The sequence below is a fragment of the Geotrypetes seraphini genome, chromosome 4, assembly GCF_902459505.1.
Source record: "Geotrypetes seraphini chromosome 4, aGeoSer1.1, whole genome shotgun sequence".
NCBI classification, from domain to species: domain Eukaryota; kingdom Metazoa; phylum Chordata; class Amphibia; order Gymnophiona; family Dermophiidae; genus Geotrypetes; species Geotrypetes seraphini.
Window position 1 is genome coordinate 234,968,885 of NC_047087.1, and position 251,268 is coordinate 235,220,152.

The 251,268-nt window shown below is 42.2% G+C and overlaps 2 protein-coding genes across 11 annotated transcripts; one reads left to right on the forward strand and one right to left on the reverse strand.

The window, feature by feature from the left end:
* Positions 1–37,205: 37,205 nt before the first annotated feature.
* Positions 37,206–123,733, reverse strand: C4H10orf71 (chromosome 4 C10orf71 homolog). Of its 8 annotated transcripts, XM_033942295.1 has the most exons (5): positions 98,974–99,015; positions 98,788–98,871; positions 52,626–52,733; positions 50,468–50,528; positions 37,206–44,268 (listed from the first exon to the last, which is right to left on the reverse strand). In XM_033942295.1, exon 5 carries the CDS (start codon positions 44,110–44,112, stop codon positions 38,662–38,664), a length of 5,451 nt encoding a protein of 1,816 aa, XP_033798186.1. In that variant the 5' UTR covers positions 44,113–44,268; positions 50,468–50,528; positions 52,626–52,733; positions 98,788–98,871; positions 98,974–99,015; the 3' UTR covers positions 37,206–38,661. The 8 variants fall into 8 exon arrangements, with proteins under 8 accessions (XP_033798186.1, XP_033798191.1, XP_033798189.1 ...); XM_033942300.1 differs by lacking the exons at positions 98,788–98,871; positions 98,974–99,015 and adding an exon at positions 123,648–123,733; XM_033942298.1 differs by having other exon boundaries at positions 50,468–50,525; positions 98,788–99,029.
* On the forward strand, positions 109,064–197,462 carry TMEM273 (transmembrane protein 273). Of its 3 annotated transcripts, none has more exons than XM_033942303.1 (8): positions 109,064–109,201; positions 110,337–110,501; positions 128,088–128,122; positions 170,154–170,380; positions 178,838–178,891; positions 181,897–182,007; positions 194,070–194,100; positions 196,633–197,462. In XM_033942303.1, the coding sequence occupies exons 4-8, from the start codon at positions 170,326–170,328 to the stop codon at positions 196,703–196,705; spliced, it is 324 nt and encodes a 107-aa protein (XP_033798194.1). In that variant the 5' UTR covers positions 109,064–109,201; positions 110,337–110,501; positions 128,088–128,122; positions 170,154–170,325; the 3' UTR covers positions 196,706–197,462. The 3 variants fall into 3 exon arrangements, with proteins under 3 accessions (XP_033798194.1, XP_033798196.1, XP_033798193.1); XM_033942305.1 differs by having other exon boundaries at positions 178,841–178,891; positions 196,633–196,743; XM_033942302.1 differs by lacking the exon at positions 128,088–128,122 and having other exon boundaries at positions 196,633–196,743.
* The last annotated feature ends 53,806 nt before the right edge of the window (positions 197,463–251,268 follow it).

The following is a 251,268-nucleotide window of genomic DNA, read 5'->3' on the forward strand; positions in this document are numbered from 1 at the left end:
TAAGATGTCCCCAAAAGGACAAAATACTGAATTGTTTTTAGTTCAAAAAATGTTTTATTGCAATTTTGTACAACAAAATACATAAACACATAGATGCATAGTGATAAGTACAAATTGTAACAAACAATTCTACCTGAGTCGGTTAGTCTTTTAAGATACCAAACCTATAAAAGATATTGAATTTTAATAAACTTGAAACTTGGTACCCGTGGTCCATCCGTACTTTTTTGTGGACTGACCACAAAAGAGTAAAACATGTATTTTTAATTAGATTTTGCCAAATCATCCCACTTGTACCACCATTTTATGTGTCTCACATTAAAAATTATCATTAGACTGCACCTCTGCTGCAAGACTGTAAACATTACAAATGAAGCAGAAGCAGATTTGAGATTTTACCTCTAGGTAGTACTTATGGTTCCTTGAGGTTTTCCTATGTAGAGCTTTCCGGAACTTTGTTGTATTAAAATTTGACTACTAGGGAATTATATCAGAAATTAGAGCACCCTTTCATTAAAACTGGGTAATTTTTTTTTTCAGCATTGGAAAACAATGAAATTCAAATCTTTGTTGTTGCAAAGAGGCATAATAATAATAATAATATGCTTGTGTAATTCCACTGTGTTTCATTCATATAAAGAGAGAGATGGGGATGTGCATGGGAAAAACTGCTGATTTTTTTTTCTGGTCATTTATGGACTTATCTCTAGATTTTCAGATTTTTTTTTTTAAATTTGTTTTACACATTTGTGCAAAAATGCTTTAAAAGCATGTTAGAACTTTTTAATGCATATTAATTGATTTAACATATTAATTCTTAAGTTAGTGTGTGTTAAATTGATTTAGGGAGGAAGTTATCAAGCTGCGTTAAGGATTTAAGTTGCATTATTTTACCCCTAACATGACTTAAAGGGCCCTAAAACAGTTTGACTCAGTTATATCTAAGTTGCTATAGATTACAATGATTTATTTTTGAAAACATGTGTAAAGTGTTTACATCTAAGTATTTTAAGCCTATGCAGATGATTTGACAATTTCTCTCACAAAGTACTGTTGTCAGTTTACCTTAGACTAAAACACATTTTATAAGGGTTGCGTGCAGATATCTACGTGTCGTCTAGCAATGCCTAAGCTGAGGTGTCCTGTGATGCCTAACAGCACCTACCTGAAAAGTAGGTGTGGTTAGGGGGTGGAGAATAGGCATGATTGACTTAGACATTGCTAGACGTCTGAGGTAGGTGCTGGGAAATTAGGCCAGGTTTTACTGGTGCCTAACTCTAGGACACCTAGTGGCATCTAAGTCTGCTTAGGTGCTGCTAGGCGTTATTTTATAAAGGACACCTGGCGATTTATTGACAACTGCATGGAACGGTGTCTACATGATAGGGGTTGCTAGGTGCCGTTTATTTATTTATTTTATTTATTTATTTATTTAGATTTTTATCCCGTCCTCCCAGTAGCTCAGAACGGTTTACAAATGAACATACACAGTGGGGAGTAACTAGACATATAAGTAGTACAACAGGTTTAGTGATTGGATTTATAGTTTTTGGAGAGAATTAAATACAGGTAGAGTAAGCAGAAAGAGAGAAGGGGGAAATACAGTAGTTTAGTTTAAGGAAAGTTATATGCGTTTAGGTACAGTTTGTTAGTGGATAGAGTAAGAAAGGGTCATACTGGAATTTCGGGAAGGTGATAGGAGAGTGGAGGGTGGGGCCTAAGGGGGGGGGAAGACAGAGGAGATCTTTAGTTGAAGAGGAGGGTCTTTACCGATTTACGGAATGTTAATAATGAGTTCTGTTGTCTAAGTTGGGGGGGGAGTTGGTTCCAGAGGTGTGGAATGAAGTGGCTGTAGGATCGTTTGTGGGCAGTTTCTGTGAACAGGGATCTTCCGGGGGGGGGTTATAGAATCAGACCCTAAGTAACCACCTGAAACAAATAGCAAATCCAAGAGTTTGGAAGAAAATCAGAGACAAGAAAAAGCTGACTGCTGAGAATTTCCTAGAGGCCTTGGACTATCCACATGTGGATGAAGTGACAACTACAGTGTCAGAATAGGTTATTTGCAATACACACTTAGCTAAGACCTTAGAGAAAATGGCACCACTTAAAAAGGTCTTCAGCCCTACTCACAAACTCTCACCTTGGTTTTCTCCAGAACTTTGGACCCTTTAGCACAAAGGACAGAAACTGGAAAGGAGATGGCATAAATCTCACCTGGATGAGGGCAGGCTAAGCTGTAAGAAACACATGACAAAGTACCACTAAGCTTTAACAGCAGCCAAGAAAGAATATTTCTCTCAATGCATTGAACAAGTTGCCAATTCAACCAAGAACCTATTCAGCATAGTCAACAGCCTATTGCAACCCCCAGAACAGAACAAACTTGCTCAGTCAAAAAAAACTGAATTGCAATGATTTTCGGCATACTTTGTCAACAAAATTAAAAGTCTCCACCAGGATTTACAGGTAGCACCACCCAGTCTCCAATCAGCCAATCGGGAGTACACAAACTTGCTCCCTCCTGGCGTAGACATATAGGACTCTTTTAGCCAAATAACAAAGGAGGGCCTTGACAAAATCTTACGAGACCTTTCGATCAACTACCTGCTCCCTTGATTCATGCCCATCAGAGATAGTGCAGCAGACAAGCAGGGGCCTTGTAGACGGTGCCATAAAAATTGTGAATGCCTCCCTTTCAAATGGACAACTACCAACAGCATTGAAAAGACTGGTAGTCCCTTGCTAAAGAAGAGCAACCTTGATCAGGACAAACTTGAAAGTTACTGGCAAGTATCTAACATCCCATTTCTAGAAAAAAAATTATTGAACAAACAGTCTAGAAGCACAAAATTAGAAAGCACATTGATAGATGGAAGTTAAGTGCTATTTCCAACAATAACTGATTGCAGAAAATACAGAGACCTGGAAAAAAGTGGAAGCTAAATGGGTGGCTATCATTCTCCAGGCTGCTATGCTAGACGTTGCCGTCAAAGCTGGGACAAGCTGTCTAGATACTTTCTATCCTGCAATAATACTACTATAAGTATATTTTGGCATTATATTTTCCTTTCTCACTATGCCTTGCAGTTTATAAACTAAGCAACTTGGCAACGGCTGTGCAAATTAATCCCTCTAATGTACTTTAGATTCTCTGTCTTACAGCTGCCAGAGAATAGCCTGATTTTCCTAGACGCATAATATCTTTTTTTCCCCCTGACTACTTTCCTAAACTTTTGAAAAGGAAACAGGTGGTGAGAACAGCACCAGTGAAAGTGACATTCAGAACGAGCAAAGTTCCTGAGGAGGGGAGAAGAGAGAGAGCGAGAGAGAACAGAGCCGAGGTAAGGAGGAGCTGCAGAATGAATACACTTGTAGGCAAGTAAAAGAAATTTGAACTGTATGCATGAAGGAAAGGGAGAGGAGTTAAGAATAACCCCCAAGATTAAAAGGAAGATAAGGAAGAAGGGTTTGAGGAATGGGGCAAAGTGAAGCTCTGTATTGGTCTCCCTAAGTTTCAGATGTTGGTGGGGCATCCAAATGGTAATATCTGAAAAGCGGGCTCAGATAGGGGTCTGGGTTTCTAGCGAAATATCTGAGGTAGAGATGTAGATATGGGAATTATTGGCTTAATGATAATACTGAAAGCCATGAGAAGAGATCAGATCACCAAAGAAAGAAATATAAAGAGAAAAAACACAAACTGATAGTGAGTAGAGGAAAACCCATCGAGGCATGCTGCAAGGCAATAGAGAACTAAGAAGCAAACCAAGAAAGAACAGACTCCTGGGATCCAAGTGGAAAGAGAGTATCAAGAATAGACGGTGATCAGGTCAAAAGCAGTGGATGGATATAGAAGGATGACGATTGAATAAAGGCCCTTGATTTGGCCAGGAATGGATCACAGGAGACTTTGGCAAGGCCTCTTTCTGTAGAATGTATGTAGAGTGGGAAAACAAAACAACAGGAATGACCAAGACCGTGGAATAGGGCTGGATTAAAACCAATTGATGCCCAAGTACAGCCCAAGAATGGTGCCCCTTAGGCCTTCTATTATTTAACTGACAACACATTAACGGGTCTTTTTTTCATATCTGCGCTGTCGAGTAGGGCACAGTAAATGCTGAGCTGCCTGTTCTATTTCTTTGGGCGACTTGGCATTTGGCGTGCGCTGCTCAGCAGCTTTGTAAAACCCTGCCTAAGACTGAAGAAGTACAGAGAAATATCTTTATTGTATGAAACAGAACATAATATATATTTATAATGATTAGAAAAACAGTGAAATTCATGTTGGATAATGGGTGTGGCAGACAGCAGTGAAAGAGTTATGGGCATGATAGCTAGGGGAAAAAATTCCATGATGTCCCCTTCCCTTAGTGCCCTAAGCATGTACTTATTTTGCTTAATGGTTAATCCAGGGCTGTAGTACTACTGCTACTTCCATACCATAACATACCATATCATACGTTTTTCTTCTATACTGCAAATTTTGACAAGGATTTAATGCGGTTTATAACAAGATTTCTAAACAGTGGTCATGAACAATGAATTACAGGTTTGAAGAAGTAGAAATGTCTTTGCATTTTTGTAGGTTTCAAGAGAAGATATATGCAGCACTGTGCATTAAAACATTCAAAAGACAGTCCCTGCTCAGTAGAGCTTACAATCTAAACAGACAAACAAGACAAGATGGGGGTTAGGGAGTTTCTCAGGCAGTAGTTGCTTGGATGTGAAAAGGAAGAGGGAGATGGGAGATGGTATTGTCCACTGAAAGTTTTTTTTTTTGAAGAATTTTGTAATCACAGCATATCTGAAGGCAGCAGGTACAGTTGCAGTGGAAGTTGATAGATTTAGGACAAGGGGGCTGAATGGAGGAGTACCATAAACTATGCCTTTTTCCTTATTTTTTAAGTGCTACTGATTTTTCTAACTATGTTCATCTTACAGTATTTGTGACCCCTGAGGCAGGCATACCTTTAGGTCAAAACATAGTACTGTGTCGGGTCTTGACCATTGTGATTGAACACAATAAATATTTGACTCTGCCTTTTGTGGCAAGTCCATTTGTTCCATCCCACTATTTCCTTGGTTATAGCAAAAAACTGGATAGGAATGGGACCAGAACAGGTAGTGAGAAGATGCACACTTTCCTCTCTAGTTAGAACAGGAAGAAAGAGTGGTAACACCTGGTCATTTTTGCAGCCCAAGCTGTATCAGGAGGTTTTCCTGCCACAGCACTGAATCTTAATTTCAGGGAAAGTATTTGATAGAGAGAATTAGAGCAGAAACAAAGAGGACACTGCCTCACAGACCCAGCGAGCATCCTTCTTTCCAGAAGTGTGGATTGCAGCATTCTGATTACTTTGGAGAATCTTCAAGGCCACACACCAACTAAGTGAGTTAATGCACCCAATCAATTAACTGGGGGAGCTGATAAGCAGCACAGATCAGTGCAGGCAAAGTGATCATCTCTAACATAACATAACATCGTACTTATAAACCACGTAACCATAAGTTCAACAAAAGATTAATAATAAAATAACATTGTGTGGGTGGGGGGATAAAATGGTTGCTCATGTATGTCTGTAAGATGAAAGTGCTTTTCTTGATTTATTATATGTTTATATACTTGTATATTGCACTGTTATTGTTTGAAAAATCAATAAAGAATTAAAAAATAATATAAAATAACATAAGAAACATATAGCTTAATTCACCAGATCCTTTGAAAAGAGGTAAGTTTTCAATTGAGTTCTAAAATGTTTATAAGAACAAGCACTGCTTAACAATGGTTGAAATTCCCTATCATAGAAAGCAGCCTGAAATGCTAATGTATATTCTAGAGCAGAGGTGTCAAAGTCCCTCCTCGAGGGCCGCAATCCAGTCGGGTTTTCAGGATTTCCCCAATGAATATGCGTGAGATCTATTTGCATGCACTGCTTTCATTGTATGCTAATAAATCTCATGCATATTCATTGGGGAAATCCTGACAACCCGACTGGATTGTGGCCCTCGAGGAGGGACTTTAACACCCCTGTTCTAGAGATTTCTTACTCTTACAACCTTGAGCAGATAGAAAACAAAGTGTCTGATCCGCTTCTATATGTATAAGATGCTATAAGGAACCTATCAGTCATCTTTTTCCAAAAGGATCTGACCGTAATCTATTGGATCAGATAAAATGAGAAGCTATGCATCACCCATATCATCAGATCTCTATAACGACTGATTGCTCTGCAGTTGTAGGCCTCCTCCAGGCTATTACAATACAATATAAAAAACATATTTTGTTACATTGCCAGAGGCATTAGTGCAGATTACAATAAAAGATAAGGAACAGGTTTCCGGAGTTTAGCTGCAACAAGGATGGAAGCGTGATCTGCTAGCTCTCCATTCCCCTGCAGATTTGAAAAGCCTGAACAGCTGTTTACTTACCCTTTCAAAGGGGAGGGGGGAATATCTTTTTGGTTTATTTTTTTATTGAATTGTTGGAAGGAAAGGGTGGGATATTTTTTTCTTCTATATTGTTATTGATGGAATTTAAGTGCTTATGTTGATTATTAACATTTGTAAAATTCATGGCACTTTGTATTAGTTTTGAAAATTAATAAAGATTTTTTTTGTAAAAAGAGAAGGAACAAACATCTCAAACTTACATAAATACCAAAAACAGTAGAAAAATACAAAATCCAAATAATATAATATTCCTCATTCTGAACAGTTACCTAAATCGACACCTAAAGATTTACACAACTTATGAAACTTAATACGAGTATAGAAATGTTTGCTCCTTAACAAAACAGGGAGGAAATTCCAAAGCTTTATAGCTTGATAAGAAAAGGGTACCCTCAAATAATGTGCACAGCTGATGGAAACAAAAGCAATAGATCCTTGGAAAGTCAATTGCAGTCCTAAAACAGGTAAGTAAGACGGGGCCATCCCATGAATTATCTGAAAAACTATCATATACATTTTAAATGTGCAGCCACCCTAGCATGAGCTCTGGGTCTATTCATGCCACATTGGAGGTACTCAAAAGGAGCAACCATTATGGGACTTCTCGCTCTTTGGAAAAAAAAGGAGGTAGCCATATTTTGACTGGCAAAAAGCAGTAACCTTCTGAAGCAATTTTCTCAGCTGAAGTTGAAGAGCACTGTGGGCTGTGAGGGCTATGACCCCCAAGGAAATGGGTTTAGAGAATAAACTTCTCTTAAGGTATCTTGGATGAAAACTAGAGAAATGTAAAAAGATGTTGCAATCAGTTTGTTTAGTGAAAATTGACTCTTAATAAGGACATCAAGAGACAAAATTTCTGTAGTGCTACATTTCATTTCCACTTCAATACTTTGATGTCTAGTGTTAAACCAATTTACAAAAGAATCAAGGGCATTCTTCGTGTCTGTCCCAAAAAATATTTCATCAATGTACCGTGTCCATTGTTGTATATGCATGTTGTATGATGAAGTAGGAACCCAGAGTTCCTCGAAGCGTATCATAAAGAGATTGGTTACTGAAGGGGCCATAGTGGCCCCCATTGCTACTCCCGAAGTATGTTGATAATATTATCCTCCAAAAAGAAAATAATTCTTTGTTAGAGCTATTTCTACTAACTCTGCCAGGAAAATAGTAGGCACGATGGACCACGATGGTCTGACCCAGCAGCAGCAATTCTTATATTCTTATTCAAGTAATGAATAATGATCTCTAAACCTCTAAACTCATTCCTACTGTGGCAGCTTGCAACTCTGGGCAAGTCATTTAGCCCTACGTTTCCGAAGCACAAATATTATGAACCCTCTAGGGCAGGGGTGTCAAAGTCCCTCCTCGAGGGCCGCAATCCAGTCAGGTTTTCAGGATTTCCCCAATGAATATACATGAGATCTATTAGCATACAATGAAAGCAGTGCATGCAAATAGATCTCATGCATATTCATTGGGGAAATCCTGAAAACCTGACTGGATTGAGGCCCTCGAGGAGGGACTTTGACACCCCTGCTTTAGGGACAAAGTACCTGCATATAATAAATGTAAACCACTTTGGTAGTACTACAGAAAGACAGTATATGAAATCTATGACCCCTTTCACCTCAGAAGAAATAGAAAATCATTAGTATGAACTCCAAACCTCCTCCTCCCCTCATATTGCAGATGAAGTCTGGCAGCAGAAGTAACTGACAGTTGCAGCGAGAGCCATATTGACTTTGTTTAAGGGCACAGACAACCCTTTATCATATGACTCCCTTTTCCTCTTCCCTCCTCCTAGTGATAGTGATTCAAGTTCATGTCATCTGCCTTAATATCAGAGAAGGGGTGGACTTGTTGCAAGAATTCTCCACCAATAAAATATATTACACTTAAAGAGAAGGAATAAATGTTAATTTGGAGAATGCACTACCTGTTTATACCAACTTAGCTCTGTACAATAATCAAGAACAGAAACTTAGAGCATTTGAGGGGAGCTAGAGTTTTATTTTTACAGAGCAAATTTATTTATAAGATTAGGCAGGTAATAATCTAAACTAATCTAAATCTTAGATTTACATACCGGATCATCCCTAAAGATATAGGGCTCGACTTGGTTTACAAAAGAATATGATTACAAACAATTTATTTGTTTAAAATTGATCTTTAGGAATTATGTTCTAAAAAATGTTAACACATTGTAGTTTTTAAAATTTTATGGTAAGTCTAAAAAGGATGTATAATCATATCTGAACAGGGAGATCATTCCATAATGCGGTCAATAGGAAGGAAAAAGATCAAGCAATTTTGCTGGTTGATCGAAGACCTTTAACAGAGGGAAAAGATAACTTATATAAATAAATTGTTCTACAACCCAAAATATTTGAAGAGTTTAAAGATACCAGAGAGTCAAGCAATCCATTAATAATTTTATAACTAATACAAGCACATTAAATTGAACTCTGTAAGGAAACTCTGGAATACAGTAAATGCAGTTGCAATTTAGGGATCTTCACACAAGAGAAATGTGCCACAAGATAAAATATTGTTATAGAAGCAGAATGATTAATTTAAGCTGGATTAAAAGTAACTCACTATGATGCAGGGTCTTGCTGTTTGAAAAGATCTTCAGTTGCAGATGACAGCGTGTGGCATTAGCTGAGAGCAAATGCCATCTTGAATGTAGAGGAGAGATACAGCACAGTGGGTCCAATGATGATCCCAGGAGAGAGAGCATAGGTGATGCTTCCTCTTTGATGGACTCAGAGGAATTGAAGTCCCATACAATTACCAAGGCAGGAATCCAGGAGCAAAGTTCAATCCTAAAACAGTATTGTCCAATCCCTTTTTTAAAAAAATTATTTATTGATTTTCCAAACGTCAATAGTACAAGACACAAATCTATAACATATGATAATTCAATACAAGCACATTTAACTTACAAATAAACATAAACAACCATATCCCCCCCCCCCAATTCTCAATGAATAAAACACAGAGACATAGATCTTCCCAATAACCCACCTTATTCAGATTAATAATATCCTTCCATCCCAGGTGGAAATACTCAAAAGTCAAAATAAAAACAGAAATAGCCCCCCCCTCTTCCCTGGATGTGTATGCAAATAAACAAAAATTGACTCATAATCAAAGACCTACTATAGTGAAGTAATATATGATGACAACGGTCCCCAAATCATTTTAAATAAATTACTGTGCCCCAAATTATCAGCATTCATTTTTCATTCCTATAGGCGGAACATAGATTTGCCCACCAGAAAGAAAAATTTAGGTGATTGCAGTTCTTCCAATTATAGGTAACCATCTGCATGGCAATACCTGTCATAATTAGGAAAATACGGCATTTATATCAATCCATATGGGGCTTAACATGTAATAATTTTCCACATATGCCCGCCTCATACGTCAGTGGAATTGATGATTCCAATATGGTGTTAATCTTACCCCATACTGACTTCCAAAAGTTGAGTATTGTCCAATCCTAAATCAGGATTTCAATTCAAACTTGTTTTCTGTTCCTGGCTGCATCTGATTTGCTTTTAGGCTGGGAAGCGCCTGATTGAGTTTTAATATTGTCTTTGCTAAGTATTGATAAGGTTAAAGACAGTCATTGTTTTGAAATTGCAGGTGAATGGTTATCCTTTCAGTCTTGAATGGTCTTTGCTATTGTGACCGGGCCCGTCCCTGAGTAAGTGGGAAACTGCGGCCCGGACCACAAGTAAGATTTTTAATACGCCTTTTATAGGGCAGTGGAAAGAAGACTCGGATACCGGATTCTTTAGAATATAGTATCAGGTTTATTACTAACCCCGAGTTCAACGAAAATAAAACAGCAGAAGAAAAAAACATAAAACATTCACTTCAGTTGGTTACAGTGCTTGGAGTGCCTCTCCCACATTATATTCTTACAGTCCAGGTTCTATTAAGGAGCAGGTTTGCACTTCCTTATCACAAGTAAAATCCTGGCAAACGTATAAATCAGTTAATGCTTTCCTTGGCTCGTAGCCCCTGCCGGGCTTGATTGCTCTTACTCTGGGCTTCACCTTTTATGTTGAATCAATTTTTATTATCAAAATATACAAAATCACAAACCAACAAGCACGAATCACAATTACAAAGAATAATCAGATACAAGAGATCGGATTCAACACCCCTCCCACCCCACCCCCACCCCAAACCCCCTGATCTGACAAATAGCAGAACCCTAGTGCAGTAGGCTTGGACTCAGATAACCCACTGCCAGCGAGAAAAGTTAAACTCCAACACTGAGAAGAGAGAAAAAAAAAAAAAAAAAAAAAAAAAAAAAAAGGGTGGGGAAGGGGGGGGAAAAGAAATAGAAGGTGCCCTGGTGCCCTCACAAAAATACAACAAGCTCGGGGCCCAGAGAGAATTACAATAAATTAAGGATGTCACTTCGAGCACGTGGTGCTAATGAAAAAAGATAAGAATCCCAGATCCGCAGAAATTGGCGTTTGGGCTTCACCTTTTATGAGCCTAGCTAGCTGAGCACGGCTTGCGTCCAGCCTTTCCTTCTCAGCTCTCTGCATTTGTTTAACACTTTATTAGCACCTAGTTAACTCTGCCCGCACTGCTCATGCTGTCGGGTATCCAAACAATAGGAGACCGTTCTTCAGGAGTTTAACTTAGGACATGCAAACATCATATTCTCCCAGGTCCATGCCCTCTTCACTTATCTCATTACTTAGCACGCTGTCCATTTCCCATTCACACTCCCGGGAACTCTGGCTTGAAGTTTCTTCACTTCTTTCTGTTTGTGCTTCCCCTCCCCCTCTCTGTACGTCTGCAAAACTATCTGCAGCTTTTCTCTGGGGAGGCTTTCCCAGCCCTGCTCTTTGGGACTTGAGTTGCCAGTCACAATACCTCTCCAGGGCATTAACACCTTTCCCTAGGTGTGGGCTTCTTGCCCTCCGTTCCTGCTGGGCTTGAGGCACCCTCTGTGACCTGGAACCCACGTGAGTAGTTTGGCTTCTCAACCACTCCTTCTGGTTCTCCTCTCTCTTCACTCGCGTTCCTTCTCTAGTTTCCTCCCTTCTCCCTCCTGTAGTAAATTGATCTTTCCTATAAGGCCAACCCCGGGGTCTGACTCCACCCCCTTCTAAATTAGCCTCAGGTTTCTCCCTGACTTCAGGAAAGGAGTGATAGGGGAAATCAGTGGTCTGCAGAGCCTTTCTTAATTGGCTCTTCAGCTGTGCTGGAACCTGCCTGGGCTTGCTTTCTTTTGCCTGAGCCAGCTGTCCTGACTCCATGCCTGGTTTTATCCAGCCTTGTGCTGCATTCTGGGGAGTTCTAGTAGTAGTTTTCAATGTGACAGGAGCTTCCCTGTCACACTATCCATTGATAATGTTAGTCCCAAACCTCTGATTATTAAGTATTGTTCTTGCAGACTGGGGGAGTATCTTGCAGAGAAAAGTTCTGAATAGATACTTTGGCAACACCCAGCCATACCTTTTCTTATCCACTGAATAGATGCTTAACACCTTTTGGTTTCAGGCTGAAGGCAGTGCTGGCACTCAGAAGTCAAGTCAGAAACACACTTTATTTCAAGCCATATTTTATAATGCTAAATCCAGCAAAAATTAATTATATCATGCTACACATTCACATTACCAACCTACCATGGATGTGCATACTCCTCTGATATTAAGGCAGATGTCCACTTGTACATACAAGTCTCACCTATTTATTGTATTGAAAACTTCTTATATCTCGCTATATGAGAAGTTTACTGCTAAAACAGATAAATAAAAAAAAGACAGACCATGAGGTACCCACAGCCATTAATATCTGTGATACAAAATAATAATGTTTTTCACATTGCAAAGTAAATATCTTGGTTAAATACTTTATATTACAAATAACTACACAAAACGAGGGAACACACTTCAAGCTAATAATTGTATAAAGCAACTAGTGTGTATTTAATTTTTTCCTTTCCTGCTGAGGGTGTGACACAAACTTATAACAATAAAGAAAAACCACCTCAAAGACTCAACTAGAATAGAGAGCAGATAAGATCCCAAATGAACTGCTTTCTGGAGCCCAGAAAACTATCATTGGCTGGTGTTGCCAGAAAAAAAGAGCATATCTAAAAAAACACTTTTTTTAATAGGAAAAAAAGGTGTACTCCAAAAACAAACAAAAAACCCAAACCACCTGGCAGCATTATTTAAATAGTTTATCATAAACAGTCAACCCCCCCCCCCCCAAGCCAGGAAAGCATAATATATGTAAGAAAAGGTTCTCCAAATTACAAAAAAATGCAAAAATAACCAAATGAAAACCCCCCCAAAAAGAGAAGACTTGTCTTTATAGAGAAAACAAAACTAAGCAAATGAGTAAAACTTATCTTAGATATATGTAGCGAGTCTTCTGTTCCTGCTTCACAGAGTCACATTGTCCCAAGCACTGAAACAAATTGTGCCAATATTATTGAAGACTGTATAGCAAACAGAAGGATTTTTTTTGGAAGCGGGTTGGAAGCAAGTTCAGCTGAGAGCCAAGAGCCGAGAGTGAAATGTTGCAGTCTGGAAGGATTTCAGTGTGGCACAAATTGTTTTCCTAAATGCTGGGCATGGAGAGTCATATTGAAGCAGGAACAAAAGACTCCCTACTCAAATTAAAGATAAGTCTCCTGTTTATTGTTTATTTATTTATTTTTGTTATTCAGTTTTTTTAAAAAACTCTATGGGAATCTGCATAATTGGAGACTGTAATTAGAAGTAAGTCCATACAGGAGTAAAATGTTGTAGCTTGGAAAGATTTCAGTGTGGCACAATTTGTTTCAGTGCTTGGGACGAAGTGGCTCTCTGAAGCAGGAACAGAAGTCTCCCTACATATATCTAAGGCACCTCCGTAGACCCAATTCACGTCAAAAACAGATGCTGGATATGTAGGCCTTCAAAACCATGGCCTACATTTCTGGGGTCTGTTTGAAGAAGGCCATAATTCTACATACTGTGCCATTTTTGGAGGTGCTGGATGATAATGGTGTCATTTGTAGAATCTGACCCACACTGACCAAGTGTGAGAAAAAAAATTGTAGGTTAGGAAAAAGCAGAGTATGAAGACACAGAAGATAGAGAAGCAAAAAAAAAAAAAAAAGACAAGCAACTAGGTTGCCCAAATCACCAGTCCAACCAGCAGGCCTACACAAGCTAGTCTTAACTGTATGCACACTGAAGATGTGTGTACTGGCATTATAAAAATCTAAAACATAGTATACCTTTGATATGGTCTTAACAAGCTCCTTTTAATGTGCACACAGTTCCACACCAGCTCTTTTGTATATGCACATGTTCATTTCTTTTTTTAAAAAAACTGACATTATCATAAACCTTCAAGAGTGTATCCCCATTTTTATGTGCCTATATCCCTCCTAGGCCCTTTAAAATTCAACACTTCTCTCACAATTGTCTATCATAAGTATCCAGAAGTTCTGTATCTTGAAAGATTTGTCATTCATAAACTGTTCCTGAATGATGAATAGATGCACCAAGCTTATAAATCTGAGTTTCTTATTTTGAACTGCACTGATAAATTGCATCCCTATCAGAATGTAATTAAGTTGTAATCAGAACAGACAATGATCCCTCGATCTAACTACTAACAGCAAATTTATATTCCACAGGGCTAACTTGTATCATCGATATCACAGACCATTTCATGCAATATTCACAAGCATATCTGCCTATGATCCAGAAAGGTAATGTTACCAAGGATTATGGGGAGCATTTTCTTATGAATTCTGGACTGCCAACCAGCAAAAATATTAATCAGGGAAAAAATAGACCCTATTATAAAATAAATGATACTGATGATAGGAATAAATACATCTTAAATTACTTCATATGGTCCTGAAGGAGACTTGGAATCAGAATGATTTACGAAGACTTTGTTAGACATGCTGAATACGTTGGAATCAAGTCAAAAGTAGAACTAGAGACAGCATGTTAGCTATTTAATATATCCATATAACTGCAGTTGAATGAGTCCACTGGGTTCTCTGTGCAATACTTAATTTTGGATGGGTTGCATGTCTCCCAGTTGATCTTGTTAGGAACATCAGCTGATGATAATGCTGCCAGAAGCCTATGTGCAGTACATTGGAATGCTAAGGGAATGACTGCAAGATGTGAAGTACAAAAGAAGACAGTCATCAAGCCAACACTCATCACAGCTGTACATTTTATAACCCTTCCTCTTAAGACTAAGGACTTTCGGGCACTTTTTTCTTACATGGATAAATGGTTTGCAGTTTGTATTCTCTCTCTTTTTTTTTTTTTTTTAGCTCTTATATAACTTGGATGTCCATATTCAGCAAGCTGGTAAGCAAAAGCATTAAGGGGCAGAATCTGCAAATGGCGCTGTAATCGGCCGCTGCTTACAAGAATGGTGCCATTCGCATGCCAATCACGCTATGGCACCATGTGCAGAATTGTGGCTCCTATTAAAGCTAGGTGCTGGTAATGTAGACACCAAAAAGGGAGCCCAAGGATGCCTCAACAACAAGACAATCAAGGCACAACAAAGGAGTCGTGAGGATGAGATGTCAATAATTCAGCCACGGGTGTAAAGTTCAAAGTTCACGTTATTGATAGTAGCACTGCGAGGACTTGAAGACTTGCTTGATCAATAGTAGCCTACATTACCGGCACCTACCTTTCATGGAGAATCATGTCTAATGGTGCATTAAGCTAGATGGCAGTCGGGTGCCTACCACTACCTAACTTACAGCACCGTTTGTAGAATTTGCCCCTAATTAGATAAAGCTGCCTGGATAATTTTATCCAGATATTTAACAGAATTTATTCAAATAAGATTTCCATTAAATATGCCAGGGAAGCATGGCCTAGAGTATTCAAGGGTCAGACATGACTGAATGTACTACTATCAGACGTGATTGTAGTAAATGTATATTGGTACTAGATCCCAGTATGTATCACTTTAGACGCCATTTTTAGAATAGTGGTTGGCACCGGGAATCATGCATAACTTTAGACATGTCCATTTACACCAACTGAAATGTGGTGCAAATCATCACGCCTAAATTAAGCTTAGATTCCCCCTCCCCTCTTATTTTATAATGGTGCATGTGAATTGCAGGAATGACCCTGAGCTGCTCATAACCCTCCCATGGCCATGCTCCCTTTTTGGAACTGCATTTACAATTTATTCATGGTTTCCCTGCCTAAAAATACATGCTCAGATTTTAATTAATTCCAATTAACACCAATAATTGCTTGTTAAGATCCCAATTATTGGTGCTAATTGTCTCATTGTTCAATTAAATTGCATGCGCAGATGGGGAGCATTCTCAAATTTACGTGCACATTTAGAGCTATTTATAGAATTAGGCTGAAAGTGGCACCCAGAGCGAACACACAAAGATGATTGTCCTAACAGTCAAGAAATACATTGACATTCTGACCCATTGAGGTTTAGGGGATTGAGAGAAGCAGTGTGCCAGGCATGAGGGGGCAGCCAGTAGCCATCTTCTGAGACCCAGCTGCTTGAGGCACCGTGGTGACATCATCAGACCACTGTAGAAGAGTGGGCTTTGCATGCATCCTTTGGGATTGATATGAGTAGTGTGTTTGCCAAGAACTGGGTGAGGAGTTGGAGAACAATCTGGAGTAATTTAATATGATGGCATCATCAGGAGTACCACTGCATAAAAACAGGCCCTGATTGCAGCACATAGTAGCAGGTATGTGGCCGCAGGGCCATGGCCTCAGGGGCGAGCCTAAAGGCGCTTGACCACAGGGGCATTTTACACCCCTTTGGTGCAACTTCAGAGGAATGAAAGAGGACTTGATTTTCTTGGAAAGCTGGTGAGAAAGGCAAAATCTAATATCTTATCATCATCTATACCTGTTTCTGTAGGGCCCGTAGATAAGCTTTTAAGAACAATTTGGGTGAATGGTTGATTAGCAGATTCTAAAGAGATCTCCTCTGCTGAAGGTGGCAGAATTTTGTCTCTACAACTATCTATGCATATATCTTCTTATCATATGTTTGTTTGTTTGTTTATTTTATTTATAATCTGAGTACAGCAAAACACACACAATAAAATTGTTATTTGCTAATGCGATTGGAATCACCTCTTGAAGGAATAGGAGGTTCAGCCATTTGTACTCCTGCTTTGTCTGCAAAGTATAAATTTCCAAATGCATTGAAATTGCCTGCTGATGTTGGGGTCTCTGAAGACAGAAGGAACGCCATGTTCTGAAGTCTCCCTGTTGGATATTAGGAAGGTTGTTAAGAGAACTGAAGGATTGCTGCATGAAACAGTTGCCAAGTTATTTGATTTTTCCTTAGAAACTGTTGGATCTTAGCAGAATATGGCCTAGAAGATTGATTTGCTTTGTAGAGAAAGTATGATGATTAAGCCTCAGGTTCATTCTACATTAAAGATAGTCTCAGTATGCATTTTAAAATAGAATCCTTTGAAAATTCTTGGCCAGCTTAATTTTCCTATACACACTTACTTTCACCACAGATTCCTTGTCAGAAATGTGTTACTATGGCATTGGGGATTGCTAATTCTGAGTCGATTGTTTTGGATCATTGTTATTATGTACCTAGGCCAGATTGTGTTGAAAGTTAGGCTGAGGAAGGTAGTGAGCAGTTGGACTTTCAGGAAGCTCTAATTTGACTCCTTTTCTGGTGGACTCCCAGGATATTATCAGAACTAGATTCACCCTCATCATCTCTTTCTCCAAACTGAACAGTACGCTTTTAGTTTTGAAACATATTTTAAGAAGTTTTTATTGTTTTGTGGTCAAAGGATACAAAGGTGTTCCCAGATGTCTCATGTGCCATCCAAATGGAAGTTGAAATCTAAAGTACTTGTGTTAAGGGTTAACTTTTTGAGGTTCATATGAAAATGTGTAGCTCAGGGTGGCACGTATATATTTGTGGATCCTTTCTAGTTGGAGAAGTTTCTCATTGATGGATTTCAGAGTTAGTGGGTGGTTTCTTCTTTTGTTTTTTTGGGGATGTTTAATTTAAAAGTTGCAGGAAGAATGTGAAAGATTTGATGCCTTCATAGTTTTCCTTTGTATGTGAATGGTTTAACGCTAACTCTTTCCCCATAATATAGACTTGAAAATTAAGATGACTTCTTGTTTAAATGTTTATTATTGTAATCTTATTGTAAGGTTGCTATTTGATTTTATTTTCTTTATTGGTTCCTCTTGGGCATAGCTGTGAGGGGAGGCATTGCCACCCCCAAATGCCTCCCTCTACCTCCCCTTCCTCACATATACCTCTCTTTTCCCTCTCCCTTCTATTTGGTTATATATCCCGTCCTTTGCAAAGAGCTCAGAACAGATTACAGTTTGTCAGTCATAGCATTACAATGCACCGTCACATAAGATTGTTCACAGGACAATGCAAGTAGAGATAGCTTAGATTGCATGGTGAAATGATTATACAAAGTAACAGAAATACAGAGTAACAAGTTGTATAATGAAATTGTGTAAGTGATGGATAGAGTACAAATTTCCTGTTGGGGAATGACTTTGGGATCATGTGGATCTGAATTCAACCACACATCCAAATCTCTCAACCCACCCACTGATAACTCTACTTAAGAGCCATTCAGTGTTAACTGAAATCTTGGACTCTGCCCACCCCATTTATTAATGACCCACTACCCAAGTTAACTCTGTAGGGGTTCCAGCTGAGTGTCTCATTGAATTTGGCAGCAAAAAGAGTTATTGCTGCCCACATTCTCTTGGCTGCCCTGGACTTTTTGTGCTCATGGTTCTAATCTAACAGCTGCAACTGAGCGAGCCTTCTTGGGTGTGAGAACATAAGAACATAAGCATCGCTTCTGCCGAGTCAGACCATAGGTCCATCATGCCCAGCAGTCTCCTCCCGCGGTGGCCCCCCAGGTCAATGATCTGTAAGTGATCCTTTACTAAGACATTTTATCCTGTATAGTACCCCTCTAATTAGACCCTTCAATCCCCTTTTCCTTCAGGAACTCATCCAATCCCTTTTTGAAACTCAAAATCGTACTCTGGAAGTGCATTCCAGGTATCCACCACCCTCTGAGTGAAGAAAAACTTCCTAGCATTTGTTCTGAATCTGTCTCCCTTCAATTTTTTTGAGTGCCCTCTTGTTCTTGTTGCCCCCGCCAGTCTGAATAATCTGTCCCTCTCTACCTTCTCTATACCCTTCATGATCTTGTAAGTTTCTATCATGTCCCCTCTAAGTCTCCACTTTTCCAGAGAAAAGAGCCCCAGCTTCTCCAGCCTTTCAGCATATGAAAGGTTTTCCATGCCCTTTATCATTCTTGTTGCTCTTCTCTGGACTCTCTCGAGTATCGCCATATCCTTCTTAAGGTACGGCGACCAATACTGAACGCAGTATTCCAGATGCGGGCACACCATCACCCGATATAGTAACAGGATGACCTCTTTGGTTCTGGTAGTGATTCCCTTTTTGATAATGCCCAACATTCTGTTCGCCTTCTTTGAGACCGCTGCGCATTGTGCCTCCGGCTTCATTGTTTTGCCCACCGAAACCCCCAAGTCCTTTTCTAGGTTGCTTACCCCCAATACCATCCCTCCCATCGTGTAGTTGTACATCGGGTTTCCTTTCCCTATGTGCAAGACTTTGCATTTCTCTACATTGAAGCTCATTTGCCATTTATTTGCCCATTCACTCAGTTTGTTCAGGTCCCTTTGTAGTTCTTTACATTCCTCAACAGTTCTAACCCTACTGGAGAGTTTTGTGTCATCCGCAAATTTTATAACTTCGCACTTCGTCCCTACTTCCAGGTCATTTATGAATATATTGAACAGCAGTGGTCCCAGCACTGACCCCTGCGGGACACCACTCGTGACTCCTTTCCAGTCAAAGTAGTGTCCATTTACTCCTACCCTCTGTTTCCTGTCTGCCAGCCAATTTCTGATACATCTGTGCACGTCCCCTTCCACCCCATGGTTCCACAGTTTCCTTAGTAGGCGCTCATGGTGTACCTTGTCGAAGGCTTTTTGGAAGTCCAGATATATGATGTCTATGGGGTCACCTTTGTCCAATTGTTTGTTTATCCCCTCAAAGAAGTGCAGTAGGTTCGTTTGGCAAGATCTTCCTTTACAGAAACCGTGCTGGCTGGTTCTCAACAGATTGTTTCTTTCTATATGCTCATTGATGCTGTCCTTGATTAATGATTCGGCCATCTTCCCCGGAACTGAGGTTAAGCTCACCACTCTGTAGTTCCCCGGGTCGCCTCTGGATCCCTTTTTGAAGATAGGTGTAACATTCGCTATCCTCCAGTCCTCCGGGATTACCCCTGTTTTCAAGGAGATACACTTCCCCCCTCCGTATTCGCTGTGGTTAGGGGCAGAGCAGGCCCGTGAATATTAAAAAACCATGAATAATATTTGGGCCGGTTCTGCCCCTAACCCCTGCTTCCCCCGGCTATTTTAAGCCCTGAAAGCCCCCCCCTTAAGCCTTACCTGGTGGTCTAGCGGGTTTTCAGGCAGGAGCAATCTTCCCACGCTCCTGCCCCGTGCAGATCGCTCACAGGAAATGGTTGACTTGAGCTCCCGTAGTCTCTCGAGCCATTTCCTGTGAGCGACCTGCATGGGGCAGGAGCGTGGGAAGATTGCTCCTGCCCCCCAAACCTGCTAGACCACCAGGGAAGGCTTAAAGGGGGGGGGGCTTACAGGGCTTAAAATAGCCCGAAAAAAGAAAAAGAAATTTTAGGTTTAAAATTGTGAATAAGTGAATCCATAGATATGGAAACCGCAAATATGGAGGGGGAAGTGTATAATATTACCTAACTGGGCTGAGTAAATTTTGGATAGCTGCTGGTATCGGATAAATAGGGTATTTTGGTTGTGGAAACCATGTATTGAAAACCTACACTTTAAAAGTTACTTTTTCTTAGCAGCTCTGATACTGAGGGGCTATGGTCAGACATTGATCTAAGGGGGAATGAAGAGTAGCACTGTTCCCATTCCTCACAAAATTTAAAAATATACTCCCATCTCACAGGAGGTAGAAAAGTGTGTGTGCGTGTGTGTAGGGGGGCGGAGACTCTGTGCTATGTGAGTCTAAGGGCTCCTTTTACGAAGGTGTGCTAAGTGTTTTGGCGTACACACCGGATTAACGTGCGCTATAGCACGCGCTAGCTAAAAATCTACCGCCCGCTCAAAAGGAGGCGCTAGCGGCTAGCGCATGTGGCAATTTAGCACGTGCTCTTCCGTGCGTTAAGGCCTTAACGTGCCTTCGTAAAAGGAGCCCTAAATAAGTAGCACAGTAGCAAGAGCAGAAAGAGGAGGCAGGAGACCATTGGCAACGTTGGGGGTGGAGAAGAAGGGACATGCTGTCTCACAAACTCTGTATGTTTCCTGGTTTGGCTCCCTGACTGCTTTCTTTCTTTTTTTTTTCCTGGATTCTTACTCCCCTCTTTGCTCTTGGTAAAACTCTACAGCCACCTGCCAGGTCTCAGCTCAGCTTCTTGAGCTAAATGCTTGTTCCTTGGCCACTGCAGCAATATCATGCAAGCAGCCCAAAACATGTTCCTATGCCCTGGGCTGCTAGAACATGTTCTCCCACTCGGCATGTAATCTTTGAGGTTTCAAACTCCTGGGCTTCCAGAGCTCAGAATAAGCATGTGGCAAAGAATCTGATGTAGACTCTGTAGGTAGAAAGGTGGCCATTGGCCTGGAATCTGTGTATAAATTATAATTACTGCCAATTAATGCCAATAATTGTTAATTGCCAATTATCAGTGCTGGATGGCTTGGTAAACAATTAAGTTATGTGTGCAAATTGGCAATGTGCACAGATTTGTTTATGCAACTTTGGTAATGCTATGCAGAATCTGACCCTAAGAGCACGGCATTGGGATGCCTAGACTGAGACACTAATTTATAGAATTGATCATAGAATTTGTACGTTTTTACCTATCATATTTTTTGCTCCATAAAATACACTTTTTTCATCCCCAAAAAGGGGGTGGTAAAGGGGGTATGTCTTATGGCGTGATACACCTCCGTCCCCCTGGCGTTCTGCTGCTGGTCACCCTCTTACCCGCTCGCCACCGCAGGAAAGGAAGAGAAGGGTTGGCGGTGTGCGATCGGGCCCACAAGTCTTGCCCCGTCACCAATTCTGACATTGGAGAGAAGGTCCGGGCCAGTCAGTAGCTGGCACAGCCCTTATCTCTGACATCAGAATTGATGTTGGGGGAAGGCTTGTGGGCCTGATTGCACGCCGCTGGCCCTTCCATTTGTGGAGTTGCGGCAGCAGTGGGTGAGCGGTGGGCCAAGGAGGAGGAATCGTCACGGCAGGAAGGAAGGCAGGCAGACTTCGGTGCGGGAGGGAGGCAGACTTTGATGCTGCAGGGAGGGAGGGAAGAAGGCAGGCAGGCTTCAGTGTGGGAGGGAGGAAGGACAAAGGCTGGAAGGCAGTGAGGAGGGGGCAAGAACTAGGGACATAGGAAGGAAGGAGGGAGGGAAAAGAAAGAGACAATTGTTGGGCCTGAGGAAGTAAGGAAGGAAAGTAAGAAAAAGAAAGAAAGAACTATCTAGTGCAACCAGAAATCACCAGACAACAAAGGTAGGATTTCATTTTAGTGATCAAAATCTGTTTGTTGTAGTAGATTTGTCTATTTTTTCTAGGAGACTGGGTTCAGAGGCACAATTTGGTTCAGAATGTTTTTTTCTTGGTTTTTCCTCCTCTAAATCTAGGATGCGTCTTATGGTCAGGTGTGTCTTATGGAGCGAAAAATGCGGTATATCAAACATCTCTAAAACATATTTTGACTTAGAAATGCATGCATGACATACAAGAAGAAATATGTTATAGTCAGGACTTAAATTTTTTTTGGGGAAGGCAATTCCATGAGTCCAGAACAGCAGCGGTGTTGTACTCAGCCCCTCCCTTCCAGGCAACCTCTGCAGGAGAGAAGGGAGAGAACTTTGAGTGCAACAGAGATCAATTATTCTGCTCCCTAATTCAGCTCCCCTTCTTCTGTTACTTCTGCCCCCGATCCCCCTGTCTCCTTGGGTTCCAAAGTTCCGCTTCCTTTTTGTCTACAAATTAACCCTGGTTATAGTGGAACTACTGCTAACAAATCATATGCTGATGGTGCTTTAGCCAATTACTTATTCGTTTTGTCAAGCAATGGATAAGACCAGTAGTTTGCTGAGCAGGGGCTGTATGTATTTGTAGTCAACAAATATCAGGTTTTTATCTATCATGCAACCATGCATCATCAGTTTCTAAAAAAACACACGTCTGCATTATTCTATGGTTTTTAGTGTTAATATTATCTTAAAAAGGTGGGGGAGGTTTGTAAAAATAGTTTTAAAATTAGTATTACTGTAATTTGACATTTCTTTTATTTCTTTGGTTTTATATCCCCATCCTCCCAGGCGTGCTCAGAAGTTTACATGCATAATAAATCCTGGGAAAATGTAACATGACAAACATGGCACAGTGTGACACAGCATGACAAGCATTGCACGATAACCATATAGGATGGCAGCTTAACATGGCAGACAGTCATATATACAAGCATAAAACAGACTTACCTGGTGTTTTGACAATTTTTTTTTGCACCCTTTCATAACATTTCTCCTAATTTCCAGTTAGTCAACTGTTATCACCCTCCCTCCACAGGTAATAATGATCTTATGTTGTCTTTGGCAAGGCCACAGCACAGAGGGAGTTTTTATTGCTTCAAAAAAGAGTAGTTAGAAGCAGCCATTCTCCTCAGTAGCAGCAGTATCTAGGAATCCCAGGAGGTTTGCATAACACTGTAGCAGTGCTCAACTTTGCATTTAATGTCTCAGCAAACAGCTACAGTATAATCATCCATTTCCAAGATTTCAATCTGCTCTGTTAATTACTGCTTGAATGCAATAATGGCTTTATATTTAAAAGTGAGCAAAATAATTGCATAAGTGATTGACTGGGTTGCCCACTTATCCATTTGTACACTTACTTTTTCATTAACATGACATTTCTAAATTCAGAAAGGAACGTATGATAATACACACTTAGCAAAAAGTAAGTGCTGAAATGCCCGAGATAAGTGCATCACATGATCAATTACTTACCCTTATTTTTCTCTCTTTTAAAATTACTGTGTGCAACAATTCTCCAACACTCAGGAACTGGATATTGAAATATTTCTTTTCTTAAATCTCAAAGTACCATGTCATAATTGCATGCAATGCATCATGGGAGTCTAATGCTATTGAAAACTGAATACACTTCTCCCTCCGTATTCACAGTTTCAGCACTCGTGATCTCGATTATTTGTGGTTTTTAGCATGCTGGCTCCTCCCCCCAAATTACATCATCCATGAGTGCCAATAACAATTTTGGTGCATTTTTCCCAGCACTTTCTTCAGCGAGCACAGAGAAAATTGCTGCTTCCCAGCTTTCACAGAGAAAATCACTGCTTACCAGCGTGCACAGAGAAAATCGCTGAATAACTTTTTATGTTATTCGCAGTTTCATCATATTCATGAGAGGTTTTAACAGAAAACCGCAAATAACATATGAAAAAGTTATTTGCGGTTTTATCTTATCCACGGTTCTATTCATCCCCAATCACCTTGAATACAGAGAGAGAAGTGTATCTTGCTCTTTTGTCACTCTGAGTCAAAGAAAGAACGAGACTTGGAAGTGATCAAACAGGTAGAAAAGGCGATAACCAAAGTCAGAATGATGCTTGGGCGCATAGGAAGAATGGCCCAGCTGGAAAATGGAGGTGATACTGTGTGCACCTTTAAAAAACCTTTAAAAAACTGAAATTACCAGGATAGAGTCAGTCCAGATGGCAGCTGTTAGTGGTCTCTATCATAAAGCACACAGAGACAGACTCAGACCTATATATGTATACTTTGGAAGAAAGAATAGAGAGAAATGATTGACACATTTAAATATCCCCATGGCATAAAAGCACAGGAGGCAGGTCCCTTTCAACTGAAAGGAAGGTCTAGAACGATAGGGCATAATGATAAAGTTGAAGGGGGATATTCTCAAAAGTAATCCAAAGAAATACTTCTTTACAGAAAGAGTGGTGGATGCATGGGAGGAGATGGTAGAGATGAGGATTGTATCTGAATGCAAGAAAGCATGGGACTGGCATTTAGGTTCTCTTAGTGGGAGCGGAAGAGATAGCAGATGTTATGGATGGGCAGATTCTTTATCTGCTGTTAGTTTCTGTTTCTATTTGTTGGGTTTTACATTTACAATTTTGTTTAAACATTAGAAATATATCAAAGTTCTTGGTATATCTAAAATAGAAATATATATAAATTGTATATAAGTAATATGTCATTAATGGGCGTGGTGTGGGCGGATAGTAGGTGTGGCTTAACCCAGAAGTGAACGCTGATTGGTTGATCCTTATCTTTAACAGCTGTCAATCATTTTGACATGAGGTGTACCCATTATACTACTGTCATTTATTTTAGCTTTCTATGCAATAAAATCCATAAGTTCTACACAACTAAATATATATAATAAAACATAAATGAAGCATAACAGACATGTAACTGCTCTGTATAGGGTCTGCATGGTTAAATTAAATAATACATCTACTAACTTACTGTATTTCAATAGAAGTACTATCAGCCATTGTCCAAACACTCAGAAAAATTACTCCCTCTTTCTATAATAGGTTGTTTAAATTTATATGATTACTCTGTGCATAAATTTATAAAATGCTGCTATCCATGAAGGTAAGTGTACACTTACTAGGAATCAATATATCTTTGTCGGTTCACCATCAAGAATGCACAATGGCCCTGATTCTATAAACAATGCCTACCGGTAGGTGCCTAGATCAGTGTGCCAACTGATGTAGGGGCCTAACTTTTTTTTTTTTTTCTTAAATTGGTAAATTGGTGCTGATAATTGAAAGTGCCATTAAAGATGATTAAAGAACAATTAAAGAATTAATTAGCTGGTAGGTGCCTACAACTTTGAAGTATGTCTCTACATCAAGGCACCTACCCGTAAAGTTGGCGTGGTTAGGGGTGGGCATGGATTGAGTTAGGCACTGGTATTTTAGGCCCCCCCCAATCCTGTCTTAATATATTGGCGCCCAAGTTGTAGATACCTATTGGTGTCTAACTTTGAATGGCATGAGATAGATGCCATTTTCAAGTTCAAGTTTCAAGTTTATTATTTATTTGTTTAATCGCCTTTTCAATATTCAAGGCGATTTACATATTAATAAAGTTACAAAATAAAATAATTTTAAAATAATTAAAAACTCACAAGACATGGACGATAACTGAACAAACTGGAAACAAAAGGAAGGTAGGGGAAGAAGTTACAATGTAATTGAGCAAAGTGGGGAGCCAAATAAGGAAAACACAAAAAGGATGGGATAAAAATAGTTGAATATGTGAAGAAAAGAGAAGTAGAAACAAAATTTAGTTGAATAATGTTAAAAGAAACCAATAAAATCAGATAACAAATGCATCGTTAAATAAAAAAGTTTTCAGTTTGTTTTTAAATTTGTCTAGATTAAGTTCTTCACGTAAATAGATGGGAAGAGAATTCCAAGTTTGGGGAGCCGTCACCGAGAAAATATACTGACGGCGCGTATTTATTATTTTTAATGAGGGAATCATTAATAAGTGCTGTTGGTCTGATCTTAGGGTTCTATTGGAGGAATAAGGAATTAATAGTTTATGAATGAAGGCCGGAGTTTTAAACAGAAGAGATTTAAATGTGAGCAGACAAAGTTTATAAGTTATTCTGTGGGCTACTGGAAGCCAGTGAGCTTCCTTAAGAAGAGGAGTTATATGGTCAAATTTTTTAGCTTTTGTGATAAGTCTGATGGCTGTATTCTGAATAATCTGAAGACGTCTGATTTCTTTTTGTGCTATACCATTAAATAAAGCGTTGCAGTAATCTAATTTTGAAATTACTAGAGAATGGATGAGAATTTTCAATGAGTCATTATTAAATAGCTGGGAGATAGAGCGTATCTGTCTCAGTCTAAAAAAAGAAGACTTAATAACACTGCTGATATGATCGTGAAAGGTAAGTTTATGGTCCAAAATTACACCAAGTATTTTGGTTTTTTGTACAACTTGCAAAGGGAGTCCATTAATAGAGATTGGCGAAGTAAGTGTAGGGTTGTCTTTCCAAGGAAAAAGCAGTATATTGGATTTATTAATATTCAAAGCTAAACGATTATTGATTTCTTAGCTGCCCTCCAAGTTAGGTGCCATTTATAGATTTAGGCCCAATATGCACATATACCCTGGTTTCTAAAATGGTTGCCCAGTTTTACACACCAAAATTTGGACATGAGCCAATTAACAGCAAATAATTGGGTGCTAACCATCAATTATTGACATTAGTTAGCATCAATTAGGATTTACATGCGAATCTGGCTGCACACTATTCTATAAGACAATGTGGGGCAGATTCTATAAATAGGCATCCCAATTGTAGGTGGCAGTAGGTGTCCTACCACTGGCAGCCAGACAGGACACCTACCCTATATATGTTTGTCTTGGGTTTAGGGAAACGCTTAGGGACACTTAAGCTCGCCCAAGGCTGGGCAAGGGCATGGTTTCACTCAGAAGTGGCCATGGGCAAGCTTAAGTGGCCTTAAGCATCTCCCTATGACTGCAACAGATGCCTGAATGTAGTCCAGGATAATGCTGGTCTACATTTCCAAAGTTAACTTTAGGGAGTTCTGATGGTTCAGATGAATGGAGGGAAATACCCCAGCAGCAATCATCTGAGCCAGTTGTGGCAGGGGAACCTCCGACACATACCACAAAGTCAGCAGGAGGAACACCCACTCTCTCCTGACCCTGACCCCCCTCATTGTGATTGACAGGAAAGATGCCAACTCCTTCTTGCTGACACCCCCCTGGAATTCCAAACCACCTCCTGTTGAAGACCATCAACACTCACTCCTGCTGATAGCCCCCCAGAACCCCCAGTGCCCTCTGGAACCCCTGTCCATCCCATTGAAGACTGGCAGGAGAGATGCCTGCTCCCTCTTGCCAACACCCCCCAGAACCTCTGATGCCCCCCAAATCCCCAAACATCAAGCCCCCCCTGACACTCCCACCCCCTGTAGCTTTTAGAAGAAAGTCCGGCCAGAGGGATGCTTATTCCTTCTGGCCGGCAGGCTGGCCTCCTTAAAATTGTGGACTTTCCCCTTCCCGGCATATCCTGGGATGCACAGAGAGTGGTCTAAGACTCTGATTGGCCAGATACCTATGGCCACTTCCATAGGAGGGGCCTTAGGGATCTGAGACAATCAGGGTCTTAGGCCCCTCCACGGTGCATCCCAGGATGCACTGGGATGGGGTAGGCCCATCATTTTGAAGAGGTGGGCCTGCTGGCTAGAAGGAGCAAGCATCCCACCAGCTAGACTTTCTTCACAAAAGGTACAGAGAGATGGGGTGTTGGGGGGGTTGATGTTTGAGGGGGTTGGGGGCATCCGGGGTTCTGGGATGTATCGGCAGGAGGGAGTGGTTATCCCTCTTGCCGACCTTCAATGAGGGGGGCCAGGGGTTCCAGCAGAGGGTCAGTGCTTCGGGGAAGGGGGGTTCATCAGGAGGGGGTGGGTATCCCTCCTGCCAATTGTGATGGGAGGTTGGAAGCAGGAGAGAGTGGGAATCCCTCCTGTCAATTTCTCAGTATGCCCCCTGCTGATTTTGTGGGGGTCCCCTGCCACATCTGCAGGGGTATTTTCCCCCTTATCAGCTGACCCCGCAGGGCTCCTTGAAGCCGCGGCTTCGGGAAGGCCTGCTGTCTCAGCTGATCAGCGATTCCCTTGCCACAATCAGTTGATGGCAAGGGATCCTTCGATCAGGCAGGCGTGATTCTGTAACTAGCACCATTGACATGGGCACCAGTTATGGAATTGGGGGGGGGGGGGGGGTAAGGTGTCTGTTTTTACAGACAGATGCGATTCTGTATAGGATGCCGGTGTGTGATTCTCAGCTGCTTCTTAGATGGCTACTGAGACCGGTGTCCTATTCAGAATCTGCCCCTGAGTCCCTAAATCCCATAACTCATTGTCTTGAAAAGGAGCATGGTCATGAGAGAACATTACACCTGTTAGATGTCTTAAAGGATCATAGAATGCTTCTGTTGCATTTCTCAAGGATGCTTTGGGCAGCTACAAGGAAAAGGGTATTCTTTTAACATGTACCCACCTTATGAATGATTTACCCAAAGAAATTCAAGCAGAGGTTAATTATAAGAGATTTAAAAGTTTTATTAAAAACCCACTTCATTAACAAGCCTTTGATATACAGCTATGAGGGAGATTGCGATGGCCTCCATGGATCCATTTTTTCTTTTAGATTTGTTAATATAATGCTATGGAAGGGTGAATGATGCTTGGGGGTGGCAGGGTGTTAGGTCTATTATTTTATTTTTATGGAGTTCTTTATCTATAATAATGGATTTTATATTGTAAACTGTTTTGTTCTGGATAATATAAGTATTACATTAAATTTTTAAATAAACATATATAAATTTATATAAACTTTTGTACATAGTGGCCTACATGAAAAAATTAAATACGATATGCCTAATATTTTCACAGAAAAGGTGTCTGTGCACAAATAATGCAAAACATTTTTTTAAAGACTTCCAAGTGTTTCTCACTTTTTTCACACACTTTTACAAAACCGGGATAGTGGTTTTTAATGTAGGTTGGCACGCTGAATGCTCCTTACATTCATAGGAGCTCTATGAGTGTCAGGAGCAGTACAGAACATTTAGCGTGCCAGCTTGCGCTAAAAATTGCTACTAAGGTTTTGTAAAAGGGGGGAGGGGGGAACATTGCTTCCATTTTTAAAAAATGTACAGTTTCGGTCATTGGTATTTGGACCCCGTTTGGAAAACCATCACACTCAACAGGACCTTACTCTTTCATTGCCTACAGAAAAATGCACAAACAGTGGACTATTTAGCTTTCCAATATGCCTTTAATAACAATAAAACTGTTGTAAAATTTAACACCGGCAATCTGATTGGATGTTCTCTATCAGAAGATAAGATGGGTTTAAAAAGATCTAGAGATGAGTGAATTAAAACATCCCAGGGTAAATATTCAGCCAGTGGAAGTCAGCATCATTTTTTATGGTTACTGCCGGCATTATGCCCAGATATCCAATGCTGGCCTATGTCTGGACACCGGCATCGAATAGTTGAGTTTATATGGCCGGCTATCTCTTATCTGGTTAAATGTGATATTCAGTACTTAAATGTCTACGCCAGTGGTCTCCAACATGTGGCTCCCCAAAGTCCTACATTGTAGCCCTCAAACGGTTGAAATACTCTTCAAATCCTGTCTACGGCCCAGAAATATCAAAGAAGAGACAAGTTAATCTAATCATTTATTTTTTAATGGGTATAACTTCTGGGCAGACTAGATGGACCGTTCAAGTCTTTATCTGCCGTCATTTACTATAGTTACCATACATTACTATGTAAATGTGTTAATATCAATCTTGACCATTTGATATTGCAACTGCAAACAATCTCTTTTAAGTGTGTTAGGTATTTTATTTATAGAATTTGCTATTGTTATCAATCCAAACTGAAGTGACTTTTTAAATGGTGTATGGAATCAGTATTGTGAAGTCATGTGCTTACTTACTTCCCCCCCTCCCCCCTCCCCCCGCCTTTTACAAAAAAGTGTAGCATGTTTATACAGAGACCGTTGGTCATCGATTACCCTCGATTTACACAGGCTCATGTTTATTTCTGTTTGCGGTTTAATTTGAAACCTTATCAACCTTGGACCCCTGATGAAGGCATGTTAATCGAAACACGGACCGTGTCGGGTCCCTTGGTTTGTGAAAAGGTGGTAACATTAACCACATTTAATAATAGATACAATAAACATAGCCTGCATCTGGTACGCTTGTCTGCATGTTTTCCTTGTTTTCCGTGTGCTGCTTTGTTTTTACTGCAGATTGTGTCGGATTTTCCTTTTGTTTTTTTGCATGTTTTTTTGCGCCAGGCACAGTGGTAACAGCTCCTATGCTCATAGGAAATCTATGCAATTGATCATCAAAATAGTAGTGAAACTTATCACTTGTCTACAACCCTTATATATAGAAATTCTTTATAGGATCCTCAGCTCCAAAAAGATCTAACGCAGCTGGAAAAGTGGGCTGAAAAATGGCAGATGAGCTTCAACGTGGGAAAATACAAGGTCATGCACGTGGGGAAAAAGAACCAGATGTTCACATACAAAATGGGGGGAACACCACTAGGGGTTAGTAACCTGGAGAGAGACCTGGGAGTGATGGTAGACGCAACACTGAAGGCATCGGCGCAATGCGCCACAGCCTCTAGGAAAGCAAACAGAATGCTGGGTATCATTAAGAGGGGTATTACGACCAGGACGAAGGAAGTTATCATGCCGCTGTATCGTGCAATGGTACGGCCGCATCTGGAGTACTGTGTCCAGTACTGGTCGCCATACCTCAAGAAGGACATGGCGGTACTTGAGGGATTTCAAAGAAGAGCAACCAAACTGATAAAGGGAATGGAAAATCTCCCATATACCGACAGATTGAAGCAGTTGGGACTTTTCTCCCTGGAGAAGCGAAGACTTAGAGGAGACATGATAGAAACCTTCAAGATCCTGAAGGGCATAGAAAAAGTAGACAGAGACAGATTTTTCAAATTAAGGGGCACCACAAGTACAAGGGGGCATTGGGGGAAATTGAAAGGGGACAGGTTTAGAACAAACGCTAGGAAGTACTTTTTCACTCAGAGGGTGGTAGATACATGGAACGCGCTTCCAGAGGCTGTTGTGGACAAGAAAACACTAAATGGATTCAAAGAAGGTTTGGATAGATTCCTAGAAGAAAAAGGGATTGGGGGGTACAGATAGGTATAGACCATTGCTCAGGCAATGGGCCTGATGGGCTGCCGCGGGAGCGGACCGCTGAGCAGGATGGACCTATGGTCTGCCTCAGCGGAGGCAACTTCTTATGTTCTTATGTTCTTATGTTCTTATGTCAGCTTGTCATCGGGTCCCTTTTTCTTTTCTAAATCTTATTTAACTGTTTAATTTTTACTTTTACTTTTGTTTATATTAGCTTTTTTTTAATCATATACTTAGCTTAAATCATGTGGTCTCTGGCTAGGGATTTGCATGATTTAAGCTAAGTATATGCTTAAAAAGCATTTTTTTAAAAAAAGCTAATATAAACAAAAGTAAAAGTAAAAATTAAATAGTTAAATAAGATTTAGAAAAGAAAAAGGGACCCGATGATGAGCTGACACGTAAATCTTAGAGCAATGAGATATTATTGAGCTCTAACTAGTGCCGCTGAGGATCCTATAAAGAATTTCTATATATAAGGGTTGTAGACAAATAGTGGATAAGTTTCACTACTATTTTGATGATCAATTGTGTGAGATTTACACTTTTAAAAATTCACATACACAGTGCATATTACGTGATTCAAAGGAAATCTATGAGCATTGAAGCTGTTACCGCCACAGCTGGCGCAAAAAACCGCGCTATGCTTATGTAACAGTCACAGTTACAATTATTTTATTTGATATGCCACCATTTTTAACAAAAAAAGTCAAATCAAAACAGCGTACAATAAATAAAAACAGTGGGCAATATTTAAAATAAAAACAAGGGGAATGTACACAAACAGATTAACCAAACTAGACACAAGAGGAGAAAAAGGGCAGGAAAGATTTACAATATCTTAAGGGAAAAACAAGCAGGATAGAAACAAGAGGGTAGGATGCAGAAAGAATAAGAAAAAAGTAAAGTAAAGTAGTTTTCTTTATTCTTTTATTGGGATGGTTGCTCTCTTGTTGTGGCTGTTTATGCCCTATCTTAATTTTGCATTCCTTTCTAATTTTAATTTTGGGCTTCTTTTACAAAGGCGCGCTAGCGTTTTTAACGCACGCACCAGATTAGTGCACGCTATAATGCGCGCTAGCCGAAAATCTACCACCTGCTCAAAAGGAGGCGTGTTAAGGCTCTAGCGCAGCTTTGTACAAGGAGCCCATTATATATTTAGCCGATAGATTACAAAGAAATATTAATGTATATCAATTATGTGTCACATTAGGATAAAAACTTATATTGATAAATCTTTCACCGTAACTATGTCAAATTTATCCTGTAAACTGCATATTATGTATATTGGTATTAGATCCCTAGTATGTGTCAAATTAGGATAAAAACTTGTATAAAAAAAACTTGCACTGTAACTATGAAAATTGTAACCTTTTAACTGTATATTATATATGTCAACCTGTAACCTTAGTGGAGTAGAATGGGTACAAGTGGATCGATTTTTCACTCCATCAAAAATTACAAAGACTAGGGGACACTCGATGAAGTTACAAGGAAATACTTTTAAAACCAATAGGGGTAATTTTTTTTTTCCACTCAGGGAATAGTTAAGCTCTGGAACATGTTGCCAGAGAATGTGGTAATAGCGAATAGCGTAGCTGGTTTTAAGAAAGGTTTGGACAAGTTCCTGGAGGAAAAGACCATAGTCTGTTATTGAGAAAGACATGGGGGAAGCCACTGCTTGCCCTGTATTGGTAGCATGGAATATTGCTACACCTTGGGTTTTGGCCAGGCACTAGTGACCTGGATTGGCCACCGTGAGAACGGGCTACTGGGCTTGCTGGACCATTCTTATGTTCTTAAATATTAGTTTAAATTTTTAATGTTTAATACCCAGTCTGAACAAGCAGGTCAAGGCGATTATCAAAATTAGTAGTATGTGTAAATTTGAAATCTTTTTTGGGCCTCAGAGCTTTCTTATATGCACACGATGGCCCTTTACATGAAAAATGTTGGAAACCACTGGCCTAAGGAAAACTGGATAGAGATAGGACTGTGTTTTATGGTGTCTGATTTGCCTGTTTAACTTAAGGCCCCTTTTATCAAGCTTCGCTGGAGGGTTTTTAGCACGAGCCAGCGCAGTAAATGCTCCAGTGCTCATAGAATTCTTATGAAAGCTGGAGCACTTACCTCGACGGCCTGCCCTAAAAACCTCTAGGGCAGCTTCATAAAAGGGGGAGTGGGGGAGGTTAGGCATGTCAGTGCTGAATAGTGGCAACAGCATAGGTTCTGACTCCACCCCCAGGACCGCCCACAAAATACCCAGTTTTCAGTGGCAATAACCAATTAAGTGTTGCTGGATTGCAATGGATACCTCGCACAAGCAATTTAAATGGCCAGGAGCCTCTCCTGTCTGGTTAAACTGCTTTGAATATTGACCCACACAGGTTGTACATTCATATTTATTTAGTTATATGAGTGTTGTATCTTATTAGAGAACTGTTTAATGAAAGATAACCCAGTAATGCTAGCAACACCATAGTTTGGATATAGAGAACCATTATTGATTGACTCAGCTCAATACCCACACTACAAATTGTGATAGAACACATCCAGTCAATACGAATAACAAAGGATATGAAACAAAGCACTTTGGGTACTGTTCAGAAACATTCCTTTTTCAAACCACAGCATGAAATATTTAAAGAAAAAATAATTTTGACTCCCTCTTTAGTACGACCGTTAAATCCATACTTAGAAGCATTTAGCACCGTAAATGGGGAAGAGCCTATGAAAATTTGTAATTTCATATTACTTTGTCAATTCAGGGAATTCCTTTGTTAATTCCTTGCCAGCGTATTTTTATGAACCTTAGGACCCTATTTTCAAAAGGGATGCTCTGATTAATGTGTCTGTAACAAAGTTATTTAAACATCTTAAAATGAGGACTCTTACAGGAGCAAGGATAAAGTAACATACACAGTTAGGATCAGAACATACTGGTCTCTGGTGTTACCCCTAGCTGAATTATAGTAGATGTTATATGCTAAGTAGAAAAGCTATTGTTTCATTTCGAATTTGGAGTACCACATCATTTTGAAGACAGCTATGCTATAAATGTATTATTATCTAAGTACCCTTCCACATTGGTGCACAATACAATCACTGCACCAATTCCACTTTGATTACTGAATTAGTTTCTGTGCTATAGTATACAGAACATATTGTATGTAGGGGGCATTTACTAATATTTAGTATGTGCGATCTGCCTAAGGAAAATAGAATGGCCCTGCAGCAGATAACACACAGTACCAGAATTAGTGTGTGCTAACCATTTATACATTGCCCTCTTGATTTTGATTTTTCAGGTTATAAACAGAAGTCTTATTGTTCTCTTTATATACAAGAAGCTTGCATGATCACCCTGGGATATCTAAGCATCTAAAAAAATGAACTTTTCTACTGAACACGAACAAATCGAACCATAAAACTTTGCCTTTATTAAGCAAATTACATATTCCCTTTGGAGGGAGTGTGAGGGGCTGTAAAAGAAAATCACAATCTTTTGTTCATCTAATATTAAACACTGGGCAATAACTTCCAAATTCTATAACGTGTGTCTAAAGTTAGATGCCTACATTAGCGTCTCTAGCTGACGTAGGCACCTAACTTAATTGATTACAGGGCTTAATCGGCACCGATAATTGGCACATAACACCTCATAATTCCTGTTAATTGGACTTAATTGAATGTTAGGTGCATAACTCGAAAAAATGCGATTCTATAAAAAGTAGGGGGGATAGTATATAAACAGCGCCAAAACTTAGGTACTGGAAGATGTCCTACCAACACCTAAGTTAATTGAGAAACATTGGTTAAAATGGCGAAAAATGGTACAATTAAAGCACCAGAATCATGCCTATGCGGGTGCTTTACGATGCGTAATGACGCTGTGGGCATGACTAACACTGGAAGTCAAACTGTTTATAGGCATCTCAAATATCGTGAACAATTGAATTAGCACTGATAAAAATCAAACTTTCATAAACATTCTTTTGAACACATCATGGATCCTCAGAATACCACTCGATCAAGTAGATCAATAAGTTCAATTAGTTCAGTGTGGCAGCACTCCTCACAAGTTCCCCCCTTTTTTTGGAGTACGTTCTTATTAATTTCATTAATGTTTATAAGTTAATAAATTAATTTAGGGCTCCTTTTACAAAGGCACGCTAGCGGTTTAACGCGCGTAATAGTGCACGCTAAACCGCCATACGTGCTAGCCGCTACTGCCTCCTTTTTAAACAGGCGGTAGTTTTTGGCCAGTGCGGGGGTTAGCGCATGATGAAAAGTCACGTGCGTTAACCCCGCTAGCGCGCCCTTAGCGCTTTGTACGTGAAAAAGTATTTAACTATATTTCATCTTTTTATCTTTCCAGTCACATAAATATAAACATTAATGAAATTAATAAGAACGTACACCAAAAAAAAAATAGGGGAACTTGTGAGAAGTGCTGCCACACTGATCTAATTGATCTTATTGATCTACTTGATGGGGTGGTATTCTGAGGATCCCCGATGTGTTCAAAAGAATGTTTATGAGAGTTTGATTTTTATCAGGGCTAATTTAATTGTTAACGCCGGAAGTGGCATTAGGCGCCCTAAAGCGCCAAGGCAGGCATGATTCACAACAAAGATAGGCGCCAGAAATGTAGACTCAGAAAACCCTGGCCTACATTTCGGCGGCTTTCGCTGGATTTGACACGTGATTGGCAGCCACTTTTTAGGCGGCTGCCAATATCGGCGCCCTATAGAGAATCCGGGCCTAGGTGCCTAATCCAATGAGTGCACTTAAAAGTGGACATGGTTAGGGGTGCGGATTGTGGACATGTTTTCGAGGTAGGTCCCTGTTTTTGACTTGGGTGCTGTTGTGTGTCTAATTTAGGTGAATGCATTTAAGCCAAGAAAATGGCGTAAATACAATGCGCTTAAAGTTAGGACACCTGTATTTTTAGCATTTATATACCACTTATAGCCTAAGTGGTTTACATTCAGGTACTCAAACATTTTTCCCTATCTGTCCCAATGGGCTCACAAACTATCTAATATAACTGTGGCAATGGGGGATTAGTGACTTGCCCAGGTCATAAGGAGTAGCATGAGATTTGAACCCAAAACCTCAGGGTGCTGAGGCTGTAGCTCAAACCACTGTGCCACACACTCCCTAGCAACACCTAATACTGCTTAGGAGGTGCTAAGCACAATTCCATACAGGCACCAAACTTTTAGCAGGGTAGCGGTTTAACACACAGAATACCGCGCATTAAACCGCCTGCCGCGCTAGTACTTAATGCCTCCATTGACAAGGCATTAGGATTTTAGGCTGCCGCGGGGGTTAGCGTGTGATGAAATGTCTGACGCGCTAACCCCCGTAGCGCACCTTGATAAAAGGAGCCCTAAATGTCTTGATTATGAAGCTTTAAAAACATTTGAAAAAAAGGATGGATGTTACTATCCCTCATTTTTTTCTACAAATTCTTCCCTCCTCTTTTCCAGCATCATAGATTTTCTTTCACCTTAACTGTAAGATCAGTACATCAAATATGTGCAATATTGAATTTCAACATCAAATATGTGCAATATTGAATTTCAACATCAAATATGTGCATTATTGAATTTCGAAAGGAAAAAAAAATAGCATGCAGTGGTTTGCATGAGCTAGTTTTCCTTTGAGAGCCCCTTTCAAAATATTTGCTATCATGCTAATGAGCTGAGAAATCATGCGGAGAGGTGTGGCTATGATTTTCTCTAAGAAAGTCCACAATTTCACGCAGACATATTTCGTATTTACATGTGATGACATAAGAAGAAAAATGTCTTGCAATGCCTGATCATTTCAACAAAAATTTTAATCATTTGCTACATTGGCTTCTATAATTGTTGTTCTGTGAAAGATAGATGGGAGCAGAAAAATTCTGCATAAGATTACATTTCTGTGGGATGAAGCCAAACTACTCCTGAGATACGCTATGGAGGTAATTTTAGAACTGCAGATGTTAAATAGTAAATACATACAGTATGTTCCCCTATGCATGTACTAAGGAATTTTTAAAATTAAAGTATGCATGTACTTCTACTCAAATAATTACTCCAATTAATTTCTATGCAGTATTTATACCTACTCTTTGACACAAATTTTCCAGGTTAAATTACATGCATATGTGTGTACTGTATATTCTATGGCATCTTAGGGTTCCTTTTACTAAGCCGCGTTAGAGCTTTAACACATGCTAAATTGCTGTGCACGCTAGACCTTAATGTCAGCATTGAGCTGGCGTTAGTTCTAGCCGTGTAGTGTGAGTTTAGCGTGCGCTAAAATCCTGCGTGTGCTAAAAACGCTATCGCAGCTTAGTAAAAGGAGCCCTTAGTAACCCTAATACTTTGGTAATTCTGTACTATCAATGCCTCTTTTTAATGCAAGTAAACTTATGCACATAGAGGCTGTATGGATCTAAGTTTACTCACATATTGGGACATTTAAAAAAAAAATACCTTATTTTGCACTGTTTACTCAGAAATACCTTTGAAATTTTTTTCTACCTAAGTCAATTTTTAAAGCATGATAAAAATCAGATTAGCTGGAGATGTTCAACAATTTACAATGCTCAGAAATTTTACAGAGATGATGCAAAAATGTCCCTTAATACCGAAACAAGCCTCCCTTGTCATGGAGCTCCTTAATGCCCTGTAGTTTCTTATACTCTCTTCCTCTTATTGGTAAACAGAATCACTGAAGTAGCCCTTTCCCCAGGTGACATCACACTGTGTCCAATCGAAGAGCAAGGACCATAGCTGCACACTCAATATGGCAGAAAGAATTTAAAAATTGTGGAATTGATTATTTATGTTGGTACAGTTTTCAAATGTCCCTTGTTTAAAAAAAAAAAAAAATCCCTTTCTTTATCCATAAGAAATAAGCATAATCTTTCATAATAAGAGCAGTCTCCATCTCCTTGTTTATTCTCAGACTATTATTAGGTATCAAATGAAAGTTAATAAATGGATTAGATGTCCAAAAATGATATTAGTTAAAAGTTTCGTAGGTCTTAATTTCACTATAGATAAATGGAATTTCACAGATAAGGGGCCAAACAGAAGATAAGGACCTAAAGTTGTTACCCAATGGGTAAAAAGTCCAAAATATGGTCAGTTTTATCTTTTCTGGGCTTTATTTTCAGTAGCAAAAAGTAGTGATTAATTGTCATTACAGTTATCCCAATTTCTGCACAAATGGGGTTTCCCTAGTATATAAAATTAATTAAAATAGTTTTATGTCCGTCTTCATTTTCAAGAGACCCCATCTGTTGCAAAGTCATCCAAATCATTGGTCGAGATGATGTCTAAACTTCTAGAGCCTGTGAAGTCTTTCTCAAGATTGTATGGAGTTCCTTTTATGTGCTGACTGTGTGACTCACACACTGGCTCAATATAGGGTTGGTTTTCTGCATATTCACTGTAAGTATGGTCATGGTTCCAGTTTCCTCTCGATTCTTCTTTATGGTGCTGTAGCATCAATGTAGCGGGTGCTGAGAGCTGGGATGATGGTCGCGCAGTTGTTAAAGAGGTCACAGGTAAAGGAATTAAACTGGGACACACCGCATATGGATTGTTTAAGACCTCTAAAAAAGATGCCTGAGACAAGTTGTCACCTGATGAAGGTATTGACATCTGAATGTACTTGCCAGTCTCTGGATCATAAAAGGTCTTGAGATGAACTTGAACTGGTATGTCTACCATAAAGTATTGTCCAGAATCAGGATCTTGAAGAAGTTTCCGTTGTGTCATGGGAAAAGAAGGTGACGGAGCTGTTGTCTGGGTATCGGCATATCTAAAAATATTTGGGTCCGTAGGAGTAAAAGAATGAAGATGTACTAGAGATGGTGAAGAACTCATTGAAAGTGAGGGAGGGGGTGATGGCATCATCAGAACTGAATTTGCATCTATTTTTTCTGTATATTTTCTCTGCAGTGCCTCTGTCTTTCTTCTTTTGTTGTTTAGTCTCTTTGCCCGTCGCAGTGCTTTTTCTGACTTAGGTGGCACAGTTGGGGGTTTGCCCAACATTTTCCCTGTGTTGCCAATACGTTGTGAGTGTTCATGTTCAACTTTGTCACATTCTCTGTCATTTGGCATTGTTTTCTGGACTGGAATTGATTGTCCTTTAGTTTTTGATGCCACGTTTTGCCCAGGGTATTTTACAATGTGCTCAGGTATTGCTGTTGCCGATGTTCTGTCAAGGGCATTGGTGTTCTCTGATGCTGATCTGGTTGTGAGAGAATATGACATTGTCTCTGCTGTTGGTTCAGAGCTTGGGATGGTGTTTGATATTGGGCTAGAGCACAATATGTTTTCTGACATTGGACTAATTATAGTAGAACTTAGGATTTTTTCCAACACAGGATTGGGTACAATCGAGTATGAGATACTTTCTGACATTGGACTGATTACTGTGGAACATGCAATATCATCAGAAAATGAATTTGCATCAGTAAAATGAATACCATCAGATGTTTTACTTGTCACTGGGGAATATATTGGATCCTCTAAAGCTGAACTTGGTGGAGAACTTGTGATTTCATCATTAATTTTGTTTTTTAGAATCAACCTTTGATTCATCAATGTAGGATGTCTACCGTGTAGTTCCTTATCTTCAGAATTAGAATTTATAGCAGTGCAATGCAAGCTGTCTTCTAAAAATGTAGTTTCGTCAACAGAATTGCATTTTGTTTTGATTAAATCAGGTTTATTTTTGTTTCTGATTTTACTCTGTCTTTCCTCATTGTGTGTTTTAGGTGATTCCAATAAACTGTGCTTTTCTCTTGATTCATCTAAATCTTCCTTTACATTTTGTAATGAAAAATTCAAAGTGTCCTCTAAAAAGGGAGTTCTGATTACGGGTTTGGAATTTTTTGATGCAGATTTCAATCTCTGAGTGTTTTTATGAGCTGTCATTTGCTTTGCTTTCTGTGATTTTACATTAAGCACTAGAGGGGGCTCTCCCTCATGATCATTAATATACTGGAGCTCTCTGAAAATAGACGCTTCATTCTCTGTGCTGTCTTCAAAATGACTTTCTATTTTCTTTCGACCACATATTATTGAATCTTCTGACATACTCCTAAGCAAAGGTAACTTTACTGCCTTTATTACAGGAGATGACTTAAATGTGATATCTTTAACAGTAAACATATTTGGTTTATAAGAAGCTGAACTTGTTCTTTGTGGCACTTCCAAACTGGAACTTTTCATTAGGCTTTTTTCTGATGAAGAATTCAGGCAGTCGTCCTCTTGTTTGTCAGCTAATTCTCTCATTAAGCTATCTTTTGAACATTCTTGGCTTTCGTTCTGTGATACCTTTATCTGATTCTTATCCTCTATTTTGGTACTAACGTTGCTTAAAGCGTAGTACTGCAGTTCATCTTTATCTAAATTCTTACAATTCTCCTTGATTTCTTGACCAGTATCCACATGCTTTTCACTTTCACCACCCATATGTCTCTCTATAAAATATTTCTGCTCTTCCTGCTCCAGGTATATTTTGTCAGCTAAATTAAGATAAGGTTGTTTTGAAGAGTATCCACATCCCCTATCAATGTTATCATTACTCACAAGTAATGCAATTTGCTTTTCATCAAAATGAATATCTTCTATTTGCGGAAGATGACTTAAAGATGGGGCATTTATATTGTGATTTTGGTTTTGCTGCTCACTATTTTCCATTATTGTATAATCCTGAATATCTGAAACTTGTAGCTGATTACTTTCTTGACTTCTTTTTATGTGCTGTTCTTCACTGGATTCTCTATTCTCTTTCTTATAAAGTTTCAAGGAGGGATAATCTACCCATTTTCTTAAATTCTGGTGCTTGGTCTGCTGGCCAAAGAGAACATTTTTATTGAATTCCACGTCTTCAAATGTTTCTTGCGTTGTTGGGTACTCTTGTAAATGATCTCCACTGTGATAAAACGAGTTGTCCTCTGTAGTTTGTGGTGAACTTAAAGTGAGATAATTATCTGTCACTTGTCTGTTCATTTCAATTTTGCCATTCCTATTTCCATCTTCCTGGGAATTTAAATTCTGCATAGCATGTAAGTGGGTTGGTATTGATTTTATTCCATCCTGTCTATTACTTTTTTCTTGCAAATTAAGTGTAGTAACATTTGATTTCATATTGTCTTGTACATTGTCAGTGAATTTATTTTTTTCTTCCATATTTTTTAACAATGGAGAAGTGCTGTAAGTACTTTTAACACGTTTTCGAACATCCTTGAGATTGAACAGTAAACTTGGTGCTTTGGACTTGTAATTGTCACGTGTTTTATAGTCAGGAATATCCTGACACTCTTGCTCCTTCATTGATGTCATTTCAGCTAATGGTGGTGTTATCAGGACAGTTTGATCTTCTAATGAGTCCTTTTCATGTTTTCTTTGTATAACTGGTGTCAAAAGTTGTGTAATATTAAAGGAAAGGCTGTCCGAGTCAGTCCAGTTAGTCTGCATATTTTCTTGATTTGTAACTGTATACTGTTTAGACATAGATATATCTTCCTCCTTAGGATTTTGATTTGAAATCTCTTGCAATGTTTCAAGTGTTTTGATGACCTTAGGTTTTCTCCAAGGTGCAGAGTTGTTTCCTAGTTCATCTCTGGATTCTGAACTGAAAGGCTTTCTCATGCAGTGAACTTCACCGATTTCGGAAGATGATGTAACTTCAGATACAATGGCTTTATTGTCTTGTTTACTTGCCAATAATTTTTTGGTAGATGGTGGTGCTGCTGCTGCTGATTCTGACCCCCCAGCCATATCTATATCAGTTTTCAGGTTTGAAATCATGTTGCTGTTTTTGGCTGCATTTTTTGTTAATGATGAAAACCCTAGACCCATATTGTCTTCATGTTCCCGGTGGCCAACCGCTGTCCTTTTAACAACAGGAGATGTCAATACTGAATAATCTGCATTTGTAAGACCTTTCTTTTCTTGATTTTTGGCAATAATCTTTTTGCCCTGTGATGAGAGCCATGAAAAACTTTTGCCCACATGGTCATCCTTTTCCTGGTTTTTGATTAAAGCTTTTTTATTAAAAGAAGATGAAAGAGAAGACATTTCATTCATTAAAACATCTTTTCCTTGACCCACATTTGTTGTCATATTAGAACTTAATTCTGAAGATATTGGAGAACTGACATCCATAAAGACTTCTTTTTCAAGGTGTGGAACAATATTCTTTTTGCTATGTGATATTGATGAAAATGAGCTCAGACCCATAGGGACATCCATTCCTTGGTTTTGAACTATCACTTTTTTGGTAGTTAATAATGAAGGTGAATAATTTTTATTTAATGAACTATCCTGTTCCTGATTTAAGACCGTAGTCTTTTTAGCATATAATGATGGAGATAGAAAAGGATCTACATCCATAAGGATTTCATTTTCAATATTTGTTACCATTGGTATGATTGTATGTTTGTTAGATGGTGCAGAATGTGGATAATTTATATCCTTAAGTGCATTGTCTTGACAGGAGACTGTTGGCTTTTTTTTAGATGATGGTGGTGGTGGTGGTGGTGGTGGTGGTGAAGAACTAACATCCATGACAACCTCTTTCATCTGTTTTACACTATTAACTGTTTTGCTGTGTAAGGCTAATGGAGGGCCAGTTTTCCTAGTTGCTTCCTTTTCTGGCTTTAAGAACACCAGTGACTTGGTAGTTGGTGACTTTGATGAACCTACTTTCATAAAGGCTTCCTTCTCTTGGCTTGCGCCCATGGCACTTTTATTAAATAATGTTTTGTGCACAGGCTGAGAAATTACATTTAATGGCGATGAATCTTCATACCAATGGATACATTCTTTTGTGGTCGCAGAGTCAGAATATTCTTCTTTTCCAATCATTTTTCTGCTGTGATCACTCCATGATTTGAAAGCACTGTTTTCACTATGAAGAAAATTGCTTTGATTTCTCAGTTCTTTATCTCCTTCAGTTCTCTGTTTTCTGGTCTTTTGAGGGAAGTTATATACATTTGATCCAGGTATATGGGAAGCTGTTAGTGCTGCATTAATAAAACTGTCCTGAGCATGACAGACTTCTTTTTTCAGTTTTCTTCTCTGCTTATTATATTTGTCATTCAACCAATAGTTTTCCTGACATGCATGTGAAAATTCAGAAAGCTCTTTAGGCATGCCCATTACTGTGGTGGTCTCCCAAGGATCATATTCTTTTTCTGAGATCAATTTTAATTTCTGAGAACTCTTTGGCATGCACAGTTTTCTTGTCACTGAGGGTGAACTCCAGGGATGCTCATTTTCAATATTATCAAATGTCTTTATTAGTGAGGATACTTTGGATCTTTGCTTTTTGTTCCTTGGGTCAGGTGCAGGCAATGCAAGTATATCTGATGTACTGAACCTAGAATCATCCTTTTCTTCATGAGCAAATCTGGGTAACTGCTTGAATGCTGACACACTTTTTATATGTTCTTTGGTTTGTAGAGACTGCTTGTTAAAGATATGACTATAGTGGAAGGCATACTTTAATGATCCCTCATTACGTTTTCTTGAGAATTGTAGATGCACGTCTGGTGATTGTGAAATTACTTGGTTGATGTTGTCTTCCTCTGCAATGCACAGACTTCTAAAGGCCCGGTCTGTAAGGCTGCTAACTTCCTGGTCTGTATCATCCATAATACTCCCAATACTAGAAGAATCACTCAGTCCATCTACTTGCTTTTTATGTTTCTGCATTCCCTCTTTGTAGATGGTAAATTTCCTTTTCAAATATTGCCTTCTGCGGATAGATCTTTTATTAATTATATTGCTTTGGAAATTTTGCTTTATGGCCTTCCTTTTGAATATTCAGTATTCATTCAACTTATGGAATCAAAAATTGGAATTTTCTCTCTGTAAGATCAATGAAGAAAAATAAAGTGTATAATTTAATAAATATCAGGATATGACATGATACAAAACATGGTATACTGTATGTTTTATTGTAATATGGCTAGGGTATTGTTAAATTACACCGTTTTAATACCTGCTAATCATAGAAATCCGATTTCCTGTGATGCAAATTCATGCAAATTAGTTCATGTTTGTATAAAAGAATACAAATGAACACAATAAAAGGGATTTATGGGACATTTTATGCTAGAAAAAATAATTATACCTCTGTGGCATATTTTTCCAGCGGTCACCTACCATACACAAAAATAGTCCTTTTATCTGGTGATGGCACAAAGTTTTAAAGGGACCACAAAACCTCTCCAGCAGTAACTTCAAGCTTAAAAGTTAAAACTGCCTTCTAGTAGAATTCCTACCACTGTAGGCTGCACCAGTTATTCCAAGGGCATCTCAGCTCCCTACCCCTGTGACCCCCCTACTTATTTCAGGACTTGAATTGATATTGGGGATAGAAGCATTCACCAAAATTCACCCCTTCTTCTCTGAGCACACACTACCCGGACCCTTGTCCAAGCTTGCATTGATTACTGCAATCTACTCCTAACTGGTATCCCTCAGTGTCGCCTCTCCCCCTTGCAATTTGTGCAAAACTCTGCCGCGTGACTCATCTTCTACCAACCTCGCTTCGCTCATGTCACCCCTCTCCTTAAGTCACTTCACTAGCTCCCTATCTGCCATTGCATACAGTTCAAGATCTTATTGCTGACCGTCAAGTGTGTTCATTCTGCTGCCCCTCAATATCTCTCCTCGCTTCTCTCTCCTTATACACCTCCCAGAGAACTCCGTTCCTCAGATAAGTGACTCTTAGCGTTACCCTTCTCCTCCACTTCGTTCCTTTCATCTAGTGCCCTATGCATAGAATAAATTACCCAAGTTTGTCTGTCCAGCCCCTTCCCTTCCTTTGTTTAAAAGCAAACTGAAAATCCACCTTTTTGATATAGCTTTCAATCCTTAACCCTACTCTTCTGCCCTCCAACCCAGCCCGCTGATTAACTGTTCCCCTTAACTGTATCCATGGCATTCTGTTTGTCTATTTTGCCTGTTTAGATTGTAAACTATTATGGTTTTATCATTTGGGGGTCAGGTTGTGCCATTTTTCAAGAAGGTACTGCCAAGGCAGGAGCAAATAGGGACTGCTCCTGTTCTCACTGTCCCCTAGACCCTTAAGATGAGTCAGGGTGCTTAGGGAGCCAAGAGGGTGACCCTGACCTTTAGTTGTGGAAATTAGGCAGTACTTAAAAAGGGGTGGGCTTCTTTGAGAGTTTTTTTTTTTACATTCAAGCTCCATGTTGGATCCACTAGATCAGGGGTAGGCGATTCCAGTCCTCGAGAGCCACAGGCAGGTCAGGTTTTCAGGATATCCACAATAAATATGCATGAGATAGATTTGCATCTCAAGGAGGCAGTGCATGCAAATCCATTTCATATATATTCATTACTAGTATTTTAGCCCTTATTTCTGTCTCTCTCTCCCTCCCACTGTCTTTCTTTCTTTCTGTCTCTCTCCCTGGCCCCCTTTGTCTGTCTGTCTTTCTTTGCCTCTCCCTGCCCCTGTGTCTTTCTTCTTTTCTTTCAGTCTCCCTTCCTCCCACTGTCTGTCTTTCTTTCTATCTGTCTGTCTGTCTCTCTCTCTGCCTCCTATGCAGCAGCATTTCTCTCCCCCCACTTCCCTGTGCAGCAGCCACAGCAGCATTCCCTCCCCCCACACTATTTCCCTGTGCAGCAGCAGCGTTTCCCCTACCCCCCTTTTCCCTTCCCACGGTCTGGCCGGCTCTACACATGCTGCTTCGGGGCCTTCTACTGCCCTGATTTGCTCTGCCGCATCTCTGATGATGTCATCAGGGATGTGCCAGAGTAAATCAGGGCAGTAGAAGGCCCCGAAGCAGCGTGTGTAGAGTGCTGCAGACGCTGCTGAAGTTGCAGGTTTGTAGTCGGGACCGCGAGAAGGGAAGGGGGGCGGGAAAGGACTAAGTGAGCTGGTCGGATCGCGGGAAAGGAGGGGGGCGGGAAGGGACTAAGTGAGCCGGTTGGATCATGGGAAGGGAAGGGGGGCAGCAAGGGAGTAAGTGAGCCTTTCCGATCGTGTGGAAAGCAGGGAGTCCAGCACTGGCGGCCAGTCCCGCGAGTGTAGGTAGGTGCTGGGGACTCGCGCATGCGCACTCCTGCGGCCACAGACCTACATCTCACAGATCAGGGAAAATGGAACTTGCAAGTAGGAGTGCGCATGCGCGGCTAGGGTTTTATTATATAAGATGGACATCCTGAAAACCTGACCTGCCTTTGACTCTCGAGGATCAGAATTGCCTACCCCTGCACCCCTAGATTATCAGGGATATGAAGCCCTCTTGGGGAGGAGCTTAGAAGTTTTAACACATGGAGCCATAAGATAATTTAAAACTTTCTGTATCTACTGTACAAAGGAGTTACATTTAGAAAAGATTTTGCACATGTTCCCACAAATTGAAATATCCACAGATTTTAGTCATAGCAAGACTTGAAAGATTTCTTGCAAAAATGTATCTATGAATGCAGATGAGCTGGAAATTCATTTGCATTTCAACAGTATTCTGTAAAATGCTGTTAATATGTGCAAATGGACTTTTATAAAATTAAACAATTCCTACAAGAATGTGTGGTGCAAGCTAGTATGTACTTTTGCAAAAGGAATACTCAGAGTAGGCTGTGGGTAGTCATAATTTATGCACATATTTTATAAAATGTTTGTGTATATGCATTAAGCAGTAGCAGGTTTTTGCATGAACTGAGGTTAGTTCTCAAAAGATTGCCAAAATTTCCTAGGTGATGCATGCAAAGAGCTGAATTAAGTAAAGGGCACTGAATGGCATTCTATATTGGGCATTCTGGAATTGCTGTGTAGTACCGAGATCGATGCTCAACTTTGGGCACAAGGAGTTATACCAACTGAAACCAAGTCTAAATAATGGCATGCAAGTTGGAGGCAGAACACTGCACACATTTTAAAGGAATGCCCCTGACCCATTCATGCCCCTCATATAACCACATCCCCTTTTAAAGATTGCATGGAAACACTTACAGTAGATGCTATTGTATAAATAGGCGCATACGTGTATTTTCACATAGATCTACCATTTCTGCCCCATTTTGGTGCCTTTTAATCTGTGACAATGATTTTCCATGCTGAAAACTCAGCACAGAAGTAGCACTTAACATTTGGTGTCCATATATAGAATTCCCCTGTAAGCTGTTATGTGCACTAATGCTATTATAGAATACTAGAATAAGTCTTCATTAGAACACCTAACTTTAGGCATGAGCACTTATGTCACCTCAAAGACTGACTATAGGCAGTTATTCAGGTTGCAGTTTTCCAGGACTCACCATGTTTGATCAGGTAGAACCGATGTTTAAGCCATCATGCTGTGGCTTTCTTCAGAGCGTGCTGTGAGGTCTGCAATTTATTTTCACATATTTCCCACCAAATTTCAAATTTATGGCCAACAAACCCCAACCAATTGGGTTTGAGGACCCACTATATATAAAGACAAACTGCAGACCTCACTGCATACCAGTGGTGTACCAAGGGGTGTGGTCCACCTCAGGTGCAAGCACTAATGAAGTGCAGCTGCTACCCTTCTCCTACACCGACACCTCCTACCCTTCTCTGCTACAGCTGCTCCTTTCCCAAACTAGCAGCAGTGGTAGTAAACTTATATGCAGCCATTGTGAGACCATCAGGCACCCTCCACAACTGATGGTTCACCCCTCTTCGACATCACCTTTTTCCAGAGCAGAGCTGTCAGCCATGGGAGGGTGCATGATGGTCCCGCAATGACTGCATTTAAGTTTACTATCATTGCTGCTTTTTGGTTCAAGAAAGTAGCAGCAGTGGTGGGGAGGTGAAGGGCAGGCTGCTGTTTGGAAGGGTGCTGGAGGGAGAGGGAAGTGGATTGGAGTGAGAGAGAGAATGGGGGCAGAATATCGGGTGGAATTGGGGTGATGGGAGAAAGAAAGGGCTGATGAAAGTATGGTGGAGGGGGAGAGAGAAGAGAGAGAGAGAGAGAGAGAGAAAAGAAGCAGGATATTGAATGGAATTGGGGTGGAGGGAGAGAGAGAGGGGAAACATGCTGTTGGAAGTGGGGGTGGATGGAGAGAGAGAATAGGGCAGACATTGGATGTTAGTGGGGAGGGAAGAGAGAGGGGAGCAGAAGGTGGACGGAAGTGTGGAGGAGAAAGAGCATGGAGCAAATGCTGAATGGAAGTGGAGAAAGAGAGGGGGCAGATACTGGATGGAAGAGAGTAGAGAAAGAGGGCATGTACTGGATGGAAGGAAGAAATAAATAATAAAGGGCACATGCTGGATAGGGGAGAAGAGGTTAGAGTAAGTGAGCACACAGCCAGTAAAAATATTAGAGCTAAGCACTTATTGACACCTATTTTATAACCAGTAGGGGTTTTCCTGACCTAAATAAGTGCACCTAAGATAGGTGCCTTAGTCAAACAATGCCTAAAATCCACCCCAAATCCATCTCTAACCACACCTACTTGCTGAGACAAGAACACTGTCCGTCTAAATTCAAATCAGGCCTAAAAACTTTTCTTTTCCAAGACACATTCATTATTTAAAGTATGTTTTTCAGCCCATGTTTATCTCTGTCAGCAGGCCTCTCGCTGCACCCTCTGCCCCTTCTAGTTCCTTTCCTACCCTTTTGGTTTGTCTTTCCCCCTCCCAAAATTTAAATGATGTATCCTCCTACCGTTCTTCCTTATGTATCCATCTTTTCTATTTAGTAGGTCCTTTTTATTTGTCTCACTTTTGATTTTTGATTATGTTAATATCTTAGAAGTTTGTACAAATGTTTTCATTTTATGTAAACCGCTTAAGTACTTAGGCGGTATATCAAATACAATAAACTTGAAACTTCAGTGTAGATGCCTACAGAGGTAGGCACCTACCAGCTAAATAGTTTTTTTAATGGTGCTTTTAATTATCAGCACCAATTAAGCCAATTAAGAAAATTATGGGGTCCTTTTACTAAGGCGCGCTAACCAATTTAGTGCGTGCTAATTGATTTAGCACATGCTAAAGATTAGCGCACACTAAACGCTAAGGCACCCGTTATATTCTATGGGAATGAAGGAAAGAAGTGTCACGCTGTAGGTAGACACAGTGAAAAGAGGTAAACTGAGGACTAAATAGTAAGAATTTAATCTAGACAGAGGCAGAAAATAAACTGAGAAAGATCAGGGAAGATAAGAAAAGGTAAAGAAGAAAGAGAAAGATGCCAGACTATTGGGGGGAGGTGAGGGGAGGGAAGGAGATGAGAGGAGAGAGATGCCAGATCATGGAAGGTGGGGGAAGAAGGCAGAGATACCATATCTGGGAGAAGGAGACAGAGATACCAGATTTGAGAAGAAGGGGGGCAGGGAGAGATGGAAGGGAAGCAGAAAGATATGCCAGACCATGTGGGAAGGGAGAAGATGGATGCCAGACCAATTGGGGGGGAGAAGAGAGATGGAAGGGGGAGGCAGACAGTTTCTAGATGGGGCATATAAAGAGGCAGATGCCATATGGAAAGGGCAGAGAGACGGCAGACAGTGGATGGAAGGAAGAGACTGATGAGAACATGAGGAAAACAGAAACTAGAGAAGGTAGAAAAAAAAATATTTATTTCTTTCTTTATTTGCTTTAAGATAAAGTAGTATTGCAGCTGTGTTGATTAAAGTTTATAAATAGAAAATGGAAATAAAGTGACAATTTTATTGGACTAATTTTAATATATTTTTGACTAACTTTCAAAGACCAAAACTCCCTTCCTCAAGTCAGGACAGGATACCATAAAGGCAGTATACTTTATTGACCTGTGGAAGGAGGTTTTAGCCTCTGAAAGCTAACTGAAAAATGTATTAGTCTAACAAAATGGTATTATCTTATTTTCCATTTTTGTTTCATTATTATTTGCTAATTTGTAAAGTAATGATTGTTATTTCTCAGTTTTTTTCACATTTACATCCTGAAGAGGCTCTGGAATTTGAGCATGCAACTTATAGAATAGCAACTAAGGACAATTATGCACCAATTAAGACCAATTATAGTCTATTATTGCTCATTAAAACCAATTATCAGCTCATTATTATGTAAATTATACATGCAATTTACCTTATTCTATAACTTCTGTGCACATATTTGTACACTTGTTGCAATTTGGGTGTGCAGCCTTCTAGAATTAGGAGAATAATGTCAGTGCCTCTAATTTGCAAGTATTTGTGTAGACTAGCATACTAATAGTTATAGAGGTATAATAAGCATGAAATAAAAAATAGTACATACTTTTATGCCATTTGGTATGAGAGTACAAAAATAACTAAATAGATTCTACTCAGATCATGATAAAGCTAGTTTAAGAATCTTAGCAGTACCATTCTGGTCTTTCAAAAAGTCATAATCGCCTAAGCATGTATGCGAACTTAGGAGGCTTTGATCGCTGCAGCCGTGCTGTGTGCTTCTGTGGCCATGTTTGATTTGCATCGTGTGCAGCATGCGTGCGGCGTGTGGTGGCTTGTGGCACGTGCGGTAGGTTGAGCAGTGCCGAAAGCAATGGCAGGAGGGTGTCCTTCGGCTTGGCGAAGCGGACAGGGTGCGGGTGCTGCGAGGCATACGGCTGATACTGCTGCACAGGGAAGTGGAGGGGAGAGAGAAAGGGACTGCTTTGCGGGGAGGGATATGCTGGGGGGCAGGCAGCAATCTTGGATTGCTCAGGGGGGGGGAGACAGAAGGGGGCCACGGAGAGACAGGCAGGCATGGCGCAACAGAGAGAGATAGGCAGGCAGGGGACCAGGGAGAGAGACAGAAAGAAAGAAAGACAGACAGACAAGGGGCCAGGTAGAGACACAGACAGAAAGAACACCAAACAGACAGGGGGGCCAGAGAGACAGACAGACAGACAGCGGCCAAAGAGAGAGAGACAAAGAAAAAAAGACAGACAGTGGCCAAGGAGAGAGAGAGAGAGAAATAAAGAAAGACAGACAGACAGGGGGGTCAGGGAGAGACACAGACAGAAAGAATGCCAGAGAGACAGAAAGAAAGAGACAGAAAGCAGCCAAGGAGAGAGAGAGACAAAAAGAAATATAGACTGAAAGAAAGTGGCCAAGGAGAGAGAGAGAGACAGAAAAAAGAAAGACAGACAACGGCCAAGGAGAGAGAGAGACAGAAAGACAGACAGACAGAAAGCAGCCAAGGAGAGACAGAGACAGAAAGAAAGACAGACAGACAGAAAGCGGCCAAGGAGAGACAGAGACAGAAAGAAAGACAGACACATCTATTCTAGCACTCGTTAATATAACGGGCTTAAAGACTAGTAAAAATAATAAAATTAGATATCTTTATGATTGGTGAACTGATAAGTATCTGATACATAAAGCATAGGTGGCAATGACTTTTTAAGCTGCTGGAGTGGTACCACTGAGGTTCTTAAATTAGCTTTGTAATGGTCTGAGTAGAGTTTATTTAGCTATTTTTATAAACATATATTTTCTACTTTTTTTTGGTACTCTTTGAGCCTTTTTGGTTGTTATAAGAGTCCATTTACCACATAAGTGCAAAAATGACTTTATACCTTCAATATGTATTTTACAAAAGGCTTCCTTGTTCAGTAAAACTTTTATAAAAATACACAGCAATTTAGTTGTCCCTTTTATGACCCAGATAACTATACTAAATTGGGCTGCAAATGTACAGTTGAAATGACAAATACTTTTCATGTTAATGCTGTATAGATTACTCAGTAAATTATAGTTTTACTTTGGTGTGTCCAGTGGGTGGTCTTATTTATTTATTTTATTTATATATTTATTTATTTATTCAATTTTTCTATACTGTTCTCCCAGGGGAGCTCAGAACGGTTTATAACAAATCCAAGCTACTTAAGGCCCTCATAGAATTCCTCTGAGTGTCGGAGCAGCATTGGAGCATTTAGCACCCTGGGCCGCGGTAGAAACCTCTACTGTGGCTTAGTAAAAGGGAGGATACGTTTTGATTATGTTAAATTTAGAATGGAAATGAAAGGGTGCTAATCTTAGCATTGCCAGCAGAAGGCAGCACTGTCCATGTACTCCCAAAAGTTCCTTAAATGATATCAACATAAATCACTGTGGTTTACTAGTTCCATGTGGCTAAGAAACAAAAGCCAAGTTACACCAGATCTGATGCCAGCTGGATCACATTCTCTAAAACACACCCACACACAAACAAGCAAGATACATTTTATTACTAAACAGAAGCAACCAAGAAGTTTTAAAATTCACCTTCAAAATCTTACCCGTAGGGTGAGTAGGAACAGAATATTTAACTCCTGTCTGCTCTTGTCTGCGTTTTTCTGTATTTAAAAGTTCCTCTCATACTTGTGTTTGATCTCACTGCGTCCCATCTATAGCGAGAAGTTAAAAATAGTTCAGTGGAGTAGGATTTGACAGAAGTGGTGACAATCTTAATATATGCTTGACCTTCAGCTATTTTTGATCTTAAATAAATACTGTAACACACATTCAGCGGGCTGCCAAAGATCTGGTACTATTGGGGTATTTATTAGTAATTTTGTAGTTAGTGTTTCTATGTATATAGATTATGCCTCTTAAAAGTTCAACAGAAAAACCTATAGAATTCTAAAGCTATATTAAAGTCCCTCCCCCACACAAAAAAATACTATTAAAAAAAACCCTTATACAAATTATGCTGCCCTGGAGTAACTGAGGAGAACGCAAGTGTGCTTTCTTTAAAATAAAAAAAAAATGTATATATTTTAAGAAATTCCTTTTATAAAAAATTCAATGGGATCCTTACAAAATTTGTTAGGATGGGTAAAACTGCTAGAATAGCTTTAGTATCTTTACAAAAATCACAATCGGTGGGGGAGGGGGTAAATTTTCCAATTTTGCGTCAGGGCATGTATTGGATTCTTCCTGAACTCATGGAGAATCTGCCGGATTGGTTGATCTTAGAGAGTCATCTTATGTCCCCATTACGTTTGAGCCACATTTTGAGTATCAAGCTGCCCAGAATATATAAGGACAATAGTGTTCTTTTTTCCACTTGGAACACATTAAAATTCAGTAATAAATTAACATCTATTCCAATAAAACAATCCACTTGTCAATCCTTATGCTTGTACTCCAAGAATCAAATTGGCGAATCTAAGATCCTCTGGAAACATTGGCTGCAGGCAGGTATACGTACTTTATATGATGTGATCTCAAATGGGAAAATGTTAAATTTATTACAACTGCAACAATCATTTGGCATCTCAAAGTCTCAAGCTTTTAAATGGTTGCAGATGAAACAGGCCATTCAGAAAGGGTTCCCTGATTGGCGAAATTTTAAAAAATCTGTATAGCTTGCCGGGCCTATGTTTCCAGACAGATTTCCAAGGGCATCAGGGCACCAAGTGGTACAAATTAATATCTGAATATTTAAATAAAAAACCAAAAACAAGCTTAAAAGACATTTGGAACAACTCAACTCCCCCGACGTTCGCGGCAGGAGGGTGCCCAATCCCTCCTGCTAACAAAACCCACGATCGCCAGCAGGAAGGTGCTCAACCCTTCCTGCCAGTAGGCCCCACCCCTGATGATTGTGGCAGGAGAGTTCCCAACCCCTCCTACAGACAGAACCCGCTCCCCCAAAGATCGCCAGCAGGAGGCTACCCAACCCTTCCTGCCGTACCCCCTCATGGCCCCCCTGAAGATCGCTGGCAGGAGGGTGCCCAACCCCTCCTGCCGGACCCCCCAATGGCCCCACTCAAAGATCTCCGGCAGGAGGGTGCCCAACCCCTCCTTCCGGACCCCCCCCCCCACAAAACCCCCACCCTGGAACCCCCCCCTCAGGCTTACCTCCAAGTTGGCCAGACAGGTCTTCACACCGTCCGGCAAGCAGGCCCATCTCTGTCCAAATAAGGCAGACTCGCCCCTCCCCTGCCCAACCCACAGGATCCTAGGGCCTGACTGGCCCAAGTGCCTAAGGTCCCTCCTACTACTTTGTATGTAATTTGTAATCTGCTTAGGTGGTTAAGCGAAATAGAAAATTTTAGATTAAATAAATAAATAAATAATGCTTGTATCATATCTCCTTTATCCCTTCTTTCCTCTAGGGTATATATATTCGGATATTCAAGCCTCTTCTCATAAGATGCACAGCACAATCCAGATATCATTTTTGTTGCCTTCCTCTGGATTACTTCAAGATGTCAGTTTTGACATCTTTAGCAAGATATGTCCTCCAGAACTGAAATGATAGTAGCTAATTCAAATCTAAATTGCATACACTCATAGAATAAATCATTCTCTTGAAAGGTATTGGCTTTGTCGTCGTTCTCCTTCAACACTGAACCTTTAGAGAAACAAAGAATAGTCTTATAAAAAGCATCTAAGGAAGGGAAAAAAGCTTACTACAACATAAATAACCCATCCGCACTCTACGCAATTGTGAAACCCCTCACTTCTAAAGGTAGCAATGACAAAACACTGATTGTTTTAGCTCCTCCAGCCTAAGACCTGAAAATCATTTTATTCGTAAAATAGCCTCCGTTCGAAACTCTTTGATCCCTACAAATCCACCACGTCTTGATAGCTCGCTAGTGAGGTCAAATTACATTCCTTTCAGCTCCTTCGCTAACTTTAGCGTTCCATCCTTGACAGAAATACAAACAACTCTTCAAACTCTAAATATGTCAGGTAACTCTTCTGATAATAATAATAATTTATTTTCTTATATACCACTCTACCAACAGTTCTGGGCAGTTCACAACAGAAAACCGGAACATTTCAGTTAAAAAATACAATTTCCAAAACACACAGAGCATTAAAAATAGCATCAGTTAAAAACAGCATCAAATAAGAATCAATAAAAATACATAGCCTGATAAAACCCCCATTTTGAAATGTGAATAAGAATCAGCATTATTATTTATCAAATAAATGAGTTTTCAATAGTTTGCTAAGGTAAGAAAAGGCTTGAGCGATCAACGGGCTCATCCATGAGTTCATCATCCCCGCCTTATATTCCAATGCCCTGTCAAAAAAAAGTCTTATAACGACAGGTCCTAGGGGTAGGGAAGATGAACATATCTGAATTTCTGGTACATTTTTTGGAAATGAAAAATTTCAGATAAGCTACCAGATAAGAGGGTAATAAACCAAAAAGAGCCTTAGAACAGATACACCCAAACTTGAAAAGCACCCTGGCCTCAAAAAGCAGCCAGTGCAATTTAACAAAAAAATCATGATCATATTTTCTGAGACCAAAGATCAGGGGAACTGCAGTATTCTGAACTACACAGAGTCTTAATAAAATCTTTTTTGGTAACCCCAAATAAACAATATTACAATAGTCCAAGGTAGACAGTATAGTAGATTGGACCAACAACCGGAAGGACTCCATATCAAAATACTTCTTAATTGTTCTCAACTTCCATAATAGTGCATAACTTTTTTTTATTAGTAAATCTGTATGCGGAGAAGCAAGATGGCCGCGGTGCAGTGAGGATGCCGACTTTCTGTCCTCCTGCTGAAATTATTCTTACCTTCGAATGAAGATTTCCCCATGCCGAAAAAGAGGGGGAGAGCGGCTGCCACAGCCCGGCAACTCGAACTCTCCCCGCGACAACGGGGGACGATAGACGGCTTCCTAACGTCTTCGCCCTGGGGCAAACTGGCTATGCCGAGTTGGTCTTGGCACTCGAGAGCGAGGTATCACTCAGCCCAGCAGGACCTGTCCCTCCCCAGCAGCCATGAGAAAGGGGAACTACGGCGGCTCAGAAGGGACAGGAAACTACTTCCCTTCTTGAGCTGGAGGGCTTACCGGTGTCCCTGGATGTACACCTGGCAGCTGAAGAGATTGAGGAGAGGGCAGACAAGCCAATCTCAGAGGGAGGACAGATTCCACCTATTCCCCCACTGGAAAGGCCAGCAGAATTCACGTTGGAGTCTATCTGGAAAGCTTTAGACTCCTTGTACCAGTTCTCTACAGGAACTCTACCCCTAGTCAAGGATTATGGAAAAAAGATTGAAGAACTACAGGAAGGAATGAAGACACAGGGGGTAAGAGTGGACTCCTTGGACCAACAGGTTCAAGGGATACAAAAATCTCAAGTTACCTTAATGCAGGATAGGCTATTGCTAGTAAGGAAAGTTGAAAATATGGAAAATTATACTAAAATGCTTAATTTAAGAATTCTTAACTTTCCTAAGGTACTGGCAATGTCTCCAAGAGATTTATTTAATACATTTTTAAAGGAAGTGTTTAAATACCCTGAGTCTGGACTTCCACCTTTACATAAGATATATTTCCTTCCAACATCTAAGAAGGCTTCACAACCAGAGGCATTACCTGATTCGACAAGTACAATGGACTTAACAAGAATATTGGAAACCTCAGTGGATGAAGCCATCTCATATTCTACACTTCTAGTGACTTTTGTTTTCCATCAAGATAAAACGGCACTTCTTAGGCTTTTTTTTAGGTTTAAAGAGGTGACCTTTATAGATTCAAAGATTTATATGTTTCCAGATGTTTCAAAGATAACCCAGACTAGAAGGAAAGAGTTCCTGCAATTGAGACAATCCATACTGTCTTTGGGTGTTAAATTTCAACTTAGATACCCTTGTAAATGTTTGATCCTTTTGGATCAACATTCTTATATATTTTTTTGATCCTTCCCAGTTACGTTTTTCCTTGAGGGAAAAGGAGTAACCCCTCCCAGTGCCTCCACACGGACTTAGTCCTTAATAATTTAGAAGATGAACACTGCACTATTGATATGGTTAATTTTTATATTACTTTGATGAACTATCAGATCCCATGATGGTATGTGCATTGCTTCTCCCAAATTGTTGACTTACTTTTAGAGAGATTGTTTAATTTCTAGGAATTATACTTTATTTTATTTTCCTGTTTAACTATATGTAATCTCTCTTCTTTTTTTTTTTATATAGATATTGTTACTGTATATCTATAAATTGAATAAATATTTTAAAAAATCCGTATGCTTCCTAAAAGTTAAACTATGATCCAAAATTATTCCCAATATTTTCAAATTTGGTACTAATTCAAAATTTTGACCCTTCAATTGAATAGTTGTTTCTTGGATATTCTGCCACCATTCCTAATAAAAAAGGTACTTTTCTATCTTTGGTCCTTTTATCCAAAGTTTGATCTGAAATAGCCTCTCCACAGGCTCTATGCCAAGACTCTGGACGATGGCTCACATTAGACCCATTTTGAAACAGTCCTCTGCTAGTCCCGAAGACTGCTCCAACTATCATCTGATTGCCAACATTCTTTTTCTGGCCAAGTTAACCAAAAAGATAGTATTCAACCAATTGACTTCCTTTTTTGAGCAAACGCTTTACATCCCAACCAAACTGGCTTTAGACCTCATCACTCCACCGAGTTCTCACTTTTAGATCTTGCAACTATTATCAGGAACTTCCTTGATCACAGGAAATCAGTCCTTCTAGTATCACTGGACTTAGCAGCGCTTGATACAATTGCCACTCAATTCTATTGCATAGATTCAAATCATTAGGCATTTCTGGGACTGCCCTTGAATGGTTCAAGTCCTATTTTTCTGAAAGGCAATAGCAGGTCAGTCTTCCAAATTCTTCATCAGAATCATACTCGTAGAACTTTGGTGTTCCTCAAGGCTCCATTCTGTCCCCAATGTTGAACCTTTTTCTTGCTTCACTCTTGACAATTTGCAATCTGTCGGCTTTATTCTCTTTGCTTATGCTGACGATATCCAACTGTTTCACCCTATCCAAAACATGTTGGAGATTCAGGATATTAATCAAAAATTGAATTTAGTCAGTAACTGGCTTTCTAAGAACTTAGAGGCAAATTCTATAAGAAGCACCCAAAATTTAGGCGCATAATAGGCACTGTTCAGCGCGATTCAAGTAAAATTGGGTGCTGTTTAGTGAATCACACTAAGCGGCAACTATTTTGGAGGCGCCCAATAAATAGATAAGCTCTAGGCACAACTAAAAGTTAGGCGGCCATCCAAGTGCTTAAGCATGCTTAAGAACAGCGATTCTGTAACAAGGCACTTAACACAAAGCCACGCCCACGCCTAACATGTATAGCGCCTATTTTTTTTTGAAGGCTGCCTAAATTTTTAGAGGTGCCTTGTTACAGAATCACTCTTTCTTGATAAGCACCTAATTTTCAATTATTTCTGATTAAAAAGCTTAATTGAGCTTGTTATTCAATTTAGATAGTTGCTTATCTAGGTGAGTGCCTCCAAAATAGGTGCCTAACATTAGGTGCCAGTTACAGAATTTGGCCCTTACTGTCCCTGAATATCAGTAAATCCAAAGCCCTATTATTCCTCACTATGGAGAATGAAACCCTAGTAGCTTCAATCTGCATCATGTCAACACCAATTCAATTTGAATCCACAATCAAACATTTAGGGGTAGTTCTTGATGATAAAGTATCCTTTAACACATAAATCAGCTCAGTAGTTTGGAAATGTTTCTTTAAACTTAAGATGATTCGCTCCCTTTCATCACTTCTGGACTCTTAATCCCTTAATATTCTCACTGTTCATTTCTCATTTGGATTATTGTAATTCTCTCTACCAGGGAATTACACAAAAAGAACTCAGAAGACTTCAGATAATCCAGAACACGGCAATAAAACTTATCTTTAATACAAAAAAAAATATGATCACGTCACCCCTCTCTTAAAAAAAGCACACTGGTTGCCTATATCCCACTGGATTATGTTCAAATTACTTCTCACTTTTAAGGTAAAAACTATGCACCTACCCACATTCATTGATAGACTGTTAATTCCATATGCAACTCCTAGAGCGCTTCGATCATCTCATCAATATCTTCTTGCAATTCCTTCTATTCAACAGTCAGTTCCTTCTCGGTGGTAGCCCCTACATTGTGGAACTCACCCCCATCTAACATGAGTCAAGGAACCAACACTGCTAAATTCAGATCTAACCTTAATGCCTTTCTTTTCAAAGACACATATGAGATTTAGACCTTGAGCTTGATTTTGGTTATGCCTAATGTCCATTTGTCTTTTCCTCCCCCATCTTTTTTTATTTTTAACATTGTAAACCTACTCGTCTCCCTCTTGTATCATGCAAAGTTTCCTTCATGGTTTGTTTTATATTTTAACTGTGTTAGTAAAACCCCTCTGTTCTTATTCTATTTTTGGCTTTGTATTATGTAAACCACTTAGGAATGCAAAGGAGATGAATAGTAATAGTAGGTAAGAGATCTCTTCTGTGTTTAGGTTTTCTGAAGCAGAAAGGATAGGGATGATATGTTTTAGCTATTATTATTTAGATATTTAGGTATGTTTTGTTTTTTGTCTTTTCAGTTCCCCAGCCTTGAAAAAGAATGAGTGAAACGCATTGGTAAAAGGGGACATGATTCATAAACTGAAAAGCTAAGTTATTAATTTAAATTATGAAATGAAATGAGATGCACTGATATGGATAAATTATTTAAATTATACGGACAATAAAAAAAGTATAAAACAAAAGAAAAAGTATAAAAAAGACATTTGAAGACACTTAAAAATAGGTATACCAGATTGGGACGCATGAGTAATTGATCCCCCGAGGAATTAGAATGTTCCAGGGGCAGTCTGATATCCCATGGCAATACCATTATAGAAGTGGATATTCTGTCATGGGTCTGTGAAGCTTTATACTAATCAGCTTATATTCAGGCATATATGGTATATGGCAAGGTATACACATATTATGAATAAGCTGCAAAGTGGAATGGAGGCAAAAATCTGAGGCCCAGGGAATATATAATCCAGTACGACAAATATCAGTGAAACAGTGAAAAAAGTAACAGCAACAACAGCAATGTCATTACCATTGTAAAACACTGACGTTTATGTGGAAAAGACCGATTTGCGCGCACCAACTGATTTAGCGCACGCGTTGCATGCTAACACGTCCATTATATTCTATGGGCGTGTGAGCATTTAGTGTGTGCTAAATCAATTAGAAGACGCTAAATCAGTTTGCGAACGCTAATCGGTTAGCGCACCTTAGGAAAAGAGGGGGTAAGTCAAGCTAAAAGTACACTCAGTGCAAATAAATGCACATTTGCACAGTAGTTCTAGGCTGGGCTAAAAAAAAAATCAACTAAATAAATAAATAGGTGTTCTCAGAGGCAGAGTTTGTACTGAACATTGTCATAAAATATACATGTAAATACATAAAGTGAGCACTGACATTTATACTTGCTGTTGAGCAGGCAAAATGTCAGTGCTTTCAAAGCCCATTGCAAATGCAAGCAGTGTCTCACTTCCGGCTCACCACACAATTGTTTCCCACGTACTCACCTTTATAGGACACCCCAGGGACCCCTGAAGAAGACTTTTTGTCGAAACGCGGACCGTGTTGGGTCCTGTATCCCTAGCGGACTAGGTCCTTTAAGGCTCTTATGTGGATGATTTATTTTTATGTGGATGGAATTATTTTATGTGGATGATTTCAGTGTACCTTTGGAACTTTGACACTTTCAAATAAAGTCCATTTAGGAACATCGTCACTCCACAGAGTTTTGTTTTGTTTTTTTTGGTTTTCTCTGGATTTTCTTCTTTGTGGATATTTTGGGGTCAGTTCGTTTTGTAGTATTTTATAAAGCAGGAAAAATTCATATTTCCATCACACCATTATACCTCTCTCAATACTTAATTTTTTATACCCCCCTCAAGATCATTAAGATCATCTCAATCAAATTTGCATACATCCCTTTTCTCCATCAATTAAATGGTCAAAAAATGGTCAAAAAAGGTAGACACACTGAGCACAAAAATGCCTAGAAATGGTCATGGTCAAAAATAAAAGTTAGACATTTTGCTGTTTTGAAAATGGTCATTGTCTCTACTGGATCTTTGAATGTTTTTTCTCCCCCAAAATGTCCAAAATCAGATGACCTATCAAAAATATCCCTCAAAATTTATACTGTCAACAAAGAAAAGAATACCTGAGAAAGAGGACCATCTCCTTCGTAAAGGTTAAGATGCTGTTAAAGGAGGTCACAAAACATTTTAAAAAAGCTTTATATGGGCCTTTTTTCCTAAGTTAAATGCCATTTTGCGCAATAACAGTGACATATAGGATCTGCACAAAAATAGAGAAACCTCAGCTAAAAATGTACAAGCTTAACAGGTGACCCTCATTTGCTAGGTTCCTCCTAACTAAATCTCTCTTTCACAAATTTCCAGGTGAGGTCAGTAGGAGGGCTACCTCCTATCCTGTAGTAAGCCTATAGTATATTTCATTGTATTACTCTTATACAATATTTAGCTAGTTGCTGCCATGCCTTACTGTTTACTGTTAAGACTGCCTTCTGTTTATGTTTGAGATTTATAGACCACCCTTCAACTAGGCATCCAGAATGCAATGTAAAATCCAGAAAGGGAATACATCATAAATAGAAAAGAAAAAAAAATTCTTATTCCAATCTAACACAGAACTACATAGGATAAAACTCAGCCCTCATAAAAAGATTAAAGGAAAGCAAGGAATTTAAGGTATGATATTTCTGAACAAAGGTCAGAAGGAAGTGAATTTCAAAGCAATGGTACTAAAGTGAAAAAAGCAGATTGACGTGTGCATGTGAGTCTAGTCATATGTACCTGTGGGATGACTAATTGATGTAAGGAAGCAGATCATAGTGAATGAATTGGTCAGTATGAGATCATGAAGGAGGTCAAGTAGGAAAGAAGACCTGTATGCATGATCTTAAATGCCAACGTAAATAATTTGTGTTGAATGTGATATTTCACTGGATGCCAGAGATGTTCCCTCAATAGGGAGGGTAACATGGTCAAACTGCTGTGCATGTGTCAATAGTCAGTTTGAACTGTGTTGCAAGTTCAAGTTTCAAGTTTATTAGGATTTTATATACCGCCTATCAAGGTTATCTAAGCGGTTTTTACAGTCAGGTACTCAAGCATTTTTCCTATCTGTCCCGGTGGGCTCACAATCTATCTAACGTATAGTTTGAAGTTTCTTGATAGAGACTGTAGGGAGACCTGCGTAGATGATGTTACAATAGTCTAACTTAGAAGTAACTAACGCATACAGTAAAGTTGCACATGAAGTATCGTCAATATAGGACTGAATGGAGCGGATAAGTCTTCGTGAATAAAAGCAAGATTTAAACACAGCTGAAATTTGTGAACTGAAAGAGCACTGTCAAAAAAGACTCCTAGGTAATGCTGTGCATCCTACATCTGACTACTAGGGTCTATTATATAATGAGCTGCTAATATACAATTGGCTGCTGTAGAGCATGGGCTGAACACATTTGGTACTTTGTGATCCCAGGCCAGATTAAGTGCTCTGTTTCCAAGAAACTCATTGTACTAGTACTAGCCATCTATTATAGTCAAGCCCTGGACTTCTGCTCAAGGAAATGTGTATGTGTGACATTCATTTATGTGTCTTTGTTACTATATATCCCTTTATTTTTCCTATCTGCAGGAGAAGAATAGATCGTTTCTTAGAGAGTGCCATGCAGCAGTGGCGTATCTAGCATATGTCCACAAATGACCCAGATATCATGAAAACACAATGTGTAAAATAATAAACACTTTCAGTAATGGTTGATGCAATGATGTCCTATGGTATGATACAAGGACAGCATAGGCTATAAAATAACTCAAAATGAAGGAAAAAGCCTCAGAAAACAACCCTCCCACCTCCACCGAAGTGGTTTGTTATAGGTGGTTAAGCGGTAACCTCATTGGCAAAAAACCTTCAATACCATTATAGCCTTATGCTGTACTCCACTTAATAAGGAACAAAAGACAGAAGAAAATTTTTTTTTCAACTTATCTTCAGCTGATCGGTACCTAGCATATGTGACACCCGGGGCCCATCATTTTTTGACACTCCCCCATCTGTATGAAAAACATGATTTTTAGTAACAATCCACACGTCACACAAGAGTGTACCTAGGAAAAGGCAGCATCTTACATACTGCAGTGAGCAGTACATCAATAAACCCATTGTAAAACTAAACAAGCCAGACTAGTACAGATCAATCCTACACAGTCAATCCTAACAGAAAACCATGTCTTTTTGAACACACAGAACACAGAAAACACATTCGCCTAGTATGTAATCACAAACTAGCCCCTCCCCCTTTTACAAAACTGTAGTGTGTTTTTTAGCCACAGTGGTAACAGCTCAGATGCCAACACTAAAAAATGCTCTACAGTTTTGTAAATGGGGAGATAGAATAAAAATACGTAGACAAAGGTTAAACTGTAGCACCAAGAAGCTGGACTCTGCATACAATGCAACATCACAGAAACAGCGATGCATCTCCCCTAAAGCAAAAATAAATAAATAAATAAAAAAAATTTTTTCTACCTTGTCTTCTCTGGTTTCTGCTTTCCTCATTTTCTTGTCACTCTCTTCCTTTCATCCATGTCTACCCTCTCTCTGCCCCTTCTATATGGCATCTTCTCTCCTTCTATTCCCCTTCCAGAAACTTTATGCCTCCCCCTTCCATCTCTCCCTTCACCCCCCCATTGGTCTGGCATCCATCTTCTTCCCATCTCTCTCCTCTCCTTCCCTCTCCCATACCCCCATGGTCTGGCATTTCACTCTCTCCTCTCCCTTCCCCCCACTTCCATCAGCATCTGCCCCCCTTTCTCTCCCTCCACCACGCTTCCATACCACCCTCATCCCCTTTCTCACCCTTCACCATGCTTCTATACCACCCTGACCCCTTTCTCACCCTTCACCACGCATCCATACCACCCTGACCCCCTTTCTCACCCTTCACCATGCTTCCATACCACCCTGACCCCTTTTCTCACCCTCCACCCTCTTCCATACCACCCTGACCCCCTTTCTCACCCTCCACACCCTTCCTTGCCACCCTGACCCCCTTTCTATCCCTTCACCACCCTTCCATACCACCTTGATACCATTTTTCTTCTTCTACTACCCTGCTATGCTTCTTTCTTTCTCCATCGAAATCAGCAAGGTCCCGGATGACTACTTCTGCTGTCTCTGTTCCAGAAGAGTTAAGTGACGTCGGAGAGGGGCTGGGCTGGAAGACGCAGGGAGTTGCGGCAAGGTCCCACGATAACTGCGGCTGCCGGTCCACCCCCCCCCCCCCCCGATGACACTTACCTCTTCCGGAGCAGAAGCAGCAGAAGTAGTCATGGTGGATCCGGCCGGCTGTGCACCCCCTTGAAGCATGCACCTGGGGCGGACTGCCCCCTCTTGGTACGCCACTGCCATGCAGTTATACGGAGTCCAGACAAAAGATGCAAGCTCGCTATGTCCTTAATCCAGCAACCAGCTACTATGAAGAGAATGTCAAAGGTAGAAGACTTGGTCTCAGTATAAACAATAGTGACGCAAGAGAAAGAGGCAACAGAGGAGGAGATTGAAGATAGCAATGCCATTATGAAAGAGGAAGTTCCAGTGTATCTGTGAATATCTTCTGATTTGCTCAGCTATGGAAGCATGACTTAATTTATAGACAAAAAAAAAGTGATGCTGGGAGAGGGAGAGGGTGGGTGACTCAAGTTCAGGAAGAACAGAAGAAGAAGAGTTGAATTAAGAAGTAGAATGACTGTTCTCTGCTCCAAGTTCAACCCCTCCCCTTCTCTTGCCTGCAAGCTGCCTAGAAGAGAGGAACTGGAACAGAACATCCCTTCTCTTCTAGAGTATAAAAAAGTGGCAGCAAAACATTCCAGGCTGTTTCTTCAGATACTTCCAATAATACCTGATGAGCTTAAAGCAAGGCCAGTGTTTCTCAGGCCTTGCTTTAAGCTCCAGATGATGACCTGCTGAAAATTTGGGTAGCACTAATTAATAAACTCAAACATTATTTCACTTTATATAGAGCTATATGTTACATAGAAACATAGAAAGATGACGGCAGATAAGGGCCATAGCCCATCAAGTCTGCCCACACTATTTACCCACCCTCTTAAATCTACTGACCCCCTAAAGAATAATTGTAATTATACTGTCACTCTACTGACCCGCTCATTCAGTCCTAGTGACCCTAACCCTTGGCATGACCTCGTAGGGATCCCACATAGGTATCCCATTTGTTCTTGAAGTCTGAGATGCTGCGTGCCTCGACCACCTGCACTGGAAGCTCGTTCCAATGCTCAATCACTCTTTCCGTGAAGAAGTATTTCCTGGTGTCTCCACGAAACTTCCCTCCCCTGAGCTTGAGCGGATGTCCTCTTGTGGTCGAGGGTCCCCTGAGAAGAAAGATATCATCTTCCACCTCTACCCGTCCCGTGATGTACTTAAATGTCTCAATCATGTCTCCCCTCTCCCTACGCTCCTCGAGAGTGTAGAGCTGCAATTTGCTCAGTCTTTCTTCGTACGGGAGACCCTTTAGCCCCGAGACCATCCTGGTGGCCATCCGCTGAACCGATTCAACTCTGAGCACATCCTTACGGTAATGTGGCCTCCAGAATTGAACACAGTATTCCAGATGCGGTCTCACCATGGCTCTGTACAGTGGCATCATGACTTCAGGTTTCCTGTTGACGAAGCTTCTCTTGATACAGCCTATCATTTGCCGTGCTTTAGATGAAGCCTTCTCCACTTGAGTGGCTGCTTTCATGTCAGCACTGATGATTACTCCTAAGTCTCGTTCTGCCGTGGTCCTAGTTAAAGTTTCTCCATTCAGGGTGTAAGTTCTGCAAGGATTTCCGTTGCCGAGATGCATGACCTTACATTTCTTGGCGTTGAAACCCAGCTGCCAGATCAAGGACCAACTTTCTAAAGTACGCAGGTCTTGCTCCATAGCATCCTGAAGATTATAGCCGTTTACTACATTGCATAGTTTGGCGTCATCAGCGAATAAGGTTACCTTGCCTTGGAGCCCTTGAGTCAGATCCCTAATGAATATGTTGAAGAGGAGTGGGCCCAGGACCGAACCCTGTGGTACTCCGCTGGTCACCTCTGACATTTTAGAAAGGGTACCGTTGACCACCACCCTCTGAAGTCTGCCACTAAGCCAATCTTTAACCCACGCAGTTAGAGTCTCTCCTAATCCCATAGAATTCATCTTGTTCACCGCTTAACATCTAGCAGCCACATATGTAAGAGATTTTTGTATGGACCTTTATTGAAACTTTTTCTTTAATAATTTGTTAGCTTCAATTTTTTCTTTTTCTTTTCTATTATATTTTTATTGTATCCATAAACATAGTGTAAAGCACGTGAGCTTATAGTGGATTCTCAAATTTCATCTGCACCACCTCTTCCGACATGCATGTTTCAAAGAAATTTTCTTCAGGGTCGAGGGGAACTGAAAAAAACACAAAACACACTTCATTCACACAATATCTCTATCAAAGCTTCAAAACGAAGTGATGAAAAATATAGACCCCCAGATTTGGTTTAAAATTGCTTGTATAACATTTAGCTCACTGAGTAAGAACAGACTTTCAAAAAGAAAATCAGATACAAAACAACTGCAAAATTACCAAGCAGATAAAAAAGCTTTGATAGTGATGGCCTCTTTTACAAAGACGCTTTAGCGGCTGTGCTGTGCTAAAGGCCCCGAAGCACATAGAGATTTAAAGGAGTTCGGGGCTCTTGCCGTGCAACAGTCACTAGCGCAGCTTTGTAAAAGAGGCCAGAAGAGATATTGAGTGAATGAAGTGTATTTTGTGTTTTTTTTTCAGTTCCCCTCGACCCTGAAGAAAGTTTCTTTGGAACATGCATTTCAGGAGAGGTGGTGCAGATGAAATTTTAGAATCCACTATAAGCTAATTTTATGGATACAGTAAAAATATAATAGAAAAGAAAAAATTGAAACTAACAAATTATTAAAGAAAAAGTTTCAATAAAGGCTTGGACTGACGAAGACTTTTGCAGTCAGTAAGATGAAAATGCCTGGCTGCACTCTGAAGGTCCATACAAAAATCTCTTACATATGTGGCCGCTAGATGTTAAGCGGTGAACTTATAGTTCTATATAAAGTGTGATAAGGTTTCAGTTTATTAATTAAAGTGCTACCCAAATTTTCAGCAGGTCATCATCTGGAGCTTAAAGCAAGGCATTAACTCGTATTGAAAGCTGTAATTTGAAGATTGTTCACCTAGACGAAACAGTTTATCCAAGGGAAATACAGCTCCATCTGTTTAATAAATATTCTGCATTATTTCTGTGACTCAAAGAATAGCATGGTGGTTGTATCCCTCAGTGTCGAAAATGCCTTTGATAAGGCTGAATGGCTTTTCCTGTTTGCATATTGGAAAAATTTAGATTTGGTCCCAACTTTCCCCCTTGTATGAGGTACTTGTGAGGGATGCCCTATTTCTCCCCTACTCTTTGTACCAACACCGGCATGCTTAGTGAGTCTGTCTGTAGTACTGTGGATATAAAGGGTATTACTATAAATGGTGTATTCTATATAATTTCTATGTATGTAACATTAGCATATTATTTCTTTTTTTCAATTCATAGCCTTCACTGCAAGGATTAATACTTTTTTTGTCAGAAATCTTTCCAGCCATTTAGGCCCATAGAGGGGCATAATCAAAACTTACGTCAAAAACGTATAGCACTAGATGCCCAAAGTCGGCAGTGGGAAAATGACCATTTTTGAAAAATACATCTAATTTTTTTTTTTTTTGGGGGGGGGAATTGTCTATCAGGATGTCCAGGCCATCGGATAACCCAGACTACCAGGACGTCTATTTTTACACCACATTTTCAACCCAAATTACTCCCAAGTTCCAAAACGCCCAGAACATAACCATATGGCCCAAAAATGGGGATCACAGTTTATATTCAGGCTAGCGCCCAGCACTCACCCAATCCCCTTGCTCCTTGTGACCCTGGGCAACTCAATCTCCCCATTGCCCCAGGTACATTAGATAGATTGTGACCCCGCCAGGACAGAAAGGGAAAAACGCTTGAGTATCTGAATAAATTTATGTAAAACGTTCTGAGCTCCCCTGGGAGAACGGTATAGAAAATGGAATAAATAAATAAATAAAAAATCTTTCCAAATATAGATGTTTATTACTGGTGTTCTGGACTAAATCACTCTCTGCCCAACATTCAGTCTGCATCATTAAGCAGCATCTGAGTCACTCACAGCCATGTGCTGAAGAGACCCCAGGTATTCAATGTTGGAGCATGTACAGCTCTGACATTGGTTGTCCGGGTCTCAGTGGTCACTCAGAAGCCAACCGGGTGCTGGCCGATATTCAGACTGGTGCCCAGTTAACTTCACTGCATAAGTTGGGACAGCCTTTTTTCTGGTTACTTAGTCATAGTGAACTTAAAATCGCTGCTCGCTGGCTGGGTAGGCGCTCCACCCCTGACCCATCCCAAACCCAAATGGTAAGAAGATAACCAATTAGCGGCAATATTCAACGTCTCCTGTCCATGTTAAATCCTTTTGAATATCGAGCAGTCTATTTTTATCTGTTCTGGTTTCACTACATTGAATTCAGTTAGACCCTCAAAGTCTACAGGTCGTCTACAGGTCCTGTAGGTAGTCAGCCAGCACTGGTGCCTCTCCACCTCGCTGGCATCCCACGGCACACCCGGAATCTCGTCACTGCTGCACACAATTTCCGATACACTACACTAATCAAACTGACAGATTCCAATGAACAAGTTAGTCCTACCTTAGGCACATCATGATGTATAATGTACACAAATGTTTGATAAAAGAAATCCAAAATAGGACACCTATGGTGCTCAATCTTTTTATTCACTCAAGACCCAACACGTACATGTTTCGGTCGTAAGGCCTGCTTCAGAGGTCTACAAAAAAATTATGCAAAACATAAAAACTATATAAATATATATATATATATATATATATATACACAAAATTAAAAGACTACATAATAAAACATTAAAATAATGAGACATCATTTATATAAAAAAAGAACGTAATACCGTATTAAACAAATACATATCCAAACTTAAAAAACTCCATGTGTTAAAGAATTAAAATAATCATAAACATACTTCAGATACATAGTAATGTAATATATGATGGCAGATAAAGAGCTGCATGGTCTGTCTAGTCTGCCCACTAGGACAGCAGGAGCCACACCTGCCACTCCAACCAAGTTACACTCTTTCATGATCAAATACTTATGGGTTACCATATTTGAAGATAGAGAAACCTGGACACATGGCCCTTCCTGTTCCACCTCCAGCCCCATCCCGTTATGCCTCCAACCCGCCCCATTCCACCTCCTGCCCTGCCCTGTTCTGCCTCTAGCCCCGCCCCCAAAAGACGCATCTCTTTTTTTTCCCCAACCTCCAGCAGCATCTGAAGGGTCTCCAGCATGCGTGGATGCATGTGATGACATTTGCGCATGCTTGTTGAAGGCTCACCAGATGCAGTTGGAGCTCAGGGCTTTCTCAAACCCGGACAAACTGGTGGGTTTTGGAAAGTCTGTCCAGGAACCCAGACAAGTCCTCTAAAATGAGGACATGTCCGGGTTTCCCCAGACATCTGGTAACCCTATCAAATACTAGCATAACAATTAGGGAAATCACACAATTACGGACACACCCTTAACAAGCCCCACTCCCCCTTTTTTCTACACAAACAGTTTGTGCCCCTTCAAGAGAATTTGTGCATTTCAGTTTCTTTTTAATATTGTTTCAAGGGCTTAACCCTTCTTGTATATACAGTACTTATGTAATTCCTACGTTTGATGCACCTGAATCCTGCTAACCATGAAAATTGCCTTGCAAATAACTAATTAGTGAATTTATTGAAAATCCCAGTTTCTAAAACCGGATATGTTAAATAAGGACACACTGAATTTGGAATTAACATGTGGGTGTGTTTTCAACAGTTTGACTTTAGTAGCCTAATCAATTCTCTACCTTAAAAACAATTGAATACTGCAAGTGTAATTAAGGAGACCTTCTTTGTGTTATTAAGCATCTAGGGCTAGATACACTAAGGGCACAGATTGGATCTGATCCAATCTGTGTCCGGAGGGCTGATTCACGAATCGCCCTCATGCCAATGAAGCCGATCGGAATCACGCACCAATATAATATACAAAAAAGGTAAATTTGATCATGTTACTCCTCTCCTTAAAGAAGCTCATTGGCTCCCCATCACACATCGCGTCACCTACAAAATCATCTTACTCTCCTTCAAAATTAAACTTTTCCATCAACCACTATTCCTTGATAAACTACTAATTCCACAATGTTCCCTTCGTACTTTAAGATCCTCTGACCAAAAACTCCTCTTCATTCCTTCTTTAAAAGAATTCTATTACACCCGAAAAACCAATTTCGCAGTAACTGCACCCACACTATGGAACTCTCTTCCACAATATTTACGGGACGAACAAAATCTAAACAAATTCAAGACCGGCTTAAAGACTTTCTTATTTCAAGATGCTTTCGGTTGAATCTAAATCACTCTTCTTCTTCTCTTAAAGTCTCTCTCTTATTCGTTTCCCATTCTCCCTCTTTCTGACTATTACTGCGAATAAGTATATGCTGCAACAATGCTACCCTATTCCTCACGTTCTATCCCCTCCCCACTTTCTCCTTCTCTACTAAATTATGTAACTTCTCCCCTCCTCCCCTTATCTCCCTCACCCTCCAGTTTGTCTAGTCTACGTCATATACGTTCACATTATTTTATAACATTTTTAGCCTTTACAAAACACTGTTAACCGGCCAGACATTTGCTTGATGGTCGGGATATTAAAAAACTAATAAACTTGGAAACTTGGAAACCAAGCCGACTGAATAGGATCGCTGAACAGTGATCCTTGAGCATGCACAGACCATCTGCATGTGCAGGAAATTTCTTTTTTTTTTTTTTCCTAAGCCTGTGGTTAAAACCACGGGCTTGCACTGTGGGGAAGGGCAGGAGAGTCAGGGCAGCAGGAGAGATTCGGGGTGAGAGCAGGGCGGCGAGTCAGGGCAGCAGGAGAGATTCAGGGCGAGAGCAGGAGTTGGGGCAGGCAGTAGATTTGGGCTAATAGCAGGAAATCGGGGCTAAGAGCAGTAGATCAGGGCAAGCAGGAGATCGGGGCCGAGAACAGAAGTTCAGGGCAGAGAGCAGAAAAACAGGGCAAGGAGCAGGGCGGCAGAAGGCAGGGCAGTCGGAAAGAACCTGAGCGACTGGTCCTCAGCAGTCGCTTATTTTGGGATCGGTCAGCCCAGTCGGTGTCTCTCTTTTTATTTGTGTGAATCGATACCTGCCTACATATGAATGCCGTTCCCCCCTCATTTGCATGCTTGGATCGGAGGATGATCGGGACAGAGATTAGTGAATCGGGTCTGAGGGAAATCGGGTTGCAAACGGGTCGCTAAGTAATCGGAAGTTGATCGGTGAGCTTAGTGAATCTAGCCCCTAGAGTTCTTTTATGACAAGTCCCTCCTCTCTGTACCCTTCTCCTCTACCGCCAGCTCCTGTCTCCATCCCTTCTACCTTGCTGCCCATGCAGGCTTAGGACAACCTGCCCGGCTTGCTACATCAAGCTCCATCTCTGGCAATATTCAAAGCCAGACTAAAATCCCACTAATTTGAAGCTGCATTTAAATACTGATAAAACCAAACATCTATGTCTGTCATTCCCTTAATAGTCCCCTATCACCTTTTAGCCCCCTCTGTGTGTCTGTCATAATTAGATTGTAAGGTCTTCTGAGAAGGCACCGTCTCTTGCATGCAAAAGTACAGCGCTGCACGCGCCTAGTAGCGCTATAGAAATAATAAATTGTTGTTGTATGATTATTCAAAATTGGTTGTCAATACAAAAAATATCATCGTCTTCTGTCGTTTCAAGCTGCAATATGGGATAAAGATCTCGATTCTCTAATAGCAACCTCTTGCTCATATCAGCATTTTAGGAGACAATTGAAAACGCCTTTGTTTACAAGATTTTTAGGAAATGAATATGTGCAGTTTTTTTTATTCTGTTTTGTAAACCGCATAGAACTTAATGGCATTGGGGTAGAGAAATACATTTTTATGTTATGTTATGGTTTTAAATCACATTGTGACAATAATAGAATAGCCCTGTTCATGACAGATTTGGCTGAGCTGATTTCTTAACTGACTAAATGATGTTGTAAGCTTTATGACACATCAGCTTGAATATTTATTACTCATGCTTTATTAGCAGTGTTGTGATGAACAGACTGGAAAAAATGTGTCAGGCTGAAATGGTATAAATAGCAGGATGTGCAGGAGCACAAGGGGCTTACGATGGAGTTGGAAGGTGATAATGGTGAAACCTCAAGGGTGCCACTGCGTGTCAGAACCAAAGGGCTCATTAAGATGAACCCGAGACTGATGCAGAAATAGAAGCAGGAGGAACAATTGGATCTTGCAAGCTCTGGGCAAGCTCAACGCTCATGTGGCTTTGCTCTTGTGCACACTGTGGGCCCTACAGTGCCTGCTGAGCATTTATTTATTTGTCCACATTTCTGTTCTGCACAATCCTACGCTCTCAGCAGATTACAAAATTAACATGCATAATCTTCGAAACACTTCACCAAATACGACAGAGCAATACTTTACACTAAAATAAATAGAGATAGAGCCAAATTAGCCATATTTCAGCCCCTCATCCTATATTCCTATAAAACAGGGCTGCCCAAGTCCGGTCCTCGAGATCTACTGGCAGGCCAGGTTTTCAGGATATCCACAATGAACATGCATAAGAGAGATTTACATACCAAGAAGGCAGTGCAGGCATATCTCTCTCATGCATATTCATTGGGGATATTCTGAAAACCTGGCCTGCCAGTAGATCTCGAGGACCGGACTTGGGCAGCCCTGCTATAAAACCTCCTGCTTCACCTAAAGCTTTTGAGAATAACAATGTCTGTCTGAGTGCTTTCTAAAAGAGAGTAGTACCTCTATTTTATGCAATTCCAAAACTGGAATGACCCCTCCCCCCCTTCCTATGGAAACAAAGGGGAAGACACTCAGGGTTAAAAGCAATAGTATCAGGAAGAGAAGATATTCCTGAGGCTGAAAGCAATGGTGTCATGACACTAAGTTCCAAGATTGCATCTTATAAATGAATATATGAGGTTGGCAAGGTAGCAAGTTGCTGACTGCCCTATTTCTGATGGCAGTGTTGAATCATGAAGAGGTAAAACCTATGCCGAGTGCCAGATACTACTCTGGCCATCTTGTTGGGATGGGCCGCAGGTCTTTATCTGCCGAGATTTCCTATGCTACTGTGTTATAATGGAACACCAGCCCCGTAAAATGAAAAATAAAAATTAGGACAGTAAAATAACAAATTTGAAAATGACATACTCATATAACACTAAGGGCAGAGTTACCAGACGGATTGCCCCGGATGGCTTTTCAAAACCTGGCACTTTGACAGAGAGCAGCCCATCGAATATCAGCACTAGAAATATAAATGTTTGATTTGGTGATGGATTGCATCATGTCAGAATCTTTAGGAATCCTGAATATAAAACATTCTCAGAGTTTTGGCCCTATGAAGAACCCAAACCCTTCAGAGAATATTAGTCTGGCCTAGAATCTGATTTTTTTTTTTTTTTTTTTAATCTTCTGGAATGAATTGTGGTTTTCCTAAACACCTTCCCAAGGTTTAGCAGCACCTGGTGTGCAGACTCAAATTCTAAAGAACCAGCAGGGGAGCAGCCAAAAGGACTGTATGTCAAAAGCATCAGGTTTCTAGGATTTCTAAACTGTAGAAGTAAAGGTTTATAGAAAGAGCTAGATTCACAAAGCAAACCCATCATGTACCGATCGGTTTGCGACCCCTTTACTATCAAATTTCCTTCCAGCCTGATTCACTTACCTCTCCTGCGATCCGCTTCGAATCCGTGCATGCAAATAAGGTGAAACGCATGCAAAGTAGGCTGGGACGCGATTCACAATACTAAATTTTAGATCTGACTGAAGAAGCAACTGCTGGGGACTAGTTGAGAATGTCTTTACGACTGGAAGCCCTGCAATCTCTCCTGCCTGCTCGCCTCAAATGCCGCCCTGCTCTGCTTCAATCTTCACTGAGTCTCTTCCGCTGCATCACCATTCTCCTGCCCTTCCCCGAAGCTCTCCTGCCGCATTGCTGTTCTCCTGTCCTTCCCCGAAGCTCTCCTGCTGGTTAAAACCACAGGCTTGCAGTGTTAAAAACTAACAAAAAAAGTTTTAAGTTAAAAAAAAAAAAAGGTCATGTCTTGAACGGGCATGCACGCGGATCACACAACAGCAATCCATATAGACAGATGGGGCGTTTGTCCGATCGCCCCCATCTGCATATTTTTCATTCCTGAATTTATAGGATCAGGATAGCAATCGGGCAGGTTAGTGAATCTGGGCCAAAGTTTTTTTATTAAGGCCCCTGTTTATGAAGCGGCATTAGCAGTTTTTTATCGCTGGCTGCGGCGGTAAAAGTTCCAATGATCTTATGCGGTTTTGTGAAAGGGGGGGAGAAGGGTGTAAGTGTTTCTGATAACTCACTGGGACATTGCTTTTGGTCCCGTTTTAACTTTTTAAACCAAAATATCATTGAACTTCCAGTCTTGAGCTCTTAATAATAAAATAAAAATCATAAACTCCTAAACTGAGCACCATTTGTCAAAAATGTCATGGGGATAATTAATTTACCTATTCACCACTGTGCTGTTGTTTTCAAATTCATTTAATTTATTTAGGAGAACTATTATTAAAGGGCGTTTGATTCTCTTAGGGCTCCTTTTACTAAACTATGGAAGAACTTCTTACCGCGGGCCAGCAAGGTAAATGCTCCTTCAATTCCTATGAGCGTTGGAGTATTTACGTTGCTGGCCCGTGGTAAGAAGCACTTCTACAGTTTAATAAAACCCAGCGCTATTGCGGGACTAACCCACACACTAAGCACAGATTTCAACAGGGCATGTTGTTAAACCATTTTCCGATTTCCCCCCTTCCCCCCCAGGCTGTTCACTAATGTTGCCATTACCAGAGCTTAATTTGAAAATAAAAAAGGAAGCGGAATTGTGGAGCCCAGAAAGACTTGGGTGGACCAGGAGCAACAGGAAAAGAGCTGATAGATTTACAATAACTGTTTTCTGCTTTGGTTCCGGCTCATAACCTACCCTCCTCTTCCCTACAGGCTGCTTCGAAGGGAAGTACTAGAGCAGAATGTCCTTGTTTCTCTGAAAATAAGTGGTGGAACTGCATTCCAGGCTGTTCCCCCCATCAATTACTTGCAAGCCCTGGCCATTAGTGCACAATAGCTGCAAAAGTTGATGTAAGAACCCCATTTCTTACCCATTCCCTACCCGTGATATGCCCCCTCCCAAAATAAATAAATAAATATATATATTATATAATAATATATTAAATAAATATATTATATACTAGCTGATGACCCGGCGTTGCACGGGTATTTAATTATAGCAATAACACAGTAAATGGATTCAAATAAAGATACTTTATAGTGGTGAATGAAATTATATTTTTACAGCTTTATAAAAAGTACAATAATCAAATTATAATGCAAAATATTTGACAAAATGAATACAATACAACAAACACAAAACTTGATAATAAACAACATTTTTAGTTTCACCTCCAGGAGCAAGAACATATAAATTCTTGGGTGAAGAGACCCCCAGAACATATCACCCCAGGTAGTGAGGGATCTGCATACCAAGTTTCGATCAAATCGGTCAAGCCGTTTATTATTTACTGTGAGAATGGCAGCTGTGTACAATTTTTCCATTGACATGAATGGGTGAAATCTGATTTTCTGTTTGTAGCTCCGCCCACATGTGCAGGTGGGCTGCGAGACCCCCAGAACATATCACCCCAGGTAGTGAGGGATCTGCATACCAAGTTTCGTTCAAATCGGTCAAGCCGTTTATTATTTACTGTGAGAATGGCAGCTTTTTACTTTTTTTCCATTGACATGAATGGGTGAAATCTGATGTTCTGTTTGTAGCTCCGCCCACGTGGGCAGGTGGGCCGAGAGACTCCCAGAACATATCACCCCAGGTAGCTGGAATTACTGTGAGAATGGCAGCTTTTTACATTTTTTCCATTGACATGAATGGGTGAAATCTGATTTGCTGTTTGTAGCTCCGCCCACGTGTGCAGGTGGGCCGCGAGACCCCCAGAACATATCACCCCAGGTAGTGAGGGATCTGCATACCAAGGTTCGTTAAAATCGGGCAAGCCGGTTTTGAATTACAGTGAGAATGGCAGCATTTTTCCATTGACATGAATGGGTGAAATGTGATTTTCTGTTTGTAGCTCCGCCCACGTGTGCAGGTGGGCCGCGAGACCCCCAGAACATATCACCCCAGGTAGTGAGGGATCAGCATACCAAGTTTCGTTCAAATCGGTCAAGCCGTTTATTATTTACTGTGAGAATGGCAGCTGTGTACAATTTTTCCATTGACATGAATGGGTGAAATGTGATTTTCTGTTTGTAGCTCCGCCCACGTGTGCAGGTGAGCCACGAGACCCCCAGAACATATCACCCCAGGTAGTGAGGGATCTGCATACCAAGTTTCGTTCAAATCGGTCAAGCCGTTTTTGAAGTACTGTGAGAATGGCAGCTTTTTACTTTTTTTCCATTGACATGAATAGGTGAAATCTGATGTTCTGTTTGTAGCTCCGCCCACGTGTGCAGGTGGGCCGAGAGACTCCCAGAACATATCACCCCAGGTAGTTGGAATTACTGTGAGAATGGCAGCTTTTTACATTTTTTCCATTGACATGAATGGGTGAAATCTGATGTTCTGTTTGTAGCTCCGCCCACGTGTGCAGGTGGGCCGAGAGACTCCCAGAACATATCACCCCAGGTAGTTGGAATTACTGTGAGAATGGCAGCTTTTTACATTTTTTCCATTGACATGAATGGGTGAAATCTGATTTTATGTTTGTAGCTCCGCCGAAGTGGGTAGGTGGGCCGCGAGACTCCCAGAACATATCACCCCAGGTAGTGAGGGATCTGCATACCAAGTTTCGTTCAAATCGGTCAAGCCGTTTTTGGTTTACTGTGAGAATGGCAGCTGTTTACATTTTTTCCATTGACATGAATGTGTGAAATCTGATTTTCTGTTTGTAGCTCCGCCCACGTGTGCAGGTGGGCCGCGAGACCCCCAGAACATATCACCCCAGGTAGTGAGGGATCTGCATACCAAGGTTCGTTAAAATCGGGCAAGCCGGTTTTGAATTACTGTGAGAATGGCAGCTTTTTACATTTTTTCCATTGACATGAATGGGTGAAATCTGATTTTCTGTTTGTAGCTCCGCCCACGTGTGCAGGTGGGCCGCGAGACCCCCAGAACATATCACCCCAGGTAGTGAGGGATCTGCATACCAAGTGTCGTTCAAATCGGTCAAGCCGTTTTTGAATTACTGTGAGAATGGCAGCTTTTTACATTTTTTCCATTGACATGAATGGGTGAAATCTGATTTTATGTTTGTAGCTCCGCCCACGTGCGCAGGTGGGCCACGATCCCCCAGAACATATCATCCCAGGTAGTGAGGGATCTGCATACCAAGTTTCGTTCAAATCGGTCAAGCCGTTTTTGCGTGATCGCGACACATACACACACACATACACACACACATACATACCTCCGATTTTATATATATAGATATACTAGCTGATGACCCGGTGTTGCACGGGTATTTAATTATAGCAATAACACAGTAAATGGATTGAAATAAAGATACTTTATAGTGGTGAATGAAATTATTTTTTTACAGCTTTATAAAAAGTACAATAATCAAATTATAATGTGAAATATTTGACAAAATGAATACAATACAACTAACACAAAACTTGATTATAAACAACAATTTTAGTTTCACCTCCAGGAGCAAGAACATATAAATTATTGGGTGAACCCACCCTTGAGCAAGCAACATAGAGTTGTCCATGGGAAAAACAGGGGGATCTTAAATCCACTCCACAGTATGTAATAGTCTGTCCCTGTGATTTGTTGATTGTGATAGAGAATGCAAGTCTCACTGGAATTTGCAATCTCTTAAACTGAAAAGGAAGATCTGTTGGAATAAGTGGCATCCAAAAGTTTCAGTATTGATTTAAACAACTCAATATGTGGAAACTCAGGTTGAAAAGAAACTCCATGTAGTTTGTTCCCGGTTCAGAATGGAACCTGTGTTCCTAGTTCAGGATATGTGAGTACTCATGTAATGTAATAACATTATGAACTGGGGTGCATGAAGGAAACAGTTACAAACACAGTAAGAACATACAAACTCTATATGTATGGTGTCCGTGGTAGAATAGAAACGATGTCCCTAGTGGTTATAGTGACATAGAAAGTGTTTTATAGTTGGAATTACAGTGTGAATGGCAGCTTTTTACATTTTTTCCATTGACATGAATGGGTGAAATCTGATTTTCTGTTTGTAGCTCCGCCCACGTGTGCAGGTGGGCCGCGAAACCCCCAGAACATATCACCCCAGGTAGTGAGGGATCTGCATACCAAGTTTTGTTCAAATCGGTCAAGCCGTTTTTGAATTACTGTGAGAATGGCAGCTTTTTACATTTTTTCCATTGACATGAATGGGTGAAATCTGATTTTCTGTTTGTAGCTCCGCCCACGTGTGCAGGTGGGCCGCGAGACCCCCAGAACATATCACCCCAGGTAGTGAGGGATCTGCATACCAAGTTTTGTTCAAATCGGTCAAGCCGTTTTTGAATTACTGTGAGAATGGCAGCTTTTTACATTTTTTTCATTGACATGAATGGGTGAAATCTGATTTTCTGTTTGTAGCTCCGCCCACGTGTGCAGGTGGGCCGCGAGACCCCCAGAACATATCATCCCAGGTAGTGAGGGATCAGCATACCAAGTTTCGTTCAAATCGGTCAAGCCGTTTTTGCGTGATCGCGGCACACATACATACACACATACATACCTCCGATTTTATATATATAGATATATATATATATAGTGCAGTTAGCACATGGAAAATGGAAAAATACCACAAAATACTTTAACACATTTTGAGTAAGTGATAAAGCATTTTGTAGTAATTTCCTTACTGGGTCAGACCTATGGTCCATCAAGCCCAGTAGCCCCTTCTCACAGTGGCCAATCCAAGTCACTAGTACCTGGCCAAAACCCAACCAGTAGCAACATTCCATGCTACCGATCCAGGGCAACAATCGCTTCCCCCTATGTCTTTCTCAACAACAGACTATGGACTTTTCCTCCAGAACTTTTCCAAACCTTTCTTAAAAACCAGCTACGCTATCTGTTCTTACCAAATCCTCTGGCAAAGCATTACAAAGGTTAACTATTCTCTGAGTGAAAAAAACTGTGAGAATGGCAGCTTTTTACATTTTTTCCATTGACATGAATGGGTGAAATCTGATTTTCTGTTTGTAGCTCCGCCCACGTGTGCAGGTGGGCTGCGAGACCCCCAGAACATATCACCCCAGGTAGTGAGGGATCTGCATACCAAGTTTTGTTCAAATCGGTCAAGCCGTTTTTGAATTACTGTGAGAATGGCAGCTTTTTACATTTTTTTCATTGACATGAATGGGTGAAATCTGATTTTCTGTTTGTAGCTCCGCCCACGTGTGCAGGTGGGCCGCGAGACCCCCAGAACATATCATCCCAGGTAGTGAGGGATCAGCATACCAAGTTTCGTTCAAATCGGTCAAGCCGTTTTTGCGTGATCGCGGCACACATACATACACACATACATACCTCCGATTTTATATATATAGATATATATATATATAGTGCAGTTAGCACATGGAAAATGGAAAAATACCACAAAATACTTTAACACATTTTGAGTAAGTGATAAAGCATTTTGTAGTAATTTCCTTACTGGGTCAGACCTATGGTCCATCAAGCCCAGTAGCCCCTTCTCACAGTGGCCAATCCAAGTCACTAGTACCTGGCCAAAACCCAACCAGTAGCAACATTCCATGCTACCGATCCAGGGCAACAATCGCTTCCCCCTATGTCTTTCTCAACAACAGACTATGGACTTTTCCTCCAGAACTTTTCCAAACCTTTCTTAAAAACCAGCTACGCTATCTGTTCTTACCAAATCCTCTGGCAAAGCATTACAAAGGTTAACTATTCTCTGAGTGAAAAAAACTGCAATATTTAAAAATATATATATTTTGGCAGGGAATTGATGTGGCAGTGCTCCTGCATTAGCTTAATGCCCTTTAGTAAAAGGGCCTCTTAATTTCTTAAATATCGCCTGCAAACTTGAAGGCTACTAAAGCAGTACGCATTCAAGTAGAGTAGGTATTCTTTTCTGAACCTGGAGGGCTCACAATCTGAGCTCCATCTCTGGCGGTATTCAAATCTAGGGTAAAAGACCACTTTTTCAAGGCTGCTTTTATCTCCTTTCTTTCACTCATTTGTGAAGTACCCATGTCTGTTTTATTTTTCCCTCTGTGAGAAATTCCTTAACCCCTTTTTGTTCTGTTTTTCTGTTTTGATTACATTGTAAGCTCTATTGAGCATGGATTTTTTACATGTGTAATGTACAGTGCTGCATACGTCTGGCAGTGCTACAGAAATGATAAGTAGTAGTACACTTCCCCCTCCCCATTCGCGATTTCGGTAATCGTGGTTTCACATATTCGCGATTTTGGGGGGAGGGGGAAAAAAAGAAAAAAATACCCATCGTTAAGTCTTCCCCCCGGCATCCCAGCCTTACCTGGTGGTCTAGCGGGCTTTCGGGGCAGGAGCGATCTTCCTACGCTCCTGCTCCGTTCAGATCGCCATTAGGAAATAGCTGTAGGGAGTTCCCGTCATAGTCTCGAGAGACTACGGGAACTCACAGCAGCCATTTCCTAATGGTGATCTGCACGGGGCAGGAGCGTAGGAAGATCGCTCCTGCCCCGAAAGCCCACCAGGTAAGGCCGGGAAGGCGGGAGGGAGGTGGGGGTGTATCACAGCTGGATATTCGCGGTTTTTCACCATTCGCGGTCTGGTTCTGCCCCTATTCCCCGCAAATCCGGAGGGAGAAGTGTAATAGTAATTAACCCCCTTTTAGAAAGCCGCGCTAGGCTTTTTTATTGCTGGCCATGGCAGTAAAAGCTCTGATGCTCGTAGAATTCCTATGAGAACTGGAGCTAATATTGCTGTGGCTGATGATTAAAAAAGCCTAACACAACTTCATAAAAGGGGGCCTAAGTAGGGTTACCATATTTTGGGCCGCAAAACCCTGGACACATGGCCCTGCCCCATTCCGCTTATGGATCCGCCCCGTTCGGCCCTCCCAGCCCCACCCCCACAAAGCCTCCTCTCTTTTTTCCCAATGAGCAACAGTCGCTTGTGCAGATGGGTGTGGCATCATCCACGTATGCTCAGAGGCCCACCAGATGCAGCTGGAGCTCATCAGACTTTCCAAAACCCGGACAAACTGCCAGGTTTTAGAAAGTCTGTCCAAGCACCTGGACAGTCCTCTAATAAGTGGACATATCTGGGTTTTCCTGGATGCCTGGTAACCCTAGGCCTAAGGCAATAGAGACTTGCCCAAGATGGTAAGGAGCTGCTTGCCTATATCTGTGCATGACTCACTGTATAACTCTGCTAGTGAAATTTATGGACTGATTCCATAATTAGCACTATTATTAGAATCCATGCTAATTCATGTCAGTACGTGAAATAATATATGTACTAATCACTAATGATTTAGTGGGAGGGGCCTTAGGCACCTGGGCCAATCAAGGCCATAGGCCCCTCCCCAATGCATCCCAGTGCGCCGGGAAAGGGAAGGCCCACCATTTTGAAGAGGTGGGCCTACCAGCCCGAGGGAGTGAGCTACCCTCCTGCCGGACTTCTAAAAAGGTATGAGGGGGGTTCGGAGGGGGACGGCCCACTAGACCACCAGGCTTGTGTAGTGGGAGGCTGAAGGAGACTGTTGAGCAGGGAAGAAACTTGCTGCTGGGGGGAGGTCGGAGGGGGGATGGCCTACTAGACCACCAGGCTTGTGTGGTGGTGGTGGTGGGGGAGCTGTGTACACACAACAGCTGCACCCATTAAAAAAAAAAAAAAAAAAAAAGCCTGCAGCAGGAGGGAGTGGGCATTCCTCCTGCCGATCTTCCACATTGGTTAGGGATGGGGGGGGTCATCAGCAAGGGGCAGCAATAGCAGGGGGGGTGACTAAACTGCCAGGATTTTTGGGGCTAGAAGGAATTGGGGCTGGTGGCAGGTCTGAGCTGATTTATTTTCCTGTCAGTGCCTGAGCCAATCAGTGCTCAGGTACTGACAGGAAAGTAAGGCTATGACAGCTCAGCTGGTAAATATTGGCCCCAATTCCTCGAAAATTCAGGTGTGTTCCATTTTAAGAATCGCCCGGAGAGGTCGTTTTTAATATTAATGACTTTGTTAGACTACAGTTTTAATATTAATGACCTCATTGTACTACATTTGAATAGTACAATCATAGGCTGCTAGAAAGCATGGAAAAAAAACCATGGTGAGCCGTTTAAATAATCGGGAGGTAAAATCCATGCAGTTAACGATGGTTTAGCGCAATCGTTAAATGCACGATGACTTTAGAGAATCGGCTTCTGAATGTCATTAAAGGAAAATCTAGTACTAACCATTAAACAATTTATAATCTGCCAGCGCTTCTTGACTGCTGATATTGTATGGGCTACTGATCTGGTATTGCGTTAGACATCCAGGTCCACCAAATTCAAAAATGTTTTGCAGTGACATTCTTCATCATGTTGCTAGCAGCTGAAGACTACAAGAAGAGGACTGAATCACTGATAGAGCCAGTGGCATAGTAAGGAAGGGTGCAGTCCGCCTCTGGGTGCGGTCTTCCGCAAGGCACAACACTCCTCCGCTCACCCCCCCCACTTCTCTCCTTGCCGCGTGCCCCGTGCCTTCCCCCATACCTTTATTACTTCCCCGGCGCAAGGATGCTGCCTGCATCGACATTGGCGCTCTCTCTGACATAACTTCCGGGACCCACGCCTAAGAAGTGACATCAAAGTTCAAGCTGACACCAACATGGTCATGCTGCTCATGCCGGAGATGATAAAAAAGTACGGGGAAAATGAAGGGGGCCACGTGCCTGGCAGGGTAGGGGGGAAGAGGGCGGGGAGGGGCACCACCGCCCTGGGCGCCGCTCACCCTTTCTATGCCACTGGGTAGAGCACATCGTAGCGGTGGCCAAAGTATGTCGGAGGAAGCCCTAGGTTTCTAGTGAGGCCTATTCTGCCTGCTTCTGAAGACTAGACATGGAGCTGCAGGAATGGAGAGGATAGGGCTGTGGATAGTGAGGGAAAAGAAGAGGAATTTGGATGCTGAGCAGGGAGAAAGCAAGGGGAAACCGGACACTTGGATAAGGGGCAAAGAGAAAGGAAAGCTAGGCAAAGGCTGATGGAAGAGAACAAGGGAGCTGCTATGTCAAAGACACTGTTGCCCCAGGAAGGAGCTGCCACCACTGGTAGGAGGGAACTCTTTTAGAGCTGCAGTCAGTAGGTAAACTGTTGAAGAGGCCAATGGTTCATCTAGGGAACTTTAGACTCTTATCTCTTGCCAGCATTGTTAGAAGGAAGTGTCGATTAAATCTTCACAGTTTGAATTCATATTGCACAGCATTGCCAGTTTAGCAATAAACAGCAGTTTGGCAGGAAGTAAAAGCCTTTCTCCTTGCTAGTATAGAAGAAAAGGGATTGCGCAGGTTGGATCCAAGGAACCATATCCGTTAGCATGGCTAAGTAAAGCAGTCTTTAGAGCTACATAGGTATTTCAGAAAAGCATTAAGTGATGCAAAATTTCTTTGCTGAATTATCTTTTAGGCTCAGACACAGGGAGCTCAGGAAGAAATAATTGTCAGGATAATTAGCTATCATCTTATTCATTTTTACCACAACTAGTTATACTGAGGTGCATACCAATAACTGGGGAATTTCACGCTTAATAAATATTCCTAATTCTTGTCTAAACAATGGAGACACACAAATCAACTAATGAGTTGGCTTTCTTCTTCGGTCTGATATTTGTCCTTTATTAAAAATAGACCAGCATTTCTCAAGAAAGGTCTTCTCATGGAGAGAGGGGGGAGTTACTGACATGGGGGAGATGCTCTGGGAATGGGAGCATATATATTAGATGGGCTGGGGGATTGTATATAAAGGTTGTCCATGGGGCGGGTGAACATCAGGAAATGCTAAGCATTGGTATTTGCATCTGCCTCTTACAACAAGCACTTACACATGCCCCTGGGAAGGTGTAAATAGTAGTGCTGCTCGAAGATTCATGATTCGAATCGGTTCACCAATTCACTTCGGGTGAATCGATTCGAATCGATTTAACACAACAAAAAAATCGGCTTCCCAATTCGGCTGATCCTCCTCTCTCGCCCCCTAAAGCAGGAGCGGCAGCGCTGATCTTGCTGTCCGGCCGCTGCCACACCTGCTTTAGAGGGCAAGGGAGGAGAGTCAGTCGGGAAGTGCTGCTATCTGGCTTCCCCCCCCCCTGGCATCTGTTTCCCTCCCCTGGCATTCGGCTTCCCCACCCAGGCCTCCCCGCACCATTTACTGTTGAGGAACAGCCTGCAAATAAGATCGCGATGTTAGCGATCTTTCCACTGCTTCGGAGCTGTTTCCTCCACGATCCTGCCTCTGACATCAGAGGAGGGGCGGGACTGCGGCAGAGGAAACAGCTCCGAAGCAGTGTAAAGATTGCTAGCATCGCGATCTTATCTGCAGATTGTTCCTCAATGGTAAACAGTGCGGGGAGGCCAGGGGGGAAACCGGCCACCAGTGGGAGGCCAGGGGGAACACGCAGGCCTTACGAGGGGGGGGGGTTGAGAAGTCCTTCAGGGTGGGGGGGGTCGGACAGGCCTTCAGGGGGAACAGGCAGGCAGGCCTTCTGAGGTGCGATGCAGGCCTTCAAGGGGGGGAGACAGGCCTTCCAAGGGGGGGGGACAGGCCTTCAAGGGAGACAGGCAGGCCTTCAGGGGTGGGATGCAGGCCTTTAAGGGGGGGACAAGCTTTCAAGAGGGGGAGATAGGCATTCAAGGGAGAGGGAAAGGCCTTCAAGGGGGAAACAGGCCTTCAGGGATGGTGGCACAGGCCTTCAGGGGGGACAGACCTTCAGGGGAGGGGGGCCCTGGTGTAGAAGTACACAGAGGGAGGGAGGGAGGGAGACAGGCATGCATATGCTGGACTTTGGAGGGGGTGGAAGAAATAATGGGTCTAAAAATAGAGGAAAGGGAGAGAGATGACACAAGGGATGGTGTGGAGAGAGATAGAGATACTGGATAGGAGGGTAATTGGGAAGAGAAAGGGAGAGATGGTGGACCTTGGGGTGGTGGGGAAGGAGGGAGAGATGCTGGATGAAAAGGTGGTTGAGAAAAGGTGAATCTGTGGATGGAGATGAAAAAAAGGAAAAATGCCAGACCTCTGGGGGAGGGAAGGGAAATGGAAGGGGAGGACAGAGATAGCAGATGGATGGTTAGCATGGAGAAAGAAGAAAGTAGGAGATCCTGGCAAGCAAGTTATTAGAGGACAACCAGAGCCTGGAACCAACAAGATTTGAATATTGACCAGACAACAAAAGGTAGAAAAAATAATTTTATTTTCTGTGATTACAATATGTCAGATTTGAAAAGTGTATCCTGCCAGAGCTGGTGTTAGACCACAAACGTGAGCTAGGATTTAACAGAGAGAGGAAAAGTCTTTTTTGTTTTTTTATTTTGTTTAGACCACAGCGCCAGTGTGGTTAGGAGAAGCCAAAGGAGATAAAGAAGCTATAAAATAAAGCCACCAGGATGTTTGAAAAAAAAACACCCAATTGGGCAGGAAAATCGAATCAAAAAACCAATTCAATAGGCTGAATCAAATCAAATCAAAATTTTTTTCCTGAATCGGGCAGCACTAGTAAATATCATTTTTCAGTACAGATGTGTATTCCCTTTGTAAAATGGAGAATGCACATCTGAAAGGTTACCAGATTTTTCTCCCATAAAAGCCAGACCATAGTCCCGCCCAAAGGCCGGCCCAGTTCAGCCCTGCCCTGTTATGCCCAAGTCACGCCACGTTCTGCTCCAGCCTCACCCCCAGCCCCGCCCCTCAACCTGTTCTCATCCTCGAGACTGCATCGGGAGGGCATCTGGGCATGTCCCGAGATGAAAGCTTTTCAAACCCCAGACAAAGTGCCAGGTTTTGAAAAGCCATCCAGGTACATCCGGACGTCTGGTAACCCTACACATCTGTATGGTAGGCCTGCCCAGGACACTCACTATCCCCGTCTTACCCACACCTCCTTCACATCTAGACCTAGGAAGCATCTCCACAGGTGAAAAGCCCCTGTTGCTAAATGGCATTTAAACATCGGGGCCTCTCTAACTGGCAATGCATCTAAAATAAAGGCCAGTATGTAATAAATACATACAGTAGTAACATACATGGAGGTTGAAGCTCACACCTGAATTTTGTTTTTCCGCCGGTTAGAGGATGTAAACTTAAAAAACATCATCAATATTTTTTTTTTCATATCAGACAGCATTATGGGGCAAAGATCAAGAGCAATTGCTTCTGCTTACTGATACTTATGGGAAATTTAGGAGACATCTAAAAACATCTGTTTTTGAAGTACTTAGGTAGCTGATTTGTAGAATTTTATCATGCAATAATTAGGTCTTTTTAGGTGTCTTTTAGTTATTGGCTTTTAACTTTTTAGTTTTATTCAATTTTGTTGTATTTTTAACCATTGTAAACCGCATAGAACTTTACGGCCTTGTGGTATACAATCTGATATTATTATTATTATTAAAAAAGTTCTAAAACGTGGATTTGCCACAGAACAGCGCTCAGTATTTGTGTACAGAGAAGAGTGACCAAAAAGATGAAGTAGATGGAATGAGTCTCATATGAGGAGAGGCTAAAGAGGTTAGAACTTTCCAGCTCGGAAAAGAGAAAGCTGAGGGGGGTCTACAAAATCCTGAATGGAGTGGCGCAGGAAACACAAAGGGCCGGGTTCTTTAAAAAGTTGCAGAATGTTAGGCATCAGCAGGTGCCTAGATCGTGCCTGCTTGTTTAATTGGTTGTAAGTGACATGGTAATTGATTGTGCCATTGAAACCTAATTAAAAATGGATTTTAAAAAATGAGGTGCCCTCCAGGACTGGCGCCTAGCGGTGTCTAGTGATGCCAAAGCCTGGAAGTGGGCATGTTTAGTGGTGGCACTGGACTTCGGCTTCACTAGGCACCACTGGCTGCAATATTCTAGACCAGGGGTAGGCAATTCCGGTCCTCGAGAGCCACAGGCAGGTCAGGCTTTCAGGATATCCACAATAAATATGCATGAGATAGATTTGCAGTGCATGCAAATCTACTCATACATATTCATTGTGGATATCCTAAAACCTGACCTGCCTGTGGCTCTCGAGGACCGGAATTGCCTACCCCCTGTACTAGAACACTAGGTGCTGGAAATGCAGACCTATAAAACCTTGGTCTATATTTCCGGTGTCTCGGTTCCTGCCCATGATTGATACGTGACCCATGATTGATACTTTTCTAGGCGCCTTCTGTGTCAGACGCCTCTTACAGAATCAGCCCCAAACTTTAGTCTATCAAAAAGTACAAAGACTAGGGGACACTCCATGGAGATACAAAGTAATACACTTAGGCCCCCCCTTTTACGAAGATGATTTGTGCAGGTCAGCGCAGTAACCGCACCAAAAGCCCTTTAAATCCCTATGGACTTCAGTGCAGTTACCGCGCAGAACTTGCTAACGCTGCTTAGTAAACGAGGGAATTTTCATTCGGCATATAGAGGCCCTGTTATAAAGTTATAAGTACTAATGCATGCTTACCACAGAAAAAAAATGGTGTACCACGAGGTGCAATGAGCCATTCCATGGTAAATACAGGAAATGCATTTCCTACTTATATGCTAAAATATAAAATTTATTTTTTGACATGGCGGCAAGTCGGGGAGATGGGGGTGGAGAGTGGGCATGTTCTGTGCTATATCAGTTACTACAGCTATATTGCCATGCAATAATTGATTAGCAAATGTGTGTAGTGTGTAAGCCGTTACCGCCTACATAATGGTTGGCAGTAAGGGCTTGTGCGCTAATCCTTTTTAATGGTTTTGAGCTAATAGCAAAATTAGGGCCCCTTTAATCACGCTGCACTTGAGGTTTTTAGCATGGGCTGACATGGTAAATGCTCCGACACTCATAGAATTCCTATGAGCATTGCAGCACTTACCTTGTTGGACCATGCTACAAATCTCTAACGTGGCCATTAATTCAAAAAATTGGAAATTGGCCCATTTTATCCCGGGTGTAAAAATAGTCTTGACACACAGTAATGAATGACTTACATAAGGGTGCACTAGGCCAATTTTGCCACTATTTGGTAAAAGGACCCCATAGTAAAGTTATGGAACTTATTGCTAGATGATGTAATTAGAGAGGTTAATGCAGCTGGGTTTAAAAATTAAATTAGATAAATTCTAGAAGTTAAATTCTTATTGAGGTAGACCCAGGGAAGGCCACTGCTTGTTCCTGGGGTCTGTTGCATGAAATTTTGCTACTTCTTCGGACTTTGCCAAGTACTTGTGACCTGGCTTGACTGCTATTAGAAACAGGATACTTGGCTAGTTAGACCTCGGGTCTGACCCAATAGGACAGTTCTTAAGTTCTTATGGTATGTTCTTATATGATTAGTATGCAAGGTCTGTTTTTGGAGTGGAAGTCTTTGCAAAATTTTCTGTGCCCACAAGTAGTACAATTTTGCTCTTAGTTTACCATGAGAAAAACTTTACCCAAATTTATTGATGTTTATAATTTGAGTTCACCTGCTTTGAAGGCAACTCATGGGCATTTACAGTAATGGACAAAGAAATCTAGGGCCTCTTCTATCAAACTGTGCTAGCAGTTTTTAGCGTGGTGAGCTGCACTGAATGGCCTGCGCTGCTCCCGACTCTCATAGGAACTCTGAGTGCTGGGAGCTGCGCGGGCCATTCAGCGCAGCTCACCGTGACCCACCCATCTTACAAGATGACCCACCCTATCTTGCCCGACTATTGACCCCCTAATCAAAGCAGAGAACTCTACGATCCTCATCTGAAAAATATTTTAACAGTGCCTCCTGTTTTGAGAAATTGTCCATGAACATACAAGATAGGCAATTTTTTTACAGTCCAGGGCTCTTTCCAGCAGAGCCAGCTACCTCAATCCCTTCGAGATCAGATCTCCCTAGACAATTTCAAATCAAGACTTAACTTTTTCTTATTTTTCAGATGCTTATACCTAAAATATACACCACAGAGGCACACTTGGAATGACAGCACTCCTCCCTTATGTGTCATTTATTAATTATTTATTTATTTAAAAAATTTTGTGTTTCCCTGAAAATAAGCCCTAGTAAAATTTTCTGGGTAGGTCTTAATGAGCCCTACCTCCAAAATAAGTCCTAGTCCCGGGATTCACTGGCAGTTTTCCTTCCCTCCCTCCCATCCCTTGAGCAGCAGAACCCTTGAGCGAGAGCCCCGTCTTTCCCCGAGTACCCGCACCCGCCACGCAGCCAAATCCCCATCCTTCCCTCCCTCCCATCGGAACCCCGCCGCGAGCCCTACATACCTCCCTAAGCAGCTTTGGGCTGGCAGCACTCTAAACAAGCTGCTTCAGCCTTGTCAGCCCATGAATTCACTTTGCCGTGTTAGTAACGCGGTAGAGTGAATTCACGGGCGGAAGGCCGAAGCAGCCTGTTTAGAGTGCTGCCGGCCCGACATTGCTTAGGGAGGTTTGTAGAGCTCGTGGCAGGGTTCCGATGGAAGGGAGGGAAAGATGGGGGGCTGCATAGTGGATGCTCATGCGAGGGGTGCTCACTCAAGGATTCTGCTGCACAAGGGATGGGAGAGAAGGAAGGGAAACTGGGCAATGGTTCTGCTGCACAAGGGATAGGAGGGAAGGGAAGCTGGGTAAGGGTCCTGCTGCACAAGGGATGGGAGGGAGGGAAAGATAGAAGCTGGGTAAGGGTCCTGCTGCACGAGGGATGGGGGGGGAGAAAAGATGCTGCACATGTGGGAGAGAAAGGAAAGAGGAAGAATTGGGGTGAAGGAGAGGAAGGGAGAGATGATCGTGCACATACTCCGAAAATAAGACCTAGTGCGTTTTTTGGGCCTAAAATTATTATAAGACACTGTCTTATTTTCGGGGAAACACGGTACTAACAAAATGTTAAAATAGCCTTCTTAATAAAGCTATTAAAATTCTTTTACAAATAACAAGGTTTTCAGTTGTTTTTTAAAAGACATTTTGTATCTACATAATCTCAAATACCCTGGCAGGTCATTCCACAAATGTGGACCTACCATATAGTGTGTCTCTCCAAGCACTTCGGTTGATAATCGCATTGCAGATTGAGATCTCAAAACTCTAGGTGGAGTATAATACCGCATAGGTTGAGTTAAATACCGCATAGTGCACAATCGTCAAAACCTTATACTCAATACTCATTTCAATTGGCAACTAATACACCTGACTGATATACTCATTCCAGGCCGCCCCTGAAATCATTCTTGCTAAACAATTTGCAATGCTCTAATCTTAACTTTTGCAATGCCTAACGTGACCATTTATTTTTTTTATCAAAACGGGACACAGTGGCGTACCTAGGGTATGTGGCACCCGGGGCCCATCATTTTTTGACACCTCCCCCCATGTAAAAAAAATATTTTTTGTAATGACCATGAAACGGAATAAATGGTCAGAATAGAAACAGGCAGTGAAAATTTTCTTATATTCCAAACATAACATAACATAAATTATGTCTGAATTGTCATGACATCAGAAGTACATATGGAGTAGTTGCAGGTGATGCTTGGGACAGTTCTGATTGTGTTAGTTCGGTTTTATGTGTTTTTTGAATAGAAGGGTTTTTATTTCTTTTTGAAGGTTTTGCAGTCTGTGGTTGATGTCAATTGGTTGTAGAGTTGGGGGTCGAGTGTTGCAGCTCGAATGGCTAGGAGGTTGTCGAACAGTTTTTTCTTTTGACGTTTTTGGTTGGAGGGTGTGTGAATGGTGCGTGAGTTCTCCTATGTCTGTTTGAAATGGATTGAATTATTTAGCTGAAGAAATTAGTTACCCCCTCATCCCACACACATTAATTCTCTTCCATTTTTGTTCCCATTATAAAAAACACTGATAAGTTCCCAGAAAAAAAATACATTAAAATAAGAAGTGAAAACAAAGGCCCCTACAGATGAGAACATAACATAAGAATAGCCTAACTGGGTCAGACCAATGGTCCATCATGCCCAGTAGCCCATTCTCATGGTAGCCAATCCAGGACACTAATACCTGGTCAAAACCCAAAGAGTAGCAACATTCCATGCTACCGATCCAGGGCAAGCAGACTCTTCCCCCATGTCTTAATAACAGATTATGGACTTTTCCTCCAGGAATTTGTCCAAATCTTTCTTAAAACCAGCTACACTATCTGCTTTTACCATAACTTCTGGCCACTTCATTTTTAAGTTTAGATCTTTCCTTTCAAACAGAGACCTTGCTAGATGTCAAATACAGCACAAGGTAACTTCACATGGACTTAGCTGTGCAGGAAATGTGAATCTCCTCATACACCCACCATATAGTGCAAAAATGTGCAAAGGTCTGTTTTTTTCTTTCAATCACTACATAGCCTAATGCCACACAAGCAGCGCTGTTACAAACATATTCTGTAGGTCAATGCTAAGGATAACAAAGTTTCCTTCCTTGGACCAGAAGGAAATAAACCACTGGAAGAGATCCCAAAACAACACCCAAAGACCCACTCAGTGTGTGAATCAGTTGAGTGGAGTGGACTAACTGGGGGGTGGAAATGGGCCCGGAGTTTGCTCAGCAGAATTTCCCAGACCACCTCTTCCTCTCAACACATTGACACGCTACCACCATCACCACTAGGAACACCTCACTGGGTAGGCCAGCTATGCTATAAACTTTATAAAACACATTATTATATTTTCTTATAAAGCACATATTTTAACTGAACTCTCTGACATCCTCAGCCTTTTATTCACAAAAATAGAAGGAAGAAAAGTTCCCATTTCCTGCTGTCTCATGTCCCCGGCCTATACAATATTTTTTTTCTGCAGACCCTTCAAAAATCTGACCAAATCCTTGTTTCACTTGCATTATAAAGTACTGAGGATGCCATCTCTCCCCAATCACAGGTCCTAAAGTCTAAGACTAATGCTGCCAGATTCAGGAAAAAAAATTTCGATTCGATTCAGCCTATTGAATTGTTTTTTCAATTCGTTTTTCCTGCCCAGTTGGGTGATTTTTTTCAAAACTCCTGGTGGGTTTTATAGTTTTTTCACTCCCTTTGGCTTCTCCTAACCACACTGGCGCTGTGGTGTAAATAAAATAAAGAAACAAAAAGGACTTTTCCTCTCTCTGTTAAATCCTAGCTCACATTTGCAGTCCAACACCAGCTCTGGCAGGATACACATTTCAAATCTGACATATTATAATCACAAAACAGAAAATAAAATTAATTTTTCTACCTTTTGTTGTCTGGTTATATTTCAAATCTTGTTGGTCCAAGGCTCTGGTTTTCTTCTGATAACTTGCTTGCCAGGGTCTCCTTCTTTCTGCATGCTAACCATCCATCTGCCAACTCTGTCCTCCCTTTCCATTTCCCTTCCCTTCCCAGGAAGTCTGGTATCTTTCCTTTTTTTCATCTCCCTCCACAGATCCACCTTTTCTTAACTACCCTTTCATCCGGCATCTCTCCCTCCTTCCCCACCATCCCAGAGTCCACTATCTCTCCCTTTCTTTTCCTAATTACCCTCCTATCCAGTATCTCTATCCCTCCTCCACACCATCCCTTGTGTCCAATTTCTCTCCCTTTCTGTTCCTTACCTCCCTAAATCCCATGGTCGATCATCTCTCTCCCTCTCCTCTATTTTCAGACCCATTATTTCTTCCCCCCCCCAAAGATTGGCATATGCACGTCTCTTTGAACACCCCCTTCCCTCCGTGTACTTCTAAACCAAGGTCTCCCCCAAAGGCCTGTCCCCCTTGAAGGCCTGCACCCCCCTTGAAGGCCTGTCCCCCCCTTGAAGGCCTGTCCCACCCCCTTGTAGCTTGTCCCCCCCTTGTAGGCCTGTCCCCCCTTGAAGGCCTGCCTGCCTGTCCCCCCCTTGAAGGCCTGCCTGCCTGTCCCCCCCTTGAAGGCCTGTCCCCCCCTTGAAGGCCTGTACTCCCTTGAAGGTCTGCACCCCCCCGAAGGCCTGCACCCCCCTGAAGGCCTGTCCCCCCCTTGAAGGCCTGTCCCACCCCCTTGTAGCTTGTCCCCCCCTTGTAGGCCTGTCCCCCCTTGAAGGCCTGCCTGCGTGTCTCCCCTTGAAGGCCTGTCCCCCCCTTGAAGGCCTGCACCCCCTTGAAGGTCTGCACCCCCCCGAAGGCCTGCACCCCCCCCCGAAGGCCTGCACCCCCTTGAAGGTCTGCACCCCCCCGAAGGCCTGCACCCCCCCGAAGGCCTGTCCCCCTCTTGAAGGCCTGTCCCACCCCTTGTAGGCCTGTCCCCCCTTGTAGGCCTGCCTGCCTTTCCTCCCCATGAAGGCCTGTCCCTCCCCCCTTGAAGGCCTGCACTCCCTTGAAGGTCTGCACCCCCCCCGAAGGCCTGCACCCCCCCGAAGGCCTGTACCCCCCTTGAAGGCCTGTCCCACCCCCTTGTAGGCCTGTCCCAACCCCTTGTAGGCCTGTCCCACCCTTGAAGGCCTGCCTGCCCCCCCCTTGAAGGCCTGTCCCTCTCCCTTGAAGGCCTGCACCCCTTGAAGGTCTGCACCCCCCAGAAGGCCTGTCCCCCCCTTGAAGGCCTGTCCCCCCTTGAAGGCCTGCCTGCCTGCCTGTCACCCCCCTCCCCCTTGAAAGCCTGCCTGCCCGCCCGCCCCACCCTGAAGGCCTGATGCCCCGACCCAACTCGAAGGACCGCTCACCCCCCTGGCCTCCCCGCACCACCTATGAAGCAGCCGCAGCAGGATCGCGACGTCAGCGATCCCTGCGCTGCTTAGGCGCTGCTTCCTGCGCTGCGGTCCCGCCCCTCCTCTGACGTCAGAGGAGGGGCGGGACCGCGGCGCAGGAAGCAGCGCCCAAGCAGCTCAGGGATCGCTGACGTCGCGATTCTGCTGCGGGCTGCTTCACAGTTGGTGCAGGAAAATCAGTGGGGCGAGCGGTCCTTCGGGGGTGGGGGGGACTGAACGGCAAGGCCGGGAGCACCCCCTCAGGGCTGGCACCCGGGGCGCACCGCCTCCCCGCCCCCCCCTTGGTACGCCACTGACGGGACATCTATTAATATTCAGTCACGCTCCCAATCCCGCCCTAGCCCCACCCCAATCCCACCCTAGCCCCGCCCCCAATTTCTTCCATTCATTTTTCATGTACATACAATATCTTATTTCATAAAGGTAACCATAAAATTTTTTAAAAACCACAAAGCACCCTATACGCAGAGAAAATGTTAATTATTTATATTGGGGGGGGGTTTCAACGATGTCACCTCAGTAACTATAGAAAAATAGACAAATATAGTGCAAAATATAGACAGCAGATATAAATTCTCAAAACTGACACATTTTTATCACTAAATTGAAAATAAAATCATTTTTCCTACCTTTGCTGTCTGGTGATTTCATGAATCTCTGGTTGCGTTTCCTTCTGACTGTGCATCCTATCTTTCATTTCTTTCTGCACTCAGGCCCAACAATTGTCCCTTTCTATTCCCTCCCTCCTTCCTTCCTATGTCCTTAGTGCCCCCAGTACCTTCCTATGTCCTTAGTGTCCCCAGCGCCTCCTTCCTATGTCCTTAGTGCCCCAAGATCCAGTGTCAGTTCTCCTTTGTACCTTTGTTCCAGGTCTCCCTCTCTCTCTCCCTCCTCTGTTATGATCTTGCCTCTCTCTGCTCTTCCTCAGGGGCTCTCCCAAAGTCCTGCTTCTGCCTCCTGTCTTTCCCCTTTGGTCTAGGCCTTTATCTCTCTAGTCTTTCTTCTACTTACAACCCCCCCTACTCTGCTGTTTTCTCTCCTTCCTTCATCCCTCCTTCCTATGTCTCCTCACTGCCTTCCAGCCTTTGTTCCACCCCCTCCAAAAAAGCCTGCCGGCCTACCTCCCCCAAAACCAGCGTTCCCCAAAGCCAGTCTGCCTGTCTACCTACCCCAGAGCCAGCCTGCCTGCCTACCTCCCCCAGAGCCAGCCTTCCTGCCTCCCCCAGAGCCAGCCTGCCTGTCTCCCCCAAAGTCAGCCAGTCTGCCTGCCTACCTCCCCCAGAGCTAGCCAGCCTGCCTGCCTACCTCCCCCAAAGCCTGCCTACCTACCTCCCTCCCCCAAAGCCTGCCTGCCTGCCTCTCCCAAAGCCTGCGTTTTTAGCGTCCCGAAGCTGTGTGTGGGGACAACGGGACAGGGGATCCAAAAATGGGACTGTCCCGTTCAAAACGGGCGTATGGTCACCTTAGCAAAGCCCATACTTTACATGATAGCTAGAGAAGGAAAATAACTACAATTGTACAAGAGTAGTGTTAAGGTTTCCCTCTCTCTTTTCTTTTTATATAATTAGACTGTACGTAACCCAGTTGCCCTTGTACTGAGGGTGGGATAGTAAGCTTTAAATAAACCTGGGAACTCCTTTAACTTTTTTAGCACAAATTTTTCAGAGGTAAATTTCTTGTAAGTTTTGCAGGCAGCCTCATTTGCATATGTTGGCAAATTACGCAAAAACAAAAAAACCCCAAAACATTTAACTAAACAGTATGCACTAAAGCAGTGGTTCCCAACCCTGTCCTGGAGGACCACCAGGCCAATCGGGTTTACAGGTTAGCCCTAATGAATTTGCATGAGAGAGATTTGCATATAATGGAAGTGATAGGCATGCAAATCTGCTCCATGCATATTCATTAGGGCTATCCTGAAAACCCGATTGGCCTGGTGGTACTCCAGTACAGGGTTGGGAACCACTGCACTAAAGTACACACTTTGGGGCCCTTTTATTAGGATGCACTAAAATAGAGCTTTTTTCTGCACTAGTTTTTCTACTTGCATGTGAGACCTGCAAAAATATTAATGTGAGAGGATTTACCACCGCCTATTTAGAAGGTGCTAAGTACTCCCACATTATTGTTGCATTATCTAGTTAGTGCGGGCTAATGTGAATGCGCCAGCTGGATAATGCTTCCACACATCCTCCCAAAAATAAACAAATGTTTTTAAAAATGCATTATTAGAATGCACTGACAGGCATATTACCACAAAATGCTTTAACAGAAATTGCAGTAACCCTTATTTCCTGTGTTAAATGCTAACAAGCGCTTCACATGGTTTAGTAAAAGAGCTTCCTTGTTATTTAGGCCTCATTAATACATGGAGGCAGATAATGATCCATCAGCTCATCCTTTCTACATAGTTGACTGCAGAAGAGAATCCGAAATTGATGGGATATGGCAGTCAGTCTGCTTTTTGACCTACTGAATCAATCTCTTAATATTATGGTTTAGTTATGGTATATTCACCGTGGGGGGGGGGGGGGTTTCCTAGCTAAAAGGGTGCCAGTAATCAAATACAATACCATCCTTCAGGCAGGGCAGGATTAACCAATAAGCCAAGTAGGCACATGCCTAGGGCCCGAAATGGTCAGGGGGGCCCAATGAAGGGGGGCATCAACATTGTTTTTTCCAAACAGTGATGGACCCCTCCAGCATCGATCAGCAACGCGGGTCCCCCCCCAATCGGCAATGCGGGCCCCACCCCGATCGGCAACACCCCCCCCCCCCATCGACGGAAAGTAAGACAAGCAAGCAACATGGGTAAGAAAGGCAACAGAAACTGTAATTGTACAAGAGGTGCTGCTTGCCCAAAGCTTCCCTCTGATGCAGCTTTCTGTTTCCGCCTGGGTGCATGGTGGAGTGGGGCAGGGTAGGGGGGCCCAGTGTACTTATGTGCCTAGGGGCCCTCGCCGAATTAATCCTGCCCTGCCTTCAGGGGTAAGGTGATCACTGAGAAATCCACCCCACAACAGTGAGGTCCTCTGTAATCAGCCACAGAGTCTATGAAAAGGCAGAAAAGGCCTGGGATCTTTTAATACTTGGAGACGAAGGGGTTCATTTTCGAACCACTTAGACACACAAAGTACCACAGAAACCTGTGGCACTTTATGGGCTCCTTTTACGAAGGTGCGCTAGCGTTTTTAGCGCACCCACAAAATTAGCACATGCTATAGCCAAAAAACTACCGCCTGCTCAAGAGAAGGCAGTAGCGGTTAGTGCACGTGGCATTTTAGCGTGCGCTATTGCGCGTGTAAAGGCCCTAGCACACCTTCGTCAAAGGAGCCCTATGTGTCTAAGTACTTTGAAAATGAGACTCTTACAGGTCAATTTTAGCAGTGTGAAAAGTGCTGGCACTCAGTAGGCCTGAGTACCCTCTAAAAAAAGCCCTAAGTATATTCATGGGATAGTTTTACGAAAGCAAGGACAAGAATTTGTGTTCTATCCATTCTGTGCATGAACTATTCCGTGTTGCATTGTCATTGATCTGGCACCTTTTTTTTTTTTTTTTACCAAGATTAAATCAATGTTATTAAAGCAAACCATAGCAGAAGTGGCTCTTTTATGGCTATATAACTTATATGGCAACAGGTACTTAAGAGTCTCTTGTCCCAGACTATTGCATCATGACAAGCTCTGGTTCCACCAGCTCAATGACCTGCCTGATATTTTCTTTCAAGCCTTGCAGTTTATTTATAGCCACTTTGGATACATGAAAGCTAGATCATCAGGCTGGATTCTCAAATCCTTTTGCAAAATGTATTTTTTTGTTTGTTTGTTTTTCTAAAATCCAGAAATGATGTCTGCAGCCGGGACTACGAAACTGAACTGCATATGTCAGCACAGTGTATCCTAAGAGTTCATTTCACAACAATGTTTTATATTCTAGAATTTCCCCACAGTATTACAATGAATATATGTAAAGTATATTCGGGGTTTTTTCCCCCAATATAATGACATTAAGCTAATATATCTTGTTTTCTTGTAGGTGGCATTCTGTATATTGATCCATAATCATATTAGTGCAATATCAAATCAGAACTAAATTTTCACAAAGTTTTCTTAAATTTGAGATAGTCCAGAGTGCTCTTAAAGACCATTACTTGTTTATAATCCTTAAAACTGTAGCGTGGGCCCGGTTTAAATTAGTTGAACTAAGGCCAAGACATGTAGCATAAGGCAAACATGAAATAGTTGGAAATAGTTTCAAAAATGTAAGCAAATGAATAACTGTTTGAATCAATATATTCCTAACATACTATAACCTATCAAGCACAGAGCATAAAATTTAAACCAGTATAACCTCAGAGGGCCTTAGAGGGCTTTCTTTTTTAGGAATGCATGACAAAAGCACAGGACTGTACCATGTGCCTTCCCAGACTGTGTACATTATGCATTCTAATTTCATCTATTCGTGTTACCTTCAGTATTTCCAGATTTATCGTCAGGAGAGCATCGGTGCCAGGCTGTCTTCACTTAAACCAGGAACATGTCCCCCACTTCCCCTGCCGTGTGATCAAGAGAGCAAAACAAAAGACCCTGTTATTCCCGTGCATCAATTCTGCTGAGAAGAAAAAGCAGCTTAAAACCTCTTCGCTCACACAGACCTGCCACGCCAGGTAAACTGAAGGGAGCAAAGGAATCCAAAGGTATTAAAAAAAAAAAAAAAAAAAGTACTAAAATAGATTCGGGGCACGGAGAGAAATCAGACAAGAGTCCACCATGGGGAACAAGCAAAACATGCAAGAAGGAGTAACCCAGTCGGTGTCAGATAACAGGCCGATGAAACAAACAGGCTCATCAGCTGTTTTTATATTTGGTTTGCCTGGGAGCTTGCCTTTCGGTCATTTCTCTCGGCTTTGGCTGCTGCGGTTCAATGTTTGGAAAACTGGGGAATCGTGCCGTTTTTCTCAGGCAGCAGTAGTAAAGAAAAAAAAGATTCGTTTCAGTCAGGATTTAAAAAAACGAGTGAAAATAGAAACTGCCGAACAGCACATGAATGGCATATGATTCTCCTGCTGAGGCTTGACTGCATAAATAGCATGTTTCGTCAGAAGCACTGCATCAATGTGTCAGAGAGTAAGGCGGAATCCTACCTCTCGAGCAGCACTATCAAAACAAGTGATTATAGAGACTACCAGACTCGGTAGCAAAGGGCTAGATAGCGCCAGGTAGGAATGAACAGTACAGGTTTAAATAATGCAGAGTTACCAGAAAAATGGCTCTTTTGCCAACACGACGTTTCTAAGGAGACATTCCCAGGGACTTTGGTTTGAGCAGGAGTGGAAAACAACAGATATAGGCTGCATTTTTCGATTCTGCACGGTCTCTTTGAAAATCTACCCATAACTTGAGATCATGTTCACTATAACAGAGGCAGGTTTCAAAGTCTCGTGCTTTCCCCGAATCTTGGTGTAACATCATCTGCTAAAATGTACCTGAGAATTTTGTCCCCAAGCAGAGAGTTTGAAAGCTAACCCCAAATGTTGATAAGGTGACATTGGACAGCATGAGGCAGGAATCTTTGCTATTTTTCAAGTGGGAACCAGTTTTGAAAAAAAAAAAAAAAAAGACCAGTGTGATAGCCATGACCAAACAAAGTGACAAACACATGTCAGCATGTCTCCCACCATTAGGCAGGGCGAGGTAGCTATTTCAGGTAGCAAATTTTTGGAGACTGCAACAAATGCCTCCAAAATATCCAAGTGGTGATCACTTTCCCTTTCTAATGGTTTGGCATCTTTTACTCCCCTAACCCTTGGTCCAGAATTCTCACTCCCCCCCCCCTCACTTGGTTGGACATCTTTCACTGCCTTCTTCTGTAATTCCACATCATTCACACACCTTTCCACCTAGCTCTTCAAACTCTTTTTTTTTGTTTGCGATGACACTGGAAGCACTGAAAACAGCATGTCTCTGGCCTTCCCTCTGCTGCCTCCAGCCTCCTCTGACACAACTTCCTTTTCCCCATAGGACAGGAGATGGCAGAGGGAAGGCCATGATCCAACTTGTTGAAGGCATTCTGTTTTCAGCACTTCAGCTGTCAGCCACTAAAAGTAAGTTTGGAGGGATGGGAGGTGGGTGAAGGAGGGTCCTTGAGCAATACTGGCAGAGCCGCCATCAGAAATTTCTGGGCCTCTTACTGAGCAATCCTATTGGGCCCCCCACGCACCCCTTCCCCCCCTGATCCCCCCTTCTTCCATGGGCCAAATACACACATACTTTTCTCTGTCGCCGCACTCTTTGACCAAAAGATTTGTAAGCCTGCAACCACGTCAAGGTAGACTCTTTCAGCAGCTCCCCTCCCTCCCCCTTACCTTTGTGGCCAAAATGATCTACCAACAATAAAATTTTAAAAACACAAAGCACGCTGTACGCAAAGAAAAAGTTAATTATCATTTATATTCCGCGGGTTTTCAAAGAGGTCAAGGCAGATTACTTTATGCAATGTCACCTCAGTAACAACTATACAAAAATAGACAAATATTCCCCCTCCCTTTTTACTAAACCGCGATAGCGGATTTTAGCGCAGGGACCTGCGCTGAATGCCCCATGCTGCTCTTGAAGCTCATAGGCTCCCTGCGCTAAAAAACGCTATTGCGGTTTAGTAAAAGGGGGCCATAGTGCAAAATATAGACAGTATATATAAATTCTCAAAACGGACACATTTTGATCACTAAATTGAAAATAAAATCATTTTCCTACCTTTGGTAATTTCATCAGTCTCTGGTTGCACTTTATTCTTCTGACTGTGCATCCAATATTTCTTCCCTTCTTTCAGCCTCCTGTATGCTTCCTCTCCTCCAGACCTCATTCCCTCCCCAAACTTTTTCTTTGTTTCCCACTGCCCCCTTGTTTCTTTTTCTCTCTCTCCATACCCCCTTTCATTCTGTATGTCTGTCTTTCTCTCTCTCTCCATGCCCCATTTTTCTTTGTTTCACCCAGCCCCCTTTCTTTTTTTTTTCTGGCTCCCTGTCCCCCCCCTTTCTTTCTTTCTCCTTGCCCTCCCCTATGCCACCACCATTGGGAAAATGCTGCCACCGCCACTGGGGAATAGGCTGCCACTGCCGCTATCGGAAACTGGCCGGCGCCGAGTTCGCCCTGCTTCTCTTCCCCGCGGGGCCGACCAACTTTCGCCACTCGACGTCAATTCTAACGTTGGAGAGGACTGTCTGGGCCAGCCAGGCAGCGATTGGCTGGCCCAGAACGTCCTCTCCGACGTCAGAATTGACACGGGTGGCGAGAGTTGGTCAGCCCCACAGGGAAAAGCAGGGAGAACTTGGCACCGGCCTGTTCCCAATGGCGGCGGTGGCACTCAAGTGGCTAAAGAGACGCAGTTTGCCAGCCTAGGGAGAACACTGGAGGGTGGCCAGCTGTGCACCCCTTTTGGGCGTAAACCCGGGGCAGACCGCCCCTACCCCCACCTTGGTATGCCACTGTCTTTGCCTCACTCCCTCCCTATGACCAAAAATTCTCCTTTCTTCTATTCCTCGTGTACACAACCATCTCTTTCCCTCCCTTCCTCTCTCCCAAGTCCTTGCCTTCTGTGTCCAAAAAACCCATTCCCTCCCCCACCTCAGCATCTATTTCCCTCCCTTCCTCTCTCCCAAGTCCATGCCTTCTGTGTCAAAAAAACCCATTCCCTCCCCCACCTCAGCATCTCTTTCCCTCCCTTCCTCTCTCCCAAGTCCTTGCCTTCTGTGTCCAAAAACCCATTCCCTCCCCCACCTTAGCATCTCTTTCCCTCCCTTCCTCTCTCCCAAGTCCATGCCTTCTGTGTCCAAAAACCCATTCCCTCCCCCACCTCAGCATCTCTTTCCCTCCCTTCCTCTCTCCCAAGTCCATGCCTTCTGTGTCCAAAAACCCATTCCCTCCCCCACCTCAGCATCTATTTCCCTCCCTTCCTCTCTCCCAAGTCCATGCCTTCTGTGTCAAAAAACCCATTCCCTCCCCCACCTCAGCATCTCTTTCCCTCCCTTCCTCTCCCCCAAGTCCTTGCCTTCTGTGTCCAAAAACCCATTCCCTCCCCCACCTCAGCATCTCTTTCCCTCCCTTCTTCTCTCCCAAGTCCTTGCCTTCTGTGTCCAAAAACCCATTCCCTCCCCCACCTCAGCATCTCTTTTCCTCCCTTCCTCTCTCCCAAGTCCATGCCTTCTGTGTCCAAAAACCCATTCCCTCCCCCACCTCAGCATCTATTTCCCTCCCTTCCTCTCTCCCAAGTCCATGCCTTCTGTGTCCAAAAACTCATTCCCTCCCCCACCTCAGCATCTCTTTCCCTCCCTTCCTCTCTCCCAAGTCCATGCCTTCTGTGTTCAAAAACCCATTCCCTCCCCCACCTCAGCATCTCTTTCCCTCCCTTCCTCTCTCCCAAGTCCATGCTTTCTGTGTCCAAAAACCCATTCCATCCCCCACCTCAGCATCTCTTTCCCTCCCTTCCTCTCTCCCAAGTCCATGCTTTCTGTGTCCAAAAACCCATTCCATCCCCCACCTCAGCATCTCTTTCCCTCCCTTCCTCTCTCCCAAGTCCATGCCTTCTGTGTCAAAAAACCCATTCCCTCCCCCATCTCAGCATCTATTTCCCTCCCTTCCTCTCCCCCAAGTCCTTGCCTTCTGTGTCCAAAAACCCATTCCCTCCCCCACCTCAGCATCTCTTTCCCTCCCTTCTTCTCTCCCAAGTCCTTGCCTTCTGTGTCCAAAAACCCATTCCCTCCCCCACCTCAGCATCTCTTTACCTCCCTTCCTCTCTCCCAAGTCCATGCCTTCTGTGTCCAAAAACCCATTCCCTCCCCCACCTCAGCATCTATTTCCCTCCCTTCCTCTCTCCCAAGTCCATGCCTTCTGTGTCCAAAAACTCATTCCCTCCCCCACCTCAGCATCTCTTTCCCTCCCTTCCTCTCTCCCAAGTCCATGCCTTCTGTGTCCAAAAACCCATTCCCTCCCCCACCTCAGCATCTCTTTCCCTCCCTTCCTCTCTCCCAAGTCCATGCTTTCTGTGTCCAAAAACCCATTCCATCCCCCACCTCAGCATCTCTTTCCCTCCCTTCCTCTCTCCCAAGTCCATGCTTTCTGTGTCCAAAAACCCATTCCATCCCCCACCTCAGCATCTCTTTCCCTCCCTTCCTCTCTCCCAAGTCCATGCCTTCTGTGTCCAAAAATGCATTCCCTCCCCCACCTCAGCATCTGTTTCCCTCCCTTCCTCTCTCCCAAGTCCATGCCTTCTGTGTCCAAAAACCCATTCCCTCCCACCTCAGCATCTGTTTCCCTCCCTTCCTCTCTCCCAAGTCCATGCCTTCTGTGTCCAAAAACCCATTCCCTCCCCCACCTCAGCATCTCGTTCCCTCCCTTCCTCTCTCCCAAGTCCATGCTTTCTGTGTCCAAAAACCCATTCCATCCCCCACCTCAGCATCTCTTTCCCTCCCTTCCTCTCTCCCAAGTCCATGCTTTCTGTGTCCAAAAACCCATTCCATTCCCCACCTCAGCATCTGTTTCCCTCCCTTCCTCTCTCCCAAGTCCATGCCTTTTGTGTCCAAAAACCCATTCCATCCCCCACCTCAGCATTTCTTTCCCTCCCTTCCTCTCTCCCAAGTTCATGCCTTGTGTCCAAAACGCATTCCCTCCCCCTTTTGTGTTCCCCGTTTGCCTCCCAACCCATCTTAACAACTTTCTCAGCAAAATGTAGCTCGAGCCGCGTAGGCTTGTCTTCTATTTCCTGCCTGTCCCGCCGCGCACATATAGCCGACCAGAAGTCTTCCCCGACTTCAGCGCTGACATCGGGGAAGACTTCCGATCGGCTGTGTGAGCGGCAGGGCAGTCGGAGTAGAAGACGAGCCTTGCGACTTGAGTTATATTTAACCCCGTGGGTCCCCCATCGTCCCCATTCAGCTCTCTCTCCTGCGCACCGCCCCCCCCTAGGTACGCTACTGGCCCGGGCCCCCTGTCAGCTCCGGGCCCCTGAATGCAGGACTGGTAGTATTGCCCTGATGGCGGCCCTGAATACTGGACTGCATAAGGAAGAAGTAAAAGATGTCTAACTGCAGAAGAGAGTTGGGAGGAGGGAGAATGAGAGTTTCCAGATCATGTGTGCCTAGGGGCCCTCGATGAATTAATCCTGCCCTGCCTTCAAGGGGTAAGGTGATCACTGAGAAATCCACCCCCACAACAGTGAGGTCCTCTGTAATCAACCACAGAGTCTATGAAAAGGCAGAAAAGGCCTGGGATCTTTTATTAATACTTGGAGACGAAGGGGTTCATTTTCAAACCACTTAGACACACAAAGTATCACAGAAACCTGTGGCACTTTATGGGCTCCTTTTACGAAGGTGCGCTAGCGTTTTTAGCGCACCCACAAAATTAGCACGTGCTATAGCCAAAAAACTACCGCCTGCTCAAGAGAAGGCAGTAGCGGCTAGCGCACGTGGCATTTTAGCAGGAGAGGAAGAGATGTCAGGACCTGTGAGAGAAAGATAAGGATGGGAAAATTCTGGAACTGGGGGGAAATGTACAGGATGGAAAGAAAGGAACACGCTAGATTCCTAAGGAAGGGGCAAGAGGAATGGGGAAAGAGGGAGAGAGGGGACAAGAGCGCAGGAAGAGAGGTGGAGAGATGCTGGCTCCAGGTGAAAAGGGTGGTCTGAGAGGAAGGGAAGAGTGAAGGGAGAAGTTGAACAAGGGGAAGGAGGGAATAGGATCACAAAGGGGAAATGCTAGTATTGGGGGAAGGGGAGGAACAGAAAGACATGGAGGTTTATGGGTTGCATAGAATGGAGGAGGGTTTGATGCTAAGGCTGGGAGGAGATTGACACAGTGATTGACCTGGGAGAAGGGGACAGAAGCTGGTCAGTGGCAGTAGGAAAAGGAGGAGGACAATAATTGTGGGGCGAAGGGAGAAAACAAAAACATATGTAGTAGAGATGGAGGAGCAGAAGGATGGGTACTGGAGGCAAGAACAAGAAAAGGAAAATGAATTCTGGATAAGTAAGTGGGCAGAGAGAGGGGATGTGAGGGGAAGGCAGGAGAATTGGATGGTAGAGAAAAGGGGTAAATATGCAGAAGACTTTTAAGAAGATAATAGACAAGGGCAGGGGGACAGGCCTTTGCAGGAAGTGAAAGAGAATGGAAATGGGGAAATAATAGGGTAAGGCTTAAGAAAAGGACTGGAGGTAGAATATGAATGATGGGGAAGTAGATGAGGCTGGGTTGATAAGAGAATTAAGGTGTATTTATGTGGCGATGAAACAAAAGGATCGGTGTCATTGTCAGAGACAGATGTAGGGAAGGAAGACAGGAAGGATGAAGAAAAAATGGAAATGAGATATTAAAAAAGGAACTAAGAGAAAGGTAGAGAGAGACTAGGACCAACCCAACTGGAAAATAAATAATGTAGTTGTATGAAAGCCTGTTTCTGTATGTATATCTTCAGGTAAGTTCAAGGATGAACAGTCTGTTCCCCATAGAACTGTGGTCTGAAAGCATCAATAAACTAGTAAGCTTTAAGTAGAGCACCCTGGGAAGATCATTCCATTAGGTTGCAATTAAAAAGAAGAATACACTTGATGAATTCCTAGAAAGCTTGTGACAACATAGGATCTTCCAGATCATAATGCTCTTCTAGGCATATAAAGTAACATCAATTCAGCAAGATACACTGACACCTTCTCATAGTAGATTCTTCTTATAGTATTATATTTTGATGATAGTATTACCTGTTCTGCATAGCTTTTATTAAAAATTGTTTATATAAAATATAACTTATTTTAAATCTAGCCCTACCCTATACCTTCTTAGTTCCAAATCTTTTCTTGCTATTACTTATTTATGTTTCATTTTCCATGCAAAAGCACAAGTAGTCTACCATATTACCATTCTACTAAATTGTTTTTATGTGGTTTTCTGGGAGTGGTGTGAAGCCTCAGACCTTCCTTGGTCTCCTGTTTCACTAAATGGAAAACATTTATTGGAAGGTAGCAGTCTCCTGCTTAACAGCGCAGATGTTTCCACTGGCAGACATCGCACATTCTTTTCCTCATGGCAGAGTGTAAGGCAGTACCTTACAATGTATAAAGCTTTGAGAAATTATTTCTGGTACAAGTGCCTCTTCTGACTATTTTGGAATTCAGTGCTACTGAAGGAGTTGGAATTACACAGAAAGTAAAACTTTCCCTCTGGTTTACACTGGTTTACTGAAGACTTGTTATTCACAGAAAATGGAAGCAGGCCATTATTTGAAACTACTTATGCCAGGGGTGTCCAATGTCGGTCCTCGAGGGCCGCAATCCAGTCGGGTTTTCAGGATTTCCCCAATAAATATGCATGAGATCTATATACATGCACTGCTTTCAATGCATATTCATTGGGGAAATCCTAAAAACCCGACTGGATTGCGACCCTCAAGGACCGACATTGGACACCCCTGACTTATGCTATCAGCAACGGGTGACATCTGCATAAACAGCTTCTGAAAAGTTTTCCTAGGCAAGGCTAGAAAAGTTACGGTATTGATCTGATGGAAATCGATTCAAAACCTCTGGGATCCATTCATTTTGGGAGCAAGTACAATAGGACTAGACCAAGGGCTACAACAAGATTTCTCTATGATGCCCAGTTTCATTTCTCTGACTTTTGACCTCCAGTAACCGGAATGGTCTTTGTTTCACAACTTTCCCTGGCATGTTAGTTATACTGTTAGTTTATTTTTGGGATTATTGTAAGTTCCACTAGTGTGTCAGTCCATTCCTGCAGGGTGACTCCAGGCCGGGTCATACACTGTTGTGCTTACTTGCTGTAGCCACTAGAGGTGCTATTGAGTTCCAGTCCGGAACAGCGGTGTGGCTACAACATCCATCCAATCACACATACATATGGGATCCCATACAGTCACTCACAGACACATGTCATATTTCAGTCCTATTCAATAATTCTTTAGAGCATATTTTAGAACTTTAGGCTTTCTTATTTACTCAGGCCATGAGGTTTCTCCTATTCCCCTGGGTATGGCAGTCCACACAAAAGACACCAGAAAACCTAGGCTTTTTTAAGCGGGAAACTAAAATATGTTTTAGACAAAGAAACAAAGAATACTGAAGAGAGAGAGCGAGCTAGAGATATCTAATGTCCCCCATGGCCTTGCTTAATCCAGAAAAGTACATAAAGAAAATATGATTATACTTTTCCTTCCTAATAACCCCTGGGGTTCCTTTTACTAAGCTGCGATAGCGTTTTTAGTGCATGCAGGATTTTAGCACGCACTAAACCTGTGCTACATGGCTAGAACTAATGACAGCTCAATGCTGGCGTTAAGGTCTAGTGTGCACGCTAAAACCACTATCACAGCTTAGTAAAAGGAGCTCCTAGTGTTTTCCTGTTTATCTCTAGTTTTTTTCTGGCCTTTGCTGCAATCCATATTCAAGTTTTATATCTCTGTTTTATCCAAAACTTTTCATAGGCTTCTAATTGGGCGTGGCCTTATTTATTACATGTGCATTACTAGCTAGATTTACCCAGAATCATATGAAAAGTAGGTATCTTATATGTAGAAAAAAATCTATAACATATTCAAAATGTTTCTTGCACACTATCCATTCCACTACAGCATGCCACAGCACCCCCCTGGCTGCCAATGCCACTCCTCAGTATTTCTGCAAAAGCCCATGCTATACCTCCAGGACCTATCTTGTGTTCCCCAATTACCTCTGTCTCCATGAGGATTACTTCCTCACCCTGGGACACTACCTATCTGGTGTTACCCATGGGGATTTATGGTCAAGACCTCCAGGGCTACTTCTAGGAATAGAACCTGGTCCTGCTTTTCTTTTGAATTATAACAACATACTGTATATAAAATATAAAAATCACACATATGAACACTCCCCCATATGCATATATCATCTATATATCACTCCTGTATGAATTAACTATAATATCAATCTGCCTCCTCAAAATACCCCCAGACATGCTTCAAGTTCCACGTTACAGAATACCCATTTACCAATGCATTATCTATACATAACACTCATAAAATATCCACATATAGAAACACACAAATGCATCCATCCTCTGCAAACACCACAATATACTCACAATCCTTTTACCCATCTCCAAATTCCTACATGCTCATTATCTTACACACAAATAATGCATACATATGTCTTCCATATCAGCTCTCCAAAATACACATAATCTACTAGTCACAAAATTATTCCAAACTTCCTCCCCAAACCATTGTCACATACTACTCAAAAATATTTCACACATACTCTCCCTCCCACATGAACACGCACTCAGCATGCACTGCTGGCACACAGTACTCTCAAGAAATTATTTGGAAGAGGGTCAGAGACATAAGAATAGCAAATGCGTTTTCTCTTGCACAGAAAAGTGCTGGAGATAAAGAATGCTTTTTGAATTTTTCTGTTTTCCATGGAGTACAACTTTGTCATCTAGATTTTACACTTCCTTATGACTTGCCTGGAAAGAGCCCAGTTCTAGATAAAAGACTAATTGGAGTGGTGCTTTTTCCTGAAAGTTCATGAAACTAGAACTAGCATAGAAGGGCTCTAATAAAAACAAAGCCTGCAGAGATACAAGCACAGAGTTTTAAAAAGAAACATGATGCAATCAGGAAACATAATGCTTATGGAACTAAATGATAGACTGGCATTCATGCCAGTGCATGAGGTTCAATGATTAGCTGGAAGGACAAAGAAGCAGTTGAGTGATGAAACATCAGATGTACTAGTCTCTAGCCTTGGAAAAGTGTATCTGTTCAAAAGGACTGATTGCACTTATTGGAAAGAAAGGGATATGGATTTAGCTCATGCATTTTCTCAGTAGTTCAAGGTAATTTTATATTCAGATACACTATGTATTTTTCTGTCCTCAGAGGGCTTACAATCATAAGTTTGGACCTGAAGCAATGGAAAGTTAAGTGCCTCGGCCAGAATCACAAGGAGCTGCGAAGGGATTTGAATTCTGGCTTCTCTGGTTCTTAACTTGCTGCTCTAACCATCAGGCAAAACTTGGTAACAAGTGTGTTTCTATTGACGTGCTCTTCTTTCAGCATGAATTATTATTTGTCAGCAATAAATTGATATTAAACAAGAACTGCTATATGTAGTAGCTTTAATTGTTCACATAGGGGTATACATTTTGCTGAATTCTCTTTTATTTCAGTTAATTATAAAGGGGGTGTAAACTCAAGGACACCAATAAGCAAAGCAAAATTACCAACACTATATAGCCTCCTGAAAATGGTCTTGGAGAGAGGCAGGAGACAGAGAGTAACCACTGCCCATGGAAACAGAAGTTCTCCCTAACCCAGAGCCAATGGATACTGTGGCCTTGCTGCTTCAATCTGTATCAGAAGCTATGGATATAAATTTATAAAGAACTGGCTCTCAGGAAGCTAAACTGAGTTGGTTTTGCTACTGTTTTTTTGGGGGGTATGTTGTTTGTTGCCAGCCCAGGAAAGTACCGTAATGGGAAGGTCATGAAAATTGAAGAATTACAGATTGTGATCTTCCTCCCCTTTGTCTCCTCTTGAGGAAACAAGGGGTGAGAGAGTAGCAGTAGCTACTGAGAGGATTTTTATTTGTGTTTTGCTGAAAGTTTGGATTAGAACTGAACTGTAAGGAGAATCCCTAGGACCAGTGAGGCCCTCACTGGCCAAGGATTGCAGCTAAGCTTCCAGAGACTGAATTGCTGATTTCAGCATAAGTATCCTGGTCAGTCTTCAGGGGCAGGGACAGTGTGATTATGTTTTGGAGATTTTTTTTTTTCTTTGAGCCAAGGATAGATAGCTTAAAGCTGTGCCCTGAATCTCGTGGTCTGTGACTGCACACGAGGGGAAGCTAGTCCACTTTGAGGATAATCTCAAACTTTATAGGAAGTTGCTATAAATTGGTATTGCATATCTTAGCGAATTTACAGTGGCTGCTTAGGAATAAAATTTTACTGACTTCCATATCAACCCTAGGCCTAGATTGGAAAGGAGAAATCAGATGTCCAGCACAGAGGGCAAGCTTCACCCGCATTACTGCATCCGTGGTGGTGAAAACATGGACAGAATCTGAGTGGACTGTGGGCAAGGCTATGGACAGAAGCTCAAAGGAAATGTCAGAGAATCATACTTTAATGAAAGGTTAGTCACAAATTGAAAGAATTTGGAAGAATTTAGTATTTATATATTGTGCATTTTTTTTGTTATACTAATTACTTGTCTTTTTATGATTATGTATGTTTTTGTACTCCACCTTGGTAAAGGCAGATTCTAATAAATCTAAATTTAAATAGTGGATATGGTATGAAGAACAATGCTTACAGAATTCAGGGAACATTTAGGAGAGGTACAGAGGACATAGATTGTGGTGACAACATGGGCAGGGACAACTGGCAAGACTTAGCTGAACAAGAAGTCCTTATATGCTGACAAATTCTGTTACTATGTTATGTCACCTTGAGAATCATGCCAAAAGGCATGTCTGCAACCTTGCTGATATAGTGAAGAGTGTTAAGTAGCCATATATGAACAGCTGCTGTGTATATTTTGATGTACTGCAAACCCACTGTATCAAAACCAAAATTGGCTCCATTGTAGAACAATGGCATGATTCCACCAAATTGTGCATATTAGTAATCACCTAATAATCTTCCATAGCCCCAGGTACGTTAGATATATTGTGAGCCCACCGGGACAGATAGGGAAAATACTCAAGTACCTGATTGTAAAACCACTTAGATAACCTTGATAGGTGGTATATAAAATCCTAATAAAACTTGAAAAAATAATAATCTTGAAAAAATTTTTGAAAAAAAATTCTGAAAGAACATAAGAATAGCCTTACTGGGTCAGACCAGTGGTCCATCAATCTCAGTAGCCTGTTCTCATGCTGATCAATCCAGGTCCCTAATACCTGGCCAAAACCCAAGGAGTAGCAATATTCCATGTTTATGTTGTTTTTCCAAATTGCTTGGATTTACATCCCATTCAATTATTTTTACTCTTGCAAAAATGAAAAAACACAAATATGTTAATGTAAATCAATCATTTCAGACCAAACCACCCTATCAAGGGTATATATAGCTCAAAGATATAATATTTGCCTTTGTCGATCTCCAGAATACATAATTTGTATTTTGGGGGGCTCATTTATTCAGGTGTGCCAAGGTATTAATCCTATGTATTAAATTTTGAAGGCTTTCCCAGTATTTACAGAGATGTCAAGCTACCCAATTGCAAGCTGGAAATTTTGGGACAGTCCTGGATTTCTGACCAGTCCATTACGGTGCATTGTGGGATTCGTTTTAATGGGCAGCTACACATCCCAAACTGCTTTGTGATGTAATTCAAAACCAGGACTGGCCAAACAATTTCCATTCTGGAATTAGGTAACTTGGTTTTCTCTTAGCATTGACTGTGCAGGATTGATCTGTATTAATCTGGCTTTTTTTTTTAGTTTTACAGTTAGTGCATTGATATTCTAGTGCTCATTGCAGTGTTTAAGATGCTGCCTTTTCCTAAGTGCATCCTCGTTCTGTGACTCATGGAGTATTACTAAAAATATATTTTATATATAGAGGAGGGGGTGTTAAAAATGATTGTCCTCAGGTATCAAATATACTAGAAATGTCACTAACGCCAATTAAAAAAATGTTGAACATGGATTCTTTGAAGTTAGGTGTTGCTAGGCATTCTCGATTAACGTACTTAGCCATGCCTAATGTAGGAACCCTATACTGAATCTGGCTCTTAGAATGTTTTGGGAATAGAAAAGGAAAGAAGCATTCTTGTCTTTACTAGCTGTGGGTGCTTGGCCATGCATTGGATTGCTTCAGAAATGATCTACGGTAATACTGCTCCAGAAATGGGTTCTAATCATTTTCTCCCTGCTTTATACTGCTGGCTGGTAGGACTATTATTGGAGCTGGGCCCTGGTAGATATAAGCCTAGGATCTTGTGCTAGGATGATTTCAGAGTTTGTCATAATGATGGACACTCACATGTGTGCCCTAGAAAAGGAAAGAGGTCAGTCATCATTCATGAATGCAGATAGAAGAGGCTTACAAACCAGCTCCAGGCTTTGCCAGAAGCACATTTTCTTTCTCCTTTTTTCTGTAGTGTTAAGTTTTAATGCCTGCTTTAGAACTTCAAACAATGGCTTGCCCTGAGTCTTGTTTTATGTGGTTCTGTCATGGGCATGCCATATTGCTGGTTGTATTTAGGGAAGCATTCAACCGCAAACTGTTGAATGGACTGTTTGAATATCAGTGTTGGAAGTCAGGCTCCATACTTTAAGGTGTAAAATAACATAGCACAGAATTCTGGATAATTCAGATTAGATTTCACATGCCCTCTCCAATAATTATTTGAAAGTGCTAATTTGTCAAGGTAAAATGCAAACTAAGACAAGTGTTATTGAAAACTCAAAAATATTAGTGTCTGAGTTTTTAAAGTCTATCAAATGAAAAACTTGTGCCAAATTTACTAATTAGTGGTGGAGACAGAGATGCCAGACCAGGGGTAAGGGAGGGCGAGAGATTGTGAGCCCACCGAGACAGAGAGGGAAAAATGCTTGAGTACCTGAATAAATTAATATAAACCGTTCTGAGCTCCCTTGGGAGAATGGTATAGAAAATTGAATAAATAAAATAAAATAAAATAAATAAATAAATAAAAAGGACACCGCCCTATAGAGCTTAACACAGGATATTCTCTCATCTACCTCTAGTTAGGGTTGCCAGATTTTACTATAGTAAAATCTGGACCCCTAGACCCCCTCCCAGGCCTGCCCAGTTCCACCCATCCACGCCCCCAATCCTGCCCTAGCCCTACCACCCCCTACCTGTTCTCATCAGGCAGGAAGAAATCCATGCGTGCACGGATTTCCTCCTGCCCAACTTAATTTAGAGCAGGCTTTTCAAAAAGGATTTTTGTGGACAATAAATCTATTTACTGAGGTGAATCAGAGAATCGATTTGAATCAGCGAATCAAGCAGCACTAGTCTGCAGAAACTCCCCCCCAAAAAAAAAAACTGTTACAGGTGAGCAACATTGCTTTTTCCTTAACTAGTTCTTCTTGGTTATCCTCTTTTATGAAATCTGTAAATATATTTACAGGTGGAAAACCCTATGTGGTGATGCTCTTTTTATACATTGTTGTTAATTCCATGTATGCCATCAAATTCACAAGTATTTCCTGCAGATTTATAGGTATTTTACTAAAGAGAATACATATAACTATCCTTTTGTAAAATGTTTTGCTAATTATAAATTATAAATGTGGGAGTGTGTGGTGCAGGGGTTAGAGCTACAGCCTCAGCCTCAACAACCTGAGGCTGTGGGTTCAGATCCCTCACTGTTCCTTGTGACCCTGGGCAAGTCACTTAATCCCCTCATTGCCCCAGGAACACTAGATAAAGTTTGAGCCCACCGGGACAAATAGGGAAATATGATAAAGTGCCTGAATGTAAACTACTTAGGATATAAGTGGTATATAAATAATAAATAAAAGTAAAATAAACTTGGACACCCCTTTTTCTAGCTTGATGTCCTTTGCAAGACTAGGCCACTCCCCCCCCCCCCCCCCACACACACAAAGGTCCTGATTCTGCAAAGTGTGTCTACATTTGGGCAGAATTTGGATGTCCTCATTAGGTGCACTTTGCAGAATCTCACCTAGGAACGCTGAGCGGTGCTCATCATCAGGTGTGGACGTTCAGGTTTTTAGACGTCCTTTACAGAATCGGTTTTTTTTTTAGGTGAGAGTTAGACATCCAACCAGTATACTTAATGTTATAATTCTGACATTATTAGAATGGCGAATTTATACTATTTTTTATTATTATTGTAAAATGTTGGCACCATACCATTAAAAAAAATCTGTTTAATGTTTTCATTTATTTTCTGTCAAAGGTACTGAATTGGATTTGAACTAGGGATATCAGTGTAGAAGGCTATAGCATTAACCAGTGTGCTACAGAGGAAGCTAACAAGCTGCATAGCAATAGGGCTCCTTTTACTATGCTACAGTAGCGTTTTTAGCACGTGCTGCAGATTAGCCCATGCTAACCCCCACGTTACGCAGAAAAACTAACACCAGCTCAATGGAGGTGTTCGCATCTAGCGCTCACTAAGCATATGCTAAAACCGCTAGCGCAGCTTAGAAAAAGGAGCCCTAGGTCTTATAGGCATTGTAAGGAAATATACCTTTGAGCATAGTTTGGGCTTTAGATAGATGAAAGTTTGATAGACGTGAGTTCTTTGGACAGGACTTAGGCGAACTTTGGATGCTTCTAGTGCAATCTTGTAAATAGAATTTAGGGATTTTATTTTTCCTTTATTTAGTTCAAAATACATTTAAGAAGCCACCACATAAACAGAGCACATCAATACAAACATATTGCATGCTAAAGCTACTAGTTTTCTGGCCAAACAGCAATGTTATTTGCTAATTACAGCTTCTTGCTAAAAAAAACCCAACCCTTTTTTCTCACTAAACAGTGCTCCAATCAGCTGATTCTTGAAACATGTACATTCAGCAAGCAAACCACCTGAAAAGAATTTGTATATTGCATAGATAACTTCATTTGCAAAAGTTTAAAAAGAGAAAAAAGAGATACAGACCTTAGCATGGCTTCTAGTTCATTGCAAATGGAAGTGTGCAGCTGCACAATGCTGACCTCATTGTGAGATCATCAAGGTGCACCTGCAAGGTAGAATGCCACAATTGAAATAGGAACATATGCTGGGGAGAGTTGTTTGGGATTTGAATCCATAACCTCTAGAAGATGAGCATAGGACTTGTACTCATTGAGCTCAGCAGCTTCTAATCAGGTGTCTCTGAATGCCCTGTGATATCATAGCTTAGTGATAGAAACATAGAAACATAGAAAAAAGCAGCAGAAAAGGGCTATAGCCCACAAAGTCTGCCCATTCCAAGTATCCCCTCCCCTGAATTTACTCCCTTAAAGATCCCACGTGAGTATCCCATTTTCTCTTAAAATCCGTCACGCTGCTGGCCTTTATCACCTGGAGTGGGAGTCTGTTCCAATGATCCACTACTCTTTCGGTGAAGAAGTACTTCCTGGAGTCGCCATGAAACTTCCCTCCCCTGATTTTCAGCGGATGCCCTCTGGTGGTCGAGGGTCCCATGAGCCAGAAGATATCATCTTCTGACTCGATGTGTCCCGTGATGTACTTATATATTTCAATCATATCTCCCCGTTCTCTTCTTTCCTCAAGTGAGTACAGCCGCAATTTTTTAAATCTTTCTTCATACGTGAGATCCTTGAGCCCCAAGACCATCCTGGTGGCCGTTCGCTGAACCGACTCGATCCTCAGCACGTCCTTTCGGTAGTGTGGTCTCCAAAACTGAACACAGTACTCCAAGTGAGGCCTCACCATGGCTCTGTACAACGGCATCATAACTTCAGGTCTCCTGCTGACAAAACCTCTGCGGATACACCCCATCATTTGTCTTGCCCTGGAGGAAGCCTTCTCCACTTGATTGGCAACCTTCATGTCCTCACTAATGATCACCCCTAGGTCGCGTTCCGCCGTGGTCCTAACCAAGGTCTCACCATTTAGTACATAAGTTCTACGTGGGTTTCTCTTACCCAGATGCATTATCTTGCATTTTTTAGCATTGAAGCCTAGCTGCCAAGTAGTTGACCATTGTTCCAGCAACAGTAGGTCGTGTGTCATATTATCAGGTAATAAGCTTTTGCCTACTATGTTGCAAAGTTTGGCGTCGTCAGCGAACAGTGATACCCTTCCTCTAAGTCCTTGCGTCATATCTCTTATGAATAAGTTTAAAAGAATCTGGCCCAGGACCGAGCCCTGCGGCACTCCACTGATCATGTTCGATGCTTCGGATGGGGTACCGTTCACCACCACCTTCTGAAGTCTACCGCTCAGCCAATCCCCAACCCATGTAGTTAGAGTGTCTCCTAATCCTATCGATTTCAGCTTGTTCAGTAATCTTCGATGAGGGACGCTATCAAATGCTTTACTGAAGTCCAAATATACCATGTCCAGTGACTCTCCGGCGTCCAGTTGTCTAGTAACCCAGTCAAAAAAGCTAATCAGATTAGATTGGCAGGATCTGCCCTGGGTGAACCCGTGTTGGTGTGGATCACGCAGTTTTTCTTCGTCTAGGATTGTGTCAAGATTCTGTTTGATCAGTGTTTCCATGAGTTTATACACTATAGACGTGAGACTCACTGGTCTGTAGTTTGCTGTCTCTGTCCTGCAGCCCTTTTTGTGGAGTGGGATTACGTTGGCGGTTTTCCAGTCCAAGGGGACCCTTCCTGTGCTTAGGGAAAGATTGAAAAGAACAGATAATGGTTCTGCCAGGACTTCCCTTAACTCCCTGAGCATTCTGGGGTGTAGGTTATCCGGTCCCATGGCTTTGTTTACCTTGAGTCTTGATAGTTCGTCATAGACGCTACTGGGCGTAAATTCAAAATCTTGAAATGGGTCTTTCTGGTTATCTCCCGTCTGCAGCTGTGGACCAGCTCCCGGCACTTCGCGGGTAAACACTGAACAGAAGTATTTGTTTAGTAGTTCTGCCTTCTCAGAATCTGATTCCGCAAAGTTACCGTCCGATTGCTTCAGGAGTACTATCCCATCTTTGTTTCTTTTCCTGTCACTAATATAGCTGAAGAAAGATTTATCCCCTTTCTTAATTTTCCGTGCTAGCTCTTCCTCCATTCGGAGTTTGGCTTCTCTGACTGCTGTTTTGACAGCTTTAGATCTGTCTAGATAGTCCTCTTTCGCCCCATCTCTGCCTAAATGTTTGTAGGTGATAAATGCGTCTTTTTTCTGTTTAACTAGGTCTGAAATTTCTTTACTGAACCATTGGGGTCTTTTGTTTCTCCTGCGTTTACTTACTGTCTTTATGTATCGGTCTGTTGCTTCGTGTAGGATGGACTTCAGAGACGACCACATATCCTCCACATTGTCAGATATTGCTTGTTTATGTAGCTCCTGATGAACAAAATCTCCCATGCAGCTGAAGTCTGTGCCTCTAAAGTTGAGAACCCTTGTTGCTGTGTTTGTCTTAGGGAAACCTTTCTTGAGGTTGAGCCATACCATATTATGGTCGCTGGAGGCCAGTGTGTCTCCTACTGAGACTTCCGTGATGCTATCTCTGTTGGTGAGAACTAGGTCTAGTAACGCCTGGTCCCTGGTGAGCTCCAGTGCTTGAGACGTGCACCCTTTATGGAGGTTAATATTCTTTTGCTGCTACCCGTAGTCGCGGAGAGTGTGTTCCAATCTGCATCTGGCATGTTGAAGTCTCCTAGCATTACTGTGTCCCCGCGCAGTGTGATGTTCACTATGTCCTCGATTAATTCCATTCTTTGTCCTCCTGTTGCCTGGGAGGTCTATATATCACCCCAAGGAATAGGCATTTTTCATTCCCTCTGGCCAGGTTCACCCAGAAGGATTCCCCGGTGTATCTAACATCTGTGACTCTGGTGGTTTTGATGCTCTCCTTAGTGTATAGCGCTACTCTTCCTCCCAATTTACCCTCTCGGTCGCAACGAAGTAGGTTGTACCCTGGTATAACCATATCCCACCCATGCGATTCCGTGAACCAGGTTTCGGATATCGCTATCACGTCAAGATCGGCGTTTGTTATCTCAGTCTCTAATGCTAGAATTTTATTGCCCAAGCTGTGTGCATTAACATACATAGCCCTCCATATCTGTGAAGAGATTCCTTTACGAGCTAGTGTGGCTCCTAAATTATCAGTGATATTTCTCCCTGAATTATTGTGGATATCATTGGTACTTACCTTAGACTTGGTAGTGTGAGTGTGACTTGCCTCCTCAGGGTGGTTTCTTACTGCTCTAGGATATAAGTATGTACCCTCCCCCAACTTACCTAGTTTAAAGCCCTATGGAGTAGGCGGGCCAATCGATGTCCAAATACATTTCTACCTCTTCTGGTTAGGTGGAGTCCGTCTGGTCCTTGTAGTCCCTGGAGCGTCTCGCCGTGGTTTAGGAATCCAAAGTTCATTTCTATGCACCATTCTCGGAGCTATTCGTTAGTCCGTTGAATACGCTCTTCTCTAGCTCTGCCTTTGTTTCTTACTGGAAGAATTGATGAAAAGACCACCTGTGCTCCTATCTGCTTAAACTTCTTTCCCAGCGCTCCAAAATCTCTGGGGATGTACTCTGTGGCATTCCTAGCAGTGTCGTTTGTGCCTACATGGATGAGAAACATGGGAAAATGATCATTAGGTTTTAGAATTTTGTCTAGGCTAGTGGTAATATCCTGGATCCTGGCTCCAGGGAGACAGCAGACCTCTCTTGACTGCAAATTAGGCCAGCAAATTGGTCCCTCGGTGCCCCTTAGCATGGAGTCACCAATGACTACCACTCTTCGTTCCTTCAGAGGGGGCCGGTCTGCGTGCTCTGGATTTGACGTTGTGAGCTGGGTATCCTCATGAGTCCCTTCTGCTATTTCCTCGGTGGTTCCATCCTGTAAGATCTGAAATCTATTTCTGAGAGTTAGCTGTGGTATTGATGAACGGCTATCCTGTTGAAGAGAAAGAGAAAAAGAAGAAGAAGAAGAGAGTGAGAATGTGGGTTTACTTCGCTTGCCCGTAGAGGATGTTACTAGTTGCCAGGGGCCAGCATTTCCAATCATCTCCTTTACTCCAATCGTTGTGTTTAGTGCTGTAGGTTTGGGCGTGTCGAGGGTGGACCTGTCGTGGGTTCTCTCTGTGATGTGTGACAGTTCAAGGATGGCGTCGTCGATGAAGGCCTCGTCATCCCTGATGCTCCTCAGGCGCTTTACCTCCTCCCTGAGGCTCAGTAGTTCCTGCAAGATATCCTCGCCTAAGTTTCCTAGCTCCTCTGTCTGCGTAGAGACTGTAGTGCACTTTGGGAGGGGGGGGAAGGTCTCGGTCTGCACTGAGACCTCTGCCCTCTGATCCATGTCGCCCTCTGCCTTTTGTGTACAGACCTTGACCATCTCCTGGGTCCCTCCGGATGCTGGAGTGTCGATCTTGATAGTAGCTTTGGTACTCCGTGTCCTCCCTGCCATTTCCAAGTTAGAGGGATTTATTTCTGTAAAGAGAAAGGTTTAGATGTCAGAGAGTATGCAAGTTAGAGAGATTTATTTCTGTATAGAGAAAGGTTGAGATGTCAGAGAGTATGCAAGGAGAAAGAGGAAGATAGAGATACTAGAGAGTTTGTGAGTGTGTTTGATTGTATATGAGAATGAAAAGTTTAGATTAGGCCTTGTGTTTGGTTGTATATGAGAATGAAAAGTTTAGATTAGGCCTTGTACAAGGCCCTTCTCAAGGCTCTTCGCAAAGGCGCTCATCCGTTGGCTCGTCCCCTTTTATGGGGGTAGTTTGGCTGGTGACGTCAGGGGTGGGCGGAGTTAGCTCTCGCCTCTTCCCCTGCTAGCACCGCCTTCTCTGCTCCTCTCTCTGCTTCTTCCTGCTAGCACACTCTCCGCTCACTGTTCTGCCATGTGCTCAGAACTCTTCCACCATGTGCTCAGGACTAGGCACAGCTCCTACAGTCTCCCTTCGGCTGGCCTTGCACTGTGGACTCTCTGCTGTTGGCTCGTCCCCTTTTATGGGGGGAGTTTGGCTGGTGACGTCAGGGGTGGGCGGAGTTAGCTCTCGCCTCTTCCCCTGCTAGCACCGCCTTCTCTGCTCCTCTCTCTGCTTCTTCCTGCTAGCACACTCTCCGCTCACTGTTCTGCCATGTGCTCAGGACTCTTCCACCATGTGCTCAGGTACCATCACATGACTAAGATATCCTAAGCTCTTATGGTAGGAAACCCCTGACTAAAAAGAAGCAGTTGTTGGATTTGGTCTAAAATCTGCGCTAGATAGTCCCAAAACAAAATTACTGAAGAATTTATTAATGATGATCAAAACAATATAATCCAATTGGAAGGATTTTTCTAGATTGGATTATAATGAATGGTGGAACACAGTATGCTTGTAGGGTAAATATGAGAAAATATATGCAATTAGGAGTGGTGGCTTGAGGAAATTCAACAAAATATGGCATTTTTTAGTTAATTTAAATGACTAACTATATTGAATTGTTGTGACACTTTAGGTCTAATTTTTATTTATGTTGTTCTTTTCTTTTTTTGTAATTCTTTATTAATTTTCAATCAAATACAAAATACAAAGAATATACAATCAATTAATGTATTAAACTGCATTTATATTCAAACAAATAATGATACACAGTATATTCCTCCCCTCCCTCTCCCCCCCTCTATGGATGTGTGTAAAGGTTAATTAGGAATTAAAGGCTTATTCGATTACTCAGTTTTAACAAATTCCGGTAATGGACCCCATGTTTTCTTAATTTTTTTATTATGTCCCATTTGTTCAGAATTTATTCTTACAAATCTATAATATTGACATAAAGTTTCCCACCAAAAGTTAAAGTTCAATCTGTCCCAGTTCTTCCAATTTCTTGTTATTAACTGTATAGCTACCCCGGTCATAATAAGAAGCAGTCTGTTTTTCTTTGAATCAATTGGACTCTTAGGTTGCAATAAAGTCCCCCCACAAAAAAATGTCTACGACAGTGGAATAGAGGCCTCCAATATCCTATTAATTTTACCCCAAATAGACTTCCAAAAGTTAAGTATCAATAAAACAACAAGGATCCAGTGTCCCTACTTCAAAATGACAGTGCCAGCATCTATTAGACTTTGAATTATCGAACTTTTGTAAACGAACTGGGGTCTAAAAAATTATATATAACAGAAAAAACCAAGTTTGTCTCATAGATGCTGACACTGTACATCTCATTCTCCAAGTCCAAATCCGTGGCCATTGAGTAGCAGAAATCTGCTGCTTTGTTTCAAAGCTCCAAATATCTTTTAAACTTGTTTTAGGTCTCTTATTCAAATATTCCGATATTAATTTATACCACTTGGCGGCCTGATGTCCTTGCAAATCTGTCTTGAAACATAGGCCCGGCAAGCTATACTGATTTTTTAAGTTATGCCAATGAGGGAACCCTTTCTGAATGGCCTGTTTCAACTGCAACCAATATTTATGTTGTTCTTAATATTGTCTTTATGTATTTTTAATATTTAATATTGGGTTTATTTTCTGTTATCTTGTTGAAATGTATACATTTTAATACAAAGTTTTATGAAAAAAAAATAAATAGAAAGAACATTACAGTAAAACCTTGGTTTGGAAGAATAATTCATTCCAGAAGCATGCTTGTAATCCAAAGCACTTGTATATCAAAGCAAATTTCCCCATAGGAAATAATGGAAACTCAGACGATTCGTTCCACAACCCAAAAACTTTAATACAAAATACTGTACTGTATAAAGTAAAAATATATACAGTAAAACAAATAACCTGCACTTTACTTTAGAATAGAATTGTGGCTGACGTGAGGGAGAAAAGAGAGAGGAGTTGTGCGTTCTTGATATGTGCAAGATGTGCATTCCTGATATGCGCTTGAACTGCGGGTGAATTGGGCATGATGCTTTTATTACATTCAGCCACACTCAGCGTGAGATGTGCGTATGTTGTGCGCTTGAACTGCGGGTGCTTGTATTACGTTCAGCGACGCTCAGCGATGCGATGCGAAGTGCATCTATTATGCGTACTTGACGTGGCGAGCATATACGTGCTCGTACTGCAAGACGATGCTTGCTTATCGAGTTAAAATTTAATAAAATGTTTTGCTTGTCTTTCAAAACATTCGCACACCAAGTTACTTGCTATCCATGGTTTGACAGTATATAGATCTGAACGGTGTCAGGTCAAAAGCGCGCCGAGACAAAGGCGCGCGCAAACAACTGAGCGCAAAGCGGAGCCGCGCACCAAAGAAAATGACTGTTTTAAAGGGCCCCAACGGGGTGTGTGTGTGTGGGGGGGAAACCCCCCACTTTACTTTATACAGATCGCGCCGCATTGTGGAGGGTTTGGGGGTTGTAACCCCTCACATTTTACTGAAAACTTCACTTTTTCCCTATAAAAACAGGGAAACAGTTAAGTTTCCAGTATAATGAGGGGGGTTACAACCCCCCAAGCCCCCCCCCAACGCCGCCGCGATCTGTATTAAGTAAAGTGGGGGGGTTCCCCAACAAAACCCCTCGTTGGAGCCCCTAAAAACACTTTTTCTTCGGCGCGCGCTTCCGTCTTGCGCTCAGTTGTCGGCGCGCGCCTTTGTCTTCAGCGGTTTTGTCTATGAACCGATCTGAACTATTGCTATTAGCAAACTGTAGGAGCGTCATCTTCATGGCAGTGGTTTCTGTTGTTTTAGAGCTGTAACATAACATATTGCTTTTCTTTATTTAATATTCAAGCAATGATCTCACCAACAAATGTATGCCATGATGTAATGCTACTGTTGAGCTGACACATTTATTAGGTTGCTTCTCCCATGTTTAAAGGAGAAGCTGAGTTCAGATTACAATGAACACTGACAGTCCAAATCAGGAAAGAGAACACTTGGAACTGCCCTGAGACAAAAGAGACACTATCTTTAGAACATAAGAGAATGAATCACTTTGTTTTAAAATTATGTAGTGATGCTTTCCCTGCATCATAGTGTAGTCCATGACTGTGAGGAATATTTCCCCTTTTTAAGCTTGTTCTTGGGATTTCCCATTCACCTTTCGCCATCAATGCCTCTTCTACAGAGAAGAATAATTACATACTTAGGGCCTCTTCTATTAAACTGCGCTAGCAGTTTCTAGTGTGGGGAGCCATGCTGAATGGCCCGCGCTGCTCCCGACGCTCATAGGAACTCTGTGAGCTTCGGGAGCAGTGCGGGCCATTCAGCGCGGCTCTCTGCGCTAAAAACCGCTAGCGCAGTTTAATAGAAGAGGGGGGTTAAATATAATTCTTTCAAGTATCTAGTAAGTATATTCCGGTAAAAAGTTTGCACTTCTGGGAAAAAGATTGTGAATCTCTTGTGATGGTCTGTATTTTGGCACAGTGTACACTCAAAACTTGAATGGATCCTAATTTAAACCCTGTTAAGAGAGAAAAATAACCACACTGAACAAATAACTCCGTCAAAAATGATATTTTTTGATTATTCAATAAAAAGATCCATCAATAGGAATCCTTCTCTGAATAAAACGAGTTGAACCCTTACGACATCTCCATGAGCAGGAATAACTTCAAATAAAGGGGGTAGTTATTGTGCTTTACAGCCATAATGCAACTTTTTTGTCTCTTAAATGTGTTATGTGGTAACAAAGTACATGAATTCACTATAAGGCAATGTTCCTTCTAAGCTTTGCGGCTGCGTGGCCACGTACCTTTTAGCAGGAAGACACGCAGCCATTCAACCTCACCATGCAGCTGGAGAAGTCGGGACCAGCACCCCTCCATATCACTCTTCCATCTAGTAACGCTGCTGTAATATTATAAAAGCTCAATAAATAAATAAATAAACAAACAAAAAGAAAGCAACAGATTTTGCGTTACCTCTTGAACACTTTCTACTCTCCATGTATTAGGAATTTCACACAGATCCATTTACTGATTCACTGTGAAGGCTTTTTCACAGCAGTTGCTCAGTTTATACTATGTGTTATCACATAAGCTTTCTACAGCTGTTCTTTCATGATCTCTGTCAAGTGATATTTACCACAATTTCTTTCTACATATCTACCATCTGCGTTTTCTGTGGGATGGGCATATTTAGGATTATTCCTCCCCCCTACTATTGTCACATGGATCACTGTCACCATGACAACAGGGAAAATATCAGACAGGCCAGGAAAGAGCCAAATCAAAACAAGAAATAGCAAAAGATGGCTCTCTTTAGCCAGAGAGTATGAAGAAAACTCATCTAGTATAAATCTCTATTCCAGTGCAGTCAGTTGCAGCCAACATCTACACTGAGAAAGCATGTTTAAAAAAAACTGGAAAGATTGGAAAAGACTAAATTATACATTTTGGTGGAATTCTTTATGCCACATATATAAAATGGAAAGGTTTACTGCGTTACAAAAGGGATATTTTAAAAAATTTCAGGATGTATGGAAACCATTAACACAATATTGTCAAGATTAAGTAGAAATATTTCCCTTATGTTTATTAATTTATGAAGAAAGGGGGGGATATTTTATTTTAACATATATCATACAAAAATGAAGTTTAGGGATGGGAGGGAGGGAAGAGGAATAGAGATATAAATAACACTTAATGTAATTTATGAATATGAATAAAGAATTTATATGATTATAGAACATATGATAGAGAGGGATGGGAAGGGGAGGGGGGGAAAAAAGGATGTACTGCACAAATAATAGAATGTTAAATGATATATTTACTGTTAATGTGATTAAATATATATATACATTTAATGTAATTATGAAAATGAATAAAGAATTATAAAAAAAAAAACAACGGGTCTTAAGGATTTCTTTAAAGTTGCAAAATAAGAGCTCAACTCTCAAATTGCAAGGCAGAGAGTTCCACAGGGATGAAGCCAGGTGTAAGAATACTGACTGATGGATGGAGTCCAAACAAGCTGAAGTGAGAGAAGTTCACCGGATGAGTGTAAATGATGAATAGACTTATAAATAAGAGTAGGACACCTAAGTAAAGTAGCCAGTGATCAATTCATGTCACATCATTGAACGCAAGAGAGCCAATTTATAATGGCATTTGTGTGTGTGTGTATGTGGAGTTATATCAGCTTTGGGTGCGCTAACCCAATTAGTGTGCACTAAACATGAACGCATCCATAGACTAACATTCACACGTTAGCATTTAGCGCGCACTAATTGATTAGCGCACTTTAGTAAAAGAGGGCCTTAAACTAATAGTGGTGAAGTTGGTGGGAGAACTTCCTGCCACCCCTCAGATTGTGTATGGAGATGTAATATTAAGAATAATAATATGAGAGATGGTCCACTTTAATTTTTCCTTATCCTTTGTTTCTTGAGCTAAGATATTATTCCGAGTTTGCTCAGCAGCCCATTCCACAAGGGTTCTGTCTCCTGCTGTAAATGGGTGAATATTCAAAAGCCCAGAAACTAGTAGCCAGAAACTCTCAAAGGGATCCCCCAATCAGATTTGTTTGGCATGATTTACTTTTGGTAAAACTATATTGCCTTGAATCTTGTAACCCATAGGATTCCAATAAATTCTCTATCCTTTCCTTCAGCAATGCTTCTACTATATTAATTTTCCAATAACCAAAGTAAGGCTTACTGACTTGTTCCAGTTTCTTCTCTGTCACTACTTTTGAGAAGAAAGACTACATGTGCTCTTCTCTAATCCTGCAGAACTTCTCCTGTCTCCAAGGATTTATTAAACGAATGTTTAAGACAGTGCTTCTCAACCCTGTCCTGGGGACCCCCCAGCCAATCCGGTTTTCAAGATATCCCTAATGAATATGCATGAGAGATATTTGCATACCTGTTACTTCCATTATATGCAAATCTCTCTCATGCATATTCATTAGGGATATCTTGAAAACAGGACTGGCTTGGGGGTCCCCAGGACAGGGTTGAGAACCACTGGTTTAAGAGGACCTGCCAGAACCTCTTTGAGCTATCTCAATATACTGGGATGAAGTTGTTCATAAATATCATCCTCATTCTCATATGTACCTTTGCCAGTCAATCATGGACCTTCTCCAGGATTTTCTTCCGTGAGCACAGGATAGAACTATTTGTTTAGCATGTTTGCTTTTTTTTCTCATCACTCTCCATAGCATCTTTCAGTCTCACAATTTCATTTTTAGTCTTCCTTCTTTCACAAATATACCTGAAAAAATTATTGTTTCCTCTCTTTACATTTCTAGCTATTCGTTCTTCTGCTTGTGCTTTTGCCAGACATAAATCTCTCTTACCCCCTCTTTTACTAAAGTTCGCTAGCCGATATAGCGCGCGCTAAATGCTAACGCATCCATTATAGTCTATGGATGAGTTAGCATTTAGAGCGCGCTAAATCGGCTAGCTTCTTTCAGTTTCAAAAGTTATTTCTTTCCGTTTTCCTCTTCTTGAGTTTTTCTGTATTTCAGGAACACCAACTCTTTTAGCTTTATTTTCTCAGTCACTGGTTTGGAAAACCGTATTGGTTTCCATCTTTGTCTTGCTTTAATTTTGTCTGATTTTTAAATTTAAAAAATCAGACCATATATGGGGTCCTTTTACTAAGGCACGCTAGCCGTTTGAGCGCACTCTAAAGGCTAACGTGCCCATTCTATTCTATGGATGCATTAGCGTTTAGGATGTGCTAATATTTAGCATGCACTAAAACGGATAGCACGCCTTAGTAAGGGGTCCTTTTACTAAGAGTACCTGAATAAATGCATGTAAACCGTTCTGAGCTCCCCTGGGAGAACGGTATAGAAAATTGAATAAATAAATAGTTATTTTAGCGCAAATGCTAATGCACCCATTATAGTCTATGAACACATTAACATTTAGCACGCACTAAAACGCATTGCACACCTTAGTAAAAGGACCCTTAAAAGAGGGGAAATAATTCCTTATTACAGGAAGCAGCATTGGCTCCCCATGGAAGCTAGGGTACAGTTTAAGTTCGGTTGGTTTAAGTAATATCTGGTATGGCTCCAGCCTATTTAGCTGATCAATTTATTTTTCCCATCATAGACATTCTGCTTGGATAGCTTCCCTTTTTTATTTTCCATCACCCAAAAGGTTGCCACTATAAAAGATATCATAATTGACTACTGTCATTTCAAGCAGCAACTTGGGATATTGATTTTTGTCAATTATTTCTTACTTCTACATCATATCAAAATTTTAGGAAACTATTAAAAACTTATTTTTGAAAGATTGAAAATGCATTTCATTCTGTGTTGTAGCAGTATTTTACTTTTGCTAAACCACATAAATCTGAAGGGTAATGTGGTATACAAATGTTACGTTAAATTATGCCTTTTACAAAGCTCAGTGGCCATAACAGCGGGATCTGGATAGCCCCTTCTGCCTTCCTCCAAACCCCCGACCCCTCAACAATGAATGAAGCCACACCAGCTTGGAATTTAGCCGCAGCTCAATTTAATAGAAAATATATAATATAACAAACTTATGTGCATAAATTAACATCTTTAACACAGTAACTTCATATAACAAATTTTGTCAGCTCCTCCCGAGCTACCCAGTGTGACCATCATAAATGGCCCCCAACCCCGCCATAAACAGCAAGAGTCTGAGGGGTGGCATGACCTCATGCCCCTTTAACCATGTCAATATCCCCCAGACACGGCTCCCAGCCGGTCCTCCGCTCATCGCCGGATGAGCCCCAGCACCCAGTAGCTCGGGAGATCCGCCTACCCGAGCTACAAGAGCCACTAATAGAGGGCGGGTGGGCGGGAAAAGCCGCCCTGGAGGACCAGAAAAACTTCAGTCCTCCAGAGTCCCGGCTTTAAAACCTCCCCTTTTCCCCACCCACTCCTCCCTTCTCCAATCGCGCACCGTGTTTCTTGTGCGCCCCTAGCAACCCAGCCTTCTCTTTCCCTGCCCCTCTAACCCCTCACCCTACTCAGCGGCGTCACGAGGCTCCCAGCCCCGTGTTATCTTACGCCCTTCTAGACGGGCTCTCGGGCTACTCTATTGTATAGCTCCTTACAGCCTGGTTCACTGTCTTTCCACTTCTCATATGTTCTTCCATCCAAATTCTATACTTTTTGGGATCTAGCCAGATACTTGTGACATTCATCTGCTTTGAAAATGAGTTTTTTAAAAAAAATAAATCTATTTTTCTTCTCCCAGGATCACTTGAAGATTGATATAAAAAAAGCTGTCAGGTAAGTGTGAATGCTATCTGTAATGTCTGACTCTTTAAATGTGTTAAAAGTCCAAAAATCTTTTTATTAGTTCTTCTCTCTTTACTTCTCTATTGAATCTTTCTTGGTTCTTTGTTTCATCTGTCTTCTGTAACTCTATCTGTGTATTTTCCCTATCTGTGTCTTTTCCCTTTAAAATAAAATAAGGGAGAAAACTCTGCCTCCCTTAATATGTTTAACTTTATTGAGTGCCTGCTTGCAACAGGGTTCCCACTACCTAGACTAATGTGTCTGATTAAATAAAGCCAACAAATGATTTATTTTCCTTAATTGAAGATCCTATCTATTCTTTTATTTACTTTCCCTGTTATAAATAACAGGAGAAGCTTTATGTTCTTCTCGGCTGTTCAAGTTCTCTTAGGCTGCAGTAGCACATCCATCTCAGAACTGCCAGTCAGAAATACTCACTCAGAGTTTTGCGAGGAAAATTTATAAAACTCCCAAATCTAATTTTACTTCCCTCTAAATTATTAGTGGGAAAACGCTGTTCCAGACTAATATCAAGCAAGAATGAGTTTAAACCAGCCTGGATGTTTTTTCTTAATCAAAATGTATTGATTGAATTCAAAATTAAATTTTTCTTTCTTCAGACAGAAGCTTTCATATAATTAAATGCCTACTCTGAACTGTTCAGAGGAAATATATGTGATATTTACATAGAAAAATCAAGCTAGATAAAGACCATGCCACACATTCACCACCCTTTCCATATTTTCATGGAAAGGGTGGTGAATGTGTGGAACGGTCTCCCAGTGGAGGTGATGGAAATGAAAAATGTATCTGAATTCAAGAAATCTTTGGACAAGTATATTGGATCTCTAAGGGAGAGGATGGGATAACAGATGGCATGGATAAGCAGACTAGATAGGCCATATAGAAACATAGAAACATAGAAGATGACGGCAGAAAAGGGCCATAGCCCATCAAGTCTGCCCACTCCAACAACCCTATCCCCTTGAATTTACCCCCCTATAGATACCACATGTGTATCCCATCTACATTTTTACCCCCCTAGAGATCCCACATGTGTATCCCATTTCCTTTTAAAATCCGGCACGCTGCTGGCCTGAATCACCTGAAGTGGAAGTTCATTCCAACGATCGACCACCCTTTCGGTGAAGAAGAACTTCCTGGTGTCGCCATGAAATTTCCCACCCCTGATTTTCAGCGGATGTCCTCTTGTGGCCGAGGGACCTTTAAAAAAGAAGTCATTTTCTGAGGTTACTTCTTAATCTATCCCCTTTCACCTTCATCCTATGTCCCTTCACTCCAAAGTTTCCTTTCAATTGAAAGAGACTCATCTCATGCTAGGTAGATATTTAAACATATCTCACAAGAAAAAAATCAGTAGTAACAATCCAATAGTAATAATTTTCAAAATGTTACTCACCAGCAGTGGGTTTTACCTAAGAAATCCACATTAATCAAAAGGGTGGAGAAAAAGCCTCAAGATGAATTGTTCACGCAGCAATCAAAAGTGATTTCAAGCTGGCATTTCTATTGCAAAAAATTTGGAGAGAAAAATTAAAAGAACCTGGCCTATGCTTCAATCAAAGAATTGTTTCCAAAATGTTGACTGCAAGATTGCTTTTTCAATTAACCCAAATTTAAATGACAAACTGTTTAAACAGGATGTTTGGACAACTCCAAGAGATGGGTGGGTCATTTTCGTTGTGGTAAATGTGCTGTTTGTGAGAACATGCAGGAAGAGACAAGTTGCTTACCTTCCTGGCCGATCTCCTATAGCACTTTGTACCTTTACCATTTGTGAAACTAAAGGGGTTGTGTATGGAATAGTATGCCTCTGTGGTCTTACCTATATTGTCAATTCTTCAAAAAATTTATTATTTTATAAACTTCATTAGTGTATTACATTTGTTATAGAACAATAATTACAATACAATTTTCATAAAATACACCACTTCATACAATTAATATGAAAAGCATTACTTTATCCACCCACCCTCCTCTCAAATAATGATAGTACCAATTAACTTATTACAGATAAAATGATATATATATTTTCTTTTTTCCAGTTACCTCCCACCCTCCCGGATGTGTAATGATAAAATCTTAGAACAACAAAAAACTCTTAATGTGAATCAACAAATATAGCAAATGGACCCCATATTTTGTTTAAAAAAACACTGTATCCCAAATATTCAGCATTCATTTTCTCATATTTGTATGTATTACATATATTTGTCCACCAAAATGTATAATTTAATCTATCATAATTTTTCCAATTTTTTGTGATCATTTGAACAGCTATTTCAGTAAAGATCAGGAAGAGACGACTTTTATATTTGTCAAGTGTAGGTTTCAAGTGCTACCTACTATAACTCCTAAAACTTGCAGGCTGTTGCTAAATCAAAGAAGTCTTTCTTTTTATAGAGACTGTGGATCTCAAGTGCTCGCGTTTATTTCCGTTAGAACCAGTCTTGGATAATAACCTATATTCGAGCTATCATTGGTCCAACCGTCTCTGTTTTACCTATATTGGACATACTCCAAAATGTTGTAAAACCAGAATTTTTAAGCAGCATTCTGATATTAATTTATCCAAACGGCAATCAAATTCTCACCAAGATATATACCAAGCTCAGTATGTATCTCAAACTCCTCACCTCCAATGTATAATCCCCAGCTCCTCAGAAATACTACCTGGGCTCAAAAGTTTTCACTGCCCTAGGCTTTATGTACTACCTCCTCACTGGAGCCGCTATCAATTTTTATAACAAACTTTACTTTTAAATTTTTATTTAACAACCGTTCTAGCAAATTTCAAAGGTACTTATTAGAGAATGACAAGGGGAAAAAATCTGTCCCCGTCACCGCCCCATCCCCGGCCCACCATCCTCTGCACCGCCCCGTCACCGCCATTCCATTCACCGCCCCGTCACCGTCACTGCCATCCCTTTCACCGCCCGGTCACCGCCACTGCCATCCCATTCACCGCCCCGTCACCGTCACCGCAGCATCCATATAAGCCTTAGTACTCTAATATTTAGCGTATTCCATTCTTATAAATCAAAGTTCCTGCTGCTGAACTAGAGAAAGAGATGTTCAGCGGGCAGGGCTTTGTTTATAAATTTTTATTAACACAACTAATATACCACCATAATGTTTCCGACAGAGGACAAGTATGCAATAAATGCATTTTGCTGTTTCAATGCCAGTGCTCAGCAGAACAACAGACAGCAATATGGACATTCACCTTATGTAGTACTTTTTTAATATATAAAAATAGGCAAAATTAGTTGCTGTTTTATCATTATATTTTCTTGCCATTATAGTATTCTTCATTGATCATTTTTCTTTTTAAATTCAAAACAAATTCAACCTATCTTGTGTCCCAGCATGAATTCATGTTTCACTCAATTGGCTGTTTCAAGGGAATTAACCCTCCAACTTCCATTTGCAAAAATACCCAATGTTGTTCCTTCTATGAGCAATATTTAAATTATGAGGAACAACATTGGGTATTTTTGCTGAATTGTGTGACACCATTTGGGCTGAACATGAAGATTGAAAATGCCTGGTTAGCCATGGACAGATGATTTGAACAGCCAGGAGCCTGTCCTGGCCATTTAAATCATTTTGAATATCTAGTCCAATGATAACAGAATTAGGGTGATTATAGAAACATAGAACTTTGTTGATCACTAAAAACAGTGGAGACTAAGGGTCTATCAAGCTCAGCATCCTGTCTTTGACACTGGCCAGTCTTGGTCTTTGGAACTGCCCATTGTGTCAGAAGCAATAGGGATTAAGTGACTTGCCCAGGGTCACAAGGAGTGTAGTGTAGCTCTAACCACTGGATTTAGAAGTTGGCTTCTTTTGGGATCTTTAACTCATCATCGCTAGGACTCGAATCTGAGTCCGTGGCACCTAACATAGAATGGAATTAGTATGGCAAAGTAATGAAGAATGGTCCAGCAGCCCCCACCCTCCCTCCACCTCACCTTATATTCGTTCCGAGTTTGCCGGCTTCCTTTTTCCCTAGCCGCACGCGTTCAAAAAGCCGTGCATTTAGCCAGCTCCCTCCCTCCACCTCACCTTAAATTTCGAGTTTTCCGGCTTCCTTTTTTCCGAGCCGCACGTGTTCAAAAATCCGTGCACGCGCGGCTGCGCGAGTCAATTAAACTTCTCCTCTCCTGCAACTTCCTGTTTCCGGTTGCGTCAGAGGAGAAGATTGATTGACTCGCGCAGCCGCGTGTGCACGGATTTTTGAACACGTGCGGCTCGGAAAAAAGGAAGCCGGAAAACTCGAAATTTAAGGTGAGGTGGAGGGAGGGAGCTGGCTAAATGCTACGGGCGGGCGGGCGGTGGCTGCGGGGACCGCGCGATCCTTGATACCTCACTGCGGAGACAAGACCATTCACCGCCCCGCGGGCGGTGAATGGCCTTGTCCCCGTCGCCGCAGCGACTGCTAGTTTTCTTCCCCATTTTCGGCGGGTGACCCGCGGCTAAAATGCGGTGGCCGCGGGTAAACCGCCACCGTGTCATTCTCTAGTACTTATCTTTTAATTGTGGTCTTCTTTTCAGGGAAATAGAAGCCAACATGTTTTACCTACAGAAGGTTTTTTCAAGGCTTATCATCCCTATTTAAAAAACAGAACTGTTTAGTTTAAATCTAAAACATATAGGGCCATAATGTTCTCTCCTCTCCTGATTATAAACATGACCAGCAGCCTCAGTTGTCATTTTCACACACCTTTCTATGGACTGGGTATGTGATAACCAATCCGGAACCACCATGGACTTGCTCAGAAATGCCTTGATCTCGCTGTTATCATAGTACAGGTAAGAGGAGACTTTGGAGCTCCAGTCAAGTAATTGGGTGAGTGTTGTTTTCTCATTGTTGATGAATGGTATTTTCATGGGTCTTACCCTGCTTATCCAAGCTGTGTCTTTTCATCTCCTTCACCTCTGATCTTCAGTATTTTCTCCACTACAACTCTTCTCTCCTGTTTCTCTTCACTGCACAACATAGCTTGAAGAACAGACTTGCTGAAACCATACCAAATTGACCTTCTCACTGTAGACATGACTATCTTCCTTACCTCTTCACACTGTTCTTTCAACAGTTGCTGCTGAAAGAGGAGATGCCTGGGACCTTGTATCCAATTGCTCTTTATTTTTATATTGAATCAATTTACCATGTAAACCCCAACAAAGAACTCTGCAATCATTCTTAAGTATTTCAGATTCTTTCCTTTCAGATTATGCTGGAAATCCATATTCTCGTGAACCTTAGAGCTGTTGTGAGTCATCTACTATGTGCAGGGTTATCAGATGTCTGGATTTACTTGGACACTCTCCGGGTGTCTGGATGGCTTCTCTGTTCCCTACCTACCTCCGGCTCCACGGAAATGTAATCTTCGTGCCAGCTGGCAGCAGAAGTGAGTTGAGCCTGCTGCCACTGGATGCCTTCTCTGTGGAGTGACTTCCTGTTTCCGTTTAGGTGGGACGCTCCAGAGAGGCAGTTTCCAGCACAGGCCAACAACAGCAGGCTCAGCTCATTGCTGCTGCTGGCCAGCCTGAAGATTACATTTCAGTGAGGAGGTAGGTGAGGGACAGGGCGAGAGAGAAGCATATTCCTATGTGGGGAGGGGGTGGATGGAGGGAGAGAGAGGGACAGAGAGAAGCACCCATAGGAGGGGGTTGAAAGGAGGGAGAGAGAAAAGAACCTGCGAGGGAGGGGGGGCTGTATGAAGAAAGGAAGAGAGAAAAAAAATACTTGCAGGGGAGGGGGAAGCATCCGTGGAGGGGAGTTTGGAGGGAAGGAAAGAGAAAAATACTAAAAAGTTATAGAAGTTGGGAAGGGGGACTAAGGAATGGATGAAAGGTGGGGCAGGGCAGGGACAAGACTAGTGAAAGGTGGGGGTTGGGGTGAGGCGGGCAGAGGTGAGACTGGTGGGAGGTGGGCCTGGAGTGGGGCTGGAGCAAGGTCAGGGTCATGTGTCCTCCTTTTTGACTTCACAAATATGGTAACCCTAACTATGTTACACAAGTCCTGTTTCCAACAGAGCCAGATCCGTAGGCAAGACACCTGTTCTAATACCATAGCTTTGGTCTGTGCTTAAGTACAATAAATTGATCATGAAGGCACAAAAGGCATTAATATGCAATGCAAACACATAAAAACTGTTATCAGCACTTAAACATATTTCAGTAATTTGTATATTTTTGCATAATTTCCTAGAAATTCCAGGTAGGTAAATAACATTACACAAAATTTAAAGCTAGTTGATTTTCTACATGAAATTTTACCATTTTTCCCACTGGTGCTTTTTCAGATTATGACATTGTAGCGCCCCCTAGGTTTCCACACTACCTTAACTCAGAGCAATAGCAGGATAGCTACTGGTCACAGCATCTGATGGTACACTTTCACCAAAATTCACTCCAGGAGTTTAAAACCAGCTTTGTAATCTGAGTGTGTGATGGGATCCTGTGAGACCAGGCAGGAAGAGACTCACACCAATTCTAATTAAAAACTAGCATACATTTATTTCACAGTGAATGTTAAAACAGTAAGGTAGTACTAGTTTTAAAATATTTTAAAAGCTATTCAATCAGTTAAAGTGTATTTCCATTAAAACCATTTAAAAAAAAATCACAGCTGTGAGGTAAAGTTCTACATGTGTATGGTTTTTTTCCCCTTTTTATAGGCCCAACCAACCCAGTACAACAACCTGGCCACAATTACCCAAACCTTGTAAATTCCAGAATTACTCTGGAACTAAGTTGCTTTGTGGTAAACTTTTTTTCCACTTTGATCTCCCAAGGTACAATCAAATGCAGGAACAAGAATGTAGGAGTGAATGGAATGAGCACTACACCAGACCCAGGTATCTGGTCCCTGATTGAACTTTAGTTTGAGTATACAGCTTCCCCCCCCAAAAAAAAAAATAGTCCCTAAAAGTTTGCACACTAACAGAAAAATGAATTGCAAAAAGCTCTTCCATCTTCAGGCTTTGCTACTGTCTTGTGTTGGCTAGGGTTATCCGATGTCCGGGAAAACCGTACATGTCCTCTTTTTAGAGGACTCTCTGGGTGTCCGGACGGACTTTCCACAACCCGGTAATTTGTCTGTGTTTTGGAAAGCCCAACCTCCCAGCCATGTCCGGAGGGCCTCTGAACATGTGTGGCTGATTATCATATGCATTTGCACATGCTCGGAGACCCTCCAAACGTGTCCTGGAGGTAGAAAAACAAAGATGAGGCTTTGCGGGGGTGGGGCTAGAGGCAGAACGAGGTGGGGCTGGGGGCCGAACAAGTATGGCTAGGGGCAGAATGGGGCAGGGCCATGTGTCTAGGTTTCTCCATACAAAAATCTGGTAGCCCTAGTGTTGGCCAGTCTCCTCACTATAGGAACCAGGACTGCCAGCACCGGATCCGGATCAGGAGCCAAGACTTCAGGAGCCAAGAACAGGTAAGTTCAACCTACTGCCTATCTTTTAAAAAACAAAGAGAGATTCTCACCCCCTGAGTGATGCAGTCTGTGTGCCCCTTCGTCTTCTGGAACTTTTGTGAAGCTAATTAGCTTTCGCAAATAAAAACAGAAGTAGGGTTTACCATATGGCTCCAGAAAGAGGAGAGCAACAAAAAGAGGTACTGAAGATGTCAAAACCAACTAATGGTCACGAGTCTTTTATTCAAAGTGAAACATCTGGAAAATGTAAAAACAAACAAAGTCCCGACTAGGATCCAAGTTTCGGTGACTATGTCACTTTCCTCAGGGGACAGTAGTGAGCTAAAGGAATGCATAAAAGAATATATATTTGAATGAATACATATTGTAAACAATAACATTTAAATATATATATATATATATATATATATATATATATATATATATATATATATATATATATATATATATATTGCAAGATTAATTATGAAATATAACAGGAACAAATTACCAATGTGATTCAATTAAAAAAAACAATTGTTTCAATCAATGTGGACTGCTCTTTATAATAAAAGCTTACCGATCAAGTGCAGGAAACAGGACAATAAACCAATAGATAAAAAGGAGAAGTGACCAATGAGTGAGAAGAATTTGCATAATGAGTTGAAAAAGTTTTTAAAGATTATAATAATGAATAAATACTGTAATTGAATGATTAAATGAACGCTTGGGAAGCTTGAATATAAACAATGTATCAGCCGAAACTTGGATCCTAGTCGGGACTTTGTTTGTTTTTACATTTTCCAGATGTTTTACTTTGAATAAAAAAACTCGTGACTATTAGTTGGTTTTAACATCTCCAGTGCCTCTTTTTGTTGCTCTCTTCATTGTAGTCCGAGGCTTAGTTTCTTCTTTTCTTTTTCTCCAGAAAGAGGAGGACTGATTTGAGTAATCCGGGTTTTACTTCCATTGCTTTCAATGGAAGTAAAACCCAGATGTCTCCATCTGTCCTCCCTATTTCCATTGCTTTCAATAGGTGAAAAATCTAGATGTCTCAATCCATCCTCCTTTTTCTGGAGCCATATGGTAATTTATTTATAAAATTTCTTACCCGCTTAATCTTAAACATAAGCAAAGATCCCCTAACTGAAACTCCCAGCCTCCTTCTCAGATCAGTGCCAGTATCCACAGCTTAGCCATTCACTCTCTCTTTCTCAGGCTCAGACACTTGTCAGTTCAGTCTTTACAGCATAGCCAAGTTTAAACAGCATTCACAAACAGTGCTGCAGCCCTCACCAGAGCAGAGCATTCCTTCTGGCAAACAAGAACTTTTACAGGGTTTGGTGTTTTTTTTTTACCCCAGTAAAGAGCATTAAATTTTGAGAAGCTGACTTTAAAACAGCTCTCATCAGCTAATTTAAACTAAAGTCTGGCTTCCAGTTCAGGAGCTTCCTCTTGGGAAGTGGCCTGCCATCTCGGGTGCTAAACTCACCAAAATTACTTTAATTTCCCCCAGATTTACCAGTGTAATCTGAATAAACAGAGCCCTTACAGCTTTTTACCAAACTCGTGAGCTATTTCTGAGGCTTCCTTACAACACAAATTGTTTTGGATTAACTCCCTTTCACACACACACACGCAAAATTGTTCTGAAAAACGTCACTCACAGACAGCTTTCTCTCACAAATCTCTCACATGCTCAATCAAAAACTAGCCATGTTAGTCAAGCTTTGACACAAAATAACTCTTTCAGAGCTCACACACTCAACAGCATCCCCCCTCTCTTCACATCCAGGTTCCAGCTGCCTCAAATGGAGATCCTGGGCTCAGAATCCAGCACTTACCACTGTTCCATGCATGGAACACCACTCACTGCACACAACACACTCTAACACAATTGAGCAGCCTTTACCTGCTCTCCCAGCCTGCTCCCAACTCCTAAACTGCCCCTGGGCTGTAATAAAGTCCAGGGAACCTAAAATTTCAACTAAAGCATGGCCCCATCTTCTCGTGCCCTGGACTGTGTTTGTGCCCCCCCCCCCCCCCCCAGCATGGCTAAAATCTGGGGCACTGCTTCTAGGACTCCTCCCTTTGCAGCTGGGCTGTTTCACAATCAGGAGCCACAATTATGAGTACTTTTCACATTACTAATATCTGGGGAATTGTCCCATGCATGCTTTACTCCGCCTCTCTCCCACTGCCCTGTGTGCAAAATTTGTAGGATGTTAAATCTTTATTCATTTTAAAACCAGCACAAAGTGCAGCATCAAAGTCCAACATCTTCCTATCTGATAACACATCATTCAATGTATGTATGCCCGCCTGCAGCTAGTGCTTCTAGAGGATCTTAGACTAATATCTGGGGAATTGCCCCATGCATGCCTTACTCCGCCTCTTCACTGCCTCTCTCCCACTGCCCTGTGTGCAAATTTTGTAATTGTGTCTTAATTTTTGATGCTATCTAGTGAGGCATATTCACTAATGGTTAGAGATAGTTCTCTACCAGGTGACACAACAGAGAGGAGCAGCAAGATACAGATGGAAATAAGTTGTCACCAGTTTCATTTTAATTAGAGAACGAGAGAGCGAGAATTGCATGTAAAGAAAAACAGCCAAAGTGAGATCCTTGCAGAGTGGGAGTTGCTAATGCATTCAGTGGTACTAGGATACTGGTAGAGATCCAAATCTTCAACAGCCAATCACATCACAGAATTTCTTAAAATCATTTTATAGTTTACAATGATGTCATGTAGAATGCTACTATATTAACATATCAAGTAATTAAAAAATTAGTTGGTGCATGCTATTATTTGTTAGTATTGCATACTTTGCAGGACTTATCTAATACATGTATCCATAACATAAATTCTTCCATTCTTTTTCTTAGATGTTTTTGTTTTGTTTTTTTTACCTAATACCATTTCCAAATGATATCAATTATTCTTATGAATTTACTTTGCTTTCCAGAGAAATGAGTTATCACAAAATTGATTTCAGGGTTGTTCAGTTATCTGGAATTCCTGGAGAAGAAGGGGGTTGGAGTGGAAACCTTGATATACCAGGAAGCATTTTCATAGACTTTCTTCTATATAGGATTTCAGTGTTAAACTTTTGTGTTAAAGTGATTTGTGTAAGTTGGCACAACCAAGCACTTTTCTCTCTTAGCTGAGACATGCACTGTGAAATTTCCCCATTACTGTTCTCTTGTAAAATTTTGTACAGATTTGAATGTTGAGAGAATAATGTCACTTTAATGGGACACGCATGTTCTAGGAGAATAGAAGCAGAAGCAAAACAAGACTCTTCTAATTACTGCTACCATGACAGTTCATATGTTGTAGTAATAAAAATAAGCATAAACCTACCTAATCATTAAAAGCAAGCAAGCAAACCCCTCACTGTCTCATAATGCAGTTACTAATAAACCAGGAATAGCATTGGGGTATTTAAGAAGCATCTCTACTAACTCCTCTGATTTTTAAGCAACTTTAGAGACATAATTTTATTAAGTATATGCAAGGCAGAAGATCTTAAACCTTGAGAAGTGTATGCATAATAATTGTGTGCTCTTCTAATGCTCTCTCTAGACCTATTCAGAGTCCATTCTCTAAGAAAATAATATATCAAGAAGTTCTACCAACTTCCTGCTAATGAACGCATGCCAATTGGAGACCAACAACCTAGCCCCGGTGGAAAAAGTAACCACCACTCTCGGTCTCTAGGTGTTTTGCTACTTTATTTCAGAGTGATTCAAAATCTAATTAAATTTCTAAACTCTAATGAAATTAGAGAAGAAAAATCATTTAGGATTATATTATACACAATTACTCATGGTTGAAAATTACAGTTAGCCGCCTTGCTAAGGATAGCCTCTCTGGAGGAAGCCTTGTTATTCACATAACGTATAAATCTGACACTACTCCCACCATTTAGGGGTCGAGTGTAAAAGTGAATTAATTAAACATATATATCCTGCACAGTGATAAGCGAGGAGCAGAGCTCACGTTGGAAAGTGAAATCAAGATTAACAATGGGGAAAGCTGTACTGATTCTAGGCAAAGGGTGGTCAGAAAATAGCAAATAGGATGTAAGGCAATACCCTGCGTTCTTGTTTTACAGCTACCAGCCTAAGTCATTCTAAGGATGTTGAAAATAGAGATGAAAGTTAAAATCCCTCTTGTCTCAAAGAATGCATTCTCCATGGGACTTCACTTTGTTGTGATAAAAGTAGCAGCTGGGAGATATATTGTAGGGAGTTTGGCTCCAAAAGGCACATTCAGGTTGATACTCAGGGCCTGTTAAGTGTTCGACGGCGGGTGGTCAATGCCTAATTCACCTATCTATGAATTTTTAAATATCATCCAGATAAAATCGGGCTGTTTAACTCATTACTTGGCTAAATTTTATTTGGAGACCAAAATTCTGGGTTAGGGAAGGAGCAGAAGAGGAGCTGAAATTATCCATTTACTGGTGATACTCAGCCATGGGTAGGGGGAATTTTATAAGGTCAGCCCCGAGTAAGAGGGCCAGAGAGTGCCTATTAGCTGCTGTTTTATAACACTGGGACTAGTACATCAGACACACTTCTCATATGCATCTCATATTCTCCCCCACCCCTTTTAAATAATTCAAATGCGCTCTTTAAATTGGCAAAAAGTTGGTCGCAGCTTGATCAACAACATCTTCAATAATAATAATACAACCAATTCTCAAATAATTTCTCCACTTTTTCTCGAATCAATTTCCAGGTGCTAATCGGTATCGAACTAGCCCCATTCTCCAACTATCATTCCTGTACATTCTCCGGTGACCCACGGTGTCGACAAGCCACCTAAACTCATGGAGGTGCTGCCCAGAGGACATAATTCAACTCCCATATCATATATATTAACTTTCAAACCATTTGTAATCAAATGCTCTCTTCTAGGCCACCAGCAGTGACAGATTCTTTCTTGTCACTGCCCCCCCAAAAACTGTTTTCACTTTTCTCTGTTTCTCTGTTTAGACTTGCACAGAATGAAGGCAGTGCGTGCAAATTTGTCTCAAGCATATTTATTATCTCCGTCTTGGAAACCAAACTTGGATGTCCCAAGGACTGGGTTGAGAACCTCTGCTCTAGAACAATTCCAGAAGGGAAACTATAAAAACACAGAAACATGACGGAAGATAAAGGCCAAATGGCTCATCCAGTCTGCTCATCCGCAGCATTCACTATCCACTCCTCTCCATAACAGTCCTGGATTTTGGACAACCTCATTCTGGTGCGTTATGACACTGTTTCTCAACTGAGTCCTGGAGTACCTCCTTGCCAGTCAGGTTTTCAGGATATCCACAATGAATAGGCATAAACACTGCCTACATTATATGCAAATTTCTTTCATGCATATTCATTGTGGATATCCTAAAAACCTGACTGGCAAGGGGTACTCCAGGACTCAGTTGAGAAACACTGCATTATGGGACCTGCAGCACTGATTTCATACTGCTTTTGGATATAATTTAAAACCAGGAATGGCTAAAAGGTCTCCCTCAAGGAACTGGGCAATTTGTCAACTCTGCTTAGACCGCTATGAACATTCAAATTTAGCTGAGTCCTTTTACCAGCTTGTTTTGTTTTTATTTAGGTAATTGAACCAGCCTATCATTACCTTTACTTTGGCTGGCTCATTCTGTCACAGATTCCCTAGTCAGAGTATGAACTTTGCCCTGCCATCAACGATCCCACTAAGACCGCAGGGTTAGAGGTAGGCCCATGAAGCCTATCTAGACTATGGTAGGATTAGGGGTGGAGATCTCATTCTGGGAGAAGGGGAAAGGAGGGGCTATGCTTCCTGAGGCCTGGGGAGAGAGGGTAGGAGGGGGACAGTTTTGGAAGCCTGGAGGGGGGATTTGCAGTGGCATACCAAATGGGGGGGGGGGGCGGTCCACCCCGGGTGCAGCCTTAGGGGGTGCACAGCTGGACAGATCTTGAAAATTCCTGGGCTGCGACGGCACTCAGTGGCATCAGTGCCCCCCCCTCCATGACGGCACTCAGCGGCATCGGCGCCCCCCCACCCGCCCCGCGACAGCACTCAAGTTTGGCCTCCTTCGCCGGGCATCAGCAGAACTTCAGATCGGCAACAGGTGCTCAGTCAAAAGCTTCCCCTGACTGAACTGCCTGGGCGGAAACAGGAAGCTAAGTCAGGGGAAGCTTTTGATTGAGCACCTCTTGCCGATCTGAAGTTCTGCTGATGCCGGGAGAAGGAGGCCGAACTTGAGTGCTGTCGCGAGGCGGGGGGGTGCCGATTCCGCACATTAAGGCTCTAACACACCGTTTGAGCTGAAAATCTATTTCTTTGGAAAACATGATATACCTGAATACCATATTGTTATTAAATTCAACCTTGCTGCATATTGAAAAAAAAAAAGTAATTATAGCTCAGGTCCTATTCATAAGCAAAAAGTCATTTCACAAGCCCTTTATCACTAGTAGTGATAGCACTGTGCAACTCTTTTAGCTTCCAAAATAGATAATTAAAGCTAGGCCTATGTTATGGCCAACAAATTGCCACATACCAGTGGTAACACAACTTCAGAGTAAACTGTACATCATATTAATGAAGTGTGCATGAAAGAGATTACACAACAAGAAGCAAGAAAAATAGCCCATGTAAAAAACATTAACATACAAATTTATAAAATGCATAACTAGAAGATACTACATCCAATCCCTAACTCTAGAAATCTTTCTCTAATTTTCAGTGCATGTATTTACATAAATTAGCACAGATACAGATTTCATTAATCAGTATCTATTATTGTCTTTTTACAGGTTATTTTTTTTAATTTCTCAAAGCAAAGCATATACCTCCTCCTTTACAAAAGCACGCTAGCTTTTTTAGCGCCGGAAGCGGCGGTAACAGCTCCACTACGGCTGACACTAAAAACGCTAGCGTGGCTTTGTAAAGGAGGGGGATATTTAGATGTATGATGAGATTTTATGATATCTAAAACTGAGAAACACATCTATATCTAGGCATGAAGGGGTAAATTATCAAACACTTATATAACTTTTGCATTGATCAAAACAGTTAACTTTTCTAAATAGGTCTTTTTTTTGGGGGGGGGGTGGGTGATGGGGATTTTTAGTTGATTGAATCTAAGTGCATAATTTTATAACATACATAGGGGACATTTTCGATATGATGTCTAGATCTGAGTTTAGAAGTTTTGTGCAACAAACACAAAAATCTAGTAGTAAACATGACCATTTTTAAAATAAATGTCCATCTTTTTGTTTTGAAAATGGCCATTTCTGAGATGTTTGTGCACAGTGAAAGTGATCTTTTTGAACAATTTCTTGAAAACAAATAACAAAGAGCAAAACCCTCATCCAAGAGAAAATTGCACAAAACAAACCATTGGAAAGTAGGAGGGACCAGCGAGCAATGAGGCACCCTAGGGCAGGGGGGGGGGGGGGGAAATTCCGGTCCTCGAGAGCCACAGGCAGGTCAGGTTTTCAGCATATCTACAATGAATATGTATAAGATGGATTTGCATGCACTGCCTCCTTGAGGCGTAAATCTATCTCATGCATATTGCCTACCCCTGCTCTAGGGGATATTGCCTACCCCTGCTCTAGGGGATATTGCAATGAACTTCACATAAAAAATCCCAAGTACTCATCTCACCATAATCCCCTTATATTGTATGTTGAGCCCTCCAAAACCCATCCAAAACCTACTGGATCCAACTATACATCATTCCAATAGCCCTTATGACTGCAGGTGTCACCTGTATGAAGATTCAGTAAGATTTGTGTGGGTTTTGGAAGGCTCACATATTCTACCATAAGTGTGAGATATGGATGGACCTGAGTCATAACATAGAAACATGATGGCAGATAAAGGCCAAATGGCTCATCTAGGCTGCCCATCCGCAGTAATCATTATTTCTTTCTCTCTCTGAAAGATCCCACGTGCCTATCCCAGGCCCTTTTTAATTCAAACACAGTCTCTGTCTCTACCATCTCTTCTGGGAGATTGTTCCATGCATCTACCATCCTTTCTGTAAAAAAGTATTAGATTATTCTGGAGCCTATCACCTCTTAACTTCATCCTATGTCCTCTCATTGCAGAGTTTCCTTTCAAATTAAAGAGACTCAACTCACGCACATTTACATTATGTAGGTATTTAAATGTCTCTATCATATCTCCCCTTTCCCACCTTTCCTCCAAAGTATACAGATTGAGATCACCATTTTAGTAGCCTTCCTCTGGACTGACTCCATCCTTTTTATATCTTTTGAAGGTGCGGCCTCCAGAATTGTACACAATATTCTAAATGAGATCTCACCAGAGTCTTATACAGAGGCATTAATACTTTCTTTTTCCTACTGGCCATACCTCTTCTTATGTAACCTAGCATCCTTCTAGCTTTTGCCATCACCTTTTCAACCTGTTTGGCCACCTTAAGATCACCACATACATTCACACCCAAGTCCCGCTCTTCTGTCGTGCACATAAGCTCTTCACTTCCCAATCTGTACCGTTCCCTCGGGTTTTTGCATCCCAAATGCATGACCTTGCATTTTTTAGCATTAAATTTTAGCTACCAAATTTCAGACGATTCTTCAAGCTTCCCCAGGTCTTTCTTCATGTTATTCACACCATCCGGCGTGTCTACTCTATTGCAGATTTTCGTATCATCCGCAGAGACAAATCTTACCTGGCAACCCTTCAGCAATATCTTTTATAAAAATGTTAAAAAGAACAGGCCCAAGAACAGAACCTTGAGGCACTCCACTGGTAATATCCCTTTCCTCAGAGTGATTCCCATTGATCACTACCCTCTGTCACCTTCCACTCAACCAGTTCTTGACCCAGCCCGTCACTTTGGGACCCATCCCGAGGGCACTCGGTTTATTTATTAGACGTCTGTGTGGAACACAGTAAATGGCTTTGCTAAAATCTAAATACACCACATCTAGCACACATCCTCTATCCAGTTCTCTGGTCAAAACCAGTGCTGGCCTAGTGCTTTAGTTCAGAGAAGAAAGGTCTCAGTAACCCCGCGTACAATCCTAAAAGGATAAAATTATTCTGCTTAGATTTGGATTCCAGTCTCTTTCATTGACCAAAAACCTCTCTGTTAAACCACATTGCTATTCAATTTTCATATGCTGGTGGTTTTAATTCTTAATTTTTATACTTTAATCCATTTATCAATTGTACTGAACAGTGCAAGAGAAAAGTCAAAGTGGGACTTATCTTAGCGCCTGTCGGTGTCTTCTGCCCAACAAACAGAATTTCTATTCAATGAATCCCCATATCCATCTCCATCTCTGCCACATGTACAAGGTCTTACAATTAAGTTCATGACCTTGCCACCATACACTTACGTTGGTAGCACCTTACAAACAGCTCGGTAAGGTTTCATAACCTTGGTATATTAGTGTCTCACAGCTGTGTTTGTGTCGTCAGGTGGCATTCATTATTGTTGTTGCATGTTTTTATGTGCTGTCGCAAGAATGTCAGAACTTAAATGAGAGCAATGAACAAACATTAGATTTCTTGTGAAACTTGGCAAGACTAGGGGTGAAATCAGGGACATGTTAGTCCAAGTTTATGGAGATAATGGCATAAAGAAAACGGCAATTAACAAATGGATTAAACATTTTTTTCTGAGGGGAGAGAAAGCGTCACTGATGAAGAGAGGTCAGGTCGGCCAGAAACGAGCAGAACTGTCAAAAATATTGCAAATATTTGTTGAATTGTGCATCAAAATCGTTGGCTTTGAGAAGTACAGTATAGCAGACCAAGTAAACATCGATAAAGAAACAGGAAAATCTTAACTTGAAAATCTTGGCATGAGAAAGGTGTGTGCAAAAATGGTCCTTCATGGCTCTTGCATCACGCCAATGCACCAGCTCACATGACACTGTCTATGAGGGAATTTTTAGCCAGTAAACAAATACACCCTACCTACTCACCTGATCTGGCCCAAATGGCTTTTCTTAAAACAAAGAGAATGGATATATTGAAAGAAAGACATGCTTCTGACATTCAGGACATTAAGGGTGATACGACAACAGCTCTGATGGCCATTCCAGAAAATGAGCTCCACAATTGCTTTGAAGGGTGGACTAGGTGCTGGCATTGGTGCATAGCTTCCCAAGGGATGTACTTCAAAGGTGACCAAAGTGGTATTCAGCAATAAGATATGTAGCACTTTTTCTAGAACTTAATTGTCAGTCCCTTACAACCGAACACACCTGTGGCAGATCCCTTGTTGAGACACCAGGGCCGTCGACGCTGGAACCAACAGTTGGAATCCAGGAGATGGCTGGAGACACTGACTCCTGGCAGTTAGTGACCTCCTCCACAGGTAAACGTAGGAGGCCCCCCCCATCTACAAACTCTTCACCTTCCTATTCTTTCTCTCACCAGGGCAACTCCACATCGACTCCACAACTTAATCTGAAGAACAGATTTCACGTACTGCAAGAAGAGACTGCCGATGTGAAGCAGGACCAGGTTCAACACGCGTCATCATCCCCAGGGACAGCAGATCGACCCCCCCAAAAGAAGCGGAGAGTAATAACCATTGGGGACTCCATGCTGAGAGGCACCGAGGGACCAGTATGCAGGCCAGATATACAGTCGAGGGAGATCTGCTGTCTGCCTGGAGCCAGAATACGTGATGTGACCGCCTGCCTTGACAGACTTCTTAGGCCCCAGGACCACTTCCCCATGCTGCTCATCCACGTTGGAACGAATGACACAGCCAAGAACAGCGTGGAGGACATAGCCAGAGACTTCAGAGATCTGGGGAAGAGGCTGAAGTGGACAGATGCACAGGTAGTATTCTCTTCAATTCTTCCTGTTAGGGGCAAGGGAAGAGAGAGGGACGAACGTATCCTGAAGACGAATGAGTGGCTACAACGGTGGTGCCGGGAAATGAACTTCGGATTCCTGAACCATGGAGAGACGCTGCAGGGACTCCAGGGACCAGACGGACTACACCTGACCAGCAGAGGTAAGAATGTCTTCGGACATCGTCTAGCCCGCCTACTTCGAAGGGCTTTAAACTAGGTAAGTTGGGGGAGGGTACCCACTTATATACAGGAGCAGTAAGTAACAACCCGGATGTGATGATCCAAAACTCCGCTTCTAGGTACGAGGTAAGTACCCTCACTGCTAAAGATTCGCTAGGAGACACTTTGACACAGAGGAGTAGCTCTCTATATGGGTTTAGCAAACACAAACAGTGGAGAGCTATGTATGTTAACGCACACAGTTTAGGGAATAAATTTCTAGAACTGGAAACAGAAATAGTGGATGCAGACCTGGACGTGGTGGCAATATCCGAAACATGGTTCACAGACTCTCATGGGTGGGATATAACTATTCCAGGGTACAACCTGCTTCGCAAAGACAGAGAGGGTAAGTTAGGAGGGGGGGTTGCACTTTACATCAAAGAAAACATCAAAACAACCAGGATCACCGATGTCAAGTACACCGGGGAATCCATCTGGGTAAACCTGGCCAGAGGCAGAGAAAAATGTTTATACCTTGGGGTGGTATACAGACCTCCAAGACAATCGGAGGACAAGGACGCAGAATTAATTGAAGACATTGAGAATATCACTTTAAGGGGGGACGCTGTTCTGTTAGGGGACTTCAACATGCCTGATGTAGACTGGAATACACTCTCAGCAACAACTTGTGGGAGCAGGAGGATATTATCGTCCATGAAGGGAGTACGGCTTAAACAAATGATACATGAGCCCACTAGGGCCCAGGCCATCCTAGATCTAGTACTTACAAACGGAGAAAGCGTCTCGGAGGTCTCGGTGGGAGAAACGCTAGCCTCCAGTGACCATAACATGGTATGGTTCAACCTTAGGAAGGGCTTCCCTAAATCACAAACAAAAACGAGGGTACTCAAATTCCGGGGCGCAGACTTCGCACGCATGGGAGATTTCGTCCAGCAAACGCTACAGGATCAGGAGGAAACTGATAATGTGGAAGCTATGTGGTCAATTCTGAAACTGACCCTACATGAGGCAACTGTCCGTTACATAAAATCGGTAAATAAACAACAAAGAAACAAGAAACCTCAATGGTTCACGGATGAAATCTCGTATCTCATCAAGGAGAAAAAAAGAGCATTTCTTTCATACAAACGTACGGGGAAAGGAGAAGCTAACAGTGAATACAGGGCCAGGTCTGCAGAGGTCAAAACAGCAGTTAGGGAGGCCAAACTACGAGTGGAAGAAAATCTAGCAAAGAACATTAAAAAAGGGGACAAATTCTTCTTCAGGTATATTAATGATAGGAAAAAGAACACCAGCGGAATAGTACGCCTTAGAACCCCGGATGGGAATTACGCAGAAGCAGACTCTGACAAAGCCAAACTACTGAATGAATACTTCTGCTCAGTCTTTACCTGCGAGGCACCTGGACACGGACCTCAGCTGGTATCAAATTCAAGCGTGGAAGACCCATTTCAGAACTTTGAGTTCACACCGGCTGACGTTTACAGCGAACTGGCAAGGCTCAAGGTGAACAAAGCCATGGGACCAGACAAAGTGCACCCAAGAGTGCTCAGAGAGCTGTGTGGAGTCCTGGCAGAGCCATTAGCCATGCTCTTCAATCTTTCCCTAAGGACGGGGAGAGTCCCACTAGACTGGAAAACAGCTAATGTCGTTCCTCTGCACAAAAAGGGTTGCAGAGCAGAGGCTGCAAATTACAGACCGGTGAGTCTCACATCAATAGTGTGTAAACTCATGGAAACACTACTTAAACGCAAGTTAGACATGATCTTGGAGGATGGGAATCTGAGGGATCCCAATCAACATGGATTCACTAGGGGTAGGTCATGTCAATCTAATCTCATCGGCTTCTTTGATTGGGTAACAACGAAGCTGGACTCCGGGGAGTCTCTGGACATAGTATACTTGGATTTTAGTAAAGCTTTTGACAGTGTCCCACACCGCAGGCTTTTAAGCAAGATGAAATCAATGGGGATAGGTGAGACGCTAACTACTTGGGTCAAAGATTGGCTGAGTGGTAGACTTCAAAGAGTGGTGGTCAATGGCACCTTCTCTGAAACATCGGAAGTGACCAGCGGAGTCCCGCAGGGCTCAGTCCTGGGTCCACTCCTTTTTAACATATTCATAGGGGACTTGACACGAGGGCTTCAGGGTAAAGTAACATTATTCGCCGATGACGCCAAAATATGCAATATAGTAAGGGAAAATGATTTGCAGGATTGTATGACGCAGGACCTGCTTACATTGGAGAACTGGTCCTCAACATGGCAGCTGGGCTTCAACGCCAAGAAATGTAAGGTCATGCACCTCGGTAGCAGGAATCCATGCAAAACCTACACCTTAAATGGAGAAACGTTGACCAGGACGATAGTTGAGCGAGACTTGGGAGTGATCATCAGTGCAGACATGAAGGTTGCAAATCAGGTGGAAAAAGCATCATCCAAGGCAAGACAAATGATGGGATGTATCAATAGAAGTTTCGTAAGCAGGAAACCTGAGGTCATATTGCCACTGTACAGAACCATGGTAAGACCTCACCTGGAGTACTGTGTGCAGTTCTGGAGGCCACATTACCGCAAAGATGTGCTTAGAGTCGAGTCGGTTCAGCGGATGGCCACTAGGAATATTTCGGGGCTCAAGGGTCTCTCGTATGAGGAGAGACTGAACAAACTGCGGCTCTACACTCTGGAGGAACGCAGGGAGAGGGGAGACATGATTGAAACGTTTAAATACATCACTGGTCGAGTCGAGGTAGAAGATGACATCTTTCTACTCAGGGGACCCTCGGCCACAAGAGGGCATCCGCTCAAACTCAGAGGAGGGAAATTTAGGGGTGACATTAGGAAGTATTTCTTCACGGAAAGAGTGATAGGGCACTGGAATAAGCTTCCGGAGCAGGTGGCCAAGGCCAACAGCGTGCTTGACTTTAAGAATAAATGGGACATCTACGTGGGATCCCTACAGAGGCCTAGCAAGACACTCAGACTTGATAGGGCGGGTCAGTAGAGTGGGCAGACTTGGTGGGCTATAGCCCTTTTCTGCCGTCACCTTTCTATGTTTCTATGACCACGTAGACGATTGGCTAAATATGGAGGCTTAGGTGTTAGGCATGCTGATACCAGGTTATGCCTATCACGGGACCTAAGCACCTTAGTTCATTTGTAGAATAAGTTCCTATTGCACAGCTTCTGAGCATCCTAAATAGAAGCACCCAGTTATAGAATTGCCTGCCAGTGGCATAGCGAGGGTGGGAGGCACTCAGAGTGGTGATGCCCCCCCCACGCCCTCCTCTCTGCTCCCCCACTCCTTTTACACAAACCCCTCCCCCACTCCTTGCATGCCCCCACACCACACTTGCGCCCTCCCTTCCCGCCCTGTATCTCTTTAAATCTTTGCAAGAAACTTCTCCAGCCTGTTGCTCGCACTGGCATTGGCTTTCCCTCTGATGTCACTTCCTGGCCGCAAGACCTGTAAGTGATTTCGGAGGAAGCCAGGCCGGCATGAGCAGCAGGCCAAAGTAGTTGCTCATACTGGCAAGATTTTAAAGAGGTACAAGAGCAGGGAAGAGAGGACATGAGCGCTGTGTGTGTGTGTGGAGGGGGTGAAGAGGTGCAGGCACCCCCACCGAGATGGCATCCGGCAGTCTGCCCCCCCCCCCCCCACTTCCCCTTACTACACTACCGTTGCCTGCTTTATACTTGTTTTAAAGTCTCTGATTATTTTGCATTGATTTAATGAAGGATATACAGCACTAGAGTTGCATTAAATTACTTCAACAAACAAAAAAAACAATAGTATATTTCATTCACCTTTCTTTCCATATTCTTTCTGTACAAATTAACTCGCTTTTTTGTATTTCTGTTGAGCCCTGTGTTTGCACTAAACTTAAATCTGGCCCTAAGTGAATACACATTAGCAATCCAAGAGGCTTCAAAATTAGGAATCATCTAACTAATGGGAGCCATAATCTAGAATTTTAATGTAGATGGTGTCAATTATTAAATAAATGTCCTTTGGATTTAATACTCGTAGAGACACATTTATATGTGCCTAGTGCCAGTGCTAAATAAAGGACTCAATTTAGAACCCAGCACTGGGAATAAAGGTCTAATTACAAGAAGTTGCAATTTGTGACCCTACTAGAGCGACATGCTTATTATGTGCCTTAATTTCAGGACCAATATTACCAGCTAGTTAAGAACTTTTACTCAGTCCTTAAATTTACCATTTAGAGGTAAATGCCCCAAAGTTATTGCATGTTTGGGGGTTTTTTTGTGTGTAATTTCTTGCTTGCACATCATTGTTTGTAGATTTTTTTTTCTTATTGGATAATATAATAATAGAACCAGAGCTGTTTATGAGCTCTACATTTGCTGTTGCTTTGGACAGTTTGGTAAATTTTCAATGTAAAAATAGTCCGAAGGTGTATTTTTGCCTAAATAATATAATATAGAGTGACTATGAAATATCCTTTAACCTTAGATATTGTAATCAATTTAGTTTGGGTAGGATTTTGATGAAAAAGATCCGCGTTTCTTATTTTTGAGTCTCAAAAATTTTCAATGTGTGACAGGACACTGCTGGTGTCTTGCCTTGTACTACTCGTACTTGCCTTTATTTTCTCATTAGTTGACGTAACCTGGTTTACATGGATTGCATTAAGCTAACACCCCCTCCTCCGTTTTTTATGAAGCCATGCTAGCGTTTTTATCATCAGCCACGGCGGTTAAAGCTCCAACGCTCTTAGAATTCCTAGGAGTGTCAAAACTTTTACCGCCATGGACGGCGATAAAAAACACAAACCACAGCTTCATAAAAGGGGTGGGGGAGGGGTGGAACCAACAGGGTGGAAGAGTACCCTGGTTAGTGCAGCAGGCTGGGAACCAGTGCGCCCAGGTTCAAATTCTAAAACAGCTCCTTATGGCACCAACCTTGTAGCAACCTCATCTCACTCAAACCATAATACTTTTGACAACTTGGTACACACGCACAGGGAACAGAGAGAAATGTATTAACTTGCACGGATACACATTATTATCATTTAATGTGCATTATTGCTATTTAATGCAGGCCCTAAATTATTGTCAATGGGGCGTATTTACAAATAATGTGCATTAGATTACTAATCTGCATTAATATATGTATGTTATTACATAGCTAAGTCTAAGTGTAAGTACCATATTTTTCAATGGGGTCCTTTTACTAAATCTGCGGCAAAAGTAGCCCTATCAGTCCTCTTACATGGGTCTTTCCTGGGTGCTAAGGCCATTTGTGCATGTCCAGAAATTGGCCAATGTTCCTATTTCCAGAACTAATGGCCATAATATATGTTGCAGCCTGTTGTATGGCTAACTTTGCGAATTGCACAGTTAGGGCACGGCTATAAAAGTTTTACCACATGAGCCCTTACTGCCACCCATTTTATTTGTTTATTTCTCACCTGCCCTTATCCAGGGCGAGTTACATATTAACATAGAAAATAAAAAATTTACATTTATCGTACAAAACACTTCAGAGACACACTATAACAAACTACAGTGGAACCTTGGTTTACGAGCATAATTCGTTCCAGAAGCATGTTCGTAAACCAAAATACTCGTATATCAAAGCGAGTTTCCCCATAGGAAATAATGGAAACTCGCTTTCATATGTTCCCACCCCCCCCCCCCCGAGGCCAGTGGCGCTGCTCCCCCACCACTCGCAAAGACCCCCTCCGCGTGAACCGGCACATCCCCCGGCGTGTGAACCGGAACCCCCCCGCCCGAACAAGTTAAACTTACCCCCCCAACTGGCACCGGCACGCAGCCCACAGGATGTGCCAGTGCCGCTAGAAGATCTTCCTGCTTCTGCCGGCCTTGAGCATGCATCTGCGCATGCTCAAGGACTTCTAATTCTCCCTCTTGCCGAGATTCTCGGAGATCTCCGAGATTCTCGGTGAGAGGGAGAATTAGAAGTCCTTGAGCATGCGCAGATGCATGCTCAAGGCCGGCAGAAGCAGGAAGATCTTCTAGCGGCACCGGCACGTCCTGTGGGCTGCGTGCCGGTACCAGACGGGGGGGGGGGTAAGTTTAAGTTGTTCAGGCGGGGGGTGCCGGTTCGCGCGGGGGAGGGGGTGCCAGCGGGGGGGGGGGGCTTTGCCAGCGGGGGAGCAATGTCGGTTATCGGGGGGGGGTTCTCGCAAATCGAATCAACACTCGGTTTGCGAGACACGTTTTGCGAGAATGTTTTGCTCGTCTTGCAAAACACTCGCAAACCTGGTTACTCGCAAACTGAGGTTTGACTGTACTTACTTACATATCAAATCAAATTACATATAACATACACATCGCATCAACGACAAATGTCATTTAAGGTCAGAACTGGCCAAACCCACCTATACATCAAAAAATAAAATTCCATAAGTCATGCTTTTTTTTTTTTTCATTCGTCCGATATCATGCAGTCAGAAGATTCATATAACAGTGCTTTCTACGATGCTATTGGTTGCTTAACTTCTAGTCCACTGTGCTAAGGACCTCTGAGGGTCTGATTATTTTATATACAGCACTATTTTTTTTGTTTCATAACCTGTTGGCATCAGCCAGAGTTTTACAGTATGACTTTTATAATATTGTATTTTTATACACACTAATAAACATTAATTTTTTACTCCTGCTAACCCAGGACTTGGTTCCATTCTTTGCTTGTTTCACTGTTTACCTTTGTGGTACCAAGGTCCTTGGCTGTGTGAAGCTGGAACGCTTCTTTTTTGTGTTGACCACCCCACAGTTTTTTTGTTTCTTTGTTGGAGTAAGCTGTCACACCCTCTCTTCACCCCAAACATGCTCCCTTCCACAAAATTACAAAATATTTATTTAGCACATGGTGTGTATGTGCAAATTGGCAAATTTACTACAGGATGCCTCTGTGCATCTCATGGTAGGTGTCTCTAGCTTGCTGTAAGCATGTGTTATTGCTTACAACATTTTAAAGGACCCCAATGTGTGACAGAGCTCTGAAACCTTGAGTATTTAATTAAGTAATGAAAGTGAATTATTTCAATATTTTAAAAGCTTAACCCCCTCCTTTACAAAGCAACATTAGCATTTTTAGCGCCGGTAAGAACTACGACACTCACAGAATTCCAATGATTGTCATAGGTCTTACTGATGCAGTCAGCGCTAAAAACGCTAGAGCAGCTTTGTAAAGGAGAGCCTTAATTGGGAGACAAAAGCATTTATTTTTTTCATATTATTATATCATATTACATAACAGTGTTTGACAATATTTTATTCAAGTACAGTATTCCCCCAATATTTGCAGGGGTTCTGTTCCAGGAACCCCTGCGAATGTTGAAAAACCGTGAATACGGTTTTTAGCAGGAGAGGGCAGCCGGAGAGGGCCACCGGAGTGTCGGCGAGTGAAGAAAATCACTCACAGTATGCTCTGACTGCCTCTTCCTATACTAAAGTCGGGCCTCACCAATCAGGAGCTGCATGTCAAAGCGGCTCCTGAATGGTGAGGCCCGACTTTAGTACAGGAAGAGGCGGTCAGAGCATACCGCAAGTGATTTCCTTCACTCGCCGGCACTCCAGCTGCCCTCTCCTGCCTCTCCAGCTGCCCGGTCATTCGTGGTTGTAAAATACAGCAAATGACCGGGACCACGAATCATGGACCGTGAATTCGCAGGGGAGCACTGTATACTCATTGTTTCATGTTGTCCCATTTGAAGGCAAGAGGAAGAGTTTTTTATCATAAGAGCTTTGGAGAAAATAACTTAGAGACCCTTTTATCAAGCTACAGTAAGCTGTAAAGCGTGCTTTCTGCAGCTTAAAATGGCGTACCACGAGACGCACTGAGGTGTAACACTGAAGTAACAAAGAAGATGGAATATGGGATTAATTGGCAACAATCCAAAACTGTGAAGAATCCCACAAAAGAGTGCCTAGTGTAGGGCAGGAGGGTAAAGGGTCTCAGAAACCCACTTGATTTAGGACATTGATGTGTAATATCAAGACTGAATGGTTACAAGCTTTAATCATTGACCCTTATTTCCACCTCCTCCCTAATGCTCAACTAAAATCTCTTTGTTATCACTGATTTATATTAAAATCTTAATTTATAAGAGATTTTCACTTATCTTTTAACATGCAGAGTTTCTAGCCAGCCCTGACAGGATCCATTTTGCCACTAAATGGCTTTGTCAAGGGTTATCAGGTCGCTTTTTAAATGCGCCCTTCCTCATTTAGGGGCTAGATACTTTCATCAGGAGACTGTTCCACGCATCTACCACCCTTTCTGTAAAAAAGTATTTCCTCAGATTACTCCGGAACTTATCACTTCTTAACTTCTATGCCCTCTCATTGCAGAGTTTTCTTTCAAATGAAAAAGACTCAGCTCATGCAAATTTATATTACTTAGGTATTTAAACATCTCTATCATATCTCCCCTCTCCCATCTTTTCTCTAAAGTATACAGATTGAGATCTTTAAGTCTGTCCCTATACACCTTATGATGAAGGCCACACATCATTTTAGTAGCCTTCCTCTAGACCAGTGGTTCCCAAACCTGTCCTGGGGGACCCCCAGCCAGTCAGGTTTTCAAGATATCCCTAATGAATATGCATGAGAGAGATTTGCATAACTGTCATTTCCATTATATGCAAATCTCTCTCAAGCATATTCATTAGGGATATCTTGAAAACCTGACTGGTTGGGGATCCCCCAGGACAGGTTTGGGAACCACTGCTCTAGACCGACTCCATCCTTTTTATATTTTTTTGAAGGTGTGACCTCCAGAATTGTATATAATATTCTAAATGAGATCTCACCAGAGTCTTATACTGGCTATATCTCTCCCTATGCAACCTGGCATCCTTCTAGCTTTCGCCGTCACCTTTTCAACCTGTTTGGCCACGTTAAGATCATCACATACAATCACACCCAAGTCCTGCTCTTCCATTGTGCACATAAGTTCTTCACCCCCTAAACTGTACCATTCCCTCAGGTTTTTGCATCCCAAATGCATGACCTTGCATTTCTTAGCATTAAATTTTAGCTGCCAAATTTCAGACCATACTTCAAGCTTCGCCAGGTCTTTCTTCATGTTATTCACACCATCCAGTGTGTTTTCCCTTTTATAGTCCAGATCTCTCCCTCAGCCTCCCTTCCCTTCACAACCTCTTACCTATACTGCAGCTCTTCTTCCTTAGCCAGCCAATAAGCTGCAGAGGAAGCAGGACCAATAAATTATGAGAGAGCAACCTTCAGTCCTGGTTTTCCATATAACTTATTGACTGGCTAAGCTTTTTTAGGAATTTCTGACCAATAGGCTGCAGGGAGAGGCAGGAGTAGTAGCTACAGAGACACTACCTTATCAACCTTTAGACCTGCTTTTCCTTGCATCCTATTGAATGGCAATGCTTCATTAGGAATGTCTGATGAATGTGCTGCGGAGGATGGCGGGAGCAGATGTAGTGTCTGAGCAACCTTCAGTACTCCTTTTCCCTGCAGTTTATTGGCTGGCTAAGCTTTCTTAGGAATGTCTGACCAATTTACCTTTGTATTACTTTCCATACCTTCCCCAGCTTGCATTAAATTCAATTATGTTCTCATTTTTACATTCCATATGTCTTCCTTCAGCCTCTCATAGAGACATTGCTTTAGCAACATTCAGTCCTGCTTTTCCCTGTAGCCTATTGGCTTTGTTAGGAATGTCTGACCAATGGGCTGTAGGGTGAGGCAGGAACATTGGAATAATCCTCCTAATGACCCTCCCAAATTAATTTTGATGAACTCCAGACCTAGCTAAATCACTTTCTTCCACTCAAAAACCCTAGATTCACGCCATTTCATGATAAATCCTTAGGCCAAATCCTTAGGCCATTTTCAAGATAAAATTTATCTACATACATACAATTATAAAGCAGAAAGAAAAAATAATAAATCTGGAGCATTTGTAGTGGGGAGGTGCTGAGGGTTGCTCAAGGGATGGGCTGCAGGGAGATCATAGAGATGAGGGATGGAAAATCTGCAGCAGGAAGCTTTGCACACATTGGCAACTCTATCATTAAGAGCCCCAGAACCATTACTGTGAGCTACAGGAAAGCAGATAAAGGCAGCACAAGTTATTGGTGACGAAATGGTTTGTAGCTGCTGGGTGAGGTTTTCTATGTCTGCTCTGGAAGTAAAGAATGACACAAGAACAGAATTTGTCCCAATCCCCACGGATAATCACGGGAAACCTTTCCATGTCATTTTTTAGAGTCTATCTCAACCTCAGTCCATCTACACCAGTATTCTTCAATGCAAGGAATGAGGGTCAGTGGCTGTGCCCATTCATACTCTGATTATTCCCTCTCTCCTTAAAGAATGACAGGGGGATGGTTTCCCGCTGTTAACCATGGATATCATGATCAACGACATCAAATGCTGCTGAAAGATCAAATTCAGCAAAACAGCACAACAGTCATGGATCAGGCAATGTTGAATCTTCACAACCAATGCATGAAAGCGGCGATACCAGTAAAAACAAGTTTTCTTCAAATAGTTTTGTATGCACACAAATATTCATTAAAAAATTTTTTTTTATTGAACATTGGGACTGAGAAACACTCTCTAGTTTTAAAAGAGTCACCTAGCTAAATACTTACTTTTTTGGGGGGATAGCCTAGAACAAAGTTGGTGTTAAGCTGAAAGACGTGACATGTTTGTTTGAGGTTTCAATATTATCATTAACTATAATGGTGCACTCAATGTAAATTTGATCACACGTGAATGGTAAATTAGACTTGCTATTCATTTGTATTTAAATTTAATTTACCTCATTTAAACACTATCTGATAACAACAATTGTTGGACATACTTATTTAGTTTTCTTTCACCCTCAATTGTTATTGATTTTTTTTAGTTGCACAAATATAAATATTTAAATGTTTAATCTTTGTTGGTGTGACTTGAAGGGAAAACCTATTGAAACATCTGACTGTGATTATAACATCTCAAGCATTTAATTGTAATATTTAAATTGTAATGTGATAACATCACATCACCACTAGGAGGTTTACACTGCTTTATAGTATAGGATAGTCTGGCTTCTATAGTATTGCACCAAAAAGTAAATTGAGCTGACTAGGTGGATCTTAACATTCTTACTAGATTCCCAATATTCTCTAATACCGTATTTTCTCGCATATAACGCGTGCGTTATACGTGGTTTTTATGTACCGCGCATACCCTTGCACGTTATACGCATGAGCGCGTTGTACAAAATTTTTTTTACATAGTTTCCCCCCCGACGTCCGATTCCCCCCCCCCCGCAGAACCGCTCGCACCCCTACCCCGAAGGACCGCTCGCACGCACCCGCACCCCCACCCCGAAGGACCGCTCGCACGCACTCCCACCCGCACCCGCACCACCACCCTGAAGGACCGATCGCACCCCCACAGCCTCCCGACCCTCCCCCCATCATGTAGAAGCTCCTACCGGTGTCCTGCTGCTTCCTCTTGGCGGTCCCGACACCCGACACGATCGGGGCAAGAGGGAGCTCAAGCCCTCTTGCCCCAGCCAACCGCGGCACCCCCGACACAATCGGGGCAAGAGGGAGCTTAAGCCCTCTTGCCCCAGCCAACCGCGGCACCCCCGACACGATCGGGGCAAGAGGGAGCCCAAGCCCTCTTGCCCTGCCAACTCCTCAATTCCCCGACAATATCGGGCCAGGAGGGGGCCTGAGGCACATGGGCCCAACCCGACCATATGCCCAAGGCCCCACCCCCAGGAGGGACCTAAGGCTCCCGGGCCTATTCTGATTGGCCCAGGCGCCTTAGGCCCCACCAGTAGGCGGAGCTTTGGGACGGATGCGCCAATCCGGTCTCATTCCATCGTTGGCTGCCTGCCGGACAGGCGGGTTTGACTCCTGTCTGTCCGGCCAACTACACAAAGGTACGGGGAAGGGGGGTGGGGGTGTCATGGGGGTCGGCCAGGGGGGGTCGTGGGTCGGCTGGGGGGGCGGTCGGAGGTTCTTGAGGGGGCGGTCGTTGGGGGCAGGGGGGTTTGCGTCGAGGGCAGGAGGGCCTGGGATCCCTCCTGCCCGTAATGTAGTGCGGGGTGGGGGTAGGGGGTCGCCATGGCCAGGAGGGTTTGGGCTCCCTCCTGGCCCAAACAACTAGTGGGGGGGGGTGGTCACCAGGGCCAGGAGGACTTGGGCTCCCTCCTGGCCCGATATTGTCGGGGAGTTGGGGAGTCGGCGGGGCAAGAGGGCTTGGGCTCCCTTTTGCCACGATCGTGTCGGGGAGTCGGGGGGGCAAGAGGGCTTGAGCTCCCTCTTGCCCCGATCGTGTCGGGTGTGCCGCGGTTGGCTGGGGCAATAGGGCTTGAGCTCCCTCTTGCCCCGATTGTGTCGGGGAGTCGGGACCGCCAAGAGGAAGCAGCAGGACACCGGTAGGAGCTTCTACATGATGGGGGGGGGGTCGGGAGGCTGTGGGGGTGCGAGCGGTCCTTCAGGGTGGGGGTGCAGATGCGGTTGGGAGTGCGTGCGAGCGGTCCTTCAGGGTGGGGGTGCGGGTGCGTGCGAGTGGTCCTTCGGGGTGGGGGTGCGAGCGGTCCTGCGGGGGGGGGGGGGGTGAATCGGATGTCGGGGGGGGGCATCAGGCTTTCAGGGTGGGGACAGGACTTCAAGGGGGAGAGGAGAGTCGGGGCTGGCGAAAGGAGAGTCGGGGTGGCCAGAGGAGAGTCGGGGCAGGCGAAAGGAGAGTCGGGCAGCATGCGCGGTATACGGGTGTGCGCAGTATATAAAAATTTCTGTACATAAATTTGTGTTTTTCGTGTGCTATACCCGTGTGCTCGTTTTACACGGGTGCGCGTTATCTACGTGAAAATACGGTATATGCTTCTGCTAACATGCTATTATTATTCCCAGACAGTACAACAATCATTTTATACACAGGTTGGCTTAAGCTCTATTTTGCAAGCATGTAAGCTTTTCTACTCTACACTGTCTAGACTACTAAGTCCAGCAGCAGTCTCATCCAGGATCTTTACACAAATATCCTTAAGGAAGTGGTAGTCCTCACCTTACCCAGAATCCCTTCAGCCAGCACACTAAATTTTCTGGCAGTTTCCTGACTCTTTCATATTTGCCTCTTGCAATTTCTCCTGGAAAGTTTTCTGTGTTCAAAAGCCACACCATGTTATCCTCATCTGTTCACTCTGGGACTGCATTATGTAACAGCCATATTTTTTTTAAAGCATTACTTTTTTTTCTCTTGAGCCACAACTTCCTGAAAATAAAATTCCCAGTAATCTTGCCTTTACAACAGCATTAGCCCTTTTTAAAATTTCCTTCCCCCTCTGAAGCATTCTCTGTCTCTGATTGATTGCCTACTTTATGTTACAAAGCTGCTTTTCTCTGTACATAGTCTTCAATCTGTCACACTAAAAGATCAATATTTAGTGGTAGAGGTGCCACATAACTTTAAGTGAATGCATTCTATTACATGTGTAAAGGGGAAAGAGATAGTGATTGAAGTATACTACCATCCACCTGGCCTGGATGAACAGAAAGAAGTTGAAATGTTATCAAAAATTAGAGAGGCTAACAAACTGGGTAACACAATAATAATGGGTGATTTCAATTACCCTGATATTGACTGGGTAAATGTAACATCTGGACATGCTCACGAGGTAAAATTCCTTGATGAAATCAAGGACTGCTTTATGGAGCAACTGGTTCAGGAACCAACAATAGGGGAAATAATTCTAGACCTAGTCTATACTGGAGTGCATGATTTGCTGCAGGAAGTAATGATATTGGGGCCACTTGATAACAGTGATTATAATATGGTCAGATTTGTTATAAGTTCTGGAGCAAGTACAGAACTTTAAAAAAGAAGACTATGATAAAACGAGGAGAATGGTAAAATAAAATAAAATAAAATGTTAGTGTAGCAACTACAAAGGTCAAAAATGTGAATAATATTGAAAAATACCATCCTGGACAACCAGACCAGATATATTCCATGTATTAAAAAAGGAGGAAGGAAGGCCAAATGACAGCCAGCGATGTGAAAGAAGCTATTAGAGCTAAAAGAAAATCCTTCAGGTAAATCCTTCAGGAAATGGAAGAAGGATTCGACTGAAAATTATAGGAAACAGCAAAAGGAATGGAAAGTTAATGTAAAGTGCTGATAAGGAAAGCAAAAAGAGACGTTGAAAAGAAGATTGACTTGGAGGTAAAAAAAACACATCATAAAAACTTTTTTAAGGTATATTAAAAGCAAGAAGCCAGTAAAACAATCAGTTGAACCGCTAGATGACCAAGGGATAAAACAGACCCTCAGGGAAGACAAGACCAGAGTTGAGATGTGGGGGAAACACTAGTGCCAGAAATAGTATTCAATGCCATTGAGCCAAATAAACTGAAACAAATCTCTGTAAACCTGAAAGATGTAATCGAGCAATTTGACAATTTGAAGAGTAATAAATTGCTTGAACTGGGTAGTATACATCCCATAGTACTGATGGAATTGAAAAATGAACTTGCAGAGCTATTGTTAGTAATTAGTTATCTTTAAATTCCAGCATGGGACTGAAAGATTGGAGGGTGGTCAATATAATGCCAATTTTTTAAAATGATTCCAATATGATCCAGAAATTATAAACCAGTGAGTCTGACTTCAGTGCCGAGCAAAATGGTGGAGACTATTACAAAGAACAAAATTACAGATTTTGTCAAGGGAAATCTTGCCTCACCAATATACTACATTTTTTTTTGAAGAGGTAAATAAACATGTGGATAAAGAGTCTGTCGATACTGTGTATCTGGATTTTCAAGAGGCATTTTGTCAAAATACCTCATGAATGATTCCTGAGGACATTAGAAAGTCATGGGATAGGAAGTAATTTTGTACTGTGGATTAAGAGCTGGTTAAAAGATAGAAAACAGAGAGTAGGGTTACATTTCAGTATTATCAATGAAAAATGGTAGATACTGGGGTTCCCCAGGGGTCTGTGCTAGGACCACTGCTTTTTAACATATGTATAAATGATCTAGAGATGGAAATAATTAGTGGGGTAATTAAATTTGCTGGTGATGCAAAGTTATTAAAAGTTGTTAAATTGCAAGAAGATAGTATAAATATTGCAAGAGGATCTTGTGAGATTGGGAGATTGAACATCAAAATGACAAATGATGTTTAATGTGAGTAAGTGTAAAGGTGAAAAGAGGAACCCGAACTACATGATGCAAGGTTCCATATTAGGAATCACCACCCAGGAAAAGAATCTGGGTGTCATTGATGATATGTTGAAACCCACTTCTTAGTGTGCAGCAGCAGCTAAGAGAGCACTTCTGGTTGTATGTCCCTTTGCAATTGCTAATAAAGATATATATATATAAAAAAAAGAATGTTAGGAATTATCAGAAAAGAAATAGAAAACAAAAATGAGAATGCTAAAATGCTTTTGTATCACCCCATAGTACAACCACATTGTGTGCAATCCTGATCACTGCATCTCACAAAAGATAGAGAGGCATATTTTCAAAGTACTTAGACTTGCAAAGTCACATGGAGGGGCATTTTCAACAGGACATCTAAGTTTGACTTGGACGTTTCCCATAAGATGTCCAAAGTCAGAGGCAGAGAAATGACCATTTTTGAAACTGGCAACACCACAAAACGTCCATTTTTTAAATGCCTACTTAGATGTCATGGTCGCCAGGACGTCCAACCTTAGGACATCTAACTTTGTACACCATTTCGACCACAAAATCATCTAAGTTCAGAATGTCCAAATCCAGAACATTTGGATATGGGAGGGCCCCAGCATTGAAACTGACTGGTCACATAGACATACCAATAGAACAGTGGGGCACCTTAGAGGGTGCTGCTTTGAACTTCATGTAAAGGGAACCAGAAGTACATCTCACCATAACCCCCTCTAATGTATGGTGAGCTCTCCAGAACTCCCCCAAAACCTACTATACCAACCTGTCTACCACCCTAATAGACCTTTTGGCTTCAGGTAGCACCTATATGGCAGTATAGTGGGATTTTGGTGGGCTCACACTTTCTACCATAAATGTAGTGATTAGAGTGGCTTATGGGTCTAGGTTCTCCTCTCTATGGTTCATTAGCCTACTTACCAGGCTACTTAAGAGACCTATGTGATGCTCTACTAGGATTTCCCATATCAGGTACAGCTATTCTAGAGATAGGTATGTACATTCAGATTTTTTGTGGGGTGGAAAGAGGTCAGTGTCCACTAGGGGAATGTGTGTGGAGGGGTCATAGCTTAATCCCTCCAGTGATCAGCTGGTCAGTTTGTGTACCTTTTTGGCACTTAGATATTTTTAAAACAGGTCTAGCTCTGAATGTCTAACTTCCATCCAGGACATCTTGGGAAGGGTTTGATTATTACCACAAGATGTCCAAGTCTAAGCCTACCCAAAGCCAGCCCAGAACATGCTTCCAATAAAGCCCCTTTAGATGCACAGTAGCTAGGATGCCTCGTAAGACATCCAGAAAGATAGTTTTGAAAATTGGCACTTGGACATTTTGGTCCAAGTGCTGATATATGCCATTTTTTGGATGTCTTATTGTTTTGAAATTCCCCTAATAGTAACCTATGGCAGTGGTCCCCAACCCTGTCCTGGAGGACCACCAGGCCAATCAGGTTTTCAGGATAGTCCTAATGAATATGCATGCATGTCATTTTCATTATATGCAAATCTCTCTAATGCATATTCATAAGGACTAGCCTGAAAACCCGATTGGCCTGGTGGTCCTCCAGGACAGGGTTGGGGACCACTGACCTATGGAACTTCGTAAGTCTAAATGATTTGAAAATGAGTCCCTTAGCAGAATTAGAAAAGGTACAGAAAAGGGCAATGAAAATGATAAAGGGGATGGAATGACTTCCCTATGAAGAAAGGCTTAAGTAGCTAAGGCTCTTCGGCTTGGAGAAGAGATGGCTCAATGGAGATATGATAGAAATCTATAAAATACTATCGTAAGTGGAGTGGAATAGGAAGATGTGACTCGCTTGTTTACTCTTTCCAAAAATACTTGGACTAGGGGGTATGCAATAAAGCTAATATGTAGTAAATTTAAAACAAATCAGAGAAAATATTCCTTCACACAATGTGTGATTAAACTCTGAAATTGATTGCTAGAGAGTGCGGCAAAAGCAGTTTGCTTAGCAGAGTTTAAAAAGGTTTGAATAACTTCCTATATGAAAAATCCAGAATACATTAGTAAGATAGACTTTGGAAGTCCACTGCTTATTCCTTAGACAACCAGCAGAAAATCTGTTTTTACTTTTTTAGAACCTTGCCAGGTACTTGTGGGCTTGATGGACCTTTGGTCTGAACCAATAAGGCAATGCTTATATTCTTATTTTTATATATATATATATATATATATATATATATATATATATATATATATATATATATATATAAAATAAGAAAAATCTGGACCAGCTCTTCATCTGAAAATTAAATACTTTCTGCTCTATAGGAGAAAAGGAATATTAATTTTAAGAAGACATTTATGAAATAAATGAAATGATGTAGCAGCTGGCATAAGAAAATACCTTTAAAGGAAGGTCAATCTGTTTAATAAGTGAGAGTTCAAAGAGCTTAGGAATTTTACTAAAGCACATGTTTGTCTCACATAGGAAAACTGGAATCATGCCCAGTTATGGCTGGCCTGGTCATTTGAGAAAGTAATTTCCAGAACAAAAAAACAAACAAACCCATAAAGGTCTGGAAATTAGCTGGCTTCGGAGTAAAAAAAAAAAAAATGTAAAGAGAGAAAACAGCCGTCCTGACTCTGATACAGGCAGATATCTTGTGATGAATGCTGAAATTATAGAATTTGATCCCCTCACAAAATTATCAGTACATGATTGTCCTCTCCACTCCACCTCACAATCACGTACAGACATGGGAAAGCACTTGCGGTGAGGTTACAGCAGTGAGGCGGGCAAAGTTCCAGAACAATGGTAACATACCGAGGGCCTCAAAATAGTATCTGTCGGGCTGCATGTGGTCCCCGGGCCGCGAGTTTGAGACTACTGAGCTAAACTATGGTTAGAGGATGAAGGACACCATTTGGAATTCAGGCAACTGATAGGGCAGAAACAACTGGAAATTGTCGGGGGGGGGGTTGCTCCCTTCCCTTTCACCAAACACAGGAAAAACCCTAATAGGTTCAAGGGGGGAGGGGGAAAGGAGAGGGTTACAATTCAAAAAATTGAGGGATGATTTGGGAGCTCTGGATTAGAGAGTGACACAGGGACATAGATTCATCTCTGTCCACTCACTGTCCCCGCATTTTCATCCCCGTACCATCCCCACAGTGAAGTGCATTTTTCATCCTCATTCCCTCACTGTTCCCACAGTCTTAATTTTCTTCCCCGCTCAAAGCAGAAACATGATTTTATGCAATTATGGGCCTAAGACATTGTAAATAAACATTTTGGAGCTGATTCTACAAACAGTGCTTTAAATTAAGCAGCGGTAGGCATTGTACCGCTGTCTAACTTAAGTGACCCATATCTATACATGCTACTTAATATTCCAAAGTGGCACCATAATCATGGCTATGGAGGCGAATACTGGCGTCTACGAGCTGAAGTAGATGTGGCCAACCCCAGAAATGCTGTTAGGCACCAGTAGGCACCTCTGTAGACACGATTCATGTGAAAGGTAAGCGCCAGAAATGTAGACCTTCAAAACCCTGGCCTACATTTCCGGTGCCTACCTTTCGTGCAAGTTGCAGTTCAGCAAATGGCACTGACGTGTGATTCACATGCGACAGGTTGTGGTTTTGTATAATCTGTGTGTGTGTGTGGGGGGGGGTGTCCCCAAATGTTATTTTGATGGCAAGAACATCAATAAAAGTTGAGGAGGGGGAGGAAAAGTCCTGTAAGCTCAGGTGAAGACCCCCGAGAATTTCCCTGTCACAGCAGGAGCAGGCCAAAGCAAGGCCAGTACAGCTAAGACCTAAAATGGGTGCTGAAAAAGCAAAATGGGCTCTCTGACTAGAAATTGTCAACTCTGAAAGACGCTGTGAACTCTGAAAGACACTTCTGGGCTCTTCATTGTGCACAGTAAACTAAACATCAGCTCAATACCAGTGATATTTTAGTCCAGACAATAATAGTAATTCTAATTATTCATGCACAAAACATATCAAGAACAGCCCTTAGAATATCACACACAAATAACTTGCCCCCAACCCCCACCCCTCATTTTATAAAACCGCACAAGAAGCTTTTGGGGGGCTCACCATGACCTATAAGGTTGTTGTGGTGAGATGTGTATGTGACACCCTTTTTTTTAAATTATTATTATTTATGCAAATTTAATAATTACAATATCAGATGATACAAGGAAAAAAAGGATCTTAACATAATTTAACAGTATTTATACATTGACACCCTTTTTGTGACGTTCACAGCAGTGCCCTGTAAGGTACCCCACTACTCTGGTGCAATATATGGGTGTCCAGTCCATCACTTTGCTGACCCTGCCCACGTCCAAAAGGTTTTTTCCCAGGCATTTTTGACTTGGATGAATTTTTGGTCGAAAATGGGGTATGAAGATAGACGACTTAGCAGTCTGGACGATCAGTCGGCTGGATATACAGTTAGACAATTTTCGGAAAAAAAAAAAATTGTGGGATGTATTTTTCAAAAACAGACTTTTTCCATGTCTGACCCTGGGCGACTAGCAACTTAGGCCCAAAACGGACTTAGACATAGCTTTTGATTATGCCCCTCCAAGCAAATACAGGATTCCAAACTAAGGGCTCTTTTTACTAAGCCATGCTAGCGGTTTAATGTGCGTAATAAGCACGCATTAAACCACCGGCCACGCTAGCCGCTAATGCCTCCCTTGAGCAGGCGTTAGTTTTTAGGCCAGCGTGGGGGTTAACGCGTGATGAAAAGTCACGCGCGTTAACCCCGCTAGTGCGGCTTAGTAAAAGGAGCCCTAAAAGTTCTAATATGCACAAACGAAACCCTAAGATGCCAAACTCTGCATGCAAATGTATTTCTTCCTGTACAGTGCATAATATAGACAGCAGATGTAAATTCTCAAAACTGAAATATTTCAATCACTAAATTGAAAATAAAATCATTTTCCCTACCTTTGTTGTCTGGTGTTTTTATTTTCTAAAACATCTTTTCCTAGTCTCTGATTGCAGTTCCTTCTGTCTCTGTGCTTTTTTTTTCATTATCTTTATTTATTTATGTTTCAAAAATCATGCATGAAACAAGAAAACTTTCATAGAATTACAAAGCAGTAATAATAAGGCAAAACTAATAATTTCAAAGCCCCCATCAAGAAAATTGCATGGAATTTAAAAGTAAAACTAGATTTTTAAAAAATATATCAAATATTGTTGCTATCACTTTACTTTAACTCTGTTTCCAAAAATCTTCAACGTTCCATCAATTCCTAGTTTCTTTTTTTTTTAAATTGTCTTTATTAGCAACTGCAAAGGGACATACAACCAGGATCAAAATAATCAGAAAAACATAGCAGGCAGAAAAACAGCACTGGAAAACTATGACAGTAAATTTGCTTTTTCTCCTAGTTTCTGTCTCATGAAAGAATTCCTCTAAATGGCCAGGATCAAAATAAAAATATTGTACATTCTGATATGTAATTAGGCAATTACATGGAAATTTCAGGACAAAGGAGGCTCCTAAGGCTAGCACTCTAGATTTTAAATCTAAAAATGTTCTTCTTTTCAACTGAGTGGCTTTTGCCACATCAGAAAATATTTGTAATTTCTGGCCACAAACGTTTTCATCCTTCTTTTTAATAATAAAAAAAAAACCCCAACACTGAGCATTTTTAAATTTATAAATCTCACTTATCGATGTGACAAGGTGGGTGGTGCATTGTTTGAGCTCAGGCCCATCCAAAATTGACTATCTGCCTGTCCCACTGTTTGAGAAACCCTCTATGTATTTGTAGACTGTCCTATAAAATTCTGGGAGAATTACCAATGCCATGTTGTGATTGCTATTACCATATTTTCACGCATATAACGCGTGCGTTATACACGATTTTACAAACCGAGTATAACCATGCGCTTTATATTCGTGAGCGCGTTGTACAAATTTATTTTTACATAGTTCCCCCCCCGACGTCCAATTCACCCCGCAGGACCGCTCGCACCCCCACCCCGAAGGACCGCTCGCACCCCCACAGCCTCCCCCCCATCATGGAGAAGCTGCCTACCATTGTCCTGCTGCTTCCTCTGCCGGCGGTCCCGCCCCTTCTCTGAGCCCTGCGTCTGCGCTTCTTCTTCTTCCGGCGTTCCCGCCCTTTCTCTGACATCAGAGAAAGGGCGGGACCGCCGGAAGAGGGAGCAGAGCAGACGCAGGGCTCAGAGAAGGGGCGGGACCGCCGGCAGAGGAAGCAGCAGGACAACGGTAGGCAGCTTCTCCATGATGGGGGGGGAGGAGGCTGTGGGGCTGCGAGCGGCCCTTCGGGGTGGGGGTGCGGGTGCAAGTGCGAGTGCGAGCGGTCCTTTGGGGTGGGGGTGGGAGCGGTCCTGCGGGGGGTGAATCGGACGTCGGGGGGGCATCAGGCTTTCAGGGTGGGGACAGGACTTCAAGGGGGAGAGGAGAGTCGGGGCGGGCGAAAGGAGAGTCGGGCGGCGACGGGAGAGTCGGGGCGGCATGCGTGGTATACGGGTGTGCGCACTATATAAAAATTTCTTTACATAAATTACAGTTTCCCGCGCGCTATACCCGTGTGCGCGTTTTACACGGGTGCGCGGTATATGAGTGAAAATACGGTAGATCCTGTAGAACTGGGATCTTCAAATCCATTCCTTGAGAACCACATCACAACCCAGCCTGATTTTCAGGATTTCCACAATGAATATGTATGAGATCTATTTGCCTCGAGGACTGGATTTGAGAATCTCTGCTGGCGTGGTTTCACCTGGAAGTGGCCTTGGATGAGCTTAAGCGGCCCTAGGCATCTCCCTAGGGCCATGACATGCCTGAAATGTTAAAAGTAGATGCAGATACTTTTAATTTGAGTGCAATTTTTGGATATGTAGAAAGGGGGTATGATATATGTATTTGTAATAGAATATAATTTTGATTGAATTTAAGTGCTGTTAAAATGTAAAATGTCTGTATAATATATTGCACTTGCCTTTAAAATGAATGTTGTGAGAAGCAAAGAAAACTGCCTTTCATCATGCTTGGTAGGACTTAAACATGGAGAGAAGGTGTCCCAGGCTGGCTCAATCTAACTAGGAAAAGAGAAGACCAGAGAGAGCCTAGAGAATACTGACAATCCAGCTGAATCTAGCAGATGTCTGAAGACTTGAGCAGCTAGGAGATTAGAGAACCTGGACCATTTTTGGTTAGTTTTTTTTTGGGGGGAGGGGGGAAATATTTTTATTATAGAAACATTGCACAGAAGAATAGCACAAAGGTTTGGGTAAGTTGGAGCTGGAGGCTAGCATAAAATATCAGGAGAGTAGCCTTCTAGGATGTACCAGAGGAGAACAGTATTATCCTTGTCTGTTAGAAATTTATTGTGTATGTTTTACTGTATCTCACGCAGAATTGTTGGATGTTGCGGGTAATACATTTTTAAATAAATAAACAATAGTGGAGACATGACTGTAATTTGAGCTATTTTGATTTTTTTCCCTCCTTTATTTCTGCCTATGGTTGCAAATCAATTGGGGGAATTTCAATAGTAAAAGGGTTTTCTTAAGTACAAGAAAAACTGGGATCCTTTTACGAATCTGCGTTAGGATATTAACTCATGGAATAGTGCACGCTACATTGCCATGCACGCTAGATGCTAACACCAGCATTGAGCTGGCGTTAGTTCTAGCCGTGTAGCATGCGGTAATATCCTACGAGCGCTAAAAACACTAGCACACCTTAGTAAAAGGAGCCCACTGTTTTGGATCTCTCTCATCTTGCCCTACCAGCATCCAGTAATATTATTATTTCACTATAACTCTTCCAGAGGGGAACACCCCCCTCCCTCCATGGGACATGGGTTAATCCAGAAAAAGATCAATGATTCAGAAGGGTATGTTTTCAGAAGTCAATAGCTTCTTATATCTTAGAAGTGGTCACATTCATTCTCTTTCCAGAAGAAACTTGGATCATATTGATATGTAGGGAAAGTTGTACTGACATTGTCATATTGGTTATATGATTTAATGAAATTTGCTTTGTCTCCTGTAACAGTGGTTTCCTTCTAGCTAGCTGGATGTTTAGAATATTCCTAATAAATATGCATATGATATATTTGCATACATTGGAGGTGGTGTGTGCAAATACAGTGTGTGCAGCAACCAAAAAAAAAAATTATATATATATATATATCTGCAGTAACAAGCTAGGGGGTGCCCAAGGACCAGTTTGAGCACCACTATTCTGTAACACAAACATTTGTGCAGCTGGATGAGAAACAATGGAGCATTAACAAGCATTATTAATGATCAGGGATCATTCTCAGCAGTTTAGCCATCATTTCAATGTTTTTTTGTTTTCGAAAGGAAATACTGCAAGAATGTCAAGCTGAAAACAGACAAGGGAGCAGAATGTGTGTCGAAGAAATGTTTCAGGAAGCGGCTGCTGTTTCCTAACACAAACCATGTGATCTGCGATGACTTTTGTGCTCTTAAAAACATCCCTGGTGTGAAAGTGATTCAATAGTTGGAACAGAAAATGACCTTGATGTTGGCCTGGATCCCAATATTAATATCCTTTCTTCTTTGCCTTGGTAAGTGCTTTTTTTTTTTTTTTTGCAAAACATTTTCATTTTACATGTGCTCAGATATGAAATAGTTTCTATTAATCTCTTGATGACATCCTACAAGCCTGCAGTTTTCAAAATAACCTACTATGGTTGAGCAATGAAAAGGCTGAATGATATAAGCTAGTGTGTCGCTTCTCTACACCTGCATGTTATATGCTAGGGCCAGAAGAGGTGTTCTGAGAGAACTTCCAGAGAGGAAGAAAACTCCATTGGTAGTACTTTACCTGTTGCTTTTAAACTTGGAAAAAGTTAGACTTAATAGATAATCTCAGTGTCCTTTTAAAATACTTTGCTCTTTAGCAAAGGCATTTTAGGGAATAGTGTTATGTTAACATTTTGGGGCTGATTCTATAAACGGGCGTCCCGATTGTAGGTGGCAGTAGGTGTCCTACCACCATACGCCAGCCAATTGGAATGCACGTTAAAAAAAAAGAAAAAAAAAACCCCCAGAGGCAAGACATCTACACTGTAGGTGTTTGTCGCGGATCTAGGGAGACACATAGGGACACGTAAGCTCGCCCAAGGTGGGCGCGGGTGTGGTTTCACCTGGAAGTGATCTTGGGTAAGCTTAAGCAGCCCTAGGCATCTCCCTAGGGCCATGACAGAGGCCTGAAATGTTAAAAGTAGACACAGCTGACTGAGCTGATTGCGGCAAGAAAATCTTCAATCAGCTGAGCCAGCAGGCCTCCCCGAAGCTGCAAGTAGTAAGTCATTCTTCTACAGAGGTACGAGGGGTGTCGAGGTGGGCTTAGGAGTGCAGGGTGGGTTGGCTGGAGGTTTGAGGGATGTTGAGGGGGGTTGAGGCCGGAGGGAGCGGACATCCATTTTGCCAGTCTTTAATGGGAGGATTTAGGGGATTGAAAGGACCGGAAGCAGGAGGCAGTGGGCATCCCTCCTGCCGATTTTGGGGGGGTACTTGTCGGGGGCTCCTTGCTGCAGCTGAGCAAGTTGTTATTATGGATAGAAAACAGTATTTGAAGAGCCTAAATACAAATGCTAGAAACCTAAAAAAAATATAAGATGGGCCTAAGGGGCTCATTTTCAAGAGAGAAAAAACATCTAAAAATGGCATAAAGTGGTATTTGGATGTTTTATTTGCTAAAATGTCCAAATTGCCATTTTTGAAACACATTGTTCAGATAGTTTTCTATATTGTTTCTGACACAGTGGCATACCTTGCTTGGCTGCAACCCAGAGCAAAGCTCCCTCTTCTCCAGGTGGAGCACCCCCTCCTCCAGGCAGTGTGTGTGTGTGTGTGTGTGGGGGGGGGGAATGTTTGGTGCTGTCACAGAGCCTCAGTCTGCGTGCATATGGCTGTCTGCTCTGCTGGTTCGCTGCCCTAGAACAGGAAGTTGATGTCAGAAGAGAAGTGGACCCGTGGTTTCTCTATGCATTCCTTTACTGCTTGCACCCAGTATATGTATGTGTGTGTGTGTGTGGGGGGGGGGGAGTATGTGCTGGTGTGCGCTAGATAAGGGGTTGTCACAGGTATAGGGTGGGTAAGCAGTGGTCAGTGAAGTTGGGTTACCAGATTTCCTCTTTAAAAAAAGAGGACACTTGGCCCTGACCTAGTCTGCACCAACCCTGCCACATTCCGTCCACCCCAGCCCCACCCCGCTCTACCCCCATCCCTGGCCCTACACCTCGTGCCTCTTTCCCCGAGCTCAGAGCCATATCTGGAGGACCTCAATGTATGCGTGGACGTCGGCGCATGTGCAGAGGCCCTCTTGACGTGTCTCTGAGCTCGGGGCCCAGACAAACTGCTGGGTTTTGGAAATTCCTCCGGGCACCCGGACATCTGGTAACCCTAATGTGAAGCGCAGTGCATGCGCTATGTGGTATGTGGTGATTGAGGCAGGGCATGTTTGGTGGATGAAAGGAGGTATGGGTACTGTGAAAGTGAGTGGGTATGTTGTATTTTGGGTGAAGGGGTATAGCAAATGTGTGGTAGATCAGCACATACATTTTTTTTGGGGGGGTGGGGTAATATATGAGGTCTGTTGTGAGAGCGAGTACATTGGGTTCTTGTGTGTGAGGGGTGTGTGTGGTGGATAGAAAGCAGTGTGTGAACTGTGTGTTGATGAAGAAGATGTTCAGTATGCTATAGGTGAATAGGACAGACAGTGTATTGTGGATGAGGAGGTTTCATAATTGTGTGGTGGATGAGCAGCAGTGTGTGGAGTATGCATTGAGTGGAGAGTCTGTGTGTGTGAGAGGTTATGTGGGGTTTGTAGTGGATGACAAGTGTGTGAGGAGTGGTGCTCAGCAGTGGGAAGTGTGCAAGGGATGGTGTATAAGGAATGTGGTGGTGATTATCATGTGTGCTTGCTGGGAGTGTGGGGGAAGTTTGCGGTGGGGAGGAGCAAAATGTGGAGAGTGTGATGGCTGAGGAGGGGTGTGTATAATGTGCGATATCTGAGGAGGAGTCTCAAGAGTGTACAGTGTGAGAGAGTGGGTATGGGGTAGGGGTATGCATGACCAGAGAAAGTTTGATTTGCACTCATTTAATACACAATATTCCTGATTTGGGAGCATTTTGTATGTTTCTGATCCAGTGGCATAGACTGTCACCTCGGGCAGAGCACCCCCCTCCTCCTGGCAGTGTGTGTGTGGGGGGGGGAGGAAGGGGTGCTGTCGCAGAACCATGATCTGAGTGCTTACGGCTGTCGACTCTGCTGGGTATCAGCCCCAGAACTGGAAGCGGATGTCAGAAAAGAAGCAAACTTACAGCTTCTCTGTGCATTCCTTTACTGCCTGCACCCAGGATGGACCACACCTACCACCCTGCCCTTAGTACTCCTCTGTTTTGATCTATTTATTTTTAGGCACGCATGTTAATTTATAGGCATACATATGCTCGAGTAATTTGCAGGCACTAAATTTTTAGGTGCCCAAATGATCAGAATACGCATTCAAGAAAAACCCTTGATATTCTGACTGTGGAAAGCCAGCGACGATACTGGACATTCAATGCGGTGACTGGTTTTGAATGTCTAGTCTATTTTTGGCCAGCTGAAATAGGCAGCTAGGACAATTCAGCAGCTAGCCAGTTAAGTCTTAATGGCCCAAAATAGACCACCCTTTTGGGCAGCTTTATTTGGCTGCCAAACTTAGCCGGCGAGCCACTGAATATTGGCCGTGAATATAGCCGGTCACTGGTCAATCTGCTAAGCCAGATATTCAGCAAGAGTTAGCCAGCTATCTATGCTGAATATCTCCGGATAGCCAGCTATGAACTATTTAGCTAACCAGAAGCCAGCTCTGAATATCAGCACCATAGTATGCAGGGTATTACAGGAGCGTGGCGGGTCAGTAACAGTGTATGGCGGTGATTCATACACCTGTCCTGGTGGAACCCCAGCCAATCAGTTATCAAGATATCCACAATGAATATTCAAGAGCCATTTGCATATACTACCTCCTTGATATGCATATCATGCATATTCATTGCGGATATCTTGAAATTCTGACGGGCTGCGGTTACCCCAGAACAGGTTTGGGAACCCATGGTACATGGAATATGTAGTATATGTGGGGGTGGTATGGGGTATGTGGAGGGTGAGGGTGTGTGGGATGTGGGATGTTTGGCAGGTAAGGAGTAGTGTGTATTATGTGATGGAGTGTGTGCACTGTGTTATTGGTAAGGGTGGTATTCAGGTTTGTGTGAGGGTCTTAGGGTCACATTGCAGATGAGGAATTTTGTGTGGGTATGTGATGGATAAAGAGTCCATGTGTACTATGTATTAGCTAATGTATGGTGGATGAGGGGTATGCGGGATTGTGGAGAGTGAGGAGTAGTCTCAAGTATGTGTGGGGATACGAGCAGGTATATGCATTATGGTGGGAGAAGGGTGCCACTCTGGTGGGTGGGGAGTGTAGTTTGCAGTGGTTAAGAAATGGCATGTGGAGTGGATGAAGGGTGTGTAGAATGAGTGGTGGGTGACAGAGCTGATGTGGGGTGGCTGATGGGTGAAAGGATTTTGGCTTATATGTTTATTGAAAGTTTTAACCACATTTCAGTTTATCAATAGCACGGTGTTAAATGAGAGTGGATCTAGAGTGTATGATTAGAGGCAAGTTACCGTAAGGTGAATCAGGATCACCAGGCTGTCAGTTTAATACATAGAAACATAGAAACATGATGGCAGATAAAGGCCAAATGGCCCATCCAGTCTGCCCATCCACAGTAACCATTATCTCTTCCTCTCTCTAAGAGATCCCACAGTCTCGGTCTCCACCACCTCTTCCGGGAGATTGTTCTACGCATCTACTACCCTTTCTGAAAAAAAGTATTGCCTTAGATTACGCCTATCACCTCTTAACTTCATCCTATGCCCTCTCATTCCAGAGCTTCCTTTCAAATGAAAGAGACTCGACTCATGCGCATTTACACCACGTAGGTATTTAAATGTCTCTATCATATATCCCCTTTCCTCCAAAATATACAAATTGAGATCTTTAAGTCAGTCCCCATACGCCTTATGACGAAGGCCACACACCATTTTAGTAGCCTTCGTCTGGACCTACTCCATCCTTTTTTTATATCTTTTTGAAGGTGCGGTCTCCAGAATTGTACACGATATTCTAAATGAGGTCTCACAAGAGTCTTTTATAGATATGAAGCAACAGTAATTTGACATCAGCAGATCCGGTGACTCTTTGTCAGGGGTTTGGAAGACTCCACTGGCACTCAGAAATACATTGATGCACTGGATGATGGAGGTAGGGCATGGGACAGTGAGTGTTCATGCACAGGCCACCAATGCAATCATTCAGGACAGTTTTATGACTATTATCATTCTTTCTTGCTCACTCTTTATAGGGTTACCATATTTTGTGTTGTAAAATCCCCGACGCATGGCCGCACACTGTCCCGCCCCAGCCCTGCCCCATTCTGCCTCCAGCCCTGCCCCCAGAAACTTTGATTTTTTTTAATTTCTGACTTCCGTGCCGCATCCGAGAGCCTCCAAGCATGCGCGGACGTATGTGACATCATCCACGCATACTCAGAGTCTCTCCCTTCGCGGCCAGAGCTTTCCAAAACCTGGACAAACTGCTGTGTTTTGGAAAGTCCATCTAAAAAGAGGACATATCCACGTTTTCCTGGACATCTGGTAACTGTAATTCTTTATATAAGTTCTAGCAAATTTTATCATGGCTGCAGAAGCACCACATCTTTTGAGGAAAACTAGAAAGCCGGCAGGGTCGACAAAGGACCCTTTCCTCCTTCCCCCCAAGGAGCCATGCTAAAATCTGTTTCCAGGCCTACACTCACTGTGATAACATGGTATACCCTCCCCTAGAGAGGGGGGGAGAGTACCTCTCTTATTTCCCTTTCTGATGACCCTGCCCATAGAAAAACACTAGCAATGAGAGCTTATAAGCATGCATTTGATTCTTTTGTATGTCTTAAAAATGTTAGTGTATGCAAAATTGGTTGTATGTGCAACCTACGCTGTGCAAAAGCATTAACCCATGTAGAAAAATTATTAGAATAAATGAGTGAAATGATAAAAATCAAGAAAATAAGTTGAAAATGAAGCATAATTTTTTGCTTGTGCACATGCCTAACAAACTCTTTAGAAAATAGGTCCAGAAGGATAAGACTTCTCATTCAATTTATATCTAGAAGAGCATTTTGGTCCCCAATTCATTTACATAAATTAGATAGTTCAAAGTCGGGAGTGTACGTCTTAGGAATCCAGACGGAGACTATGTGGAAAAGGATTCGGAAAAAGCCCAACTATTAAATGAATACTTCTGCTCAGTCTTCACCCGAGAAGCGCCGGGGCTCGGCCCTCAGCTACAGACAAGGGTTGGCTCAGTTGACCCGTTTAGTAACTTTGAGTTTACGCCCAGCAGTGTCTACGGTGAGCTGTCAAAGCTCAAGGTTAATAAAGCAATGGGGCTGGACAACCTGCACCCCAGGGTGCTTAGGGAGCTGAGTGATGTCTTGGCAGAGCCACTGTCCGCGCTCTTCAACCTCTCCCTTAGTACAGGCAGCGTCCCGTTGGACTGGAGGACGGCTAACGTCATTCCACTCCACAAGAAAGGCTCAAAGATAGAGACAGCAAACTACAGACCAGTGAGTCTAACATCGATAGTGAGCAAACTAATGGAAACTCTAATCAAACACCAATTGGATAAGATCCTGGATGAGGAGAATCTACGGGATCCCCGACAACATGGATTTACTAAGGGGAGATCATGCCAATCCAACCTGATCAGCTTCTTTGATTGGGTGACGGGGAAGCTGGATATTGGGGAGTCCCTGGACATCGTGTACCTGGACTTTAGCAAAGCATTCGATAGTGTACCACACCGCAGATTGCTGAGCAAGATGAGTTCTATAGGATTAGGTGACACATTGACGCAATGGGTTGGGAACTGGCTTGGAGGTAGGCTTCAAAGGGTGGTGGTGAACGGCACCCCCTCCGAAATGACGGAGTGCCACAGGGCTCGGTCTTGGGCCCAATCCTATTCAACATCTTTATAAGGGACTTGGCAGAAGGGCTTCGAGGTAAAATAACATTATTCGCCGATGACGCCAAACTAAGTAATGTAGTGGGCAAACGCACAACAGACGAAGATTCAATGCCCGACAACATGATGCATGACCTACTCCTACTGGAGCGATGGTCTAGGACATGGCAACTCAACTTCAATGCCAAAAAATGCAAAGTTATGCACCTGGGCAGCCAAAATCCATGCAAGTCTTATACCCTTAATGGCGAGATCTAGCAAAAACAGTAGCAGAACGAGACTTGGGGGTAATCGTCAGTGAGGACATGAAGTCTGCCAATCAAGTGGAGCAGGCTTCGTCCAAGGCAAGACAAATCATGGGCTGCATACGAAGGGGTTTCGTCAGTCGTAAGGCGGAAGTCATTATGCCATTGTATAGATCCATAGTGAGGCCCCACCTGGAATACTGTGTGCAATTCTGGAGGCCGCATTATCGCAAGGATGTGCTGAGACTGGAGTCGGTGCAGAGAATGGCCACCCGGATGGTCTCGAGACTCAAGGATCTTCCATACGAAGAACGGCTTGACAAATTACAGCTATACTCGCTCGAGGAGCGCAGAGAGAGGGGAGACATGATCGAGACGTTCAAGTATCTTACGGGCTGCATCGAGGCGGAGGAAGATATCTTCTTTTTCAAGGGTCCCACGACAACAAGAGGGCATCCGTGGAAAATCAGGGGCAGGAAACTACGAGGTGACACCAGGAAATTCTTTTTCACTGAAAGAGTGGTTGATCGCTGGAATAGTCTTCCACTACAGGTGATTGAGGTCAGCAGCGTGCCTGATTTTAAGGCCAAATGGGATCTATTCACAGGGCAAAGGTAGGGGAGGGTCATTAGGGTGGGCAGACTAGATGGGCCGTGGCTCTTATCTGCCGTCTATTTCTATGTTTCTAAAGTCTAATAGATGCTGGCACTATCATCTTGAAGCTGGGACTATGGATCATTTATGATACTATTGTCCCTTGATACTTAAATTTGGAGGTCCATATGGGATCAAGTGAACAACATATTGGAAAATCCAGTGGCATTAACATATGATACCATTTTATTTGGTACGTTGATGAGAGCTAAAAGCCAAATATCTAATAGAAATAACAAACTTCTATTTAGAATGACAGGGGTTGCCATACAGCTCAGTTTAAGGAACGGGAAGAATTGGGATCGATTAAGTTACAATTTTTGGTGGGAATCGCTGTGTTGCATTTTTAAAATGGAACGTTTCATGGCTATACAGCAAGGGCATTACAGAATGTTTATGGATGTTTGGGAGCCATTGGCAAAATTTTGTAAGGAAGAATATTTGATTTGATTTTATAGGCTTGTAAACATACACATCCAGGTAGGGTTGGGGGGTGGGGGAAGGGAGTTGCATTGGAACATGATTCAGGGTATATATGGATAGTTTCTTGTGGGTTTTATTTTATTTGAGTATTGGGTGGGAGGGTGGGGGAAAATTTAATTGTATGTTAATGTCTGAAAGTTTATTGTGCTTGTCTTGCGATATTTTATGTATATGAATTATTTGTTGCACAATTGTAGTTTGAAAATCTAATAAAGATATATATATATATATATATATATATATATATATATAAAGAGGAATAGATAGACATACGGTAGATACAGCATCTGCATAGTGCTACAAGTTTGTTTGGTAGCACTACATAAACTATAACAAAAACTCAATTTTGTGGCTTTTATCAACCTATCACTAAATATGTGCTCAAAGAATTCCTGTGTGTCTACAAATGATAGCTAAGAGTTGCAATCCAGTGATATAAAAAAAGCAATGTTCTAGAATTAAAGAGGATGGGGATTTCTTTTCTCATTTACTGCATGTAAGTCAGTTTCATGTCTGACACCAAAACACTTTAATTAGAAGGTAAATTTTGTTTTAGCAGATTTCCTGAGGGCAGATGGTTCTGCTACTGAAACAAATGAGGAGAAGATTGGTGAGCAGATTGAACGACATCTTTGTGGGGTGAACCTATGATTAATCACATGACAGCAGGAGAGCAGTTTAAAATAAAGTCAGAGTTAATCCTATCATTCAAACTAGCTGGTATTAAGTAAGACATTTACTTAATGGACCACACTAGATATAATTTGAACTCCTGTTTCTCTTGTTTGTGTGGGATGTGGATTTTTAGATTTATTACTTTTTCCCAATCTGAGCTTAAGGTGAGTTATATTCAGAAACAGGAACTATTTCCAGTGTTGAATCTAATTGGCAACCTCACCCTTTCTGCACATCCAGATGTGCAGGGTCCTTTTTCATTTTGGATATATTAAGAACAAAGGTTACAGCGGGAACTTTTATAAAAGTCTTCATTTGATGCTCAAATTCAGGGTTTAAATAAGTATGAAAAACACCCAGCAAGAAGGAATAGGAAGCAGCAGGAGTTTGTGTGTCAGCTCCTGTGTCAGTAAAAAAAACCATTGTAATGTTGTGTAGTAACTAGGGCTAGATTCACTAACCTGTCAATCGTACCCGATCCTTTGCCGATTCGTGGCAGGCTGATTGATCCATAACGGGTCAGTATTTAAATGGGGGCAATCGGAGGAATGTCCACCCCCTCCGACCACACGGATCGCTAGTGAGCAATCCTGAAGCATGCACAGACCATCTTATTTACCTGTAGAGCAGGGGTAGGGAACTCCGGTCCTCGAGAGCCGTATTCCAGTCGGGTTTTCAGGATTTCCCCATTGAATATGCATTGAAAGCAGTGCATGCAAATAGATCTCATGCATATTCATTGGGGAGATCCTGAAAACCCGACTGGAATACAGCTCTCGAGGACCGGAGTTCCCTACCCCTGCTGTAGATGGTCTGCGTATGCTTATAAAAGCAGCAATTTTTTTTCTCTTTTAACTTCACTTTTGAGCTCGTGGTTTTAACCCATTTTAAACCTGCGGGTTAAAACCACGGGCTTGCACTGCGGGGAAGGTCAGGAGAGTAGGGGCTGAGAGCAGGAGATCAGGGCAGAGAGCAGGGCGGCAGAAGGCAGGGCAGTCGGAAAGGACCTGAGCGACTGGTCCTCAGCAGTCGCTTATTTTTGATCGGTCAGCCCAGTCGGTGTCCCTCATTTTTATTAGTGAATCGCCGCCTGCCTACATTTGAATGCCGTTCCCCCCTCATTTGCATGCGCAGATCGGAGGATGATTGGGACAGAGTTAGTGAATTGGTTTGGAGGAAAAATAGGTCGCATACAGGTCGCTAAGTGTTTGGGACTTGATCGGTGGGCTTAATGAATCTAGCCCTAAGGCCTAGATTCACTAACCTTACTAATCCGTGGGTGATCCGATCCGATAAGTAGCTGGGCGACCGATTCACAACGAGTCTTCATGCAAATTGACGCAATCGGAGGCACACCCCACACTGACCACACGGATCGCTGAAGAGCGATCCCGACGCATGCGCAGATCGCACAAGCAAGGCCAAAAAGGGGGGGGGGGGTTAACAGCAAAGGCCCTGCTGCTCCAAGAAAACCCCCCAAAACATGCTGCTGTTCCTGGACTGTTGCTTTGACTTAACCCGCAGGTTAAAACCAGGAAGGAGCGACCTCGTCCTCCCCAAAGCCCCCGATGAACGAGACAAGGACCAGTCCTGCTTTTTCAGCTTGCGCCCAAATCAAAGAACTGCTATGCTGTTCAGCCACGGAAATCTCTACCTCCTGTCCCCTCCTTCCCCCCCCACCCCCCCCGACAGAATAACTGGAGAGAAATCCAGACACGGCTCTCCATTCTGTCCTCCTTGAGTGCTTGAGACACTTCCTGGTTACCTTGGTAGTGTTTTATTGACAGGGCTCAGCAATGCCTCATCACGGTCCAGCTAAAATTCCTGCACTCTTCGCTGCTTCTGCTCAAGCCCGTGTTTTTAACCCGCAGGTGGCAGTGGTTAAAGCTACAGCCTCAGCATCCTGAGGTTGTGGGCTCAAACCCACACTGCTCCTTGTGACCCTGGGTATGTCATTTAATACCCCCATTGCACCAGGTACATTAGATAGATTGTGAGCCCACTGGGACAGACAAATGCTTGAGTACCTTAGCAGATAAAGACAGATTGTTCACCCTCTCCAAAGTAGGGAGAACGAGAGGGCACTCTCTAAATTTGAAAGGGGATAGATTCCATACAAACCCAGAGAGTGGTGGAAAACTGGAATGCTCTTCCGGAGTCTGTTATAGGGATTCAAGACAAAGTTGGACAACTTCCTGCTAAACCAGAACGTACGCAGGTGAGGCTGGACTCATTTAGAGCACTGGTCTTTGACCTGGGGGCAGCCGCATGAGCGGACTGCTGGGCACGATGGACCACTGGTCTGACCCAGCAGTGGCAATTCTTATGTTCTTACCTGAATATATTAATGTAAACCGTTCTGAGCTCCCCCGGGAGAACAGCATAGAAAATTGAATAAATAAATACTATCCAGGTAGCCTACTGTATACTCCATTCAATGGGAATCTACATCTATGACATAAAGAAGATAATGTAAGTTAACATCTTAGTTACTGAAAGGAGTAAGGAGAATATACATTAACCGTAAATAAGTTGGAACTGCTTGTACTGTGTAACTGTTCAAGGGAAGCGCCTCTTTCATCCACTGAGAGAGTAAAGCTTAATTTTGGAGTTTAAACATCTGGTGTGGTCTACCTTTTATTAGAGTGAGTGGACAGTCTGATACAAGCTTGCAAAAGCCCCCCAGCTTTAAAGTTGGTCCCAGCCCTGGTCCTGAACAAATAAATTCTTTATGTACCACTTCTGCCACCATCTGGGCAGGTGTAGGCAATTGCCTAGCATCCTTTAAAAAAAAAAAAAAAATTGGTCTTACATATGTAATTCACCTTGAGCTACCACTGAAAAAGATGTGAGTTAAAATAAATAAATTTACTTTTGGTGTATTTTAATATGTGGTTCCATTAACATAACCTGAGTATGACAATTTTGGTTTTTTTTCAGAAATCAAGTATGTTGTCATTGGGTCATGCATAGGAACAATTTTGGCTATAGCTTTTATAGCAGTGAAATTGTATATGATTAGAAAGCACATGTTGGATAATGAATTGTCAGGTAAGAAATGTTTTACATCATTTATAGAGTAATGTTTATAGTTCTGCTGGGTCACCCTTATAGTTAACTTGCATATAGTATTGAAATGAGTCAGTAAATCAGGATGATAGAAACACAAATGAAAGACAGGTAAAGAAGGGTGACAAGACTTTCATTGTCAGAGGTGTTAGCAAAATTAAGAAGGACGGTGGGGGTGGGGTGGTGGGGAGGGCTAATGTAAAATTGAAAAGTGATGAGGAAGTAACCAAAGGTTGTGGAGAGAAACTAGGAAAAAGCAGACATGCTAAAGAAATACTCCTGATTAGCATTTACTGAAGAGTTGGGAGAAGAACCACTGATCAAGGAGAATGGAGTAAACTGAAAACCTATCTTTTTGATATTGAAACATAGAAACATGATGGCAGATAAAGGCCAAATGGCCCATCCAGTCTGCCCATCCACAGTAACCATTATCTCTCTAAGAGATCCCAGGCGCCTATCCCAGACTTTCTTGAATTCAGACATGGTCTCTGTCGCCACCTTTTTTCCGGGAAACTGTTCCATGCATCTACCACCCTTTCTGTAAAAAAGTATTTCCTTTGATTACTCTGGAGCTTATCACTTCTTAACTTCATCCTATGCCCTCTCGTTCCAGAGCTTCCTTTCAAATGAAAGAGACTCAACTCATGCACATTTATGCCACCTAGGTATTTAAACATCTCTATCATATCTCCCCTCTCCTGCCTTTCCTCTAAAGCAGTGGTCTCAAACTCGCGGCCCGGGGACCACATGCGGCCCTCCAAGTACTATTTTGAGGCCCTTGGTATGTTTATCATAATCAGAAAAGTAAAATAAAACAGTTTCTTGATCATATGTCTCTTTAGCTATAAATGACAATATTATTAAGAAGACTTAGCTAAAAGGAAAGCTTTATAAACTATAAAGAGTTTTACCTCATGCAAAATTGTCATTTCTTTAATAAGACATTAACTATTTTTTCTGTGGCCCTCCAAGTACTTACAAATCCAAAATGTGGCCCTGCAAAGGGTTTGAGTTTGAGACCACTGCTCTAAAGTATACATTTTGAGATCTATAACACTACTCCCCACTGCCCACCAACCCAGCCAGCTGATTAACCGTACCCCATGACATCCTGTTTGTCTGTCTTGTCTGTTTAGATTGTAAGCTCATTCAAGCAGGCACTGTCATATTCTGTGTGACTCTGTACAACGCTGGGTACGTCTGGTAATGCTATAGAAATAATAATAGTAATAAGAAAGTAATGGAATTGGGTGGGATTCAATGTAGAATACTAAGGGCATTTAGACTATAGAACAGGGCTTTTCAACAGACTACTCGGGGCACAATTAGCCAGTCAGCTTTTCAAGATATCCTCCTTGCCATGCAACTTTTTCTCATGCTTATGCATTTTGGATAGCCTGAAAATATTACTGATTAGGTGTGCCTCGAGGACTGGGCTGAAACACACTTATGTAAACGCTCAGGCGGGAACACTTCAGGACCTGTTCACTTAAATCTCTGGAGATGATTGGCTCCATCAGGCCTATAAAAGGAAAGGCATGGACCCACTTTGCAAAGATGATAATACAGAGAAGATTGGATACTAAAGTCTAGTTAGACTCACTTCAGTGGTGAGATAGTTAATGGAGAGTCAGATTTTTTTTGGAATGGATGACAAAGAATTTGATTGAGGGATTATGTTGGATGTGATTTCCTTGAATTTCATTAAAGCATGTGATAAGGTGGGCAGCTTGGGGATAGACAACAGAGAGAGAGGGTAAATAGAATTTATGCTAACAAAAGACGGGTGATTAGTCGTTCTCAAACCTGTCCTGGGGGAAACACCAGTCAGTCGGGTTTTCAGGATATCTACAATAAATATTCATGAGTTTGATTTGCAAGTACTGCTTTCACTGTATGCAAATTCCCTCATGCATATTCAATGTGCATATCTAGAAAGTCTGACTGGCAGGACAGGTTTGGCACTGTGTTAAAGTATGATGATTCTAATAAGCAACATATGGGGTTAGATCCTATATATAGTGCAAGACATCACAACAACCATTTTGGAAAAAGCTCCTCAAGGGGCAGGAATGAGTGGGCTTTATTCCTGCCCCTAACAACCCCACTGAACCACCAGTGATAAAGATAGGCCCAGAGGGTCTACATCAGGGGCGTCAAAGTCCCTCCTCAAGGGCCGCAATCCAGTCGGGTTTTCAGCATTTCCCCAATGAATATGCATGAGATCTATTTGCATGCATTGCTTTCATTGTATGCTAATAGATTTCATGCATATTCATTGGGGAAATCCTGAAAACCCGACTGGATTGCGGCCATCGAGGAGGGACTTTGACACCCCTGGTCTACATGAATGGCTAAGGGGAGCAAGGGGCCACAGGCTGAGGGGAGGGAGAGGGAAAGCAGGGGCATTGTCAGGGTGTGTGGGGGGGGAGGCCATAAGATCTAATTTAAAAAGAAAGTTATGCAGGTCCCAGCCCGATATTCAGCCAGGGTTGCATAAGGTCCGGTGCCCAGATATGGCCCAACACTGAAAATTGGTGGCCAATTTAGATGGAGACGGTTAGAATTTTAAAAAAGCTGACCAGTGCTGGCTGAATTGATATTCTCCCTGGTGTACATTGTTGTGCTTTGGATTTAAACATAGAAAGCTCGCATGATTGTCAGCCCTTTGCTTCATTTGCATACATCCGTTTCTTCTTTTTTTATGTCCTTCAGTGTGGTAGATGTGACAGTGAAAACCAAGCTCATAGAGATTTTATCTGCTGCAGTCATGCAAAAATATATTTGATATGTGTGGCAAGGGAAATTTGCTTCTTTACCCAGCATCAGCAACTTTATCCACAGACTGTTAAATTCAGGAAATCCAGATAAGGTAGAAAATGCACACCAACACGCTGACTTCCTGAAGTTATACCATGTATAAGAAGCCATCTTAAAAAAAGCTTTTCTGCAAAGTAAAGCTTATTCTACATGCAGAAAAGGGGCTTTTCTAAAAATATAAAAAGCACCATGTATAATTATGTATGCTAACAATAACATCAAATTACAAAACAAAGGAGGACTGCAGGAACATACACCTTGTAAAAAACAATGAGCTACTCTCCAGTATATCCAGCATATATGCACAAATAATTTCATAGAAAAAGTGAAGGAAAAACTTAGGTGGAGGAAAAAAGCCCTCAGATGGCACAAAGAACCTTTTCTAATGCACCAAATGAAGCGAACTTAAACTCTTTAGCTCTACTTCACAACATGTCAAACTTAACTTGTCCATACAAACCAAAAAGGATTGACCCCAAGGAATCCATAGAGATAAGAGTCCAAGAGAAACAAAAAAACACTGTGGAGTGATGATGATCCTGAAATGGACTTTAATGAAAGAATCAAAGTTCCAAATATACAATAAAATAATCCACATGAAAAAATAGTAAATAATCCACATACAAATCAAATGGACCTAATCCGCTAGTAGCGCAGGACCCAACACGTTCTGCGTTTCGACAAGATGTCTTCTTCAGGGATGGTCCTTTTGATTTGTATGTGGATTATTTAGAATTTTTTTCATGTGGATTATTTTATTGTATATTTGGAACTTTGATTCTTTCATTTTAAAGTCCATTTCAGTATCATTGTCACTCCACAGTGTTTATTTTTGTTTCTCTTGGAAACTTAACTTGTCCACTACTTATTTACACCAGCAGTCAGAAAAAATAGAAGTACAAACAATGCCTATAATCATTCAACTGTTTGTGCTACATTGAACTGCTTATATTGCATTAAATAATATATTTGAAAAAGCACAGGATCCCCAGTTGCATTAAATGGCAATAAATAATTAATCTGAGAAAGCACAGGATTCCCCCAATGGTAGCCATCATTTCGTGGCTGTTTACAGTTCACAAGATCCATAAAAAAAAATACCTTCAGTATGTACCCAACATTGCTTTACTCAAAAACAGAACAACAACAACAAAAAAAACAACAGCTAAAGAATCTAAACAGCACGCATACCAGACACAAAAAACACTCTCACTTGTCAATATCTAGCGGTTAGATGCCACAGTATTTAAATCTGCAGTCAAAAAGCTTTATAGGCTATTTGCAACCTGACATCTTGAAAAGCTGGCACATAGCAGGTGCCAATATGTAGGATACGGGCTGTCTGGTGTGCCCTCATGTCATATTGTAATACACATGTAAGAGTATCCTCATTTTCAGATTGGCAAATATTCTATTGACACAAAGGGGCTGATTCTACAAACAGGCATCACGATTGTAGGTGGTGGTAGGCATCCTACTGCCGTCTGGCAGTCAGTCGAGATGCATGTTTTTAGAAAAACCTCAAGCGAGAAAGGTCACCTCCATTGTAGACGTCTGTCACAGGTCTACAGAAACACAAACAGACACTTAAGCTCGCCCAAGGCTGGGTTTAGGCTTGGTTTCACCCAGAAGAGGCCTTGGGCGAGTTTAAGCATCCCTATACATCTCCCTAGAGCTGTGACAGACGCCTGATATGTAGGCCTGAAAAATACTGGCCTATATTTCAGTCCTAAAAGTAGATGCCGCTGCCGGCTCAGCTGATCACAGCACTGGAATCTCCAATCAGCTGAGCCAGCAGGACTCCCCAAAACCATGGCTTTGGGGAGTCCTGCCAACTCAGCTGATGGGGGAAAGGGAAATATCCCTGATGCGATCAGCTAAGCCAACTGTGGCACAGGAACCCCCAAACACCCACATTTGCGATCGGTATGAAGGATGTCCACTCCCTCCTACCTAACATCCCCAACACCCCCACACACACATCTGGGATCGGCAGGAGGGATGCCCACTCCCTCCTGCCACCGGACCCCCTCAATCTCCCAAACCCATAACAACCCCAACACACCACCCTGACACACATACCCCCGAACCCCCATCCTACCTGAGACCCCCACGGGCGCCTCTCACCCTAACTATGTCACTGCCCACACCCATTCCCACATACTGTACATGCAGCAGGACTTAGCAATAATGGTGATGCTGTTGAGCAGAGCATGTAAGCATAGTGGGGCAGGAGAACTCCCAGAATTCTTGTTTGCTACCTAAGGCTCCTATCTGCACTTACGAGAACTATTGAAAGCATCTTTGTTTGTAAGATTTTGGGGGAAATTAATTATTAAGTCACAAATTTTGTAATTCACTGATTTGTACAGTCTCTTGCTTATGTAAACCACATTGATCTGGAAGGTTTTGTGGTATATGAATGTACTGTAATGTAATGTCTTCACAAATCTGATAGACTAAATCATGGCTCCTAACAAACTTTGTGAATTGAAACAGCATGTTCTAATGCATTAGGTACTAAACATCCCAAGCAAGACCCACCAATTCCCCAGAAAAAGGTTCAGGTCAAAGAATCCAGTGCTTCAACCATGACTAATGCAGCGCTTGACGAACTTTAAGAAATCGAGGGGTAGCTTGCTATTAACCATTCAGAGATTAAGGACTTCCAAGTGGAAATGTCAGTGCAGATTAATCAGATTAATCATTTCCAACAGCAACTAATGGAGATCAAAATGAGGATAGCTGTGTTGAAAGTAAAAGGTACTGCTGTGGAAACTAATGTGAAATCTATTCACTCGCTGCAGCAAGAAATAGAATTGCAATTCTAATCTTTCCATCTTTGACCCTTATTTATTATAATTGTAAAGCACTGTGATGTCATAGTCTGTTCAAAGTTGTTAAAACGAGGACTGCACACTGAACTCATTACTAGCATGATTAGCATGTTAAATGCTTCATGTGTGTTAAAAATTTTAATGCACGCTATTGGCAGGTCTCTTTCCTTCACCCCAGCCAACCAGAATTGCCCCATTTCTGACCTCTTGTATGAGGAAAGGCTGAAGAGGTTACGGCTCCAATTTTGAAAAGAGATAGCTGAGGGAGTATATGATAGTGCAGTGTCCCGCAAACATTTTGGCACCGCGACACACTAAACCTGATGCCGCAGCCGGAAGGCATCTGGAAGTGTGTGTACATTGGTGCGATGATGTCATATACACGCATGATGTCAATACATCGATGTCTGCATATAAATGGAGACCCTCCGGCTGCGACCCTGTACCTGTCACTTTGCCGGTGGGAGATCCTGAAGGAGGGGAGGTGCGGGGTTAGGAGGAGAGAAGCCGGTGAGGAGGAGAGTCGTTGGCACCGGCTGACTGCCTACAGGATGAGCCTCTTACTGTGAGAGGCATGTCTGGTAAGCAGTAAGCTGGGGCCGGCGCCTCTTCTCCTTGCTGGCGTCTCGCAGCACACCTGGAATCTGCTGTGGCACAACATTTACGATAAACTGTGATAGCGGTTTACAAAATCCTGAGTGGTGTAGAATGGGTAGACATGAATCGATTATTTATTCTTTCAAAAAGTACTAACCCCCTCTTTTACTAAGGTGCGCTATGCCTTTTAGCGCATGCTAAACACGTTCTAAACACTAACGCGTGCATGTTATCCTATGGACGCATTAGCGGTTAGCGCACACGTTGATTTAGAGTGCGCTAAAACACTTAGCGCACCTTAGTAAAAGAGGGCCTAAATTTAACTTTAATAACAAACTTATATATCGCAGATCTACAATTCTCTGAGGTTTACAATTTACATACATAAAATACATTAACAAAAAACATCATTTCTTTAAAATATCAAATATAAAATCTGTAATTCATATCAATAAACCCAAGTAATATAATATCACAGGAATGCATGAGTAAACAAATATGTAATTAAAGATTTTCTAAAATCATTCAAAGACTCAAGTGCATTCCATGACTGAGGTCCCCCAACCATAAAGGTTGAATCTCTTCACATATCCAATTTAATTTGCTTAAAATCTGGGACATCAAATAAACTTTGCTGCTAGAGAGCACTCAATGAAGTTACATGGTAATGCTTTTAAAATGATGTGGTAACAGCGATTAACGTATCTGGGTTTTAAACAGGTTTGGATAAATTCCTGGAGGAAAAGTTCATAATCTGCTATTGAGATAGAAATGGGGAAAGCCATTGCTGCTCCTCAGATTGGTAACATGAAGTCTTGCTATTATTTAGGATTCTGCCAAGTGTTTGTGACATGCTGGAAACAGGATACTGGACTAGATGGACCATCAGTCTGCCCCAGTATGGCTGTTCTTGTGTTCTTTCTTCAAACTCAATAAAACAAATGAAACTAAAGATATGAGCAACAGCAACAGACAAAATAATCTTCAGATTTTGGATGTCCTGGAAGGTGCTAAAGTGACTGATCTGGTGGTTTTCTGTGAGAAATTTCTAATGGACATTCTTAAATTCCAGCTAGATTGGTTGGTAGAGATGGAAAGAGCCATCCAGTTCCATCATTGCACCTGAAATATCAGAAATTCCAAGAATAATTGCAGTAAAATTGTTAAGATAACCACAACTGCTGCAAATTTTGAGCAAGACTAAAACAAGAGGGTTGCTGAGATAGCAAGGAAACAGGATCATTAGGCAATGTATTGCCTTCACCTCCCACCAAAGCGGCACTTGATCCCCAGCCTCATTGCACTGAAGCAAAGGTAGTTATAGCCCCTGGACAGTTATAGCTGCCTCCTCCTAGCTGCAATTCTCTTCACAAAACCGTAAGCAGTAACAACTGTACGTGGTCTGTGGTTAACCCGGAAGCCTTCCCTCTGATATCAGCGGGAAGGCTTCTGGGATAGCCATGGGCCACATATAGGAACCGCGGCTGCAGCTTTGTGAAGAGAAGTGCGACTGGGAGGAGGGATTCAGCCAGATGAGGTAAACTTTTGCGGGAAGGAGAGAGGCACAGATTTGTGACACAGAACGTAGGGAAGGACAATGAAGGGCATGTTGGGACATGGGAGGGAGGAGAAGGGTCGCATTGAGACAGGAAGGGAGGAAGAGAGAGCATTTTGGCATAAAAAGGGAGAAGCAGGGTCACATTGGGACACAGAAAGAAGGAAGAAAGTACAGACTTTGGGAAAAGGATGGAAGGAAGGAAAAAAGAGGGAGGGAGCATGAACTTGGGACACAGAATGGAGGGAGGGAGTATGAACTTGGGACATAGGATGGAACAATGGAGCAAAGGAAAGAGATGCTGATGTGGGGAGGGAATAGAAAGGGAAAATTGGGCATGGGTGCCTGAGTGAGAGACAAAGAGAGATGGTGCACATGGGGAAATGAAGCAAGTGGTGAATTGGACATAGGGAGGGAGAGAGAAATATTGAACATGGTGATGAGAGAAGTGTGAGGTACAGATGCATGGGGAAGAGAGAGATAAGAGGGCAAAATGTTGGATGTGGTGGTGGAGAGGGAACATTAGGGTGAATGAAGTACAAAAGTTAAGTGGAAACCTATCTTTTCTTTCTATTTAAACTACAGTACTTTATTTTGAGGACTTTTCCTGTAATGTTTAATGTTCTTTAATGTTTAATATTTTTATAGACTGTGTACTGTACAGGACCCGAGTTACATACAAATTCAGCTTATGAATGGTTTAAAAAATGGAACTCGTTCTTAACCCGGGGACTGCCTGTACTGTATACTGAAAATTTGACTGGTTGAGTAGTCCTCAGGACAGGTTTGGGAACCACTGCCGCAGTGAAATGATCCTGATTCCCACACCTTCTGTGGTCAATGTCATACCGCACTATTGAGGAGTTCTGGTCCCCCCAAGGTTTACATTTGATGTTCCTGTTAGTTGGAAGGTCTCACTCATATGCTATTACATGTAACTAGGAATATATACTGAAGATCATTGCTATGATAAAATTATCATTGCATACCTATGCATATGTCTGTCAGCTGAGCTCAATAGGAACATTTGAGGTTTGGGGAAGGAGTTATGGGTGGATAGGAGAATTTTTATGTTTAAATAAGTAGGAATTCTTTAATCAAGATTGTCAGTAGTAACACTGGAAGAAACAATATGCCCACAAAAAGGTTTATAGATTTGTTATACTGCCTTTCGTATTACAACCAAAGCAGTTTACATTATTATACAGTATGCAAGCACTTTTTCTATCCCTAGTGGGCTCACAATCCTAGTATTTATATTTGGGGCAATGCAGGGTTAAGTGATTATCACAGACACAAGGAGCTACAGTGGGAATTGAATCCAGTTCCCAAGGTTCTTTACCTTCAGCACTAACAATTAGGTTAATTTGTCACTCCAGGCAGGTTAGAATTCATAGGAAGAGTCGCTGGGGAAGGTCAGAGGACTAACACCATTGGCTATTAATAGCTAATAACCATTAGTGGCAAGGTACGTGGACTCGGTGGGAGAATTCTGTCCCCAGCTATGCTGGGTCTAGGATGATTCATCACAGCCATTTCATTGTGGCCAGTTCAGTGTGGCTGTTTCATTGTGGTCATTTCAGCGCTGAATCAGCCCATGAAATGTGCTGTGGTGAACATTCTATCAAAGGACGATTAATTGTTGGGAAGTTGGGAAGGGAAGTAGATATAGCCTATTCGACTCGGTCATGCATTTGGACTGCAAAAGCCAGAGGGAACGGTACAGTTTAGGGCAGGGGTCCCCAAAGTCCCTTTTGAGGGACGAATCCAGTCGGGTTTTCAGGATTTCCCCAATGAATATGCATTGAAAGCAGTGCATGCACATACATCTCATGCATATTCATTGAGGAAATCCTGAAAACCTGACAGGATTCGGCCCTCAAGGAGGGACTTTGGGGGACTCCTGGTTTAGAGGGTGAAGAACTTTTGTGCATGAAAGAGGAGTGGGACTTAGGTGTGATAGTATGTGATGATCTTAAGATGGCTAAATAGGTTGAAAAAATGACAGTGAAAGCTAGAAGGATGCTAGGGTACATCAGGAGAGGTATGACCAGAAGGAAAAAGGAGGTATTGATGCCGCTGTATAAGTCTAAGGTGAGACTTATTTAGAATATTGTGTGCAATTCTGGAGACATCTTCAAAAGATATAAACAGGATAGAGTTTGTTTAGAGGAAGGCAACTAAAATGGTTGGTGGTCTTCATCATAAGGTATATGTGGACAGAACTATATATCTCAATGTGTATACTTTGGAGGAAAGGTGGGAGATGGGAGATATGATAGAGACATTTAAGTACATACATGGCATAAACAAGTATGAGACGAGTCTCTTTCATTTAAAAGAAAGCTCTGGAATGAGAGGGCATACGATGAAGTTAAGAAGTGATGGGCTCATGAGTAATCTAGGGAAGTACTTTTTTATAGAAAGGGTGGTAGATGCATGGAATAATCTCCCAGTAGATGTGTTGGAGACAAAGAATGTGTCTGACTTCAAGAAATTGTGGGATCTCATAAGGAGAGTCAGAGATAGTGGATGCTGTGGATGGGCAGACTGGACGGACCATTTGGCCTATATATGCCATATGTTTCTTTGTTTCTATATACTGTATTGTTGTTGCTCCCAAACTATGTTTTTCAATCAGTCATTGTACAGAGACATCTTGACCAAGCTTCTTCAATACCTCAACTTTCTGTGCTATTGAGAGAGATAAAAACTTCCATTTTGCTTCTCACTGCTACCCTGAATGGAATCTGCCATTTTCCAGCCCTCCAACCTTTTCTGCTCCTCACTGTCACTCTGAGTGGAATCTGCAGCTCTTCTTTGTCACTTTCCAACCCTCTGATCTGAATTGTGCAGAGATCAGGCGAAAAACATGCACTTGCATTGGTTTCAGTGTGTGTCATAACAGGGAAAATTATTACTTCCGGTTTGCATCAAATTTTGTTTTATGGAGCTTTTCGGTTTTCAGAATTTCAGATAAAGAATCTTGTACCTTTAATTTAACTTGTTTGAATCTAATTTTAAAACTGCAGGTTGGTTATGAAAGCTATGGTATTAAAAGAAAGTGGGGTTCTTAAATCAATAATGAGGGAGGATGGATTCATTGACCCTTTGTGACTACTCAGTCTTCCTGTTGAAAAGATCATACTTTTCCTCCTCTCACCATGCCACTACATAGATTTGCAAATTTCCAAATCTCTAGACCTGAGAACATCAGCTGCAGACTTTCAAGACATTTTCATTTTAGATCAAAAGTTATGATTAGGATAGGTATAGACTTCAAGATAGACGGAAATTGAATCTGAATTTATTAGAAAATTAAGAGTTTATTAAAATAATCAAAAGATCAGTTCTGAAGTAAAATACAGATCTCAGCAGCCATCTAAGCCATTACAGAATACTAGCAAAAAGCTACATTGCTACACCAAAACTTAGGTTCATAGACAAAATCGCGTGAGACAACGGCGCGCCGACAACTGAACGGAAGGTTGATGGCGTGCTGAAGAAAAGCACTATTTTAAAGGGTTCCGATGGGGGGGTGTTGGTGGGGAACCCCCCTATTTTACTTAACAGACATCGCGCTGGCATTGTGGGGGGTTTAGGGGGTTGTAACCCCCCTCATTATACTTGAAACCAAACTTTTTGCCTGTGTTTTAGGGAAAAAGTTCAGTTTTAAGTATAATGTGGGGGGGGTTACAACCCCCCAAGCCCCCCACAACGCCAGCGCAATGTCTGTTAAGTAAAGTAAACCTCCCCCACCCCCTGTCGGAGCCCTTTAAAATAGTGTTTTTCTTCGGCGCGCCGTCAACCTTGCACTCAGTTGTCTGCGTGCCGTTGTCTCGCGCGATTTTGTCCCGTCACCAAAACTTAGGCATGGTTACATATGACTGGATAATGTGTGGCTAATTTGGAGCATCTAAGGGCTCCTTTTACTAAGGTGCGCTAGCGTTTTTAGCGCACGCAGGAAATTACGGTGCTCTACGCTTCTAGAACTGCCAGCTCAATGCTGGCGTTAAGGTCTAGCGTGCACGGCAATGTAGCACGCGCTATTCCGCGTGTTAAAGCCATTATGTGGCTTAGTAAAAGGAGCCCTAAGATAATCCCATTCATTCTGTGGGTTATTGCTAAAGGTTGTTTTATTGTAAAAAAGAAAACAACAGCAACATGAAACATTTGAACAAACTGATGATAAACCAATGTCTTTAGTTTTCACAATATTGTTCTTTGTTTAGATTCGGAATCTTACAAAATGGATTCACTGAGGTGAGTTGCATTTATGTTTGCAGTTTCTCTTGTTATCTGCCTAATATTTCTGTGTACAATTATCCTATGTGCTGGTTTGTATTCGAACAGATTACAAATCCCTATTACCAGGCTGATTGCTGAGGTTTTTCTATGCATGCTAGAATCTGAAGTACTATGTTCGGCTCCATATTGTATTCAATTATCAATTTGTTAACAAAACAAAAAAGGCTAAACATTGCAATATTCTATGGAATACTATATTTAATTCTCTATCTTGTTACGATATACTATATTTAATTCCAACTTTAGTTCTGTAAGTTAATTATAGACAATGCTTTAGAGCCCACAAGAAAGCTAGAACTGAGAAACCTATACATACTTTAACTCTTCGACTCTATCAACTTTCTTTCTATTCTAAAATATTTCAAATGATTTAATCAAACTTATCCATTTATTCATCACTAGTCTCCTTGGCCACTTTCTGTCTGTCTTTCTTTCTCTCTCTTTCCTCGGCTGTCTACTACCACCCCTTGCTTGCTCCCCCTGTCCAGCAGTAGCCCTTCTCCCTTCATTTTACCTCCCCCGTGTCCAGCAGCACCCCTTCCCTGCTCCCCCTGTCCAGCAGCACCCCTTCTCCCTTCCTTTTACCTCACCCCTGTCCAGCATCCGCTAACCTGGGCAGCCTCGGGGCTTTTGATAGGCCGGCCTAGCAAATGCACCTCGGCTGCTGCGTTTGCTGGTCCAGGGGTGAAAAGAGGCGTCCCGGCAGCGGCAGCGCAGGAGTCAAAACGCCACTGCTGCTCAAGCCGCCCCACGTGCCGCAAGCCGTCGCAAGCCGCCCCATGCGCCTCCAATCAAATTCGGCATGAAGGTAGACATCACGGCGGCAGGGATCACAACCTCCTAAGTGTGCATGCGCGTTAGGTTTTTATTATAGAGGATTGATATGTGAAGAATATATAGTTTTCAATATAAATAAGGCAGTAGCAAAACTGTAAAAAGTTGTGGTTTCAAGTGTATTCTGATGGGACTATGAGACTATGAGTTATCTCATGGCTACCCAGATACTGCTTGTTCAGATAGTTTTAGGTCTTCATATACAAAGTAATAATTTTACATCATGTCCACATGTATTACATTTTTGGCATTTACTATACACACACTGAAGTATTATTCGCAGACAACATTCCTTTATTTATATGTGCATTTACATTAATTTTAGCTTGTTTATGTTAATATATTTTAATTCTGATTTAGTATGCATGATAGGGTTTTGGAGTTTATGTTTATAGGGTGCATGATAGGGTTTATGTTAATATATTTTAATTCTGATTTAGTATGCATGATAGGGTCAATTTTCAAAGGCATATTCTCAAAATTGCCCTCGTAACTGCAGCAAAAAATATACCTGGGTTCTAGAGAATGCATACTTTTATGCACCTTAAGAAAAGCCACTTTTGTGGATGTCAATAGCATACCAAGAGTGGGGAGATGGAGGGGGGGGGTACATCCCTGTTGCAGGGAGTTGGGGGGGGGTGCTGGAGCAGTCATGAGGTTGCAATCTGCCAGCATGTAGTCACTGGCTCTGCCAGTCCCTGCTCCCTCTGATGTGAGCTTCTTGTTCAGGGGCAGGAGACATTTAGAGCCAATGGATGTGCAGAGGTGACCACAGCCCTCCACTCCACACACCCTCACCAGAGGTGACAGCCCTCCACACCCTCCCAATGCCTGGAGGAGGAGGAGGTCCACCCCGGGTTCTCACCCTGCCAGGTATGCCATTGGTGGGTGTATTTAGTTTGGGACAAGAAAATAATGCACACATTTGATTTTCAAATATACATGTGCTGTTTTGCACCTCTTCTACTACTTGTAAAAATAGCAGGTGCAAGTACATCTACTAGGTAATTTTAAGAGAACAACATGGGTAGTTTCTCTTGGAAAATATGCTTAGAGTCAGTGGTGTAGTGAGGGAAGTTGGCGACCAGCATCGTCGTGGTGTGTGTCCTCTGATGTGCCTCTCCCTGTCACCCCATCATTGTTGTGCCCCCCCAATACCTGTTCAGATCTTCACCAACAATCAGCATTTTTCTTCTATCATCATTTCCTGGGCCCGCAAACAGGAAGTGATGTCAGAAGAAGGGATAAGGCCTGCACAAGCAGCACATAGGCCAGCCTACTCTGTCGGCAAGATTTGAAGAGGTAGTGGGGTGGGAGTGCTTCTCAGAGAACCCACTTGGGAAGGGAGGAAGAGGAAAGGTGGTAGTGCCCTTGCCAAATCGATGCTTGGGGCATTCCTTCCCCTGCCCCACCTTCTATGCCACTGCTTAGTACCCATGTTAAAAGCACCTAAATAGTTTGCAACTGTACTGAACTTTTTGAAAATTACATCTCAATGTATTGTACCCTAAATGGTTTTTCCAGGCAACTTAATCTTCATTTCTTCAGTCGCCAAGTTTCATTGATACCAGGACAACATAGCCGAATTTTAAACACAGGAAATGGATGAAGTAGCTTATTATTTGCTGATTCATATTTCTTCCTTTATTTTAGGGAGACTTTTAGGAGCAGAGAAAAACATTTAAGAAATAATGAGGATGAAGAGCAGACTGAAATGGGTGTATAACTCAGTACCAGGATGACGTCTGTACTCACAGAAATTTCAGTTCGGTTCACAGCATGAGTCCAAGGAAATTGTCTGAGAAACTTTTTTTATTATGCACCATGGACTAAATTCTGTATCTGTCGCCTAAAATATCGGTGCCCAAAAAATTTGCAAATAGCGCTATTCTATAAACCACCTTTGACATTACGTGTGTGGTTTATAGAATATGCTTAGTACACATCCATATGACTAACATTTAGGTGAAGAAAAAAATGGAGGAAAAAAACAAAACCACAAACACAAATATGCAGAAACCAGAATGGAATTGTCCAGATCAGAATGATGTGCACTAAAAAAGTGTCCTCCAATTCGTCTGGTAATATGAAGATCTTTATTCTTCAAATATCACAATGACACATTCAACGACTCAATGACTCGACATGCACATGTTTCAACCATCAGGCCTGCCTCAGGAGTAACGCGTATGGTGCAAATGCTGCCAACTAACACCGAACGTCTTGCTGTAAGGAGTTCGGTGTTAGTTGACAGCATTCACACCATACTGTCAGCAGTGCACATGGAGGATCGCTCAGCCAGGCTAAGTATTACTGCTTTTTTAGGTTCCTCTCCACAATGTCCCTTCAATGAATGTTTATTATTAGATTCATACAGCTTCTATATTAGTGATTGCAAATTTGGGACCTGCTCAACCTTTTTTTTGCTCATCAGCTAGAGTTAGCGTTTGTGCGGCCAAATTTTTTTCCTCCAATGCAGGCCAGCGAAGCCAAAAAGTTGGACTCCCCTGGCCTAGATAATCTTCTATATATATAAAATTGGAGGTATGTGTGTATGTATGTGTGTGTGTATGTGCCGCGATCACGCAAAAACGGCTTGACCGATTTGAACGAAACTTGGTATGCAGATCCCTCACTACCTGGGGTGATATGTTCTGGGGGTCTCGCGGCCCACCTGCACACGTGGGCGGAGCTGCAAACAGAAAATCAGATTTCACCCATTCATGTAAATGGAAAAAATGTAAAAAGCTGCCAACGCAAAAACGGCTTGCCCGATTTGAACGAAACTTGGTATGCAGATCCCTCACTACCTGGGGTGATATGTTCTGGGGGTCTTGCGGCCCACCTGCACACGTGGGCGGAGCTACAAACAGAAAATCAGATTTCACCCATTCATGTCAATGGAGAAAATGTAAAAAGCTGCCAACGCAAAAACGGCTTGCCCGATTTGAACGAAACTTGGTATGCAGATCCCTCACTACCTGGGGTGATATGTTCTGGGGGTCTCGCCGCCCACCTGCACACGTTGGCGGAGCTACAAACAGAAAATCAGATTTCACCCATTCATGTCAATGGAAAAAAATGTAAAAAGCTGCCATTCTCACAGTAATTCCAACTATAAAACACTTTTTATGACAGTATAACCACTAGGGCCATCGTTACTATTCTACCACGGACACCATACATATAGAGTTTGTATGTTCTAACTGTGTTTGTAACTGTTTCCTTCATGCACCCCACTTCATAATGTTATTACATTACATGAGTACTCACATATGCTGAACTAGGAACACAGGTTCCATTCTGAACCGGGAAAAACCTGCATGGAGTTTCTTTTCAACCTGAGTTTCCACATATTTAGTTGTTTAAATCAATACTGAAACTTTTGTTCGGGACAGGGACAAGGTGAAACCGTATTTATCCCGCGGATACCACTTATTCCAACACATCTTCCTTTTCAGTTTAAGAGATTGCAAATTCCAGTGAGACTTGCATTCTCTATCACAATCAACAAATCACAGGGACAGACTATTACATACTGTGGAGTGGATATAAGATCCCCCTGTTTTTCCCATGGACAACTCTATGTTGCTTGCTCAAGGGTGGGTTCACCCAAGAATTTATATGTTCTTGCTCCTGGAGGTGAAACTAAAAATGTTGTTTATAATCAAGTTTTGTGTTAGTTGTATTGTATTCATTTTGTCAAATATTTCACATTATAATTTGAATATTGTACTTTTTATAAAGCTGTAAAAAAATAATTTCATTCACCACTATAAAGTATCTTTATTTGAATCCATTTACAGTGTTATTGCTATAATTAAATACCCGTGCAACGCCGGGCCATCAGCTAGTTATTTATATATGTATGTTCCTAAAAGTTATTTTATCTTTTCATGAGAAGATATTTTAGGTATCGTTCATTGACTAATCTATATGTTGAATGCTGACAGATGACCAGTTGTAATGGGCCATGCAAACAGTGAGTTCTCCAGTACTACATACTGTACAGTATATTCTGAGCAGATTATATGCATTTTTTTTTATATCACTCTTCAAAAATTTGTTCAATGGTTTAAAGATCGGAAATAATGCATGAAAATGTAGAATAAAATAATACTGTAAACATTAAAAATAATAATAATGATAATAAAAAAAAACCACACCGTGTTCTGGTTTTACAAGAGCTTTCTTGAAGTCATCGTCTAGTGAATACAGAGCAAAGGAGAGCTAGAATTTATGGGCTATTTTAGTTCAGTTCTCTGATTTTTCTAAGGCAAATCATCACTTCACTGTGCCTTCATCCGTTTAACTGTGACTAAGGGGTCCTTGTACCAAGTAGAAAGTGGCCCTTTCAGGTTTTTCGTGCGTGCTAAGGCCATTTGTACCAAAGCAGTAAAATAGCCAATTTTCTTGGATTCAGGCAAAGTTTGCTGTTTTTAGCCCATTCCTAATTGCTGGCAGAAGTGGGGTCAAATAAGAGAGCTATTAGAAATCTTGATTTGGAGATGGCTGAAATCGTAAGGTATTACCTCTTGAATGGATATTGTATTTTCAGTTAAAGGCTTTTTAAAAAGAAGGCATTTTAAGCTACTCTTAAATTTCTGCAAATCTTGTTCGAGTCTTAAATATAAAGGAAGAGAATTCCAAGTCATTGGAGCAGTTACAGAAAAAATAGAAGCACGACGTGTTCCGATAATTTTCAAGGAAGGAACATTAAGGGTAAACTGTGAAGTAGATCTAAGAACTCTCGATGAGCTCTGTGGAATCAAAAGCCTATCTATAAATGCCGGAGTGTTGGTCTGTATAGTCTTGAAGACTAGAAGAGCTATTTTATATGTAATCCTATATGTTATTGGCAACCAGTGAGCTTTTTGCAGTAATGGTGTGACATGGTCAAATTTTTTTGAGCCTGAAATTATCTTTATTGCTGTGTTTTGTATAAGTTGAAGACGCCTGATGCCTTTTAAATATACCCCTTTTAATAACGAATTACAATAATCTAATTTAGATATTACTAGGGAATGAACTAGTGTATTAAGGGAGAAGTTATCAAGGAGGGGGACTAGTGATCTTATCATCCTCAACTTATAGAAACAATTTTAGACCTGTTAGACAGGTAGTCAGTTTATTCAGAGCTGTGAGTAAATCAGGTTCAATGGATATGAGTAACTGTATATCATCCGCAGAGATATAGAACTGAGTATCCATGTGGTGCATGTCCGTGCATGCACAGATGCCCTTCAGTCCTGAGCCTCCTATTGCCACTGGTGGGGAGTGCTGGAGGGGGAAAAGTGCGGAGAGGAGAGGAAGAAAGATGCTGGTTCTGAGAGGCACATCCTATAAGCAGTCAGCCAGCGCTGGCGCTTCTCCTCCTGCCCGGCATCTCACGGGACACCTGGAATCTGCCACGGCACACAGTTTGCAATACACTGCTCTAGGGTGTACATATTTAGGTCCCAAACTGTGCACTTATTGGAGAGAATAATAGTTTTAACACATTAATGTCAAATATCTTTTTTACTAAATTGCCATTATTTCCACTAGTGTTTGCTGTTCTTTGCCATTTTATCTAAAACATTTGACATTGAATCATATTTGAATGATTTATGCAAAAAATTAAAAAAATAAAATAAAAATTCTGAACTTAAAAATGTACTTTACCTGCCTTCTTGCAATGTGTCTACAGTGTGATTATATGTGTCTAACCATTCTTGAATAAGATGTGTTATCTACTGGTCTCAAGCTGCTTATTTATCTAAGGTTTCTTATTTGCCTAAAATATATTTTCCTTGCCATGAGTAATGAAACATGGGATTTGTTTATAAGGATATTACAGTATGAAAATATTTTGCATTTATTGCTGGATATATTTTGTCTGTAATAGTGCAGTTTGTGAGCCATTTGTTAACATCTCCTGAAGCAATAAGTCTGTATATTTGAACCTGCAGAGGAGAATGAATCATCATGTAAGATATCTTTTAATTGACTTGCATCCTCTTTGCAGTATTTTAATTAAAATGACTGAGAAAATATTCTGGAAATGAAGCTCAATGTGGGTTTATTTGCAAAAGTGAAAGCAGTGTCTCTTCTGGCTTTACAAGGATATGATTTTAAGGAGGAAGGGAGGCAACATTTTTATAATTGAAATGAGAAGGTGCAAAATGGAGGTGAACTAATATCAGCAACAATGATTATGGAGACTAGCTTCATCCTGAAATTTGTACACTAGTGGCAGAAAAGTGTGGCTTTATTCGGGCTGGAACTTAACTGCTCAATTGAACCCAGACATGCTCAATTGAACCCAGACCTGCGATTTCATGAGCCATCATTTGCAGTTGCTTATGTCTTCCCTTTCTTTAATACACTTCTGCTAGCTCTGCCTAGCCATTGTAGGAACAGGTCTTGGCCAAGGTTCCCTAAGTTTAGCCTCTAGGGCAGGGGTGTCAAATGTCGATCCTCAAGGGCCGCAATCCAGTCAGGTTTTCAGGATTTCCCCACTGAATATGCATGAGATCTATTAGCATACAATGAAAGCAGTATATGCAAATAGATCTCATGCATATTCACTGGGGAAATCCTGAAAACCTGACATTTAACACCCCTGCTCTAGGGGTTTCTGTTGCGTAATGGTTGAGTTTTCACCCCTAGAGAGTGTGAATGTTGACTTTGTGGTTTCCTGCATGGCAGTGTGTAGTACAACTATCGAGCCAGTGGGCTGCTTTCAAAGCGCCATTGTTAAGTATATAACACTATTCACAAACTATTTAAAATATAAAAGCAAGTCATATGAAGGATTTTCTAGACCAGAGGTTCTCAACCCAGTCCTCAAGACACACCAAGATAATCAGGTTTCCAGAATACCTACAATGAATATTCATGAGGTAAATTTACATACACTTCAGCTAGAACATGCATCTGCTGCATATTCATTGTGGATATTCTGAAAATATGACTGGCTGGGGGTGCCCCGAGGACTGGGTTGAGAACCACTGTTCTAGCCCAATATTTTCAGTATAAGGGGAGAATTTGTTCCATGTGTGTAAAAGAACACAGTACAATATAATTAATGATATGCATTGTACTGCATACATGCAAATACAAACCTCCTTCTGTGCTGCCTTTCGATTAAAAATAAAATTCAGTGAGACAGCTTTGAGTTCACACTGTGTACAGCTATGTAGGAGACTCAGATTAATATCTTATTACAACTTCTGTTTATGGGCACCTGATTTAAGAGGACAAGTAGATGCCTACTTAAGCATTGTTTTATAAAGACTCATGGGCATCTTCCTTGAGCAGAAATTACACTTACTTTGGGCAGAAATCACATCTAGCTTGCAGATGTGGACATTTCCACCTCCTTTCAAGCAGATCTATAAACACTAGCGTCTTTTATAATCTATCACGAACATAGGACAGGAAAACACCTATTTAAAAAAATATATTTTATAAAGGCATATGCTCTTTGCAAACTCTGCACCTGTACACACTTATGGGAAAAGTAGGTGTCATAATATCACCACATGTACTTTGATTCTTGTCAGTATTTTATAACAGACCATTAATTCAAATATGTGGCCACCTACAATACAGGACCAACCCTACGTGCCTCAGTGATTCCATGCACGTGGACACAGAATAAAAATATGTGTAAAGTCAAATTATCATAAATAAACCAAGAACAAAGTACAAATAAAAATTACAAAATATATAAAACAGAAATACAAGCAATCCCATCAAAAATAAAAAGTTAAAACTATAAATCTAATAAATCTATTCTGCGGTGTGACTAAAAGATCAGAAATCACTTTAAAAATACTCCTTTTAATTAACAAAACTCAGCCTTGACTTCCATCAGCAATTTGTTCCACTGTCAAAGCGATGGTTCCCTATTTTATCCAATATGAAGTTTAGTGAAAAGAAACAATATTTCTTTTTCACTACTTAAAATGGTGACACTTGCATTCTCATTTTATTTGTCTGCATTTATTGTTGCTGATACACGTGTACTAGTAAGTTTTGAAAATAGGGCTCTGAATAGTTCCCTTCTATCCTGTAGGAGCCATTGGCCAAATGCTTTGTTTAACTGGGTCCATATAGAACATTGCAAGTGAGGGCAAGTGAAGTTTAAGGGAAGTGAGTGTGACTACATGCAGTATGTTCAGTGACCTTGAAACATCTGGTTGGTCAACATTTTGATAAGTTTAGTACTCTCTGGTCTCAGCTTGCAAAAAAAACACAATATTATTTGTGCTATAGCAAGCACATTCCAACATGTTTTGTTGATACTGGCTTAAAATCTGTGGTATAAAAAGCATAAAATGTTTGAAAAAAATTGAAAGAATAAATAAAATCAATATGATATTATAATTCTGACTAGTACAATTTGGCATCAATAATATTGGGTATTACAAGCCAAAAAGAAGAGCATGAAAAGTCTGAATGAAATATTTTTGTCCAATAACAGACAAAGAAAAATAATGTTCTTACCCTTCTGGAAATTCTAGGAATTCACTAATGGAGAGGAAATTACCTTGGTTAAATTCCCCCTTTCCCACTTCTGTTACCCGTTATTGCCTAATTATGAGTAGAAAAACTAATCTTTGCATATGGAGCATTTCACAGTTAATGAAAAAAAGGGTTTATGGGTCTTCCTTTTACATCCCCATCCCAATTTGTAAAAACTGCAGTCAACATTGACTTCAAATAGCTTTAAATATATCTTGGATATTTAGTATGGATACAGGTACTGAATATCTGATTATAAACCACTTAAACCAACCACCAGAAGTTATTTACACTTTACTACTACTGTTGTGTTGTTCACCATCATTGTCTTGACTTTCTTTCATCTCAAGCTATCCTTGACCCATTTCAATCAGGTTTTCAACCTCTTCATTCTACAGAAACTGCCCTTACAAAAGTCTACAGTGGCCTGCTCCTGGACAAATCCAAAGGCCTCTACTCCATCCTCATCCTTCTTGATCTATCCTCAGCTTTTGACATGGTAGATAACCACCTACTCATCGATACACTGTCCTTGTTTGAATTTTAGGGCTCTGTTATCTCATGGTTATCTTCCTGTCTTTCCCATCACACCTTTAGCATATGCTATGGTGGATCCTCCTTCACCGCCATCCCGATGTCAGTCGGAGTACCTCAGAGCTCTGTCCTGGGACCGCTTCTTTTTTTCCATCTACACTTCTTCTCTTGGTGCTCTAATCTCCTTCCATGGCTTTCAGTATTGTTTCTATGCCGATGACTCACAGATCTCTCTCTCGACACCTGAAATCTCAACAGACATTCAATCCCGGATTTCAACATGCATGGCTGACATTGCTACTTGGATGTCTTGCTGCAATCTAAAATTAAACATGGCCAAGACTGAGCTCCTTATCTCTCCATCTAAACCTATCTATCCTCTTCCCCCATTCTCTATTTCTATTCTCCTGTCTAAGCTTGCAGCCCTGGGGTAATCTTTGACTCATCTTCTCTTCACATATCCAATAGACTGCCAAAACCTGTTGTTTCTTTCTCTACAATATCACTAATATCAAACCCTTTCTTTCTGAGCACAATGCTAAGACCCTCTTGCTTAGACTACTGCAACTTGCTTCTCACTGGCCTTCCACTAAACCATCTCTCTCCTGTTCAATCTGTTCAGAACTCTGCTGCATACTTCATATTCTGCCAATGTCGCTATGCCCATATTACTCCTCTCCTCAAGTCACTTCATTGGCTCTCTATCCTTTTCCGCATACAGTTTGAACTCCTCTTAGACCTACAAGTGTATTCTCTCCGCAGTTCCTAACTCTCACAGTTCTCCTCTCTCATCTCTCCCCACACTCCCCCTGGACACTCTGCATATCAGATGTCTCTTTTATCTGCACCCTTCTCCTCTACAGTCAACTCCAGATTCTGTCCCTTCTACCTTGCTGCACACTGTATGCCTGGAACAAACTGACTGACACGATACATCAGGCTCCATCTCTGGCAGTATTCAATTTCAGACTCAAAGCCCACTTCTTTGAAAATTCTTTCAATTCCAAACTCCTAACCCCCTTCTAAGCACCAATATCTGTCTTATCATTCCCTCTGTAATTCCCCCATCTGAGCATTGTGTATAGATGCACCTTCTTGTCCAGTTTGTCTGTCTTGACTTGATTGTTAGCTCTACTACTACTTCTACTTATAATTTCTATAGCCCTGCTAGAATTTCAGTACCAATATCCAGATAACTATTTGAATAAATTAAAACAGTTATTAATAGGATTGCATTTTTAAATTATGATTAATCACATGATTCAAAATTTTAATTGCAATTAATTTCACAACCCTCCACTTTCTGTGCCCCCCCCCCCCCAGCCAACAGCTCTCTCTTTCTCATCACCCTCCTTCCTTCCCATTATCTAGCACAGGGGTGGACAACCTTGATTCTTGAGGACTGCAGCCCAGTTGTAGTTTCAAGATTTCACCAATGAATATGCTTGAGATCTATATGTATGCACAGCTTCCATTATATGCAAATGAATCTCATGCATATTAATTGGGGAAATCCTGCAAATCTGACTGGGTTGTGACCCTCAAGAACCAAGGCTGCCTACACCTGATCTAGCATCTTTCTCATTTCCATTCTGGATTTAATATTGTTTCTTTTTTCCCTCCTCCCTTCTCCTCCATCCCCCTCCCTTTGAGTCCAACATTTTTCCCTCTCTCTTTCTTCTCCATTCCTCCACCTTCATGTCTATCACTCCCCCTCCATCCTTCCCTCTCTCCCATTGTCCATGATTTTTCTCTTCTCCCACCACCCCCTCACCGTGAGCGGTCCAGTATCATTTCCACCTCTCCCTGTCACAGTTCAGCATCTTGCCCTCTCAGTTCCCATCTCTCAGACATTTCAAAATAGATTTTTTAGAGGCCAGGGGCAGAGCAGCAATGTATGCATGCTGCCTGAAACCTGTTCCAGAAGTTCCCTTCTGACCTGTCCCACCTCTTCTGATGCAACTTCCTGTTCTACAGGGGGCAAAATGAGTCAAGAGGGAAGCTCTGGAGCAGGTTGCAGGTAGCATGCATGTATCACTGCTCCACACCTGTCCTCTAAAAGATTTAAAGTACATCCAGGAGGAAAGGAGGACTGAAAAAGAAGGCAAGATGCTGAACCGTGGGCGGGGTGGGCAGGAGAGGAGAAAGAGGTATTGGATTATACTACTGAGTGTGTGGGGGGAGGGGTGCAGGGGATGGGTGTGATTCATTTTATTAGCTACAATTATTTTTTTTTAATTGAGTCTAATAAACAAAGTATTAATCATGGCATTAACCATGATTAATGAGCAGCCTTAGGGATTCTTTTACTAAACGGCTCTAGAAGTTTGTAGTACGGGCCTGCGAGGTAAATCATCGTCGGAGCATTTACCTCTCTGGCCACGCTAAAAACCTCTAGCCCCATTTAGTAACATCCAGCATTAGTTATTATTTTATATGATTTATTTTCTGTCTTTTGAAGAAATTCACCCATTCAGTATACAGCATGAATAGGTCAAGCCTGGGCAATAAACAATTCCAGCAGTAAAAATATTCAAATAATATTGCACATTATGGCATAGTATGCTACTTACAAAATCAACACAATTTACAATAAAACATCTTAATAGCATAGGGTGTTAGCAGGGGTGGCCTTTCCCACGCACTAAAGCCACTTTTAGCACTGCCAGCAAATGATCAATTTTTATATTTCCATGTGCTAATTTCCTGTCACTTTATTCTGCAGATAGACTGTTATACGCTCTCTCTGTGGTTTCAATCCTTTTCAACAGTAAAGTAGAGTTTGCAAGTGATAATTTTCCCATTAGCATGTAGCCCTTACTGTCAACAGTAAGAACCCACATCTTAATGCTGAGCTAATCAGAATATGGCAGTGCCTACGCACAAATCAATTAGCACAACCGCGCCCATTCTTCACCCCCAAACACCCCCCACCACTGCAAAAATAAATATTTAATTTTTAGCGCATGAGTAGTGCGTACGCATGCAAAAACTACCGTGAGAAGCCTGAGCACACCCTGCAGTAGTGCATTTTAACCTGTGATAATTATGTGTTGGTGCTTACTGCAGCTTAGTAAAAGGACCCCATAGATAGGTGAGCTAGAGCAGTGTTTCTCAACATGCGGTACGCGCACCCTTAGGGGGTACGTGGCCTGGCCGCCACAGAGGATATTCCCTGCCCACCCATTGAAGCCGCAACCACCGCCGGGAATCCCTCCTTGCAGCTCACCCCATCCACTGAAGCCGCTGCCGTAGATCCCTGTCCACCCTCCCTCTCTGCCCGCCTGTCCATTGAATCCAATCCCTCCATGCTTCCTGCTGCACCTTCTGCCAGGGTTCTCTGCTCCTTCCTCCATCCCAAAGCCGACCCACAGGGCTTCCTTCCGACATCAGAGGAAAGCCTTCTGGGCAAGCGGGGGAGGGGGGGTCCCTAGTTACCTCCTCACTCATTCTGCATTCAGCAGCTTGTATGGGGGATGCACAACAGGTACTGATTTACATGCTGCATGTAGCTGACATGGAAACCTTCTCTCAGATGTCAGGGATGACATCGGAGGTAAGGTTTATGGGTCAGCCACGTGTAGCATGTAAATCACTGCCTACTGTGTGTCCCCTGAACAAGCCGCTGAAGGCAGGAGCAGTGCAGTTCGAACAAGCAAGAGGACAAAGGGAGAAAGGAGTGGGGGGAGAAGGAGCGCATTGAGACATTGGAGGGATATGATTTTTGGACAATAACTGGAAGGTGGGGCATGAACTTAGAAGGGAGGGAGGAAGGGGGCACTAACTTGAGACAGGAGGGAGGGAATAGAAAGGGAGAATTGTTGGGCATCAGTGTGTGAGTGAGAGGGAAAGGAAGAAAGAGGAAAATTGGGCATAGAGCGAAAGAGGAGAGAGATGCATGGGGAGAGAAGGATGAGAAGAGAAATGGATATGGTGGTGGAGGGAACAGAGGGACAGACTGAAGGTGATGTAAGGGGGAGGAATGTTGAACATAGTGATGGAGGGAGATGTGGCATGGTGCCGCAGAGGGGTGATAGAAGGAAAAATGGGCATTGGGCTGATGGGCAGTGGTAAAAAATGCTGCACATGATCCTGGGGATGAGAACTGGAGAAATGATGGATGGGACAATAAGGTGGTGGGAGAGATGCATGGATATCTCAAGAGAAATGGACAGTGTGTGTGAGAGAGAGAGAGGTTTGTTGCCAATAGGAGTAGAGGAGAGAGGAACAGGCAGAGATGTTGCTTGGGGAAGGGAATGAGGTCCGGAGGAGAGGAAGCATGCAGGAGAAAGAAAGAAATATTGGATGCACAGTCAGAAGGAAGTGCAACTAGAGTCTCATGAAATCACCAGACAACAAAGGTAGAAAAATTGATTTTATTTTCAATTTAGTGATCAAAATGTGTCAGTTTTGACAATTTATATCTGTTGTCTATATTTTGCACTATATTTGTCTATTTTTCTATAGTTACTGAGGTGACATTGCATATTTTAAAGTCATCTGCCTTGATCTTTAGGAACACCCCCTAAATATAAATGATTAACATTTTCTCTACGTACAGTGTGCTTTGTGTTTTCTCTAATTTTGTGATTACCATTATGTGTCAATAAGATTATATTGTGTGTATATGAAAAATGGATGGAAGAAATTGTATTACAATTAGTACTATTATTATGGGGGTGGAGTCAGGGGCGGAGCTTGGGCAGGGTATTCAGTTGGTATTTGTTAGGCTTAAGGGGTACGTAGCTTGAAGAAGGTGAAAAACACTGAGCTAGAATAACAGAAGCTAGACAGAGAATAAGAGAACTAGCTTAACAAAAGTTGCATGTGAAGTCAGAAAGGGAAAGAGGGAAGGAGAAAGGGATTGGGACTCATATACTGCCTTTTTGTAGTTTCACAACCACACTCAAAGCGGTTTACATACAGGTACATCAAGCATTTGCACTATCTGTCCTGGTGGGCTCACAATCTATCTAATGTATCTGGGGCAGTGGAGGATTAACTCCTCCCCCACATTTTTACACAGCCATGGATGTCAGAGCGATTACTGCAGTAGAAGTCGCTACCATGGCTTTGTAAAGAAGCCCTAAGTGACTTGCCCGGGATGTATGAATTTAATCTCAGCTAGGGTAGGATCGGCTAAATAAGTCCTGCTACAGTATGTAAAATCTTTGAACTGAAGGAAAATCACTCCGTGGACCTGTTCAAAGTATTATATGGATGATTTAACAGAGTTCACAGGCTTGCTCAGAATCATGGAGGGGAAAACTGGGGTGAACCCCAGAGGAAAAACCACCTCACAGCCCAATCATCGCATGGACAATAAACCAGAGGTTATATCAATTCATATATGTTTTTACGTTGTGAAAAAACTACGATTTACTATAGCTTATAGTCAAAGAACTTAGGCAAACTTAGCTTGCAGCTTGCGAGTTCCGACATGCATGTTTCGGTCCTGCCTCAGGGAACACACAGGAAAAATCTTAAGAGAAACACTCATGCGATGGGAGATTCCAACAGAGGACTGTTGTCTCACATAGAGAAGCGCACAACGCGCAAAAGCTGTGCGCTTCTCTATGTGAGACAACAGTCCTCTGTTGGAATCTCCCATCGCATGAGTGTTTCTCTTAAGATTTTTCCTGTGTGTTCCCTGAGGCAGGACCGAAACATGCATGTCTGAACTCGCAAGCTGCAAGCTAAGTTTGCCTAAGTTCTTTGACTATAAGCTATAGTAAATCGTTGCTTTTTCACAACGTAAAAACATATATGAATTGATATAACCTCTGGTTTATTGTCCATGCGATGATTGGGCTGTGAGGTGGTTTTTCCTCTGGGGTTCGCCCCAGTTTTCCCCTCCATGATTCTGAGCAAGCCTGTGAACTCTGTTAAATCATCCATATAATACTTTGAACAGGTCCACGGAGTGATTTTCCTTCAGTTCAACACTTGCATTTTATCACTCCTGTTACATTGTTTGTAACTGGTCCCCTTTCTCATATTTGACTACGGTATGTAAAACCAGCATTAGTCCTTGTTTGTGCGACTAACAAGTTAGTTGCTTTTTCCACTAATGGCTAAGGAAAAGTGCCAAGCTTTCACCTGTCTTGTGCTGAGTGTAGCCTTATTTTGCTCGCCTATTTTTTTCTGTCCTAACTTCTCTGGATATTTATCTTGGTACCTTAGCTGACTTTCAGTAGTATTTGGATAATGTCCGGTTCCACTTGCCAACTGCCCTAGCACTATTCAAATACTACCAGGGGGTACACCAACAAATCTGCGCAGGACAATAGTACCCTGACAAATGTGCTCCAACAATTGCGCACATGACAGTGGTGCCCTGTGAACTGCCAGAAGTGGATATCTGGAAGGCCCTGATTTGCTCAGACTCCTCAGGCCCCTTCTCTTGGGAGGGTCTTGAGGTGCCTCAAGCCCCTCCCAAGGGATGGGGCCTGAGGAGTCTGAGCGAATCAGGACTTTCCAGGTATCCAGTTATGTAAAGGGTTCCCATAATCATATGTAAACCTTACCCTAACACTAGATAGGAAGTGAATTTTGTAAGTATAGTGGGGGGGAGGGGGTCCCCCCTCCTCAAAAAAGACAAGAGTATCCACTGTTGGGGTGCATTTGATGGGTGACCTCCCATTCATTGAGTGCATTTGTCATGAGCACAATTGTCAGAGCGCTATTGGCATGCGCAGATTTGACGGGTCACCGTGCCAGGGTGATGAAGAAAGATTTCAGCCGCCATGTCTGCACAGTGACACTGAAACTCTGTGGCTATAGCCTTGGCAAGCAGCATTTTATCTTGGTAGAAGCTGCTCCCCACCTGCATATGTATCACTAAATATTGATTCCATTGTTTTGCATCACAGCCACTAACAAGTACTCACCCTTTCTCTCTCTCTCTTCTTGATAGTGTTTAACAATGAAAAATATTATTTCAATTCAAAATTTTTCAAGCAAAATGTCAGAAAAAGAAAGAAAAGCCATGTTTCCAAAGAGATAACAGTTTGGTATATTATATTACTTTGAGAGAACAAAAGGCTTCGATCAGTAGCTGTGTAGAAACCAGAAAACACTTTTTCCTTAATTGGTTTGTTTTTAGGAAATGTACTTATCAGAAAATGGTATGTACGTTGAACTTTTTAGCCTGTTGGAAGTACATCTGTAACTAAACATATTGATTGATTACTCATCTCCTTAAAAATGCATGAAGTGTATGAAATCTGAACTATTATGTGACACTGACGTAAACTTTTTACTCTAGATGTAATGGTCCTATCAATCACACGTGTCACTCTTGGTAACTCTATATAATTTGTAAGGACACACGAGAGGTGGAATAAACAAGAGATGCAAGGAAGCACACCGGCAGAGATTAAAAAAAAAAAAGCAGATTAGGAGAAACCAGTGCCACAGATAGAATCTAGTCAAAAGTAAACCACACAAGAACCAGTGTGACAAAATATGATAAACTTTATTGCTACATTTCCCTGCATCACAGTTTGCTTTTTCTAACATGCGAGTATTGGCAAAATTATCCTTTTATCAAGAGTATTAATGGCAGACTTTTCATTTAAGCTATGTTTACCTTAGAAATGTCAGACCGCACCCGGAATACTGCGTCCAGCATTGGTCTCCATACCTAAAGAAGGATATAAAACTGTTAAAGAGGGTGCAGAGACGAGCAACGAAGCTAGTGAAAGGTATGGTGAACTGGACTACGAGGAACGACTTAGGAGACTGGGGTTGTTCTCCCTTGAGAAGAGAAGACTGCGAGGGGATCTGATCGAGACTTTCAAAATATTGAAAGGATTCGACAAAATGGAGCAGGGAAAGCAGTTATTTACAATGTCCAATGTGACACAGACAAGAGGACATAGACTGAAGCTGAGGGGGGACAGGTCCAGGACGAATATCAGGAAGTTCTGTTTCACGCAGCGAGTGGTGGACACCTGGAATGTTCTCCCAGAGGAAGTAATTGCAGAATCTACCGCTCTAGGATTTAAGGGTAAACTAGATGCACATCTCCCTTGAGAAGCATACAGTGATATGGGGACTAAAACTAGGCCAGGGTACACCAGACGGGGCCTCTGCATGTGCGGATCACCGGACTTGATGGTCCCAGGGTCTGATCCGTAGATGGCAATTCTTATGTTCTTATGCTAGACACAAATTTTTAGTTAAATTATAGCAGATTTATGCTATCCATTATTTTGTGTATGCACATCATTTTATTCGGACAAGACTCTACTGCCTTATGGTGTTTGTTTTGGAAGTTGGCAGCGTACCAATTACTGATGTTGGCACTCCCAAAGCATGCTCAGTTCTTGTGCAAACTGACCATGCAGGAGGAGTCCCAGTGTTGGTGGCTGGAGGGCCGCCACTGACTTCCTCCTTCCTGTAACAAAACAAAGCGGCTCAGGCAGGAAATCTCTTTGGTTGATGGGGTTTCAGCATTGCCCCCACTAGTCCCCGCCACAAAAAAAAAATGAACAGCTGACTACACCCCTGGAATCAACAGTCTTAGAGACAACTTATTTTTTTTATTGGTTTAATTGGCATGATAATTGACCAGACCATTAAAAACCAAGTTAAAAACATTTAAAAAAAACATTAAGTTGTACGCATATATCCACAAAGTGCCTAGCAACATCTATGTCAAAGCACTTACCAGCACCTAATTATGCCTACCTGAAAAGGGGCAGAGAATAGTAGGGTTACCAGACGTCTGGATTTCCCCAGACATGTCCTCCTTTTGAGGACATGTCCGAGGGTCCGGACGGCTTTTCAAAACCCGGTATTTTGTCTGGCTTTTGAAAAGCTGTGTTGGGCAGGGAAGAAGTCCGCACATACGTGGTTATCATGTGCGTGTGCACGTGACATCATGTGACAGCCACGCATGCACGGATTTCCTCCATGCCCGATGGGGGGCGTGGCTAAGGCAAGCCTGGAGGCGGGGCTAGGGGTCCAAAATCTGGCAACCCTAGAGAACAGGCATAGTCAATGGATGCCATTTTGGTGGGGGCGCTGGCACCTGGCCTCCTCTCTACTCTCCCACTACCACGACCCTTCCCTTCCCCCATACCTCTGTAACATTCCCGGCATGAGCAGCAACCCCAACCTGTTGCTCTCGCCAGTGGCGGCTCTTTCTCAGACATCACTTCCTGGACCCGCGCCTAAGAAATGATGTCAGAGGAAGAGCTGACACTGGCACAAGCAGCAGGTTATGGTTGTTATTCGCGCTGGAAACATTAAAGAGGTACGGGGAAAGGGAAGGGGTGCGCACGTGCGGCAGGAGGGGGCAGGGAGGGAGTGGATAGGGGTGGGAGGGCAGAGAAGAGGGTGGGGAAGGGCACCACCATCCCAGGCACCGATGCTCACAGGGAGCAGCGCAGAGCATTCAGCGCGCTGGCCTGCGCTAAAAAATGCTATTGCAGTTTTGTAAAAGGGAAGGGGGTAAACGAGGTGTGTACAGAAGTCTTCATGTGTCTTTTTTTGCACAGTTAGCTTATGCACAAAACTCTTTTGAACAAACTCTGTATAAAAACCGAGTGATAAATTATTTCTCTGGTTGCTCTTCTTCTTAGTATCTATGTCTAACAGACCTCTCTTTCCTAAATCCCTATACAGATTTTCTATTTTATTTTTTATCTTTGCTAAGGACTTTGGGATTTTATATGTACAGATTGTATAAAAATCTTATTTTTCCATTTTCCCTCTATAGCCCCCTGTCATTGGAGAACTGAATTCAGTAGTATGTGCTGCAATCCTGGGTATGAAGTTTTAGTTCAGATCTCTTCATGATGAGCTTATGATATATGTCAGCTCTTCTAGTTTACAGAGCATAGGGCATAAGGGTGGAAATATCTGAAAAGAGAGGAAAATCTGTAGAAGATTCAATAGAAACACAGACAGGTTAGTACAAGTCAGGAAGGAAGGTCAGGCCTTAAACCAGACAACAGCTGTTACTTATGATTCCTGACCTGTCTTTCTGGTTTATTTATTCCCTCTTCTGCTGTCATTTGTCATAATCTATTTTTCGCCATGCAAGTTTATCATCATTCAGAAAAACATTGAGCTTTTCACAAAGAGATCATCTATCTATGACAACAGATGCATAATTCAATTATGTCCTTTCCTTATGACTTAACAACCAATTGGTTTTAGTAACGTGAAAAATGTTCATTATCTGGATATAATGTCTTTGAAATGTTTTCCGAACACAAGTACAAGACAAGTGATATACAAACTGAATAATAGAGAGAAGAGCAGCAAATATTATAATACTGGGATATTGGGTTGTTTTATTTTTTAATATCCCGTACTTCCCAAGGCACAACTCAAATAATTTTGCACAATAACAAACAAATATAGAGGACATCCGCAATAATAAAACCCTTAGCGCACATGCGCACTTCAATCCGCGTGTCTCCATGATCTGTGGCTCCGTGCTGCCGCATGCGCAGTAGGAGCCTACGGCGGTTTCGTTCTCATGCGCATACGCGGCAATGGCTCCCCCTCTCCCACACCCTAGCCAGCCTGCACCTCGACGCAGGGCAAATGTCCAGGCCTCTAGGGATCAAGGCATCACTGCCAGGCGCACAGACAGCGTGTGGGAACATGACCGCGGCTCTTCGGCGTTGTGAAGGAGCCAGAGGTAAAAGGGAGGAAAGCTTGCCTGAGAGAGACAGGGGGAGAAGGGAAGGGCTACTGCTGGACAGGGGAAGCAGGGAAGGGGTGTTGCTGGACAGGGGGGGTGAGTTAGAAAGAAAGACAGACAGCGGACAGGGAGAGACAGAAAGAAAGAGAAAGAAAGAAAGAAATGCCTAAGTCTACACATTTATTCTAGCACCCATTAATGTAACGGGCTAAAAAACTAATTTTGTTATATAGGGTTGTTTTCTTTTTTAATATCCTGTACTTCCCAAGGCAATTGCACAACTCAAATATTTTTGCACAATAACAAACACATATAGAGGACATTTTGCTATAATTTTGTAAAAATAACCCTTGAGTATTTCCTATTGTTCCCTAAATTACACACCACCAGAATTTAATACTTTGAACACTGTGCACTAATCTTTGAAAAAAATGAACAGCCTTCATACAACTGGTACATTCTTTTTCAGTCACTCTAATATGAACACATATTAAGGGAAAGCACTTTTCAAGTAAAACATCCATACACCTTTGATTCAAAAGCAGAGTATGGCAATGGAGCCTGTTAACAAAAGGGTATTAAGTCCTTAACAAATGACTAGCACATGCTAACAGGCAATTGTACACAATAATTACAGTGTTTGGTAGTATTTTGTAAATTTTTTAGAAATAATTTGGGAGGGGGCTATCATTAGTGGAGTGTGGGTTTCCCATATTATCCAGTTAGTGTTATGATTAGTGGATAATTCAGATAATTCAGGCTATTAGAGTGTTATGATAGTGGATAATTCAGTTAATGAGGGAGCACTTAACATCTCCTACATAGGAGGCGATAAGTGCTCTGCTCTCACATACATTTTTTGCAGGTACCATGTGTTCCATGCAGTGATTGGCTGTCCCAGAACTTCCTCTCCAATGTCAGAATTGACGTTGGGGGGGAAGGCTTGTGGGTCGGCCGCTTGTGCAGTCGCTGCACACGCCTGGCGCATCCCTGTTACTGTGTCGTTGTCGGCGGCGGGGTGTGTATGTCGGGCAGCAGGATCGTTTTTCGGGGTGGGGCAGGGAGGCAATGAGAAATCGGAAGCAGCTGCAGTTTCAGTGGGTTGGAGAGACAGGGAGAAATACCGGGCGGCGGCCAGCCCACGTACCCCCTGGGGTACGCATACTGCAGGTTGAGAAACACTGGTCTAAACCATAGACTGTTCCCATTTCTATTTTTAAATAAATATTTACTATTTATTTTTAGAACATTCTTTGCTAATTAATAGTACTCGGTGTTCCATTTTCCTTTTCAAGTAGCTGCATTAAGCGAGTATTTTGACTAATTTGGATCAGGTGGGTAAGTTATTTTTTAAATATGGTTTTAATCACATTTATTTCACTAGGATTAGAAAAAAGAGCTCCGCATAAATAAGAAAACACTGGTTCAGTTCTACTGAGGACATTTGGTAATTGGACACCTCATTTATGTTCCATGGAAGAAGAATGATAGATGCACAGCAAAGAAAAGGAAAGATGCCCCATGAAGAAATTTCAGATAATGAAGAAGTGGGGATGGAACTCTACACTAGAGAATTGCGCGGGAACAGAAATCCCACCCGTCCCCACCAGTATCCCATCCTTCCCCGCGAGGAATCTTCTCCATCCCCGCCCATCCCCCTAAAAAGTTACCTGTCCCTATTAAAAGCAGCAATTACTTCTGATAGTTTTAATTTTTTTTTTTAAGTCTTAGTTTATTTAAACCAACAATAAAATACAATATAAACAAATAACAGTGAATAGAAATAAGAAATGCATACATCACCAAAAAGAATTAGAATAGACATTAGGTCATGTGACTGTAGGGTCGACCATTTCTTGTTAAAAGAAATAAAAGAGTTGGATTTTTTTTGCAATATAAAGCTCATATCTGTAGAGCAAACAAATCAGGTTCCACCATCTGGCATAGGTAACTTGTGACAGGTCCTTCCATGATCCACAAATGATTTTTAATGTAGCAATGACTAAAGAATCAAACAATACAGCATCAAAATCATTTAAAGCAGGATTGAGAGAGGCAGTTTTCAGGACAATGGTTGCATAAGAAAAATGTGCAGTAAGTTTAAAATCAGAGAGATCACATTCCAATCAGTGGTTAACAACACTTAAGCAATGTGGCTGACACCAAGAAAGAAGACAATAACCAGTCAGGAATAATTATTTCTTAAGTCCATGCAAGAACAGAAGTCCATCAACAGTATGTGGACAAAGCTGTGATCGTCTATCTTCAAGAACATGCCCGGCCGATGAAAAAGACCACTCAGATGATGTGCTGGCAGCAGGCACTCCGAGGACTCTTCTGGCAACTTCAGAAAGTTTTCTCCACTTTGTAGATTTGGACTTCCAGTAACACAAGATATCATGTGTGATTTCATCAGTAGAAGTCAAGTATGCATCCACCTGAGAAAAACAGATTGCATAGTTTAGAAGGTGTATCTAGCAAGTAATATTGTCATAAGATAAAATATTGAACTAACTAACTAAAGAAAGAAAATATATACATACCTCAGACATATTTGAAGAAGTTGAGGAATATAGGTCTTCCAAGAAACTTTCTTCTAATTTTATTTTCTTATTGGGTTGCTGCAAGGCAGATGAGTCTTCTTGAGCGTCTGCTGCTGGCAGCCTATCTACCATCTCTTTCAAGCCGGACAGTGCCTGTGTATATTCTGTTGGTGCTAATGCTTCGAAATTGCCTTTAAACCGTGGATCCAGCAAAGCAGCAGTACAATGTAACTGATGAACTGGGAAGTATTTACCCAGCATGCTAAGCAGATGGGTTTTCAGCTGTAAGATAATGTAACTGTCAGAAGCCTTTGCAGTGAAGTGCTTTTGCAGCTTTATTTTTGTAGGTAATACCAGATGTAATGAGGGGCTCCTATCAGTTGAGAGGCATTTTGTGGCCACATAAACAGGTTCCAAAACCTGAATGACATCAGCCAACAAGTCTTCATTGATATCATCCAGCAGACGCAAAACATTTCTATTAAAATTTGACTCTGTGCTCAGTGCACGAAGATCTAAAAAATTTGATGATACTGATTTCATTGTCAACAGCACACTGTTCCATCGAGTTGCTACACATTGCTTAAATGTTGTTAACAGCTGATTGTTAATTTCTGTGCGTTTTGCCAATATCACCAGTTCTTTCAAGGTGTCAATAAGTTTGGCTACCTCAGGTGGCAAACCAGTGCCCTGCAAATTTGCCTGCTGCAGTCCGTGTGACAAAACGAGATTCAGATTATAACATGAACATCCAATCCATGTGTATTCTCGAAAGATGTCTGTCATATTAATGGCATTGTCTATGGTGAACACATTGTCTCGACGATATGCCCTAAACTCATCCAGAATTGACTTTACTGTCCATTTTATATTTTCAGATGTATGATTCTCATCCAGTAATCGAGTAGCCAAGATATATGATTCAGTTTGCCAGTTATTAATATACTGAACAGTCACAGTTATGTAGCTGTGGTTGCTTTGGTTGTGTGTCCAGAGATCAGTTGTCACCCCAAACTGTGGCACTGAGGCTAACTTGTCCAGAAGTGTGATCTTCTGTTTCTCCACAACACCATCAAGATGATGAGAGATAGTTGACCCACAGGGCAGGATTTGGTCCAGGTCAACATTCCCATATTTAGCACCTAGGGAGATGAACTTCGATACCAAGTTCCTAAATCCTTCCCCTTCAACAAAAGAAAAAGGCCTGACATCTGTTGCACACATAGCCACCAAAACATCAGCTACCTCAGATTTGATGTTACCAGGTACTTTATTGATATTACTTGAGAGAGAAAAACCTGGTAGTGCTGTAATCTTTGTTGCTGGAATCCGGTTTGTACAATAGTCCTTGTGAGCCCATAAGCTACTGGTTCCATCACGTGATCTCCAAGAGAGAACAGTCTTGCATCTCAAGCAAAGTGCAAAAGGCACTTCTTTGCCATCAACCATTATCACTTTAAAAAAGTTCCATACTTCGCTCTTGCCCTTTTTTGTTTCATATGAAATACGGCCACTGTTTGAATCAATAAGTTTCTGAACTCCAGTTTTCTTCTCCATCACAAATAACAGAAATCAGTCTCTGTAACCAATATAAAAGGAAAAATTAAAATGTATTTCCTACTGTACTGAGCAAAATAAGATTCCCAACCCCTCCAATGTGGTATAGCTGGTACCTCCCTCCATTTCAAAGTTAACCACATAAATTATTTTGAATATTGACCTATAGTACCTCAAAAACAATCATGTTGATTGTACATATATTCTAATTGTAATGATATTTGGAAATTGTTTGTATATCTTTAAAAAAAGCCAATAAAACCTTTATGAAAGCTTTTAAATGATTTATCACTCTGATTCACATAATAGTAACTTCCTGATAACAGATGAAACAATCTTTATGATCCCTTTTGAAATACAGTCACTATCCTGATATCACCAAAAATAAGTTGCAGCCCTTTGGAAAGTGCAAACTTGAACCAAGTGAAGAAGATGGTGCTGGTCCACAAGCAAGGCTGAATGGGGGAGACCTTCTTTTGTGACACCTGCTCATTTTATCAGAACAGGGATTTTTTCAACTCATGTAAGTTATATAGATAGTGGAGGCAACCAACCGAGAAAGCAGAAGTGTGCAGAAAATCTAAGATGATTGAGTATTGACATTTTCTTTTTTTACATAAAAAGATGGCATTTATGAAAGTCCATTCCCCCCCCCAAAGTTTGTATATACTTTTATAGTGGAAACTGAATAGAAACAATAGCTTAGTCAAATAACCAATTTTGGGTATTGCCATGCTCCTGACCCTGCTTACCTGAAGACAGAGACTAAGTGCCCTTCCGCCGCAGACTGTGAACTGAGCGTTTGTTTACCACCTACCCAAGAAATAGGCTGAGATTCCTTCCACTGACAACTGGAGTATAGGCCAAGTGTCTGTGTACCACCTACTGAAGATGTAGGCTGAGGATTTTTCTACTGCCTACTGAGAATGTAGACCAAATATCCTAGCTAACTAGAGCTTAGAGAAGATTTCAGGCTTACTGAGAGTTAGGCACTAAGCCCGCATTCCTCCTCTCAAGAGTCACCCTGGAGCTCTTATTTCTAAGAACTCAAATTATAATCCGTTCTGCTGGGAGTCCATTAATCAACCCCCTCTTTTGGTTCAGGGTGAAGTCCCTCTTGACTTCCCCCCCCCTTCAAAATGTCCCCTAAAGGTTGAGGGGGGTCTAATCTAAAGTTCCTCTCCCTATCAGGAGTCCAGTTTAAGGATTTAGGAGTCTCTTTTCTTTATAAATCACCTCTTTTCAATGCAATTTACTTCTTATGCAAATTAGCTATTCAAGTCCAATGGCAAGGTCATCCAATCTTAACTTTTGGGCAACACAATACTGCAGGTAAATAGGGATATCTGGTTCCTAATACCACTGTCCTAGTCTTCCATTATGACTAAAACCATCCCATTAGGAACTAGGTTGACCCGGCTATTCCCTGTTTAACCCTGGTTTCCTATTGCCCATCCTTAAGGGAACTCTGGGGAGGGGTAGACTCTGATGTAGCCCTCCCTCGAGAAAGTACTCTCTCACGAGATGGGACATCCATCCATACTTACTCCTCTTCCTATTTCCGAGTACTCCTAGTCCTTCGGAATCACTCACTGGTTTGATGCCACCCCCTTCCCGGGACAGGCAATCTGCTTTGATGTGATTTTTCCCTGCCCTATGCTTGACAGTGAAATCATATACCTGTAGGGCTAGGTACTTCCTCATGAGTCTGGCATTGCTGTTCCTCATCAGACCCAACCATTTTCTCTGTGGTGAAATATTTATTTATTTAAAAAATTTATATACCGTTTAAAACTAAGCGGTTTACATAATTTACATATATAATATAAAAATAAACACATGATAGAACAAATACATAATAAAATAGACATGTGATAAAATAAACATGCAAACAATCCTCAGAAATATTTCATAATTTGGATACTAAAGATCATGGATAGTTCATCAATTTTACTAGAGATAGCTAAAAAAGGCATCTAAAAATAACTGCATCTTAAGAAGTTTTCTAAACCTGTATTTTTCACAGCAATTTCGTACCTGACCCACCAAGGAGTTCCATAACAACTCCTGCATGACAGAAAGTCATTTTACCAATCTCAACATGTCTTGGATTCACAGACGTCCTCAGTAAAGCTAAATTCTCAGAACACAAAGATCTTTTGGGTATATAGCTAAATATATTATTTTTAAATGATTCTGGGATGTTTCCATACAAGAATTGATGGCAAATCATCACTGCTTTATACTGTACTCTGAAGGCGACTGGAAGCCAATGCAATTTTTGGGCATGTGGTGAAATATGATCATATTTAGACAATCCCATTATCAATCGTGCTGCTGTGTTTTGCATAACCTGCAATGCTCCGCGTCTTGCTTTTGTTATTCCAAGGTACAGGGCATTGCAGTAATCAAGTCTAGACAAAACCATAGCCTGAACAACAGTTCTGCCTCAGTCAGCTTTCTGCTTAGGTACATAACTGGGTGTTGTTCTTCCCCAGTTTCCTGACTCAATACAGTTCCCAAACCTATCTCGGAATCATCCCTCTATAAGGTGAACTCCTGTTTAAAATTAATGTTCTTAAGCACAGGTTCCTGGCACAAGTCATCCTTGAAATTCTGAAAAGCTGTCTCTGCACACTTGTCCCAGATCAATTTGTTTTGGTGAGAGTTCTTTAATAGCTCAGTGAGGGCAGCTGGTACCTCTGAGATTCGGGGAATGAACTTACGATAGTACCCTGCTAAGCCCCAAAATGCTTTTAGCTATTTCTTTGTCTTTGGGACAGCTGTCTTCTGAATCACTTCTACTATTGAGACTAAAGGCTTCATCCACCCATTTCCAACTTGGTATCCTAAATATTTAACCTCCCTTTGGCCTACATAGCACTTCTTTGGATTGGCCGTTAAACCAGCCTTCCTCAAAGACTCACATACAGCAGTGAGGTGTTCCACCCATGAAGAGGAGAATACCACAACATCATCTAAACACGCATTAGAACATCCCTGATGTGGTCTCAATACCAAGTTCACCACTCTTTAAAAGGTTACGGGGGGCCCATGTAACCCAAAAGGGAGAATGGTAAACTGATATAGCCCCCCTGGGGTACTGAATACTGTCTTCTCTTGGGATACTGGGTCCAACAGGATTTGCCAATATCCCTTAGTTAAGTCTAGGGTGGAAATATATTGGGCCCCTCCTAATTGTTCCACCAGATCCTCTACTCGAGGCATGGGATATGCATCTAAGCGGGAAACTGCATTGACTTGCCTAAAATCAATACAAAAATGGGTAGAACCATCTGGTACTAACACTACAGAGCTGGACCACTGACTGGTAGATTCTTCAATCACCCCAAGCCATAACATTTCTGCTACCTCCTTCTCCACTTCCTGGTGTTTTGCCTCTGGGAGTAGATATGGTCTTTGCCTTACCACCTTTCCAGACTGGGTAACCACTTTATGTACACCTAGATGAGTATGCCCTAATAGAGGAGAAAAGATATCTTGATAGTGAAATAGGAAGTGTTCTATCTGGGTTTTCTGCTTTGAGGTAAGATCCTCACCAATGTAGGCCAAACAATTGCCACTGGAAACCCCTCTAATGTATCAAAGAAATGCTTCATACACCAACAGTATTCAAAATAATTAAACAATACTGATGCAGGACAGCCTTTCAGTGGAGAAAAGACCTCAGTCTCTCTCAGAATACCCAACTCTGCAAAAATAGTAGCAGAAACCGAAGAAACAGTGGAGTGTGCCTGGTCTTCAAACCCTTCTTTAATGATAATGAATGAAATGCAATGTACTCTAAAACAGTTTGTAACAGTCACAAAACTCTGTATTACATCATTAGTTATCAATAAAGAAGAGTTTGAAGACTACCAGGCATGTTTTTTCGTCTCCAGTATCCCTGGCCTAACTTTATAAGTTGATTACCTGACTGCCGGTGCTGGAGCGTTTATGATTCACCTCCCCCTGCCCTCTGTGCTCACTGATGCTCACGCTGGTTTCTGAATCCTCCTGCCTGTCAGGGCTTCCTTTTCGATTTTTAAAATCCTCTCGGTCTTTTCCTTGGCTTGGGTCTCGACTCACCGCGGTCTCAAATTAAACAGGCTTCCGGTCTCCTCAGGTCTCAAATGAAAGGCTTACGGTCTCCTCCTGGGTCTCTCTCAAAAGGCTTCCAGTGTCCTGTCTCCTCCTCGGGTCTCTCTTGAAAGGCTTCCTTCCAGTCCAGTCTCCTCCTCTCAAGTCTCTCAGTCGAGGCCTTTTGGGGAATCGGGTGGCTCACTAAATACAGGCTGTCTTCCCACTCTAGCCTTGCTTGTGACACCTCCCGATCAATCAGCAGCAAGGCTCTCAGTGTGCGATGTGTGCGTACGTGTTCACTGCTCAGTATGGCTGATCCTGCCACGGTGCTGGATCTGGACTGGTCTCTTCATGAAATTTAAATTTTCAAGTGGATCAATGTAGCATTAGGTAGGCCTCAGAAACTCCGGTTCCATCCCCTTGAGAGTCCCATGGGCCTGGGAGGGGGAGTCCCCATGGACCTTGGGGGGATCCCTATGGGATTCCTCTTGACCAGGGGATCCCTTGGGAGTCCCGTATAACTGGGGGGGGGGGGACCCGCAGGATTCCTGCGATCCCCATTCCCATGCAGACCTCTACTGTACACATCAACCAGGGATGACCAAGTAGATGACTATTTGTTGCAAAATAAGTATTTGTTAAAAGTCAATAAAACAGTTTTTGACTCAAATATTGATTACAGACCTGAAATGGTCCGTGTTTTGGCTTTTGAAAGCCTGTTTCAGGGGGTACAGAGACATCTAAAAAAAATTAACATATACTGATAATGTCAAACAATGGAAGAAGAAGACACCAAGGCATCACAGAAGGGATAAATCAGCATTAGCAACAGTGGAATAATATCCAAGGCAGCAAGAGAGGTGCAAATTAGGCAAAAGATAAATACTAGCAAAGACAGGTAACCAAAGGGAGATCATGTTCTTATGATTGGAGAAAGTGCTAACCTCATGAAAGTGAACTCCCATTGGCAAAAAGGTCTGCTCTTATGTCATTTGGTGGAGCCATGGGATGGTGAATTAAAGCATACTTTCCTGTAGTGTGCAGCCAGAGTTACTTCCTCAAAAGACATGCTAATAGGGGTATACTCCTTTAGATTCTATTTGGAGCCATGGAGATAGAGAAATATCATAGGAAAAGCATAGGGATTGTCCATTATACTGGGTAAACTTCAGAGAATGATGAGGCTCTGATTGCTTGGGACATTCCTATTCGAGCCAATAAGAAGCTGGATGCAAGGAAACTAGACATAGTGCTAAAGGAGAAAACACAAGAATGGCATTGGCTATAAAAGTGTCAGTACCTAGTGACTAGTCTGTGCATTGTATGAAGAAAGAGAAGATCCTCAGATGCAAAGAAATGCAGCCAGAGACTATGAAAACTGGCAGAAATATATTGAAATATTTCCCATTGCTCTAGGTGCCACAGGCCTGATTAAAAGCAATTTCCAAGCACCTCTTAATTACACCTTATGAGCTCCAGAGGGAAGCTCTCTTTGGCACAATGCAATTACTAAAGTGAGCATTAGCAGTAAATTTGATAGATTGAGATCATACTCCACATACTCTTGCCTAGGTCTGAGATTCACTACCGTCATGCTATGTACAAAACCAACCCTTTTACAGTCCCCCCAAATATTGAAGAAACCCCCTGCTGTCCATCCAAATTGTACGCGAAAAGTACATTACAGATAGATTGGAGGAGAATTGGACATACATTTGTTAAGTGGAAATGACTCACTGCTGTGAAATTTGGTGGCATAAGGGCAGTGGTGTTGCGAGGGTAGGAGATGCCCCAGGCGCTCTCCTCTCCACCCACCCACCCTTGCACCCTCTTCCTACCTCGTACCTCATTAAATCTTCATCTGCGCAAGCAGCTTCTTTGGCCTACTGCTCTCGCCAGCGTTGGCTTTCCATCAGATGTCACTTCCTGCAACCCAGAAGTGATTTCAGAAGGAGCCAGGCCGGCGTGAGCAGCAGGCCAGAGTAGTTGCTCGTACTGGTGAAGATTTAAAGAGGTACAGGGACAAGGAAGGGAGGGTGTGAGCATGGTGTAGGGGGTAGAGAGGTGCTGGCACCCCCACCAGGACACCACCTGGGGTGGTTCGCTCCCCCTCCCTCCCTCCCACTACACCACTGCATGAGGGAAATAATGATCAAAAATAACTTATTGAAAAGTATACATTTATAGTGTGGCACAACAGCTTATTTCCCCTTCCTCAAATTGCAGAAATTGAGAGAAGGAGTGGCCTAATGGTTAGTGCAGTAGGATGAGAACCTATGGAACTGAGTTCAACTCCCGCTGCAGTTCCTTGTCACTCGGAGCAAGTCATTTAGGGCACAATTCCATCAATGGCACAAAAAAAACGCACTAAATGCTATCCTGTAAACAGAGCTCAAAGTTAGGTGCTGTTTATAGATTTGTGCTTAGCACTGGGATCCATGCCTAACTATTGGTATGAGAATTTATACCAACTACACCCAGGTGTAAGGTATTTGCTAGGGAGAGCTACTTAGATAAATAAACTATTTGTTTTGAATATGTAGGGTTGTTATTCAACTTGATTTATTTCTATTTGTATATCTGCAGGGGGAATTCCTTGATAAAGCCCTCTGGGGTGAAACATAGGTCTATGACGGAGTGCCTACCCCTACCCGCGTAGATGAAGATGAGTATTTCTATTTATTTAAAATAAATTATTTAAAATATTTAAAATATGCACTATTGAGGCCGATGACGACTATGGGTGCCTGATTACTGTATGTTCTAAAAGTTTAGTGGCATACAGGCGGTACCGCTGAGGTCTATAAGTCAAATAAGATAAATGAGCTAAGTAAGACTCTATATGTGATCTATATGTGATCAGTTTGAAGTGGAGTCTTGAAAAAAATAGAAACTGAGCTGGTTATCTGATTTGTTCGTAGATATTGCCATACGAAGAACTCTTAATAATAACAGCTCAGTTTGAAAGTGACATACTCTTGTGAACTAAAATATTTAGCACATTAACGTATGATATTAAATTAGTCAATGCTTTTTTGATTTTTTGCTAAAGAAGGCCCAAACCATTTTCTGGAAATGTGGTTTACTTATCCCCCACATCATTTCAGGAAAGAATATTGTGGTCTTTTTCATGCTATTTATATCACTGTGGCTGGAAAAAGCATATGACTCTCATAAAAATTGCTAAATGTTTCAAATTAAACAAACAAGAACAAAAACACTATTTTAAGAATCCAGATCCAGATGCACTATACTGTTTTTCCACAGAGAAAGAGCATCAGAAGCCACTGAAAACATTAGGCCCATGTTCAAGTTTATTAAGTTTTTATATACCGTCTATCAAGGTTATCTAAGCGGTTTTACAATCACTTAGTAAAGTATTATCTCTATCTATCCCGATGGGCTCATAATCTATCTAATGTCCCTGGGGCTATGGAGGACTGAGTGAGTTGCCCAGGGTCACAAGGAGCAGCAGGGATTTTGAACCCACACCCCCAGGGTGCTGAGGCTGTAGCTCCAACCACTGCGCCACACACTCCTCCATCATATTATAGAACACACCCACCAGTTTTTCTTCAATTTGAGGGACAATTTTAAGATTGCTCTTGGGAGGTGCAAAGTCTGTGGTTAATTTTACTGTGGACTTTGCAGGTTCAGATTTAACATACACAACATAGGGTGGCAAATTTTAAAGCCACTAAAAGGGTAAGTTGAGCTGTGGTGCTGGAGAAGACTTCTACAAATCCCATGGACAGCTAGGATCACCAACAAAGATGTTCTTAATCATAGTCAAATATATTTTATTGAGCAATCAAGAAAGCAACAGTACAACATAAAAAGTACAAAACCAGCTCAACAGATTTTGAAATGTCCCCAAAAGAACCCGCCCCCAACCCAACCAAAACAACCCCCCCCCACACACACACACTCCCACCCCTGGGTCCTCCTTCCAAATACACAGCAGCTAAGGATTAGAAAAGAAGGTAATGCACCAAGCAAAACAAAAGGAAAGGTACAAACAAGAGTCAACAGTTAAGTATCCGGCTACGAGCCAGAGGGGTCAAGGTAGTCCAAAAAGGTTCCCAAGTATTCTGAAAAAGGCGGCCCTGGCGAGAAGACAGATCAGTCACATCCCTCCTCTCCCACATCAGGAGAGAAATCATTTGGCTTCTCCAAAGGGAATAATCCGGAGCTTCGGCCTCAAGCCATTTCAACAAAATACATTTCAGAGCAATCTGGACAGACCACTTGAGGAAAGTTGCAACTCCTTTAGAACGAGGAAAGTAATGAGGAACAGTTCCAAACAAAAGCAAAGGTGAGCTGCGAATGGTGATATGCCAAAGGTTCTCCACAAAAGCAAAGATAGCAGTCCAGAAAGATGTTCTTAATCATATAAACCCAGAGTTGTCCCCGGAAGACAAGATTGTCAGACAGAAATTGGCCTGTTTTAGACATGTGATGAGGGCAAATTTGCTAGAAAAGGGAGTTGTTACTCAGAATCGTCAGTGGTAAAAGGAAGCAGGGGTGGCCAATGGCCTGTTGGCTGGATACCATAAAAATGACAAGGGAATGAACATCAAGCAATTGAAAGAAGTCGTGGAAAATAAGGAAGCATGGGAGGACTGGCCTACAGAGTATTCAAGGGTTGGATATTACTGGATGGATAGTAGTAAAAGGTTAATTTTATAACAAAATGCCCACATTTCTACTCCACTTGAGAATATATGTGTACACTTTACAGTTAAGTATATATTTACACATGTACTGTATGTGGCTTGTGGGGTCCTCAGAACAGATATGAGAAGCGCAGGTTTAGATGTACTGTAGATTGTTCTGACAAATGGAAAACAAGTACAGTAAAACCTTGGATTGCAAATACAGTACTCCCCCAAAATTCGCAGGGGTTCCGTTCCAGGAACCCCCGTGAATTTCAAAAAACTGCAAATATAGTTTTTAGGCAGGGGAGACAAGAGAGGGCAGCTGGGGAGACAAGAGAGGGCAGCTGGAGAGGCAGGAGAGGGCAGCCGGAGTGCCGACGAGTGAAGGAAATCACTCGCTGTATGCTCCGACCGCTTCTTCCTGTACTAAAGTCAGGCCTCAACAATCAGGAACAGCTTTGACACACAGCTCCTGATTGGTAAGACCCGACTTTAGTACAGGAAAAGGCGGTCGAAGCATATAGCGAGTGATTTCCTTCACTCGCCAGTGCTCCGGCTGCCCTCTCCTGGCTCTCAAGCTGCCCTCTCCTGCCCGGTCATTCATGGTCAGAAAATACTGCGAATGACTGGGACCGCGAACCGCCAACCGCAAATTTGCGGGGGAGCACTGTAACTTGGTTTACAAGTGTTTTGCAAGACAAGCAAAACATTTTATTAAATTTTAACTTGATATCAACAATGGCTTGCAATACAAGTACTTACAATATACATACATCGCAACTGAGCTGATGGTTCTTCTCTCTCTGACACTGCGGGAGTGTAGTGACTGTTCTAAACGAGCGAGATCTTGCAATACAAGTACATATACGCCTCCCTCCTTATTCATGGGGGTTAGGGGCAGAGCCGGCCTGCGAATATGGAAAATTCACAAATAACTTTTGGGCTGACTCTGACCCACCTCCGCCTCCTTCCTGCCTCCCTCCTGTGTCCCGGACCTTTCCTGGTGGTCTAGCGGTGATGCAGGGCAGGAGCGAGCTTCCTACACTCCTGCCCCATGCAGAACCGTCATCAAAAATGGCTGCCATGAGTTCCTTTTGTAGTCTCGTGAGACCAAGGGAACTCACAGCAGCCATTTTTTTATGATGGCTCTGCATGGGGCAAGAGTGGAGGAAGATCGCTTCCACCCCACGTCACTGTTAGACCACCAGGTAAGGATGATTCACTAGGAGGGGTTCCGTCACAAAAAAAAGCAAATAGTCAAAACCACGGGTGCCAAAACTGCGAATAAGGAGGGAGGAGTGTATACTATTTTGTATTAATGTTTTTGGATTGTGGAATAAATCGTCTGAGTTTCCATTATTTCCTATGGGGAAATTCGCTTTGATATACGAGTGCTTTGGATTACAAGCATGCTTCTGGAATGAATTATGCTCGCAAACCAAGGTTTTACTGTATTTGGTTTGTGTGCATACTTTGTATATAATCAGGATATCTTTGTATGCACCAATGGCCAACACAAACTTAAAGCCAATAAGTATTGCCAAAGTCTAGAGTTCCAAATCCTCAGCCACTGGTTTCTCAGAAAATGTGGCTTCCCTTAAATGGAGTTCCACAGTGTTATCTTCCGCATCTCTCTTCTTAATGAAAATGCTATGCTACTATAAAATGCTGGATATGGTTTTCATCCAACATTAAAAGAGCTCCCTGTTGGTCAGCTATTATACAAATATTTACCTTTATTTTCCCACAGATGCACCAAACATCTGCACAATTTTTTTCTTCCTTTGTTTATGCTGATTGTGCCCAGATTGTTCAAAGTGTGTTAGTTTTGAATTCAACATGTGTTTACTTGACTAGGTTAGCTTTTATACTTTAGCAAATGTGATTTGAGTTTACTCATCTCTTTTCACCTGTATATTTTACTCTGTAAAACTGTTCAATTTTCTCCCATCTGTTATGGCCTCAAGGAACCTGAATACCAGATTTTTGCAAACATACAATACAATTTTTATTTGTATATCACCAATACCTCTTCATAGTTCACAGCGGCTCACAAACAATTCAGCAATCAAATATTAGGTGCTTAGAAAAATATCCCTAACTGTCCCATAGGCTCATAATTTGACTAAAGCACTATTTTCACAACAACAAAAAAAAAACCATTCAACAAATATGTTATTTGTTTTCAAACTCTTCAAAATATATATGCCAAATATATAACAATCAGAAGGTGGAAACTAGATAAGATTTTAGCCAGTGATAGAGAGGAGCAGTGGTGTACCTAGGGCATGTGACACCTGGGGCCCATCTTTTTTACACACACCCTCGCACTTGGTACGCTACTGCTATGGTTCGAAAAAGGCTAAGAAGCCGGCAGGAGTGGCAAAAATGTCCTTTAAGGAACACCCTCCTGATCTGGCTCTATCCCACCCCCTTCGTGACAACACCAGACAGTGTTCTCAGCCACTGGTTGACCTTGCCTGGATAGCAGCGCCCAAGCAAGGTCGACCAATGGCTGAGAACGCTGTCTGGTGGTGTCACGAAGGGGGCAGGATAGAGCCAGTTCGGAAGGGTGTTCCATAAAGGACACTTTTGGTGCTCTCACCAGCTTCTTAGCTTTTTTCTTGGCCATGGGGGTGGACTGGCAGCCACGCTGAAGTGCAGGTCCCAGGAGGTTCCGGACCCGGCCGGTTGTGCACCCCCCTGGGGCGTGCACCCCAGGTGGTCTTCCCCCCGCCCCCCACCCCATACTTGGTATGCCATTGGAGAGGAGACTGTTGTCTTGGTACGTGTGGTTACTAATGACATAGGAAAATGTGGTAGGGAGGTTATAGAAGCCAAATTTAGGCTCTTAGGAAGGAAGCTAAAATCCAGAACCTCCAAGGTGGCATTTTCAGGCACAGGACCATTCCACACGCAGGACCCATGAGACAGGCAGAGCTCTGGAGTTCCAATGTGTGGATGAGGCAGTGGTGCAGGAGGAAGGTTTTAGATTTGTTAGGAACTCGTGACATTCTGAGGGAAAAGGGAGCCTATTCCACAAAGATGGGCTCTTCCTTAACCAGAGTAGAACCAGGTTACAGGCATCGAGATTTAAAAAGGAGATAGAGCAGCTTTTAAACTAGAAACTAGGGGGAGGCTAACAGTCAAAAAACCATGGTTCAGAACAAGGTATCTTTAAAAGATATCATAACTTTAGGAAAGATAAGACATCCTGATAGCAAGGTTGCAATAGAGATCATAATAGACCAGGTGTCCTTAAATACAGAGAAGACTCATTTTAAAGACTGCAAATTATCCATGTCAATTGCTGAGCAAGTTGTAAATAGGAATGACAAACATTGTTTGAAATATCTGTATACAAATAGTCAAAATTCTCAAAGGAGAAGGGTAAATTTGCTGATGACATAAAGTTGTTGAAAGTTGTTAAATTGCAAGAGGATTGTGAAAAAAAATTGCAAGAACAACCTGAAAGACTGGGAGATTGGACATCAAAATGGCAAATTACATTTAATGTGAGAAAGTGCAAATTGATGCATGTGGGAAAGAGGAACCTGAACTATAGCTACCTGATGCAGGGTTCCACATTAGGAGTCACCGCCCAGAAAAAGGATGTAGGTGTCATCACTGAGAATACGTCAAAACCCTCAGCTCAGTGTGGGGCACTGACTAATGTTAGGAATTATCCGGAAAGGAATGGAAAACAAAGATGAAAATGTTATAATGCTTTTATATCACTCTTGAACTGCACCTTGAATACTGTGTGCAATTTTGGTCACTGCATCTCAAAAAAGATATAGTGGAATTAGAAAATGTACAGAGAAAAATGGCAAAAGTAATAAAAGAGATGGGATGACTTCCCTATGAGGAAAGACTAAAGTGTCTAGAGCTTTTAAACCTGGAGAAGAGATGGCTTAGGGGAGATATGATAGAAGTCTATAAAATACTGAGTGGAGTGAATTGCTTGTTTACTCTTTTCAAAAATACTAGGACTAGGGTGCATTTGATGAAGCTACTAAGTAGTAGATTTAAAATAAACCGGAGAAAATATTAACAACAGGATCTGGATGAGCTCCTTAGTTCCCTGTGACCCATGCTCCCTCTCCCCAAGGTACTCATCCTAACTATTCAAACAAAACACAACAACTCTATTTTGGGTAATTAGCCGCAGCTCAGTTTATTGATACAAAATCAACATGTTAACATTTTATCACAACTTAAATTAATATAAATCCAAGAGCTCCCCCGAGCTACCAAAACAAAACATTCTGTGCCCTCGACCCTGCCACTTCAACAAGGGTCTGAGGGGTGGCATGTCCCTCATGCCCCTTTATCCGGGTCACCTGACCCAGCAGGCACGGCACCCCGTCGGCCCACCGCTCATCACCCGATGAGCCCCAATGACCGAGTAGCTCGGGAGATCCGCCACAGGCCTGTGGTCCCACAGGCCCCCCCCCCAAACAACAGAGCGGCGGCTAACCCAAACCCAAAACGCGCTCGCAACCCATCGCGAAATCATCCAAGAGTAAATCACACCCAATGTCTGGCAGATGCACCCTGTCAATGTGGAAATGCCCACTACAACCAATGTCAACCCACACATGCAACAACTGAGTACCGCCTTGCGACTCGACCCACTTCCCAACCTGGCGGTTAAACTTAGCCAACCCCCTAGTCCACCGACGGGACGCAAGACACCGCGGGCGCGGAATAACATCCGACCACAGCACATGCGTACCCGGAAACCAGGCAAAAAGAACCCGCAAATCGTCCTTAATAACATTAACTAACTGTCGGGCCGACAGAGAATCAACATCATTACCCCCCAAATGAATAATGAGCACGTCCGGACGACGAGGGGAATCCCGCAAATGAGACAAGAACGGCAAGAGCTGATACCATCTCATACCACGCTGACCCCACCAAGATACTCGAACACCCAGATGGCCAAGTCCAAGGTGACGACCTCCAGGACGCAACAAGGACCTCTCCCCAGCCCAATGCACAAAAGAATGGCCGATTATCCACACCGAACTGCTCCGACCAGCACCTGAAAAACAAAATATATGTGCCACAGACAGAACAAATACTCATCCAACAACCCCGCTATACCACTACCGACCCACCAAACTACCCCCAGGTCCCATAACCGCACCCGACGGTCTAATATATCTGCGGAAGGCCCCAGACACCCAGCGACCCAACCGCCGAATGCCCTCCTCCGACATACCAGCGGCACGAGCACTGGTGGCTGCACCAATCCGAAACGAGTGAGTGCCATAACGGCTAGGCTCTTCACCACAGCGCACCAAGGCCAAACGAAGCACCGCCAGGAACTGGAATCTGGAAAGAGGGGACCCATTCGCGTGAACGAACAATACAGGGGAAACCGCAACTCGCACCGACAAAAATTCGCGCAAGCAAACCACAGGACAAGAAACACAACCCACAACCCGATGAAGAACCAACCACTGGCCACGACCTTCCTGATCCGTCTTGGAACTAGCCACACAAATTCGCACCTCACCGACTCCCAGCCGTACATGGTGAACCAACAACCCACGCCCTCTAGCCCTATCAGCTACACTAACCAACAACTCCCCCACACGCAACGCCCCAAAAAAGGCAAGCGAAAAAGCCGCCCGAAAAAGGGCCGACTCGTATGAAGAGTGGGCCAGATCAGGTAAAACCAATAAAAGCCGAACGAGTAAGCCATGCTGAATCGGCAAGCGCGAATCAGGCCTGGAAGGAACAACCCTGCCCAGTGCACGAAGCAAACGCTGAACCACGAAACCCGAGGAAGGACAACTCCAACCCAAAGCCCGACAGAAAAAGGCAAACCCCACCAACCGCCCCTGAACCACCCGTTTGGAGACACCAGCTCTACTCGAATCCAGCACGAAATCCTCAAGGAAGGACTCGGCCACATGCCCTGGAACCCAACCCCTGCTGAACAAAAAGGTAGAAACCATACGGAAACCAGCTGAGTAATGTGACCAAGTCGCAGGTGCTACCGACAAACGGAGCAATTCCCACACTCCTTCTCGACCAGGCTCCACAAATGCTTCGGCATCGCCAAACCTTCCACGTGAGCCTCCGGCGCGAGTCGACGAAACTGTGAAAAATGGAAACGGGAGAGAGCATCAGCAATGCCATTCTGCAAACCAGGCACATGTCGAGCCCTAAGAAAGACATTAAGACGCAAGCAGCGCAAAACCAACGCCCTGACCAGCACAGCTACTGACAGGCAGCGAGCCGTCTGCCTGTTAACAACCTCCACAACCCCAAGGTTGTCACACCAAAAAAGTACACGCCTATCACTCAATTTGTCAGGCCACAGTTCGCATGCCACAATGAAGGGAAACAATTCCAAAAGCGTGATATTACGTGTGAAACCCCGAGCCACCCAATCCTGGGGCCACCTCTCAGCACACCAGGCACCCTGACAGTAAAGGCCAAAACCGACTCCTCCCGCCGCATCAGAAAATAGCTCCAAATCCCCATTAGACACCTCCGGAGCCTGCATAGGCAAGCAGCCATTAAAGTCTCGTAAAAACAAGCCCACATGCGGAGGTCCGCCCGAACCCCTGCCGACAGTCGCAAAAAATGCCGCTTATCCCGCACCCCTGCCATGGAAGCAGACAGCCGACACGAAAAGACGCGGCCCATTGGCAACACCCGACAAGCAAAATTAAGGGAGCCAATAAGCGACTGAACAACATGCAAAGTAGACTTACGGGCAGATAACACTCGTTCAATGAGATCGAGCAACTTCCGAACCTTAACCACCGGCAGACGAGTCACCAGCGCCTCAGAATCCAACTCGATCCCCAGAAAAACCAGGGACGTAACTGGACCCTCGGACTTGTCGATCGCCAAAGGTATCCCAAATTCATCGGCCATCGCCTCGAAAACCCCCTTAAGTCGACCGCATTCGTCCGAATCCCGAGGGCCAATGAACAAGAAATCGTCGAGATAGTGTACCACAGCGTCCAACCCAGCACGCTCAACCACCACCCAATGAAGAAACGTGCTGAACATCTCGAAATAAGCACACGAGATAGAATATCCCATGGGCAGACAACGATCGTAAAAATATGCACCCTCAAAACGAAACCCCAACAAATGGTAAGACTGAGGATGAACGGGCAATAACCTGAAGGCAGATTGGATATCCACCTTCGCCAACAGGGACCCACGGCCAGCCCTGAGGATAAGCCGAACGGCACAGTCCACTGAAGAATACCGCACCGTACACAGATCCCGCGGAATACCGTCATTAACAGAACACACAACAGGACGAGATAAATTGTGAATAAGGCGGAACTTACCGGGCTCCTTCTTAGGAACAACTGCCAGCGGAGACACCATCATGACTGGAAAAGGCCGCTCCCGGAAAGGACCGGCAATCCGCTCTAAACGCAATTCCTCCCCTAATTTACTACGTACTACCGAACGCAACTGAGTAACAGACGACGCATTGCACGACCGCAACCCCGACAATTCGCCCCGAAAAGGTATCTCAAAGCCAACTGAGAACCCACGCTCCAATAGAGTACCAATGTGCTCCGGCCGGTAAAGACGCAGCCAAGGAGCCAACGCACTCACCAAAACCGGCGTGGGGACAGCACCGCTACTTGCCCACGCTCGAGGGCCCCGAAGTCGGTTTCTTGGGGCACTTAAGCAAGGGATGAGGCAGCCCACATTGGGAGCAGGCGTGACGAAACCTGCAATCTGTGAAGGAGCAACTTGATTTGTTGAATCTCCAACAGACGTCGCTGCCAGTTCCCCCACCGGATCCCACCCCCGTCCCAGACCGAAAGGGCCGTCCACCACCCAAAACGCTTGCTGGAACACGGCTCTCGCTCCCAGAGACCGCCCCAGACTTGGAGGACATATGCGTCAGCCATAGGTTAACATCCTGCGTTCCCCAGGACATATGAGAATTCTCCTCCATTTTATCTCTAAACGCCTCATCATAGTTCAACCACGTCCAGCCCCCGAAACGCTGGTAAGCGTCAAGCACAGAATCAGCGTAAGTGAGCAATAGACCATAATCACTAGGATGCGCATGCCCCCATACGCTAGCAAGCCGCATAAACGAACGAATCCAATTAAGGATGGACCGCGCAACTGGGAAAAGCTTGGAAGAACCCACCTCCCGCTTCGACTTCTTATGGCTCCGCCGATGCACCCTACCCTCCATAAGACGAAAGATATCAATGCAAGAATGCCGCCTAATCTTACGCCTCAAAGTACACGGCACCCGCTCCCAAAGTTCAGTCAGGGCCACCAAAGCGGGTACGCCCCGACCCTCGCCCTGCGGAGCAACGGTGCCACCCACAGCAGGACCAGCCTCCTTCACCGGCCCGGGAACCAAAGAGGAGGAGGCCGACGATGAAGAGGAGGACGAGGAAGAGGACTGGCTAGATGAAGAAGAATCATGCCTGCGCCTCCGCTTCCCTCTACCCCCTTTTTTACCGGATTTCCCCCAGCAACCACCTTACCCGAAACAGAAGGTTCTTCCACAGGAACGGAGATGCCGCCGGAAACAACCTCCGCCGAGGATATCGATGGACGCTCCACCACAGTGACGCCACGGCCAGCAACCACCACATCAACCGAGGGACCAGCAGCGCCACTGCCAACAGCTACTGGTTCCAACGCCGAAGTAACCGAAGCTCCCTCGCTGTGCAGCCGATCAGATACTGCCCCAACGCCGCCTGTCGATGGACCAGGAACACTGCCAACTGCGCTCCACTGGGTCTCAGGCACGACCAACGGACTCTGTGAAGAAAAACCACAACCAGGAACAGAGCCCAGGAAACCACCCCAGGCGCCCCCCAACCAGCGCCCCCAGCCCCACTCGGCAGGGGCCCGCCTGTCCACCCGGGAAGGACACCCCCGCCCCAGTAAGGAGAAAACATGCCGGGATTCCAGCCTTGTGGCCCAGAACACCACCCTTGCTGCCCAGGACCCCACGGGAAAGCCCCGTAAGGCACTCCATAAGGCCCCCCGGAACCAGCACCCCACGATCCGGCGCCTCAACTGGTGGATGGCTGGGGCGACTCACGAAAAACCCTCCCCTCCGAACGAGCAGACCCATCCACCCCGAAAAAGGGGGACGCCTGCCCCGCAGAGCCACCGCTACCGGAAATGGGAAGAGAAAGAACTACAGGCTCAGTCCGGTCACCGGAAGCCTGCTGAGTAACAGGAGCCACACTCCCCGTCCCCGGCAGCAGACCAGTAGACCCAGAGCTGCTGCTTTCCGGCCGGCCGGACTGCCGCCCGCCCGACTTGCCCCGCCCACCATGCTTCGACTTCCCCGTCGCCTTGCGCGGCCCAACCCCATCCGAGGACACTCCCGGCGCCGAAGACCGACCCACCACGCGGCCCGCGGAGGAAGCGATCGCTATGGTCGACAGAGCATCCCGTTTTGATCTGCGGGACGGCCTGCCCTGCACCGCTAAACCTCCCGAACCCACCTGTCCGTCTGGGTCCTCAAGCAGGGAATCGCCGGCACAAAAGGAGATCTCCGCCACATCCGAACCCACCACCGCCGAATTCGCCGCCATGCCACCGCCGACACCAGACACGGAAGTCAGCAAAACCGCCCTGGAGGACCCGAACAGTTAAGTCCTCAAAGCCCTCCCCCTTTTATCCCTTCGCCTCCCCGTGCACGCCCCAGCCCAACCAATAAAATTTAAAATCGGCTTTTTGCCTTTTACAGGCCAATCAGCCACAATGCTGGCTCCTCCGCCCCCCCCCCCCCCTGACCACCCCACCGATCCGCAACACGGAGGCTCACCAGCCCCGTATTACATTTCGCCCTTCGACACTAGGTCTTGGGCTCCCATTTCTTCACTCAATGTGTAAAAGGAATGGGACTTGATATACTATTTTTTTCTGTGTGTTTACAATCAAAGCAGTTTATATATTTTAGATTGCTAATTATTTTGTACCTGGGGCAATGAAGTATAAAGCGACATGCCCAGAGTCACAAGAAGCTGCAGTGGGAATCAAACTCACAGCCTCAGAGTGTTGAGGCAGCTGATCTAATTATTAGGCCATGCCTCTACTCTGGAAATTGCTGCCAGAGAATGTGGTGAAAGCAGTTAGCTTAGCAGGGTTTAAAAAAAAAAGTTTGTATAATTTCCTAAGACAAAGAAGGACCTGGAGAAATCCTAGGATAAGTAGCATAGAATCTGTTTGACTTTTTGGGATCTTGCTAGGTACTTGTGACCTGGATTAACCACTGTTGGAAAGAGGATACTGGGCTTGAAGTATGCCAACTTTTGTTCTTGATTAGTTTTTCCACGTATCTTCCACCATGGGACTAGCAGGGACCCCTGAGGAAGACCCTCTTGTTGAAACATGGACCGTGTTGGGTCCTACACTGCCAGCGGACTAGGTCCTTAAGGTTTTCATGTGGATTACTTTGTTTTTATGTGGATTGCTACGTTGATTTGGGGAACTTTTAAACCTTCAATAAAGTCCATTTCAGGAACATTGTCACTCCACAGTGTTTCTTTGGTTTCTCTTGGACTTTCTTCTCTATGGATCTCCCAGGGTCAATTTCTTTGTTTTGGTCTTATGAACCTGCCTACATATTCCTTCATTAGGCTCTAAGACACCTCTTTTTCCATCCACAAATAACAATTAATCTCCTTAAATACTGAAGTATTACTCTGCTCCTAGAGGTCTCTAATTTGAATAGCTTTATTTCAGAGCAAGAGTCCAACTAGACATCCCTCCTCAGCCAGGATAATTCTTATTATGGTTTATGACAGGAAAAAGGGAGTCTTACTGACTTTTCTTTTAATTTACCCAGTTCTATTGGATTGGAAATCAGGGCTTTTATAGTTTCTAAAATGCCAGATATCTTTTTTTCTAATTTTATCTCTACAGGGGTCACATTTCAGAAAAAAAAGTATTGCCTATTGTTTGAAATAGTCCTGTGTATTTTGCAGGTAAGAGTACATAAAAATCCATCTAAGAACATTATTTTCTAATACTACCATTAACATAGCACTTGATATTCAGTGCTGTTTCCCTACCAATTAATGGCTCCTGGTCAGCTAAATAATTCTAAGCCAGCTAACCATTAATATTCAATGGGAGACAGCTGAATATTCCCACTGAATATTCTGATCAGCGGCTAGTCCGGTCACCAGTTATGTCATGCAATATATCCAGTTAGCATCACTATTCATTGGCCGGCCAGCTAAGTTTAGCAGGTAGATAGACCTGCCTAAATAGCGGGTCTGTCTTTGGCTACTATGAATTAACCAGTCAGATGACAAATATCAATTTGGCTGGCTATGTTAAATGCAGCCCCAACCTTGAATTTCTTTGTTCACCACCAGCCATGCTTATGCTCTGCATGAACCTTTTGAGTTTAGTGTGGAGTTACATTAAGAAAATCCAGGCACACCTGGAGAATTACAAATGTTTCAATGAAAAAAATATAAGGGGAAAATACCATAACAAATAATATATCAATTAATTACTTATACATAGTTCTTGTCCAATAATGTTATAAATTGCCCCCAGAAATAAGATGGCTTACAAAAAAATATTTCTTAAATAACCACGTTTTTAGAAATTTCCAGAATAGTAAAAAACTATTCTGTTTCTGCAAATTGGCACTTAACAAAATAAAATAGCACTCTTTTCAGTTACAGTTGCAAAATAATGCTCAGAATTTAGGAAGTTGGTTGGTTGGGCTGTGAACTTTTCACCACCCCCTTGTAGGAGTGAAACTGCAACCTCCAATAAGGAATGAATCAATATAGTTGACTTATGATCTTCAAATCATGTTCTTAAGGGAGAAAAAAGGCCTCAGAAACCACAAGACAAAAATACCTTCATATATAGTAACTTTTCTTATTTCTCTAAAGCGGTTCAGATTTCTTTTATTGGTCTTGAAAACTCTCAAGTGTGTTTTATGATGTGATGCCTAAAGGTACATATATATTTATAACATTTAAATGATCTTTTGTGTAACTTATTGCGATCTATGTAAAAATGATCAAAGAATGAGTTGTGAGCTGGCTGAGCACTTATCTTATGTCAAACCCAACAAAGGCCACCATTTTACCACGCTTTCTCAGGGACTTATTCTAACTACTTCAAATGTTCAAGCAAACAGCTCCTTTTCTTGTTTAGGAAGACTGCTCTCAGTAATGCTCATAGAGTTCTATTTTGAGGCAGTGTAAACAGTTGATGTACTCGTATTACATCAAATAAAAATGGAAATGCAAAAAACAAACTACAATGTGTTATTTTTCCAAAATAAGGGCTCCTTTTATGAAACCACGGTAGAGGGTTTTACCACGAGCCGGTGAGTTAAATGCTCCGACGCTCATAGGAATTGAATGAGTGTAAGGCATTTACCCCCATCAGCCTGCGGTAAAATCCTCTACCACGGTTTCATAAAAGCCAGCATAATTTTTTTAAATGTATGTATGTAAATATATATGTATTTATTACATATATATCTGTACCATCTTAATGACACAGAGACACCCTCAGTGGTTTAAAACAAATACAATCATATGATTAAAATAAAACAATAAAGAAAGGAAACAGTACAGACCAACACAAAACCTTGGGGGAGCAAGTGTTAGCAGAAAGTACAGCCCATGGTTACTATCCCTACCACAGAAAACATCACCCATCCATCGTCCTGAAACATTGCAGTCCTCTTATAAGGCAGAAAAGCCAGAATAGAGGAATCAAAGCCCGTGGGAATGACCAAAACAAATGAATCAGGATGAATACAAACAATTGTAGAAAGTACATCTAAAGCTTGACTGAAAATGAAACAAAAAAACCCCACCTAATCTCATAAAAAAGAGAGCCAAAGCTTCATTGAAGGTGGATTCAACATGATCTATATTTTGGCTAGCAAGCCTTAATTAGGAGTCACACTTATTTCATGAAAAGTAAAAAATAATTCACATTCAGTAGTGACACAAAAATGACAATAATTCAAGTACCGTTAAGAAAAGCAAAAACTAAACTGGGCTTTCTCATCTAAAAAAAAAAAAACCAGACTACCATTATAAATTATAGAGCTTTTTTTTTTTTTTTTTTACTAAAGCTGCAGCAAAGGTGGCCTTAGCTTGCCCTTACGCAGATTTTTCCCGCGTGCTAAAGGCCACTTTTGCCATGGCTGGAAAATGGCTGATTTTCCCATTTTCTGAATTAATGGCTATGAGCTAATTTTGCCATTAGTGCACAGCAAGTTCAGATTGGTAAATTTACCGCAGAACACCAGCTCACATCCCACAATACATTGTTGTTCAAAGTACTACCATGTTTCCCCAAAAATAAGACCTACCCTAAAAATAAGCCCTAGCATGAGTTTTGGGATAGGTCTTAATATAAGCCCTACCCCTGAAAATAAGCCCTAGTCGCTGGCAGCAGCTCTTCCCCGCACCCCCCCCACCAACTCCTCTGCCCCCCACAGACCCCCCCTTCTGACCTTTCCATCTCCCCTGCCGACCACGAGACCAAAATACTGTACCTTGTAACAAACAGCAGCATCGAAGCAATATAGACAGGCTGCTTTGTGGCCTTTTCCTGCCTGGGCGTTCCTCTGCCGCATCACTGATGATGTCATCAGCAACAAGGCACACGCACCCAAGCAGGAGAAGGCCACAAAGAAACCTGTCTACACTGCTGCAACGCTGCCATTTGTTACAAGGTACAATATTTCGGTCTCGCAGTCGGCAGGAGAGTTGGAAGGGTCGGAGGGTGTGTGTGTGGTGGTTGCGGGGGGCTGGGGAAGGGAGGGATTCAAGCTGCAAGGGTTCTTCTGCACAAGGGATGGGAGGGAGGGAGGAAGGGATACAAGCTGCAAAGGTTCTGCTGCACAGGGGGATGGGAGGGAGGGTTAGGAAGACACTGCACAAGGGGATGGGTGAGAGGGGAGGAAAGATGGTGCACATGTGGGGGAGAGAAAGGAAATAGGATGAATTGGGATGGAGGAGAGGAAGGGAGAGATGATCATTGTACAGTACATGAAAAAAAGAAAACCTACCCCGAAAATAAGATCTAGTGCCTTTTTGGGCCCAAAATTAATATAAAACAGTGTCTTATTTCAGGAAAACATTTTGTCAAAGTTCTTAAGTAAAAGTAAAAATACTTGTACATTTTAATGCTTAAATAAAAGTACAGTGAAAAATGCATTAACAAATTTACTTAAATAAAAGTAAAAAAAAGTTATCATCTAATATATGGTTACCTCTCGGGGAGAGGGGTTGGATCAGGGGAGGTACTTGTTGGAGGATTCTGGATTGTTGGAGGCCTAAGTCAAAAAGACCCTGTTTGGCAGTGGGGCTTTGATTCTACATGTCATAGCAGCCCCTTACATGCCCTGGCATAAGGTTCAGATGGACCCATTCTATTTATGATGCAGGGGTATGGGTGGTAAGTGCCTGCTGTATACAGCAAAGTCAGGCTAGATGCTGGGCACATCACTTGAATTTACTGCACAGACTTTGCACTTAAGATGTGAATCATACAAAAACTTTCCAAATGTCTTCTCAACTTATTTGACTTCTATTTCCAGATGCTTTAATATCCTATACTACTACTACTTATCATTTCTATAGCGCTGCCAGATGCACACAGTGCTGTACATTACATTAACCATGAAGAAATAATCCCTCTCCTATCCTGGCAGTTCTCTGATTAATGATGTATTATGCTCAGAATATTGTAAAGAAGGGGGGGAAACACAGTTGTTTCATTAAACAAGTATTCTGCTGACATCCAGGAAAGGGTATCTGCAAATTATCTTGGTCTAATTATTGGGTTATTTAACACGGTTATTAAGGAAAGCCCTGACTTGAAACTTGGTCTAGCACCCATACCATCATGTGCAGGCAGCTATGATTCATCATTTCAGTTTACTTCCAGATCTTTTTTTATCCTTTAATAAGCATGTTGCCCAAGTATCCACAGCTACACTTTCTCAGCTTTATCTATTTATTGCTATAAGAAAGATTTTGCTGATGCTGTTACAAACCACAGAGTCACTTCAACATGGTGGGATCATTGGTCAAACCTAAAAAAAAAACAACACCCCAACAAAAAATACACCCTTTAGTTCAATTGGCTGCAGATGGTAGAACATAGTGAAAGTGGGCCCTTAAATTACACCAAAATTTCAACCAGATTTCATCTGAAAATGATTTGTGGGTTTATGGTGAGATCACTTTTAAAACGTTTCTGTATTTTTGGTCTGAGTCTGAGAAGGATTCTTAGATGACTCAGGTTGTGAGGTACAAACTATGGGACTCTTATACTAAGTTGCGCTAAGCATTACTGTGTGAGTATTGCAGGCTAGGAAGGGCTACTGCAGGGGTATCCTGCAGTAGTTTTGGGATTAGTGCATGCTTCCCACAAGCTAAAAAACACTTTTTTATATATTTTTTTAGCACTGGGGCAGAGAAGGCACTTGCTAATCAGTTAGAGAATAGCTACATTGCCATGCACTAATCAATTCGGGTGTGTTTAGCTAACGTGGCTTTGTTAAATGTGTGTGTGTGTGTGGGGGGGACACACTAGGAAATGATTTGTTGATTATTTACACCACCCACCCCTTTTACAAAACTGTGTAAGAAGTTTTTAATGCTGGCCAGCGTACTGAATGCTCTGCGCTGCTCCGATGGCCATAGAGTTCCTATGAGCGTTGGAGCAGCGTAGAGCATTCAACGCACCGGGCGGCGCTAAAAAACTTTTGCATGGTTTTGTAAAAGGGGGGGGGGAGGTTAATTTGTTAGCAATTATTAAATGAAATTTGAATTAAGGATTTGGAGCCTCTCATTAATAGAATACAGTCTCAATACAATCACGGGTTTAAACTACAAAGGCAAGCTTAAGTAGAAATTCAAGCAGAGGCTTTGATAATCACATTTTGGAAAACCTGGCCCTTAGTTTTATTTAGTCCAGCGACTTTCTAGATCAGTGTTCTTCAACCTTTTTACACCCGTGGACCGGCAGAAAAAAAATAATTATTTTGTGGACCGGCAAACTACTAGGACTAAAATTTAAAAATCCCGTTTCCGCCCCATCTCCGCGAGCTCGGTCCCCACAAATCATCTGATCCCATCCACACAAGCCTCAGTTATGATTTTATATTGAATGTATTTTATTAAAGTATAAAAAGAAACAATATTCTGTAGAATTGTCATTTTATAAATACAAATAATTCAGAGCAAGGATCAACAAAACCCCTGTCTCCCCTCCCCTTCACATATATCCCCTCTACTATCAAGAAAACTGAACAAGCCAAATTATTACAGAATGCTACACAGAAATATCATGCTAACAGAATACTGAAGTAACACATGACAGGAATAGTTTTAGGGGAGTGCAACTAGGGCAACTGCCCCCTGGTCAGAGAGCGCCCTAAGCCAGCTGAAAGCTAAAGAAGCACTGCCTGGGTTTTGCAGTCCCCAGTTATGTCTAACACCAGCTCTAGCAGGATATATATTTCAAATCTGATATATTCTAATCACAAAATAGAAATAAAATTTTTTTTTTCTACCTTTTGTCGTCTCTGGTTTCTGCTTTCAATCTTTTTTTCACTCTCTTCCTTCCAGCGTATGCCCTCTCTGTCTCTTCAATCCAGCATCTGCCCCTTCCATCCACTATCTGTCCTCTCCCCCTTCCATATGGTATCTGTCTTCTTTCTATGTCCCTCTCCCCTTTCCATCCAGCTTGTGCCCCTCTCTCCTATTTACATGATTCATTCCAGCTTCACTGCTCTCTTCATTTTTATCTCTCCTACACCAGATCTATCATCGTTGTCCCTCTGCTTATTTTTCTGCTGACCCCTTCCTATCATCAATCTCTCTACTTTCTCATGCCTGTGTCTCCCCTTCCCCTCCTCTAATCTCTCTGCCAGCTGTTTCCTTCCTTTTTTCATTCTCCTTTCCCTCCTCCTCCTGTCCAGCAGTAACTCTCTTCCCTTCCTCCCCTCCCAGCAGCATCTCTCCGTCTCCCGTAGCAGCTGTCCCTTTTTTTTCCTTGCCCAGCAGCTTCCCAGATTCCTTTCCCTCCTCCCCTCCCAGAAGCATCTCTCCTTCTCCCTCTCCAGTAGCAGCTGTCCCTTTTTTTTCCTTGCCCAGCAGCTTCCCAGATTCCTTTCCCTCCTCCCCTCCCAGAAGCATCTCTCCTTCTTCTCCCTCTCCAGTAGCAGCTGTCCTTTTTTTTCCTGGCCCAGCAGCTTCCCAGATTCCTTTCCCTCCTCCCCTCCCAGAAGCATCTCTCCTTCTCCCTTTCCAGTAGCAGCTGTCCCTTTTTTCCCCTGCCCAGCAGCTTCCCAGACTGATAGTGGTTTTCTCCCCTCCCAGCAGCTCTTCTTACTTCCCAGCGCAGCGATTCACGAAGGCAGCCTCGGGTCCTTTGTTGTGTCGCGCCGCCTCTGAGGAAAGAGGAAGTTGCATCATCAGAGGCAGCCGCGACTCAGCAAAAGCCCCGAGGCTGCCTTCGTGAATCGCTGCGCTGGGAAGTAAAGGAGAGCTGCAGAGAGGGGAGAAAGCCACTGTCGGAGGCTCCCCAAGATCTCTCCGGCCCAGCGCACGCTTCCGATGCTGATCTTGCCGGTCCTGCGCGGACCGGCAGGAAGTTCAAATGAGTCAATCTTGCCGGTCCTGCGCGGACCGGCAAAAATTTCCTGCGGACCGATACCGGTCCGCGGACCGGCGGTTGAAGAACTGTGTTCTAGATCATCTTTCATTATACATCAGTATGATGGTAAAAACAATTAAGAAGATGAATAATAGACCAAGGGGCCCTTTTACTAAAGTGTGTTATACACTTAGGGCTGGATTCTGTATATTGCACCAAAGTTAGAAGCCAATCAGTGTTGATAATTGCCAATTAAGCATTTATTGGTACTAATGAGAATTTATGCATACAACATTCTAAGCGTATTCTATAAAGTACACTTTCCCTCACCGTATTCGCTGCGATAGGGGATTAACAGAACCGCAAATACAGAGAAACCGCAAATAATTTTTTCATATGTTATTCGCTGTTTTCTATTATAAATCATCATGACTATGGTGAAAACCATGAATAACATGGTGGGAGACCTGGTCTGTTCCTGAAGGGGAGGCAAAATACGGTGAAGAAAGTGCTGGGAATCGGGGATTTTTTTCTGTAAACGCTTGGAATCAGCGATTTCTCTATGCAAGCTGATGCAATTTTGGGGGAGGAGCCAGCAAGCTAAGAACAAGTTTCAAGTTTCAAATTTATTTAAATTTGATAAATCGCTTATTACATACTAAGCGAGTAACAGTAAAATATAAGATAGATCTAGAGTACGTTATATAGCTTTAAAAGGGGATAAAAACAGACTGACAAAACAGACAAACTCAGATACATAAGGGAAGGGAAAAGAAAGGGAGGAAGTTACAAAATTACTATTATTCAAATGAGGAGAAAGGAAAAGCCAAATAGGGAGAGAACATGAGGAGTGGGATTAAGATTGTTGAAAATTAATTGTTTAAAGATTAAATGCGTCTTTAAAGAGAAAAGTTTTTAAATTAGTTTTAAATTTGCTAAGATCTTTATCTTCTCTTATATATAAAGGCAGGGCGTTCCAGGTTAGAGGGGCCATTACTGAATATATATCATGACGTCTGGTTCCAATAATTTTCAAAGAAGGAACCATAAGCAACCCCTGAGTTGTGGATCGGAGAGATCGTGTCGTATTGTATGGGATTAGTAACCGGTCTATAAATTGAGGTTCGTTGGTAGATAGTGTTTTAAATACTAGGAGCAATATTTTATAAGTTATACGTTGATTAATGGGAAGCCAATGTGAGTCTATTAAAAAGGGAGTTACATGGTCAAATTTTTTTCCATTGTGAATAATTTTAATTGCAGTGTTTTGAATTATTTGTAAACGTTTTTTTTCCTTTTAAGTGATGTTTAACAATAGCGAGTTACAATAGTCAAGCTTAGCGATGACGAGTGAATGTATTAAAATATTTAAAGATTTGGGTTCTAGAAACTTGGACATGGAACGAATCAAATGCAAACGGTAGAAGCAACATTTGACTACATTACTGATGTGATCGTGATAAGAAAATTTGTCATCGATAATAACCCCGAGTATCTTGAGTGATGATACTAGACTTATAATTGTGTTGTCAATTAAAAATGGGGCCGATAGTTTTAACCCCTGTTTCGTTGGGAAGAGTAGAGCCTTAGTTTTTGTTATATTTAGAGCTAGTCTGTTTTGTATAAGCCAATTTTTTATTTTTTCTAATTTTTGGTTGATTAGGAATATAACCGTTGATTAGGAATATAACCGTGAATAATCGAAACCGCGAATGCTAAAACCACGAATAGAGAGGGAGAAGTGTAATGTGCAAAAATTCTAATGCATGGATCTCATAAGGGGGCATAGCCAGGGGAGTAACATGGGCAGGTTGTGGGCACTCCTAAAAGTTAGGCACACTGTTATAGACATAAAAGCGATGCATATTTGATCCTGACCTCCTTTTGTCATTTTCAGGACAGATCGTAGCAGTCTGCCTGGAAGTTGTGGTCAAAGCCCACTCCAGCCTATCTTGATCTGTCTTTGCCATTATAGGGAGACAGATCGTAGAAGTCTGCCCTGCACTATCTCTACTTCCCAATTGCTGGAGTTGCTATGGCATTAGGCATGAGATAACTCTGTATAAAGTGGTCCTCTAAAGCAGTGATTCCCAACCCTGTCCTGGAGGAACACCAGGCCAATCGGGTTTTCAGGCTAGCCCTAATGAATATGCATGAGAGAGATTTGCATATGATGGAAGTGATAGGCATGCAAATTTGCTTCATGCTTATTCATTAGGGCTAGCCTGAAAACCCAATTGGCCTGGTGTTCCTCCAGGACAGGGTTGGGAACCACTGCTCTAAAGCATGCACATAAGAACAAAAGAAAGGCCATACTGGATCAAATCAATGGTTCATCTAGCCCAGTGGCCAATCCAGGTCAAACCCAAATAGTAACAATATTCCATGCTACTGATCCCAGAGCAAGCAGTGGCTTCCCCCATGTCTGTCTCAATAGCAGACTATGGACTTTTCCTCCAGAAACTTGTCTAAACATTTTTTTTTAATCCAGATACGCTAACCACTGTTACCCTATCCTCTGGTGACAAGTTCCAGAGCTTAACTCCTCACTGAGTGAAAAATATATGTCCTCCTATTTATGTTAAAGGTATTTTCAAGTATAAGAACGTGACATATGCAATGTAGTTCCTACATAGTCGTTGCAGATATACTTAAAACCCCGCTGACCTTGGGCTCAGTAGGACATGTTTTGGAAACCACTGCTTAGCTGTTACGGATTTATAGCTTAGAAACCAGTTTAGCTTTCTGAATATCAGGCATCAGTGTGCATCTTTTTGGGAATTTTTTTTCACAATTTATTTACACCTTTAAAACAACTTTTGTTTATTAGTCTTTGGAGTTTCATTGCTGGCCTTTTTCCAGCTTATTTTTCATATCACACAAATCCATTAGAAAGATTAGCCTATATGGAGCCAGTCTCAGGAGAACGATATTATCAGTGGCTTGGAAAAGAAGCCACATAGACAATATCCCGCCACTCATGCAGTTAATTATACACTGATCTCAATTGTCTCATACTGCTGCTGCTCCGTAATAGCATGCGACCAGGGCTTGCACAGGCAAGATTGGAGAATTAGAATGGTGAAGCGGCTTGACTTCTTACATCAGATGATATTTACCACATGAATATAAGAAAATAAGATACGCTGTGTCAGGCCAAGTTCTGTTCAGCCCAGTTGCAAGACAAGGTCACAAGTAGCCAGCAGATCCCAAAAAGTGGATCCAAATTGTCATAGCTCGTTTCTACGGCTAAGCGATGGCTTTTCCAAGTATAACCTTTACGGGACTTTCTCCACAATCTTGCCCAAACCTTATTTTGATCCCCTCCCCCCAGCTATAAATTCTACAGCTTAATTCTGAATTGTATGGAAAAGAATTACTTTCTCTGATTGTTGTTTAATCTGCTGAAGTGTCCTTTTCTACCCCCTCTTTTACTAAGGTACGCTATGCTTTTTAGCACACCTTTGTTCTATTACTGCTATTTATTATTTCTATAGCGCTGAAAGGTGTACACAGTGCTGTACATTTTAACATACAATAGACAGTCCCTGCTCAGAAGAGCTTACAATCTAATTTAGACAGGACATTTCAGGGTTGGGGAGGCTATAGTGGGTCTAGGTATCTGACAGCAGTGAGGGGGAGTTAAGAGTTGAAAGCAGTTTCAAAAAAGTGGGCCTTTAGCTTGGCCTTAGTGTTGTTTGAAAGGTTAAAACAATGTCTTCTTATTTAGCTGTTCTACTCCCCTCATGATTTTATAAACATATAATCAAATCTCCTCGCAGCTATCTCTTTTCCAAGCTGAAGACTCCTGGGCTGTTTAGTGGAGATGTGGAGTGAGCACAGATTTGTGGTTTATGTATGGTTCATTTGGGTTATCCCCCAGATTTTAGGACTTTTTCAGTTATTTTCACACATTCATTTTAATAAATGGGGTTTAAAAAGATTATTTTATCATGTACATTACAAATTGATTTTTACACAATTAATAGGTTAATATGTATTAAATTGATTTAGCTTGCACTAAATATTCTTATTAACTTTCTGAAATTTCTATAAAGAAACAGAAAGCAAAGCAAAATTTGTTTCTTTTTCTTGATTTAAACTGTCTTTTGTACATCTAGATCCTCAAAGTGGACTTGAGTTAAAATTTAAGCAATATAATGGAGTTTTATTTTTGTTTTCTCTTTGAAAATATGGATGTGTATTATTCATTTGTTTCTTTGATTTTTGGACTTTAATATGATGATTATGACTATGTATCCTAAAACTTAAATTTTTGCTTTCTGTACAAGTTATACTTGATAATTATTTATAAAATGATAAAAAAAGAAAAAAAGAAAAAAAAAAAGAAACAGAAAGCAAAGCCCTGAGGGGCCATTTTATTGAGCTGCAGCTCTACACTCTCGAAGAGCGTAGGGAGAGGGGAGACATGATTGAGACATTTAAGTACATCACAGGACGGGTCGAGGTGAAAGATGATATCTTTCTTCTCAAGGGACCCTCGACCACAAGAGGACATCCGCTCAAACTCAGGGGAGGGAAGTTTCGTGGAGACGCCAGGAAGTACTTCTTCACGGAGAGAGTGATTGAGCATTGGAACAAGCTTCCAGTGCAGGTGGTCGAGGCACGCAGCATCCCAGACTTCAAGAACAAATGGGATACCTATGTGGGATCCCTACGAGGGTCATGCCAAGGGATAGGGTCACTAGGGTATGGACTTGAATGAGCGGGTCAGTAGAGTGACAGTATAATTACAATTATACTTTAGGGGGTCAGTAGACTTAAGAGGGTGGGTAAATAGTGTGGGCAGACTTGATGGGCTGTAGCCCTTATCTGCCGTCATCTTTCTATGTTTCTATGTAAGCACTAATGCATTATTACTGCACCAAAACAGTGCCTACTTCAGGGCACGCTCTAGAATTTTGTGATAATTATTGCATGTACACATGCTACCCATGCACTAAAAAGGAAAATTTATCATTTATCATTTACTAGTTCTCACTTATCTAGCGCTGAAAGACATCCACAGCACTGCACATTTTAACATTTATAGACAGTCCCTGCTCAGAAGAGCTTACAAACTAACTTGGACAGACAAGATATGACATAGAGGGTAACATAGAAACATAGTAGATGACGGCAGATAAAGACCCGAATGGTCCATCCAGTCTGCCCAACCTGATTCAATTTAAATTTTTTTTTTTTCTTCTTAGCTATTTCTGGGTGAGAATCCAAAGCTTTACCCGGTACTGTGCTTGGGTTTCAACTGCCAAAATCTCTCTTAAGACTTACTCCAGCCCATCTACACCCTCCCAGCCATTGAAGCCCTCCCCTGCCCATCCTCCACCAAACGGCCATACACAGACACAGACCGTGCAAGTCTGCCCAGTAACTGGCCTAGTTCAATATTTAATATTATTTTCTGATTCTAAATCTAATGTGTTCATCCCACGCTTCTTTGAACTCAGTCACAGTTTTACTCTCCACCACCTCTCTCGGGAGCGCATCCCAGGCATCCACCACCCTCTCCGTAAAGTAGAATTTCCTAACATTGCCCCTGAATCTACCAGGGGCAATGCAGAACCCAAGGTGAGAGGAGTTAGGCGTCGAAAGCACTCTCAGAGGTGGGCTTTTAAATGGGCCTTGAACACTGCCAAAGACTCATATATCATGACAGGATTCTAGGCAACAGACCACCTGTATTTTAAGGGAACAATAGGACTTGAGTTCCTATAAATGGCCTCTGCCTGCAGGTGGTCTTATGGCAACATGGATACAGTCCATTGCCCTGAGCATGGAGGGGGAATATGCCAGATCATGGAAAGTACTATTATTACTACTTATCACTTATATAGTGCTAAAAGTCGTACGCAGCACTGTACATGTTGACATTTAATAGATGGCCTCTGCTCGGAAGAGCTTATAATCTAACTTGGACATGACCTATAGGGTTGGGGATACAGAACCCAAGGTGAGAGGAGTTAGGAGTTGAAAGCACTCTCAAAGAGGTGGGCTTTTAACTGGGCCTTGAACACGGCCAGAGACGGAGCATACAGCACAGCAAGGCAGAAGGAACGGAGTCTGGAGTTGGCAG

What these genes read in the sequence shown, in the direction of transcription:
- TMEM273 (XM_033942303.1), top strand. Translation starts at nt 170,326, where the DNA reads ATGACCTTGATGTTGGCCTGGATCCCAATATTAATATCCTTTCTTCTT. An exon ending in AACAAATGAGGAGAAGATTG is followed by an intron (nt 178,892 to 181,896) that starts GTGAGCAGATTG and finishes GTTTTTTTTCAG; the next exon opens with AAATCAAGTATGTTGTCATT. An exon ending in TACAAAATGGATTCACTGAG is followed by an intron (nt 194,101 to 196,632) that starts GTGAGTTGCATT and finishes CCTTTATTTTAG; the next exon opens with GGAGACTTTTAGGAGCAGAG.
- C4H10orf71 (XM_033942300.1), bottom strand. Translation starts at nt 44,112, where the DNA reads ATGCAGAAACATAAAAAGCAAGTAGATGGACTGAGTGATTCTTCTAGT.